Genomic DNA, 288,358 nt, shown 5'->3' with positions numbered 1-288,358 from the left:
CAAACACGCAGCTGTAGTATCCATTGATGAAAATGGATCGCATGGATCACATTTCTTGTCCCCCATAAATCTGCTTCAATTCCATCCCGTGACAGTTCCATATACGCATCGGTGCTCTGCGCTGACGCTCCTTCCTTCTTATCGCAGACTCCTCAAGCCATGTATCCATCCAGCCGCAGACTGTCCAACAGCACCGACCTTCCACTGAACAAAGCGGGGCTGTGAAGATGCTGCCCATTACAGGCGCAAAAAAGCACAATGGCCCCAGAGCTGTCCAGCGATGACAGTCGAATGGCACCGACATTCCTCCCATTCAAAAACAGTACTGGCAAATCCATGCTGCCGTAAAGGCGCAACCGCTCAGCACAGTCTCCTCCTTGATGAATGTCGTGGTCAAAAATGCTGAAAAACAATCCGTATCCGTTCCACACGACGCACAACAACACAAAGTGACAAAAGAAAACACAAAAACAAGACAAAAACAACAAAAAAAGCAAGGCTGGAAAGGTAGCCACTCTTGGACTCCTTAAAAGAAGGGTTTCAGCTAGAATGAGAGGAAAGGTGTCAAAAATGGTGGTGAGACCAGCCATGATGTTTGGACTGGAAACAGTGCAACTAAAGAAAAAACACGAAGCAGTGCTGGAGGTAGCAGAGGTTAAGATGCTTGCTTTGCTTTGCTTTGGGAGTGAGCCTGTTGGATAGCATAGGAAAAAGTCAGAGAGGCCAGACTGAGATCGTTTGGACATCTCCAGAGGAGAGTGAGTGAACATATTTGGAGAAGGATGCTGAGCTTTGGATGACATCCTTTGACTTACCCACAAAAGCAAATAAGGCATCTCAAATTCCATGATGCTCGCCAAAGTCTGAACAAACAATTATCATGATGAAATTGTCTTCTCGTGGTGCGCTTATTATGTCAAGAGGTACCAACGTGACATTTGAATCTCCAAAACTGATTGCAAGCGGTACTTCGTCCTCACGATGTGCTCTTGAGTCCGTGGTGTGGTCATTCCGGAGCCATTTGTGTGGATATTTCCCTTCACCATAATCATCGTCACCATCATCAGGATGAGTTCCTGTTTCGGCAAATGTTTCAAACTACGTACATCTGAAAATGATCCTAGCGCACCTTTGCAGCGCTTGCCAAACTCTTGTTCTTGACATATTTACTAAATAGTTGTCAGGCCTTGTTTGCTTGCTTTTCATGTGGCAATAACACGCCACATATATCTCTCAGTTGTTTGAGGACTCTTGTATAAATAATAGAGTCCTCCTGGCAGGCGAGGGGGGCACTCAGATGGGTTTGATGCATTGTTTGTACAAAGTCGTGTCTGCCGGCTGTTTTCTCTGTTGGCCCCCTTATCCAAACATTTCATAAAGGTTGCAATATTGCTCCCACACGTGACGTGCGGTGAGGTTCATGGCTGGTGAGGCACTGACGTCATCAATGATGTCACCGCTCGTCTCTACTTAGAATTTGAACGGTAAATGTGAAAATTCAGCGATTTTGAAAAAAAATCCTAAAACGGTGAAGTTAAATGGACAAGAACTTTAAAGTACAAATCACTAAATACATCTAACTGTTTAATTTATTTTTTCATTTGATATTTCCATGACAGCTTTCCATGATGACAGGTGAGGCACTGCCTCACCTGCCTCCACTGACTGCACGTCAGTGCTCCCGCAGCAGTTTTCCGCCGAGTGTGATGATCAATGTGTGTCATTCTTTCGTGTTGAATCACGCGCAACCTTTTTGGGGGTTGTCTGAATTGCAAGAATGTATTCCCGCCAGCAGGGGGAGCTCCTAATTGTCTCCAGTGCCCGTTTTTTCAAATACAGTGATACGTCGGCTTACGAACGCTTTATCTTATGAACTTTTTGCCTTGCAAACATTAAATTAGCGAGAATATATTCTCGCCACACAAACTAGTTTTCGGCAAACGAACCAAACCACACAGCGCCACGGTGGCTGGCGGACTAGTTTTCGGCGGAAGAACACAAAACTACATGGTCGAACAGCACCACGATGGCTGGCGGACTAGTTTTCCACACCCCCTTTAAGTGCAGATGTGGTTTTGTTATCGAGTGGAGTACTTTTGCTATTATGGGACCGAAAAAGACCCCACCAGTGTTGAGCCTAAAAAGACATAAATGAAAATTAGGATCAAGCAGGAGAAGGAGATCGCAGTGGTTGGTGGACTAGTCTTTTACCTTGTGGTTTGTTATCGAGCGGAGTTGCTCTTACGAAGAAGACCCCACCACAGGCTAGTGTTAAGCCGAAGAGAACACGAAATAAAATTACAATCGAGCAGAAGAAGGAGATCATCGAAAAACATGAACGAGGTATGTGTTTGTGTGACTTAGCGTCCCAGTACCAGTACGCTAAGTCGACCATTGCTACGTGTGGATAAGGGTGTCTGTGTTGTCTAAGCAACGGTTCTCAGGCAATAGAATAGGTTGAAAAATTTGATTGATTTTGATTAACGAAAAGCAGCTAGCAGGGGAATGTGAGAATGAGGATATTATCACCAAGAAAGCACGGCAACGTCACTCAGATATCATCAAGAGGCAACTACATCAACAATATCCTGTGAGTGTAAATTTGTTTTGAGTTTTGGTTGGCACTTATAAATGAAATGTATTATTATTATTATTATTATTATTATTATTATTATTATTATTATTATTATAAAGCGACTTTATTTATAGTCCAATTTATTTCTTTAATTACAATACAATAGCACATTTATTATACATACAATAAGGTATATTTTGTGTAGTTTTAAGGCTTATTCAGTAGAAAATTATGTTTTATGGAGACCTGGGAACGGATTATTCTTTTTTAATGGCTTCTCATGGGAAATAAATGTTTGGCAGACAGATTTTTCGCCTTGCACACACTTTCTGTGAACCAATGAAGTTTGTAAGGTGAGGTATCACTGTATTTTTTAAGTTTGTTTTTAGCAGTCCAGTTGGGTCCGATTCAATGCTCTGAGATGAATGACAAAATCTACAAGCAAATTCCAGAACTAAAAAAAACAAACAAACAATATACTGATATCCTCAATTGTTGACTCTGATCCTTGTAAGTGAAAAAGCAAAACTTGTAAGTGACAAAGCAAAACTTGAACTATTTGTGCGCCGTGAATAATGCAGAGGTCAAAGGTATGGCAGGAGGGAGCGCAATATTTAAAGTCAAAATATGCCCTTTCAATTTTTCAAAGTGGAGCGAAAGCAACTGGGATGTTGAGCTTCGAGTGAGTCTCAACAGCAACAGTATTTGCCTCCTTCCTTTGGGCGATTTTTCTTCCTGCCCCCTCACTGTACTCGGCTTATAAATGTGCTCTGAGTGTGTTCTCGGAAAACGGGATTTAGGGTAACCCTCGCCAAGATATCTTGAATTGACTTTTTTTTCATTATTATTCATACGAGCAGTTCTACAGACACCCTTGAGGTTTGGAGGCGCTATCACAAGGGCAAGGCGTAGAAGTCATCACTCAGGCAAGGGATAATCGCTCTTTCATTTCAGATGTTCGATTCACCGACTCCTAATCGCTCTTTCATTTCAGATGTTCGATTCACCGACCCCATGCCCCCCCCCCCCACCGAAAAAAAAAACACTGCCTTCTCGCTTACATCGCACCTCTGGGCAGTCACTCGCAGCGTGAGGTGATCTGCAATAGAAGAACATACATTGCATGTTGGAATTTCTTTAATACGTTTTTATTGATTTCACAGTGAAAAAGAAGCAGTTTAATGGGAAAAAAATCTGGACAGCGTTGATCTCTGACCCCACTTGAAGAACAGGAAAATCTCATGCACATATTTTTTTCAACATTTTGTTTAAAAAAAACACCCAGACATCTATGTTCTTTGGACCCAAAGGAACACGGTCGAATAGTGGAAAGGCAAAGAACAGCAGCCTTGGTCGGGGGCTCAGGCAAAGGGGTAAAACCAAGCTTCGGTATATTTGGGAAAAATGTTCCTTGCAGGAAATGTTCATTTATAAGCAGTTGTACTACATTTGCAAGCTGTGTTGGCTTCCATTGGCTTTCCTTGATTGAAACAAATGAGTCACATTAGTACATTTTGGCTCTATCGGCCTATCTGTAAAGACGACTGCAATCAGCAAGCGAGGCGGAGCGCAATAATGATAATAATAATCATCATCATCATCATAATAATAATCCAAAATCACAATTCCCGTGGAAATTGATGGTCAGATAGGCAATTTAATCATCCAGCCATCCATTCTTCATACCGTTTATCCTCATTAGGGGTCATGGGTGACTTGGAACCTTTCCCAGTTGACTTTGGGCGAGAGTTGTGGCACACCCTGAACAGCTAATTTTTGGCACACACTTGACCAACAACTGTGGACAGACACATACACAATTTTAAAGTCTTAAATGCAAGCCGGATGTTGTTCCTGACCATTCGAATCATTTGTGCTGGAGACGAGAAACATAAAAAATATGGATAGTGGCCCTCGTGGTTTTGTGTGTGTGTGTATGTATGTATGTATGTATGTATGTATGTATGTATGTATGTATGTATGTGTGTGTGTGTGTGTGTGCGTGTGTGTGTGTGTGTGTGTGTGTGTGTGTGTGTGTGTGTGTGTGCGCATGTGTGTTCTCGTTTGTGCGCCACGGGGGGGACATCAACCTGACTGCACGCAGCCCGGTGGGGACTAGTGTACTCGTGGGGACCTAAAATGAGGTCCCCATGGGCAAATTGCTCTGAGAGACTGCACAATGAGGTGCCACCGGGCAAATTGCTCTGAGAGACTTCAAACCATGATTTAAAGACGTTTCATGACATTTCCCCATGGGGGCATTCCATACCTAAATACTGTGTGAGTGTATGCGACCCTAATGTGGCAGACTGGTGTATGCCAGGGATGCACCAGTCCTGTTCAACATCTTCCTCCTGTGTGTGACACTGTTGCTCCATGAGAGGATCGAGAAGAACAGTGGGGTTACCATAAATTTCCGGCTTGATGGAAATCTATTCAACATCAGAAGGCTCCAGGCAGTCACGAAAGCAAGATCAGAGCAAGTCATCGAACTCCAATATGCAGATGACTGTGCAGTTGTGGCCCATACACCAGAAGCATTACAAGCTAGTCTCTCAGCTGCTGCAGATGCCTATGGTAGACTGGGCCTTTCTGTCAATGTGGAAAAGACAGAGGTAATCTGTCAATGGGCATCCATTCCTCCAGTTCATCCCCCAACATTCACCATCTCCAATAATCCACTAGCCATAGGGGACTCTTTCAAATACCTGGGTAGCTTTCTCTCTGACGACTGCAAAATCGACAGAGAGATACAAAACCGGATCAAACAGGCATCAGGCATCAGGCATCATCTTTTGGCAGACTTAGGAGGAGAGTCTTTCAAAACAAAGATCTCAAACTCCACACCAAGACTACAGTTTATCGGGCTGTTGTTGTGTCAACCCTCCTCTACAGCTGCAAAACATGGACCCTGTACAGTCGCCACCTCAGGATGCTTGAGGCCTTCCACATCAAGTACCTACAATGCATCCTTGGGCTATCCTGGAGAGACAGAGTCCCCCACACTGAAATACTCTGCAAAACCAACTGCACCAGTGTGGAAGCTACAGTCACCCAGCACCAACTTCGCTGGCTAGGCCATGTGATCAGGATGCCAGAAGAGCGCTTGCCACGTAAGGTACTTTATGGCCAGCTCCATCTCGGCCGTCGCCTGGCAGGAGGCCCCAAAAAAACGCTATAAAGACCAGGTGAAGACTGCCATGAAAAAAGCTGGAGGACATTGCAGCTCAACACTCCATCTGGCGGTAGCTCCTACAACAAAGCATACAGAAACTTGAGGAAGACCGAGGTGACCGACGGACCAGGAAACATCAAAGGAGACATCATGCCAGTGCCATACCCACAACCCCAGTCAACGCCTTCACCTGCTCTGCCTGTGGCAAACAGTGTGGATCACAGATTGGGCTATACAGTCACATGAAATGGTCCCACAAGAAGAAGTAGAGCTGGACTGTCATCATCGGACACGATGGACAACCTTAAGCAAGTAAGACATTGTAGCAGTAGAGGAATGAGCATGCCCGCCACAACATATTTATATGTGAAAATACATATAAGTAACATGAGGCCTACAATTGGTGCGTTGCATGTAGCATTCGATGTCACGGCCTTATGCCAACAACGTGGCACACTAGCATCGAGAGCATCCAGCATATTTCGTTCAGATAATGATGAAACTACGATGACATAGATCGGTCTCATGAATCGTATTTTCGAGACTGTTGTCACCATCTTCACCATGGTTCATGGGCCAGTGCAGCCAGCATTACTCGATGATTTTTATAAAATTGAATTAAATTGATACATACAGCTAATACTGCAGCCCCGATTCTATTGTAAACGCAAAAACATCTCTGTGCCGTAGCATATCAAAATAGCAGAGCATTTATTGTGTAGTATCTTAAGAAAATAGAAATAGTTTGTTTATTTTATGGATAAATTATTTTTATTAATTATTATTTTACTTGAATTAAAATTGATTGTATATTAGAAATATAGATTTTAGACAAATGATGTTTTTTTTATTTGCAATTTAGAAATATGCTCCAATGAATGTATTTTGGTTTATTCCAATCAGTTTTGTATACTTGGGCAATCTAGTTAAATCTGGCCCCATACATTTTAGACTTTCGCCCCCTTTTCAGACACAACCCTTTTTTAATTTCCCAGATGCATCCTTTCACGTGTTCAAAATATACAGATTGATCCAAACAGCCAGAGACAGGAATAAAAGTGGCAGCAATTGTAATCTCAGAATTTGAAAATGTTTTAAGGCTATTTATTGGAATTCTTGTCAGAAATAAGGACAGTGATCATTTAGTTCTTTGCATTGAATAGAGCAGATCAAGCCATTAACCAATATTGGCGGTTATGGCAAAAAAACAAAAAAAACAAAAACATGCAACAGTATTTCCAAAAGTGCCACAAATGACAATCAATAAATAAAAAGAAACAACATGATTAACATCTCAAAATGTAATTTTTGTTTTTGCAGGATCAAAGTCGATGGATGAGATATGAGATGGAGAGCTCTGAGAAGACTCAACCACAAATGTCAACCAAGGTATAAGGACCGAATTTGAGTGAATGCAACGTTCGCTGAACTATAGTCTGCCACAAATGAAATGAAGTTAAACTTAACTTCATTGACACTGTTTTAAAAAAAAAACTTCAGTTACAGTGTCAAATCCTTAGACTTCAGCCACCTGCATTTTGTGACACATAATATCTGAAGAGAGTAACCCATTTATGCTGTAACCAAACATTCTTTCATTGGCAGTTGATAAGATGTTTTTTGGTTTGTTTTTCAGATAAATCACAACGAGAGCTCCAATGATGACAACAGCCATGACCACACTTCTACTGATGTTTGTCATAGTGCAAGTGTCCCTGAGCAAAATTTGCACCAGAGAGATCTTTTGAAATTGTTTATTTCAATGTTTCAACGGTTCTATGGCAATTCGCAAAAGTGTGTAGCAAACAAACTGGTATTTATATATGTATATGTGTGACGGGTGTCACAACAGTGACTGTCTTCATCTCCTCGATGCTGCCGTCTTAATAAGACCAGACGCGTCGATGTGTCTTTTTATTTCTTTTATTTCTGCAACACAGTATGGCAGAAGGGATGGGTGAAGTCGCATGGGTTTCGTCTTGTGATTAATATAAGTCTCGTCCAGATTGTTCTGAATATGCAAAACATTGTATATAACAAAACAGAATGAACAACGTGTGATCATATAGTGGTTATTTACAGAAAAAAAGAATACAACATAAGTTCATGTTATTTACATGATGTCCCTGAATGCATCACAGCCAAGACTGTCGGAGAGAACACGCGGTTGGAGGGAACACGCGGTCCGTAATGGCGGCAGTTCGACATGCCACGAACACTCACGGCCAAATGAAACGTGACACAAGAAACTAAGTATTGTACAATAACAACGAAATGAAACAATTATTACCTGCAACACAGTATGGAAGAAGGGATGGGTAAAGTCGCATGGGTTTCGTCTTGTGATTCACTGCGCAACAGAAAAGCACTATGAAGCAAATTTGCTTCAAAGTTCCACTCGGCAAAACGTGAATTAAATAATGACACAAAAAGTAATCTGGACTCAAAAGGAATCAGGGAACTAATTAGATAACACTAGACAGTACAAAAGGGGAAACAAAATAAGATATTGTCATTAAAATGTGCGTTAATCCAGACCATCAGAGGAATGCGACTCACCATAAATCTAGTCCAGATTGTTCTGGAAACTATGGGCGGGACATGGTGCCACACTGTGCGCCGTTGCGTCACTTCAGTCATAATTTAATAATCTAGTGCACAACTCCGTTACATACATAGTATATGCAGTGGCGGTCCGTGCATTTCACACCTAGTGAAGTCCTGCTTAGTCCGACTTGAACAAATATCCCTCGTAATACCATAATTTATGACAGAACGGCTGGAGATATCATTTACAAAAGCACACGCACGCAGTACTGGGCGTGGCATCACCTTAATCGTCTACAACACAGGCTATTTTCCGGAGCAATTACACATAAATAAAGTGAGTATCCAATCACAGGACGCGTACATCATGTTCAACGCGAGGCCCTCTAGCTGGCCTTACTGTGCCAACTCGTGATCTGATTGGCTAACGCAACTGTATATCAAATACATGTGCCCGTTCATGTACAGCGCACAGACGCCCTCACTGTTGATTCTGAAGGCGTCGGTCAGATTTCATACAGCCTGGCGACACAAACTAGCTGAATTCTGATTGGATTAAAAACTCTGACCTAAAACTACAACACTGAAAGGAGCATAACCAAATTGATATAATATAACATCAAGAAAACAGTATGTAGAATAATTATGAATGAATGAAATTGACTTTTATTATAATTATGATAATGATGTCTGATTATGTTAGGCCAGCAGAGAAGGCCTTGCTGGCCCTGACGGCCCACCACTGTGTATATGTATATACAGTAGAGTCTCGTTATATCGATATTCAAGGGAGTCCGAAAAAATATCGATATAACCGGGACTATCGATATATCCGACCCTGTTTGCATGTAATTTTCTCCGTGCGTGCATAGAAATAGTATCGATATAACCGGGACTATCGATATATCCGATATCGATATAACGAGACTTTACTGTATATGTATATACAGTGGAACATCGGTTTTCGAACGACTACAGTTCGAACAACAATCGGAGTTCGAACGCGGGTACGACGCGTGAGTGCGTACGCGAGGGTTGGATGCTGAGCGGCGTGTGGGTGTATCGCTCTCTTCGTGACCAACTGTTGTCTCTTGCGGACGTGCTGCGTTTTGCTCTCGTGTTTAATATAGGTGTACTGTTGGATTATTTTGATTGTTCGCTCTTGGTTCATTGCTTCGATGGGTGTTGATGGAAGAGGATGGTTAAATGATCAGGGAGCCAGGTGTAGAACAGAAAGTGGATTTAATCTTGGAGAGCGCGGAGGCATCGCGGTGTCTTAAGGCTTAAGGAGAGAGCAAGACGAAGAGAAAGAGAGACGAACTAGAAAGGAGAGCATTTTATACGGCACGCAGTGTGTGACGCGAAAGGATGTGACGTAATGTAAATGCGACATCATGTAAAGGAAGGCAGGATATGACGTATCAGGAAGTCCAAAATGTAAACAAAGATTAGCGAGCGATGTTTAGAGATGTTTGTATGGCGAATTACCCCAACATCTCCCCCCTGACGAACATATTTAACATCGGTGGACGTGAACAGAAAGAAGAAAGAAAAAAAAATCACAATGGAAACAATCTCAAATTAAAGTCATTTCATCGCTACAACAGTCAAATCTTCATGGCATCCTGGATGGTGATCACCAGGACGACGACGAGGAACGAAATTGTTTGTAGCATTTGTCGCAAGCAGGCCCCAGGGTGTGGTACGGATGAGCAGGTGTCTGGGAGAGTGTGTGAACTGTTGACGCGGCTCCAGTGACATGCATGAGGAATCTTCTTGACGACCGGTGTCCTCGCGAATCCAGGTGAAGCTTGTGGCTGCTAGCAGCTCCTCAACCGGTCCATCCCACGTTGGCGTGGCCCACGTCATCTTTTTCATACCGCAGCTCCGTCCTGTGGAGAACAAAAGAAGACTTGTGCCAGGTCACATGTCAAAAGGATGGTTTCATTCTGCACATCACACTTTCTTGCCGTTTCTTTCCCCTTCAAAATATGTCTCATCGTTTAGGCTCTGCAATGCATTCTCTCACAGAAATGGCAGACATTGTTATTGTTAGATGTTAGTTGGTTAGTATATGTTAGTGGTTAGTGAGTCCGTATTTCTGGAGGGCACCACTTTCTTGGGGAATGGCGTTGCAGCCCACATCACTCATCACCAAAAGTGAAAAATTTGGCAATGATGATCGAAGCTATTGTCACTCCCCCCTGTTGAGACATGAAAAGTCTCAATTTGCCAACTGGGAACGTGTTTGCGTGGAACATGATCCGTCTTTGACATTGCACAGATTATCAATTTGCATAAAATCATTTGTCAATCATTGGTCCAAAATATTGGAGGCCAAATTTTGGCATGTCGCCACATTGCTTGGTTGGAGGACAGCCTTCCACAATTCTTTACCACAAGTTGACATGGTCGGCAACATTATGGCAATCTGCGTAGATGGTCATCATACTCGCCTTTTGTCATTCAGTTGGAGGGCACGAGTTGACAGTCAGTTTCGCTTGTGCATAGGACACCCATCGCACAACCCAGCTTCATCTGCGGTCACCCTAGCATGGATTCCGCAGGAGTCCACCCCTTCTGAAGGATCATCTTCTCCCAATTCTGAAAGAAGCTGGTTAGCGTGGAAAACCCTATACAATATCTCTGATTCCGCCTGAATCTCTGACTGATATCGATGCCCACTCAACTCATTTGCCAATTTCATTCTTACTGGCGAGAAATTCCTTTAATGTGCACTGCAGTCAATTACTTTAATGTGCACTGCATCCAATTCATAAAAATATTGCTAATTCGTAATCAAATTAATCTTGACAGGTTATCCTGCACTTTTAGTTGTAACTATGAACTACTTTAGAACTGACAAATGTCATCACTGTACGCAACGGCAGCCAGAAGATAAATTAGCATTTGCAGCTGTCTTAATAAACGTTGGATTTCCTCCATCGCATCTCCAACGTTTAATATTTTTCATTCGATCAAGCCTAATTGTAACAATTCGTTGCTCGCTAGATGGTTGGATGAGAAATGTGTGTAATAAAATTGTCATGCAATTCAATAAATGCCACACATTATTGGATTGGATTGGATTGTATTTGCCTTTATTAGTCTCGCAGTGGAGACATTTACATTTCACAGCAGCAAAGTTATGCTTTTGGAAATCAAAACTATTCTCAATAGTGGCTTTGTCATCGATCCCAAATCATCAGTTGGGTGTGCCAACTCTAGTTGTGTGGGTGCATCCCACCAGCCGTTGCGGCGTCTCCTTTGTTGGATCTCCTATGACAATTGAAGCAGAGATTAAATTTTGTTTCCAAAGACACCAAGAATAAAAATTCTGTTCGGATGATACTGTGTTTCAGCAGCATCTTCCTAGAAAATCACGGGATGGGTGGATGCATCCCACAGTTCATCAATTCGTCCTGCAAATGGAACCATTTCTCAACCACCATCCCAGCTGTTTGCGAATTGTTGCGTTCCACATCATCTGCACAAAAAGCATAATGAAAAAAGTTTAGTCATGAGATTTTGCAACTCAATCTTGTCCTCTTCAAATTAATTTCTCAGCTCAGAAACTAACAAAGGTGAGTCCGATCAAATTAGATTTGTTCTCGTTTTTATGAATCAAATCATCTGTTCTTTGAATTCAGGGGATGACAATTGTCAGGTCAAAACCAGTGTAATGATCACGGCACAATCATTATCTTAATAAATCAATAAACCTCTCCTTGTGAGAAGTCCAATTATACCAACTGGTGAATCTCTTTTAAGTAATTAATCACCAGCGAATTTAATTACATTTACCTTTCCATCCAATTCAAGATAAATGTTCCTGTCATTAAGCCTAATTCACTGACTATTTTATTTACTTTTTCCAATTGAACTGTCATTTACGAGAGGTCAACACCGTGGAATGTGGTGGGGGCGTTTGGGTGTTCAACCCCTCTTTGAAGCCCTCTGCTGACAAAACCCCTTGAGAAGAGGCATCGTAAATAACTCTGGCTTCTTGTAAATGGCCTAATCAAGCCGTATACCGAACAAGGTTTAGCTTTGTCTAACAAAACTAATCCTATTATTTTATAAATTCACTCTTTGATTCTGTCATTTTATACAATTTCCATTTCATTCTGCATTCACCCAAATCAGGATTTCAAAATTACTTGTCCCGATCGCAGACAAAAACATTGGAATTCTGACTTCAATGTGTTCTTTTCTCTTAGTGAAAACACTATCGGATCTAACAAAAATATTTTACTTTTGCCTTCAAATTCACTCAAGTTCAGCCTCTGTTTATTCATTTGTTTGTAGGCTTATTTATTCGTTCACTCAGTCTAATTTGCTTGACTATTTAATTCAAATTTTGTTTCAAGTAGACGGTATTGGTCAAAAACCTATGGGAAAAAAGAAACAGTGTTATGTCATTCATGAGGACGTCGAGCGGAGACGAATGTCTCCTCGCGGCATGGTTGGACAGGTCTCCAGATCAGACAGGATAGCCGACTCCATGGCACCGGTCGAGTCCTCTTGTAATGACAAGGCAGCCTCTCGTCCTGTGGAGAAGCGAGGCCTCGCGGCAGAATCACATTCGGCAGGAAGAATATATTTTTTACACAACAAGTTAGTGAATGTTAACGCAACCCTTTATTAATTTTATTTTTATTAACTTATTCACGAATGAATCAATTTGCCGATCTCTGATTGCGGCTGTGAATTTACCCCCAACCCCCTCTTATGGGTAGAGAAAGAAGGAGGAGGAGGGCTGTCCGCATTCTCTGCTGGCAGACCACCCCCCCTTTTTGTCTTAGCGAAGCTTACACAACGCACGTACATACACAACAAAGCACACAATGCACGCACAAAAAGACGAAAGACAAAGAACACGAAAAGGGGAGACAAGAACACACACAAAGACGGCTCCCCCAAACGCCCCCCCTCTCTCAGCCGACCACCCTCTGCCCCTGGACAATGGAACTCCCTGGGAAACCCCGTAGCAATGGCCAGCATTGTTGACCACGCGCTCATATTAGTGAATGCATTGATATTACGGTAATCCAAGATCGATTGCAGCTGCATTTAAACAAACCAAAAAAAGAATCCCCTGGGTCAAAATTTAAAATGTTTTCAATTTCTTAATTTTTTCACCAGTCCTCACACGAGAATTCCAGGAGTTCAACCCCTCTGAAGAACACCACCCGGAATTGCCTCTGTCTAACCTTACTTCAGCCGAGCGCGCGAAAACCAGACGTATCTCGACCCGTACTGGCATCGATCAGTCACGCGTAAAGTACGTCATACACATGGGCCCGAATTTAAGTTGATCCGCCGTGATCAGATGATCTAACCCAAAAATTCTCGTTACCAGCCCTGGATACGTGGATTAAACGTCAGTAGAATACCTTCTGGCCATAAAGGATCCCACAATACATTCAAACAAAATGGCTGCGTGCTGGCGCGTCACCCACCTCGAAAAAAAACCTCGAACTTAGCCGTGTAGTCAGACCAGGATGAAGAGGAGCTCCACCACGCCGAATGGCAACCAGTCGGCTCTCGATTTCAGTCAACAAGCAGGCATCACCAAGGGAACGACCCCCTCGTCTCTTGTGGGCAACCCACAAACAGACGCCACCAAAAGCGAGGAGCTTTTGTCTCTCGTCGACAGAAACACGCAGGCAGGCACCCCCTAACCGCTGCGGAGCCGACTGTTGGCGTGGGTTTCCGGCACCAAAATGTTGGATTATTTTGATCGTTCGCCCTTGGTTCATTGCTTTGATGGGTGTTGATGGAAGAGGATGGTTAAATCATCAGGGAGCCAGGTGTAGAACACAAAGTTGATTTAATCTTGGAGAGCGCGGAGGTTTCGCGGTGTCGGCTTAAGGAGAGAGCATGGCGAAGGGAGAGAGACAAACTAGAAGAGAGAGCAATTTATATGGCGCGCAGTGTGTGACGCGAAAGGATGTGACATAATGTAAATGCGACATCATGTAAAGGAAGGCAGGATATGACGTATCAGGAAGTCCAAAATGTAAACAAAGATTAGCGAGCGATGTTTAGAGATGTTTGTATGGCGAATTACCCCAACATGTACGAAGAGTTTCACCCCCTAATCATGCCTCCAAAGGAACTAAGAGCTGCTACAAGTGAAAAAAAGAAAAGTAGTGCGTACAACTATTAATATTAAAATAAGAAGGAGGTGTGCGAGTGTCTGATATGGCTAGAGCAGGGGTGCTCACACTTTTTTCAGCAAGGGAGCTACTTTTGAAATGATCTACTCATTATATTTATTGAGAAATATAGTGAAGATTATTGCAAATTATGTTGATGTATATCTGCATATGTTGCACAAAACAATATAATTATGTAAATTGTTTGCCATTACCTGAGTTCACTGGCAGATGAGACAACCGTACTTGAAAATGTCATCGTGAAAAAAAGGCATCCTCTCATTCCGTAATAAAGTGATATGTTTTTTTTCTTACTTGGTCCAGCTCTTCCACTTTTTTATACTCTATCTTACGTTTAAGGGGAAACCTGAGTGCAAAATTAGGATGTAATTAACAACATCCTTGTTCACTTTGCAACGAAGGGCCGTTGTTTGAGCTCGCAGTGAGTCTCTTAATGAGATGTCATTTGATTGGTTCTCCGGTGTATCAATCAAATAAAGGGATGGCTGATTGGCTGACGTCGAGTTTTCTTCAAAAGAACTCCACTTGATTTGTTAAGCGTCAGTTCCTGACAATGTCACATCACCTTGTCTTGCGATCTACCAATAGTACCATGGATATCGATTGGTCGATCACGATCGACGTATTGACCCCTGGTAGGGAATACAGCATGGCGAAATCTACGATCAGTATGATATTAAAGAATAAGGAGGCTGTGAAATCTCGTGATGTGGCTATGGCAGTGAGAGCAAGTGTCATTGGATAGATATTTTAAGAGAAAAGAACATCCTGTAGCTGAGTCATCCGTAGCAAAGAGATTTGAGCGTGTGAGCACCCCTCAGACAGAAGAGCTCCCCGAAATGTTTATGGAAGGGGACTCTGCTTCCAAACAATAAATTTCCTTCCTCCGTCCACCTGCGCCTTCTGCTGACCACCACAAAGGTAAAAAATCCTATTCATAATTCTTTTCTTTACGAACGTACAATTAGCCTGGGTTACATTTATGTTTATGTTATTTGTGTCTTTGCCATTTTGCTTAACATTTTCTGAGATAAATACATTGATTTTTATGTGTTGGTTAGCATTTTAATGTGCAATTTCATGCATAAAATAATGTATAAAATACTGTACTAAAAAGGTAAACATTCAGGGTGTTGGAACGGATTAAAACGATTTACATTATTTGTAATGGGAAAAATTGTTTCGGTGTTCGAACAAATCGCTTTTCGAACAGGGTTCTGGAACAGATTATGGTCGAGAACTGAGGTATCGCTGTATATATATATATATATATATATATATATATATATATATACACACACACACACATACAGCGATACCTCAGTTCTCGACCTATATGTGTGTGTGTGTATATATATATATATATATATATATATATATATATATATATATATATATATATATATATATATACATATACAGCGATACCTCAGTTCTCGACCAATATGTGTGTGTGTGTGTATATATATATATATATATATATATATATATATATATATATATATATATATATATATATATATATATATATATATATATATATATATATACACACACACACACACACATACATATACAGCGATACCTCAGTTCTCGGCCATAATCTGTTCCAGAACCCTGTTCGAAAAGCGATTTGTTGTTTGATATATATATATATATATAAGAAGAATCTCTGTTTTCCAGTGAAAGATTCTTCACAAGGTGGTGATTTCCTGGAATTCAGTTCTGTGTGAGGGCCGCTGATTCTGATGCGGACGTTATATGTTATTTTAAAGCGCAGCTGCTACTGGTACTGGATTATCTGTGAAATTAATACATTTAAATTGGTTCTTCTATGCTAGAATAGTGAAACAGAAAAGTTTCTTTGTCTCACAAAGAGAATAAGGTGGGGGCGAAGTGTCAGTGCGCGCGCACGTGTGTGTGCGTGTGCGCGTAAGTGCATTCATTGTGTGCGTATGTGCATTCAGTGTATGTGAACACGTCTCGTGGTTGGACACTAGACACAGCGGGTGTCTTCTTTGTGTTTGAGTTAACACTGTGTGGCTTACTGGAAAATAGTTAACAAGAGCATATTGTTGTTGAATTGCGAGATTTGGAAAAATGCGTACAATTGTTTCAAAGAAAGCTCCAATTCATCGGGATATTGAATTCATGTCTAAAAAGTTCCCAGGATGTGAACTTTACTGTAAGAAGTGGATGCAAAGTGGTGAATTTTCTGGTGCTTTGCAAGTTCAGCCATTGAAATAGAATATGTTTCGTTTGAAGCTCCAGGAGGCGTCTGCGGTTGGCAGATCTCTCCAAAAGATCCGTGATGAGATTTTAGCTTGTGATACATGGCTTTCACAAGTGTGAATCAGAGAGCATGAACTGGAAGTGAAACGAATTAAAAAGGAGGAGAAAGCAATGGTCGCGATAACTTCCAAAGTGAGCTCTGACGATTAAACTATTGCTTCGTCTGTTGCACGTCCCAATGAAAAGATGGCAGATCGAAAGCAACCATTGTTTCACACTGCAGAGCAACCCCATGGGAGACCAAGGGAAGGGGCTGTGGGCTGCCCCGAGCGAGCGCCTCAGACACCCTACCCCTCCTTCTCCCCCTTCCACTCCTCCTTCGCTGCTCTCAAGAAGAGAGAGGAAGTCAATTGCTCCACCCCGAGGGAGCGAGTGCCCCCCCCCCCCCCCCCCCCGGCGGTGACTCCAACTGTGACTTGGGCAGACCAGCAGCATGGAGCGTGCATGACCACCTCTGGTGGGTAATGGCCATTGCAACCTGACTTTGCAGATCAGATTGTTGGTGATGGTGATTGTGTTTCTTCGCATACAAGGAGCAAAGCAAATTTGCGGAAAAGTTGGACTGACAATTTTGAGGAATTGTGTGCTTCTTATCAGTTGAATGGACAAGAAACGCTGAAGGTTCTCAGGAGATGCCTGGGACACCATTGGAATAGAGTGAAAGGAGGCTCTACTGGTAAAACTTCAACGGGATCAAACATGACGTATGAGGAGGTGACAGCCCAACGGAGATTGGTTTGTGAGAACATCCGGACATTATGGAAAAGATCACCAAACTTTGGCATGATTCAAAATTGTAGACAGTTACGTGGAGAAGATGTTAATACTTTCAGAGGACGCTTTGAAGGTGTTTTTCGGAACCACTGCTGTATTCCCGAATCTGCTGATGAGAATTCCGTATAAGTCAAACAATTCAAGCAAACATTTCTCCAGAATTTGACGCCGGAAATTGGGGATTTCATTCGCAAACATTATGTCCAACACAGGACTAGACGGTTGGTTGATCTCATGGAGTGGGCTATACATGCCCAAGAAGTGGTGAGAAAAAAGTGGGGAAATGGTGTAAAGTCACCGATGGAACATGTGATGGCATCTACCATGGGTGACATAATGGAGAACGTGTTGTACCAAGATCGGGTGAAGAGACGGATGCCGCCCAGTGATCGATGCTACAGTTGTGGCAGTGTAGGGCATATTGCTCGCCACTGCAAAAGCAAAAATACACCGCAAAGGAAACATGGGAAACCTTACAGATCTCCACCATATAATACATGATCTGGTGGAGGACAAAAAACAAAACATTCAGATTGACGCGCGGAACCCCATTTCGACACTGATGACAACAGTCACAACAGTGGGAAATGGGGATCAATGAAACTAGTTGAAATCTTGGATTTGACAAATGTCTTTGCCTTGACTTTCCCGGAAAATGAAAAACCTCATTATTGGCTAAAAATTGGGAAAAAAGGATGTCAAATTTATTTGCGATAGTGGTGCATGCAGATCAGTGTTAAGAGAGACTATTCCAGGTGTCACTCCGAGTCGACAACAAATTTCTGTGGTATATGCAGATGGGAAAGTGACATTGTTACCTATTTCTAAACCAATAAAAATTTTAGATGAGGGACTAACCCCACACAAGGTCACTATGGTCTTGAGTGGAGATTGTCCTATAAATTTGTTGGGGAGAGATCTGTTACAACAATTACAAATAGCTTTAATACCAACAGAAGAAGGGTACAAACCCAGAAAAGTGAACTTTCTGGAGTCCTTCGTAGTTGACGCTATGTGAGACCCAGTAAAGGTTGATTCATTAGAATAATGACTAATGGCTACTCTAGTGGCTGAGGACTTTCCGGATGTCCCTGCCACTCTTTGGTCATTGGGAAAAATAGATGTAGGCTTACTTAAAACAGCAAAACCAGTTGAAGTATTGCCTAAAACGACTTATCGACGAAGACTTAAACAATATCCATTAAAACAGGATGTTATTATTGGCATCACTCCGGTAATAAGGGATATGGTGAAAGCTGGTATTTTGATTGAAGACCCAACTTGTGAATGTAATACACCGATATTTCCTGTTAAAAAATGTTGAATCTGGAATTTGGAGAATGGTGCATGATTTGCGACAGATAAATAAATCCATACAATCACGTGCTCCGTGTGTGCCAGACCCACACACATTATTGAACAGTTTAAAACCTGACAAAAAATGGTTTACAGTAATTGATTTGAGCAATGCCTTTTTCTCCATTCCGTTACACAAAAATTCACGTCATTGGTTCGGATTTACATTTAATGGGAAAAAATATACATATACAAGATTGCCACAAGGGTTCACAGATAGCCCTACAATTTTTTTCACAGGAAATGTCTTCATGTATTGCTGATTTTAAACATCCTGACTCTTCTCATATACTTTTGTACGTTGACGACATCTTAATTGCTTCACCGACTGAAGACGAGAACAAGACTGTATCAATAGCTTTGTTCCAATATTTAGCGAACACAGGTAACTAAGTTTCTTTGGATAAGTTACAGTTCTGCCAAAAAGAAGTTGTTTTTCTCGGACATCTCTTGTCAATAAAGGGAAGAGAATTGACAACTAAAAGAAAACAAGCAATTTTGCAGGTTCCCCGACCTAAGACGAAAAAACAGATGATGATGTTTTTGGGACTGTGTAATTATTGCAGAACTTGGATTCCGCATTATGCACAAGTCACTCAACCATAATTGACACTTATATACCAAGACGAAATGGCACTGAAAGACTCTATTCAGTGGACTGAAGAGGGCAGTAAAGCATTCACAGAATTAAAAAAATTGATAGCAAACACTAGTGTTTTTGCTTTACCTGACTATGACAAACCTTTTGTTCAAACAGTTGACTGCAAAGACAAATACTTGACTTCGGTCTTGTTACAAAAGCATGGACAAAAGCTGAGACCAGTTGCATTTTATTCTAAAAGACTGGATCCAGTGGCTGCAGCTCTTCCAGAATGTGTTAGAGCAGTGTGTGCCGCAGTGTTGGCAGTTCAGTCGTCAGCTGAATTAGTACTTTTCCATCCCACAACGCTGATGGTACCTCACTCGGTTGACTTATTGATTACAGGCACGAAAATGACTTTCTTGTCTATCATGACAACATTGCTGGAACAACCACACATAACCGTTGAGAGGTGCAATAGCATTAACCCAGCGACACTTGTACCTCTACCTGTTGACGGAGAACCACATTCATGCGTTGACAGAATAAATGAGAACTGCAAACCATGACCAGACTTGAAAGACACATCTTTACCTGACAGCATCTACCTGTAAACAGGGTAGGCTATGCTGTTGTGACCGATGTTGAAATCATTGCTGGTGGCTCATTACCAAACACGTATTCAGCACAAGCAGCAGAAATTGTTGCATTGACTGAAGCGTGTAAATGGGCAGAACGAAAAAAAGTGACGACTTTTACAGACAGCCAGTATGCGTTTTCCACACTTCACTACTTTGCAGCTCAGTGGAACCGCAGAGGAATGACTACATCGAACGGAAAATCTGTTGAACATGCAGATTTATTGAGAGGCTTATTGAAAGCCATCCTCCTTCCAAAAAGTGTGGCTGTATGCAAATGTGCAGCACACACAAGGGCTAAAGACAGACTTAGCTCAGGTAATGTTAGAGCAGATGCAGCCGCCAAGAAGGCTGCTCAGACTACTTTCAATCTAGTAAATCAAGAGACACGTGAATTAGTGCCCACACAAGTTTTGAAGGATATGCAAGCGTTATCTACAAAATCCGAAAAATATTTGTGGCTTGCCGATGGTGCTAAACTAGTTGATGAGCTGTATAAAATAGACAACAAACCATGTTTACCGAGAAACATGTTCCCTATGGTGGCTCGAATGAGCCATGGTAGGTCACATGTATCAACAGGGGAGATGGTGTCTATAGCACAAAAAGTGTTCCATTTAAGCAGAGGTTTCAACTCATGTGCAAAAAAATTTTGGCGGAGTTGTTTGATGTGCTGTAAACATAATCCACAGGTTAAAATGCGACCACAAGGAGGAACATTTCCACAGGGGTCACACCCCTTTGAAGTGGTCCACATGGATTTCATTGAACTAAGCACACGTAATTCTTATACATACTTTTGGTGTTAATTGATTCATTCACCAAATGGGTGGAAATTGTGCCTTCAAAGAAATCCGATGCATTATCCGTTGCAAAAGCATTAAGCAAATATATTATTCCAGAACATGGCATACCAAGAATAATTTGGAGTGATAATGGGCCACATTTTGTTAATGACGTAATAACCAAAATTTGGATTGGATTGGATTGGATATGCCTTTATTAGTCTCACAGTGGAGAAATTTACATTTCACAGCAGCAAAGTGATGAAAGGAATGAAAGTAGAAAAACGAAATACATGAGCTGCTGGAAAGGCAGAACATTTAGGTATTACAATAAAGAACCACTGTGCATATCATCCACAGAGTGCAGGATTAGTTGAAAGAACAAATGGTACGATAAAAAATCGACTCAGAAAAACGATGGAGGCAACAGGCAAACCATGGCCTGAATGTCTGTTTTTGGTTAAATTATATGAGAATAACACCCACTAATAATGGCTTAATGCCTTTTGAGATCTTGCATGGCAGACCTTTCATCCTCCCATTATGAGAAGGTGTGCCATGGCAAGAAAATGAATCAGATCCAGGCGCTTTGTTGGCAAAATGGTTGTGTGAAATGTTAACAACAAAAGAGGTCCAGTCAGCATGTGTACTGCCGCAGTCCTCTTTCTTCCCTCCACAGGAACAGAGGCTGCTGCGCCCCGGAGAAGAGGTGCTGATCAAGGCGATCAAGAGGAAGTCCTGGTCTGCATCAAAGTTGGAGGGGCCATTCACCGTGCTGATCACAACGCCAACTGCCATCAAGATCGCCGAATGAGCCACCTGGGTGCATCAAAGCCATTGCAAAATCGTTCACCAACCAGATCCTGAGCAGGTGGAAGAGAGACGGAGCCAAACTACTCAATAGCCATGGGTTTGGTCCACATCATCTTGCTGTATGAATTAGGGGAGGCAATCCAGATGACGCACGTAAAGCCTCCCATTCCATCAGCCTGCCAAACTCCACCCTTACAACCAACGACGGCAGAAAAGTGCCCTAGCATGGCACATCTTGTAGCCTGCTTTCCACTAGAAGCTGCAGGAATTGTGTCATTTCCCTTTAGCATCCTCGTGAACGAAGCATGACAAGATGGAAGCAATTATCCTCAAGAGTCTTGGTACGCTCGTATCAAGTCAGGGAAGGCTTGGACCACTGGTTGGGATTCCGTTGTGGTCCGTTCTAAGCCTAACACAGAATGGGTTCGAAATAGCTGTGCCCAAGAAGCAAAACGAATCGTCGTCAAGATAACTTGAGGGAACTGGCTAGGAACTGGAACTGGAACTGGCACAATGACTGATATCCAACTTGCTATCAGAACTCATGATGTTGCAGGATGCATGGACTTGAGACTCTGTCCTGATTTTCGCTAACATCACACTGGTTTTCCCGTAACTATATGCATCATCTTTGACATCACAAGTCGTGACATCGCCTTTCCAACATAAACCACACATCAGACTGACAGCCTATGTTGAAATAACTGCCAAAAAAGCCCAAAATTCAGGTGTCATGGACGCATTATATCAACCGTTTGCAGGAGAAAAACATGACTGGAATCCGTTGTCATCAAACACGTGGCATCGTTATGCTACATTAATTGCTAAACAAAATAGGAAAAGTAATTGCTTCGTATGTTCGTACAGCGAGACCTTAAGTTACAAACTTAATTGGTTCCCAGACAGAGTGTGTAAGGCAAAAAGTGTGTATCTCAAAAAAGAAATTCCCATAGGAAACCATTAAAATGGGAATAATCCGTTCCAGGGTTTCCATAAATTATACTTTTCAACTAAATAAGCCTTAAAACTATACACAACATACCTTATTCTATGTATAATAAATGTGCTATTGTATTGTAATGAAAGAAATACACTGCATTGTATAATAAAGTCACTTTATTTGCATTTGTGATGGTCATTGATGGCTTGATGGAATGGCGTTGGAGGTCGAAGGTCAAACGGAATTGCTGTTTGGAAAGAGAGGCACATTACATGAGGACTGTAATTAAATAAATAAACTGTGCTGTAAAATAAAGTTTTATTTACCTTTTTGATGGTCGGTGATGGCTTATGGAAGGAGAGTCACCTTCCATAAGGACTGTTGGTAACTTAACCTCTGGTGCTGTTCGGTCGTGTGCTTCCGCCGAAGATCACTCCGCCAGCCGTGGTGGGTGTGTATTATGAAAATAGTGCTTATTATAAGGTTTAATTTTCAGAAATTTGAAGTTTGTAAGACGAAAAGTTTGTAAGGTAAGGTGTTTGTAAATTGAGGTCTCACTGTATATGCCTCATTCCGTGACGCAACAGCGCATGCATTCAAAGGTATTTGGAGATAAAATGGCTCGAGCTGCGTATATGTTAATATCTTCGCATAAACCTGATCAACATTTTCCAGTTCTTCGCAATGCTTCGAGAGGAGAGATTGTTCCAAGTTTAGATACCATTTTGGAAACTGAAAATCAGGTGATGACCGAGAGCGGGTTGCGATTACCAGTATGCGTTGCAATGTACGGTACAGGTCAAAACGTAGGTTTTATAGATGAGGATAGATGTTTATATGTGCTACCGTTAAACACCAATGTCACAATTTTACCCGTATCTTCACATCTTTAGTGGTTATGCGGTTGGAAAGTATATTCTTTTATTCCTCCGAGAGCCTACGGTATGTCCGCACCTGTTACTGTAACTGACAATACTTTCATCGTTACCAGTCGTCCAGCGCACCATCATGTGAAAAGAAGAGTGTCGTTTAAGCCCCATGATTCGATCTGGGGAACTGATGTTCCAGAACAATTCAAACACCATAGCACGGGTAGTAAGGTAATGTTAGCTCTTTTTCCACAAATTGGAGTGGCTAAAAACATGCTACAAATTGAAACAATTGACTACAGGTTTCAAGTGTTTGTAAATGCCAGTTTGGAAGTAGATGAAATGCAAAACACTGAAATTGCAGCAATTAGACAAATGGTGCTGCAAAATAGAATGGTTTTGGACCTTTTGCCAGCCCCACAAGGGGTCGTCTGTGCTATGGTGAGTGACACTTGTTGTACGTACATACCCGAAGAAGCGAATTCCATAAACATGACTGATGCTTTGTCTGTTATCAGGGATCTCAGAGATGCCATGGCCAAAGATCGACGGCCTGATACGAGATAACAAGGGCCCCCAAAAGAGCCCGTCAAAACGGGCTCTTTGGGGGCTCTTGGTAGATGACTTTGCTCAGAATGTTTATCCCTTTCGCAATTGTGATTGTACTTATTTTCTTAGTCATTGGTTGTATTACTCCATGCTTAAGAGCAACACTAATGAATATGATAACTGTTTCGCAGGTGAATTACGCAAAGGTTTTGTATCAACAAATGCGTGAAGGGGACCCTGTGTTGTAGCTAGGAATAGTACACCATGGCCAGAGTGTGGTTGCTCCAACAAACAAAAGCAAAAAAAGAAACGGAGAGCTGAGAAGGAATTTTCCTCATTAAAATTCAAAACTCTCACAAATGGTGAGGTTGCATATCACAGCAGAAAAGTTGTGATAGAGGTTTTTCGCCTTCTCCATGGTGTTAGATTCGGTTAGATAATATTAGATAATGTTAGATAGATTAGATTAGATGAGTAAAGTAAAAATATAAAGAGTGGTTCCCTGTGCAGTTAGTATGACGTGCATGCATGAAAACTGTTTTGGAAATGTATGAACTGATGTTTAAATGTGCAAGAGGAGGAAATGATAGAGTGCTTATGCACATTAGTAAATATATTACGTTATTTCATGCTTAGATTAGTAAACATATTATGTTATTCCATGTTTATCTTAGTACATATTATGATTATTGCATGTTTAATTTAGTTTACATGGCATTATCAAGCTTATTAGTTCAATAGTTGTTGCAAGAGGCAACAACTCCAAATTTCAGTCTAAGGTCCTCCCAACATACTTGTCCGTAGCCGATTGGACGGAAGATCGACTGGTCCGCAACTAATTGGTCAACAGATTGTCGTGGTATTCTTTAAACTAAGCCTGAGGAGGCAGGCGGTTTCTCTCTTTCTTTGTGCTCTTTGCTTTGTGTGCTCCTTCGCTTCCTGCCTCGACGAGTGATGTTCTCTCCTTTTTTGTCTCACTAGAATAAAGTAGTTTTTTGTTCACCATCTATCGTCCTCATTGATATTTTTATCACAGAACTTCGTTGAACACCGAAACAGAAGAGAAACAAGAATTTGAAACCAACATTAAATATAGTATGTAAATGTATGTATTTGTAAAGTAAAGGTGGCAAAGGCCAAACAAGAGGCCTATGATGACTTGTATGCTCGGCTGTACAGCAAGGAAGGCGAGACTGATCTTTACAGGCTGGCGAGACAGAGAGACAAAGATGGTAAGGACCTGCAGCAGGTTCGGGTGATTAAGTATAGAGATGGCAATGTATTAACAGGTGCCAGTAGTGTGATGGCAAGATGGAAAGAGTACTTTGAAGAATAGATGAATGAGGAAAATGAGAAGGAACAAAGAGGAGAAGACTGAACTGTTGTGGACCAAGACGTAGCAAGCATTAGCAAGGATGAAGTGAGGAGGGAGCTGAAGAGGATGAAGGGGGGAAAGGCACTCGGTCCTGATGATTTACCAATCGAGGTATGGAAGTGTCTTGGAGAGGTGGCGGTGGTGTTCCTGACTGGGTTATTCAACAAGCTCTTAGATGGTGAACAGATGCCTGAAGAATGGAGACAAAGTGTACTCGTGCCCATTTTTAAGAACAAAGGAGATGTGCAGAGTTGTACTAATTACAGAGGAATAAAGTTGATGAGCCATACAATGAAACTCTGGGAAAGAGTAGTTGAAGCTAGACTAAGAGCAGAAGTGAACATTTGTGAGCATCAGTATGGCTTCATGCCAAAAAAGAGTACAACAAATGCAGTGTTTTCTTTAAGAATGCTGATAGAGAAGTACAGAGAAGGTCGGAAGGAATTGCATTGTGTCTTTGTAAATCTGGAGTAAGCGTATGACAGGGTGCCCAGAGAAGTGCTGTGGCATTGCATGAGGAAGTCTGGAGTGACCGAAAAATATGTCAGAGCGGTGCAAGACATGTATCATGACTGTAAGACAGTTGTGAGGTGTGCTGTCGGTGTGACTGAGGAATTAAAGGTGGAGTTGGGACTCAACCAGGGGTCAGCTCTGAGCCCCTTCTTGTTTGCTATGGTGATGGACAGGCTAACAGACGATGTTAGACAAGAATCTCCTTGGACCATGATGTTTTCAGATGACATTGTAATCTGTAGCGAGATCAGGGAACAGGTGGCGGAGAAACTAGAGATGTGGAGATATGCCCTGGAAAGGAGAGGAATGAAGACCAGTCGCAGCAAGACGGAATGTATGTGTGTGAATGAGAGGGATCCAAGTGCAAGAGTGATGCTGCAGGGAAAAGAGATTAAGAAGGTGGAGGATTTTAAGTACTTGTGGTCAACTGTCCAGAGCAATGGAGAGTGTGGAAAAGAGGTGAAGAAGCGTGTCCAGGCAGGCTGGAGCGGCTGGAGAAAAATATCAGGTGTGATGTGTGATAGAAGGGTTTCAGCTAGGTTGAAATGAAGTGTATAAAACAGTGGTGAGACCAGCCTTCATGTTTGGACTGGAGACAGTGCCACTGAAGAAAAGACAGGAAGCAGAGCTGGAGGTAGCAGAGCTGAAGATGTTGAGGTTTTCTTTGGGAGTGATCAGGTTGGATAGGATCAGGAATGAGTACATTAGAGGGACAACTCATATTAGAGGCTTTGGAGAGAAAGTCAGAGAGGCCAGACTGAGATGGTTTGGACATGGCCAGAGGAGAGAGAGTGACTATATCGGGAGAAGGATGCTGAGCCTTGAACTTCTAGGCAGGAGACAGAGAGGAAGACCGAAGAGGAGGTTTATGGATGTGGTCAAAGAGGACATGAAGGTGGCTGGTGTGAGAGAAGAGGATGCACAAAAGCGGGATAGATGGAGGACATTGATTGGCTGTGGCGACCCCTGAGGGGAAAAGCCGAAAGGAAAAGAAGAAGATATGTATCTGTATATTGTGATATCATGAGAGGCTGGCTCTCAATGGGACAGGACAAGAAGTGCAATGGACGACAGGTTTGGATACAAACAAAGGTTTTAATCAAAGGTTTCAGGGGGGATTCACAAGCAACAAAGGTTTGAATAATGTCTCTTCCAATACTTAAATCAAAATAAAGTCTCTTCTGAGGTAAAACTGAAGACGGAGTTCTTTTCCAAGAGTCTCTAGGCCTCGCCCCTCTTGACGTCCTCCTCATGTAGCCTAGCCACCTTAGCAAGGTCCAAATCCAGTGTCCTGTCGTGTGGTCCCAACTGGCAATGAGTTCCACGCAGCAATCAACTTCTTCACAGAGCACAGCAATCGAGCTTGTCTTTCCACAAGCTGCATACTCAGAGGCTCTCTGCCTTAAGAGCCTTGCCTGACAATCACGCCCTGATCAGCTGCAGGTGTGTGGTTTTAATTGCTGCCTTCCACCAGATGGGGCCAAGACTCTCTCTGGGTGGAGCCATCTTAGGGGAATGTATTTGCCCTCCAGGACACAGCCTCTCGTGACATCACACATCCCCCCCTTGAGACCGACGTCCTCGGCGGGGTGAAGGATGTGAAACAGGCCAGGAAGGCCTCCCTTCGGGAGAAGGCATCCGCATTGCCTTGGCGCTTGCCAGCCCTGTGGACAACAGAGAAGTTAAAGGCCTGCAGACTCAAGAACCACCTGGTTACTCTGCTGTTGGTCTCCTTGTTCCGGGACATCCATTGGAGAGGAGCATGATCAGAGACCACTGTGAAACGTCTTCCCAGGAGATAGAAGCGCAATGACTCCAGCGCCCATGTGATGGCAAGGCACTCCTTCTCTACTGTGGAATAGTTCTTTTCCCTGGGCAACAGCTTCCTGCTAAGGTACAGGATGGGATGTTCCTCTCCTCCATGTACTTGCGAGAGTACAGCCCCCAGACCAACTTCTGACGCATCCGCTTGCACCATGAAGTCATTGCTGAAGTCTGGTGCCACCAGGATCGGACTGGAACACAGTGCCTGTTTTAGATTGGCGAAGGCCATTTCGGCCTCTGAGCTCCATTTCACCAATCGGGAGTGTTTTTTGTTCGTCAATTCTGTCATGGGGGCTGCTATAGTAGCGAAGTCAGCGATAAAGCGTCTATAGTAGCCAGCCATGCCTAAGAACGACCTCACCTGATTCTTGGTAAGGGGTTGGGGCCAATCTTGTATAGCCCGTAGTTTTGCTTCTTGAGGCTTCACCAGCCCCCGTCCTATAGTGTAGCCCGGGTAGTTGGTTTCGCCAAATGCCAACCTGCACTTTTTTCGGATTTGCTGTGAGACCTGCTTTTCTGAGGGAGTCAATCACAGCTTGCACTCGGGGTAAGTGACTCTCCCAGTCAGGACTCTGACAACATCATCCAAGTATGCTGCTGCATACCTCTTGTGTGGGGTGAGAATCCGATCCATTAGGCGCTGAAACGTGGCGGGTGCTCTATGGAGACCAAACGGGAGTGTATTGGTAGAGTCCGTCAGGTGTGGCGAAGGCTGTCTTCTCTTTTGATGTTGGGGTCAGGGGCACCTGCCAATATCCCTTTGTGAGGTCGAGAGTGGTGATGAAGCGGGCCTGTCCCAGGGAGTCAATGAGATCGTCAACACGAGGCATTGGATAAGCATCAAATTCAGACACCTCATTCAACTTCCGATAGTCATTACAGAATCGTATTGACCCGTCTGGCTTGGGGACCAACACGATCGGACTCGCCCACGCACTTTGGGACTCCTCGATTACTCCAAGTTCCAGCATCTTCCTGATCTCCCTCTGTATAGCTGTCTTACGGGTCTCTGGCACACGGTATGGACGCTGGTGTACTGTTTTTCCAGGCATGGTGCGTATCTCGTGTTGCACCACGTCTGTGTGTCCAGGTATGGAGGAGAAGACGTCTTGGTTACGCTCAACCAATTCGAGGGTCATCTGGCGTTGGTGTGGGGACAAATTTGGACCCATCTGGACGTCTTCTCTGGCCGGTTCCTTCGCCTCGCTGGGGGTAGGCAACTAAACAGCGCCTCTCTGGCATACCACTTCTTTAGGAGGTTAACGTGATAAATCTGCTCAGGTTTCGTCTTACCAGGTTGCCTCACCTTGTAGTTTACCTCCCCCACGCGTTCGATGACCTCAAAGGGCCCCTGCCAGGATGCCAGGAACTTGCACTCCACGGTTGGGACCAAGACCAGCACTCTGTCCCCTGGCTTGAACTCTCGAGGCGGGGCAGGTCTATTGTAGGAGGCTTGCTGCTGTCGTTGGGCCGCTTCCATGTGTTCTCGCACTATCGGGTAAATGGCCCTCATCCTTTCCCGCATGTCCCCCACATGCTCGATGAGGGTACGTTGTCGGCACGGCTGCTCCTCCCAAGCCTCTTTGGCGATATCCAGCAGTCCCCGGGGTCTGTAAGAGTACAACTCAAAGGGTGAGAAACCGGTAGGAGACTGTGGTACCTCCCTCACGGCAAACAGCAAGTACGGGAGCAGTTGATCCCAGTTTCGGCCATCTTCTTTGATAACTTTCCTCATCATGGCCTTGAGTGTCTTGTTGAATCGTTCTACCAATCCATCTGTCTGTGGGTGGTAGATGGAGGTTCTCAGTTTCTTGACCTTGAGCAGGGCACACAGGTCCTTCATGACCTTGGACATAAAAGGGCTTCCCTGGTCGGTCAGTATCTCCTTTGGGATCCCTACCCGGCTGGCGAGAGCAAACAGTTCCTTTGCGATCTGCTTTGTGGTAGCCTTTCTGAGGGGAACAGCTTCTGGGAACCGAGCGGCATAATCCATCATAACCAAAATATACTGGTGTCCCCTAGCACTTTTTGGTAGTGGTCCGACTATGTCCAGCCCGAGCCTCTGAAAAGGGGTCTCAATGATGGGTAAGGGAATGAGCGGGTTTCTGTATGTGGGCTTGGGGCGCCACCTGTTGGCACTCGGGGCAAGAACGACAATAGTTCTCCACATCCTTGTGCACCCCTGGCCAGAAGAACCGTTGAAAGATTCTCTCTTTTGTCTTTTCGACCCCTAGGTGTCCCCCTCGCAGGTGTGTGTGTGCCAAGTCCAGTACTGTAGCTCGGTGTGGTTGTGGTACAAGAAGTTGTTCACGTACTTCATCATTTTGCTTCGTCACCTGGTATAATAGCCCCTGATCAACCGCAAAATGGGGGTATGTGGGGCATGTCCTTTCCCCCAGTACTACACCCTCTAAAACCTGCACATTCTTCATGGCGTTGGCAAGGGTAGGATCCTGTAACTGGGCTGTACCATACCGGCCTGTTAGAGGAGGCAGCTTCTGAGTCCCTGGGTTCTCATCACTACTGGAAGCCGGGAGATTTTCTGGGGCTGGAGCTTCCTCGGCGGTCTCTGGGCCAGACTCCGTCTCCGGTGGTGCATCTGCTGTCCCTAGGAGAGCACAGGCTGGGGAGAGTGAATCAGAGGGGTAGGCTTGGGTATTCACTACACGCGTCTTACCTCTCCCCTTCCGAGGTAGTCGGGCCAGTCTTTCCTGTGTTTCTCTCCACAGTGGGTGAAAGGCCGGGCAGTCGGGTCCAATCAGGAGGGGGGCAGGGAGAGAGTCAACCACACCGGCTACCATGCGGATGATTCCCTTGGTTGTGGTCATGGTGAGTTCAGTAGTGTGGTACTCTCTGGTGTCTCCGTGGACGCAGGAGACTGGAAGGGTTTTCTCTGGAGACAACCTGGTTGGATCGACTAGCGTTTGGCGCACCAAGGTGACCAGGCTTCCGGAGTCCAGCAGGGCTTCAACATCCTGTTGATTCACTATCACCGGACAGGTGGGGTGCCTTGTTACTGAGCTGTCACTCCCCCCCAGGAGGGAGGCATAATGAGCAGGGTGGGCACTGGAAGAGTCAACGGACGGCATGGACTCTTCCGTTGGTTTTCCACACTGCCATGAGATGTGTACCGTCTCTCCGCATCTGTAGCATCGTCTGGTTTCGGTGCCACTGGGCGTCCGCCACTGCCTGGGTGGACCTCTGACACCACCTGGAGCAATCTTGGCTGTGTTGGTGGTCTTGGGCAACTTTGGGCGGGCCATTTCAGTCCGGGGTGGGGATGTGTTGCCGGTTTCCCTCTTGGTCGTTCGCAGCATCTCCGCTGTGGCCTGGTACTGCTCCACCACTGCCACTGTTTGACACGCAGTAGTCAGCGACTGCTGACTGATTATCCTTTTCACCTCATAGGGCAGGGCTCGTAAGTAGCGATCCACGACAATGGTCTCGACCACCTCAGCTGCCGTGCTCCTTTCTGGTTCCAGCCACTTCCGTGCGTTGCGGGCCAATTCGTGCATCTGTGCCCGTGGAGGTTGGTCTGGCTGGAAAGTCAAGGTGTGGAAGCGCTGTGCCATCCCGAACTTGGTGAGCCCATGTCTGCTGAGAATTTCAGCTTTTAAATAGTTGTAGTCTTCTGCTCTGTCTGCTGTCAAGTCCAGGACAGCATTCAGCGATTCCCCTGTCAGGAAAGGTGCAAGCAATCCTACCCACTTTTCTGCTTGGGCCACTTTTCTCGAGTGACTGTTGCTTCAAATGTATGCAGGTACGCCTCAATATCATCCGTCACCCCCATCTTGGCTAAAAAATCCCCCGCCTTCACCCGGGGCATGTTCTTGGCGGCCATTTGTTTTTGCAAGAGCAATTCCTCTGCCTTCAGTTAATTGGCTCTCCTTTGCTCCTCCAGGAGAGCCAAATTGGCCTGATATTGGGCTTCCTGACTTGCAAGCAGGGTTTTCAAAATGTCCTCCATTTTTTTTTGTTTTTTTTTTTGTAATTGAGGATATTTTCAATTTAGAAAAACCATAACACAAACCATCAATGTCCTTGCACTTACTAACGCTTGTCCAGTGCCCGCATCCTCCACCATATGTGATATCATGAGAGGCTGGCTCTCAGCGGGACAGGACCAGAAGTGCAATGGACGACAGGTTTGGATACAAACAAAGGTTTTAATCAAAGGTTTCAGGTGGGATTCACAAGCAACCAAGGTTTGAATAGTGTCTCTTCCAATACTTAAGTCGAAATAAAGTCTCTTCTGAGGTAAAACTGAAGACGGAGTTCTTTTCCAAGAGTCTCTAGGCCTCACCCCTCTTGACGTCCTCCTCATGTAGCCTAGCCACCTTAGCAAGGTCCAAATCCAGTGTCCTGTCGTGTGGTCCCAACTGGCGATGAGTTCCACGCAGCAATCAACTTCTTCACAGAGCACAGCAATCGATCCCTCTCACACATTCACGTGACGGCGCATGGCTCAACGTGGACGTAGAACTGCCAGGCGCAGAATGGCACCCCGTACGGCCATATGGGACCAGGTCTCGGCCGGACGCCGACGTGGGCGTGAACTGCTCAGCACCGGGGGAACGAGACCAGTCCAGAGCCGCTCCGGGATCCAGCGGTGAGTGGGGTCTCGGACTGACGTTGACGCAGACGTTGCACGGCTCGTCGTGGATGAGACTCAATTCGTCATGCACGACGACAGCGTGGCTGGACGTGGGCGTGCTCTGCCAGTCACCCAGTGTCATCCTGGGCGGCCACCTGGAAGGAGGTCTCAGCCGGACGATTACGTGGACGTTACGGCTCGTCGAGTGACGCAATTCAAACTTGCCAGGCACAGGGTGGAAATGAGACGGGTCCGATGTACCTGCGGGATCCGATGGTTGGTCGGTTCATTCTGTCACGGTTTGCAAGGTGGTGATGGCGGGTGCGGATCCCAAAAAGCAGGCAGGAGTGAGTAGGAGGTTGTTTGACAAATTGTATTAAAATAAAGGTCAGCAGGAACAAAATGTAAAGCATCAAAATCATCTGAACGGAAAAAATACAAAGTAGCAAAAGAAGACCAAAAGTAAAAGTCCGCCAAGGTTAAACAAACACATGCACAGCATACCCAATGCATGCAGCAACCAAGCAGCAAACAATGAACCGACAACGGATGGTCGTGCCGGGTGTCTTTTTAAGTGTCAGTGATTATAACGACCAGCACTTGCGAGGCTGCCGGCAGGGCTAACGTCGCTACCCGTTGGTCGCCAATCTGATCGGGACGACCAGCACCTGTGCAGGTGCAGGCGGGGCCGTAACCGCCCCCCGTTGGTCGCCAACCAGATCATGACATGTTCCACCACAGCAAACAAAAGGTAAACTGTTTTCTCTTGGTTCGTGACTGAGTTATCATCTGACAAGCAACAGTGGTATTGGTCTATATCAGTGACGTGCGGTGAGGTTCATGGCTGGTGAGGCACTGACGCATCAATGACGTCACCGCTCGTCTCTACTTAGTATTTGAACGGTAACTGTGAAAATTCAGCGATTTTGAAAAAAATCCTAAAACGGTGAAGTTAAATGGACAAGAAATTTAAAGTACAAATCACTAAATACATCTCATCTCATCTCATTTTCCGTACCGCTTATTCCTCTTTAGGGTCGCGGGGGTAGCTGGAGCCTATCTCAGCTGTCTTCGGGCACGAGGCGGGGGACACCCTGAATTGGTTGCCAGCCAATCGCAGGGCACACAAAGACGTACAACAGTCACTCTCACACTCACACCTAGGGACAATTTGGAGTGGTCAATCTGCCTGCCATGCATGTTTTTGGAGTGTGGGAGGAAACCGGAGGACCCGGAGAAAACCCACACGGGTCCGGGGAGAACATGCAAACTCCACACAGGGAGGCCGGACCGGGACGCGAACCGGCGACCTCTGCACTGTGAAGCCGGTGTGCTAACCACTCGGCTACCTGGCCGCCCACTAAATACATCTAACTGTTTAATTTATTTTTTCTTTTGATATTTCCATGACAGCTTTCCATCACGACAGGTGAGGCACTGCCTCACCTGCCTCCACTGACTGCACGTCACTGGTCTATATACTGTATGGGTAGGGGAAATATACTACATTATTTTTGTTTTTGATTACCACAATGTATTGTTATCCTACCAAAAATTGCGCTATATCTCTTCCTCCTCATAACATTCTATGGGATATTTAGTATTGAACAATTTCAAGTTAATGTCTAGGTCTAGGGTGTATAGAAATCGGAATGGAATCTTTAAAATCATGTTTTCTCAGTCATAAATAGATAAGCATTTCTTCATGTAATGTGAACCCTTACAAAATAAATTGATCCCACCAAAAAAAAAAAAAATCTGAATTGCATTCAGACCTGCACCGTGAACATAGCACTGAAGTACATATTCCTGATTTTGTTGAACTCAATATATTTATTCTGTGTTTACTACTAATAGGTAAATTGGATGGTCGGGCGGAGCTGGTGAAGATCTCTGAAGGTAAACTGTTATCTAGTGCTTTGTGAATGTGTTATAATTTCTTGTATAAAAACTACAAAACTGTTACAAAACAGACCAATGATGACTTTAGACAGCAGTGGCCTGTGTCTTAACTTTTGGAGGAATATTAATTTACGGTCCCATTTTATATAGGGAAGGAAGAAGTAAAAATGAAGGTAAAAAAGTGGACAGAAGAAGAAATCCACGCTGTGGAGAAAACCTTGATGGACTCCATCAGGTCTCTCAAGGTTCCAGGCAAAGACGAATGCATGAACTGCATTAAGGCTTCACCAGAAGAATTGAAAGGGAGAACTTGGAAGGGAGTTAAATATTTCGTGAAAAACCGCATTGATAAATTAATGAGAATGTTCGCAAAATGCAGTTAAGGTTAGCTTCGAAACTAAGGAAAGGTTAGGTTTGGCAGCTGGAACAATGCATTATTTTTATGTATGTGTCATGTGCACTTGTTTCTAGCACATTTCAATACAACACAGAGACAATAACTTTTATTTCAACATATTGTGTTTTTTTTCTTGAATATTTGTCGACTAAACTTCTGGACACACCAATTTTGTCCAGCACTTTTATTTCAATCTTGAATGTTTTACACACAGTTGTTAATATGAAAGCAATTTGTATTTATTTTCTTTCCACAATGTCTTGAATGTTTGAAATTTCAGGTTGATGTATTTCAATTATTAAAAAGATCGGAGGCTGCCACTGAAATTGGTACGTGAGCAGTGTTAATTTACTTGATTCTCTTCAATCTATTTTATAATTGTCATGTTATTTGTTATTTAGTTTTTTTTGTTCTTTTGACTTCAAGACGGCGCCGCAAGGGTACTGCTGCTGGAAAGGCAGCCACCTTTCCAGCAGCTTCTGAATTTTGCTTTTCTACATTCATTTCTTTAATAACTTTGTTGCTGTGAAATGTAAATTTCTCTACTGCGAAACTAATAAAGTCAAATCCAATCCAATAAATATGCAAGAAAAAGTATGTTTGTTCTAGCAACTTTGAAAATCAATCTGCACAGGTTGTTAGTCAATATATAATTAAAAGACAAGAGATATTTTCCATAGATTAAACATATAAATCTAAAAACTACACAAAGAGCACACCAAGTGTTGGAACTCAGCACATTTATGAAACAAAAATTTGCTGGCAGCACCAATGGGATGTAATTCACAGATAAATAATAAAGAATAGCACATTGAAAAGTCCAATACTGGATGCAGTCAAACGTTTGGTTGTGACAGAACCTGGCAGACCTACATCTGGTGCTTGATTATTCTGTCGGATATCATGTCAGAAAATGGGAGGGGGCTTGGACCCAGTTGGGCATGTGAACAAAATATTTCACAATTTGTCAAAAAATTGTCAAAAAAATATACGATCATGGCTCCTGCAAAACACAATTGCTGACATTATAGGCTCTAAATATTGTCTCTTGAAAAAAATAAGCGCCACCTGCAGGTAGTTTTGTTTTGACATGATTCGTTAAGTCCCCATGGAGTTGCGAAAAACCTGGAAAAATTAAATCAAGAATTATGCCATTTTAAAGTGAGTTCTGAGTGAGCACAGGCTAAAAAAATGTGGGTCCTAAAATCAATTTTTATGAGTTTCATAAATATGTTTTTTTTTCATGTTTGAAATTGGGTTCCCACGGGTCAAAACCTTCGCACACCATGTCCCCACCATGTAGCAAAACGTGTATGCGTGTGTGTGTGTGTGTGTGTGCATGTGTATGCGTGTGTGTGTGTGTGTGTGTGTGTGTGTGTGTGTAAAGCAACTTTTTTGAGTTTGACATGTTTCAATGAAACATTTTTAATTAGTTAAATAATTGATGTAAGACAGTTGTGAGGTGTGCTGTCGGTGACGGCTATCAAAAAGACAACAGGTAGAATTCCAGGCTCTGAGACTCTGGTGCCATGTTTAATGGGAAAACACTGCCTCTTTTAGCAAATAATATAGTATTGCAGTTTAGGGAGAACGTGACAGGCACTGCACGACGTGACCAACAGTGAAGAAAGACGGGAACTGGTTCCAAGATTCGCGCTCTTTCAAAATAATAGCAAATCCTCTCGTCAGACAACTCCCAAACACCGTCAACACCCGGAAACGAATTTCATTGGATAAGTTAAATATTATTTAAAAATATGAATTTGATTAAAACCATTTAAACATGGACTAACGTACATTTAAAATATTTTTTTATTATTATGAAGTGACGTCAAAGCCGCTGCTTGAATGGATGCAGGGATTTTCGGGATGAGTTGGACGGAAAGAGGCAGCTCATGTAAACAGCAGCGATGGATGTGACGTTCCTCGATTTTGATTAAGTAACGGATGTGGCCCATTACCCCTGCGCGCGGGGAGTATTTTATTGCGTTCCTCCCCTCTGTTTGACTTTTTTTTTGCACGAGCAAGCTGAAAGGCAGATTTTAGCTAAGCTACCATATAGCCAGAATCCACATCAGCTGCTTTTAGCCATCGGCGTAGCATCAACGTAAGCCAACTCTGGTCTTTGGTGTATCACTTGCGCTGTAAAATTGCGCGTTTTTCTCTGTGTCCTCGGGTATTTCGGCATGGCAGAGGGAATCATGAGCAAAGCAGCCACGATGAGGATTCCCATTAACCGCAATGGAGACACTGGCACACAGCCAGAGGATGACAGCCTGGAGCAGGTCGGTTTATATCTTGTTTGATGGAATGTTGTTTGTTCAGCATCTCTGTGTCACAAAAGTATTCATCACAGTCGTACCTTTACTTCCAAACTCGAGTTATTCCATGACTAATCACATGTCAAATATGTTTTAATCACTGAAACGAATTCAGTTTTTAATTATTGTACTTCTTTGTCAATTTCTTACACATCTTATTTTTCTTTTTAAAACTCTCCCGCCAACTATAGCTTTATGGATGTCATTTCTACCATAGTACATTATATACTCATACATTAGCTTCCTTACTACTGCTAATTAGAACAAAAAATATTGTGGAAACTGGAGTCCACAGTGAATTATCATAAATTCTGTTGTTTGTTTTCTCAGGATTTGCAGCAGGTGATGGTGTCTGGGCCCAACTTGAATGAAACTAGCATCGTTTCAGGTGGTTATGGTGGTCCTGCCGGTGGCATCATTCCAACCAGCACCATCAAAGGTAGTGCCCGCAATAGCATGGATCATTTATTGCCCATCAACAAACCCAGAATATTGTTTTAAATAGCTTTCCGTGACAGCAAGTGATGGCCATAAAACAATTGAGGTTTTATGATGACTCTGATTGAGCGTCACTTTACATGCAGGCTACTGCTTTATGCTACCGTATCTCATAGGGCCTGCCATTCGTTTCAACCCCGAATATTTGGACAGAAGACGTGCTCCCGCGCCTGCATCAGGTGCTTGTGGATTCTGTCGATGTTTCTTAACTTTGACCCATTGAGTTTTCTTTTTTTGGGGGTGGGTGGGGTTGTGAAAACGTTCCTATTTGGACAAAAGGACTTCAATGCAACCTTGCTAGCATGCTTATTTTGGCAGTTGAGTGGAAATATTGAACTATTGAGGGTGAACTAACCAATAATGAGCATTTGTAAGACTGGATTGTTTCGTATGGTCGTCGTAAGACTGGCTGTTCTTGTTTCTGTTTGCATTTCATCTCATTAACTCCCTTCTTCCATCTTTCTTGAGTGCATGTCAAAACAAACAAAAAATGCATGCTGGCGATATCTTCTATTGCTTATACCAACATGACACATTTCACTTTTCGTTATCCCAAGCTTTTCTCACCCATCTTCTACCATCCTCGCCGCCTGGCCCCCCTTCGCCACCCCCACCCATGCCCATGACAGACATCCGCATGAAATCCCGGGCCGCTAGCTTGCCCACCAGCCAGCCGACAACCAGTCGACAAGTGCAGCACGGCCGTGCGCAGCTTTCAGGTATCATCATCGAAGCCTGTCACTCACCATTTACTCATTCACTTGTTGCCGTAATTCACGTGTCCATTGTGAATAACGTGAGTCAACGCTTTATATCTGTGCCCCCCTTTTTTATTTTTCCGGAAAGGCTCCTCAAACCAAAACACCTGCAACGCGGTCGAGGAAATATCCCGTGGCGTGGCAGTGGAGAAGCTGGACAGTGTGAAGAAATGGGGCATCAACACATATAAGGTAAGAGCTGGATATTTTTCGTCACGTTTATTGGATACATTGTGTTTATGCCCAGAGTATATTTTGTTTAATTCTGAATATTTAGAGCAATTTGACACAGTCTTATCTGGATTTCTGTCATGCACTTTTGGAGTCAACCAATCCTCCATGTGGCATCTCAAGTTGCTCCAAAATGCTGCTGCTTGCCTGACCTTTCTGAGCTCAAATCACTTGATTTCAACTCTGAGAGCTCCTTTTCTCGTTTTTCAACCACCTGTCACCTACTCCCCCTGTTAGTGCACCAAGCAGATGTTCTCCGAGCGCTTCGGCCGAGGCTCCCGAACGGTCGACCTGGAACTGGAGGCTCAGATTGACTTGTTGAGAGACACCAAGAGCAAATACGAGAACATCCTCCGGTTGGCCACGGCGCTAACCAGCCACTTCCAGAGCATGGTACAAACGCAGCAGGCTCTCGGTGACACCTTCACTGACCTCAGCCAGAAGTCACCCGAGCTGCAGGTAGCCCACAGGCACAACTCCAGTGTCAAGCTTTTTGTGACCATTCTGAAATCAGCGAAAACATGAAAATGATTTGATTTGGACTCATTTCTTGAAAAGAAGTCCAGCAGAATAAGTTTACACATGACAACAAAACACAATGATACCGACACTCAAAAAAAAAGTAATACCGTATTTTCCAGTGTAAAAGCCTTCATTTTCTTCAAAACATGACCCTCAGCCTTTTCGTCACACGTGGAGAAATGTACATTTATAATAATAATAATAATAGATTTCATTTATAAGCGTCTTACAAAATCTCAAGGTCACTTTACAGTCACAGAATAATCGATGAAAAGGTTTCTTCAGCCGTCATCTGTACTTCTTTGAAGGTGTTGGACGTTTCGCTTCTTATCCAAGAAACTTCCTCAGCTAACTAAAGTCTTACTGGTAGTTTAGGCCCTATATATATATATCCCTACTGTCCAGACATGGCGGTGCCGGACTCTGCTATGATAGGTCCCTGCTCTCACCCAACCCCCAACCCTGGACCACTCCTGTACGACTGAGAGTTTACACAGAAGTCACAGAATAAGTTTTTTTCTGTGGGTGAGCAGAGGCAGCCACATGCGCCAGCGTTCACTCAACCCAGAATAAGTCAAATAGATAGAAAGCTAGCTAGCTATCGATTAGCTATGTGGCCAGCCAGCTGGCTAGCTATTAACTATCTATTAGCTAGCCAATAATAGATAGCTAATCACAGCAGCAAAGTTATGACAGGAAGAGGAAAGGAAAGAAAGACATAGAAAAACAAAATACAGGAGCTGCTGGAAAGGCAGCCACTCTCGCGGCGCCATCTTGAAGTCACAAGCATAATGTGGTGTGCCTAATATCTGGGAAATGTTATATATTTATACAGTGTCTTAAACTCATAACAAAAAGTTACCGGACACTAGGGCAGACAACTCTGAAAAGTTGCCTGCCCAGCCATCCTGCCCCATTCTTCACAACTTGAAACACAATAAGATGACTAATCGCAAAAAAGCCATTGTTGCAAAGTATTAAGGATTGATAATCAGAATATATAATAGAACACTTTAAAATTAAGTAATTGATGTACCTACCACAAATGCTTCTATGCTTAATTGATGGTAAATATCCCTTGCTGGTGATTTTGCTCCAGTTGTCGTTTGCCCATACACTGTTTGGCATGTTGCACAATGCAATGTTTGCGTTGCGTCGTCTGCTAAAAGCCCCGTGAACTCTTTCCATGATGCTTTTAATGTACGTTAACGTATTGTAGCATCATAAATTTTCTTAGCATCTTTTGAATCTTCTGAGGCTGAGGTTTTGGCTTGATTCCTAACCACTTATTTTTCTTTTGTTCTCTGTACGTCTACTTTGGAAAATGATATGCAAATGCAGCCGGAAGCACAAAGTTATTCGATGCAGGCTTCTGATTGGCTTACGAGTATGCAAATTGCCAAACATTTTTTTTTTAAAAAGATGTCGGCCACCAGGGTGGAGACGTTCTGTAAGTTGTACGCCCGACGTAAAAGTTCCATGCCACGGGCGTCTGGGCAGATGTTATTTCAGACACTGATTTATATCGTACGTGTGATATTTGGGAAATTGTTTTCATTCATAGAAGGTGTGCCTTATACTCTGGTGCGCCTTATGTATGCAAAACGTTTGAAAATACACCATTCATGTGGTGTGCGTCTTGTACTCCGGTACGCCTTGTACGTGGGAAAATACGGTCAATAAAACCAAAACAAGAATGGCCATAATGCACAAAACAAAAAACAATCAACGTAATAACAATCGCATTTTGCTCCATCAAGATCTAATCCCTGAATGTCCATGTTATATTTAACTCCGATATAAAAATGTATTCATCTCTTTTGTGAATCGATGTGCACTTTTGTCTCCAACCCTCCTGTCAGGATGAATTTGGGTATAATGCGGAAACTCAAAAGCTATTGTGCAAGAACGGTGAATCCCTGCTGGGCGCCATCAACTTCTTTGTGTCCAGCATCGACACTTTGGTCAATAAAACCATGGAGGACACCCTGATGACCATCAAGCACTATGAAAATGCAAGGTAACCCAAATTGTGGTTTGGGGTTCCTCTTGTGTGGGTTTTCTGTTTTCTGTCCATTATCTGTTGTTTTCGTCCCTGTGCGCCCGATCAGGTTGCAGTTTGACGCCTACCGGTCCGATTTGGAGGAGCTGAGTTTGGGGCCGAGGGATAGCGCCGCCATGGTCCGCATCGACATGGCCCAGCATGACTACCAAGTGCACCGGGACAAATACGAACGACTGCGCAGCGACGTCACCATCAAGCTCAAGTTCTTGGAGGAGAACAAGGTTTGCTGCTTTTGTAGTTGTATGGCATCGATGTGCCACCAGGGGGTGCCATACCATTGAATGGGATTTTTCATTGATTTATTTTCTTAGTCACAATTTGTCTTAAAGTATTTGCCGGATTTTATTACACTGACAGAATGTCAATCTATATTTTTACCAGAATGTTAAAAAAATTGACAGAATGTCAATCTATATTTTTACCCTTGTGTAAGCAAAATAAATAAAATAATAATTGTGCCAGCGCCGTCGAGTATGTTGACCGTTGGACGTCATGTTTTTGACTGCGTCTGCTGTGTCGCAGGTGAAAGTGATGCACAAGCAGCTGCTGCTGTTCCACAACGCCATATCAGCCTACTTTGCCGGTAACCAGCAGCAGTTAGAACAAACTCTGGTGCAGTTTAACGTCAAATTGAAGCCTCCCGGTGCTGACAAGCCGTCCTGGCTGGAGGAACAGTGACAGGTGTTCTCTGGTGGGATCAACATTGAATATTAAAATAAGAAAATATTAATCATGTTTTTTTTTAATTCTGACTTGTTTACGGTACGTACAGTGATACCTCGGCTAACGAATGCTTTAGCTAATGAACATTTGGCCTTACGAACGTTAAATTCGCGAGAATATAATCTTGGCATACACACTATTTTTCGGGAAACACACGCAGAACCACGATGAGTGATGTGTCATTTGCAAACAAGCCGGTTCTTGAAGCTGGATTTCTGAAGTGAACGAAGAGAGCTGGGTCCTAACAAGGAGCAAGAAATGGCAGCCAACTTTTTTGTCCTCTATTCCCAGCCCCCAGTCTTCAAGTCAAGATCCGTGGTAGAAGAGGGAGGGAGAATTACAGAAACAGAAGTACACTCTGAGTCTCACATGAAAGAGGAAAGGGAGACGACAGTGCTTGATGGCACTCCAAAGAAAAAACAAAAGTGAAAAGGTGAGAAAATGGATAGAAGACACAGTGAAATTTGGACTCGTTTCTACTTTACTGATAGTTCAAAGGCAGAGTGTAGACTGCAAGGTTAAAATATCCCATCAATCAGGCTCCACAAATAACCTGCACAAGCCATCGGTATAATTTGAAGAGAACTTACAAGCAAAGGAACCAGGTATTAATGAAGTTTCTAGTGTGTTTGCCTGCATCTGTTGCTGTTGCAATATCACAACTTCTAAGATGTACAACCCAGAGCTCCTTGATACACTTTATGCAAAAAGCTATCCATTCCATCAAGCCATCAACGGCCTTCACAAAGATAAATAAAATGACTTTATTCTATAGTACGATTTATTTATTTAATTACAATAGCATAGCACATTTATTATACATAAAATAAGGTATATTTTGTGTAGTTTTAAGGCTTATTTAGAAGAAAATAATGTTTTTTTTTAAATTGATTCTTTTTTACAGACAGTGTTTTTTAGGTGTTCAATTACCTGACATGTTTCGACGTATACTTCCGCTTTCCTTAGAGTGTCCTCTGTGACACTCCGACGAAATACTGTCTGTAAGACAAGAATCTGTTTTAAATTAGATATCAAGTAGACAGGATGAACTTATTATAACTATTAAGAAAATTATGTTTTATGGGTACATGGGAACGGATTATTCTCATTTTAATGATTTCCTATGGGAAATTAACAATTGAAATACACACTTTTCACCTTACACACACTTTCTGGTAACCAATTAAGTTCGTAAGCCAAGGGATCACTGTATTACATTTTTGTTCATATGTGAAAGTAAAACTAGGCATCTTCTTCCACTAAGTTAGTTCATGACTTTTTGTAGAGCGTCCTCTCATTCAAAGTCACCCTGAGCCTCTCCGATTTCAGTTTGGACTGTCCCAATGTGGTCTTGGTCGGGCGTGTCAACGGTCATTCAAGATCTCCGTGGATGAATAACTTTGAGGACCAAAGAATCACTGTATATTATTTATATACATATTGTTTAGCCACACACTAATCTTTGATGGCCCTATTATTTCTATGTATATAAGAACATGTAAAGTATAGTCTTTTTTTAGCAGACATAGCTGTTGGCCATTCATTATTTTCTTGTTGTCTTTTGAGATTTTTTAGAACATCAGATGAGAGTTTGGAAGTGAACTGTGTTATGTTGTGTATATCATTCTGGTCCGAGCAATACAGTGCAATGTTCCTCTCAAAATTGCAACCATTCTTCATTTTTTAATTTAATCTCAAAAGAAGACCTCCTAGAAGAGGTACAGAATGTCCCCCTTTTTGGGAGGGGTTCATTTCCAATGGTTCTTTCTGGACAAACATCAGAATCAGAATCAGAATCATCTTTATTGCCAAGTATGTAGGACACACAAGGAATTTGTTTCCGGTAGAACATGCTGCACTAGTATCGTTGTCAAAAAAACTGCTAAGTGGCACTATACAGTTCCATTTTGGCTACTGTTGAAAGAGTTCAAAGAGTTAATGGCTTGGGGTAAGAAGCTGTTTAAATGTCTGCTGGATTTGGTGCGCATGGATCGGTAGCGCCTGCCTGAGGGGAGTAGCTGGAAAAGGTGGTGGGCAGGGTGCGGAGGGTCCAGTAGGATTTTCCGCGCCCTAGTTTGGATTCTTGCAGTGTGCAAGTCCTCGAGAGTGGGTAGGGCGGTGCCAATGATTTTTTCCGCCGTCCTAACTGTCCGTTGAAGTCGGATTTTGTCCATTTTTGTGGCGGCCCCGAACCAAACGGTGATGGAACATTTGTCTAATTGCTCCAAAATTTGGCGTACTTTTGTGCGAAGGATGACACAAAGTGGGTGAGATCTTTCATGAATTGTGTCTAGGCAGGAAAACGTTATTGACTGCGATTGTGATTCAAAGACACCATTTTGTGTTCAATTTCCTTCCCCCAAAATTTCTAAAGTGTTCTATTGCCACGCAACGGTATAGTCGAAAGTCGGATGAGACCAAATTTTGCATTGCATATATCTTCCTCATTGTATTTGGACAGAGCATGTTTGACGAATCACCATCGCGGGACTCTTACTTTACCAGCTCAGCTTTGCAATTAAGGTCTCGGCATCGCGTCCCTAAGCATTTTCACAGGCCAGAAGCATCGACACACAATAACCGCTTCAATTTCCATTCGCTTTATGATAGAACTGGCTCAATTGTCGTCTTATAAGATGAGGCGCAACATTTATATATTTATGTATTTATTGACTCGATCTCTCTTGGCTAGTGTACAGTCTTTCAGCTTGTGCTTTGGGTACCCGCCAAGCTCATTCAGAACGTGATAACCAGTCCTGTATACAGATTTTTATCAAGGAGTTTCAGGTTACAATTCAGTTAAATCAGAGGTGTCCAAACCTTTTGCAAAGGGGGCCAGTGTTAGTTTTTAGTGTTTAGTGTGTTAAAAATGTAGGCATGACAACTTTGGCGGACGTTCTTTACATATAACAGCAATTAAATTAAATACATTTCAGCGAGCCTTTCTGTGTTTCACATTTCCTTATTTATTTTATTTTAATTTCAGCTTTCTTAACTAATTCGCTGCCATTCCCGAATTTATTTGGGAATTGAAAAGTGTGACGTGGAGCGCCATTCCCTCATTTGTTCGTGTTTCATTTTTTCATGCAGAGGGTGCCGATAAAGCGCTGGTCAGACATCTAGCAATGTTTTTTTTCCTTCCACGAGGGGGCAGCATTTGCTTTTTGTCCATGTTAGCGCTTTGGTCCAGCTTCAGCTGTTGTTAAACCACTATATAAATCAATATGTATGTATTGTATTATGTTTTGTACAGCTGCCCCCATTTTAAGCTCATCTAACTACAGACCCACATAACTTCGGAATTAAATAGTTTCATCTGATGAAGGAAGAGAGTCTAAGGTTTCTTACGCTGAATTGAATAATGTCATCCTAAAACTCAATATTCTGTGGGTCCTGCAATTTGAGTGAAAATGACAAAAACCCTGACACTGTAGTGGACATATTTTTGCACATCGTCTGGAAGTGAATGAATTAATACAATATGAGTACTCGCTGGCAAGCAAGTGTTTTGGTTCATTTGAAACATGTATATCAAAAGTTTAATTGGCACTGAAAATTGAAATAGAATATTCACTGAACTTCACTTTTTTTAAACACTTTCATTAACTTTTTTGGAACAGTAGAATGGAGTACATGAATTGTTCTTTGGTTGATTGTAGCCATTTTAGAAAATTGGGGGGCTCATTCAGTCAATTAATCATTTTCTAATTTGCTGTTCTTAATATAGCCTCTTGATGGCAGCACTTGGCACATGCAGATAACAGCACTACTGCCAAATACGTCTGTGTAAGCTCTCAGTCGTACAGGAGTGGTCCATCGATGAGACCACTCCTGTACGACTGAGAGCTTACACAGACGCATCGATGAGAAGGTTTCTTCAGCCGTCATCTGTACAAAAGTGAAGGTTTCGGACGTTTCGCCTCCTATCCAAGAGGCTTCGTCAGCGAACTAAAGTCGTATTGGCCCCATTTATATATATAAAAATGACTTTGACACCCCTGGTTTACACTATTTATATTTCTTTGAACGGTAGTAGTTACGACTATTTTTCATCTAGTTTATCAGAACTGAATTGTTGAAATCTCTATGATGATGACAGATGGCATTTCTGCAGACGTTTAAAGGACAACATACACCATTTTTTTGTTTCCTAACTGACATCAGAAAAACGTTTTCTAGCATCTAAAATACCCAAAACACGCAGGCTGATATTTTTATTCAAATGAAAAACACCAAGAAAAATGACTTAAAGTGTCCAAAAAAGACTTCAAAATGAAACCGGAAATGGCCAGTTTCAGATGGTCCCGCCCCCTTGTTCGTGATGTCACGCCAAGACATATTGCCTTGCTCGAGAATCAAAACAATGGCTTCAGATTCGGAGAAGATGTTTTCTTGTTACTCATCCAGTTAAGAATATGATTCAAATAGTTATGAGGAGGAAAGCATAAATGTTTGCAATCGGTTAAAGGAGTCCTCCCATATCAATTCGAGCCGTCAATGACAGCAATGCAGCACTCAGAAATTGCAGAAGATGGCGCCCAAGCTCCGTTGGAAATGGGCTGATTTGTCTGCTGGGAATTTGTGTCGTGTTATTTGTGTTTTCCTTCTAATTTCGCCATCAACACAAAGTTTTCAGACCAAACAAAATACCGCAAAATGCATTGTGTGTCGCTTTCTCGGTCAGTGTCGTTCCAAACGTGACGTCACGTGGGGATCGTCATCAACTCGAAAACAAGACTTCCTGAATATTCAGCGCGAGTCTTAAAACGTAAAAATATAGCTATACGCGGTGGAATCTTTGTAAAATACGCTCAGTAGAAGTCATTTGAAGTAATTTTCCAAATTATGGACACAACTTGTCCGGAGGCGTTCGGTTGCCCTTTAAATCAGGCCAAATCTTGACTTTGCCCCCCCCCCCCCAAAAAAAAAAAAAAAAAAAAAAAAACAAGCGATTCTAAACGAGCAGCTCATTTGCATTGAGGTGGATGATGACCCCAAAGATCCCATCTTCACTGTCTCCTTGCTTGAATACTCACCCGCAGATGAAAGACTTAGTTTTCAATCACTGTGTGCTTACATGTTTGTGTGTGTGTGTGTGTGTGTGTGTGTGTGTGTGTGTGTGTGTGTGTGTGTGTGTGTGTGTGTGTGTGTGTGTGTGTGTGTGTGTGTGTGTGTGTGTGTGTGTGTGTGTGTGCGTGCGTGTGTGTGTGTGTGCGTGTGCGTGTGTGTGTGTGTGTGTGTGTGTGTGTGTGTGTGTGTGTGTGTGTGTGTGCGCACGCTCGCCTTGAAAACAAATCAATATTCATCTCTATCTCCCAAGCACACCTCATCACGTTGCTTGAGTCCATAAATCCAGCAGCGCTCACAGTCCAACCACTTGCTCAACAAGTAAGCGAGGTCCAGCAGGCATCCCAGAGGCGCTCCTTCCGGGTAGGTGAGCTCACGCTCCCTCTGCCGCCTCCTCTCTATGGGTGTGTCTTCGTCTTTCGAGGGAAGTGGAATTGCGACACTCTTTCAAGTTCCGGCACGAGAGGAGCCAAGCTGGAATGGAAAAGTAGGATGCGGGACATCTTTTTAAGGAGAAAAAGCAAAGGTGAGTTTATGCTTTATGACACGGATTATTGAAATTGCTTGTTGAGTCACTTCCCTCGGTCTGCTATTGGATTTCGTCACATGGTTACTTACCCCTTGTTTCTTTATTGATCATACCTCTGAGGTCACGTCCTAAAGACAGAAGGCGTAACGGCTGCATACGGTTGCCAAAACTGAGGTAGCAAACTCTTTCACACCCTGAACTCTGAAGTAGAAGTACAGAAATGTGCGTCAAATACATGAATAGAAGAAACCCGAGTAGAAAAAGTGACCGAAGTTTAGATTGATGAGCAGACAGTTTGTCTGAGAAGAAGATCACATTAAGTCCGTCTCACCCATTTTTAAGTCTGAGGTAGCATTGGCTTGACTTTTGTGCTCTCAAAAAAACGGCAGAAACCAGTAAATAGGAAATACTGTATGTGCACTCATTTAAAGGACAACCGACACCCCGGACAAGTTCAGAATCAGAATCATCCTTATTGCCAAGCATGTAGAACACACAAGGAATTTGTTTCCGGTAGAACACGCTACACTAGTATCCTCATCAAAAAATTGCAAAGAGGCACTATACAGTTCTATTTGGGTTACTGTTTAAAGAGTTAATGGCTTGGGGGAAGAAGCGGTTTAAATGTCTGCTGGATTTGGTGCGCATGGATCGGTCGCGCCTGCCTGAGGGGAGTGGCTGGAAAAGGTGGTGGGCAGGGTGCGGAGGGTCCATTAGGATTTTCCGCGCCCAAGTTGCGTCCAGAATTTGTAAAATCACTTCAAATGACTTCTACTGAGTGCATTTTACAAAGATTCCACCCCATATAGCTATACTTTACGTTTTAAGACTCGCGCTGAATATTCATGGAGTCTTGTTTTCGAGTTGATGACGATGCCTGACATCACGTCACGTCTGGAACGCCCCTGACCATGAAAGCGACACACAATGCATTTTTGAGTACTTTTTTTCATCTGAAAACACTGTGTTGCTTGCGAAATTAGAAGGAAAACGACATAAATAACGCAATGATGAATCATTGTGTGTCGCAGCCAATTGCGGTAACACGCATAAAGGTGTAAGTTTACACACATTCCCAGCAGACAAATCAGCCCATTTCCAACGGAGCTTGTGCGCCATCTTGTGCATTTTCTGGGCGCTACATTGGAGTCTAGACCACTCGAATTGAGACGGAAGGACTTCTTTAATCGATTGCAAACATTTATGCTTTCCTCTTCAGAACTATTTGAATCACGTTCATAACTGGATGAGTCAAGAAAGCATCTTCTCCGAATCTCAACTCTCTGAAGCTATTGTTTTGATTCTGGAGCAAGGCAGTTTGTGAAGGAGTATCCTGGCGTGACGTCACGAACAAGAGGGCGGGACTTTCTGAATCTGCCCAGTTCCAAGCTCATTTTGTGGCAGTTTTGGGACACTTTAAGTCATTTTTATTGCTGTTTTGCATTTGACTAAAAATATCAGCCTGCGTGTTTTGGGTATTTTAGATGCTATAAAATGTTTTTCTGATGTCAGTTAGGAAACAAAAAATGGTGTCGGTTGTCCTTTAAGTATTTGATGAAAGAAAGGTACTGTTTAATACGAACACTTTATATTTGCGCTCCATGTACGGTGAAGAAGTACATCGACGGCCCCCTGGGCCACTACGTGGTCAACGTGACATCGGCCGCCAGGCTTTGCAGCAAAGCCCTGTGCAAGAAGAACGGGCGCTGCGTGCGCAAGAGCCTAGACTCGGGCGCCTACCTGCACCTCAACAGCCGACGCTTCAGCGTGGTCTCCGGCTCACAGTTTTTTTTATGAAACATTTTTGCACAGTTAAAGTATACACCCCAGTCTTGGATTGGATTGGATTTGCCTTTATTAGACTTGCAGTGGAGAAATTTACATTTCACAGCAGCAAAGTTATGAAAGAAATGAAAGTAGAAAAACAAAACACAGGAGCTGCTGGAAAGGCAGCTACTCTCGCGGCGCAGTCTTGAAGTCAAAAGAACCAAAAAAAACTACATAACAAATAACATGACAACACAAAGACACAGAGAGACATTCATTCTTAAGCACTTTCTGTACCCTCTTTGTTACATAAAGCAGTTCCAGATGAAAGAGGAGAGGATCAAAGCGTCTCTTCACCAGTGGATCAGGGACATCATGGTGGAATGTGCACGTCGACTACAAGCTAAATGTTGAAAGCAAACACGCAGCTGTAGCATCCATTGACGAAAAGAGATTGTCTCACATCTCCTGTGCCCCATAAATCAGCTTCAATTCCATCCCGCGACAGTTCCATATACGCATCGGCTCGCTGCGCTGACGCTCCTTCCTTCTTATCGCGGGCTCCTCAAGCCATTTATCCATCCAGCCGCAGACAGTCCAACAGCACCGACCTTCCACTGAACAAAGCGGGGCTGTGAAGATGCTGCCCATTACAGGCGCAAAAAAGCACAATGGCCCCAGAGCTGACATCTTCTGACATTTTTTTATTATTCTTAGAATATCTTGTTTTTTTATCTTTTCGCCCCCCCAACCTTGTTTCAAATTGCCTCTGTGGACTGCAAATATCCCCATTGTGGGACGATTAAAGGCTTTCTGATTCTGACGATATGTTTACATTACCGTCTTGATATTTTTTTTGTACTTAATATACTTACAGCTGGTAGGAGGTAAATGCGGCGGTGGTTCATGCCAAATAGCCAATATGTTGCTATGAATCTCTTATGAAAAATAATGACGACAATACTGGAAAAAATTGCATTCGATTCACTTTTTTTTCTGCAACATTTTATGGCTCTCTTACACATACGTTGTTTGTCTGTGTCATGTTTCTCGCTAAAATATTAATTGAACTGAGAAGAGTGCTCCCATTAGTTATTTTTAAGTTAAATATGGAAATGAGTTGGAAGAAAAGTATACTTTTAGTTCTAAATGTCGGCAGGTGGGGGCAGTATATTAATATAAAATTAAATTAAATGCAATTAATTTTTTAGGGGGGGGGGGGGGGTGTTTGCAAGTGTATTTGCATCTGTGTTTGTTGTTGTTGTTGTTTTCGTTCCATATTTTTTTTTTTTTGCATCACCTTTCATGAAAATTTGATTGATGGGATTTTGGGCTTGTACAGCTGTTGCACGAAACCCATTGGATGGCAATTTAACAACAACTTGGGATCACTCCCTCATGAATCACAAAAATGGAGTTAGCCCACTGAAGCTCTTTGTGGTCCTTCTGTCTTCGATTTCCACAACCCATCTCAAAATGAATTGGATAATAATTGAAGGACTTGTTGTTCTTGACTGCTGATTTCAAATCTTGTCATTGATGGCATGACATGATGCTAAACCAATCATTCACAATCATGAACTGCAACTACAATATTGTCTGTGAAGACACAATTTTCATTCAATATTACAAATACTGTAGTGTAAAGTACCATCCTATTTGTAAAATCCACATATTTTCCAGTGTATAAGATGCACCAAAAGCCTTAATTTTCTTCAAAAGATGAACCTGTGCCTTATACGCAGGCGCACCTTATGTGTGAAGTAATATTGAGCCACAACAGTTCTCGCAACTACTGTCAGCAGCCACCCGACTCCATTTCCCCCAGTAGAAGTAGTGCATAACCCCAGCCTCTACTGTAGCGCCTTATGTGGAGTGCCTTATACTTGGAAAACTTATTTATATACAGTAATAACTCAGTTTACAAACTTAATTGGTTCCCAGAAAGTGTAAGGCGAAAAGTTCGTCTTCCAAACATTTATTTTCCATGAGAAACCATTAAAATGAGAATAATCCATTCCCAGGTCCCCATAAACCAGACATGGGCAAACTACAACCCGCGGGCCAGATACGGCCAATTAGGCTTTTTAATCCGGCCCGCCAAATTTGCTCAAATTATAGTAAAGACAGTGTCTGAAACTCATGACAAAAAGTTAGCGGACAACAGGGCAGATAACTGTAAAGTTGCCTGCCCCATTTTTCACAACTTCAAGCACAATGAGACAACTAATCACATTAAAAAAATTGCCACAAAGTATAAAGTTTTTTTATAATCAAGAATGTACCTACTACAAATGCTACCTTGCTTAATTTACAGTAAATGTGCATGGCTGTAGATATTGCTGCAGTAGTCGATTGTCATTGTGGTGCACAATGCAACATTTGCATTGCTTTATGAGCAACTAAGCCCCTTTCATAAGTCTCACGTACACTTTACAGTCACGGTTTAATGTAAATTTACGTTTTGTAGCGTCACATATGTTGTTAGCTTCTTTTGAATCTTTCTTCTGGGCTCAGGTTCTGTGCATCTATTTTGGAAAATGACATGCAATTGCACGACTTTATAACGCTTGCGAAAGTCCGGAAGAAAAAAGCAGGCTTCTGATTGGCTGCCGTGCCGAGTATGCAAATTTCAACTGCAGGTAGCCTATGTCTGTGTGCTCGGCGACGGTACACGTGTATTGTTTGCGCGTGAAGGCGAGGGCGTCAGTGGAGAGTTTGTTGAGCGCGCGGTCAGGACAAACCATCTATGATTTTGCGGAATTTAACAATTTAAAAGTTGGTATTATTGAGCTTGAATATTTCGTTGGTATCATTGAGCTTGAATATTTCGTTGTGTAATAATATGTTTTGAATGTTGAAAGTGATTCCATTTTTCAATAAATGTTGATTTCTTTAACTTTGCCCCTTCAATGAAAACTTATTAAAAACAGACGCAATCTTGATAAATCACAGTGCATGTTATTTTAATCTATTTCAATTTCCTCCTCCAAGTATCTGCGAAATAGTATGTAAACGCTTTGGTACAAAAACTAGTTTGTCAGCCAAGACTATTTGCTCACGAATTTAATGTTTGTTAGGCGAAATGTTTGTGAGCTAAAGCGTTCGTAACCTGAGGTATCACAGTATTATAATGTGATTTTTTTTTTTCATTCATTGAAGGTGCGCCTTATAGTCCGGTCGGCCTTATATATGGCAAAAATTTGAAAATCCACAATTCATTTGGGGTGCACCTTGTACTCCGGTGCGCCTCATACACTGGAAAATAGGGTACCATTACGCTTAGTATAAAGTACTACTAGAATGAAATATTAACCCGATTATTCAGCTAGCCAACTATATGATATCATTGTGTGTGACTTTGAAGTCATAAATCTATGGTAACACCCCCACCGCTACCCACGCCCTTTTATTCCCTTAGAAAGAATGCATCACTCTTCCTGTCACTGAGGGCACACCTGTTGCACCCAAGTCAGATGAAAACCATCAGCCCGGTGCTGCTGCTGACGGGCTTCTTGTCAGGTGGCATGTGCAGCTGAGAACACCAGAACGTCGCAGCTGAATTCCAATCAAGATGGAAGCTGGTGATCCCCCGCCGCCACCTCCTCCCCCGCCGCCTTTAATGCCTCCGCCTCCACCCCCGCCCCCACCACCGCCCCCACCACCGCCGGGCCCCGGCCAGGGCGGCTTGAATCTGGAGCGTCGGCGCTCCAGGATGCGCAACTTCAACTGGGAGACCATCCCCAAGCACTCCGTGATGGGCAAACGCAACATCTGGACGGAGGATCCGACAGACGGCGACTACGAGCTGGACACGGAACATATGGAGGAGCTGTTCAGTCATAAACGGGCCCAGCGACAGAATCAGCAGCAGCAACGGCTGGCCACTCTGGGTCACCACGGCCCCAAGGCCTTGCTGGGTGCTGCCTCTGTTGCGGAAGTGGTGAGTGCACAAAGAACAGCATGGGTTTTCCCCCCGTTACTGTTTTTAGGACACTTATCTACTTGTAACTGTGTTTTATCATTGCATTTCTTGATGTTTTTTTTGTGAATGGACTTTCACAGTCTATATATACAGTATTGCTACCTTGACTGTTATCCTGCGATTGGAAAGTGTCCTTGAGAATTTTGAAAGGCACTTAAAAAGCAACATTATTATTATTATTATTATTTTATTATTATTATTATTATGTTTATTATTTTATTAATAATAATTATTTATACTTATTAGCAATTATTAATTATAATGTATTATTAATTATCAGTATTTATTAATTATTAATTACTAGTTATTAATTGTGGTGTATGGGGTGTATAGGAGAGGTAGTACCTTTGAGGGAGATACGGTCGCAGCTGTATTGCTGATGCTTTATAGCTGGTTGATCCCTAACTGGTCCTCACCATCACCCAGCTCTTGTCTATGGCTCCAAGTAGCAGAGGTTCTGCGGCCACACCACGGCAAACTGCTTCGACCGGCAGGCTAAACTAGACAAGGGTAACCAGGGCGGCTCCGGAACTCCTGGTGAAGAGCTTGGAGAGGAGATAGGCACCACCAAGTTTAATTGCCTACTGAAATGTCATGATGTACAAACAGTCAGGATCACTCATGCCGGATCGGCCGAGGCCCGGAAAAACAACGACCGTGCTACCCACGAAGACCGAGAGCGCTGGAGATCTCTGACTGCCCAGACGTCCATCATGGCACTCCTACGGCCTTCTAGGCCATGGGATGAAGTGAAGTGAAATTATTAATTATAAGTATTAATTATTAATTAATAATTAATTTTTAATTATTAATTGTTGTTATCAATTATCATTAATTGGTCTTTATAATTATTATTTATTATCATTATTATTATTATTATTATTATTATTATTATTATTATTATTATTATTATTGTTATTGTTGTTATTATTAGTAATTATTATTAATTATTAATTCTAATTTGTTGTTATTAATTATCATTGATTATTAGAAAAGACCCCACCAGAGGCTCGTGTTCAGCCGAAGAAGACACAAAAAATTACAGTCGAGGAGAAGGAGATCATTGAGAAACACGAACGAGGTGTGCGTTTGTGGCGTCACAGGTGCGCACCGCCTGCTTTCATGTGAATCTCAGCCTGACACATTTCCCACGCTGTGCATCACTTCCCTGAGAGTAACTTTCTACTACCATTCTACAAATAAAGAGCCCAGTACCGATATGCTAAGCACACATAGGCGTTATTTACTCAATGCTTTCACGTGACTAATGACACCGACCTTGTCACGTGCTAGTTGATAGCTAGGGTGGGACCGCCACTCCCGACCTCCGCCAGCTGATATCAATCCCCTAATCACCCATACTGGGAAATTTCAACGAGTCACTGTCACCTCACCAGTGAGATTATTACGACGCCTCGCGCCACACCAGTGTCTTGGACTTGCCAGCACAAGAGTTTGCTTCGCCTGAGGTGATTGTTAGCCGTGATCGTGTAAGTTTGTTGCTTTCCGGGATCGCGGGTTTCTTTGACCCCTGCGTGCCATTTTATTTTGCCTAGCTTGATAGGCTGGACGGATCGTCCCCGCCCACCTTCTTTTGTCGGGTCCATGGAATCATCGGACTCGCGCCTTTTGTTGTAATAAAATCTCTGCCAGTACCTACGTCTCTGCCGCCTGCTTAGGGATCCAACCCCTTTTATTAACGTTCCGACGCCCTGTCACGCTCGGAACGTGATATAATTGTGTTCAGCGGATAGAAAAGGCTTGGCATGATGTTACCCTTCGATCCTTGAAAGCAGCATGGAAGAATTTGTGATGTGCAGGCTTTTATTGGACAGTTCCATCCAGAAAAGACTGTGGCTATGAGAATCATCAATGTGATGAATGATAATGTGATGCCTCAGTTTCGTAAGACCTTACAAGTCAGAAAGCAACAGGTGTCAATTAAGAGCCATCAACGACCATCACAAATGTAAATAAAGTGACTTTATTATACAGTGCAGTGTATTTCTTTTATTACAATACAATAGCACATTTATCATACATAGAATAAGGTATGTTGTGTGTAGTTTTAAGGCTTATTTAGTTGAAAATTATATTTTATGGAGACCTGGGAATGGATTATTCTCATTTTAAAGGTTTCCTATGGGAAATTACTTTTTTGTATAGACACTTTTCGCCTTACACTCTGTCTGGGAACCAATTAAGTTTGTAAGCCAACGCCCCACTGTATTATTATTATTATTATTATTATTATTATTATTATTATTATTATCAATATGCAGGCTAAAAAAATGGAATGCAAAACAGTATCATATGTGCGGCCCGGTCCACACAGGGAGACCGGTGCGGGACACGAACCGGTCTCCCTGTGTGGAGATTGCATGTTCTCCCCGGGCCCGCGTGGATTTTCTCTGGGTCCTCCGGTTTCCTCCCACATTACAAAAACATCAAATTGTTCAGGTGTTAGTTTGAGACTGACTGTTGTTTGTCTTTGTGTGCCCTGCGATTGGCTGTCAACCAATTCAGGGTGTCCCCCGCCTAGTGCATGAAGATGGCTGGGATAGGCTCCAGCACCACCCGCAACCAATGTTCCATCTAAGCTGCGAGCGTGCGCAATCGGGCACTGCTCGCACATACTCAGCGCACAAGAATATCTATGCAGCGCACATTTTGCAATGTAACTCAATGAGTGACAGGTGTCCATCCAATAATGCCGTACAGTTCATGTACGCTAGGCAGCCAATCGGAGCAGAACGGCGCAAATGTGCCCTGCCCATACGTGCCGTGATACTGGCGTGAAACTGGTGTGTGGCCACAGCGGACACATTAGTGATGGGAATTCCGGCTCTTTTCAGAGAGACGGTTCTTTTGGCTCGGCTCACTAAAAAGATCCGGCTCCTCAGTTTGTTTCTTTTTTTTTTCCTTTAATTAATTAACTACCAAAAATCACATAAAATTACGCGAAAAACAAATTACTCGGTTGAAAAATACACTATATCAAATAATTTTATTCATATGGGTTGATTTATATGTGCACAGAGAGCATCCACGAACTTTCACTTTCACTGTGGTTACTCAGGTTTGATGATCAGCTGTCACTAATTTGCTTCTCATATTAATAATGCTATCATACCAACTAGTAAAAAATGTAATAATTGAATAATAAAAACAACATAATGTGATAACATTTGTCCATCTGTCTACCCTTACCCCCTCCCCCTCCTCCTTCTCCTCACTGCTGCGTGTGTCTGTAATTCTCCCCTCCCTCCTCTACCATGGATATCGACCAATCACATGCGGCTTTAACCGAAGACTGGGGGCGGGGAGTAGAGGACAAAAAATTGTCGGCTCCTTGTTAGGAACCGGCTCTCTTCGTTCACTTCACAGATCCGGCTCTAAGAACCGGCTCGTTTGCGAACGACACATCACTAGTACACATCTGATGTTTCTCACAGCGGTACTCAATGTGCTCAGGTAGCTTGTGTGTCTGCTCAGACACATGAAAAATTAGAGGGAACGCGATATAGGCGGTCGCCTAGGGCGCCATCTGCTGTAGGGGCGCCGCCACGCCGCCAGTCCCTCTTGGCCTCGAGGGAAAATAATAATTTTCTATGCCCATTGGTGCCCTCACTTAGTGTGTTCTGTCTAGAAAAAATATATATATTAACATTACAAATAAATAAACAGTGACATGTTCCTAAATTATGTATGAGCACGTGACGTGTTGTTATTGGGTGCGGAAGTGCGGATCAGAGGTCAGGTCGGGGCAGGTCACGTGAGAGACGGGATTTGTAATTTGCAATGGAGAAAGGATCAAGAGGAGTTGGATGGTATATTCCATTAAAACCAACAGTTTATACTGCTTCTGTTGTAAGCTCTTCTCACAGAAAACATACAAACTAATCAGTGATGGACTAAATGACTGGAAAAATTGCAGCGACATACTAAAATCTCATGAGAACAGTCCAGATCATTTGAAGCACATGGCCTCATGGAAAGAACTTGAAACTCGTCTTGACAAGGGCCAAACAATAGACAGAGCTGAGATGGCACTAATAGAAGCTGAAAGGAGGAGGTGGCGTGATGTCCTGACCAGGTTGGTGGCCATCATACAGTCATTGGCAGAGCGAAATATTGCTCTCAGGGGAACCACAGACAAACTTCATGAACCAAATAACGGCAACTTCCTGAAAGAAGTAGAACTCATGGCAAAGTTTGATCCTGTATTGAAGCAGCATGTTGCTGATGTGGAAACATGCTTTAGCCATGCATCCTATTTGGGAAAAAATATTCTAAATGAACTCATTGATTGCATTGGTGAAAAGATTGTGGAGGCAATGGTCAAAGAAATTCGACAAAACAAGTACTTCTCAATCATTTTGGATTGCACCCCTGATTTGAGCCATAAAGAGTAACTTTCTGTCATCATTCGACATGTTGCAGTTGAGGACACCCCACAAATAAAATGGTATTTTATGGGGTTCCTTGAGGCAGAGGAGTCCACTGGAGAAAGCCTTTCAACCCTCATTCGCAAGAGACTTGAAGTGCTCAGCATCCCATTTGAAGACTGTAGAGGGCAGTCTTATGATAATGGAGCAAATATGAAAGGGATGAGGAAAGGAGTCCAAGCCAGGCTTCTGGAAAAAAAACCCAAGGGCTTTATTTGTGCCATGCGGAGCACACACGGTGAATCTGGTGGTAGCTGATGCAGCAAAAAGCTCTCCAGATGCCACTTGCTACTTTGGCTACCTGCGGAAGATGTTCACACTGTTTTCGGTCTCTACTCAGCGATGGTCCATTTAAAAAAAACATGTGACCATAACCCTGAAATCCTGGTCAGATACAAGATGGGAGAGTCGAATCAACAGCGTAGAAGCTGTGAGATACCAGGCTGCAGAAGTCAGAAATGCACTTATAGAGGTGAGGGACAACGCCACAGACCCAACAATAAAAATCGAGGCCCAAACTCTAGCTGAAGAGGTTGCATCTTACAGATTCTCAATCTGCACTGTGGTCTGGCATGACATCCTGACTAAGATTCAACATGTCAGCAAATTATTGCAGTCAGTCACAATGCAAATGGATGTTGCAGTTGACCTTCTGAGAAGAACTGAAGCCTCCCTTGTAGCCTACAGAGACAGTGGATTTTCTTCTGCTCAAGTGTGTGCTAAGGAGATGTGTGAGAAGATGAATATAGAGACTGTCCTTAAGCAGAAGAGATTGCGAAAAACAAAGAGACAGTTCTCCTATGAGGTTCCTGACCAGGAAATGAGAGACGCCCTCAAGAAAATGGAAAATTCCTTCTTCAATGTGGTGGTGGATGTCTCCATTGTGTCACTGCGGGAAAGATTTGAGACATTGGGTGAAGTTGAGAAGAAGTATGGCGTACTTGTCAACTTCCCTGACCTGCCCAATGAAGAGCTAAGTCAACAATGTCGAACACTCAGCAACACCCTAAGCTGTGGTGGGCAGTCAGATCTGGACTGGAAGGAACTGGTACAGGAATTGCAGAGTTTTCCAGCCCCGGAAAAAAGCCAAAATGACAACCTTTGAACTTCTCAGCTTCCTACAGGAGAAGAAATTGAAGGAAGTTTACCCCAATATGTGGGTCGCCCTGAGGATTCCTGTCTCCATTCCTGTAACAGTTGCTGCTGCAGAGAGGAGCTTCTCCAAATTGAAGTCATCAAAATGTACCTGAGATCCACCTTGTCTCAGGAGCGTTTAAATGGACTTGCCCTGATGAGTATAAACCGTAAGATGTCTCGGCAGGTGTCATTTGATGACACCATAGATGCCTTTGCTGCCAGGAAGTCCAGACGTGTCAAATTTTAGTCTTTAGTTGAAAGATACACTGAACAAAGTAACTGATGTTACTGTTGAGTTTGTTGTTACTCAAATTAAACTGTTGTGATTGCTCAGTTGGCTGTTGTCATTGAATTGTATTGGGGGCGCCGGGATGTAATCTCGCCGAGGGCACCAAATTGGGTAGAGCCGGCCCTGCCCGCAACCCTAATGAGTAATAAGTGGTACAGATAATGGATGGAAAACAGTATCATTTATACCCCCGTCTGCCCCAATCTTGCAATCATTGCTTTCATTTTTTTCCCCCATGTTTATGTTTACAAGCAGTGAAGTGTTTGAACATGACACATTTTTCAAGGAGCGCGAACGGATTAACAGCGTTTCCATTCATTTCACTGGGCAAAGTTGATTTCAGACACTGATGCCTAAACGATGAAATCAATGTTTTGAGTGCATGGTCCATTTAACCTCGTAGGTCAACCATTTTATACCTGTCTAAATTGTTTTGTCTTCTTTTCCTTAGGTGTCCATTCTCAGTGCCAAACGGAGTATGAACATTGGTATTTTCCTCAAGCAGTTCAGACGGTGAGTCATGACCTTTACGCAACAACAGCACGTGCTGCAACACAACAACGCGACTGCGTCACACTCACATGTTCTGACAGACCCCGTCGAGTTGAGGTGCAAAGCGTGTTGCTCAAAGCTACTGAGCATGCGCTGCACATTCCACACGTTAAGTCGGCCATCAAACACTATCCAGTATTGTGTTGCCTTGATTTCTGAATACCGCTTTTTTTATTTTGAGGAGCAAAAATTTGACTTCAGAGTGAATTTCAAACACTCCACAACAGCAAATTTAACAATATCGGACTACTATCAGTTCACGTGGCAACCTCACAGTGAAAGTGTCTGAGCATTTTTTTGCATATTTTGACCTTAAGAATATGAGTCAGTGGTTTCTATTGATCGAAATTGTTGACAAATTTGAACGAGGAGTACTTGTAGTCAGCTTGGTGAAGACTACGTGCAAATTTGAAGTCTTTGAAGCCAAGGCACCGCTGCACTTTATGTGCTGCTTTCAAACCAGGTTCTTGTTTTCCAAAAGTGTGCTTGGATTGGGCTTTATTAGTCTCACAGTGGAGAAATTTACATTTCACATCAGCAAAGTTATGAAAGTTAGAGGAAAGGAAAGAAAGAAGTTGAAAACCAAAATACATGAGCTGCTGGAAAGGCAGCCACTCTCACGGCGCCATCTTGAAGTCAAAAGAACAAAAAAACTAAATACCAAATACTATGATGACACAAAGACAGGCATTCAATCTTAAGCACTTTCTGCAGCGCTTTGGTGCATGAAGCAGTTCTAGATGAAAGAGTAGAGGATCAAAGCGTCTTTCGCCAGTGGATCAAGGACGTCATGGTGCAATGTGCATGTCTGCTACAAGCTAAATGTTGAAAGCAAACACAAAGCTGTAGCATCCATGGACAAAAAGAAATTGTCTCACATCTCCCGTGCCACGTAAATCCACTTCACTTCCAAGCTGCAACCGTTCCATATACACATCGGCGCTGCGCTAACGCTCCTTTCTTCTCATCGTGGGCTCCTCAAGCCATGCATCCTTCCAGTCGGAAACTGTCCAACAGCACCTTTCCCCCGAACAAAGCGCGGGGTGTGAACATGGTGCCCATTACAGGCGCAAAATTGCCCCAGACATGTCCACCGATGACAGTCACATGGCACTTGCGATGACAGTCAAATGGCACTTACATTCCTCCTAATCAAAAACAGTGCTGGCATATTCGTTCTGACGAAAAGGCGCAACCGCTCAGCACAGTCTCCTCCTTGATGAATGTCGTGGCCAAAAACAATCCGTATCTGTTACACATGACGCACAACAACACAAAGTGTCAAAAGAAAACACAAAAACAAAAAAAAAAAACAAAAAAAAGCAAGGCTCGGGCGCCATCTTGGACTTTTTGCCAAGGCCCACTGGTGCAACGGCAACTTTGAGGTGTCCAACAATAATAAAAATGGATGTTGTACATGACCACTGGACGCTTCAATCCACAGGCCTGTCATGGACATGATTGGAGAAATCCAGGCGGGACACGGCCTTGGTTTTGGTCCTGGGAAACTGAGGGAGCTGCGTAAACTACTGCCAGATAATGACGAGGTACCTGTACCGGCTTCTCTCACGTTAACACATACACCGTTGCCAAAGCACTAAAAAATACTTTGTTAACCATTAATAACAGGACACAGACAAATTCCTCTGATCAAAGTACATTGCAAAAATATTTGCCTTCATGAAGACTTTGGAAATGGCTCATTGCTGTCTCCATTAACAAATAAAATGAAGAGAGAAAATTCTTGAAATAAACAAAAAACCTTAAATGTTACAAAAAATGGTTTTTATCTACGCGCCGTGTGATTTTTGTAGAAAGAGTTGGTGTAAATTTATCGACAGTTCTTAAGACTCATGACACTGTTGGATGCAGCGAATACCTCAAGACTTTTGGGCATTGTTCTGATATTGTTGGCACTAAATTTGGAGCTAAGAAACTAAACTAACACCATGCTACCCTTATTAATGGTTTGTAAATGTTTTATTAATGTGACCCAAGTACAAGAGTGATGCTACTGGGAGAAGAGATCAAGAAGGTGGAGGATTTTAACTGTCCAGAGCAATGGAGAATGTGGAAAAGAGGTGAAGAAGCATGTCCATGTAGGCTAGAACGGCTGGAGAAAAATATCATGTGAGACCAGCCATGATGTTTGGACTGGAAACAGTGCCACTGAAGAAAAGACAGGAAGCAGCTGGAGGTAGCAGAGATGAAGATGTTGAGGTTTTCTTTGGGACTGACCAGGTTGGATAGGATCAGGAACGAGTATATCAGAGGGACAACTCATATTAGAGACTTTGGGGAGAAAGTCAGAGAAGCCAGACTTAGATTGGATTGGATTGGATTTGTCTATATTAGTCTCGCAGTGGAGAAATTTACATTTCACAGCAGCAAAGTAATGAAAGAAATGAAAGTAGAAAAGCAAAACACAGGAGCTGCTGGAAAGGCAGCCACTCTCGCGGCGCCGTCCAGATCCGCCACACTAACTGAATGTTTTTTTTTCGCAGGTCAAAGAGCTGCTTAAATTTAACGGCGACCAAACAGCCCTCCCAGATGCCGACCTCTTCATGCTGATGCTGATCCACATTCCTGAGTGAGAACCCCTGCTGCATTCATGTCCTCCATGTTGTTACCGATTAACAGGATTAAGGTTTACTACTGAAGCATTTTGTGTTTGTGTTTATCAGGTATGAGGAGCGTTTGAGTTGCTTGGTCCTGAAGGAGGAGTTTTTCCCCTCCATGGCCGAAATGAGAAACTTCATTGGCATATTGAAAGCAGCTGGAAATGGTGCTCGACTTTTGCTTTTTTTTTTTTCTCCCGATAATTCTTTATGCAAACAGAGCAAAAATTTCTCTTGTTTGTTTTCTCAGAGCTTTTGGATTCCGACAGTCTGCACTCAGTCATTCGTCTGGTTTTGAAGACGGGGAATTACATGAATGCTGTGAGTGAGTTAGCCCATGGGTGTGGCCACGTGATTGGTGGTGTAAGGGCGTGTGTCGGCTTGTTTGGACAACAGGGCGGATACGCCGGTAGCGCAGTCGGCTTCCGGATGGCATCGCTGCTGAAGTTGGCGGACACCAAAGCAAACAAGCCCGGGATGAATCTGATGCACTATGTTGTGATGGCAAGTGGACCGCGTCGCTTTCATCAAGTCTCCAAACGCTTTTTGTATGTCTCTCAAAATTCTTTCCTAATGTCATTCCAACGGTCTCCTCCAGCAAGCTCAGAACATTGACGTGGAGCTACTTGGGTTTCCCAACCAACTAGAGCACATTAAAGCCGCTGCAAGGTAAACACCCATTTGACTTCCTGGAAAGCGACCACATTGCGCAACACGACAGGTCCACGTGGGTGTTAGCAGAAAGGCCGTGTCAGCTCTGTACCAGTGGGAAAGCCGGAGCTCTATTTCATCCATCCATTTTTTGGATCTGCTTCTCCTCACAGGGGTCGCGGGGGCACCGGAACCTATTCCAACTATCATTGGGTAGTATGGGGGGGACACCCAGAACTGGTCCCCAGCCAATCATAAGGCACACATAGACGAATAACCATTTGTGCCAACTATCATGCCTACATACTGTCAGAATTTGCAAGGTGGTGATGTTGGTGGACCCCCAAAAGGCAGGCAAGAGGGAGGAGTAGGATGTATTTGACAAATTGTATTAAATAAAGACGACAGGAACAAAATCTCAAACAACAAAGTACTTATCACAAAAAGGTCCAAAGTAGAAAACAAAACCATAGGTAAAACATGACTAGACGAAATAAACTGACAAGGTGAAACAAACAATGACTCGACACTGACACTGAATGGTCGTGCCGGGAGTCCTTTTAACTGCCACCGATTAAAACGAGCAACACATGTGCAGCTGCAGGCGGGGCCCTAAAGTCCACCCATTGGGCGCAAACTGAAACGTGACACAAACAGTTTACAGAGTTCCATTACCTTGTTTTTGAAGCCTGGGAACGGAGCTGAGGACCCATAGAAAAGTCACACATAAACAAAGAAAACATGCAAAACGAACCCTGCACCTCCACAGAGACACATTTTTTAATTTCTTTATTTGTAGTGCTTATTCAGTTTGTTTCCTCGCGAAACAAAAGTTGCCCCTTCCTTCACGGAAAGTTTGGACATTCAATTGGCAATTTCTGTGTATCGTCGTGACGCACACTGATAAGTTGCAAAGTCCATTTTTTTGTGGTGTTGCTCTTGTCACTGTAAATTTGGACTCTCTTCTTCCCAGTTACAAATGTATCCCTCCACCTTTTTCTCTTCAGAATCCGCCAAAGTGACCTCGAGGCCGAGTTTGATCGACAACTCCAAAAGGTGAACGATGCCAAAGTGAACAGTTTGAAGCAGGAAGACCTTAAGGTTCAAATGGAGGATTTCCTCAAGGTCCGAAGGGGCTCCGTTGGAAACATTGCTTAACCTTTACTTGGGCGGGACTAAGTGCTGTTTCCTGGATCAGGATGCGGAGATCTGCCTGGATGAAGTAGAACAGGACCTTCGGGAGCTCCAGTCAACCAATGATTCAGTGGCGGCGTACTTCTGCGAAGACCCCAGCAAGTTCCGACTGGAGGAGTGTTGCTCAATCTTCGACTCATTTTGCGACAAGTTTCTACGAGCAATGCAGGTTAAGCCCGTGTTCTGATCCCTTCCAAAAAGTCTCAAGTCAACACTTGATTCCTGAACACGCCTGCGTACATTCTCGAGTCATTCTGACGCGCAAAAGCTGAATTGAGGCAAGTGTACTGTTTTGGGTTCTTGAAGGACTTTGTGCCAGTAGAGTTTTTCTGTGCTACAAAAAAACACAGCGTAACATAGTATCATGTACTCCAAATAGCTGAAGCCTCTTTGACAACAGGTCTTCACCACCAAGCAGAGTCTAGTTGCCTCGATGCAATTTCCCGATTGATCCGTCACTCTCTGCCGTTTTCCTGCAGGAGAACACGGCCCGGGAAGTGGCAGAGGTGAAACGGCGACACAGGAATCGTCTTCAAAGCGCCGCCAAGCGCAGATCCACAGCGACCTGCTCGGTCAGAGACAAAGAAATGGAGGGGATCGCTTTGGAGTCCATCCTGCAAAACTTCCTGAGCAACCGACTCCAGAGGAGAAGATCAGGACGACCCTCGTCGGTACACGGCAGCCCGATGAGTGCTAGTCCCCAAACGGGAAGCCTTTCGGAGATCAGCTCTCAACCGACCCTCCCCGAGCTGAAACGCGCCGGCTCTTTAAAGGCGAGTGCAAAAGCGGAGAAAGAGTGGAGTTCAGCTGTAGAACTTAGTGGAACTTCCCGCCAGCAAGAGAAAACCTCGAACGAGGACACAAATTGTGGGTCTGAAAAGGCAAAGGGAGAGGACACGCTTTGTACAGTTCAGGACTCGAGCAGTCAGACTCCAATTGTTTCCTCATCAGCTCGAACGTTGTCCACCACCCCGGACGTCGACCAAGACGATATCCAGGACAATAACGAGGAAGAGGCTCAAAAACTACGCGAAGCCTCGAAGAAGGTTTTGCTCTACCACAGCAACCAAGGCAGTGTCTCCTCCACCGAATTTTCTTTTGAAAACCCCAAAACGCCCAAGACGACAGGCACCCTGACCCGCCAGCGGACCTTTGACATGGAGACCGACCGGTATCCGGGAGACCCGACAAATGAGGATCTGGTCAGATTCCTGCTCAGCTCTCCGCCTTCCTCAAAATGTAACATCCCCCATCGACACACACTATCTGTGAAAGTCAAGAAGGACAAGGTTGAGAAGGAAGAGGACGGCGACTTGTGTGCTACCATCCCAGAGGCCAGAGACATGCGCCAGAAGACTGCATGCAAGTCCAAAAAAGTGTTTCACTTTCCTGATTTACCTCAAAAACCAGACTCTAGATCCATCGAAACAGGGCTTAGCCTGGCACCGCTCCTCGGTCAGGATGAAAATGGTCAAAATGTTCCACTGGAGAGTTCGAGGAGCAAGTCTGAATCTCCCGGTCTGTTTTATGGCATTTTCAAGCATCTCAACGCTATTGGGAGACCGGAGACGAACAAGGAAACATCCCCGCAATGTCTTGGTACGGGTGTGTAACATGTCTTTCTCAACCTTTCTAGAGCCAAGGGAGACACCGCCATATCAAAAAGTCACTCAAAGGATATCATCCGAAGTAATGATGATCTTGTCTCAGTTTATATAATAATAACAATAATACATTTGATTTCTAAGCGCCTTTCAAAACTCTCAATGTCACTTTACAAACACAGGATCAGTTTTTTCTGTGGGTAAGCAGCAGCAGCCACACGCCCCAGCGTTCACTCAACCCGGAATAACTCAAATAGATAGAAAGCTAGCCACCCAGCTAATAGATAGCCAGCCAGATAGCTAGCTCGGTAGATAGCTAATAGATAGACAGCCAGATAGCTAGATACATAGCTAATTGACAAAAAATAGATAGCTATCTCGGTAGCCAGCTAGATAGCGAGCTAGATAGCCAGCTAGATAGCTAGAAAGCTAGCATACACATGATGTAATGAGAACCATTCAACTACAGGTAACATCCGATTTACGACCGGCTCGACTTATGATCACCCGTACTTACGTCTAGCTAAATGGCTAGTTGGCTATTAGCTGTCTATTAGCTACCTAACATCAACCGTGTGATGGCATCAGAGGGGGGGAGTCTATCTATTTGAATTACTTAGGGTTGAGTGATTGCTGGCGTGTGTGGCTGCTGCTGCGCACCCATACAAAAACTGTGACTGTAAAATGACCTTGAGAGATTTGAAAGGCGCTTAACGGACAACTGACATCACTTTTTTTTTTTTAACTGACATCAGAAAAACTTTTATAGCATCTAAGATACCCAAAACATGCAGTAGGATATTTTTATTCAAATGTTAAACACCAATAAAAATGACTTAAAGTGTCCAAAATCTGCAAGAAATTGAGCTGCGAATTGGACATTTTCCGAAAGTCTCGCTCCCAGTTCGTGACGTCACGCCAAGACGTCTTGCATTGCTGAAGAATCAAAACAATGGCTGCAGATTCGGAGAATATCCTTTCTTGTTACACATCCAGTTATGAATATGATTCAAATAGTTCTGAAGAGGAAAGCATACATGTTTGCAATCGATTAAAGAAGTTGTTCCCTGTCATTTTGAGGCAACATTGAGGGGAAATTTCTCACCGAAAAAGAGGCACAAAATGGCGACCTCCTGTGGCCACCTCCGTTTCCACAGGCTGATAAATTCCTCATATGGAGCTTGGAAGCCCTCTTCTGGCGGCTTTTGCGTGCAGACCAAACAAGTACAGCAAAATACATTGACGTGATGGAAGGACCGCTACAATGCGTCTTCAAATTCTTGTTTCTCTTCTTGGTTCGGTGTTCAACGAAGTTCTGTGATAAAAATATCAGTGACGACGATAGATGGTGTTAAACATGGAATCACAAAGAGAAGTGAAGAGATCCCGCTCCGACTAAACGTACACAGAAGCGATGTTTACTAATCGATAAGCATGAACCTTAGACTGAAATCTGTAGTAATACGCTTGATAATGCCATAAACTAATGTGCTAAGTAAACATGCATAATATGTTTACTCTAAGCATCAGTCTTTTTTTCAGTCTTTTTTTGGTAATGGGCGTTCCTTTAGTGACGTCACGTACGGACTCGTCACCAACTCAAAAACAATACTTCCTGAATATTCAGCGCGAGTCTTAAAATGTAAAATATAGCTACATGCGGTGGAATCTTATTGAAACTGTATTGAAGTACGCTCAGTAGAAGTCATTTGAAGCCATTTTACAAATTATGGACACAACTTGTCCAGAGACGTCGGTTGTCCTTTAAAAATCAAATGTATTATTATTATACTATTACAACCATGACCTCTTCTTCTTTTCCTTTCGGCTCTTCCCCTCAGGGGTCGCCACAGCGAATCAATGTCCTCCATCTATCCCGGTTTTGTGCATCCTCTTCTGTCACACCAGGTACCTTCATGTCCTCTTTGACCACATCCATAAAGCTCCTCTTTGGTCTTCCTCTCGGTCTCCTGCCTGGCAGTTCAAGACTCAGCATCCTTCTCCCGATATAGTCACTCTCTCTCCTCTGGACATGTCCAAACCATCTCAGTCTGGCCTCTCTGACTTTCTCTCCAAAGCCTCTAATATGAGTTGTCCCTCTCATGTACTCATTCCTGATCCTATCCAACCTGGTCACTCCCAAAGAAAACCTCAACATCTTCAGCTCTGCTACCTCCAGCTCTGCTTCCTGTCCTTTCTTCAGTGGCACTGTCTCCAGTCCAAACATCATGGCTGGTCTCACCGCGGTTTTATACACTTTTCCTTTCATGCTAGCTGAAACCCTTCTATCACACATCACACCTGACATTTTTCTCCAGCCGCTCCAGCCTGCCTGGACACGCTTCTTCACCTCTTTTCCACACTCTCCATTGCTCTGGACAGTTACCCCAATTACTTAAAATCCTCCACCTTCTTTATCTCTTCTCCCTGTAGCATCACTCTTGCACTTGGATCCCTCTCATTCACACACATATATTCCGTCTTGCTGCGACTGATCTTCATTCCTCTCCTTTCCAGGGCATATCTCCACATCTCTAGTTTCTCCACCACCTGTTCCCTGTTCTCGCTACAGATCACAATGTCATCTGCAAACATCATGGTCCAAGGAGATTCTTGTCTAACATCGTCTGTCAGCCTGTCCATCACCATAGCAAACAAGAAGGGGCTCAGAGCTGACCCCTGGTGGTGTCCCACCTCCACCTTGAATTCCTCAGTCATACCGACAGCACACCTCACAGCACAGTCATGGTACATGTCTTGCACCGCTCTGACATACTTTTCCGTCACTCCAGACTTCCTCATGCAATACCACAGCTCTTCTCTGGGCACCCTGTCATACGCTTTCTCCAGATCTACAAAGACACAATACAATTCCTTCTGACCTTCTCTGTACTTCTCTATCAGCATTCTTAAAGCAAACACTGCATCTGTCGTACTCTTTTTTGGCATGAAGCCATACTGCTGCTCACAAATGTTCACTTCTGCTCTTAGTCTAGCTTCAACTACTCTTTCATTGTATGGCTCATCAACTTTATTCCTCTGTAATTAGTACAACTCTGCATATCTCCTTTGTTCTTAAAAATGGGCACGAGTACACTTCGTTTCCATTCTTCAGGCATCTGTTCACCATCTAAGATCTTGTTAAATAACCCAGTCTGGAACACCACCACCACCTCTCCAAGACACTTCCATACCTCGATTGTTAAATCATCAGGCCCAAGTGCCTTTCCCCCCTTCATCCTCTTCAGCGCCCTCCTCACTTCATCCTTGCTAATGCTTGCTACGTCTTGGTCCCCAACAGTCACGACCACGACCTTCAGACCCTATTTTTAAAATTTGAATTCTACGCCTGGCACCGCAACGCGCTAGCAAGCCGGCAACACATACAACAATTTTGGCCAGCCCGCCAGCATCCCATTCTCACACAGCAATCAATCGTGTGATGGCACCAGAGGGGGGGGGGGGGGGGTTGCCCACAGTTGTTACACTGTTCTCATAAAAGTATGTTAATACCTTAATGGTTTTGTTGTGTTGATGTTTGATATGGACTTAAAAATATCAGCATATTTTATATGTACTGTACGTTGTACTGACCTGGCCCACAAACAAATTAATGTGGTCCCTGAGCCAAAAGGTTTGCCCACCCATGCTTTGTTACTGCATCAGAGATCCGCTCCGAGACCCTTCCTGTTTGCAACAGGAAGCAGATTATGTGACCTTTGAACATGACATTGTGATCTGCACTGGGTGCGTGGAATAGTTGGACAAAAATTGAGAAAGGCGGAGTCACGGACAAAAGTGGACTTAGGGGGGTTAGTGAAGCTGGGGATGAAGAGATGTAGATCAGAAGAGGTCTAGGAAAGTGTCAGATGGGTCATGTGATAGAATATCCTCAGTTCGGGTGACAGGGACTAGAGCTACTTTTTAGCAGTGAATCGGTTGGATTGCATTACAAATACGAATAAGATCATCGGAGGGACAGCCACGGTTGGACGTTTTAGAGCAGGTGTGTCAAAGTCATTTTTTGCCGCGGGCCACAGTGAAGCTATGATTTCCTTTCAAGGGTCGTTATACATTTGGGGAAGCCATTAGAATATTTTATCCCCTACACATATTACATATAGAGCGCACAACAAATTAATTAATAACTTGTTGTCAAATCTGAAGTTAAGAACAATGACTGTTATTATGGGTTACATCCAAAAATATGAAATGTTGGTTAGGATTTTAGCAAGCATCATGGAATTTGTTTGATTTGCTTTCGCGGGCAGAAAAAATGATGTGGCGGGCCGGATTTGGCCCCTGAGCCTTGACCTTGACACCTGTGTTTTCGAGACAAAGTCAAATAGACCAGATTTGGAATTGTTCAGAGAGAGAGAGAACGTTTATTAGCAGAAGGATGATGAGGACGGAACTGCGAGAAAGAAAGAGAGAGAGAACGATACAGAGTGAGCGAAGGCCATGCAGTGACGACCCCGAACGGGACGAGCCCAAAGAAAACTGGAATACACAAGGGGTGAGTCTACCTTGAGTCCGTGCTGGTTTATTTGTGTCTTTTGTAAATATAAACACAGGGTTGCAGGGTTTGTATTATTTGAAATGTCAAATAAAAAGTAAAATACACATTGGGCTCGTCAGAACCTTCCCTGACGTGCCCGGTGAGCTTTTTTTGTACCACTAGATGGCGGCATGCTGCAGTCAGACGAGAAGTCATGTTCAACCAAAACCTTGTAATTTCATGCATGTGGGTCTGTTTTGGTGTCAAGACATGAGTAGCTTTACAAAATTTAGTAACTTGGACCCTCATTCCCACATTCCATATTAGGTATTTTTTTCACTTGCAGTCTTCATATTGTCCTCCAGTGATGTCAACGGGTGAGTTTTTGATTTCACACAATCTCGCCTTTGTTTTTTTTTTCGTGTAGGGTTTGTGGGGGGCGTCGTTTCGGGGTGGGGGCCGGGGCTTAAATGGGTCATTGTTACAAAAGCGGGCTTCCACTTTGTGGCATGTGAGCGCGCTGCGCGAGCGCTGCAACATTGTTGGACTCACCAAATAAACAAACACCTGGCAGTTAGCGAACATGGCAGCTTTTTGCTGCCCCACAACTCTTGCCAGTCAGTTGTCTCATGGCATAGGCGGGACAGATTTGGTGATTCGATCAATTACGGAAATTAACGGCAAATCAGTTTTTTCCCCAGAAGAAATAATCTCAGTGTCCTTGTAATAATAATAATAATAATAATAATAATATTTTTTTTGTTGTTCTTGTTAATACTACTACTACTAATAATAATAATAATAATACATTTTATTTCAAGCGCCTTTCAAAGCTCTCAAGGACACTTTACCTTCACCGACAAGCATAGATACAATAATAAATAAAATACTATTATAAATAGAATACAATAAATAAAATACAATTATAAATAGAAACAAGAGATAGAGCTACACAGAAAATGCAATTTTAAATAGGTGGGTTTTGAGATGGGATTTGAAGGTGGGAAGAGAATTGATGTTACGAATGTTGGGAGGAAGTGAGTTCCAGAGTTTGGGGGCAGAGCAGCTGAAAGCTCTGTCCCCCATCGGGCTGAGATGGGCAGGGGTGGGGGGGGGGGGGGTGGCACACAGAGGTGAAGGGAGGAAGAGGATCTGAGGGAACGAGGGAATAGAAATTTGAAGAAGGTCAGATAGTTTTGGGGAGCAAGGTTATGGATAGTTTTAAATGTATAAAGAATAATTTTAAAGTTGATCTATATTTGACGGGGAGCCAGTGGAGCTCTTTTCACTCCCGTTGATGTGGTGAAAGGATGAGGTTCTGGGGGTGATCCGGGCTGAAGAATTCTGGACTACTTGAAGTTTGTGGAGAAGTTTCTGACGGACACCAAGGAGAAGTGAACTTGTAAACATTCTCTTAAACATTTGGTGGTCTGGGGCGGCCCGGTAGTCGAGTGGTTAGCACACCGGCTTCACAGTGCAGAGGTCGCCGGTTCGCGTCCCGGTCCGGCCTCCCTGTGTGGAGTTTGCATGTTCTTCCTGGACCCACGTGGGTTTTCTCCGGGTCCTACGGTTTCCTCCCACACTCCAAAAACATGCATGGCAGGCAGATTGACCACTCCAAATTGTCCCTGGGTGTGAGTGTGAGAGTTACTGTTGTACGTCTTTGTGTGCCCTGCGATTGGCTGGCAACCAATTCAGGGTGTCCCCTGCCTCGTGCCCGAAGACAGCTGAGATAGGCTCCAGCAACCCCCGTGACCCTAATGAGGAATAAGCGGTACGGAAAATGCGATGAGAGATGAGATTTGGTGCTCTTTCACGAGGGACTCTATACTTAATTCCTTGACGATCACATCACAATTACAGAACCCATCGCCATGATACACAAAAAGACTGGAACAAACACAAACTATCACGTACATCATCTCAGTGACAGTAACACTAACTATTGGATTGGATTGGATTGGCCTTTATTAGTCTCGCAGTGGAGAAATTTACATTTCACAGCAGCAAAGTGATCAAAGGAAATATTATATTTATATAGCAGCAATATATATATAAATATATATATATATATATATATATATATATATATATATATATAAATACATTTGCCAGAGATGATGCTGAAACGAATGTTTTCATGCTTGTTCATTGTTCTAGATAAACGTTGCCAGTTAAACTAATCAAAAGATGCAAAAGTGATGGTGTTTGATTTGAGGCAAATTTTAAATCGGATTGGTTGATAACACGCCAGTTTTGCTCATGTAGTGGAAGTAAGGTGGACCGGTTCCAAACTTCCTGCAGAGATTAGCTTGACGTGGGAGCAAAGAAACGTTGAAATGCCAGTGGACAAAAAGGAACAAGACGGAGAAGTCTGTCTGGACCGATTCGCTCTGTCCCTCCAGGTCCCTTGTAAGCAGTTTCGACTGTCGTTTATTTATTGAGCTACCTGAATGATTCCGCACATTTTTACACCAAAAGCCACCATATTGAAGTTATCGGGACAGGATTGATTGATTTTGTCAAGGAATAATTGAGTGTATATCATTAGTGTATCAGGCGTTGTCTCTGATGTCAGGATTGTGCCCAATTTGAAAAGAAAAAAACATTGGCAAATGTCACCTTCACTAAATGTACTTGAAGCGCCACGGGGGGCGGCCATGTTGTAGGTGCTCTTGTGTGGAGGCAGTCTCCATGGCAACGCGGCCTTGCAGTATGAGAAGCAGGAGATGACTCTGTGGACGCTCCACCCTCTTCCAACAAAAAAACAGCTGCCTTTACAGCGCAGCGTTACGCAGCACATCCTGATCAAAGTTCTGAGCGTGATCAGTTATGTTTCCTTTTTCCTTTTCTTTTTTTTATTGTTGAACATAATTGAACTGAAAGGAATCGTGCCATTTTGAAATGTTTTTAATGAATTATTTAGTCAGGCATCGAGTGGCAGGGACCCCCACCCCCGACCTATGGACAATTCTCGTTTTTTTTTATTTAATCTCCACTCCCTCTGGTAATCCTCGGCCTAAATTGTAATAAACGCCATCCTTTGTCCTTTTAAGGTGGACTGGCTGGGTGGAATCTTAAGCAAGCCAACCCCCCAGCCTCCCCCCTCTTTTTTGCATCACATGCACTCCTCTTGCGGTGTGTCTCCCTGATTGGGATCCTCGATCCACCACCCCGTGCCATTGACTCACTTGGCTCCGCCCACAAGATGCCGGACCAATACGGCCTACACGCCACTCCCATCACCTCCTCCTCTTTCCTTCATCTCCTTTCCCCTTAACCCCCGCCCCCCCCTCCTCCCGCGTCCACAACCGTCGTCATCCTCCTGCCAGACAGACCCTGCCCTTTCCTTTGCTTTCTGTGGCTCCTCTGTGCGCGTTTGGGACTGTCGGACCGGACTGCCGAATCGCACAATGGCCCGCTGGCTGCCATCGGGCCTGCGATGCTGACACCCCAGCTGCATTCGTCCGTTGCTGCTCCTTCTGCTGCTGGGATTTCATGTAAGTACCCCCACCCGACCGCCCCCAAGCTTCCCAGTTGAGACATAGCTGCTTTTGAGGCTTGCTTGTCATGGACTGCACTTCCAACCCGCTAGCTGCGAATGAATAATTGATATTTTGTGAACTGAAGTGAGGTCATCTGCTTTTCGTTTGTGTTAAACCCAAAAATGACCCCTCTCCCCCCAAAAAAAACAAAATTTTATGGCTTGTAAACATGGTGACAGGCTTCTTGAAGCAGGTGTGCCCCCTCTGTGCCGTCCGTTCAGTATGTGGTGTACATGTGAGTCAGCTTGTTTGCTATGTCACTGCTGTGCGTGTGTGTGTATGTGGAAGGGGGGGGGCGGTTGTTTTGCCATGCAGCAGCAGCAGACAGTGATGTTCCCTTTGAACGAAGGGATCATATTGTATCGATGAGCAGATCTTTGTGTCTGAAAGAGCCCCCGAATGTCATTTGCGATCTGAGGGAAGTTCCATTGTAGACCCCCAAGGGGAGATGATGCTCATCCGCCGCATCAGCAAAGCCCTTTTCTCTCAGAATCCGTCATTTGGTGATCGTGCAGAGGCGAGTGTTTCTCTGCAGCAGGATGAAATGTCGTCACGTAGGTGTGTGTGTGTGTGTGTGTGTGTGTGCGTGCGTGTGTGTGTGTGTGTGTGTGTGCGTGTGTGTGTGTGTGTGTGTGTGTGTGTGCGTGCGTGTGCGTGTGTGTGCGTGCGTCTGTATGTGCATGTGATGAGGTTGATCAGCATTTATTTTTGGAAGTGCCATCACCCGTTTCAAAACAGTGATAATCAAGATGGCGAACGCCTCGTCTTAGTTGGTCAGGGAGCATGGTGCCCAAGTGGTTTGCTCACCTACCCCTTTGAAATACGTACTATATATTGTAATAATATATTTCATTTATAATCACTTTTCAGAAGTCTTAAGGACACTTTACAGTCACAGGATAAGTTTTTCTGCGGGGGAGCAGTGGCAGTCCCCCTAAAAATAAAAATAAAATAAAAAAAACAGCCGGGTCAAACTGACCCAAACAGTGGATTGGTGTTATTATGACCCACATGTTTCCCCCAAATTGTTTTTAGAGTGGTATGCACGGTGGTCAGCTATAGTTACCACATCACAGTGCAGACTTCAATTCCTGCAGCGGCCTTCTGGTGTGGACTTTTCTGCGTGAATTTTCACCGGTGACTCTATTTTCCTCCCACATTCCCACAACATCCAATGTAGGTTGATTGAATGCTCTCAACTATTGCGAAGTGTGAATGTGAATTTCGGTTTCTCCATGTGTGCCATCTAATTGGCTGGCAATCCATTGCAAGTGTGCTGCGCCCGCTGCCCCATGACAGCCGAGATAAGCTCCGGTATGCCCGCCACCCTTGTGATGGGAATCGGATCAGATCATTGACAGTTGGATGGATAGATGGATGGATGCTTTTACAGTTATTTGTCCTCTTGAGTCTGAAAGTCTCTAAATCATAGGTGTCAAAGTTAAGGCCCGGGGACTAAATCAGGCCCGCCACATCATTTTATTCAGCCCACAAAAGCAAATCAAGCATGTCAAGTGCTAAAGTCCGAACCAAAATTTCAAATTTTAATTTGAAAACTGGTGATTCATTAATTTGTTGTGCCTTCTGTATGTAATATGTGGAGGAAATGAAACATTTTAATAGTTTTCCCAAATTCATAAGGGCCATAGAGAGGAAACTATAATGTTGCCCGCGTCAAAAAATTTGTTTGACACTGTTGCTCTAAATTGTCCATTGGATTGGATCGGATGTACCTTTATTCATCTCGCAGTGGAGACATTTACATTCCACAGCAGCAAAGTTATGAAAGGTAGTGGAAAGGAAAGAAAGTAGTAGAAAAACAAAATACAGGAGCTGCTGGAAAGGCAGCCACTTTCGCGGTGCCGTCTTGAAACAAAAAATAAACTAAATAACAAATAATATGACAACACAAAGACACAGATAGGCATTCATTCTTCAGCAATTGCTGTACCCTCTTTGTGACATGAAGCAGTCCATAACTGTTTTGAACGATTGTTTTTCGGATGTGGCACCCTAAAGTTAGCCTTTGTGATTCTTTTTGGAGGGAAAATGCAATCGAAACATGTCCAAAGTTTTGATGACGCCTGGTGGGATATGTTGTGATTAAGGGATTGACAGTTTGCAACCTCTTTTTTTATGAAATAATTTTGATTATGACGCTGTGTCTTCTTTAACCGCATAAGCTTATCAAAGTATTAGAAACATGCCTCCCACATCTTATGTTACGACGACAGTTGCAAAACAAAACGTAAGCCGTGTGATGCCGAGCCCTTCTCCACCTCGTGAATTATTTTAATGTGCTTCCTCATGTTGGTGCAGTTGGGCTAATTTATGAAAGCGTGAGATGAGGTGACGGGATGATTTGACTCTGTCTGCCTTCTCTTTTTGTTTTCTGGTGAAAGTGCTGACGAATCGCGTTTGTCAGGATTAGTCAAATGTGAACAAAGGTGACACGCGCACTTTTGGTCAGCAACTCTGCGATGTGAGTTACGTAACGTACTTTGGCCGCTGTTCGGATTGTTAAAGTCGAATTGAATTAAATAGAATAAAAGTGTGTGACTCCTTTTGTGTTTCCTGTCCCACTTATTGTATTTTAGCTTCTATTACCGCAACCCAAACCTCAGCGCTATCCCAACGCCAATCCTAAATTCAAATATGTCTGTGTAAGATCTCAGTCGTACAGGAGTGGTCCATCGATGAAAAGATTTCTTCAGCCGTCATCTGTACTTCTTTGCACCTAAAACCTAGCAACCACTCATTTGACGACAATGAGGTTAAAATCTTAGCGAAAGAATATAGATGGTTTGAAAGGGGAGTAAAAGAAGCGATTTTCATAAAACAGCTAAATCCTTTTTTAAACCGATATGGTTGTGTGAGGTTCAATTTGGATCGTTCGTACAACAGCCTACTTAGGCAAAATGGGATTAGGAATACTAATGAGGTGATACCGGTGGAAGTGGGGCAATCAAAGCCCATTTGTCATCCAGAGTAGGATCTCGTCTGAAGTGTTTTGCGGGATGAATGAAGTCCACGCGCCGATGGGTGTTTGCAGCCCTTCAATAAATGCCTTAACACTTAGCAACCGTTCACTTCAGAACCTCTGTGACAAGATTAGCTCATCAAAGCTGTCCTGATAGAAGTGGATGACTGACTGGGGAGGCCCTAGCAGGAAGAGAAGCATCACCGATGCTCATCTGTCACTCGTAAGCCATTGATGCGCCAAGTTGAAGCACACCGCATGTCGACGTCGTCTCGTTTTAATCTAGATGGCAGACATGCCCACCCCCTCCTTAAGAAGCATAAGTGCACTATCAGGTGAGAGTGGCGAGAGGATGAGCTCAATGAGTACTGATTTAATGGTGCAAAACAGTTTGAGATCAAGACAGTCCTCCTCGCCAGTAGTTGGCGATATAACTGTTGCAGTGTTGTCAGAATGAAAGATCATTGGTCACTTTTTTTGTGGAACTGAATTTTTACGGATCAAAAATAGGTCTTTGTACTCGGTATCAGTGAGTACTTTAGAATAATTTGTATTGGTGTGACTAGGTAGGTATTCAATATGCTCATCTCTCCATCGCTGATGTTTGAATGTGTGAACTGTTGGTTGAAAAGATTTTACCCTGGAAAAGCAGATGGAATTTGAAACTCTCACACTGGAAATCTGCGGATTCTGTAAATGTGTAGCTTTGCAGATCATATATCGATTTTAGATACAGTGGTACCTCGGTTCTCGAACGCCTCACTGTTCGAACAAATCGGTGTTCGAACAAAATATTCGAGATATTCTTGCTTCGGCGTTCGAACATCAATCGGTGTTCGAACGCCAATACGATGCGTGAGTATGTATGCGAGGGTGGGGAGCTGAGCGGCGCACGGGTGTATCGCTCTCTCCGTGACCAACTGTTGTCGCTAGCGGACGGGATGCGTTTTGCTCTAGCGTTTAATATACGTGTACGAAGAGTTTTAGCCCCTAATCATGCCTCAAAGAAAGTAAGTGCTGCTTAAAGTGACAAAAGAAAAGTAGTGCGTACAACTATTGCATTTAAGAAAGAAATAATCGCAAAATATGAAGGAGGTGTGCGAGTGTCTGATCTGGCGAGGGAATACAGCATGGCGAAATCTACGATCAGTACGATATTGAAGAATAAGGAGGCTGTGAAATCTAGTGATGTGACTGTGGGAGTGAGAGCAAGTGTCTTTGGATAGATATTTTAAGAGAAAAGAACATCCTGTAGCCGAGTCATCCGTAGCTTTCACGTTCCGAGCGAGATGACGGCAGCTGACTCGTCGGAACGTAGTGGAATGTTTGGGATCCCAAAGCAGACACGTACTAGCCAAGCAGGATGTTTATTCACAAATAAAAGAAAACACAGCGAGTAAGAAGGCAAGGGGTGATCCGACCCGCTTACTACGCCAAAAAGCAAATGGCACACGAGGGTGCAAAATTACGCAATCCCGGAAGATGACATAAATTTACGGGACGCAGGGAAAATACCTCGGACCGAGAGTCCTGGTACGGTGGCAAGTTGAGGCAATCATCCGGCATTGGCGAGGTGATCGCGAACCGTATAAATGCCCCGTGTCCGTGATTAGAGAATGACAGCGGGTGGAGAACGGCCGGGAGAGGCAGCCCGCCCCTCTCCTCCCCCCGCTGTCAACTCGCAAGTGACAGGAGCAAAGAGGTGGTTTCGGTGTTCGAAAAAATCGCTTTTCGAACAGGGTCCCGGAACGAATTATGGTCGAGAACCGAGGTACCACTGTATTTTGTTTTTTTTCTGTAGATTCTGTAGATGTTGAAGGTGTTGCAGACCAGTAGAATCGGTAGATTTTGTTAGATTCTGGGACAACTTCATCGACTGTGAAAGCACAAACCGTTTGGGCGTTTCAGTGTCTCCACAACATGCCTGCGTTCCAGTTGCTATTTTTAATATTTCAACTCACGTGGCCTCTTAGAGTTGAGAACATCTTATGCAGAACAAACGGCGTCCGTATCCGGACGAGTGGAAAACCGAGACGGAGTTTTTGTTCAAGAAAGATTCTCTCGCGTGGAAGGAACTGTGAAGCGTCCGGCTGTTGGGATAGAGGAAGGAAAGCGTGGGTGAGCGGGGGAGGGTGTAGTTAAGGGGAGGGGGTTGTGACGTAACTGCAAGTTAATGTGAAAGTGAATATGTGTGTGTGTGTGTGGGGGGGGGGGCTGTTAAGCATAAATGCATGCATGCGTCGAGTCTGAAAAATGGGCAATAGGTTCGACATAGCTGAATGCATCTACAAAAGAAAGAAAAGATGACGAGCTGTTGAGCTGAACTGGATTGTCGATGTGAGCTCTCGTTTTTGTTTCTGCAGAGAGAGACAGCTGCCTATGCCGACTCAATTTCTCTGCACCCACACACACCCCACTTTCTCCCTGGACCACGACTCGCAAGCTGGCAGACAGGTGGCACTATACGAAACTAAACTTCCAGCTCTGTATCCTGAAGAGGGAAGTCCAAGAATCTGCTATCAAGCATTTGCATGCAGATATGTGTGTGTGTATATGTATATATATATATATATATATATATATATATATATATTTTTTTATATATATATATATATATATATATATATATATATATATATATTTTTTAGGAAGGGCGGGGGGTTGAAAGCAATGGGTCGCATTGTGGAGTTCTGGTTTTGAGGCGGGCCTCTGCGAACAGCACGTGACACATGTTTTCTTCCTTTTATTGCTCATGGGTGTTTTTATGTTGGTCTTCAATGTAAGCCTTTCTTTCGTGCCGTGTTGCTGACGGCACAGATGTGTGCGCATGTCGGCGGTGCGTAATCCTCCCCGACCCTACTTGACCCGCTCACACGCAACACAGTGGACGCCCTCACAAACACGCTACGTATTTATGGTCGCCATGAAATCAGGGTAGGGAAAAGAGGGGTTGGCTTTGGCTTTGCGAGAATCATTTTTTAAAACACAACATAATAAGGTAAAAGTCAACAATGGCTGCCTTCATTTTGTTTTTGATTCAAATCATTGCATTGTACCGTACCTGCAAAATAACCCTGTGTGGGTTTTCTGTGTTTACTCTGATTTTCAAAACCGAGTGTCATTTTTAAGAAGGGTTGCAGCCTCAACGGAATGTCGCAAATAATTATTCATTTAAATATATTATTATTATAATGTACCATATTTTCCGCACCGTAGGGCGCACCTTAAGGCCTTCAATTATTTGCAAACTGGCCATGCACCATCCAATGCATAATACGGTGTGCCTTGTACATGGAAAAAGTTTGAAAATATGTCATTTTTTGAAGGTGCGCCTTATAGTCCGGAAAATATGGTAATTTATTCATCTAATGTGGTTCTAGAACAGTGGTTCTGAAACTGGGTTCGATCGAACCTTTGGGGTTCGGTGAGTCGGTCTGTGGGGTTCTGTGGATCCTCTGGCGCCGAGGTCCGCCCTTCAGTCTAGTCTGCAGTTAGTGGGCACAGTCATTGAAAGTATTTTGAGTTTGTGCACTGTATTGGTTTTGTTATTTAAACAAAGTGATACTAAGGCACAATTCATTTTGTGCACCATTAAAAAAACATTTTATTTTTTATTAAAGAAGGGTTCGGTGAATGAGCATATGAAACTGTGAAACTGATGAGATTCGGTGCCTCCAACAACATTAAGAACGACTGTTCTAGAATATTCATTAAAGGAACTAAAATCTATCACGCTTGTCGTCCGTTCCTTTTGCGGGTAGCGAACAAGACGGCCATCTAAGAACAGGCTGATACCGGAGCAAGGCTATCAAAGGGAGATGACTCATTTCACAAATCCTCCCCACCCCTCCCGGTGACCTCAATGACCTCGTCTCTCTGGGTCATCCGCACAGGTCCCCCTTTGGCCTAAAGCTGCGTGTCCATGGCCAAGCGTGAGAGCGGCGGAGGCGCCAGTCCGGTGGTGAGGCAGATTGACAAGCAGTTCCTGGTATGCAGCATCTGCCTGGACCGCTACCACAACCCCAAAGTACTGCCCTGCCTGCATACCTTCTGTGAGAGGTGCGCGCCATGCGCAACATTTGTTCGTTGAGTCTGTTTTAAATGAAGGTTTCTGGGGTTTGAATTTTCAAAACTTTGTGCCGATCTGTCGTGGTGAAGAAGGAGCTGAGAAGAAGAAGGAGCTGAGCCTTAGCTCCCGGATATAAGCGGCCCTGAGCTTTCTCTATTGGGTGTCCTGGCTCTCCCTTAGTGATAAGGTGAGAAGCTCAGTCATCCTGGAGAGGCTCAGAGTCGAGCCGCTTCTCCTCCGAACTGAGAGGAGCCAGATGAGGTGGCTCGGGCATCTGATTAGAATGCCTCCTGGACGCCTCCCTAGTGAGGCATTCCGCCCATGCCCCACTGGCAGAAAACCCCGGGGACGACCCAGGACCTACTGGAGAGACTATGTCACCCAGCTGGCCTGGTAACGCCTCGGGATCTGCCAGGAAACGCTGGAAGGAGAGGCTGGGGGTAGGGAAGTCTGGACTTCCCGGGTAAAGCTGCTACCGCCGCGACCCGACCCAAGCATTAGAGAATGGATGGATAGATTACAAGACGAGGCTGAGTGTCAAACAAGGCAAATGGCTTCAAGGTAGGTTAGGGCTTCCAATTGGGGTTTCAAGCCGGAGTCAGGCTTTCACATCAGGGCTAATATTCCACACAGTGTTTGGAGGCAAGGTTTGGTGTTTCAAATTGTGCTTTCAAACAAGAGATAGCGTTTGAAATGATGAGTCAAAATGAGGTTGAGGGTTTCATAGTAAATTTGGATGTCAGAGTTCCAACACCGAGTAAGGCTTTCATTTACCGTTTCAATACCGCGCTTGGACAATACAACTGACTTGGCGTCTCCCCCGCGGCTTGTAGATGCCTGCAGAACTACATCCCACCGCAGTCCCTGACGCTGTCGTGTCCAGTATGCCGGCAGACGTCCATCCTGCCCGAAAAGGGTGTAGCCGCCCTCCAGAACAACTTCTTCATTACCAACCTGATGGAGGTGTTGCAGCGGGACCCCGAGTGCAGCCGACCCGAGTCCTGCAACGTCGTGGAGTCGGCCAGCGCTGCTACTGCCTGCCAGCCGCTGTCCTGCCCCAACCACGAGGGCAAGGTGAGTTTTGAACTACCCACCTGCCGCCGCATATCAGATTCATGACTGGAATACAATCACATCGACCAAACGTATCAGTGGAGCGTGGAATCTGTCCTTTTGGCGACTTGCGTGAGGCCACAACTTAGACCGTTTCTTACCGAGTCTAAAGTCTCCTTTAAACCCTCCAATTTTTCATCCAATTAATGATACGTTTTCCTCCAATGGTACTTCCTCTTCAAACAAGCACAACTTGAATCTTTCCCGTGCCTTTGCGCCACCTGCAGGTAATGGAGTTCTACTGCGAGTCGTGTGAGACGGCCATGTGTCTGGAGTGCACAGAAGGCGAGCACAGGGAGCATGTGACAGTGCCGCTGAGAGACGTTCTGGAACAACACAAGTCGGCGCTCAAGAACCAGCTGGACACCGTCCGCAACAGGTCGCCAATCAATTTGTTGTGATTGGGAGATTTGACTTCATTTTCAGTTTTCATGGAATTCGGGTCTCATTTTAAAAATGTAAAGATTTCTTCATCTTTGTTTGCATGGCAGACTTCCCCAGCTGACAGCGGCCATTGAGCTCGTCAACGAGATCTCCAAGCAACTGATGGAACGCAAGCACGGCGCTGTGACGGAAATCAACACCACCTTTGATGAGTTGGAGAAAGCCCTGCGCCAGCGCAAGAGTGCCCTGGTCGCCGAGGTGGACAATATCTGCAGCGCCAAGCAGAAGGTCAGGCCATGTTTGCTCGCCGCTCGTGTTTCTCCCACCCAACCCCGATCTCGTACTAACATGGTATGGACGTGGTGGTGGTTGTCATTGTCTCGTTCAGGTGCTGCAAGCCCAGCTGACGTCGTTACTGCAGGGAAAAGAGAACATCCAGAGCAGCTGCGACTTCACCGAGCAGGCCCTGAGCCACGGCAGCGCCACTGAGGTCCTCTTGGTCCAGAAGCAGATGGGCGAGCGAGTCAGCGCCCTGGCACGCCACACCTTCCCCGAGTGCCCCCATGAAAACGGCCACCTGGGGTGTCAGGTGGAGACGGAGGGCCTGCGGCGCTCCATCCAGAACCTGGGTGTCCTGATCACCACGGGGGCGGTGGGCCACACCAGCGTGGCCACTGGCGAGGGCCTACGGCACGCGCTGGTGGGCCAGCACACCACCGTCACAGTCACCACCAAGGACAAGGATGGCGAGCTGGTCAAGACGGGCAATGCTACCTTGCGTGCCCACATTGTGTCGGTGGAGGGGGTCACGACTGAGGCCGAGGTGACCGACAACAAAAACGGCACCTACGAGGTAGGCTACACGGCCCGCGCTGAGGGCGAGTTCGCCTTCTCGCTGCTGCTGTACGAGCGCCCCATCCGGGGCAGCCCATACCGCCTGCGTGCCGTCAAGCCCTCCGACGTGCTGCAGTCGCCCGATGACGTCAAAAGGCGGGTCAAGTCGCCCAGTGGCGGTGGCGGCGGAGGCCACGTGCGTCAGAAGGCCGTCAGGAGACCCTCCAGTATGTACAGCGCCACCAAGAAGAAGGAGAACCCCATTGAGGACGAGCTCATCTACAGAGTTGGTAAGGCCGAGTGATGAGGGGGGTGTCAGTGGGGTCGCAAATTTCCTTACCCATCACAATAAATGCTTATCAGGTTTTTTTTTCAGGAACGAGAGGACGTGACAAAGGGGAATTCACAAACCTTCAAGGCATCTCAACCTCTGGCAATGGTCGCATAGTGGTGGCAGACAGCAACAACCAGTCCATACAGGTCTCGCACGCACATATGCGGCACTTCTTCTTCTTCTTCTTCTTTTCTGATTCAGAATTAGAATCATCTTTATTGGCCAAGTGTGTAAAACACACAAGGAATTTGTCTCTGGTAGAACACGCTGCTCTAGTATCATCATTAAAAAAAAACATGACAAAAAAGGATGGAAGGAAGTCCCTAAATGAAAGTGGTAGCACTGAAGAACACCTGTGAGACAATGTGCAACGTATCAAGCAGTACTAAAGTGATCAGTGGTAGAAATAAAGACAATTACAATTGTACAGTTGGTGCATAAAATCAGCAAACCGTTTTGAAGTGATCAGTTGCTGTATTTGTAGTACAAAAAGTGTGCAATTATGTAGATGAGCGCCTTAAAGTTTCTGGTGATAGATATTATATAGGTCAGTAACAGTGGTTCAAGTGAGTACATAGCTAGAGCTACAATGATTATGATTGGATGCTCTTCCACAAGTTTGTGCAAAATTGCAAAGAGGCGCTATACACTTATATTTGGGTTACACTTATGTTGGTTTACAGAGTTAATGGCTAGGGGAAACAAGAAGTTTAAATGTCTGCTGGATTTGGTGCGCATGGATCGGTCACGGCTGACTAAAGGGAATAGCTGGAAAAGGTCGTGGGCAGGGTCCGGAGGGTCTAGTACAGACATGGGCAAACTACGGCCCGCGGGCCACATACGGCCCCTTAGGCTTTTTAATCCGGCCCGCCGAACTTGCCCAAATTATAGTAAAAACAGTTTCTGAAACTCATGACAAAAAATTAGTGGACAACAGGGAAGTTAACTGAAAAGTTGCCTGCCCCATTTTTTCACAACTTGAAGCACAATGAGACAACCAATCACATTAAAAAACATTGCCACCAACCATGAAGTTTTTTTTTTTTAATGAAGAATGCACCTACTACAAATGCTACCTTGCTTAATTTACGGTAAATGTGCATGGCCGTAGATTTTGCTGCAGTAGTCGATTGTCATTGAGGTGCACAATGCAACGTTTGCATTGCTTCCTAAGAGCCACGAAGCCCCTTTCATAAGTCTCACGTACACTTCACAGTCACGGTTTAATGTAAATTTACGTTTTGTAGCGTCACATATGTTGTTAGCTTCTTTTGAATCTTTCTTCTGGGCTGAGGTTCGGTGCATCTATTTTGGAAAATGACATGCAATTGCACGACTTTATAACACTTGATAAAGTCCGGACGAAAGAAGCAGGCTTCTGATTGGCTGCCGTGCCGAGTATGCAAATTTCAACTGCAGGTAGCCTATGTCTGTGTGCTCGGCGACGGTACACGTGTATTGTTTGCGCGTGAAGGCGAGGGTGTCAGTGGAGAGTTTGTTGAGCGCGCGGTCAGGACAAACCATCTATGATTTGGCGGAATTTAACACAAGTAGGTATTATTGAGCTTGAATATTTCGTTGTGTAATAATATGTTTTGAATGTTGAAAGTGATTCAATTTTTCAATAAATGTTGATTTCTTTGCCCCTTCAATGAAAACTTATTAAAAACAGACGCAATCTTGATAAATTACAGTGCATGTTATTTTAATCTACAGTAAAGTCTCGTTATATCGATATCGGATATATCGATAGTCCCGGTTATATCGATACTATTTCTATGCACGCACGGAGAAAATTACATGCAAACAGGGTCGGATATATCGATAGTCCTGGTTACATCGATATTTTTTCGGACTCCCTTGAATATCGATATAACGAGACTTTACTGTATTTCCATTTCCTTCTCCAAGTATCTGCGAAATAGTATGTAAACGCCATATTCCTTGAGACAAATTTATTAACTGATCAGGGATATTTTTCACATTTGAAAGACAGTTACTAAATTGTGTTGTAGTATTCTTACTGTGCTATGCGGTTTGTACACACTACATTTAAAGGACAACCATTTTTTTTGTTTCCCACTGACATCAGAAAAACGTTTTATAGCATCTAAAATACCCAAATCAGGCAGGCTGATATTTTTAGTTAAATGAAAAACACCAATAAAAATGATTTCAAAATGAATCCGGAAATGGCCAATTTCAGAAGGTCCCACCCCCTTGTTCGTGACGTCATGCCAAGACGTCTTGCCTTGCTCGAGAATCAAAACAATGGCTTCAGATTCGGAGAAGATGTTTTCTTGTTATTCATCCAGTTATGAATATAATTCAAATAGTTCTGAAGAGGAAAGCATAAATGTTTGCAATTGATTCAAGGAGTCCTCCCATATCAATTCGAGACGTCAATGACAGCAATGTAGCACCGGTTGGAAATGGGCTGATTTGTCATCTGGGAATTTGTGTCAGCGAATATCAAATAGTTGTCTTGGTGCAACACACAACGATTCACCATGGCGTTATTTATGTGTAAGTCTTAAAACGTAAACTATAGCTCTATGCTGTGGAATCTTTGTAAAATACGCTCAGTCGAAGTCATTTGAAGTGATTTTATAAATTATGGACATAACTTGTCAGGAGGCGTCGGTTGTCCTTTAATGCTTTAGGTTTAGTATTTCCGGCCCAAACACTCCCTCCAAATGCTCCTGGCCCGGCCCCTCTGTCAAATTTTAGAACCCAATGCGGCCCGCGAGCAATGTGCAAGTCCCCAAGAGTTGGTAGGGCGGTGCCAATGGGTTTTTACACTGTCCTAACTGTCCATTGAAGTCATATTTTGTCCATTTTTGTTGTAGTTCCGAACCATACCGCGATGGAAGAACACAGGATTGATTTGATGATAGCCGTGTAGAAATCTCGCAGCACCTCTTGTGGCAGGCAATTCTTCTTCAACAGCCTCGGGAAGTACATTTTCTGTTGGGCCTTTCTCAGGATGGAGTTGGTGTTGACCTCCTACTTCATGCCCTGGTAGACACTGGCTCCCAGCAACTTGTAGGTCCCACGGTTGACTTAGGGCTGTTGGAGAGTGTGAGGGGCAACTGTGGTGCTGGATGTTTCCTGAAGTCCACGAACATTTCTACCTTCTTGAGCGTCGTCTTCAGCTCTAGGTTGTGTCGGCGGCATCAGAGCTGCAGCTGCTCCACTTGTTGTACTCAGACTCGTCACCGTCTTAAATGAAACCGATGACCCTGGTATGACTGATACAGTAAAGTCTCATTATATCGATATTCTCGGGAGTTAGAAAAAATGTCGATCTAACCGTACTGTCGATATATCCGTCCTGCGCCGAACTGCATTAAAAAAGGGGGGGGGGGGGCAACATGTAAATGGGGGATTTTTGATATGGCATGTCATTTTATCATTGGGTTCATGGATTGCGTATCTAACATGCTTTTTCTACAGTAGTGAAGTGAAAAATAAATTTGTGCATATTTGTGCGTATTCCCTTTCAAAAATGCAACCAATGCAAAATCCTCACGTTCTATTCACACGAAACCACGAAAAAAAATGATTGTTGCAAGCGATAAAGATATCTGAATGCTACACAATTAAATACATGGATGAAAAACCAAAACTGCAATGTTTACATTACTTAGGTTGATGAAGTATGTTTGGTCCGAGAACCGTGTTGCGCCCAAAAGCCGCCATAAGAGGGGATCTAAGCGCCATATAAGAAACGGAGGTGGCCATAGGAGCTTGCCATTTTGTGCCTCTTTTTTTGGGTGAGAGATGTTCCCCCAATGTTGCCTCAAAATGGCACATATAATTCTTTAATCGATTGTAAACATGTATGCCATTGTTGTCGCCATTGTTGAAGACGGTAGAAAATGTCGTCTGCTACACACGAGCTGGCGTCTGAAAATGAAAATGGCGTACAAACTGTCACGTAACAAACTCACGTGACCAAGTCACGTAACCAAGTCAACCAATGGCGCGACCGATACAGATTTTGATAATGGTGGTACTGTATAGAAACCCCTAAGCAAATATCGATTCACCGTAAGTATCTTTTGTATCGATATAAACATAGCAAAATGGCCGGCGGAAGATGGAAAAAGAGCACCGTAGTAACAGGATTATCGTAAAAACCACAAATCGTACTAAGCGGAACTAATTATACATAAAAAGACTAGAAATGTGCACGGGAAATGAAAATAGTGTCGTAATAAGCAGTATTATCAAAATAAACGATATCAATATAACGAGACTTTTCTGTAATTTGTTATTGCTTTCAGGCCATTCCACACTGTTGCAGAGTCGTTAGCAGCGATCTGTTTTTTAAGTCTCTCAGCATACATTCTTTGCAATGTAAATTTCTTCTGTCAGTTGGTTTCCGGCGTGTTTGTGTAAAGTGCTTGATGTCCGCTTCGAAATGCGCCCTCGTTCTCTTTCCTAAACTGCCCAAGTTTAGGAGTGAACCATGGCTTGTTATTGTTGTAGGAGTGGACGAACTTTCGGCTTTTCCCTTCAAGGGGTGCCACAGCGAATCAGTGTCCTAAAACTAACCCTGTTTTGTGCATCCTTTTCTCTCAAACCAGCTACCTTCATGTCCTCTTTGACAACATTCATAAAACTCCACTTTGGCCTTCTTTTTGGATCTCCTGCCTGGCAGTTCAAGGCTCAGCATCCATCTTCCATTATATTCACTCTCCTTTGGACATTTCCAAACCATCTCATTCTGGCCTCTGACTTTTTATCCAAAACCTGTAATATGAGTTGTCCCTCTGATATACTCTTTCCCAATCCTATCCAACCTGGTCACTCCCAAAGAAAACCTCAACAGCTTCCTCTCTGCTACCTCCAGCTCAGCTTCTTGTCTTTTCTTTGATGGCATTGTCTCTCGTCCAAATATCACGACTCGTCTCACCACCGTTTTATACACTTTTCCTTTCATCTTAGCAGAAACTCTTCTATCACACATCACACCTGACATTTTTCTCCAGCCGTTCCAGCCTGCCTGGACACGCTTCTTCACCTCTTTTCCGCACTCTCCATTAGTCTGGACAGTTGACCCCACATAAACACCACATACACTCAAACTACCTTTAGTTATTGCAAAATACTATTTTATGTTCGGATTTGTCAATTAATATGTGACATTAGCTTTCAGAGTTAAACTTGAGCGCTTCCGGCGCTGCCAGCACTGCTCACTCTGCTCGCGCTCATCGTGCTGTGCATGGGGCGTACAAGGACAATGTCGATGAAATTCATTAATTTTTTTGCATTGTTAGTGAATTAGCGATTGATCGTAATTACAGGACAAAGTCATGTTGAAAGCAACATTTTTGGTGCCACTAAACGAGTCAAGTTAGCTTTTTATCCGCAACAGTCTGCCAGGAACAACTTCACAATAAAAGCATTTGAGGTATTCATGCGAATAGGTTATTTGTGTTTGATGTGAGATGAGAGTGTTCAAACAAGGGTTAGGGTTTGAAAGTAGGTCTAAACTAGGTCTAAGGTCTTTTTCAATTAAGGTTTCCAACTAATGTTGGGATTTCAAAGTAGAGTTTCAAAATTTGCTTCGAGTTTCACACTTTGGTTACGGTTTTGAAGTAGGGCTTAGGGTTTCAACATATGGTTAGGGTATCAAATAGAGTTTGGGTTTACAACTCGGGTTTCAAAGTAGAATTTCAAATTAGCTTTCATGTTTTAATGTCAGGTTTCAAAATAGGACGAGGCATTCCAAAATCTGACACACAATGCTCTAGAACTAAAACTATTACTCAAACCAATCAAAACTTAAGTAAAACAAAGCACTTTAAAAATAAAATATAATAAAAACGAATCAACTTGCCGAAAAGTCGACCTGAAACTAAATCAAAAGTCAAAATGGAATAAAATTGCATACTTTTTCACCCTGACAAACACACAGAAAAACAACAACACGGATGCCACACGCCAACCAAACAATGCAAGTTGTGACACGACAGTCTCTTTTTCAGGTGTTCTCCAACGACGGCCAGTTCAAGATGCGCTTTGGGGTCCGAGGTCGCTCCCCGGGGCAGCTGCAGCGACCCACTGGGGTTACAGTGGACATGAACGGTGACATCATCGTGGCTGACTACGACAACAGATGGATCAGCATCTTCTCCTCGGACGGCAAGTTCAAGGTCAGTCAACAAAACAAGAAAACGGCACCAGGACGTCAAGTATGTCATTACCTACAGACGCCACGAGATGGGAGCAAAACATTTTTTGTTAGACATGGCTGAACGATGCCCCTCCCCCACTCAATGAATAATTTTCATCATAACTTGATGACCAAAACTACCATATTGCCATATATCAGAACAAAATCGGAGCCGGTCGGTTGATGGGACCGAAAGGTGTGGCCGTGGACAAGAACGGACACATCATCACCGTGGACAACAAAGCCTGCTGCGTCTTCATCTTCCAGGCCAATGGAAAGCTGGTCACAAAGTTTGGAGCCAAGGGAACGTCCGACAGACATTTTGCAGGTAGCCGTCATCGCCTTCTTGGCATGAGTGGGTTTATTTCAGAGTCAAAAGTCGATCTGTTCTAAGAGATATATTCCAGATAATGTTTGGATGTTTTTCTCAACAAAACTTGCTTGTTTACTGGAGCAGGCTAGCGGGGTCTCTAAATGCCTAGATAGCTAGCAAACTAGATATCTGTCAACAGTTTTTGCTAATACGTGCTATGTTTTCTCTCTTTGCAAGACAAAGGCGGTGCCAATGTTGCACTTGAACAAAAGCTGAGTAAATCAGGCCCAATGTTCAGTGAGTACATAAAAAATAATCATTCTTTGCTAGCGAGACCTACATTGTTGCTAGACCATTGTCTGTTTCCTTGTTTCTTCCTGTAGGCCCTCATTTTGTGGCAGTCAACAACAAGAATGAGATTGTTGTGACTGACTTTCACAACCATTCCGTGAAGGTACAGATTAATGAAATTATTTATACTGGTGCTTTTTGTTCACCGTGTTGTAATGCCACACGTTCTACTTCAGGTATACAACGCAGACGGGGAGTTCCTTTTCAAATTCGGCTCACACGGTGAAGGAAATGGTCAATTCAATGCACCCACGGGCGTGGCCGTCGACTCCAATGGGAACATCATTGTGGCCGACTGGGGCAATAGTCGCATCCAGGTTGAAAAAAAACGTATTCATAATATGACAACAATTGCAGAATGTCAGAGATATTCGATCGGACACTGTGGACAAAGGCTCGAACACAGGAAGATTGTCTTTTACTGCTCGCAGGGGGTGTAGCCATTCAAGATAGACGCCCAAATTCTGCAGCCCTCTGCCAAGCTATTTGTACAGAGTAAATGCAAATTTAAGTGATACATTACTAAAACATAGTTTTCTTGATTTGAATACCATACCCCTAGACCACCCAAGCACCAAGAGCTATAAACAATAGAGCATAGACATTTTCATTGGTTGTCTTTCCCTGAACTCAGGTAATGAGCTCTTCCTGTGAGGGAGTTTCAAATCCTAAATTTTTCCTTTAAATGAGTTTCTCAGTCCTAAATTCTGTTCAAGGCCAGATCTCCCAGATGAAGATGACAGGTTAACAGGCTGTGTCTGTTTACTTCAGATTGACCCCCAGATGTTCTGTGCTTCCATTGTGTATTGTAGTCACCCATGTTCAACCAACTACGCATATAATAGCATGAAACTTTAAAATATGATAACTTCTATTCTGTCTCATCTCTATCTTCTTCTTTTCCTTTTGGCTTTTCCCCTCAGGGGTCGCCACAGCGAATCAATGTCCTCCATCTATCCCAGTTTTGTGCATCCTCTTCTCTCACACCAGCTACCTTCATGTCCTCTTTGACCACATCCATAAACCTCCTCTTCGGTCTTCCTCTCGGTCTCCTGCCTGGCAGTTCAAGGCTCAGCATCCTTCTCCCTATATAGTCACTCTCTCTCCTCTGGACATTGTTAGGTTAGAAATATTACAAGCTAATCTTAGAGTTAACAGTTACATTTAATCTTTTAATAATTTTGAACGGAATAAAATATTTACCTTATTGCGCAACGTTTTAACCTAACAATTGGCACATTCGTTGTGAGAGGGATGACCAAAAAACCGTCAAGTTCCTCACAGATAATTTAATTCCTAACAATTCCAAATCAGGAAGAGAGACAAAAGACGAAGACTGACACTGAGGAGCCCAGATTTAAAGGTGTACCACATGCATATTCAAATGTGGCCCACACAAAGAAATCAAGTTCCCATTGGGTCCTTCTGGGATCTGGTTCACGTGTCTGCTCGCAAGGTAGTTCCCCGACTTCCAGGCGGGGTGCAAGGTAGATCAAAAGTTGTGTCCTGCCGAGTTAGTGTTTGGTCAGTTGCTTTCATCTGTGTTGTCCAGCATTGGGTTCTGTTGTCATTTCACACTTCCTTTGTGTCTGCCAGCCGGCTCCCCTTAGATCTTCTGGCACCTGAAACATATGTCTCCAACCAAACTCCACCTCTTTGTTCTGTTATCTACCGATTACAAGCAAAGCTATATTTATACTGATCAAACTTGCTATTTTAATGTTTTATCCTGAGCAATGTTTAAATTAGCTAAATAAATGTATCTATTTCCTTCAACATGTAAAACCATCTCAGTCTGGCCTCTCTGACTTTCTCTCCAAAGCCTCTAATATGAGAGGTGCCTCTAATGTACTCATTCCTGATCCTATCCAACCTGGTCACTCCCAAAGAAAACCTCAACATCTTCAGCTCTGGTACCTCCAGCTCTGCTTCCTGTCTTTTCTTCAGTGGCACTGTCTCCAGTCCAAACATCATGGCTGGTCTGACCACTGTTTTATACACTTTTCCTTTCATCCTAGCTGAAACCCTTCTATCACACATCACACCTAACATTTTTCTCCAGCCACTCCAGCCTGCCTGGACACGCTTCTTCACCTCTTTTTCACACTCTCCATTGCTCTGGACAGTTCTCTGTTCTCATCTCTATCACAGAACAATAAAAAAACTGTTGAAAAAGTATTCCTAATATGGCAACAATTGCAGAACAATAAAAAAACTGTCTCAGATGACAGTATTTTATATTTGAAGTAGTCATAGAAGAAGTATAGTTCTACCTTGTTTGTCTCTACTGTATTAAACGTACTCCCGGAGGCCAAGGTGGGCGCTGCAGAAGGAGGAGCACAACGAATTGAATAGCAGCATAAAATCAAGTCTAATTAAATTAAATGTAAATTCCATCAATTATGTTGGTACTCTGTGTTTTCCAATCTGTATTGAATTATACTCGAAAAAATAATAATTGAATCAAAAAAAAATAATTTAGAGAGGTGTGTATTTTTTTTAAATAAATAGATCTGACACTACATGCTCTGTTCCAAACCAGGTGTTCGACAGCTCGGGCTCCTTCTTGTCCTACATCAACACGACGGCGGACCCCCTGTATGGCCCACAAGGCTTGGCCCTCACGTCGGATGGCCACGTGGCCGTAGCCGACTCGGGCAACCACTGCTTCAAGGTCTATCGCTACCTACAGTAAAATGCCAACGCCACAAGGAGTCTGCAGGGTGCAATAAAACCTTAAGTCTCACACGTCAGCCATGAGGCTCACGCTGTGTGCGCAAGGAATTGGAAAAAAAAACTAAAAGAAAACCTCTAAGTTTGGTGATTTAGCTGCCGGCAAGGAGCAAATGGCGGCTTTGCAGATAGCTTGCTAGATTCAAGTATTAAATGAGCCATAATTATGTCCAAAAGCATGCCATTTGATTTCATCTCCATAATGACACGTAATGTGGTTCATTTATCCACCCAGTACTGGGGCCACACTCAAAGGAAAATAAATAGTCAACTACAACAAAAACAACAGAACAATTAAAAAGAAGCAAAAACTAAGAAAACAAAATGCAAATATACGAATAGATAAGGAAAAAAAACAACATGCACGATTTTGAGAAATTGGATTTAAGTAGCAAGAATGCAAACAAAAATCAATGTGTAATTCTGGTTATTTTTATTTATTTCATCATGGGAGTGGGATTGGGGGTGCAAAAAGTGATTAGAAAAGAATTGGTTCTTTTTTGTTCTTGTAATTATACTCTAAACCAGACATGTCCAGCTCCAGGCCTGTAGGGCTATTGTCCTACCTGTTTTCCATCTGACCGGGCTGCAACACACCTGATTCAGATGATCAGCTCATCAACCAGCTCTGAAGCAGCATAAAAACGGTCCTGATGATTTGAATCAGGTACGTTGCTCCAGGGAGAGCTGGCAAATAGATAGGACAGCGGCCCTTGAGGACCGACTTTGGACATCCCTGCTCTGAAGGTTAGAAAAATAAAAGTTATGTTTTCAAGGGGGAAAAAAATAAAACAATACAGAATATTAAGTGGAAAAAACATGAATGAAATGACCAGGAGTTGAAAAAGTGAAACAAAAAGCCACATTAGCATCAATCTGGAAAATAATATTACAAAATAATACATTTTCTTCGAGAAAACTGCCAAATCATATCTTGTGAAATTACATATCACAGGAAATGACCCTGACGATTGTACGTTAATGCTAATATTTTATCTTTAAAGATTAGATTTCTTTTGTTGTAACATCTCAAAACAATTCGTATAAGATGGCACTTTTTTCTTGTAACTTGACAAAAGATAACGATACATGCAAATTACAAATCTATTGTTTAGATACATTTTCTTTTTTGAAATTATCCATATGCTATTTCCATCTCACCCCAAAAAAGTACAATGTTTACATTTTCCCTTGTAGTTGTAAAACAATGTTTCTCTCGAGCTTGCAACATTCTACGTAATTCGTAAATTGTCTAACGTCTCTTCAGGGTCAAAAAGTCTTATCCGTTGTAATTCCTTGACTTGATTTGTTTTCCTTTTAAGTGTGCCTCTCTTACTCACCTGTAGTTTTTTTTTTCCTTTTCACTGCTTAGCGTGAAACAAGGCAAGCGCCAAAACACGATCCATGCATCCATTTGCTGTATGTACTGAGTGTATATAGCTAACGAAATGTGAATTATTGTGTATACTCGACCGCGATGATGACGACAAAAGCGTGTGTGTGGCGGCGGTGACGACACTGAAGGGCAGCTGTTTTCACGCAGATGCATGCTTTTCAAAATGTGCTTGACCAACATGCACTTAAAGAATATTTATTGCCATTCAAGCAGCACAGGAATTGTTTTTGCTCATCACTTTGGTTTTGTAAGACTTTAAACGACCAGGGGGAGCAACAGGGAAGGGAAGATAATTTATTTGATGTTATACGCTAGCTGTATTTTTACACCTTATTATTATTTTTTGAGTGAATGTTCTTTTTTTTCTGTGGTATTTTGCTCTTTTCCCTCTGGCCATTTTACCCGAGAAAAGAAAAACAAAAATATTGTGATCATGTGAAATACATTTGGCAAGGACTGACATAGTGATCTAGTTCATAAGTAGATACAAAAAATATCAGTACATAAATTCTTGCAAGTAGATGTTAATTTCTATTTAAATTATGTCTCTCTCTCTCTCTCTCTCTCTCTCTCTCTCTCTCTCTCTCTCTCTCTCTCTCTCTCTCTCTCTCTCTCTCTCTCTCTCTCTCTCTCTCATACTGTATATATATATATATATATATATATATATATATATATATATATATATATATATATATATATATATATATATATATAATATCTCATTTTCAGTACCGCTTATTCCTCATTAGGGTCGCGTGGGTTGCTGGAGCCTATCTCAGCTGTCTTCGGGCACGAGGCGGGGGACACCCTGAATTGGTTGCCAGCCAATCGCAGGGCACACAAAGACGTACAACTGTCACTCTCACACTCACACCTAGCGACAATTTGGAGTGGTCAATCTGCCTGCCATGCATGTTTTTGGAGTGTGGAGGACCCGGAGAAAACCCACGCGGGTTCGGGGAGAACACGCAAACTCCACACAGGGATGCCGGGACGCGAACCGGCGACTATCTCTCTCTCTCTCTCTCTCTCTCTCTCTCTCTCTCTCTCTCTCTCTCTCTCTCTCTCTCTCTCTCTCTCTCTCTCTCTCTCTCTCTCTCTCTCTCTCTCTCTCTCTCTCTCTCTCTCTCTCTCTCTCTCTCTCTCTCTCTCTATATATATATGTTTTTATTACCAATTATCAAACGATGATGATTATAATACTGAACGATGATTTTCTGCTTTTCGGCTCCATGCCATCTTTGTCGTGCCTCCTCTTCCTCCTCCTCGCTATAGCTCCCCCTGTCGGTGATTGTGTGCCAACACTCGTTGAGTTCATCGCCAACACTCGTTGAGTTCATCAAATGAATATATTTTTAAAATGCTCATTATTTGCAGCTGTGACCTAACTATGAAGCATTTCATTATTGTGATATATTTATATATGTTAATCTTACACACTAACGCACACACAAACAAGCACTCGCGTACGCAAACATACACACACACGCCACTAGACAATACCTGGTTTGGTTTCTAGAAATATGCACTGGTAATAAAAGCACATGGTTACATGAACACCTGTGTGTGTGTGTGTGTGTGTGTGTGTGTGTGTGTGTGTGTGTGTGTGTGTGTGTGTGTGTGTGTGTGTGTGTGTGTGTGTGTGTGTGCTTGCGCGTGCATGTTCTTGTCTTTTTTTATTTATTTATATTTTTACAGTTCGTTTTTCTGCTAAAAAGGTTTACTGTACATGGCAGGTTTTTAGGGGGTATTTAGTGAGGGGCTAAAAACGCCCAATTACATGTATATAAATTTTTTCAGCCAAATTGCCATGCAATACATTGTTGTTTTTTCGGATTAAAAACGTCTTACATTGTTTTTTTCGGGTCAAAAACGGCTTACTCTACTGTACAGTCTTTTTTTGGGAGGAATGTCAAAAATGCCAAATATGGCCCGCCGCATCATTTTATTCGCCCACGAAAGCTAATCAAGCATGTCAAGTGCTATAATGTTTGCTAAAGTCTGTTGCATGTAAACAATAACAGTCATTAATCTTGACTTCAGATGTGAAAACTAGTTATTTATTGTTAATACTATGTGGAGATGAAAAATTCTCTCGTTTCCCCAAATTCATCACGGCCCTCGAGAGGAAACCGTCACTACAATGTGGCCCGCATCAAAAAATGACTTTGACACGCCTGCTATACTGTACATGGTCGTATTTTACAGGCCAAAAACGCCTTACTATACACCATGTTTTTTTTTTCAGGCTAAAAACGTCTTACTTCGTTTTAGATTTTAACATTTTGGCAAGTGGCACTTTCAAAATTGGACAACTGATTGAAAATGATGGTACAGGGATTACATTATATCAGGGGCTCGAGGGCGCTGATGCCCTGTCAGGAATTTGATTTGTGTGATTTATAGATGATCACGTCTAACTGCATAAATGAAAAGACACAGCATGTACCTCCAAAAATGTTGAAAAAGTATTCATTTGCAGACCAGTGCTGTGTGGTCTATGTTACAAATACAAGTACATACTGAATGCGTCTCCCCCGAGCCCCATTTGTTTTATTCTGAACAACCATTCCCCAAAACATCAACATGGTATACAGTATCCCCAAGTACTATGTCAACGTATATACATACGTACATGTGCATAAAATAGTTCACTCCGAGCATTAGAGGACATAAACAAAGCACAATACAACACGGACTGTGAGGATTAGTAGCAGGTTGTCCAGTAGAAAAAAATAAAAGAACCTACATCAAAATGTAAAATATGAAAATTGCATAGATGTCCTTTTCCCTCAGCATAAAATCCCAGAAGCATTTGATACGATAAAAAAATAAGTGACATGCACACAGCAGAAAGAGGTCATCCACTAAGAGACGAATTCAATCAAGTTTGAAGGCATTTTGGACCATTCGTAGCGTGAAGTAATAAATACACGATGCAACGGAAACAAAAGTAGCAAATGCACATCCAAAAACAGGACTGAAAGTGAATGTGCTTCAAGTAGATGGTGGAACACAAACAAAAAGCTCTTGATGCGTAGTTTTCGTCTTTGTTTTTTTTTTTTAATTCTTCAAATATGAGGCACTTGCAAAATAACGCAGGAGTGCGAAAGACACCCGGGAAAAAAATCTGCAATTCTCTTTCTTTGTCACTTACACACATACACACACACACACACACACTATTTTTTTATTTCATTTTCCATGCCCGATTTCTAGATCTTGGACCACAAGGCGCTCGTTCAGACTTCGGAACTGTCACCGAGCGCTTGCATGACCATCGGCTGTCTGCTTGCCGACGGGGGGGGCGCATGCTTGGCGTCACGCTTGTACTGCACCAGCGCCACCAGCAGCACTGCCACCAGGACGGCCAGCAGCATCCCAACCGCCACGCCCACTATCAACACCCGCCCGTCTTCATCGACGCCATCCTCGGCATCGTCCAGCTCGTGTGGGACCACCCCGTTAGGGGCGAGAACCTCTCTGGCGAGGTCGGCGGCCTCGCGCGCTCTGCGGTTCAACGCGATGTGAAGGATGTTGGTGCCACGGTTGTTTTCAGCGCCGATCTCCTCGACATCGGCGGACCTGCGATGCCGATTGAGCACGTGGTAATCCAGGCTGCGCTTGCCGATGCCACGGATGGCATTGTCACGGGAGCGCACTGTGTAGATGGTGTGGATGAACCACTCCCGACCGGCGGACACCTGTGACCGCAAAGTATACATCAGATTGACTTAAAGGACAACTGACGTCTCCGGACAAGTTGTGTCCATAATTTGTAAAATGGCTTCAAATGACTTCTACTGAGCATATTTTAATAAGATTCGACCGCATATAGCTATATTTTACGTTTTAAGACTCGCTCTGAATATTCAGGAAGTCTTGTTTTTGAGTTGGTGACGAGTCCGTACGTGACGTCATGAAAGGACCGCCCCCTGACCGTAAAAAAGACGCATTGTAGCGTCCTTCCATCACGTCAATGTATTTTGCTGTACATGTTTGGTCTGAGAACCGTGTTGCACCCAAAAGCCGCCAGAAGAGGGAGTCCAAGCTCCATATAAGGAATTTATCAGCCTGTGGAAGCGGAGGTGGCCACTGGAGGTCGCCATTTTGTGCCTCTTTTCTGATGATGCATTGTTGCCCCAATGTTGCCTCAAAATGGCATGGAATAAATTCTTTAATCGATTGCAAACATGTATGCTTTCCTCTTCAAAACTATTTGAATCATATTCATAACTGGATGTGTAACAAGAAAGCATATTCTCCGAATCTGAAGCCATTGTTTGGTTTCTCTAGCAATGCAAGACGTCTTGGCGTGACGTCACGAACTGGGGGCGGGACTTTCTGAAAATGCCCAATTAGCAGCTCAATTTTTTGCAGATTTTGGACACGTTAAGTCATTTTTATTGGTGTTTTGCATTTGACTAAAAATATCATAGTGCGTGTTTTGGGTATTTTAGATGCTATCAAAAGTTTTTCTGATGTCAGTTAAAAAACAAAAATGTGACGTCGGTTGTCCTTTAACTGCAATTAGAACACTACTTTGAAACTCTAACCTTAGTTCGTCTGTGTAAGCTCTCAGTCGTACAGGAGTGGTCCATCGATGAGAAGGTTTCTTCAGCCGTCATCTGTACAAAAGTCTGCTTCAGACTTTAGTTCGCTGACGAAGCCTCTTGGATAGGAGGCGAAACGTCCGAAACCTTCACTTTTGTACAGATGACGGCTGAAGAAACCTTCTCATCTAACCTTAGTTAGAAACCTATAGTGATAACCTTAAAGGACAACCGACATCTCCGGACAAGTTGTGTCCATAATTTGGAAAATGGCTTCAAATGACTTCTACTTAGCGTATTTTACAAAGATTCCACGGCATATAGCTATATTTTACCTTTTAAGACTCGTGCTGAATATAAGTCTTGTTTTTGAGTTGGTGACGAGTTCATACGTGACGTCGCGTCAGGAACGCCCCTGACCGAAAAAAAGGACACATTGTAGCAGTCCTTCCATCACGTCAATGCTTGTTTGGTCTAAAAACCTCGTGTTGCACCAGAAAGATAAGGAATTTATCAGCCTGTGGAAACGGGCTGATTAATTCCTCACAGGAGCATTTTGTGCCTCTTTGGGTGAAAAAATATCATACTGGGTGTTTTGGGTATTTTAGATGCTATAAAACGTCTTTCTGATGTCAGTTAGGAAACAAAAAAGTGACGTCGGTTGTCCTTTAACTATAGTGTAAAACCCTACTATGAAACCCTAACCCTGGTTTGAAACCCAAATTGGAAACATTTCACGAGTTGTAAATCCAAATTGGAAACCTTACCCTCGTGTAAAACACTACTATGACACCCGAACCTTGGTTAGAAACCCCACTTGGAAACCCAATCCCACTTGGAAACCCTATTTTAAAATCCTAACCTGAGATAGAAACCCTAATTGGACACCTTGACCCTGGTTTAAAGCCTTGACCCTGGTTGAAACCCCAACCCTATTTTGAAACCCTACTAGAACGCCTAACCCTAGTTGGAAACCCAAATTGGAAACAGTAGCCAAGTGTAATACCCTACTACTAAACCCTAACCCTGGTTTGAAACCCCACTTGAAAGTCCAACCCCACTTGCAAACTACTTCGAAATCCTAACCCTAGCTAGAAACCCAAATTGGAACCCTTACCCTAGTGTAAACCCTTACTATGAAACCCTAACTCTACTTTGAAATCCTAACCCTAGTTAGAAACCCAAATTGGAAGCCATACCCTAGTTGGGAACCCAAATTGGAAACCTTCCCCTTGTGTAAAACCCTACTATTAAACCCTAACCCTGGTTTGAAACCGCACTTGGAAAAACCCTACTTGCAAACTCTACTTTGAAATCCTAACCCTAGTTACAAATTCTAATTGGAAACCTTAACCATAGTTTAAAGCTCCACTCTGAAACTCCAACCCCTTATTTGAAACCCTACTTGGAAAGTCTAACCCTAATCAGAAACCCAAATTGGAAACCCTACCGTAGTTGGAAATCCTGCTTTGAAATCTTAACTCTAGTTAGAAATCATAATTGAAAACCCTCGCCCTGTTTTGAAATCTTAATTTGAAACCCTAACCCTAGCTTAACGGTTGCTTTTGTGTCCACGATTTTTCATGAAATCCTCCAACAATGATCTCTCAACTGATCCTATTTTTTTTTGTGAAAGAATTCTAGCGTGAGTGACCTGGAAGAGGGCGGTGGAATCCATGCTGAATCCATCTGATCCCGGCTGCCTGACCAGAGGTAGAGCGGCCGGGTCGTCCACGGCCAGGCGGGCGCCAAAGGCCACGTTTCCAAAAGACCTGGCCTGGGTCTCGGGCTGGGCTTTGTCCTTGTGGCAAGAAAGGATGACTGTTAAGTTGATTTAGGGGTTCACCCAGTCCTCCATCACGTGTTTTCAGTTGATCCAAAATACTGCTGCCCACTAAACATAGCTTGTAGGAGAGACTGCATAACTCTATTTATGGCTCTTCCTTTTCCTGTGGTCTCATATTGTGAAACAATCGGGGTGGCGTCTCTCTTATCTTATCTTATCTTATCTTACCTTTGAAATGGACTTACTATAATTTTGAATCTGTAGAGTAGCGATGGCGCATCAGCAAGGCAGCCAAACTCAAAACCTTTTGGGTTGTACTTCGGCACATAACCGTAGGCGCCCGTGCACAGGAACACTTTCTCAATGTTGCAGATGAAGGAGTTTCCCAGGTTATGAACAGGGTCCACCATGACACGTCCGTAAATGGTGTCACCTGCACAGACAAACGATCAACGTGAAGCCCTGAACACAGCAAGAGTTACTTTGCGTGTTGGCACCTTGCGCGAATGCTGTGTCGCTGGTCTGGCCGAAGCCCATTGAGCCATCGGAGAGCCAAAGGGTCTTTTTGGAGAGCAACATCATTTCTGTGTTCAGACTGAACTCCGCAGCCACGGGATCGCTCACCTAACAAGAATATTATTTTTGTTGATATTCTTTTTGATGTCTTGCACAAATACATTTAATTTGGGTAAAATTAACAAAAAACGGCAATTCATGGAATTTCTCAAGTTTGATTTGCTTTCGCGGGCCTAAAAAAATGATGTGGCGGGACGGATTTGGCCCCCGGGCTTTGACATTGACACCAGTGCCCCACAATGGTAGTTTTTGTTTTTTTTTGTTTTTGGTGCAACTCACAACATTTCCCTTGCATCGTACCTGCTGAAATCGGATGTCCAGGTCAAAGCTGACGGGCTCTCTGGGGTTGCACGCGGGCGGGATAGTGAACTCCAGGCCGGGTGGCGACGTGCACGGGAGCAGCTTCACCGTGTATGTGCCCGAGTAGTCGCGGACCTGAATGTGACACGGGCATACCTCAAGACGCCGCCAATGACGCACAAACGGAAAATTGCAGATATTTGCTCACGGCAAAGTTAGAGACGAAAGTCCACTGCTGGATGGGCTGGTTGTAAGTGGGCTCGCTTCGCACCAGGCTGAGGTTGAAGGTCAGGCCTGGGTTGTCGGCGCACATGACCATGGAGGTGAGACTGGAGGCTGACCAAAATGCACAAGATTAATTTGCCAAGCATTTCTCAGAAGGTTCTAGCAATGGGTCAAATCGGTCAAAAAAAAAATCATTTAAAAACAAACGTTGAAAAAATAAATGTAATTACTATCATGAGAAAATGCATAATATGATGTTCTATTGAAATGGGTCCTTCCCGGTCTGTTTACATCATGTTGCTCACTTGAGCTATCTTTCTATCTAGATGGCTATATGGCTATCTAGCTGGCTATCTCGCTGGCTATCTAGCTATATGGCTATCTAGCTAGCAATCTAGCTGGCTACCTAGCTATCTATCTATTTATTTGCTATCTATTAGCTAGCTAGCTATTGGTTTTCTATTAGCTGGCTAGCTAACTTTTTACCTATTTGAGTTATTCCGGGTTGAGTGAACGCTGGCGCATGTTGCTGCCGCTGTTCACCCACAGAAAAACATATCCTGTGACTGTAAAGTGACCTTGAGATTTTTGAAAGGCGCTTATAAATGAAATGTATTATTATTGATTAGATAAAAAGCGAAGGCAACATTTCTGAAGTGTTTTCACAACGTTGCCAAAAAATATTCGGTGCAGTGAAAACTATTCTGCGGTTAAAAAAAATAAGTACTGCCAGAGGGTGCTGACGTCCTGTGAACTGGCACGAGTACGTGCACTGAAAAGCCATGCCTGCAAACATTGCAGTTTTGAAAGAATCCAATTAATTTATCATACCAGGATGCCGAGAGACAAACAGGCCTCGAAATCGAGCTTCGGTTTGGAAGTTGACCACCAGTCGTCCCTGCTCGTTAATACGCATGCTAGTCGGGTAGAGCGCGCCTGCAAGAGACGGAAAACCGTCAGACGTGCAAGTGTCCCATTTTTCTCCTGACTGAACGGCGAGCGCTTTTTTTCCAGCCGATTTACCATGAAGCTCGGCCTCTGGCGGACTGCCAACACCGTCCCTCCACAAAATGGCGGTGTCGTACACAAAAGTCAGCCTCAGCTCGGACTGAAGGTCAAAGTGCTGCCAGCCGCCAGCCCCCGCTGGTGAGTGGAACACGTAAGACACGTGGAGCGGCACCCGCAGCGTCACGTAGGACTGGACTAGGTTCAGTACCTGCCATGAAAAAGAGGTCTTGACTTTGAGGTAAAAACAGAAACCAATAAACATTATGTTGTGGACCCAGAAGGTGTTCTGCCGCCTTGCCACTTTGAGGCAATACTTTAAAGATTGAGACAGAAATGAATGGTTTTGCAACTGACTGGGTAATCTGACGATTTTTTTGCATAGGCTCAAGAAATTACAGCCGCTTCCTGTTGTGCTAGACATGCTGGCAGCAGTCACAACGTTTTAAATACTAACCAAGATAGTAGTTTTTCGTAGCGATTGCTAATACTCACGAGAGAATAATGATGCTCAGCCTTGTCAATCATTGGTCTGGGAACTCAATAAGCATTTATTCTGCGCATGCTCATAAAAAGGCTTGACAACATCCGGATATCACATGATTAGCTCGTTTCGCAGGTGACACCAATCAATAGAATTACCCAAACATGGCTTTGCCACACACTCATATACACACACACTCAACACTCCCCAATTTACAAACATTTGAGTTATGTTTAACGGTACATCCCAACATTTTTGCAGGTACAGTATGTCGACAAATGTTCGCACAGAGACGCTGTAAATTACATTTTGTATTGCGCGCCTTTTTCAAGCCAAGCTCGCTTGCGATTGGCTGCGTACTGTGCTTCACGCACAGGCACGCACACAGACACATTAGAGGGGGGTGTCAAACTCTGGTCGTCGAGGGCCGTCATCCGACATGTTTTCCAAGTCTCCCTGTTCCCTTGAATCAGGTGTGTATCAACAGGGAAAATTGGAAAACATGTAGGATGGTGGCCCTCGAGGACCAGATTTTGACACCTCCGCATTAGAGGTTTCAAGGGCTGGATGTTTACGCGACAGACACCAAGGCTGACCAATCAGCTACGCTGAAGTGTTGCCAACGAGTTTCGGCCCGATCCCTCGAGCTCGCTTACGATTGGCTGTGTAGAATATGTGGGCGGGGAGGAAATCCCTCTTCCCATTTGACACTCTGAGGAGGAGGCGCCGAGCTCGCGTACGATTGGCTGTGTAGAGTACGTGGGCGGGGAGGAAATTCCTCTTGCCATTTCATGCTCCAGGAGGACGTGACACATAACAAAAAGGCATGGCTGCTGGCACTTAATTCAGTAATTAAGGTGCCAGCAGCTTCAGTAATGACTTACTGAAGACCCAAAGATATATGTCGTCATACTACAGTGTGAATTTATTTTACAACTGTTAGAGCATCTGTGTTTTATACTTCACCATTCATGTTTGACTTAAACGTACATTCTATACAAAATATAGCACTGAAGCAAGTCACGAACAAATTCACCTTTCGAATGACCGCTTGGAACGTATCTCGTTCGTAAGGTGGGCAGCATCTGTATATTTTGAGTAGGATTACATTTCTGTCCAGATGTGCTACTACACTATTTGTGTTCACACATTTTCATTGCTCAAAGGCACATGCCATTGCCAGTTTGTTTGACCCCATAAATACTTTTTTAGCATTAAATGAAACATAGTTACGTGGTTGCGCTAAATACAACCCAATCTTGAAGTCCAAGATGGCGCCCGAGTAGGCAGCCTCAGCAAGTGCTCTCATGAGCCTTGCTTTTTTTTTGGTTGTTTTTGTCTTGTTTTGTGTTTTCTTTTGTCACTTTGTGTTGTTGTGCATCGTGTGGAACGGATACAGATTGTTTTTCAGCATTTTTGACCACGACAATCATAAAATTATTAACGTTGTTTTTTTGAATGACATTGGCACTGGACGGAAAAAAAAACATTTTATAGTGGGTTCGTGTGTGGGGTATTTTTGTCATGGGCCACATTGTGATTATGGTTTTGTTTGGTTTTCATGAAATGGGATACACCACAGGTGTCAAAGTCAAGGTCTGGGGGCCAAATCGGGCCCACTGCATAATTTCATTCGACCCGTGAAAGCAAATCAAGCATATCAAGTTCTATGAAGCCAGTGAAAGTTCGACCCAATATTTAAAATTGTCATATTTAAACCACAATAACAGTCATTATTCTTGACTAAACATTAGAAAACTATTCATTCGTCAATTTGTTGTGCTTTCTGTATGTAATATGTGAAAGGGATGAAACATTCTAATGGTTCCCCAAATTCATAACGGTCCTTGCGAGTAAACTGTAACTATAAAGTGGCCCGCGACAAAAAAATAAGTTTGACACCTGTAACTGGCGGGTATCTTGTCATTGGTTGCCATGACAACAAAATATAATTTATTTGGACTTGTTGTTCTGTAAAAGTGTTTAATGTTTCTCTGCGAACCTTTATATGTGTGTTTTTCTTAAAATCGTCTTCGATACTTTATAATGTTTTGTCATTATCACTTCCGCTTCCATGTCATGTGTTTCGATAAAAGCGAGTAAGGCGAGACAGACGGAATGAGACTAATGCGAGAGAGAGACAGAAGCAGAGCAACTGCTAGATAGAGAACGACAGTCTCAAGTCTACTTTTGGTTAATGAGGTGCACACGGTACGTTATTAATTTCCTTATTGACTGAATGTTTTGTCGAATTTATTGTAATGTTGTCGTTTCAATGTCCTTTGTAGTTTTCACGGTGTTCCAAGTGTTTCACAATAAACGTTGATGTGACAAAGGCAAGAATTACTGCTTCGAGGTCCTCATGAGAAAGGAGAGGTTTGATTTTAGCCAGTTGCCTAAAATGAAAGAAGCTGGATTTAACAACAGCACCAATTAGTCGGTCAATTTTAAAGTCACTGTCCAGTTTAAGACCCAAGTTTGAGACTGTTTACTTCAGATAAGGAGCCAAGGGGCCCAAATCAACAGGATGAGATGTTCATGGGCCACTGGGACCAAACAGTATCACTTCTGTCTTCTTGTCATTGAAGTTCAAGACGTTTGTGCCATCCAGGGTTTGTTTTCCTCCAGGCAGGATTAAAGTGGCCTTAACGAGAAAGTGTCTTTATATATGACAAACACAGTCCAGCAAATGGATAATTATCTCATCTTGAAAATAAAGTCCCATAAAATTGATTCTATTTATTTAAAATGGAGATTTTTTAAATGAGCAAGAAACATGGAGTTATTGCACAATTTAATTTTACGGGCCATGCAAATGACACATAAGCCCACATTTGGCCCCCAAGCCTTGAGTTTGACACTGATTTCCAATACCAACCCTATTGGGACTCACCCAAAATTAACAGCAGCACCAACTTTACACGTGGACCTACAGTCGATGACCAGCAAGTCATTTGTGAGGCGTGCATGATTTTCTCTTTGAGGTGGTTGCTCGCAATCGGCATCAAGATCTCACTGAATGCTGATTGCTACTGAACGGATAATCCTGTTGTATTATCACCATCAATTGTGTTATGACTCATAAACTTCATGTCGATACGGGCCGTTAGTGCTGCCTCCCAAGATAAGCCGGACTTGATATGGCTGAAAGCAGATCACCTGCTATTAAAGGCACACCAAAATTAATTGCACAACTTGAAAATCCCCCTTTTAAATCTTCTGGTCTTTGTCGGGAGCGAGTAGGAAAGGCATCCAGGTGGCAGGGGAGGGGCGCCACAGCACGTTGCAGCTGCCGCAGGAGGTGCGTCAGGCTCATGAAAAAGGTGTTTGTTTTTTTTTTATACAAAATGAATATTTCTATAATGTGAGAAGTCACACGATTAGCAGTTATGAAGAAGACAAAAGAGTACTCCCGGTGGGGAATCATGGATGACCAGTCTGGGCTTGGTCATCAGTGCGGATGAGAAACTGGATTATTGACGCGACTGTCAACCTGCCTTCACAATCAGTTCTGCGGGCACTGTCGCAACAAATGTGTCGATCAAACTGTTGCTTTAACAATCACATTTCGAGTTGGCACCTCAAAAGGGGCACCAATGCCTACTTGAAGGCACTGGTCAACGTCAGAGTTTTCGCCAACTATGATTGGCTAGTGATTCGCGAAAGCTGCTCTGATCACAGGCCACTAGCGACAATAGCATATTGGCCCGAGCGAGCAGATTGTATCAGTAGTGAGCCGCATTTAAGAGCAGTTTTGTCATCCTACAATGGCTGAAGGAGGAGAAGAAATGGACTTGGTTGGATATTTACCGTTGAAGCCATTTTCAAGACAGAATTTTCAAGAAAAAATGGACATCAGTAAGAAAGGTCGGTCAGTTATTTCCTGGCTAATGGTACCCTCTAGGGTACTTTTAGTAAATCACACCACACTTTTTTCAGTCTGGATTGATTCAAACGTAGCACTACTGAAGGCCTAGCGATGAAATCCACGGCCTGCCACTGCATCCACCTGAGCATGACCACGTACGCCCATCTCTATATTTCTATTGTGCAACGTGGATGTAATCAGGAACTAATGGGGAGCGGCAGATGCATGCGTTCCAAAAAAAAGAAACTAATTTGGGAAAGAAAAAGTTTTGATTGATCTTGGGTCACTAGAGGTAATCCAACTTACGACCGGTGCAACTTACGACCACCCGTAGTTACGACCACGACCGCCAGACCCTATTTTTTAATTTTAATTCTACGCACAAGCAGCCCGGCAACGCGTACGACAATTTTGGCCAGCCAGCGTCTCACTATCACACAGCAATCAACCGTGTTATGGCACCATAGGGGGGAGTGACCACCAACGCCGGCCGCAGCACGGCCAGGACGTGAGCTGAGGCTGGGTGTTGGTGGTCACTCCCCCCTATGGTGCGTGCGGGACTGCCACGACGAGAACAGGGAAGGGTCCAATGATCCCGGCCGCGGCTCAGCCAGGACTAGAGCCGAGGCGGGTCGGGTGGTGCCGCTTGTGCAGGCGGGATCAAGTCGGGCCCACGGCTGATGCCACCGCCACCGCCTCTTTGAGACTGTTACTTCTGCTTCGATGCAAGGTGGCGGGTCGGGCGCGTTGGCGCCGCAGACGGCCGCGTCTCAGCGCGGAGAGCGGGGTACAGCCAAGGAGAGGACAACTGGTAAAACACCGGCGATCCAGACCCACGCCCACCCGCCCCCTTGGCGTCCAAATCAGGTCGTTTGCAAGTCATTTAACACAGAGTCTCGATTCAACATTTTCAATGGATTTTGACTTACGACTATTTTGACTTACGACCGTTTGGTTGTAATGGAACCCTATGGCCATCACAGGCCACTAGCGACAATAGCATATTGGCCCGAGCGAGCAGATTGTATCAGTAGTGAGCCGCATTTAAGAGCAGTTTTGTCATCCTACAATGGCTGAAGGAGGAGAAGAAATGGACCTGGTTGGATATTTACCGTTGAAGCCATTTTCAAGACAGAATTTTCAAGAAAAAATGGACATCAGTAAGAAAGGTCGGTCAGTTATTTCCTGGCTAATGGTACCCTGTAGGGTACTTTTAGTAAATCACACCACACTTTTTTCAGTCTGGATTGATTCAAACGTAGCACTACTGAAGGCCTAGCGATGAAATCCACGGCCTGCCACTGCATCCACCTGAGCATGACCACGTACGCCCATCTCTATATTTCTATTGTGCAACGTGGATGTAATCAGGAACTAATGGGGAGCGGCAGATGCATGCATTCCAAAAAAAAGAAACTAATTTGGGAAAGAAAAAGTTTTGATTGATCTTGGGTCACGAGAGGTAATCCAATTTACGACCGGTGCAACTTACGACCACCCGTAGTTACGACCACGACCGCCAGACCCTATTTTTTAATTTTAATTCTACGCACAAGCAGCCCGGCAACGCGTACGACAATTTTGGCCAGCCAGCGTCTCACTATCACACAGCAATCAACCGTGTTATGGCACCATAGGGGGGAGTGACCACCAACGCCGGCCGCAGCACGGCCAGGACGAGAGCTGAGGCTGGGTGTCTCTTTGAGACTGTTACTTCTGCTTCGATGCAAGGTGGCGGGTCGGGCGCGTTGGCGCCGCAGACGGCCGTGTCTCAGCGCGGAGAGAGGGGTACGGCCAGGGAGAGGACAACTGGTAAAACACCGGCGATCCAGACCCACGCCCACCCGCCCCCTTGGCGTCCAAATCAGGTCGTTTGCAAGTCATTTAACACAGAGTCTCGATTCAACATTTTCAATGGATTTTGACTTCCGATTATTTTGACTTACGACCGTTTGGTTGTAATGGAACCCTATGGCCTATATGGTCCTTCTAGTCCCTCTAGTGAGAGTGGAAGGAACTGCACTTTGATGGTATTGCACTTTAAAGTGACCGTTTACCTGTCCATCGGTGCTGATGGTTCCGCCGCAGTCGCTGAGCAGCTCGGACATGTCGTAGTAGGACGTGAACTCCCACAAACATGCTTCCAGGTTGAGGTTGCGGTAGAAGCGCAGCGTGCCGGCGCCTCTCAGGGCGGTGCTGTACTGGTAGGGCACCGTCTCGCCGATCACCTCAGAGTTCTTGGTGGTGTCAGTGAGGAAGCCGTGGCGTGTCTGAACTTCCGAGTAGTCCAACAGGTTGGAGCAACGGTGGTTGCCCACGCGGGTGCCGTCCGGGCTGAGGGTGAGCTCGAAGTTGGATAAGGCGCGGGTGGACACGACAGGTAGCATACCTGAAAGATTTTTAAGTCACTTGCAAACGGAACCGGAGCCATAATCTGCATAAGCAAACATAATCGTGTCATTTTCGTGGCCTTACCATCAATGTGAGGCATGTTGACAGTCAATTTGATGAGATTGGGATGGTCGGGGTTCTCGGCTCCAGTGTAACGCAGCTTGGCGGAGAAGGGCTCGGCTCCCACCATGCCCACAACGCGAGGCTGGCACATGCCTACCGCCCGGTCGTCGTCAAACATCAAACATTGCGTCAGCACACAAAACAAAATAAATCAAGAAAAAGTGAAAGGATTTTCAACTGCCACAGCAGTGATGGCAGCTGCCCACAGCATGGTGGAATTAGCATAACAAACAAGAGCAAGCGGCGAATCACCCGTGACCGATACACCCGAAAAGGAGGTACAACTAAGCCGCCCAGAGCCACAATGTTTTTTTGGGGGGGGATATGAAATGTGATTAAATCCTTCATAAGCACAAAAGATTAAACGAAGAGTTTTGGCGTTTTTAACGTGCTCAGTGGGATTTTAATGTGAAACTGCTGCCTCAGGCTGGGGAGGAGATCCAGGGTAGACTTCAAAATTCAGATGGGGATCAAATACTGTGCTGTATACATGTAAGAAACAAAAGAAATATCTGACAAAACCCCCCACCATCCCACTCCCCAATATTAAATCATTAATGGTTGACTGCCAGAGCCACAGATTCATTTTGCTTTAATATCGGTTCTTTAAATTTTTCTTGTTATTTTTGATGTTTTTTTTTTTCCAGTTATGCAAAGGACCCACCAAACCAAACAGAATCGGTTGGTAAAAAGGGACAATAATGACAAACAATAACAAATATTTTTGAGAGGGAGTGGTGGTGGTGGTGGGGGGCGGGGGTTCATGATGCCATGAACACTTTATTACAACACTGTAACACTGTAACATCAAGACTTAAAATATGGCCCAGGGGGCCATTGCGGCCCACCATCAAATTTTCAGTGGGCCGTAGTCCATACTAAAAATGATACTCGGCACAGCCCATACGAACGGTTGAAGAAAAAAAGAGAAAGAGGTCAGAGGTGAGAAGGAGGGTTTTGGGAAAAAATGGTGACACAACATATACAGTGATACCTTGGCTTTTGAACTTACTTGGTTCCCAGAAAGTGTGTGTAAGGCAAAAAGTGTGTATTCCAAACATTAATTTCCCATAAGAAACCATTAATATGAGAATAATATGTTCCCAGGTCCCCGTAAAGCATGATTTTCAACTAAATAAGCCTTAAAACTACACACAATATACCTTATTTTATGTATAATTAATGTGCTATGATATTGTAATTAAAGAAATAAACTCTACAGTACAATAAAGTCATTTTATTCACCTTTGTGATGGTCATTGATGGCTTGATAGACTGGATAGCTTTTTGCATAAAGTGTCTCAAGGAGCTCTGGGTTGTACATCTTAGAAGTTGAGATATTGAAACAGCAACATATGCAGGCAGACACACTAGAAACTTCATTAATAGCTGGTTCCTTTGCTTGTATGTTCTCTTCAAATTATACAGATGGCTTGTGCGGGTTATTTGTGGAGCTTGATTGATGGGATTTTAAACTTGCAGTCTCCACTCTGCCTTTGAACTATCAATAAAGTTGAAACGACTCCAAATTTTACTGTTTTCTATCCATGTTTTCACCTTTTCACTTTTGATTTTTTTTTTCACTTTTGTTTTTTTTTTTGTTTCATGCTCTGTCATCTCCCTTTCGTGAGTGTGTGTTTCTATTTCTGTAACTCCCCTTGCTCAATGCTGCATGTGTCCTGCTGCGTGTGTCTTCTCCCTCCTTTTCAACGGATCTTTACCAATCACGTGCGGCTTTAACCAAAGACTGGGGGTGGGGAACAGAGGGAAAAAAGCCGGCTGCCATTTTCAGCTCCTTGTTAAGAGCTCCAAGAACCGGCCAAGCCAAGATTATATTCTCGCAAATTAAACGTTCATAAGGCAAAACGTTTGTTAACTAAAGCGTTCGGAAGCTGAGGTATCACTGTAATTGATTCACATTCAAAGTTTATTTAACACACCATCCATCCATCCATCCATCCATCCATCCATCCATTCCAGACCGCTTTATCCTCATTAGGGTCACTGGGGGTGCTGGAGTCTATCCGAGCTGACTTTGGGCACTAGGTGGGGGACACCTTGAATTGGTTGGTGTCATGATCTGGTTGGCGACCAACAGGTGGCGCTGTCGGCCCCGCCTGCACCTGCACAGGTGCTGGTCGTCCCGATCAGTGGCGGACTGCCAGGTTCGGATTAGAGACCAACGGGGGGTGCTGTCAGCCCTGCCTGCTGCCTCGCAGGTGCTGGTCGTTCCCAATCAGTGACACTCAAAAGGACTCCCGGCACGACCATTCGTTGTTGGGTCATTGTTGAATGCTGTCGTATGCATTGTATGCAATTGTATGCATTGTATGCTGTGCATGTGTTTGTTTAACCTTGGCGGACTTTTACTCTTGGTTTTCTTTTGATACTTTGTATTTTTCTGTTCAAATGATTTTAACGTTTTAAATTTTGTTCCTGTTGACTTTATTTTAATACAATTTGTCAAACACAACCTCCTTCCAGGTGGCCATCCATGTAATGATATGAGCAAATTGTATTTGCGTGTTCTACTAGTGATGCCTGGCTTTAGATCAAAGGAGCATGCGCGCTGCTGCAAGTCAGTCTGATGAGAGCCTACGAGAGCCACACATGTCAATTGCCTTCTCCCTCCAACCAACACAGCCGTCCTAATAAAGAACCTCAACTCTATACAGAAGTTGTATCATTTACCGAACCCGCTTACACAAAGCAACACAGTCCAGGGTGACACTGAATGTCTGGCAGTGCACGCCCACATCTAGCCACGCTGTCGTCGTGCATGTTGAATTGAGTCACATCCACGACGAGCCGTGAAACGTCCGCGTCCACATCAGTCCGAGACCCCACTCACCGCTGGATCCCGGAGCTGCGATGGACTGGTCTCGTTTCCTCGGTGCCGGGCAGTTCTCGTCCACGTTAGCCCACGCCGCGTCGAGTTTGAATTGAGTCACTCGACGAGCCGTAACGTCCACGCCAACTTCCGGTCGAAACCCGTTCCCCTACGGTCGTCCGGGGTGCCACTCTGCGCCTGGCAGTGCAACGTCCACGTCGCGCCATGCGTCGTCACGTGAACGTGCGAGATGGATCGCAATCACGCCCACGACGATCCGTGCCACGTCCACGTCCACTTCAGGCCGAGTCCCGTTCCCATCAAGCCGCCGCCCATCATATGCTGGAGAGGCTACGGTTGCCGTCTCCACCATTGTTCCCTGGCAAGTTGGACCTTTTGGGAGACTGTTGGGACTTCTGGAAGCAGACACTTGAAGGGGGGTTACTGTCATAATCTGGTTGGCGACCAATGGGTGGTGCTGTCGGCCCCGCCTGCACCTGCACAGGTGCTGGTCGTCCCGATCAGTGGCGGACTGCCACGTTCGGATTGGCGACCAATGGGTAGCACTGTCAGCCCTTCTTGATGCCTCGCACGTGCTGGTCGATCCCAATCAGTGACACTCAAAAGGACTCCCGGCACGACCATTCGCTGTCAGGTCATTGTTGAATGCAATTGTATGATTTGTATGCATTGTATGCTGTGCATGTGTTTGGTTCATCTTGGCAGACTTTTACTCTTGGTTTTTCTTTTGATACTTTGTATTTTTCTGTTCAAATTATTTTAACGTTTTAGATTTTGTTCCTGATACCTTTATTTTAATACAACTTCTCAAATACAACCTGCTGCTCCCTCCTGCCTGCTTTTTGTGATCCGCAACCACCATCACCACCATGCAAACCGTGACAGTTGGCAGCCAATCGCAGGGCATACAGAGACAAATAAACATTCACTCTCACACTCACACCTAGGGACAATTTGGAATGTTCAATTGGCGTGCAATGCATGTTTTTGGAATGTGTGGGGAAACCGGAGGACCCAGAGAAAACCCACGTGGGCCCGGGGAGAACATGCAAACGCCACACAGGGATGCCGGAGCGGGACCGGCGGCCCGACTGGGTCTTGAATTCACGACCTTTGCACTGTGAAGCTGGCGTGCTAACAATTCAACTCACGGGTCGCCTCCAACACACCATTTTATTGTAATTTTTTTTTTAATTATGTAGTCATGCAGATTAGGTGATACCATCACAAATGGGGCAATCAGGCCAGTCATAGACCATAATCAGGTCAGGACTATAGAAGCAATCAGTGTAGCCTCAGGAAATTGTCATCTGCTCCCCCCAACCTTAAAGCGGGGACCTCTCATAGCATATACAGTAAAGTCTCGTTATATCGATAGTACCGCTTATTACGATATTATTTCTATGAACACAAGGAGAAAATTACATGCGCGCAGGGTCGGATATATCGATAGTCCCGGTTATATCGATATTTTTTCGGACTCCCGAGAATATCGATATAACGAGGCTTTACTGTGTATATATATATATATATATATATACATACATAAGTGGACATATGGATCAATACATGAGCAAAGCACAGAAAGGCATTAGTAGAGATACTAGAGGTGCCAAACATCAGCTGCTGGTTGACAGAACAGTCGCTCAAGACTGCAGGTCCCGACATACCAACCTGTGCACAGCCTGGATTGATTACAAGAAAGCATATGACTCGATGCCACACACATGGACCAATGAATGCTTGGAGTTGTATAAGGTCAACAGGACCCTGAGAGCCTTCGTTGCAAACTCGATGAGGATGTGGAAAACCACACTTGAAGCCAATGGCAAGCCACTAACGCAAGTGTCCATCAAATGTGGCATATACCAAGGTGATGCACTCTCCCCACTGCTGTTCTGCATAGGACTGAACCCCCTCAGCCAGATAATCGCCAAGACAGGCTATGGATACCGCCTCAGAAATGGAGCTACGATCAGTCACCTCCTCTACATGGATGACATCAAGCTGTATGCTAAGAGCGAAAGGGACATAGACTCCCTGATCCACACAACCAGGATCTACAGCAGTGATATCGGAATGTCATTCGGGCTGGAGAAATGTAGTCGGATGGTGACTAAGAGGGGCAAGGTAGTTCACACTGAAGGGGTCTCACTCCCTGAAGGAACAATAGCAGACATTGAAAACAGCTACAAGTACCTCGGTATACCACAGGCCAATGGCAACCTCGAATTAGCAACAAGGAAAGCGGCTACGACCAAATACCTCCAGCGGGTGAGGCAAGTCCTCAGAAGCCAGCTCAATGGCAAGAACAAGACCCGGGCAATAAACAGCTATGCCCTGCCAGTGATCAGATACCCTGCAGGAATAATAAGGTGGCCAAAGGAAGAGATTCAGACCACGGATGTTAAGACCCGAAAACTCCTCACCATGCACGGAGGGTTCCATCCCAAGTCCAGCACCCTGAGACTGTACACAAGCCGTAATGAAGGAGGCCGGGGACTAGTGAGTGTGAGAGCCACTGTCCAGGATGAAACATCCAAGCTCCATGAATACATCAAAGAGAAGGCTCCAACGGATGATGTACTCAGAGAATGTCTCAGTCAATGGGGAACAGAGGATGAGGTGCTGGAAGAGGGACAATCATGGGAGGAAAAGCCCCTACACGGGATGTACCACCGAACCATAGCAGAAGTGGCTGATCTCAATAAGTCCTATCAGTGGCTAGAGAGGGCTGGCCTAAAGGACAGCACAGAGGCACTCATCCTGGCTGCCCAAGAGCAGGCCCTGAACACCAGAGCCATAGAGGCAGGGATATACCACACCAGACAAGACCCAAGGTGTAGGTTGTGCAAAGTGGCACCTGAGACAATCCAACACATAACTGCAGGGTGTAAGATGCTGGCAGGGAAAGCCTACATGGAGCGCCATAACCAGGTGTATAGTCTACCGAAACATCTGTGCAGAGTATGGACTGGAAACCCCAAGGTCAAAATGGGAAACACCTCCCAAGGTAGTAGAGAATGACCGAGCAAAGGTCCTGTGGGACTTCCAGATACAGACTGACAAGATGGTAATGGCCAACCAACCAGATACTGTGGTCATAGATAAAGAAAGCCGTTGTCGTGGATGTAGCGGTCCCGAGTGATGGAAACATCACAAAGAAGGAACATGAGAAAATCGAGAAATACCAAGGGCTCAGAGAGGAGCTGGAGAGAGCCTGGAAGGTAAAGGTGACAGTCGTGCCTGTGGTGGTCGGAGCACTCGGGGCAGTGACCCCCAAACTCGACGAGTGGTTGCAACAGATCCCGGGAACAACATCGAATATCTCGGTCCAGAAAAGCACAGTGCTGGGAACAGCACGGATGCTGCGCAGAACCCTCAAGCTTCCTGGCCTCTGGTAGAGGACCCGAGCTAAAATGGGGGACAGACACCACCCATGAGGGGTGAGACGAGGATTTATATATATATATATAGGGCCATAGGACCAGCAAATTTTAGTTAGCTGACGAAACCTTTTGGATAACAGGCGAAACGTCCGACACATTCAAAGAAGTACAGATAACGGCTGAAGAAACCTTTGCATCAATGGACCACTCTTGTACGACCGAGAGCTTACACAGACGTTTTTTTCTAATTAGTTTTCATGACATTAACAATGTATTGACGCTGACCAAAATGGCCGACATCATTCATTAGATTCAATGAGATTAACCTAATCTAATGTAGTCGACCTATTATTGAAAGAAACAAAAACAACTCAAATAAATAAATGTTTATTTATTTGTTTTCAATAATCATACCACAACCCCACCGCCCCCCTCCTCCTCTGGCAGAGGTATCAAAAAAGATCATTCAGACTCACCCTCGTCCGTACTGATGGTCACCACGGGGCTGCTGAGCTCCAGCCCTTCGTCGCCATCCGTGTTGACGGCCCTGGCAGCGCATTGGACCCTGGAGCCCGCCTGGAAGTAGATGGCGTCCAGCGTGATGAGCTTGGAGGAGGTGAAGAAGGTGTTGAAGTCCACCTCGCGCATCGGGCCGGTGACGCCGTCCGGGCCTTGGGGGGCGCTGACGAGCCAGCGGTAGCGTGTCAGAGTGTTGTTGATGTTCTCGCTCACGCAGATGGAGCCCGTTTTGTCGTAGTCTGGGTATTTGAGGTTACACGCCTGTGGCAAGGAGGGGAAATAAAATTTCAAACAACCATAGCTCGCGGGCTTGTCTAGACTTTTTCACGACAAAGTCTTCCGCGCGTAGACAATCCCCAACATGATTTGTACAAACAACTTTTTATGGACACATTTCTGGGCGGGTCGCATCCTGAACGGCAGCCACAATTTCCAGCACTTCCTCCTGTGTGTGTTGTAATTGTAGATTTGGACGCAATCGTGTTGGAGCCAGCCAGCGATTGCATATCATCCACACTGTGAGCGGATGCCCGCACTTCAAGCAGGATCGTACTCCAGCATTTTTTTCAGCACAAAGTGGATATATGACGTTGGGTGACTATTATTATTATTATTTATGTTCATAGATATCGAAGACGCAGTGGCGGACCTTTGCATATCACCCCTGGGCCTTCAATAGTGCTGCATCTGTCAATAAAGTGTGGTGTGATTTACTAGAGGGTCCCTTTAGCCAGGAAATAACTTGTGAAGAAAGAAATATTGTCTTTAAACTGTTCAAGTTGTCACCAGGGGCTGGTGAGACAATGATTGACTGGTGACTATCCAATCATAGTTTGAGAAAACTCCGTTAGCCAGGCCTGCAAGCAGTCTCTGTGCATCACCAACTCAAAATCTGATTGGTTAAAGCAACAGAGATGAGTTAAAAGCAACAGAGTCATTTGCACCTCATTTAATGCGAGAGCGTCATTTCTGACCCTGGTCACATCTGATGGCTGAAATGTGATTGGTTAAATGCTTAAATACAAAAACGCACATCTGGAAGCAGCGCGATAGAGGAAAAGTAATGAAAGGAAGCTGGAAGACAATTTGAAATTATTTAATAAGAATTTATGGACAAAATAGAATTAATCATTCTGTGATTCTGATATTTTAGGCTAGCAGCCCACCACTGCGAAAACGGCTTTGTCTGTGTATTTGTAACTGCCATTGCCAATGTTTTAGAGGTGAGCATCCGTGTGTGTGTGTGCGAGTGTGTGAGTGTGTATGTGTGCGTGGGTCTGTGTGTGCATGCGCGGGAGAATGTTATTGAATATGTCAGAAAATGTTGATTGCTGTAAGGCCTGCTCCACTATTCCTCAGTTACTCTTCTTTTTTAATTTATTTATTTTTTAATATGTGTAAAAAAATGGCTCTCATTTTAGTAATGCACTTCAGCTTGGAGTCAGCCAATCCTCCATTAAGTGTCTCCAATCTAAAACGCCGCTCCCCACACTAGCTCAAAAAGGACAATATTTCGCCACCATTTCAGTGCGATGGTTTCCCTGCCAGGCAGAAGTATTGGTTGGTGACGATTATTTGAACCCAAAGGTGAGACGGGAATGGCTTGGATTAGAATGGACGAAAGACATACGGTGACACAGACGACGGGGTAGCCGGCCACGGGGCGAGCATCTCTGCGCCTGTCGAAGTCGTCGTAGTGAAGCAAAGACAGCACCCTGGGCACCGAGGGGAAGGTAACATCTGCCATGCTGTTGCTCTCCTCGATGTAAATGATGGCTTTGGTCAGCTGGGGAGGGAAAAGCAAAGGGGAAGCGGAAAGTTAATTTTAAGCACTGCGCCACTGATTCGAATCTTTCCAGATGTACACTTCTGCATACAAAGTATCTCTTCATGTACAGTTTGCCAGTCAACCGTGCACATGTATCGAATGTATTATTCATGTGAACAAACCAAATGCGCCGCTTCTCTCATTCGACGGCTCACTCTCGCTGCCCAATGCCCGCTGCTTGCGCTGTTTAATAAAAAAAATTTCCCCAGAAAAAATATTACTTTGAAAGTTCGGTTTTCTTAAATTTCAACCCTTCTACATTGTGGGTTAAATTTGACTTATTTTAAATTCATTGTGCCTATTGTTACTTTTCTTAAAAAAAGAGAAATGCAGTTATTGTTGTAATTACATGAGTGAACAAATAATACATTTATACATTATAAATAGCACAGCCACCTTATGTAGAGTAAATGCAGTTATGTACATGTATATCATATATCATATGTAAATTTTTCCACTGCGAGACTAATAAAAATCCAATCAAATTTGCTTTACACTGTACTGTTTACACTTTTATACTTTGCACTATGATTTTTTTTACATATTTATATACAGTGATACCTCAGTTTACAAACTTAATTGTTTCCCAAAATGTGTGTAAGGCAAAAAGTTCATCTGCCAAACATTTATTTCCCATAAGAAACCATTAAAAATGAGAATAATCAGTTTCCAGGTCCCCATAAAACATAATTTTCGACTAAATAAGCCTTAAAACTACACAAAATATACTTTATTTTATGTATGATAAATGTGCTACTGTATCACAAGCCCGGATAAATACAGAGGGTTTTGTTAGGAAGGGCATCCAACGTAAAAACTTGGCCAAAACCTCTGAAGATGGAGGACACCGATTCGCTGTGGCGACCCCTTGAAGGGAAAAGCCAAAAGGAAAAGAAGACTGTTTTAGCCGCACCGGAGTATAAGTTGCACCCCCAATGAATGGTCTATTTTCAAACTTTTCCATTTATAAGGCGCACCTTCAATGAATGAAAACAATTTCCAAATATAATATATAAATATATAAAGTACTGTTGGGCGGCCCGGTAGTCGAGTGGTTAGCACACCGGCTTCACAGTGCAGAGAGCGTCCCGGTCCGGCCTCCCTGTGTGGAGTTTACATGTTCTTCCCGGTCCCGCGTGGGTTTTCTCCGGGTCCTCCGACTTCTAAGGGATGATGGTGGTGGCTTTGAGGCACGTGGGCACAACGGCATGGCTCAGAGAGGTGTTGAAGATATCCGTGAAGACATCTGTGAGCTCCTCAGCGCAGTCTCTCAGACACACGGCCAGCAATACCGTCGGGACCTGGGGCTTTGCGTGCGTTGGTCGCTCTGAGGGATCGCCTCGTGCTATCCTGGGACAGTATCAGCACCTGTTCGTCGGGAGGTGGTGGGTTCTTCTGTGCTGGAGTGCTATTATCTGCCTCAAAGCGGGCGAAGAAGTCATTCAGCTGGTTTAGCAGAGTGGAGACTTGGTGGTGGGATGGGGAGGTGCAGGAGTGTATACAGAGAAAAAGGTTAGAAGAAGTGGGACACTGAGAGGACTGATGAGAGGAGACAGCAGTACAAGGAGATGCAGCGCACGGTTAAAGTAAAGGTGGCAAAAGCCAAACAAGAGGCCTATAATGATTTGGATGCTCGGCTGGACAGCAAGGAAGGCGAGACTGATCTTTACAGGCTGGCGAGACAGAGAGACAAAGACGGTAAGGACCTGCAGCAGGTTTGGGTGATTAAGGATAGAGATGGCAATGTATTAACAGGTGCCAGTAGTGTGATGGCAAGATAGAAAGAGTACTTTGAAGAATTGATGAATGAGGAAAATGAGCAGGAGCAAAGAGTAGAAGATATGACTGTTGTGGACCAAGACGTAGCAAACATTTGCAAGTGAGGAGGGCGCTTAAGAGGATGAAGGGGGGAAAGGCCTGATGATTTACCAACCAAGGTATGGAAGTGTTTTGGAGAGGTGGCGGCGGTGTTCCTGACTGGGTTATTCAACAAGATCTTAGATGGTGAACAGATGCCTGAAGAATGGAGAAGAAGTGTACTCGCACCCATTTTTAAGAAGAAAGGAAATGTGTACAGTTGTACTAACTACAGAGGAATAAAGTTGATGAGCCATCCAATGAAACTCTGGGAAAGAGTAGTTGAAGCTAGACTAAAAGCAGAAGTGAACATTTGTTAGCAGCAGTATGGCTTCATGCCCAAAAATAGTACGACAGATGCAGTGTTTGCTTTAAGAATGCTGATAGAGAAGTACAGAGAAGGTCAGAAGGATTTGCATTGTGTCTTTGTAGATCTGGAGAAAGCGTACGACAGGGTGCCCAGAGAAGAGCTGTGGTATTGCATGAGGAAGTCTGGAGTGACAGTAAAGTATGTCAGAGCGATGCAAGACATGTACCATGACTGTGCTGTGAGGTGTGCTGTCGGTATGACTGAGGAATTCAAGGTGGAGGTGGGATTCCACCAGGGGTCAGCTCTGAGCCCCTTCTTGTTTGCTATGGTGATGGACAGGCTGACAGACGATGTAAGACAAGAATCTCCTTGGACCATGATGTTTGCAGATGACATTGTGATCTGTAGCGAGAACAGCGTACAAGTGGCGGAGTAACTAGAGACATGTATCATGACTGTAAGACAGTTGTGAGGTGTGCTGTCTGTGTGACTGAGGAATTCAAAGTGGAGGTGGGACTCCACCAGGGGTCAGCTCTGAGCCCCTTTTTATTTGCTATGGTGATGGACAGCCTGACAGACGAAGTTAGACAAGAATCTCATTGGACCATGATGTTTGCAGATGACATTGTGATCTGTAGCGAGAACAGCGTACAGGTGGCGGAGTAACTAGAGATGTGGAGATATGCCCTGGAAAGGAGAAGAATGAAGATCAGTCGCAGCACGACGGAATATGTGTGAATGAGAGGGATTCAAGTACAAGAGTGATGCTACAGGGAGATGAGATAAAGAAGGTGGAGGATTTTAAGTACTTGGGGTCAACTGTCCAGACTCTAGAGCAATGGAGAGTGTGGAAAAGAGGTGAAGAAGCGTGTCCAGACAGGCTGGAACAGCTGGAGAAAAATGTTAGGTGTGATGTGTAATAGAAGGATTTCAGCTAGGATGAAGTATATAAAACGGTAGTGAGACCAGCCATGATGTTTTGACTGGAGACAGTGCCACTGACGAAAAGACAGGAAGCAGAGCTGGAGGTAGCAGAGCTGAAGATGTTGAGGTTTTCTTTGGGAGTGACCAGGTTGGATAGGATCAGGAATGAGTACATTAGAGGGACAACTCATTTTAGAGGCTTTGGAGAGAAAGTGAGATAGGCCAGACTGAGATGGTTTGGACATGTCCAGAGGAGAGAGTGACTATATCGGGAGAAGGATGCTGAGCCTTGAACTGCCAGGCAGGAGACCGAGAGGAAGACCGAAGAGGAGGTTTATGGATGTGGTCAAAGAGGACATGAAGGTAGCTGGTGTGAAAAAGATGCACAAAACCGGGATAGATGGAGGACATTGATTCGCTATGGCGACCCCTGAAGGGAAAAGACGAAAGGAAAAGAAGATATATAAATATATAAAGGTTTTCCAAATGTAGGGTACACCACATAATAATGCGCCACAATAGAGGTTACGCACTACTTCTTCTACAGGGGGAAATTGAGTCAGTGGATGCTGACAGTAGTTTGCGAGACCTGTTGTGGATCAATATTACTTCACATGCGTAAAAGGCGCAGGGTCATCTTTTGAAGAAAATCAAGGCTTTAGGGTGCGCCTTATACAGTGGAAAATACAGTACTTTTCAGGATAGCATTTGGCTGAAATATATCCAGCTGTTTTTATTTATTCAGGACAATCTCCGTTATTTGTTGATTTATTTAAAAACGACTAAGCAAATTGAAATCTATTAAACCTCCTCTTGTTTTGTTACACTTCAAGTAAACCTTTTCGCATCGAACAGATTCTGCTCCATTTTATTCCTGATTATCCCTCCACATATCCACCGAGAATGTTTGGATTTTTGTTTCATGGAATTTGCAACGTCGCCAGTGACAGAACGGGGTGGAATAATAATTACATTGTGTCATTATTCATATGGAATTCTCTTTCATATGACAAATAGCTCAAAAGTTGGCATGGGTTATGACAACAAGGTACCCTAAAACATTTGCGTACCTGTGTCTCCGCCACCATGTTCTCATCCGGTTTCAGGTGGGCGGTGAAGGCTTCCCTCATCTCTCTGACACCGTCATATAAAACCTCCACCTCCACATAGCGCAGCTTGTCGCCTTCTCGAAAGATGAGCTCTATGGAGAGACAAAAGTGCCACCTGAAGTATCACCACGTCGGTTGGGCTCAGTCCTGCCCTCGCTTACCTTCCGATATGGGATTGTAGTCCTCCCCCGAGGTGGCAGATCCGTCTTTGGTGTGGACCCGGACGACGGATGCCTTGGAGGGGTCCCCCACGCGCAGCACGGGGATTCTCACCACGGACACTTGGCCTCGTTCCTTGGGTTCGTTCACACTGAATTTGGTCTCGCCAAATTTGATGATGGGCTCTGAGGAAGCAAATCCCGACGTCACAGCGCAAACACATTTTCACATTGGGTAAAGATAGAATATGATCTTACTTACTGTCTGCATCATCTTTGATTCTGATTAGTGTTTCGTTCTGCCGCCCGATGGATGCGCCAAAGGGAGAATCGCTTTTGGGGCTTCCGAGCACGAGGCGCAGCTCTTCCTCTTCTTCGTGGTCCGTGTCGTCAACCAACTCCAGGATGCAAGGCTGCTCCACCTCCCCTGAGGAAATCCACAACCACCAGCTATGAGTATTTATTCCTGGAAAATACCTTTCTTTAAAAAAAAAGTTCAGACTGGTGGACTAGTGGTTACCGCGTCGACCTCACAGAGCAAAGGTCGTGAGTTCGATCCCCGCTCCGCCCTCCCTTTGTGGAGTTTGCATGTTCTCCCTGGGCCTTGTGCGTTTGCTCCGAGTCCTCCGGTTTCCTCCCACATTCCAAAAAGACGCACAACAGGCTAATTGAACAATTAAAAATTGTCCCCAGGTGCGAGTGTGATCACGGATAGTTGATTGGCTGGCAACCGGTTCTAGTGCCTAATGACGGCTGGGAAAGTTTATAGCATCAGCCGCGACCCTTGTAAAGATGAAGGGGATCGGAAAATTAATGAATAAAATGAACAAACAAATAATAATAATAATAATGCAATTGGTGAACAGATGCCTGAAGAATGGAGAAGAAGTGTACTCGCACCCATTTTTAAGAAGAAAGGAGATGTGTAGAGTTGTACTAACTACAGAGGAATAAAGTTGATGAGCCATCCAATGAAACTCTGGGAAAGAGTAGTTGAAGCTAGACTAAAAGCAGAAGTGAACATTGAACATTGGACATGTTGGGGTAATTCGCTACACGAACTTACCCCAACAACAACAACAACAATAATAATAATAATAATAATAATAATAATAATAATAATAATAATAATAATAATACAGTAAAGTCTCGTTATATCGATATCGGATACTATCGATAGTCCTGGTTATATCGATACTATTTCTATGCACGCACGGAGAAAATTACATGCAAACAGGGTCGGATATATCGATAGTCCCGGTTATATCGATATTTTTTCGGACTCCCTTGAATATCGATATAACGAGACTTTACTGTAATAATAATAATAATAATAATAATAATAATAATAATAATAATAATAATAATAATAATAATAATAGTCTTGTCACTGAGCATAAGTCATTTCATTTGGGTAGCCGTTCCTAATGTTATCGCCATTTTGTCATTGGCCACCTGGTAGGAAGGTAATGATGGAAGCGTCCGTGTTGGGCCTCTCGACAAAGTCCATCATGACCTGGGCCGTCCCTTGCCTGCTGTAGCATCGCACCGTGGACTTGTGGTTGATGGCACCGCTACGGTACACCTTTGCCGAAATCCGCCCAGACTTCTCGTAGCCCACGTAGACAGTGTCGCGGAACTGCACTTTTGGCACTGAATCCAAAACAAGGTCAAACCGCATCAATAAATGACAATAGATAATTGATCCATACTTAAAGATCTTCTCTTACGGTCGGACACCGAGTCATTGATGAGGACGACAGCCTTTGCGGGCTCCCCGAGCAGGCCATTCATGGGCATCTGCAGCACCAGCTCAAACCGCTCGGGGCCCTCCAGCACGGGCTGGCCCAGGTCGTCTAGGATGGTCACCCGCAATGTCTGCATGGTGACGCCCGGCACAAAGTCCAGATTCCGGCTGATCCCTACGTAATCCGCTCCAGCTGTCCGGCGACAAAAATTCACGAGTGAGGCGTGATTGACAAGACAGAGTGCTCAAGGGATGTACAGTAAAATAACCCCCCCATCTCCCTCCCTGCTTCATCTTCACAAATTATATTCAAGACATAGCTCACATTTAATTTGTTGGAGAATGTACTCTGAAGAATTTTAATTCAAATGTCATCACATTTGTTCGCATTTTGCATTCTCGTAACGTGACCATATCTAGCACGCTTCAAAACATTGCCGCGGTCGTCAATTGGGGCATCTTCTAAGATGGATCGAATAATTGAATAAAAACATTTTTTTTAAAGTTTCTTTGTGGGAAAAACTGACATTGTGAAATGTGTGTTTAGAATCAAAAGAGTTTCGTTCAAATCAAGGGTCTAAAAATGGCCCGGAGTGATTGTGCCACCTGGTGTTTGACCGTCATGTAAATATCCTCATTTCCACGCTCACTTTGAAGAGACAGCTTAGATTAGGCCGTCAAAAGTCAAAAAAGTCAAAGTCAGCTTTATTGTCAAATATGCTAATATGCATGACATACAGCACATATGAAATGACTGTCCTCTCGGACCCAGCATGCAAGGCACTTATAATGACTTTAACAAACATAATAACATGAAAACGTCAATTTGCCGGGAGAGGGGAGCCGCTGCGTGTTCACGTGCCGCCATCTTGGGAAAAAAAAAACAAAAAAAAAACAAATAACAAATAATATGACAACACAAACACACAGAGTCATTCATTCTTCAGGACTTGCTGTATCCTCTTTGTGATGACATGAAGCAGTTCTAGATGAAAGAGGAGAGGATCAAAGCATCCATTTCAGCAGTGGATCAGAGACGTCATGGTGGAATTTGCACATCTACAACAAGCTAAATGTTGAAAGCAAACACGAAGCTGTAGCATCCATTGACAAAAAGACATTGTCTCACATCTCCTGTCCCACATAAATCCGCTTCAATTCCAAGCCGCGACAGTTCCACATACGCATCGGCGCTCTGCGCTGACGCTCCTTTCTTCTTATCGCAGGCTCCTCAAGCCATGCATCCATCCAACCGCAGACTGACCAACACCACCGACCTTTCCGGTGAACAAAGCGGGGCTGTGAAGATGCTGCCCATTACAGGTGCAAAAAAGGCACAATGGCCCCTTTGGTGTCCAGCGATGACAGTCGAATGGCACCGGACATTCCTCCATTCACAAAGAGTACTGGCATATTCATGCTGCCGAAAAGGCGCAACCGCTCAGCACAGTCTTCTCCTTGATGATTGTCGTAGCCAAAAATGCTGAAAAACAATCCATATCCGTTCCACAGGACGCACAACAACATAAAGTGACAAAAGAAAACACAATAACAAGACAAAAACAACAAAACAACAAAAAGCCCACAGGCTTTCCTCATGTTCTTACGACCGACCCAAATGTGAGTGAGTGAGCGTTTGCATACGATTAGATGGTTAGTTACTCGCGAGGTTAAGATGCAGTTGAGGGAGTCTGAGCGAAAGACAGCGGCGGCGGGGGAGGCACAGGAGCCTGAAGGGATGAGATAATAGTGGATGTGAGAAACGCTGGAGAAGACGGCAAATCGACAATCGGAAGAAATCTCGAAAGCTTCACTCTCTATCGCATTGGCGTTTGTGTCACAAACGGCTACATTTCCTCAACAGAAAAGGGGCCGAACACAGAGCCTTGGGCTTTGTTGACATTCTACAGGTCAGTCACCCCGCATTTCCAGCCTTGAGACCACAAAGGGTGACAATGATTGTTTATGTTTGACTTCGCACCTAAAGCTAAAACTTTGTCCAGACACGTACCCTCCGCTGAGATCGGATCCGTCTTTCGAGAGCGCACCGTGATGGTCCCAGCTTTGGACAGATCGCTTCCCGTCCTCCACACATGAACCTCCACGAAGCCGTAACTCTCATCGACGTGGTAGTTGGTGTCACCGAAGTAGAAGACGGGGGCTGCAAAAAAGGGACGGACGCGTACATCAGGACGCAATACTACACTGTAATCTTCTCTTGGCTGCCTCACAACAGTGGAGGACACACTGTAATTGGAGCACTTTAAGTAGGACTCTCTTGCTTCCTGGGAACATGATTGAAGGGGGGCTACGTTTGCAAGCACCAAAAATTACATTACATGACAATACATGGAACATACGGTACAGTGAAATAAAGTATTTGCCCATATCCCGATTTCTGTGTTTTTTTGCACATTTAGCTCACACAAAGGTCAAAGCAATTTTGATGCCAGACGAGCTGGGAAAATACAAAATACATTTTTTAAATGCTAATTTCATGTATGATGAATTTTGAAAAGACAAAAGGCAACATTAAAAAAATGAATACATCAATAAACATAAATAAATAAACCAACACAAACAAACAAAAACAAATATAAATAAATAAAAACAAATGCACATACAAATGCACCTAAAAGCTAGCAACCACACATTTGACGACAGTGATGTTAAAATATTTACGAAAGAAAATAGATGGTTTGAAAGGGGAGTAAAAGAAGCTATTTTCTTCAAACAGCAAAACCCTTCACTAAATTGAGATTTAATTTGGATCGTTCTTACAAAAGACTTCTGAGACCACATAGCCTTAGTTATGCTGATAAGGTGATACCAGAGCAAATGGGGCAATCAGGCCAGTCGTAGACCACATAATCAGGCAGGACAATAGAAGTAATCAGTGTAGCCTCAGGGAATAGTCCTCTGCTCCCCCCAACCTGAGGGCAGGGACCTATCATAGCAGAGTCTGGCACCGCCACGTCTGGACAGTAGGGATATATATGCCCATAGTTTCCAGAACAATCTGTACGAGACTTATGGTGAGTCGCATTTCTTTGATGGTCTGGATCAGTGTTTTTCAACCAGTGTGCCGCGGCACACCACTGTGCCACGAGATATTGTCAGGTGTGCCGCGTGTGCCTGTGCAGTCTAGCGCCTGGCAGAGTAATCATGTAGTACTCTTCCATACCAGCATGTGGCAACAGCGGGTAGTTGTGCGTCACTAATTCGCTTTGAGACAAGCGAATTAGTGACGCAGGGATAGCGCGGCAAGTGCAGATTGTGGCTAGAGGGACGACGGTGAAAGCGATGGAGAGGTTTTTGAAGAGGAAAAATGCTAACTCAGAAGTGGACCCCGGACAAAACCCGGACCCAAATGAAGGCCCTAGTATGGATGGAGGTAACACGAAAAGCAAAGACAGTGACGTCGAGCAAAGTTTCTGGCAACACAACGAAAGCTATGTCTCATTTGGATTTACTTTTACCGGAGATGCAGCGGCACCGACTCCATTGTGCTTGGTCTGTGGTGGAAAGCTCTCCAACAGTTGTTTTTCTACTTTCATTCCTTTCATCACTTTGCTGCTGTGAAATGTAAATTTCTCCACTGTGAGACTAATAAAGGCATATCCAATCCAATCCAATCCAATCCAAACAGCGCTATGGTCCCAAGTAAGCGTAAAAGCCATCTCCAAACGAAACACCCCTCAGTTCAAAATAAAAATGTGGAATACTTTGTTCACCTGCGTCAACAAACGGGGAAACAGGCAAGGTGCTGGCCTGTGTGTGTGTAGACAAGATCGTGGCCTCAAGCTAACCATTGCTGATCTACCTTTGGACAGTTTTTGGTTGGCAGCTGCCAAGGAGTTCTACATGCTGGCTAACAAAGCTATTTTGACATTGCTCCCATTTTCCACAACATATGTGTGAGGTGAGCTTTAAGCTTTAAGGTGAGCTGACTGCAGTAAAAACAAAAGACAGAGAAAGATATATATATATATATAGTTAGTCCAGAACTAACAGCAAATATTAGTTCGCTGACACAAATATTAGTTCGCTGACGATGTGAAACGTACGACACCATCAAAGTACAGTACAGATGACGGCTGAAGAAACCTTCTCATCGATGGACTACTCTTGAACGACTGAGAGTTTACACAGGCGAAATAAATACACACATAAATAAAACAACAATAAAAACTCTAAGATGCCAGCTTGCTTGTGCAAAAAGGGAACCTAATTCATTCGTGCGTTTTGTATAGTCCGGTTCAACTTGGTCAAAGAGTGACATTAGATCTCGTGTTCGATCTGAAACCGTTCTACTGGGCCCAAATGCTCGCTCTCCAATGCGGTGCCACAAGGAACAAAGCTTGCGTGTTCGTTCCTCGTTGGAGGCCGCCGTGAAAGACGACGGAATAAACACAATGAAGAGAATGGTGACCGCCATGGGCAGGGTTGTTGTTTCCATGACAATGGCACCGAGCACATGGAGAGGCTACTTCAGCGGTGGCGATGTGTGTGCGGCGAGTGGGGTTGAGTGAAGGGGAGGCAAGGGGGTGTCAATAAGGGCTGCCGTGGTAGCGGGAGAGATCGTAGGATAAAATACGACAGTGGCTGTGCGAAGATTGGGTTATCTGAGGGAAGCCGAGCACTAGAGCAAAGAAAGATAACATCATTTAACCTGCAGTGGACAAATGATTATTTTTATGTTCAATGCAAAGAAAAGGCTGTTTGTCTCATCTGTCAAGAGGCAGTGGCGGTATTCAAAGAATACAATCTTCGCCGACACTATGAATCCTGTCACAAAGACAAGTACGATAGCTTGCAAGGCCAAATACGAGCAGACAAACTCTCAAAGCGAAAAGTGGACTACTATCTCAGCAGAATACATTTGTACGCCAAGCTCAGCTAAAGAAGGCATCCGTTCAGGCCAGCTTTCGGGTTGCTAAGCTGATAGCAAGCAGCGGTAAGCATTTCACGGCCGGAGAGTTTGTTAAGAAATGTATGGATGCTGTCGCGGAGGAGTTGTGTCCCGAGAAGAAATATGCATATAATGCCGTAAATCTGTTGGCGAGTACAATCACCAGACGCGGTGAAGAAATTGGGAGTAATGTATATACCCAGCTGCAGCAGAACACGAAAGGATTTGACTTTTTTTTCATTAGCACTGGACGAGAGCATGGACGTGCAAGACAGCGCAACTGCTCATTTTTATTCGTGCAGTTAGCGCAAACTTTGAGATATGCGAGGGGCTGGCAGCCCTCCAAAGTCTCAAAGGCACTACAACGGGAGAGAATATTTTTGACCAAGTGTACCAAACCATGAAGATGTTGAACCTGAGTTACAGAACTGTGATGTTCTGAAAGACGCATTCAAGCCCAACAGTCTCATTAACCTCCCAAACGACACATATCCAAACATCAAAAATCGCGCAATGAAAATGTCCACAGTTTTTGGCAGCACGTATATCTGCGAGAAAAGCTTTTCTCGCATGAAACTGTTGAAATCTCCGATGAGATCAAGATTGACAGATGAACATTTGCATCAGTGCTTGAGACTGGCTGTAACTAGAATGGAACCTGATATTCAACTTCTCACCAGCCAGATGCAGACCCACAGTTCACACTGATGAACATACATAGGTAAGCTCACTTTTCTGACTTGAATGAGTCATTCTGAGCATAAACAAATATAATCATAATAAAATCTACTGAGATAAAATCCATATTTACAGCCATACTGGTAGTGAAATGTATTGTGCTGTGTAGGTGCTGTATCACTTAGTTCACTTTCTCAATCTGCTTCCTTTGTGGTTTTCACAGGGAAGTTGATCTAGTCTACAAGTCTACAAGCCTACTGGAACCTACAAAAGGATTATAAGGAAGGAACAAGAACTTTAAGAGACTGCTCACATGTGCCAGAGAGATTCTGCTCTGACAACTGAGCTGAACATTTATCTGTTAAGATTATGCATGGCACAACAGAAAGTTAATGTTCCATGGCTTTTTTTCTATGAAGAACACAGAGAGATTTATTTAGTTATTATTTATTTCATAAATAGTGTTATTCATTTCCTGATTTTTTTTTCTCTGAAGAACTCAGAGAGGGTTATTTAGTTATTATTTATTTCATTATTAGTGTTATTATTTGTGTGTGTGTGTGTGTGTCTTTGTTTTGTCATATTGTCTCTATGCTGTCATATTATTTATTATTTAGTTTTTTTTTGTTCTTTTTTTGTCTCAAGACGGCGCCGCGAGAGTGGCTGCCTTTCCAGCAGCTCATGTATTTCGTTTTTCTACTTTCATTCCTTTCATCACTTTGCTGCTGTGAAATGTAAATTTCTCCACTGTGAGCCTAATAAAGGCATATCCAATCCAATCCAATTATTTCTTTCCTGACTTTTTTTCTGTAAAGAACCTGGAAAGGGTTATTTGGTTATGTGTGGCTGTCTGGAAAACATTTTTTTAAGCTCCCCTACGATCGTCACACTTTTTCTGTTACAAACTGACATCGCCCCCGCCATCACAGAAGGGAAAAGTTATGTGGCCCGCACAGGAAAAATTTGGGGGACCCCTGGTCCAAACACACCACCACGCTTCTTTCCATTTTCCAAACTGTGCGCAGTGAAAGTGTTTGCACACCGGCATAAGAAAACGATAAGAATAAGAAGTTTTTCCATCTCATTCCCTCGTATTTATGGGTTAGAATATGTTTTCTCCAAACAGCTAGAGTATGCCTCACTACATCACAGGAACAGACATCCAAATAAAATGAAATGCGCAATACAGAAACCCCACTTTTAAACACCACCAGGGCATGTTTTTATAGCATTTCGGGACATGATTTTTTTTCCTTTTTTTTCTTTTCGTTTTTTAGACACATTTTGGGCAAAAAAATACAATTAAAGCACACAATGTATTAAGAGAGCACAAAAGTTTGTATGTCACCAGTATTTTACTGTTTTACAGTAAATTAGCAAATACATAAGCAACTAACTAACTAACTAACTAACTAACTAACTAACTAACTAACTAACTACATACATACATACATACATACATACATACATACATACATACATACATACATACATACATACATACATACATACATACATACATACATACATATTTTCCAAGCTAACAAACTACATACAATGATATTCACAGCCAAAGATGGGGGAAAAAATAGACGTCATTTTCTTGAGGTGTAAAAATCAGGATTAAAGAAGAAAAAAAAGCTTTCAGTGTCAAACTAAATCTGGTGATCTGGATTACATTCAGAATATCCTGTGACTGTAAAGTGACCTTGAGAGTTTTGAAAGCCGCTTAGAAATGAAATGTATTATTATTGAGTGCCGATGCATATGTGGAACTGTCGCAGCTTGGAATTGAAGTGGATTTACATGGGACAGGAGATGTGAGACAGACTCTTCGTCAATGGATGCTACAGCTGTGTGTTTGCTTTCAACATTTAGCTTGTAGTAGACAGGCACATTCCACCATGACGTCCCTGATCCACTGCTGAAAATGATGCTTTGATCCTCTCCTCTTTCATCTACAACTGCTTCATGTCACAAAGAGGGTACAGCAAGTGCTGAAGAATGAATGACTCTCGTGTCTTTGTGTTGTCATGTTTTGTTATTTTTGTTTTTTTTGTTAGTTTTTTTTTTACTTCAAGATAGCACCGCGAGAGTGGCTGCCTTTCCAGCAGTTCCTGTACTTTGTTTTTCTACTTCTTTCTTTCCTTTCCTCTTCCTTTCATAACTTTGCTTCTGTGAAATGTAAATTTCTCCAATGTGAGACAAATAAAGGTACATCCAATCCAATTATTATTATTATAATAAAAAAGGTAAAATTGTGACTGCTCGCATAAAGCGGGGAGATATCTCTGCGTTCCACACTCAGCGAACTAATTCAAAAGTCGTTGTACAGCTCCTACTTCCAAAGTAGCACAAGATGGAAAGGTAACAAAGACATTCAAGGTAAACCCTTGACATTTTTGTATTTTAGTCCAACCATCTACTCGGCGGATGTGCCCGCGACAGGACGAAAAAGAGTTGTGCTTGCGTCTGTCGTTGCAAGCTTGGCAGGACAATGAACCCCGCATCAAAAGTTGTGACAGGTGCCAGATTGCACCTCACCCACCCATCCCACACTGAGAAAGCAAACAAATATGGTTTGGGGCGCCTGCATCCGCCCGCCAATGCCAGGAGTAATCAGATCATGTCGTAGCGAGGCTGGCAAGGGGGCTCTGCGCGGCTTATAGCCGGCAACGGCAGTTGTGGTGGGTGGGGGATCTTCAAAGAGTGGTCGACTCATTAAGTGTAAGGTAAACCCGCCGAGCATCTCCAGTTACTTGAGTATGAATGTGGATTATCTGCATTTAGACCACCCCAGGCGAGGCTGCCAATTATGCGAGGAATGTTCATTCATTCTAAAAACAACATCAGAAAAAAAAAACTTCCTGTTCCGTTTTTATTGTTCCTTGGGAGTCAGTGAGCCATACGCTGCTTCACCAAAAGTCAAAAGGGTAAATGGAAAAAAAACAAAAGGGAGGATTGTTTTCAATGAATTTGATGTTTATGGTTCGATTCATGCAAAATTGCTTCGACGTCGGTGCCCGATTGGCATCGTCGCAGGAAATAATTCTCCCGCTGCATACATGTGGACATGAAACAAAGTGGCGAGTGGGCATGCCATCATCCCCCCCACTCCCTGGAGGAGTTGTGGACCGGCTGTGAGAATCCACTTGAACTTTATGTGACACCCCCACGGTGCAAAGTGGCTTTTGGAATGGCAAAATTCAATTGAACCGAGGCAGGAGCTCCCCTGCCCCTTCTGCGCTCCAGACAAAAACGGCTAAGGAAAAGTCAACTTTTCATGACGACGAGGCACGCCAATTTGTATAAGCGACATATGAACAAAAGCGACATATAAACTAAAAAATTTCATGCTCATTTGTACCCGTTTTTGGATTTGAATCATCGTTTGGACCGTTACTGTTGCTGATACTTCTCTGCTTTATGACAAGGCGTAGCAAACTGCAACTTCATTTTAGTTCAGATTATATTATTATTTGCTATCTATTAGCTATGTAGCTGGTTCGCTAGCTATCTAGCTATCCATCTATTAGATATCCTTATCCTGTGACTGTAAAGTGACCTTGAGAGTTTTGAAAGGTGCTTCTAAATGACATGTAATATTATTATTATTATTATTATTATTATTATTATTATTATTATTATTATTATTAGCTGACAAATATGCGAATCAAACCTCTGAATCCCGTACCAGATCGGTCAATGGCCGCCATTGGTACTGTTGACCTTCAGGGTGCCAGTGAAAAATTGACTACTGTTGGTCGAAGAAGGAGAGGGAGGATGTGTGCCTGGAGGAAAAGAGAGAAATTGAACGCCAAGAGTATAGAACTGAGAGTAGGAACTTTGAATGTAGATATAATGACAGGTAAAGGTCGAGAGCTGGTTGACATGATGCAGAGAAGGAAGGTGGACATACTGTGTGTCCAGGAGACCAGGTGGAAAGGGAGTAAGGCGAGAAGCTTAGGATCAGGGTTTAAGTTGTTCTATCATGGTGAAGACAGAAGAGAAATGGAGTTGGGGTTATCTTAAAAGAGGAGTTTGTTAGGAATGCCTCAGACGTAAAAAGAGTCTCAGATAGAATGATGAGTCTGAAGCTAGAAATTGAAGGCGTGATGTTCAATGTCGTTTGTGGGTATGCCCCACAAGTAGGATGTGAGCTGGCGGAGAAGGAGAAATTTTGGTTGGACTTTGATGAAGTCATACAGATCATCCCGAGAAGTGAGAGGGTTGTAATTGGTGGAGACTTCAATGGACATGTTGGCACAGGAAACAAAGATGATGAGGAGGTGATAGGCAGGTTTGGACTCCAGATGAGGAACGCTGAAGGACAGATGGTGGTTGACTTTGCTAAGAGAATGGAAATGGCTATTGTGAATACTTTCTTTCAGAAGAGACAGGAACATAGTGTGATATATAAGAGTGGAGGCAGAAGTACACAGGTAGACTACATTTTGCGTCAACGGCGCCATCTAAAGGAAATCAGTGACTGCAAAGTAGTGGTTGGTGAGAGTGTAGCCAGACAGAATAGGTTGGTGGTGCGTAGGATGACGCTGGCAGTGAGGAAGATGAAGAAACCAAAGGCTGAAGTGAGGACAAAATGGTGAAAGTTGAAATAGGAAGAGTGTTGCTTGACATTTAGGAACGAGGTAAGACAAGCACTGGGTGGGCAAGAGGTCCTTCCAGATGACAGGCAAACTACAGCGAACATAATCAGAGACACAGGTCGGAAAGTACTTGGTGTATCGAGTGGAAGAAAGGTAGATAAGGAGACTTGGTGGTGGAATGGGGAGGTGCAGGAGTGTATACAGAGAAAGAGGTTAGCAAAGAAGCAATGGGACACTGAGAAGACGGACAAGAGGACACAGCAGTACAAGGAGATGCAGCGCACAGTTAAAGTAAAGGTGGCAATGGCCAAACAAGAGGCCTATGATGACTTGTATGCTCGGCTGGACAGCAAGGAAAGTGAGACTGATCTTTACAGGCTGGCGAGACAGAGAGACAAAAATGGTAAGGACCTGCAGCAGGTTCGGGTGATTAAGGATAGAGATGGCAATGTATTAACAGGTGCCAGTAGTGTGATGGCAAGATGAAAAGAGTACTTTGAAGAACTGATGAATGAGGAAAATGAGAAGGAACAAAGAGTAGAAGATGTGACTGTTGTGGACCAATACATAGCAAACATTAGCAAGGATGAAGTGAGGAGGGCGCTGAAGAGGATGAAGGGGGGAAAGGCACTCGGGCCTGATGATTTACCAATCGAGGTATGGAAGTGTCTTGGAGAGGTGGTGGTGGTGTTCCTGACTGGGTTATTCAACAAGATCTTAGATAGTGAACAGATGCCTGAAGAATGGAGACGAAGTGTACTCGTGCCCATTTTTAAGAACAAAGGAGATGTGCAGAGTTGTACTAATTACAGAGGAATAAAGTTGATGAGCCATACAATGAAACTCTGGGAAAGAGTAATTGAAGCAAGACTAAGAGCAGAAGTGAACATTTGTGAGCAGCAGTATGGCTTCATGCCAAAAAAGAGTATGACAGATGCAGTGTTTGCTTTAAGGATGCTGATAGAGAAGTACAGAGAAGGTCAGAAGGAATTGCATTGTGTCTTTGTAGATCTGGAGAAAGCGCACAACAGGGTGCCCAGAGAAGAGCTGTGGTATTGCATGACAAAGTCTGGAGTGACGGAAAAGTATGTCAGAGCAGTGCAAGACATGTATGTTGACTGTAAGACGGTTGTGAGGTGTGCTGTCGGTGTGACTGAGGAATTCAAGGTGGAGGTGGGACTCCACCAGGGGTCAGCTCTGAGCCCCTTCTTATTTTCTATGGTGATGGACAGGCTGACAGACGATGTTAGACAAGAATATCCTTGGACCATGATGTTTGCAGATGACATTGTGATCTGTAGTGAGAACAGGGAACAGGTGACAGATAAAATAGAGATGTGGAGATATGCCCTGGAAATGAGAGGAATGAAGATCAGTCGCAGCAAGACGGAATATATGTGTGTGAATGAGAGGGATCCAAGTGCAAGAGTCATGCTACAGGGAGAAGAAATAAAGAAGGTGGATGATTTTAACTACTTGGGATCAACTGTCCAGAGCAATGGAGAGTGTGGAAAAGAGGTGAAGAAGCGTTTCCAGGCAGGCTGGAGCGGCTGGAGAAAAATGTCAGGTGTGATGTGTGATAGAAGGGTTTCAGCTAGGATCAAAGGAAAAGTGTATAAAACAGTGGTGAGACCAGCCATGATGTTTGGACTGGAGACAGTGCCACTGAAGAAAAGACAGGAAGCAGAGCTGGAGGTAGCAGAGCTGAAGATGTTGAGGTTTTCTTTGGGAGTGACCAGGTTGGATAGGATCAGGAATGAGTAGTGAGAGAGAGAGTGACTATATCGGGAGAAGGATGCTGAGCCTTGAACTGCCAGGCAGGAGACCGAGAGGAAGACCGAAGAGGAGGTTTATGGATGTGGTCAAAGAGGACACGAAGGTAGCTGGTGTGAGAGAAGAGGATGCACAAAACCGGGATAGATGGAGGACATTGATTCGCTGTGGCGACCCCTGAAGGGAAAAGCCGAAAGGAAGAGAAGATTGTTGTTATTGTTATTGTTACTGTTACTCTTATTATTATTGTTATTATTATATTATATTATTATTATATTATATTATATTATATTATATTATATTATATTATATTATATTATATTATATTATATTATATTATATTATATTATCTCTCATCTCATCTCATTTTCCGTACCGTTTATTCCTAATTAGGGTCGCAGGGGTTGCTGGAGCCTATCTCAGCTGTCTTCGGGCACGAGGCGGGGGACACCCTGAATTGGTTGCCAGCCAATCGCAGGGCACACAAAGTCATACAACAGTCACTCTCACACTCACACCTAGGGACAATTTGGATATATTATATTATATTATATTATATTATATTATATTATATTATATTATATTATATTATATTATATTATATAACTTTTATTGATCTCACAGTGTAGAAATTCACTATTAGAGAGTAATAACACAATATTGGAGCTGCTGTAAAGGCAGCCACTTTGTGGCGCCACTCCGAAGTCAAAGTAAATATTACACAACACAAAAGACACAGTTAACCAATCTTAAGCACTTTTCTTCACTTCAGCTTTATCGATTATTGAAAGATGCCAACTCAAACTTTCTTGGCTAATATAGTCGCTCTGCACCAAATATTGCGTTCAATGTCCAATTGCTTCCTCGACTCAAAGAACAATTAGTGATCGTACTCTCATATACTTGTGAATCTTTGTTTGATAATTTTACAACAATGAAGGCAAAGCAAGCGCAGTCAAAAATGAGTGACTAATCGCTAATCGTTTTTTTTATGTCATTGAATGTATGCCTCCGTTTATTATATTCTACGGCTTATTTAAACAAAGTACACTTGCAATTATGTAAACAAAGTCAATAGCATTTTCGACTTTACTGAGTCTTTCAGGCCATTCACTCTGTTGAAAATACTGTAGGTCAGTCCGTTTAAGTGCATTGGACAGCTGTTTACAAATTGGAGGGGAGGAATAATAACAGTCTGCAATTCTTTCCTGTGCGGAACCTCCCGCACACACACAGAAACACGCCGTCTGCATTGCAAGTCCTAATCATACCTTCAGAACCTGGAGAATTAACGATAAACGCCGCAAGTACCATCTTGTTCTCCGAGCGTTCTGACAGCGGCTTGACGCGCATCCGGATGCGAGGGGGGTGGGGGGCGATAGCCATGAATAATTACCTCAGCAAGAAAGGGCAAGTCTGCGGAGAAACTGCTCGCAGCACAGATGGGCCCAGTCTGCGGCTGGGAGCCCGAGCCTGATTCCTAGGACGGCTGTCCATCCGAGCAAACCGCTTGTAAACATGGCTGCCAAGAACGCCGCTCGGGATTTCAAGGCAGTCGATAGGCGGCTCTGACCTGAGCGTGAGTTTCTAAGATGCAATAGAAGGTGAATCGAGGCAAAGGCGGTGAGAGTAGAGCTGTATGAGGAAAAAATAGGACCGTAGCGACGATCAGTGACCGTATCAATGTGCAGTTGGGTTCATTCAAACGAGGTTAGGGTGATCGAATTTTGTCTTTGAGTTCTCTGGCCAGCCTTTACCTGTCGATTTATTAAGACAAAGTAACGGCGATTGGCTTTCATCTTCTCGCCGATTACGGTCGCCGCAGATAAATTTGCTCGTGGATTTGATGACAACAAAGTAAGAGGTGTGTCTTGAATGTGAGTTGTGGCGCACTGCTTTGTTCAAATAATAATAATAATAATAATCTCATCTCTCATCTCATCTCATTTTCCGTACCGCTTATTCCTCATTAGGGTCGCGGGGGTTGCTGGAGCCTATAATAATAATAATAATAATAATAATACATTTCATTTATAAGTGCCGTTCTTCCTCTTGTCCACCCTGACAGCACTGGGTAGCTCCTTCGGCCAGAGACTATGAAACCCGCGCCGCAAGAAGGAGAGGTACCGCCGCTCGTTCCTACCGACTGCTGTCAGGCTTCTCAATTCTCAATCATCACTGGGAAAAAAAACTAGACTCTTGTACTGTAAATATGTGTTGATGCAATACAGCTACATATAATAAAAATATATATTTCTTGATACTTGCACTATGTACAGTTTTTTTATGAAACTGTTTTGCACATTTACAGTATACATCTCAGTATGCTGACATTTTTAGTATGCTTAGAATACCTTGTTTTCTCTCCTTTCACCCCCCCCCCACCCCATCCCCTTTCAAATTTCTGCTGTGGAATGCAAATTTCCCCATTGTGGGACGATTAAAGATTTTCTGATTCTGATGATTTGGGAGTGACCAGGTTGGATCGGACCAGGAATGAGTACATTAGAGGGACAACTCATATTCGAGGCCTTGGATGGGTGGACATGTCCAGAGGAGAAAGAGTGACTATATTGGGAGAAGGATGCTGAGCCTTGAACTTCCAGGTAGGAGACCGAGAGGAAGACCAAAGAGGAGGTTTATGGATGTTTCAAAGAGGACATGCAGGTCGCTAGTGTGAGAGATGAGGATGCACAAAACCGGGTAAGATGGAGGACAATGATTTGATGTGGCAACGCCTGAAGAGAAAAGCCGGAAGGAAAAGAAGAGAATTTAACTCTCAAATACAATGGGGGTCTGAATTTATGTCATGGTTGTTTTAGGCTGGTCATTTCAAAGGAATGACGATGATTTCTTTTGACTGCGTTTGTTAAATAAAAGGGTCGTATTTGACAATTTACCAACTGTGTATGGATAAAGGTTCTGAGAAATAATGACACTACGGCTCAGACCTTGGTGCAGAATTTGATTTGGACATTTGATCAAATTCAATGCTGGTTCAATGTAATGCTCGTGACCTTCACAGGCACACACAAAGCAGGCTTCTTGCTAATTACGCCATCATCTTTTGCATTCCCTTAGGTCTTTCGTTCCTTAGCAAACGTCTCCCCCACTTCATGTTTTCCCTTTGACTTGCACACTTTCTTTTGTTGCTTCACAATGTCCTCGTGACTCCTCAGATCGAACGTGTGGATTACCCCGAGAGAGCCGCGATGATCCGCGCGCCTCCTTTAATCCCCATACGCATACAAATCCTTGCGGTCTTTTGCGGGCAAAGAGTAAAGTCGGAGGATTTAAGCTATGTAAATGGAGGTGGGAGCAGTTTGAGGTATTTAAAACAAAGACTCAGACAATCAGAGTGCCGATTTTTTATTTTTTTGTCGTGGAGGCGTTGTTGCAAATCAGCGTCAATGACAATTACCTTCCGACAGACAGACTCGAAGCAGCGCGGGATCCCTGTGTTCATTTGGCACTTTGTTTCCCACAGACAACAAATGTGCCAACTTTCACGCCAGCACAAACTTCCCCAGAAGCCACAAATCTCAGATCTTAGGGCGCCCGTTCTTCATATTCTGGGCTACCGCTGCACAACTCGTTTCCGTTTACCTTCGTGGTTCGGAACCCTTGATCGTCATGGTAACAAAAGTACTCTGTGGCACTGCAGTAGAGGGCTGTGAAGTGAGTAGTGACATGAGGCAAAACGGCGCACTCGGTTGTCATATTTCCTTTGAAATATTTAAATTCACGTTCAAACACTAAAGCCGGCGAGCGCCCAGTGTTATATCCGGTGGAATGAGAGATGTCTTGCTTAATCCATGGTCTTTATTCCACTGCCTAAGAAGTCTGTCATCTTTGATCAACTGACTGGCACGTCGTCATCACTGCTTTGTGACACTGCTGTGAAGTTATGTAGCAGTGTGGCATATGCTACATTTACCCCCATCCCTGAAGAAACCAGGAAAACTCTTCAAACAAGGGAAAACCGAGTTGACTGCCAGTTTCCCCGCTTAGCCTTGTGGGTTATTCTGCCATGCAATGACTGTCTTTGTATTGTCATATTATTTTGTTTTTTATCTTTTGACTTGAAGACGGTGCTGCAAGAGTCACTGCCTTTCCAGCAGCTCCTTTTGCTTGTCTGCTTCCTTTATTTTTATCACTTTGCTACTGTGAAATGTACATTTCTCCAATGTGAAACTAATAAAGGCTAATCAATCCAATCCAATAGGCTAAGCACTGTCTAGGATCTGAACATTAGACGTCAGTGATGTAATCATTCAAATACCGACAAAGGCAAATGTGAGCTGGCTGAGGCTCTGGACGAGGCTCTGGACCCGTGGGCACTCTTCACGGCATCCCCCCCGGTGTTCTCGGACATGACACGGGAAAGTCAGAGTTTCAGTTTGAGATGTCCAGATCTGGGACAGCCCTTTCATTCAAAGGGGTCAGTGATGCCACTCTCCTTAGGCAGCTGGAGTGGCAACACAACCCGTCAGCAAGAAGGAAGGTGGCCGTTCCGAGTTGGGCGGTAATCTGGACTGGTGCTGTCCAGAATAAATCCAATTTGTGTGATCAGCGCCGGCGAATGTGGACCCAGTGTGGGGAGGAAGTTGGAGGCTGCCATGCGGCTGCCATGCTCAGAAAGGAGGACAACTTATCAGTTCACGAGGGTTCTAGCAGGCGCAATACTGCTTTTACAGGTGTGGAGCATGGGGCTCAAACAGCGTTTGAAGGCGTCTTGGTGAGTGTCCTGTGTCGGACTGGCGGTGGTACGGGAAAGCAAATCCGCCACCACATTGTCCCTACCTGGTGTGAACTGGGTGGAGAAATTGCAAGCCTGCAATCTCTCAGTCTACCTATAAAAACACAGCGGCTTACACCCCAGCCCGGTTGTGTCACATCCTGATTGGCGTCAGGTACGCGCCCCTCCCCTACCTGCTCCTCCGGGCTCACGCACCGGATCCCAATCCACGTATTGTGCCTTCTGGCTATAAAAGTCACCCGGTTATGTTTGTTCCCTGCGTGTCTCATTTCCCTGCATGTCTCAGTAAAGCCTCTTTTGTACCTATTCCTGTCTCCATCGAGTATTTTGGATTCAGATCTCCTTTTTGTCCGACGAGACCTGTCGCCACACCTCGTTCGGACGTGACAGAATACACCGGCCACTATGAATCCCGCCAATGGAGACACGTTCATGTTCGCATTGTTCCATCAAACGGACAGCTTGAACCAACTGGAACAAGAGATCGCGGAGCTCCGCGGTACGATGTCCATGCTGGCTCAACGCCTTAAAGAAGTTGAGACACGCTCCCCCGCCCCCTCAGTAAGCCGTCACGGTTTTCCCCTACCACACCCAGCACGTTAGGGAGGTGAGCCCGGGTGCTGTGCCCATTTCCTCATGCAGTGCTCGTTGGTGTTCGACCAACGAGGCCAAGGTTGCGTTCATCACTAGCCTGCTCATTGACCAGGCGGCGTCCTGGTGTTGGCGGCCCGGGAGTCCCAACTCGAACTCTGCGCGTCATACCCAGACTTCGTGGCTGAGCTCCGCCAGGTGTTACACCACCCGGTAACCGAATGCGAAGCAGAGGGGCTACTCCTGGAATGCACGCAAGGTATGAGTTCAGCCGGCGAATATGACATCGCCTTCCACATCCTGGCCGTCCAGAGTGGCTACAACGATCGGGCGCTGAGAGGAGTGTTCTCGTCCTCTCAAGGACGAGTTGGCGACCCGCGACACGGGCACAATTCTCAGCGAACTGATCAGCGTCGTCCTCTGCCTCGACACTCGTCTCCGGGAGAGGAAGCGTGAGCAAGGCGGACAGCAGGCGGGCGAACCCGGGATCCGGCGGCGTATGTCCCCACCTAGCAGCTGCGAAGGCCCCGATAGGCTGCGGCATTGAGAAGCTAACGGTCCCCAAAGAGATTCTCGACCTGGACGGCCGACTTTTAGCCAGGGTTACCCGCATCACCGCACCTCTCAAATTTCGGCTGTTGGGCAACCACGTCGAGCATCACCGTTTCCTTCTCATTCCCTCCCGCAACGTACCGCTCGTGCTGGGCCTCCCCTGGCTCAGCACCCATGACCCTTCCATCTCTTGGGAGGGTCGCACCATACAGGGCTGGAGCCCCAACTGTTACGCTAACTGTCTGCGGTCGGCCACGGCAGAGCACGACATCTCTCGTGGCGGCTCGTCCAAGGAGATTTGTCTCGAGGGCGTGCCACCATGCTACCACAATCTGCGGGAGGCGTTCAGCAAAGCCCGCGTGCAATCCCTGCCACCTGACCGACCGTATGACTGTGCCATAGACCTACAGCTCGGGGCTCTCTACCGGACTCCAGACTCTATCACATCTCTCACGCGGAACAAGAGGCCCTGCGCACATACATTGACACCTCCCTTGAGAGATAGGATCAGGAATGAGTACATTAGAGGGACAACTCATATTATAGGCTTTGGAGAGAAAGTCAGAGAGGCCAGACTGAGATTTATGTATGTATGTATGTATGTATGTATGTATGTATGTATGTATGTATGTATGTATGTATGTATGTATGTATTTATGTATGTATACATTGTACATACATTGTATGTATGTAGACATACATTGTACATGCGTTGTATGTGCAATGTATGTATGTATGTATGTATGTATGTATGTATGTATGTATGTATGTATGTATGTATGTATGTATGTACGTATACATTGTACATACATTGTACATACATTGTACATACATTGTATGTATGTAGACATACATTGTACATACGTTGTATGTGCAATGGATGTATGTATGTATGTATGTATGTATGTTCACTGTATGTATGTATTTATGTATATATTTATGTATATATACATATATACATAATACGTATATATATATACATACATATATGTATATATCACTTTCATTGTATCAAAAAAAATTGGCAAAAAGGGACGGCATTTATTCATCCAAATATAAGCATCTTACCGTCGTCCATGTCAGGCAAGATGGTGACAGTAGCACTGGTGAAGCGGGGGCCCAGGCGGCCGCCCATGGGCATGCTGAGTGTGACGTTGAAGCTCTCCTCTGCCTCGTAGAGCGAATCGTCGATGATCACCACGCGGCACAGCTTCTCCACCTCGCCCTTGTCGAAGCGCAGCACGCTGTGGTGGTCCTCCGGACGCGAGATATAGTCAGAGTAGGACAGCACGGTGGTTGGAACTGTGCCCGTGGCTGACACTGAGGGCAGTGGAAGCACAGCAATTAGCGCTAATGATAGACGTGGTTCGCACTCAGACCTTGCACGAGTCAATGGAATCTTTTTTTTGCCCAATCACATCATGATCAAGTTTGCTTGACAAATTTCCAATTAAGTGGCAAGCAAGGAACTTAATAGAGGGAATATCCTTTTTTTTATCGGGCATTTTGAGATAATCAAACATCTTGGGTCAAATTGTCCCTAGAACATTCGCTTTTGTATTTCACCCCATTATTACTGAAATATTTGGTTGACAGTTCATTTCTTAGAAGTTTGCAATGCTTTTATTCACCGTGAAAACATCCTGTTTTCTTTTGAGTCACACTGGCAAACCTCATCTCACTGGACGATGAAACCACATGTAGTTTGGTTCATATTTTACAATGGAATGATTTTTTTTATTGCATTTCTGCAACTTGTTTCTTTTAAATGAACATAACCGGAGCTTTAAACAAGCTTGTTGTTCTTTTTCTTATTTTCTTTTACGTTCTGGGGTGATGTCTGCCTCTCTGGCTTTGTTTTTATTTTATGCTCCTCATGTGTCCCATAACATTGGTCACCAGCCAGACTTTGGTGGTTTTATGTCCTAAAACTTTTGGAAGATGTTATTACTTTTGGAAGTTAGAGTACCCGTGCCAATTTCTAGATATCATGCCGTTTTCACAATAATCGATGAAAAGGTTTCTTCAGCCGTCATCTGTACTTCTTATCAAAGAGGCTTCGTCAGCGAACTAAAATTTGCTGGTAGCTCTGGCCCTATATATATACAGTGAGACCTCATCTTACGAACTTAATTGGTTCCCGGACAGAGTGTGTAAGCCAAAAAGTGTGTATCACAAAAATGTTCCATAAGAAACCATTAAAATGGGAATAATCCGTTCCCAGGTTTCCATAAAATATACTTTTCAACTAAATAAGCCTCCTTAAAACTACACACAACATACCTTATTCTATGTATAATAAATGTGCTATTGTATTGTAATGAAAGAAATACACTGCACTATATAATAAAGTCACTTTATTTACATGTGTGATGGTCGTTGACACCTGTTGCTTTCTGACTTGTAAGGTCTTACAAAACTGAGGCATCACATTATCATTCATCATGTTGATGATTCTCATAGCCTTTTCTGGATAGAACTGTTCAATAAAAGCCTGCACAAATCAAATCTTCTGTGTTGAGGACCTCATGATGGTCAGCAACAAGCTCCTCGATGTCATCTGCATCCACTTCAAGTCCCGTAGGCGCTGGCAGAGATTTTATTACAACAAAAGGCGCGAGTCGGATGATTCCACGGGTGCGGAATAAAACGCGTCATTAGTCACGTGAAAGCATCGACTAAATAATGGCTTTGTGTAAACTTTATAGAAAGGCGTTATTTAGTCGATGTGAGAAACGCGAACGAGGTGTGCGTTTGTGGCGACACGTGCACACCGCGGCTGTCATGTGAATCTCAGCCTGACACATCTCTCACGCTGTGTGTCACTTCCCTGAGAATAACATTCTTCATTTCCACCATTGCCACCATCCTTCGACTAAAAGCTTTACAGTGTTGTGTAAACTTTACACAAAGGTGTTATTTAGTCGATGCTTTCACGTGATAATGACGCCGAAATTGTCACCTGCGAGTTGACAGCTGGGGCGGCGTTACTCTCAGGGAAGTGACACACGGCGTGAGAGATGTGTTAGGCTGAGATTCACATGACAGCCGCGGTGTGCACAATTGACGCCACAAACGCACACCTCGTTCGTGTTTCTCAATGATCTCCTTCTCCTCGACGGTGATTTTATATATATATATATATATATATATATATATATATATATATATATATATATATATATATATATATATATATATATATATATATAGGGCGGCCCGGTAGTCGAGTGGTTAGCACAGTGCAGAGGTCGCCGGTTCGCGTCCCGGTCCGGCCTCCCTGTGTGGAGTTTGCATGTTCTCCCCGGACCCGCGTGGGTTTTCTCCGGGTCCTCCGGTTTCCTCCCACACTCCAAAAACATGCATGGCAGGCAGATTGACCACTCCAAATTGTCCCTAGGTTTGAGTGTGAGAGTGACTGTTGTACGTCTTTGTGTGCCCTGCGATTGGCTGGCAACCAATTCAGGGTGTCCCCCGCCTCGTGCCCGAAGACAGCTGAGATAGGCTCCAGCAACCCCCGCGACCCTAATGCGGAATAAGCGGTACGGAAAATGAGATGAGATGAGATGAGATGAGATGAGATGAAATATATATATATATATATATATATATATATATTGGATAAGAAGCGAAACGTCCGACACCTTCAAAGAAGTATAGATGACGGCTTTTCATCGATCGACTCCTGTACGACTGAGAGCTTACACATATACACATACGTTTTCACAACAATCAAGTAAAATTATGTGTTCTGCTGAAGGCTGCCCACAATGGATATTTGGGGGCATATTTCGATATCCCTTCTGGGGCTGGCCTCAAATGATAATCAGAATCAGAATCAGAAAACCTTTATTCGTCCCACAATGGGAAAATTTGCAGTCCACACCAGCAATTGAAAAGGGATGGGGTTGGGGTGGGGGTGAAAGGATAGATAACAAGATATTCTAAGCATAACAAAATAAGAATGTCAACTGTATACTGTGCAAATGTAAATATGCAAAACCGTTCCATAAAAAACTGTACATAGTGCAAGAATAAGAAATGCATTTTGATATATTGCATCAACCCATATTTACAAGTTTTTTTTTTTTGTTCTTTTCACATGTGATCATTGAGAGTTGCAAAGCCTGACAGCAGTCGGTAGGAACGAGCGGCGGTACCTTTCCTTCTTGCAGCGCGGGTGTAATAGTCTCTGGCTGAAGGAGCTACCCAGTGCTGTCAGGGTGGGCAGGAGGGGGTGGGAGGGTCTGTCCATCATAGCCTTTAGTTTAGCTAGCGTCCGTCTGTTGCCCACCTCCTCCAGAGAGTCCAGCGAGCAGCCCAGGAAAGAACTTGCCCTCTTGACAAGGCGCTCCAGTCTTTTCCTGTCCCGGGTGGTGATGCTCCCTGACCAGCAGACAATTCCATAGTGGATGGCTGAACCCACCACAGAGTCATAGAAAGTCTTAAGGAGTGACCCCTGAACTCCAAAAGACCTCAGTTTCCTGAGTAGGAAGAGGCGACTCTGTCCCTTTTTGATTATCTGTCTATCCTGTGGCGCTCCGGTGCTGCAGAGAAGCCTGTCCGACTCACAGTTCTTTACCCTCACGTACTGTGGCCTGTTTGTGAGGTAATCTGTAATCCAGGAGGTGAGGTGCTGGTCGACTTCGGCATGCTGCAGCTTGTCCCCCAGTAGATTTGGCTACTGTACACTCACCGTGCTCCCAGCATTCTCCAGGTGCAGCAACGCAGTATGGAGGAGGTAGATGATGGCATCCTCCACACAGATGCTGGGCTGTTAGGCAAACTGTAGCGGATCCAGCGATGAGCTTGCCAGCGGTCGCACTTGGGCGAGGACGAGTCGCTCCAGCGTCTTCATCAGGTGAGACGTCAGCGCCACCAGTCTGTAGCTGTTGAGCTCCTTTGGGTTGGCAATCTTGGGCACCGGGACCAGGCATGACGTTTTCCACAGCTGTGGAACTCTGCCCAGCTTCAGGCTCAGGTTGAACAAGTGCTGGACAATGACACACAGCTGGTCGGAACAGGTCTTAAGGAGTCGGGAACTGATGTCATCCGGACCTGCTGCCTTCCTCACTTCCATCCTCCTCAGTTGGTTCCTCACCTGCGCAGTTGTGACAGACAGGTAGGAACCGGGAGGCAGAGTGGCGGCTGAGGGTGTGGCAACGGTTGGGAGGGCAGTTGTTGGTTGCGGGAAGCTGGTCGTGAGAAGGGGCAGGGAGGGTAAGGCCACAGTGAGAGTTGGCGCAGGAGCAGCTACACGTGAAGTTGACGGTGGGCCGGGGGCGACAGGCGTCTTGTCAAACCGATTGAAAAAGCGGTTGAGTTCATCTGCCCAGTCCTTGTCTTTTTCGTTCAATGTCACTGGGCTTTTGTGGCCTGAGATGTTTTTCAGGCCCTTCCAGACACCAGCGACATTGCTGGCTTGCAGCTGCTCCTCCATTTTCATCCTGTAGGCCTTCTTTCCCTCTTTGATCTTCCTCCTCAGTTGGATCTGCACGGCCTTCAGTTCCTCTCTGTTGCCCGACACAAAAGCCCTTTTCTTTTCCTTCAGGAGGGCTTTTATGTCAGGCTTAATCCATGGTTTGTTGTTGTAAAAACACCGCACAGTCCTGGTGGGTACGGTGTTTTGTTCACAAAAGTTTATGTAGTCTGTGATGGTGTCGGTGAGTGAATCAATGTCCTCCCCATGAATCTCAGTGAGGAGCTCCCACCTGGTTGACTCAAAACAGTCCCGCAGAGCTTCTTCAGCTTCTGTGGAACATCTTCTGACCGTGCGGGTCACAGCTGGTTGCCTCTGGACAAGGGGATTGTACACAGGCTGAAGATAAACCATATTGTGGTCTGCTCTTCCGAGAGGGGGGAGGAGGGAGGGTTTGTATGCATCCTTGGCATTTGAATAAAATAGGTCCAATATGTTATTGTCTCTGATGGCACAAGTTACATACTGTGTGAATGTTGGGAGGTTGGATTCCAGGGAAACGTGATTGAAATCCCCTGCGATGATGAACAAGGCGTTGGGGGACTGGGTTTGCAGCTTGTTTACAACAGTCATGAGGGCATCGGAGGCAGCGCCGCCATTTGCCGTAGGGGGAATGTACGCCGTCACGGCTATGTCGTGTGAGAATTCCCGCGGCAGGTAATGCGGCCGGAGGCTAATGGCTAGCAGCTCGATGTCGCAGAGTTTTTCCTTGACCGTGATGTGCCCAGGGTTGCACCATTTGTCGTTCACAAATACAGCAATCCCCCCTCCTTTCTGCTTTCCGCTGCCTTCATTTCTGTCCGCTCGTACGAGTTGGAAACCCTCCAACTCTGCATGGGCGTCCGGAGTGATTGCCGATTGCCATGTCTCTGTGACGAGTAGCAAGCTGGCTTCCCGGTACTCCCTCTTGTGCTGCGTTTGCGCCGCCAGCTCGTCCATTTTATTCGGGAGCGATCTCACATCTCACATCATGGGGAATGTTCTTCTTTGAAGAACATTCCCCATGATGACGGACGGGAGAACGTGTCGATATTTCCTCGTTCTTTTGCGGCGATCTTTCCCGGCCCGACATCCTCGTTTCCTCCTCTTCAGTTCGTCGGGGATGTCCGGTGCGGCGGCCGCGAGTCCGCTATTAGCCCGCCATGCTAGTAGCTGGTCTCGACTGTTAACAATGGGATTCCGAGGGCGAGTGGTTTCCCCGTTAACAGGAGCGGTGATAAAGTAAAAAATGACGGCGATGAGCAAAAGAGAAGATGCCCATCTCCTCTCCGTAGGTTTAGGGAACGAAATTAGACAAAGCAAAAACGGAAAAGTAAATAAATGAAAAAGTAGACAAGAAAAGGAAAGAGCTGCTGTGGAGGCAGCCACACAGGGGGGCGCCATCTTGATATGATAATAATCATAATAATCATAATAATAATAATAATAATCATTATCATCATCTGACGTCACTCGCATACAAATCCATTCTCCCACCATTTCCTTTACCTTGCTGGGTGAAGCAGACCACCATGAGCTCCTGACCCACGTCGCCGCTGCGCCTCACTGGAACCATCAGCTCGCCGACGTCCTCCTTGATGTTGTACGCGCATGCCGGAATGAACACAGATGACTCTGGGGGTGGGAGGGGGTTAGAAAATAAAGTATAAGGAAAAGCATGTTGTGCTCACATACCGTTTGAGCCTGATGAAGCGAAGGAGAAAGTGCAATGAACTATTAGGGGAGCCCCCAAAAAAATCATTAAAATGCAAAACGTGGAGTTCACACGACGACGGATGTTCCGGCGATGGAACATTTACTCCCAGCATGAAAGGAAAAAGATGACTTCATGCTTCAATTTCATTCCAGTCATGAACACGCAGTTTTAATACAGAGCAAGTAGCAACAGCAGGAGCAGCAGCACACTGCTTATGTGGTCATACGTCTCGTGAGGAGTACAATACAAAATTTTGTTAGCTTGTTTTGAGTCTTTCTTCTGGGTTAGCTTGTTTTGTGTCTGGGGCTGAGGTTTTGGCATGATTCATAACCACTTATCTATTTTCCTTGTGTTCTCTGTGCGTCTACTTTTGAGAATGATATGCAAAGGCGCGACCTGTTAACGCTCGGGAAAGTCCGGGCGCGAGGTTATTCGATGGTGGCTTCTGATTGGCTGTCCAGCATGACAATTTCCAGATGAACCAAAATAAAAAATTGCCAAATGAACCGAATTTCCGAAATTTCAAACCAAACGAATATTTCGAAATCGGACTAAAGCAAACGTTTGATTTAATTTTATTTTATTTTTTCAGGAAAACGTTGACGGCCACCCGGGCAGAGAGGTTCTGGAAGTTGTATGACTGCGTAAAAGTTCGGGCATCCGGCCAGGCGTTATTTCAAACACTGGTTTGACACAAAGCTTGTTGCAAACATTTTAACTCATTCACTGACATTCCCGAATTTATTCGGGAATTGAAAATGCGCCATTCCCGAATCTGTTCTGTTTTTTTTCTTGATGGGATTGCCAATAAAGCGCTGCCATGGCCTCTGGCATTTTTTTTTCTTTCCACAAGGAGCAGCATTTCCCTTTTTTTCCATGCTAGCGCTTTGTTCCAGCTTCAGTGCCATATAAACATATATCTACTATGTATTGCATTGTATTTTGGACAGCCAAATATAATATAATATAATCCAAACAAGGGCTACTGGACCCTCCGCACCCTACCCACCACCCTTTCCAGCTACTCCCCTAAGGCAGACGCTATCGATCCATGCGCACCAAATCCAGCAGACATTTAAACAGCTTCTTCCCCCAAGCCATTAAGTATTTAAACTGTAACCCAAATAGAACTGTATAGTGCCTCTTTGCAATTTTTTGATGATGATACTAGTGCAGCGTGTTCTATCGGAAACAAATTCCTTGTGTGTTCTACATACTTGAGAGTTAGGATGATTCTGATTCCGATATAACTGGGTTGGATCGAATCCTAGGGGTTCGGTGAGTCGGTCTCAGGGGTTCGGTGGATCCTCCACCACAGATGTCCACCCCTCAGCCTAGACTGCAGTTAGTAGGCACAGTCATTGGAAGAAGGCTTCGGTGAATGAGCATATGAAACTGGTGGGGTTTGGTGCCTCCAACAAGATTAAGAAACACTGCTCCAGATCCATATAATTTAGGAATGAACTATTTTTTTCTGATGAAAAAAGAGGTTTCTTACGCTGCATTGAATGTTTATGTAGTCCTAAAACTCAATATTCTGTGGTCCCCGGAATTTGAGTGAAAATGACAAAAACCCTGGCAGTGGACACATTTATGCACATCGTTTGGCAGCAAATGAGTTAATTGCAAACTGTCTTCATTAGGCATGCCTATCACAATGTGCGACTTTTCTCTCACGCGGCTTTGTTTCGCTTGAGTTGTGGGTGTTAGTCATCGTCGTGCACGCGAACGGGGGACCTCGACAACACGCGACACCTCCAGGCGCCATAAAATAAAGAGCAGTGTTTCTTTTTCCTCTTCCTTGAGCTACTGAGGAAACGCATTGAAAAAAAATAATGAGGTGATAACGAATCCGTGTCGACATATTGCATGGTGATTGTCCACCTGATGTTGCGGTGGACAAACAAGCAACTAAACACCTTGATTAGCATAAATTGTTGACAGCCAATCCTGCCATTTCCACCCGGCAACATCCCGGGAGACTTCCAAATGCATATTTATACGGCGCGCACTTCTCCTATCGGAGCATTCGTGTTGACTGAAGCACCTCTCCCATATATATTCCACGACCGCTCTACACGCTAAAGCAGCGCCGGTTGGTTATCTGAACTTCCTCGCGGCTGTGTCTTTCTTTTTCCAAGTCGTGCCCTGCATTCCCCCTTCCATGAAAGCCTGTCCCTAATGTGATCTGATTACAATTCACATCCTTGAGATTGGAAGGTACTTCCCAGCGGCTCGCAAGGTTTTGAACAGGTCTCAGACATGGCAATTTCCAACTTCAAACGGGGATAACTGTCCTGAAAATCGGAGCCTTTGCGATTGTAGCAACGTGCTTGAGTTTGGGGACGCGCGCACCGGGTCTCGTGCACCACTTGGTTCGGATTTGGTGTCAAACACAAGACCCGGGGGCCAGATTCGATCCATCACATCAATTTATGCAGCACACAAACGCAAATAATGTTAGTTAACTTGCACAATGCATTCTAAAATCCATCCCGAAATCTCAACGTTGAGATTTTGAAATTATTTTTGGATCCCCTTGAACCATAAATGAATAAACTATCATCAATGAAGATTTCACGTGGCCTTTGCAAGATGGATGGAAGCGGTTTCTAAGTGAATCCTTTTTGGGAGGTTGAAGGGGTGGTCTTAAGTTAAAGTCCTTGAACCAAGTCAGGAAGCTCCTTGAGTTATGTCATGATCTGGTTGGCGACAAACGGATGGCGCTGTTGGCCCCGCCTGCACCTGCACAGGTGCTGGTCGTCCCGATCAGTGGCGGACTGCCACGTTCGGATTGGCGACCAACGGGTAGCGACGTCAGCCCTGCCTGCAGCCTCGCAGGTGCTGATCGTTTTAATCAGTGACACTTAAAAGGACCGCTCGCACGACCATCCGGTGTCGGTTCATTGTTTGTTGCATGCTTTGTCTGCAATTGCATGCATTGTATGCTGTGCATGTGTTTGTTTAAGCTTGGCGGACTTTTACACTTGGTTTTCTTTTGACACTTTTTTTCTGTTCAGATCATTTTGATGTTTTACATTTTGTTCCTGCTGACCTTTATTTTAACACAATTTGTCAAACAACCTCCTGCTCCCTCCTGCCTGCTTCATGGGATCCACACCCGCCATCACCACCTCGCAAAACGTGACAAGTTTTAATTTCACTTTAACTTTTTTTCAGTCTAACTGACTTTTCTACTTCATCCCCCACTTTGTCCACTTTGCATAAAATTCGACTGTTATTTCTTCGTCTTGGGGGATTTTTCTGCATAAAGCCGCCTGTGCACTCTTCAAGGCTGTCATTGCCGCCCAAGCCGCTTCTCTGCGACGGCGTTGCCTTCAACCGACGCTATACATGCGATGATTGCAAGTGGTGAGGTGGCCCGACCTGCACTCAATGCATTTGACCTGAAAAACATGAGCGCTAAGTGCTTGAAAATGGCTCTGCCATCAAACTCCACTTCAGGATGCGTATCCCGGATTGCACTGTGAAAGGTTGCTGACGCTAATGCAGTAAGACTGACCCACATCGAGGAAATATTTGTGCGATGGAAAAAAAGTAGGTTACCAACAACGGCTTTTAATACGGTACGCCTTCTGGTTGTAAAACTATGGTACATCGAGGCTAAAATCCAGTGACTGACCATCTGAGGGGTCCACAATCTCCACGCTGGCAGCTTCTGGGAATTCAAGGACGGCCATCACAGGTTCGGAGAGTATGATCTGGAAGGTCTCGGACACCTCGTACTCGCTATCCGGCATGATGCGGACCTTCCAGTTGGCGGCGGTCTGACCCGGGTTGAATTGCACCTGCTTCTGAGCTTTGCCACGAAAATCTTTATCCTTGTTGGCTGTTCCGTCCCTGGTGCCGATGCCTTTGGAAAGGACATAAACAAAACTCTGTGAGCATTCTTTTTCTTTTTTTTCCACAAAAAAAATTACAATAATTGACGATGATGTAATGTTTTGTTTGAGATTTTTGTTTTTTTAATTTAATTAGATTTTACTTTTTATTCACAAAGAAAAGTACAAGTACAAGAGTGATGCTACAGGGAGAAGAGATAAAGAAGGTGGAAGATTTTAAGTACTTGGAGTCAACTGTCCAGAGGAGTGGAGGGTGTGGAAAAGAGGTGAAGAAGCGTGTCCAGACAGGCTGGAACAGCTGGAGAAAAATGTTAGGTGTGATGTGTAATAGAAGGATTTCTGCTAGGATTAAGTATATAAAACGGTAGTGAGACCAGCCATGATGTTTGGACTGGAGACAGTGCCACTGACTGAAAAGACAGGAAGCAGAGCTGGAGGTAGCAGAGCTGAAGATGTTGAAGTTTTCTTTGGGAGTGACCAGGTTGGCTAGGATCAAGAATTAATATATCAGAGGGACAACTCATATTAGAGGCTTTGGAGAGGAAGTCAGAGAGGCCAGACTGAGATGGTTTGGACATGTCCAGAGGAAAGAGAGTGACTACATGGGAGAAGGATGCTGAGCCTTGAACTGCCTGGCAGGAGACCGAGAGCAAGACCTAAGAGGAAGTTTATGGATGCTGTCAAAGAGGACATGGAGGTAGCTGATGTGAGAGAAGAGGATGCATAAAACCGGGTTAGATGGATGACACTGATTTGCTGTAGCGAACCTGAAGGGAAAAGCCGAAAGGAAAAGAAGAAGATTCACAAAGAATAGTCCATTATTTGGATGATTTGTTGCTAGCAATTCAAATACATGTAACTAACTCACTAAGCTGCCATTGGAACTGAAAGTAGACTGGTTGGTTGCCATCTAAAATCGCGGCTGGCTTCTCATTAAAGGAGTCCAAGATGGCACCCGAGTAGGCAGCCGTCAGCAAGTGCTCTCATGAGCCTTGCTTTTTTTGTTGTTTTTGTCTTGTTTTAGTGTTTTCTTTTGTCACTTTGTGTTGTTGTGCGTCGTGTGGAATCGGATACGGATTGTTTTTCAGCATTTTTGGCCACGACAATCATCAAGGAGGAGACTGTGCTCAGCGGTTGCGCCTTTTCGGCAACATGAATGTGCCAGTACTGTTTTTCATCACTGGACACCACTGGGGCCATTGTGGTTTTTTTGCGCCTGTAATGGGCAGCATCTTCACAGCCCCGCTTTGTTCAGTGGAAAGGTCGGTGCTGTTGGACAGTTTGCGGCTGGATGGATACATGGCTTGAGGAGCCCGTGATAAGAAGGAAGGAGCATCAGTGCAGAGCGCTGGATGCGTATATGGAACTGTCACGGGTTGAAATTGAAGCAGATTTATGTGGGACAGGACAATGGATGCTACAGCTGCGTGTTTGCTTTCAACATTTAGCTTGTAGTCGACGTGCACATTCCACCATGATGTCCCTGATCCACTGGTGAAGAGACGCTTTGATCCTCTCCCCGTTCATCTAGAACTGCTTCATGTCACAAAGAGGGTACAGCAAGTGCTGAAGAATGAATGACTCTCTGTGTCGTTGTGTTGTCATGTTATTTGTTATTTAGTTTTTTTTGTTCTTTTGACTTCAAGACGGCGCCGCGAGAGCACCTGTGTTTTGCTTTTCTACTTTCATTTCTTTCATAACTTTGCTGCTGTGAAATGTAAAGTTCTCCACTGCGAGACTAATTAAGGCAAATCCGATCCAATCCAATCCCCTGCGCTCGTCATAAAGAAACTCATCAATAAAAGCGGGCCAAGTCCCAGCGCCTCCATTGATCCGAAGTTGGGCCGGCATCTGCCCATCTTCATTCCCCAGCTGCGTGTCTCAGATGGTTATGGCCAGGCCGAAGCCAATTATCCACCTCCTCAGTCTGGAGCTCGTGTTTGACCTTCAGTGTGTCTTGACTTGACGGCGTGTGAGTCGTTTGACTGTCGCCGCGACACTGGTGGCGGGAGCGGCGAGGCCAGTAAAATGTCACACACACCGACTTCATTGTCTCTTCTAACTGATCCAACATGTCGCAGGGCTTTGGCAATAAACATGGCAGCCCACTGTGGAGCAATGATCGTAGCAGCCACAAATGCACCAAAAAAAATAAAAGTAAAGCTTGAAGTGTACCGCTGCTAGTTTTTGGGGTCTTTAGGCATGTTTGGACATATTTATTTGTTTATTTGATTGAAAATGTTCAAACACTAGGCAAAAAGTTAACTGGTATTCATAGCACGCTTGAAAACAACTACTGCTGTATACAAAGTGTTCAAATTGAAATGAAAATAAATCATACAACAACAAATTAACTCATTCACATACAATTTGCAAAAATGTGGAAACTCCAGTGCCGGGGGTATTGTTATTTTCACTCAAATTGCAGGAACTGTGGCAGCCACTACGACCATGGCTCTCACCCAGCGGGCATACAGCAGGGGGTGTGGTTAAGTCAAAGATCAAAATCAGAATCATAATCAGAATCAGAATCATAATCATCTTTATTGCCAAGTATGTAGAACACACAAGGAATGTGTTTCCGGTAGAAAACACTGCACTCATCATCATCATCAAAAAATTGCTAAGTGGCACTATAAAGTTCCATTTGGGCTATTGTTGAAAGAGTTCAAAGAGTTCAAAGAGTTAATGGCTTGGGGGAAGAAGCTGTTTAAATGTCTTTTGGATTTGGTGCGCATGGATCGGTAGTGCCTGCCTGAGGGGAGTAGCTGGAAAAGGTGGTGGGCAGGGTGCGGAGGGTCCAGTATGATTTTCCGCACCCTAGTTTGGATTCTTGCAGTGTGCAAGTCCTCGAGAGTGGGTAGGGCGGTGCCAATTTTTTTTTCCGCCGTCCTAACTGTCCGTTCAAGTCGGATTTGGTCCATTTTTGTGGCGGCCCCAAACCAAACAGTGATGGAAGAACACAGGATGGATTCGATGACAGCCGTGTAGAAATGTTGCAGCACCTCCTGTGGCAGGCCATGCTTCTTTAGCAGCTTCAGGAAGTACATTCTTTGTTGGGCCTTTCTCAAGACAGAGTTGGTGTTGACCTCCACCTTCATGTCCTGGGAGACTGTGATTCCCAGGAACTTGAAGGTCTCAACGGTTGACACGAGGCAGCTGGATTGTGTGAGGGGTAGCTGTGGTGATGGATGTTTCCTGAAGTCCACGATCATCTCTACTGTCATGAGCGTGTTCAGCTCTAGGTCGTTACGGCTGCACCAGAGCTCCAGCTGCTCCACTAGTTGTTGGTATGCAGACTCGTCGCCGTCTTTGATGAGACCGATGACCGTGGTGTCGTCTGCGAACTTTATGAATTTGACAGCTGGGTGCGTTGAGGTGCAGTCGTTCGTGTAGACAGAGAAGACGCATCCCTGCGGGGCTCCAGTGCTCGTGGTTCGTGTTGAGGATGATATATAGTCTGACCTGTTGTGTCCGTCCTGTCAGGAAGCTCAGGGTCCACTGGCAGATCGTAGCAGAGACACCAAGCTGGAGAAGTTTGGGGATGAGGAGTTCTGGGATGATGGTATTGAACGCAGAGCTGTAGTCCACAAACAGGATCCTTGCGTAGGTTCCAGTGTTGTCAAGGTGGTCGAGGATGTGGTGCAGTCCGATGTTGACTGCATCCTCCACAGACCTGTTTGCCCGGTAGGCAAACTGAAGAGGATCTAGCAGGTGATGTTCTTGAGGTGGTTCAGCACGAGGTGTTCAAAGGACTTTATGACCACAGATGTCAGAGCAACAGGTCTATAGTCGTTCAATCCCGAGGTTTCTTTGGAACTGGGACAATAATAGACTGTTTGAAGCAGGATGGGACTTCACACTGCTCCAGGGATCTGTTGAAGATTCGTGTTGAAGATGTTTTGGTGCACTTCCCGATGCTTGTTGAGATCCACTTGTTAGCATTGCGAAATAAAGATGTGTCTACAGTCAGTCGTGTGTGCTCCTTTCCTACAGCTAGAGACCCTCGGGTTATTGAGTTTCAGGACTACATCATTATTCAATTCAGAGTAAGAAACCTTAGACTGTCTTCTTTCATCAGAAAAAAAACAGTTTCATTTTATGGGTCTGGAGGTCTGGAGTTATCTGAGCCTAAAATGGGGGCGGCAGTACAAAATACAGTACATATTGATTTATATAGCGCTTTAACGACAACAGAAGCTGTAACAATGCGCTAACATGGACAAAAGGCAAATGCAGCCCCCTCGTGGAAGGAAAAAACATTGTCAGAGGTCTGACAAGTGCTTGATCGGCACCCCCCGCCAGAAAAAGCAAAACCCGAACTAATTCGGGAATGGCGCTCCACGTCACACTTCAATTCATGACTAAATTCAGGAATGCCCATCTGCATACCAACCAAAGAGGGTACAGCAAGTGCTGAAGAATGAATGAGTCTCTGTGTCGTTGTGTTGTCATGTTATTTGTTATTTAGTTTTTTTTTGTTCTTTTGACTTCAAGATGGCGCCGCGAGAGAGGCTGCCTTTCCAGCAGCACCTGTGTTTTGCTTTTCTACTTTCATTTCTTTCATAACTTTGCTGCTGTGAAATGTAAATTTCTCCACTGCGAGACTAATAAAGGCAAATCCAATCCAATCCAATCCAATCCCCTGCACTCGTCATAAAGAAACGCATCAATAAAAGCGGGCCAAGTCCCAGCGCCTCCATTGATGCGAAGTTGGGCCGGCATCTGCCCATCTTCATTCCCCAGCTGCGTGTCTCAGATGGTTATGGCCGAGCCGAAGCCAATTATCCACCTCCTCAGTCTGGAGCTCGTGTTTGACCTTCAGTGTGTCTTGACTTGACGGCGTGTGAGTCGTTTGACTGTCGCCGCGACACTGGTGGCGGGAGCGGCGAGGCCAGTAAAATGTCACACACACCGACTTCATTGTCTCTTTTAACTGATCCAACATGTCGCAGGGCTTTGGCAGTAAACATGGCAGCCCACTGTGGAGCAATGATCGTAGCAGCCACAAATGCACCAAAAAAATAACAGTAAAGCTTGAAGTGTACCGCTGCTAGTTTTTGGGGTCTTTAGGCATGTTTGGACATATTTATTTGTTTATTTGATTGAAAATGTTCAAACTGTAGGCAAAAAGTTAACTGTGGCTAACATCTCCATCTAGCCTTCAAAAGCAAAAACCTGACTCAACTCTATTCATAGCACGCTTGAAAACAACTACTGCTGTATACAAAGTGTTCGAAATGAAATGAAAATAAATCATACAACAAAAAATTAACTCATTCACTGCCAGACAATTTGCAAAAATGTGGAAACTCCAGTGCCGGGGGTATTGTTATTTTCACTCAAATTGCAGGACCTGTGGCAGCCACTACGACCATGGCTCTCACCGAGCATGCATACAGCAGGGGGTGTGTTTAAGTCAAAGATCAGAATCAGAATCATAATCACAATCAGAATCATAACCATCTTTATTGCCAAGTATGTAGAACACACAAGGAATGTGTTTCCGGTAGAACACACTGCACTCATCATCATCATCAAAAAATTGCTAAGTGGCACTGTAAAGTTCCATTTGGGCTACTGTTGAAAGAGTTCAAATAGTTCAAAGAGTTAATGGCTTGGGGGAAGAAGCTGTTTAAATGTCTGCTGGATTTGGTGCGCATGGATCGGTAGCGCCTGCCTGAGGGGAGTAGCTGGAAAAGGTGGTGGGCAGGGTGTGGAGGGTCCAGTATGATTTTCCGCACCCTAGTTTGGATTCTTGCAGTGTGCAAGTCCTCGAGAGTGGGTAGGGCGGTGCCAATGATTTTTTCCACCGTCCTAACTGTCCGTTGAAGTCGGATTTTGTCCATTTTTGTGGCGGCCCCGAACCAAACGGCGATGGAAGAACACAGGATGGATTCGATGACAGCCGTGTAGAAATGTTGCAGCACCTCCTGTGGCAGGCCATGCTTATTTAGCAACCTCAGGAAGTACATTCTTTGTTGGGCCTTTCTCAAGACAGAGTTGGTGTTGACCTCCACCTTCATGTCCTGGGAGACTGTGATTCCCAGGAACTTGAAGGTCTCAACGGTTGACACGAGGCAGCTGGATTGTGTGAGGGCTAGCTGTGGTGATGGATGTTTCCTGAAGTCCACGATCATCTCTACTGTCATGAGCGTGTTCAGCTCTAGGTTGTTACGGCTGCACCAGAGCTCCAGCTGCTCCACTTGTTGTTGGTACGCAGACTCGTCGCCGTCTTTGATGAGACCGATGACCGTGGTGTCGTCTGCGAACTTTATGAATTTGACAGCTCGGTGCGTTGAGGTGCAGTCGTTCGTGTAGACAGAGAAGACGCATCCCTGCGGGGCTCCAGTGCTCGTGGTTCGTGTTGAGGATGATATATTTCCTAGTCTTACCTGTTGTGTCCGTCCTGTCAGGAAGCTGAGGGTCCACTGGCAGATCGTAGCGGAGACACCAAGCTGGAGAAGTTTGGGGATGAGGAGTTCTGGGATGATGGTATTGAACGCAGCGCTGTAGTCCACAAACAGGATCCTTGCATAGGTTCCTGTGTTGTCAAGGTGGTCGAGGATGTGGTGCAGTCCGATGTTGACTGCATCCTCCACAGACCTGTTTGCCCATTAGGCAAACTGAAGAGGATCTAGCAGAGGTCCGGTGATGTTCTTTAGGTGGTTCAGCACGAGGTGTTCAAAGGACTTTATGACCACAGATGTCAGAGCAACAGGTCTATAGTCGTTCCATCCCGAGGTTTCTTTGGAACTGGGACAATAATAGACTGTTTGAAGCAGGATGGGACTTCACAATGCTCCAGGGATCTGTTGAAGATTCGTGTTGAAGATGTTTTGGTGCACTTCCCGATGCTTGTTGAGATCCACTTGTTAGCATTGCGAAATAAAGATGTGTCTACAGTCAGTCGTGTGTGCTCCTTTCCTACAGCTAGAGACCCTCGGGTTATTGAGTTTTAGGACTACATCATTATTCAATTCAGAGTAAGAAACCTAAGACTGTTTTCTTTCATCAGAAAAAAACAGTTTCATTTTATGGGTCTGGCAGTCTGGAGTTATCTGAGCCTAAAATGGGGGCGGCAGTACAAAATACAGTACATATTGATTCATATAGCGCTTTAACAACAACTGAAGCTGTAACAATACGCTAACATGGACAAAAGGCAAATGCAGCCCCCTCGTGGAAGGAAAAAACATTGTCAGAGGTCTGACAAGTGCTTGATCGGCACCCCCCGCCAGAAAAAGCAAAACACGAACTAATTCGGGAATGGCGCTCCACGTCACACTTCAATTCATGACTAAATTCAGGAATGCCCATCTGCATACCAACTAACATATTCATCATCATCATTTTTTTTTGTTATTTTGACTTCAAGATGGCGCCGCGAGAGTGGCTGCCTTTCCAGCAGCTCATGTATTTTGTTTTTCTACTTTCATTCCTTTCATCACTTTGCTGCTGTGAAATGTAAATTTCTCCACTGTGAGACTAATAAAGGCATATCCAATCCAATCCAATCCTTAAAATTTAGCATCCTGCCACCACAGCAGCGGCGACTCCGTGTCACGTCCGCTCGAGGAGTGGCGACAGGACTCGAGGGACGACGGCATGTGGTTCAGGTCCGATCCAAAATACACGGTGGAGTCAGTGATTCCAAAAAGAGTCTTTACTGAGACACATGTGGCAAGAAACAGAAAATAAGGCAAGGTAGAGAGCAACGACAAAACAGACCTGCGTGCGGAGGGGTCACGGGGAACTTCCTGGAATACACCGACAACAACAGAACAGTAAGGGTGGGTTTATAGCTAGACGGCACAATTCAGGAAATGGTGAACAGGTGCGTGAGTCCGGAGAGCCAGGAAGGGAGAGGCCCGCTCCAGGAGCAGAGGAGGAAGAGACAGGAGGGGAGCTCCTGGTGTCGACGAGGATGTGACACTCCGACCTTTGCTGATTCTCGAATGACAGCCTGGATTGTGGCCGGTATTTTCAGAAATGGCGGCGAGACGTGGCACGTCGTTATAGCGAGAGAGGTTAATTGCGATCGCTATTCGCGTGAAATGATTAGGGTCATTATCAGCCGAGGCGGCGTGTTTGTACATGCGGTGAAACCGAGTTTGAACTCAAAATGTTTGATCCTTCGGTTAGGTCCCCAGATGTTTGACCTTTTGTTTTGGGGAAAAAAATGTTATTTTCTTGACGGCGAATCACACTCTCGGGTAATGCAAGGCCGCTCTCAATCTAGTGAGCAATGTACAACATAAAAGTTTGTATGGTCATTGAGGGGCTTATAAGGACAAAATTGTTCGGACTTATCCGATTTCAACGTTTGTGATCTTTCCATCACCGGACGGCAGGTTTATTGTTCTCACTTGTTCTCGTTTACTCTTCATTGATCTGACGAGAGCTGCGAAACACAAAGGGCTCGTATGCAATATGGACAACACAAGTAAGTATTAAGGGGTGGTCCATCAATGGGAGGTAGAAATGGAAGAAAAAAAATGTTAGTTGCTGTAACACTTTTCATGCTTCAGGGACAACTTTTGACGGATGCTTTGGAGCGTGTCGAGCGGAGGCTTGTGTGTTCAGTGCGGTTTGTTGCAAAACCATATCCAATTTCGCCTTGCTCCAAGGATAAGGCCAGATCACGTTTTCTATTTTTTTCTTTTTTGGGAAAAAAACTAGTGAACATTTCTTAGAGTCACTCCCAAACACCAAATTGTGCTTGATTGATTTGCTAGTTTGGATGGCTGATGAACAAAGTCTTGAATATAAGGACAATCGAATTGGGACAAATGTTCATTTTTGAAGGATGTGCAAAATCACAATTATGACATGAACGAGGACAGACCTGACCTACCCGCGGCTCCCGAGCATCATGTGTCTCTTTGGCTGATTTCATGCGGCTCTGAAAGGACAACCGACATCACTTTTTTGTTTCCTAACTGACATCAGAAAAACGTTTTATAGCATCTAAAATACCCAAAACACGCAGTATGATATTTTTAGTCAAACGCAAAACACCAATAAAAATTACTTAAAGTGTGCTGAAACTGCAAAAAAATTAATCCGGAAGTGGCCAGTTTCAGAAGGTCCCGCCCCTTTCTTCGTGGTGTCATGCCAAGACGTCTTGCCTTGCTCTCGAATCAAATCAATGGCTTCAGATTTGGAGAACATGCTTTCTTATTACTCATCCAGTTATGAATATGATTCAAGTAGTTCTGAAGAGGAAAGCATACATATTTACAATTGATTTAAACATTTATTCCGTGTCATTTTGAGGTATCTGGGTCAGGGGGGAAATGTAGCACCAAAAGGAGGCAGAAGATGGCGACAAAGCTCCGTGGAAACCGGCTGATTTGTTTCCTTAGAATTTTTGTCAGCGAATATCAAATAGATGCCCGGTGTAAACACAATGATTCACCATCGTGTTATTTATGTGTTTTCCTTCTAATTTCGCCATAAACACGGATTAACACGCAGTTTTTGGACCAAACAAAGTACCACGAAATGCAGAGACGTGATGAAATGACTGCTGCAATGTGTCCTTTCTCGGTCAGGGACATTCCTTCAGTGACGTGACGTGAGGACTCGTCACCAACTCAAAGACAAGACTTCCGGAATATTCAGCGCGAGTCTTAAAAAAAATATAGGGACATATGCGGTGGAATCTTTGTAAAATCCGCTCAGATTTTACAAATTAAGGACACAACTTGTCCGGAGGCGTCGGTTGTCCTCTAAGGGGCTTTCACATGACAAGCATAAAAAATGTTGGGCTCGGACGCTGCCATTCATTCCATATGTACCGTATTTTCACGAACATAGGGCCCGCTGCAGATTGAGGAGAAAATTTAAAGGACAACCGACATCACTTTTTTGTTTCCTAACTGACATCAGAAAAACATTTTATAGCATCTAAAATACCCAAAACACGCAGTATGATATTTTTTGTCAAATGCAAAGCACCAATAAAAGTGACTTAAAGTGTCCAAAATCTGCAAAAAATTGAGCTGCGAATTGGGCATTTTCAGAAAGTCCCGCCCCATTTCGTGACATCACACCAAGATGTCTTGTCTTGCCCAAGAATCAAAACAATGGCTTCAGATTCGGAGAATTTGCTTTCTTGTTACGCATCCAATTATGAATATGATTCAAATAGTTCTTTCTAGTAGAAATGTTTGCAATCAATTAAAGAAGGTCTTCCGGGTCATTTTGAGGGATCAAGACTGATGTGTCGCCTCACAGAAAATGCAGAAGATGGCGCCAGAGCTCCGTTGGAAATTGGTTGATTTTTCAGCTTGGAATTTTTGTCAGCGAATATCAAATAGTTGTCTTGGTGTAACATACAACGATTCACCATTGCGTTCTTTATGCGTTTTCCTTCTAATTTCGCCATCAACACGGATCAACACTAAGTTTTCAGACCAAACAAAGTACCGCAAAATGCATTGAGGTGATGCAAGCGTATAGGACTATTTGACAACTTGATCCAACACAAGGTATGTCCTTTCTCTAATTTAAAACAGATTCTTATCTTACAGACAGGATGAACTTAATACAACTATGTCCTTTCTCGATCAGGGGCGTTCGTTCAGTGACGTGACATGATGACTCGTCTCCAACTCAAAAACAAGACTTCCTGAATATTCAGTGCAAGTCTGAAACGTAAAATATAATTATATGCGGTGGAATCTTTGTAAAATCCGCTCAGTAGAAGTCATTTGAAGTAATTTTACAAATTATGGACACAACTTGTCCGGAGGCATTGGTTGTCCTTTCAGTTGTGTAATCTCAACTATGACTGATTATTGAACGATTAGGAGAAACATGGGAATATTTTTGTGAATTTGCTGCATTAGGATGCATGCGTCGGCCTCGTTGTGTTTTGAATTTAGACTGTGGTGCAAGTTCAAAGTGAAATTTCTTTCATTTATAACGTACGCATGAATAAAAGAGCAAGCTGCGCTGCGGATAATCAAAACAATTTGAGTTTCCGCTCACATTCTTTAAATACACGTCCTTGTTTAGCTTCAATTTGTGAGGCTAGCACACAAGTATCATCGCAGTGTTTTCACGTGGAACATTCTTTTTTTTCCTTTTCCCTACCCCCTGTCAAGTAATTACAAGTCAGCTTTTCCAATTTCACACCCCGCATTCACACCATACTGTCAGCTGCAAACTCGTGACACATTTTTTGGGTTTATTTAATGATCCACGCAGAGACCATTGCTTTTTATTTCAAACGGCGACGGAATTGCTGGGTGAGATGGGTGCCAAGCTGAACAAAGGTCGGAAATTTGCATCTTGCCAGAACCGTTGCATCGTGAGAGGGCCTGAGGGATGTTGTTCATGATGCCACAGTATTTGACCGTTATCATCATATTTAATCATTCTTTACATTTATTGACGTAAAAAAAAGTGGTGAGAGACTCCAATTGACTCCGACAACGTTGTTGTTTGTTTCCCTTTCCGCTAAATTCCTGAATGTTAGCAATTGCAGGGGACCTCCGATGGGGATGTCCGCCGAGCATCATTGTGCATCATGGGAGTAAATGGGCGGCCCGTGGTGAGAGTTTAAGGGGTTGCACATGTGTTGGACTTGGATAATATTTGTGGGCTCATAAAAAGCACACACGAATTACCGCTCGTGGGGACTAATATATGCATTGTGGCAAAAGTCAATTGATATTTTTTTTAATGCAGGATTCTCGAAAGAACCCAAAAATGAGCAATTGAAGGGATGCCAGAGTAGAAGTCAGTCTAAGGTTTCTTGCGCTGCAATGAATGATTATGTAGTCCTAAAACTCAATATTCCGTGGGTCCTGGAATTTGAGTGAAAAAGAAAGGAGAGACGATAACGAGTAAAACTTGTAAGATTAATAAATACATCGGGGCAAGCCGCTTTTGTTCGTAACTTATAGTTGTCATGATATGATGTCGCGGATCACGGAAAATGTATGCCAGACTACAAATGTCCCACGGGCCGCAGATTAGACACCACCGGTGTATCCGTCTCACCGACATTATGCATCCACTGTTTTTTCATATTTGTGCCTTTGCTCAAGAATGACTTTTGACTTACTCACGAAAGAGGTCTCCCCTAGGTAGCCTCGACGTTTGAGCACCACCTCCAGGAACCTGAGCTCCTCGTCCACCACATAGTGAGTCCTCTCCAGTGAGATCCAGGCCCAGTTGAGATGAAATTGCTGATTCCTCAGTTTGTTGCCGCCTGCACAACAAAAGAAGTCTTTGAAAACAATCGTCAATTCATCTTTGATGCCCACTCAGGTCGCGGGTGAATCGCGAGCCAATCACAAGGCACATTTTGAGGAATCATTCGCGGTCACAATTTAGCCTGACGGAGAGAATTTGGAGTCACCATTGAACCTAACACGCAAAGTTTTTAGGTGGTTGGAGGAAGCCTCCGGTGATGAAGCGCTTTTGAAAAACTACCGTTAGCCTTTGAGTATGCGTGGGAGATATGAAGGGTGGCCAAGCCTTACGCTGAATCCGTGGGATCAAACTGCTTCGCTTCTAATTACGATAAAAAGGTGTGGGGTTTCCCGTCTGAGCTTTTTCCATTCAACCAGGCGTTTTGAAGCAACTTTCAAAGAGACACTTATAACTTATAAAAAACACCAGGGCCACTGCTGTGCTTAGTTGGTGCTTATTTATTCATTTATTTATTTTTTAGAAGAAGGTGTTTGGTTTTCCACAGGCAAAGATCCATTAGAGTCGCAAAACATCCCCATTTACATCACAGGTGTCAAAATCACGGCCCGGGGGCCAAATCTGGCCCACCAGGTCATTTTATTCAGCCCGCAAAAGCAAATCGAGCATGTCAAGTGCCATGATGCTTGCTAAAGTCCGAACCAAAATTTCAAATTGTTGTTTGTAAACAACAATAACAGTCATTATTGATTTCAGATTTGAAAACCAGTTATTTGTTAATTTGTTGTGCATTCTGTATATAATATGTGGAGGAGATGAAACATTCTAATGGTTTCCCCAAATTCAGAACGGCCTTCGAGAGGAAACTGTAATGACAAGGTGGCCTGCAGCCAAAAAATGACTTTGACGCCACTGGTTTACATCATTTTTACCCAAGAGCAGCTACGCTATTAGCCATAAAAATAATGATCGTGCACCATTAGCATATGTTCAATTTAGCATGGCTTAGTTTAGCATTATACTTGTACGTACTACATAACAGCCAGGGGCAATAAATGCTTCTGTCTTCCGTAATCATTGTTGACGATCACAAGGCCGGTTGCCGGCCGGAGTTCGCGTGCTTCACAACTACCATCTCCTTTTCTGGTGATGAGTTCACCGTTCAACATCTTCATTCTTCAGAATCTGCGATTGCCACAATAATGCCGCCGATTGTCATCGTCACTGACAGAGCCTCTCCCAACAAATAATTGTGGCTACATTAAGCACCAGAGTTGGAGGTCGAGGCAATTTCAGTGGTGGAAACAAATAAATAACTGGTGTTAAACTGGGCCCGGAACTAGCACGAGAACAAGCCTGATGGAAAAGGGCTACCAGACTTCGTACAGTTCTCAGACCAGGTGTTCAAATCAGCGGTGTACACGTTGATAGAAAATAGCGAGGAAGGGAGAAAAAGGAGGGAGGGAAGCCCCTCTTTATGTTTTTATTGTGTCAAGCTCTTGAAGGCAGCTGAAATAATTGCTTCCTAAAAGTCAACACCCACAGTCAGCAAAAAGATGGAAAGAATTGCTGCCTGCTGGGTGAGGCAATGGCGATGATCGAGCTATGAGTGTAAAGGGTAAAAAAAAGCAATACATGTAGGAGAGGTTCAGTGGATTCACACCTTTTGTGCTCAGCATGGCTGGACTCCTCTAGCCTTCTCCCAACCCCAACCCGGATGTTCCGTCAGTTAGTTGGCCACCTCGCAACTATTTCCATTTCCCCTGCCGCCGTTCATGAGTGCCATATTAGAGTGCCATATTAGCTATGACGCAAATTTAGAGGAGGGTGCGTCTACTCTCCCGTTTCTTTCCTTTTGACCCAATGAGCCTACTCAGGCAGTCCAAAAGAAATGATATTAGAGAGAAAGGCCGACGTCTTTTGAAATCATTTCTAGACTTCCCTTGAAGCAACTGCACTCGCCAAGTCACCACATTTAAATACAATTAACGCAGCAACTAATTTTAGGAGCAATTAAAAGGTCAAAAGTTTTTGGCAATATTAGACGGCTCTTGCGATTTCGCCTTCTGATAGAGTTTGGGCAGAATAGAAGTTATCATATTTAAAAGTTTCAAGATTAGTTATCTGCCGAACACAAAGTGAGACCACAGAGAAACCTGGGGTCAATCTGAGGTGAACAGACACAGCCTGTTAACATGTCATCTTCATGTCGGAGATCTGGCCTTGGACTGATTTAGGACTTGGTCATCTCCTTCACAGGACATAAGTTAGGACTGGGTAAACTCCTTGACAACAAGAGGTCATTAGCCAGGTCACAGATCTATCGGTTCAGGGAAAGTCAACCAATTAAAATGTCTAAGTTCTATTTTTTATAGTTGTTGGTGCTTGGGACGTTGATAGAGATTAGACAGAATAGAAGTTATCCTATTTAAAAGTATAATGTTGTTATATGCTTAGTGAACATGTGTGACTAGAATACACAATTCAAGCACAGAGAAACCTAGGGTCAATCTGAGGTAAACAGACATAGCCTGTTAACATGTCATCTTCATCTAGGAGATCTGGCCTTGAACAGAATTTAGTACTTGAGAAATTCCTTCAAATGAGTAAATTAGGACTTGTTACTCCTTCACATCTCAAGGTCATTGGCCGGGTTACAAATCTATCGGTTCAGGGAAAGACAACCAATGTTTATGTTCTATTGTTCATAGCTATTGGTGCTTGGGACGTCCAGGGGTGTGGTATTCAAATCAATAAAACAATGTTTTACTAATCACTTAAATTTGCATTTACTCTCTATAAATAGCTTGGCAGAGGGTCGCAGAATTTGGGCGTCTGTCGTGAATGGCTGCGCCCCCTGCTGGCAGTAAAAGACAATTATTCCTGTGTCCGAGCCTTTGTCCACAGTGTCCGATCGAACATCTCTGACAGACGTCCAGGGGTGTTGTATTCAAATCAAGAAGACTATGTGTGTCGGTCATGAATGGCTGTGTCCCCTGTAAAAGACAACCTTTCTGTGTTCGAGCCTTTGTTCACGGTGTCCGACCGAATATCTCTGACACCTTCCAATTGGAGCTAAGTTTCGACGATGAAGAAAGTGCACCCGTTGCAATGCCCACACGCTCTGTCTCATTGGTTGAATTGCCATCGCATGATATTACGAATGGTAGGTGCGAGCTGGCGTTTCTATTACCGCTCTGTTGTAGAATCAGCATGAGGTAGCTTTGGGTTGTTCTTGTCCTTTTTCTGGAGGGGGGGCTTTGGAGGGGGAATTTGGTGCAAAATATTTTGTTGTCTGGCTGTAGGCTATCCAACTCAACCCCGACAAGGCGCGGGGGTGCATCATTTTTGAAGATGCCTGTGGAAGGGAATTATTTAAACAGTAATTAAACAAGGCTGCTTTTCTGACGGCCCTGATACCCCCACCCTGCTGACCAAAAAATGTGTTTAATACGACATCAACTATTTATCTGTTCCTTTAAATAAATAAAGAAAGCAGAAGGCGCCGATCAGGCCAAAATGCTACAGAAGGCGACAAGTATGTTTCCTTCCAACACCGACTACGCTCTCTTCTTTGAGCCAAAGATGATGAATTATCGATGAACACCTGACAAGGTTCGCTTTTCTAGGAGTCACACTATGCAGGGAGTGAGGGTTGGGGGGAAGGGAGGGGGGGGGGGTTAATGGAGTTCCTGACATGGTTGTTGCGATTAGCAAATCATCATGTCAAATATGGTAAATAGGACTCAAAGTTGAGACATGGAGGGATCGAAGAATAATCATATTGCAGAGCGCTGCTTTTTTTGTGGGTCTGTCTCTTAATAGCAATTTTTCATTCCAGTCAGCCATCAAATGACAGCGATTATGAATAGTCCAGTTCATCGGGTGCAAATTCATCGTCCTCCAATTGCTCGCACCGATTCCCTTCCTCAGTTGTCACGCGAAGGGTCTATTTGTCTTTCTGACTATCCACCTTGGAGGAAAAAAATGCAATCCAAATTCAACCCGATGGTTGTTTTTTTGTTGTTATTGTTTTAAACGCTCTATTGGCCTTGTTCTGCACGGACAAACGATGCCTTGGGTTTGACGCCTTGCTAGTATTCATCCAGTCGGGTTGTCTGAGGAAGACTGATTTATCTTTAACAAAGCTTTCCGAGGTTTGAACCAGGGGGTGTATTCTTGTGCTAGCTGTGTTGCGGCAGTCAACCAGCGAAAAACAGGTGACCCGATTATGACACCACAGATTAGATTGGCGAGCTGTGAAAAGAAGTGAACAGTGGTACTGGATAAATCCAAATTCACACAGTTTACAGGACTGCACACACAAGGACAAACATTAGCTTTAGATGTTTTGCGACCCCTTTTAAGACTACAGTGATACCTCGGTTTACGAACCCCTTGGTTTACGAAGTTTTCGGTTTACGAACGTTAAATTTATGAACATTTAACCTTGGCATGAAAACTATTTCACTAACTAACTAAACAGAGAGAGAGTGAGGCCATTCTCCAAACAAGAAAATGTCAGCCGACTTGTTTATTGTCCTTTTTTCCCCGCCCTCAGTATTCGGTTAAAGCCACATGATTGTTCAAGAACACAGCAGTGAGGAGGGCGGTTGAAACACTAAATAGATAGGCAGACGGTAGAGAGAGAGAGAAAATTGATAGAAAACCGTGAAATTTGGACTGGTTTCAACTTTGATAGTTCAAAGGCAGAGTGTAGACTGCAAGGTTAAAATATCCCATCAATCAGGTTCCACAACATCAAGGAATCATTCCTCAAGATGGTGAAAGAAGGCTATGTTCCTCATCAAGTGTTTAATACTGATGAAACCGGCCACTCTATTCCATCAAGCCATCAATGACCATCACAACGGTAAATAAACCGTCTTTATTATACAGTTTATTTCTTTAATTACAGGCCTTATGGGATGTGACACTTCTTCCAAACAGCAATTCATTCCCTTCGACCGCCTCCCACACATTCACAAATGTAAATCAAATGACTTTATTATATAGTACAGTTTATTTCCTTCATTACAATACAATAGCGTATGTATTATACATAAAATAAGGTATATTTTGTTTAGTTTTACGGCTTATTTATTAGAAAACCATGTTTTCTGAGGACCTGGGAACGGACTATTCTCATTTTAATGGTTTCCCATGGGAAATTAATTTTTGGGATACACACTTTTCGCCTTATACACTCTGTCTGGGAACCAATTAAGTTCGTAAGCCAAGGTATCACTGTATTTGGATTAAATAGAAGACACTGCGTGAGCAAAAGGTGTGCGCTTAGCAAATGGCTCACTGAGCCAATAAAGTACACACATTACAACGATGCGTCCCGAAATAATCTACTCATTCCAACTGCAGATTTCTCACAGACCGGAACTTTTATTCATAACTGTGGTCACGATCGCTAAAATCAACATTCACCATTGAAAATATTGGAAAACATATTGCTTAGCTATTTTTGGTCAGAAAAAGAGGACACTCGATGGGCAAACGTGCAATCATAAAAAAAATAAAAGCATTAATATAATGAATGCATTAAGATTTTCATATTGCACTTTCTTTAAAAACATACATGAATCATTATTTTTAGCATGTGACAACAACATTTCCCCATTGTGGGACTATTAAAGGCTTTCTGATTCTGATTCTGAAAGCCACTATACTACATAATGCAAAATGTGTCTCCACCAACTATTTTTTGTTCATTTTCTCGCAAATAATTAAGATGAAAAGTTTACTCAGTATGCGAGCACATATTAACTTTGAGTTTAGGTTGCGGCGTCCTTCGGAGAGTGAGCTGTATGACTGGGGAGGACACGTGTCGGGTTACCAAACTCCTCCGAATCTCTCTCTAATTAAGAGAAGCTGTCCAGTTCACTTGAAACGACCACACCGTCTCGCTGAGGATTAATCTTTAACCAGCGCTTTGTGAGCCATATATGCATTTCCTGCGTTGATAGAGGCAAAAACCTCGCCTGCCGTTTATCCAAGTGGTTCCGTTGATTTGTATTCGCCGTGATTTGATCATATCCACATGGGGTCAGGGGGGCAAATGGTGAAATTAACCAGTTTCATTGAACAAGGAAATGAAAGTTATTTACCATTATTATTATTAATAGTATTTTAGTTTATTGTATTAATTATTTTTAAAAACAAGCTTGGCCAAATCAAGATTAGTTATCTGCCGAACACAAAGTGAGACCACAGAGAAACCTGGGGTCAATCTGAGGTGAACAGACACAGCCTGTTAACATGTCATCTTCATGTCGGAGATCTGGCCTTGGACTGATTTAGTACTTGGTCATCTCCTTCACAGGACATAAGTTAGGACTGGGTAAACTCCTTGACAGCAAGAGGTCATTAGCCAGGTCACAGATCTATCGTTTCAGGGAAAGTCAACCAATTAAAATGTCTAAGTTCTGTTTTTTATAGTTGTTGGTGCTTGGGACGTTGATAGAGATTAGACAGAATAGAAGTTATCCTATTTAAAAGTATAATGTTGTTATATGCTTAGTGAACATGTGTGACTAGAATACACAATTCAAGCACAGAGAAACCTAGGGTCAATCTGAGGTAAACAGACATAGCCTGTTAACATGTCATCTTCATCTAGGAGATCTGGCCTTGAACAGAATTTAGTACTTGAGAAATTCCTTCAAATGAGTAAATTAGGACTTGTTACTCCTTCACATCTCAAGGTCATTGGCCGGGTTACAAATCTATCGGTTCAGGGAAAGACAACCAATGTTTATGTTCTATTGTTCATAGCTATTGGTGCTTGGGACGTCCAGGGGTGTGGTATTCAAATCAATAAAACAATGTTTTACTAATCACTTAAATTTGCATTTACTCTCTATAAATAGCTTGGCAGAGGGTCGCAGAATTTGGGCGTCTGTCGTGAATGGCTGCGTCCCCTGCTGGCAGTAAAAGACAATTATTCCTGTGTCCGAGCCTTTGTCCACAGTGTCCGATCGAACATCTCTGACAGACGTCCAGGGGCGTTGTATTCAAATCAAGAAGACTATGTGCGTCGGTCATGAATGGCTGTGTCCCCTGTAAAAGACAACCTTTCTGTGTTCGAGCCTTTGTTCACGGTGTCCGACCGAATATCTCTGACACCTTCCAATTGGAGCTAAGTTTCGACGATGAAGAAAGTGCACCCGTTGCAATGCCCACACGCTCTGTCTCATTGGTTGAATTGCCATCGCATGATATTACGAATGGTAGGTGCGAGCTGGCGTTTCTATTACCGCTCTGTTGTAGAATCAGCATGAGGTAGCTTTGGGTTGTTTTTGTCCTTTTTCTGGAGGGGGGGCTTTGGAGGGGGAATTTGGTGCAAAATATTTTGTTGTCTGGCTGTAGGCTATCCAACTCAACCCCGACAAGGCGCGGGGGTGCATCATTTTTGAAGATGCCTGTGGAAGGGAATTATTTAAACAATAATTAAACAAAGCTGCTTTTCTGACGGCCTTGATACCCCCACCCTGCTGACCAAAAAATGCGTTTAATACGACATCAACTATTTATCTGTTCCTTTAAATAAATAAAGAAAGCAGAAGGCGCCGATCAGGCCAAAATGCTACAGAAGGCGACAAGTATGTTTCCTTCCAACACCGACTACGCTCTCTTCTTTGAGCCAAAGATGATGAATTATCAATGAACACCTGACAAGGTTCGCTTTTCTAGGAGTCACACTATGCAGGGAGTGAGGGTTGGGGGGAAGGGAGGGGGGGGGGGGGTTAATGGAGTTCCTGACATGGTTGTTGCGATTAGCAAATCATCATGTCAAATATGGTAAATAGGACTCAAAGTTGAGACATGGAGGGATCGAAGAATAATCATATTGCAGAGCGCTGCTTTTTTTGTGGGTCTGTCTCTTAATAGCAATTTTTCATTCCAGTCAGCCATCAAATGACAGCGATTATGAATAGTCCAGTTCATCGGGTGCAAATTCATCGTCCTCCAATTGCTCGCACCGATTCCCTTCCTCAGTTGTCACGCGAAGGGTCTATTTGTCTTTCTGACTATCCACCTTGGAGGAAAAAAATGCAATCCAAATTCAACCCGATGGTTGTTTTTTTGTTGTTATTGTTTTAAACGCTCTATTGGCCTTGTTCTGCACGGACAAACGATGCCTTGGGTTTGACGCCTTGCTAGTATTCATCCAGTCGGGTTGTCTGAGGAAGACTGATTTATCTTTAACAAAGCTTTCCGAGGTTTGAACCAGGGGGTGTATTCTTGTGCTAGCTGTGTTGCGGCAGTCAACCAGCGAAAAACAGGTGACCCGAGTATGACACCACAGATTAGATTGGCGAGCTGTGAAAAGAAGTGAACAGTGGTACTGGATAAATCCAAATTCACACAGTTTACAGGACTGCACACACAAGGACAAACATTAGCTTTAGATGTTTTGCGACCCCTTTTAAGACTACAGTGATACCTCGGTTTACGAACCCCTTGGTTTACGAAGTTTTCGGTTTACGAACGTTAAATTTATGAACATTTAACCTTGGCATGCAAACTATTTTTCAGAATACACATGGAGCACCACAATGATTGATGTGTCGTTCGCGAATGACCCCGTTCTCCAAACAAGAAAATGGCAGCCGACTAGTTTTTGTCCTCTATTCCCCGCCCCAGTCTTTGGTTAAAGCTACGTGATTGGTCAAGAATGCAGCAGTGGAGGGGGTGGTGGTTTACAGAAATACAGAGCTGCAAACATTAAATAGATAGACAGAGAGAGAGTGAGGCCATTCTCCAAACAAGAAAATGTCAGCCGACTTGTTTATTGTCCTTTTTTCCCCGCCCTCAGTATTCGGTTAAAGCCACATGATTGTTCAAGAACACAGCAGTGAGGAGGGCGGTTGAAACACTAAATAGATAGGCAGACGGTAGAGAGAGAGAGAAAATTGATAGAAAACCGTGAAATTTGGACTGGTTTCAACTTTGATAGTTCAAAGGCAGAGTGTAGACTGCAAGGTTAAAATCTCCCATCAATCAGGTTCCACAACATCAAGGAATCATTCCTCAAGATGGTGAAAGAAGGCTATGTTCCTCATCAAGTGTTTAATACTGATGAAACCGGCCACTCCATTCCATCAAGCCATCAATGACCATCACAACGGTAAATAAACTGTCTTTATTATACAGTACAGTTTATTTCTTTAATTACAGGCCTTATGGGATATGACTCTCCTTCCAAACAGCAATTCACTCCCTTCGACCTCCTCCCACCCATTACATCAAGCCATCAACGACCATCACAAATGTAAATCAAATGACTTTATTATATAGTACAGTTTATTTCCTTTATTACAATACAATAGCATATGTATTATACATAAAATAAGGTATATTTTGTTTAGTTTTACGGCTTATTTATTCGAAAACCATGTGTCCTGGGGACCTGGGAACGGACTATTCTCATTTTAATGGTTTCCCATGGCAAATTAATTTTTGGGATACACACTTTTCGCCTTATGCACTCTGTCTGGGAACCAATTAAGTTCGTAAACCAAGGTATCACTGTATTTGGATTAAATAGAAGACACTGCGTGAGCAAAAGGTGTGCGCTTAGCAAATAGCTCACTGAGCCAATAAAGTACACACATTACGACGATGCGTCCCGAAATAATCTACTCATTCCAACTGCAGATTTCTCACAGACCGGAACTTTTATTCATAACTGTGGTCACGATCGCTAAAATCAACATTCACCATTGAAAATATTTGAAAACATATTGCTTAGCTATTTTTGGTCAGAAAAAGAGGACACTCGATGTGCAAATGTGCAATCATAAAAAAAAATAAAAGCAATAATATAATGAATGCATTAAGATTTTCATATTGCACTTTCTTTAAAAACATACATGAATCATTATTTTTAGCATGTGACAACAACATTTCCCCATTGTGGGACTATTAAAGGCTTTCTGATTCTGATTCTGAAAGCCACTATACTACATAATGCAAAATGTGTCTCCACCAACTATTTTTTGTTCATTTTCTCGCAAATAATTGAGATGAAAAGTTTACTCAGTATGCGAGCACATATTAACTTTGAGTTTAGGTTGCGCCGTCCTTCGGAGAGTGAGCTGTATGACTGGGGAGGACACGTGTCGGGTTACCAAACTCCTCCGAATCTCTCTCTAATTAAGAGAAGCTGTCCAGTTCACTTGAAACGACCACACCGTCTCGCTGAGGATTAATCTTTAACCAGAGCTTTGTGAGCCATATATGCATTTCCTGCGTTGATAGAGGCAAAAACCTCGCCTGCCGTTTATCCAAGGTGTTCCGTTGATTTGTATTCGCCGTGATTTGATCATATCCACATGGGGTCAGGGGGGCAAATGGTGAAATTAACCAGTTTCATTGAACAAGGAAATGAAAGTTATTTACCATTATTATTATTAATAGTATTTTAGTTTATTGTATTTGAGTGTATTAATTATTTTTAAAAACAAGCTTGGCCAAAACAAACATGCCAATCAAACCTCTGAAGATGGAGGACACTGATTCGCTAAGGCTTTTCCCTTGAAGGGAAAAGCCGAAAGGAAAAGAAGAAGAAGATTTTTAAAAACAAGACAATAGGGATGTCGAGAGGAAGTACTTTTACGGATACCGGTACAGTGATAACTCGGCTTACGAACGCTTTAGCGAACAAATTTTTCGCCTTACGAACATTAAATTCGCAAGAATAATCTTGGCATAACCAAACTACTTTTCGGGAAAACACGGAGCACCACAATGGATGGTGGACTAGTTTTCCGCTGAAGAACGCCAAACCACATGGCCGAACAGCGCCACCGTGGCTGCCGGACTACTTTTCCACGCACCCTTTCTCTGATCGCATACGTGACATACGTGGTTTGTTATCAGGGATACATTTGCTATTATGGGACCGAAAAAGACCCCACACAGGCTAGTATTAAGCCAAAGACGACACATGTCAGAAAATTACGATTGAGCAGAAGAAGATCATCGAAAAATCACGAACGAGCTTTGCGTCCCAGTACCAGTATGCTAAGTCGACTATTGCTACGTGTGGCTAAGGGGTTTCTGTGTTGTCAAGCAACAGTCTCAGGCAGAGAAGAGGTTGTAACTGATGATAACTGTTGATTTGGATTTCTGTTGATTTTTGAAAGCAGCTAGCAGGGCGACAGTGTGAATGAGGGTATTATTGCCGAGAAAGCACGCCAACTTCACTCGGATATCATCAAGAGGCAACTACATCAATGACCATCACAAAGGTAAATATAACGACTTTATTATATAGTACAGTTTATTTATTTAATTACAATACAATAGCACATTTATTATATAAAAATAAGGTATATTTTGTGTAGTTTTAAGGCTTAGTTAGTCCAAAATTATGTTTTATGGGGACCGGAAACAGATTATTCTCATTTTTAATGGTTTCCTATGGGAAAATATTGTTTGGAAGACACACTTTTCACCTTACACACACTTTCTGAGAACCAATTAAGTTCGTAAGCTGGGGTATTACTGTATTTGTATGATGCTGGTACCAGTTTTATTTTGATGTTATCAATATTCATGGAGACTGCCGATACCAACAACTGATACTTACGCCAAGCCCCTCCACATCCCTACAAAATCATAATATTTTTTGTTTCGGCATTGCAACCTGAATTGCAACAAGGAAAGTACAAGGAAATGAAAGTTATTTACCATTATTATTATTAATAGTATTTTAGTTTATTGTATTTGAGTGTATTAATTATTTTTAAAAACAAGCTTGGCCAAAACAAACATGCCAATCAAACCTCTGAAGATGGAGGACACTGATTCGCTAAGGCTTTTCCCTTGAAGGGAAAAGCCGAAAGGAAAAGAAGAAGAAGATTTTTAAAAACAAGACAATAGGGATGTAGAGAGGAAGTACTTTTACGGATACCGGTACAGTGATAACTCGGCTTACGAACGCTTTAGCGAACAAATTTTTCGCCTTACGAACATTAAATTCGCAAGAATAATCTTGGCATCCAAACTACTTTTCGGGAAACACACGGAGCACCACAATGGATGGTGGACTAGTTTTCCGCTGAAGAACGCCAAACCACATGGCCGAACAGCGCCACCGTGGCTGCCGGACTATTTTTCCACGCACCCTTTCTCTGAGCGCATACGTGACATACGTGGTTTGTTATCAGGGATACATTTGCTATTATGGGACCGAAAAAGACCCCACTACAGGCTAGTATTAAGCCAAAGACGACACATGTCAGAAAATTACGATTGAGCAGAAGAAGATCATCGAAAAACACGAACGAGCTTTGCGTCCCAGTACCAGTATGCTAAGTCGACTATTGCTACGTGTGGCTAAGGGTGTTTCTGTGTTGTCGAAGCAACAGTCTCAGGCGAGAGAAGAGGTTATGTAACTTGATTGATAACTGTTGATTTGGATTTCTGTTGATTTTTGAAAGCAGCTAGCAGGGGACAGTGTGAATGAGGGTATTATTGCCGAGAAAGCACGCCAACTTCACTCGGATATCATCAAGAGGCAACTACATCAATGACCATCACAAAGGTAAATATAACGACTTTATTATATAGTACAGTTTATTTATTTAATTACAATACAATAGCACATTTATTATATAAAAAATAAGGTATATTTTGTGTAGTTTTAAGGCTTAGTTAGTCCAAAATTATGTTTTATGGGGACCCGGAAACAGATTATTCTCATTTTTAATGGTTTCCTATGGGAAAATATTGTTTGGAAGACACACTTTTCACCTTACACACACTTTCTGAGAACCAATTAAGTTCGTAAGCTGGGGTATTACTGTATTTGTATGATGCTGGTACCAGTTTTATTTTGATGTTATCAATATTCATGGAGACTGCCGATACCAACAACTGATACTTACGCACGCCCCTCCATCCCTACAAAATCATAATATTTTTTCTTTCGTTTGTGTTTTTTCACTGTCATTGCCTTAAAGGACAATTTAAATATCAAAAGCACCAGAGGTATTGATGTGTACGCAAAGAGTGAATACTGGGACTGGTATAGGTTTGAGTAAAAGAGATATCAAACATCGCAAATGTTGAGTGTGGTGAACATGGTTGCCTCAGAGTTTGTTGTCTCCGGATGAAGACTTCAGATTTTTTAAGAGTGAGTTCAGATCCGCTGATTGAGTTTCTACAGTCTACTGTCACCCCTCAATTTATCAAGTTTGCCCCGCTGCATATTTTAATTAATACTGCATTTCTTTAAACTTTTTTTTTTTGCGATGCACTTTTGCCAAAAGGAAAGAAAGGAAAATAGACCACAGCGAGCTGTTATACAGGTGTACAAATGCAGTCCTGAAGGGGTCATAAGCCATAAAATTGACCTTTTCATTAGGCAGTTTACGAGACAGGTTGCCGGCCTTTCTCCCTCGTCCCATAAAACATGCATGCTAGCTTCATTGAAGACTTTTAATTGTCTGTAGCTGAGGATGGAAGTGTAAATGTGTGCTTGTTTTATCTTGTGCTTGGCTGGCAACCCGCCTTTCACACAAAATCAGTCGGGATAAATTGCAGCTATGGAATACATCTGTGTAAGCTCTCAGTCATACAGGAGTGGTCCATCGACGAAAAGGTTTCCTCAGCCATCAACTGTACTTTTAAGGTGTCGGACGTTTCGCTTCTTATCCAAGAGGCTTCGTCAGCTAACTATATCAACATCGCAGGGATAATACTAGTGGACCTCAATCTGCAGAGGTAATCAGTGTATATATATATATATATATATATATATATATATATATATATATATATACAACGGCTATGTGAAGTACCACCTAAAGTCTCATGGAAACTGTGAATGCAGCACTAGAACGATCCCGATATATATCCTAGACATATATATTACCCACCATGGAAAAGACGGTTGGAGGCCAAGATCAAGGCGGCTCGGATATATATATATATATATATATATAAACTGCCATATTGGACAGTCGCCTAAAGAGGTACACGAAAGAGAATGAGGCCAGAAGAATAAACAGGCTGTTCGCAACACAACCTGCGAAAGTGTACGCTCAGTGGCAGGGTTCTAACAGCAGAGCAGTCCCTCCAAGGCTGGAAACTGAAAGATACTGGAAAGGCATATGGGAGAAGGAGGTCGCACATAACAGCAGTGCACAATGGCTGGTGACTCTGAAAGAGGAGCACAGCAACCTCCCTGAACAGAACCCAGTTACCATCACAGCGGCAGATATACAAGGAAGAGTCTCAGGTATGAAAAACTGGACGGCACCAGGCCCGGATATGGTCCACACCTACTGGCTAAAGAAACTCACAGCTCTCCACGAGCGCCTAGCAGCACAAATGAACCAGCTGCTAATGGATGGGACTCACCCAGGATGGCTAACCGAACAATCCTGATCATGAAGGATTCCTCAAAGGGTGCAGTTCCTTCCAACTATCGGCCAATAACCTGTCTCTCCACAACATGGAAGCTCATGTCAGGCATCATTGCGGCTAAGATAAGTGGACACATGGATCAATACATGAGCAAAGCACATAAAGGCATTAGTAGAGATACTAGAGGTGCCAAACATCAGCTGCTGGTTGACAGAACAGTTGCTCAAGACTGCAGGTCCCGACATACCAACCTGTGCACAGCCTGGATTGATTACAAGAAAGCATATGACTCGATGCCACACACATGGATCAATGAATGCTTGGAGTTGTATAAGGTCAACAGGACCCTGAGAGCCTTCGTTGCAAACTCGATGAGGATGTGGAAAACCACACTTGAAGCCAATGGCAAGCCACTAACGCAAGTGTCCATCAAATGTGGCATATACCAAGGTGATGCACTCTCCCCACTGCTGTTCTGCATAGGACTGAACCCCCTCAGCCAGATAATGGCCAAGACAGGCTATGGATACCGCCTCAGAAATGGAGCTACGATCAGTCACCTCCTCTACATGGATGACATCAAGCTGTATGCTAAGAGTGAAAGGGACATAGACTCCCTGATCCACACAACCAGGATCTACAGCAGTGATATCGGAATGTCATTCGGGCTGGAGAAATGTAGTCGGATGGTGACTAAGAGGGGCAAGGTAGTTCACACTGAAGGGGTCTCACTCCCTGAAGGAACAATAGCAGACATTGAAAACAGCTACAAGTACCTCGGTATACCACAGGCCAATGGCAACCTCGAATTAGCAACAAGGAAAGCGGCTACGACCAAATACCTCCAGCGGGTGAGGCAAGTCCTCAGAAGCCAGCTCAATGGCAAGAACAAGACCCGGGCAATAAACAGCTATGCGCTGCCAGTGATCAGATACCCTGCAGGAATAATAAGGTGGCCAAAGGAAGAGATTCAGACCACGGATGTTAAGACCCGAAAACTCCTCACCATGCACAGAGGGTTCCATCCCAAGTCCAGCACCCTGAGACTGTACACAAGCCGTAAGGAAGGAGGCCGGGGACTAGTGAGTGTGAGAGCCACTGTCCAGGATGAAACATCCAAGCTCCATGAATACATCAAAGAGAAGGCTCCAACGGATGATGTACTCAGAGAATGTCTCAGTCAATGGGGAACAGAGGATGAGGTGCTGGAAGAGGGACAATCATGGGAGGAAAAGCCCCTACACAGGATGTACCACCGAACCATAGCAGAAGTGGCTGATCTCAAGAAGTCCTATCAGTGGCTAGAGAGGGCTGACCTAAAGGACAGCACAGAGGCACTCATCCTGGCTGCCCAAGAGCAGGCCCTGAACACCAGAGCCATAGAGGCAGGGATATACCACACCAGACAAGACCCAAGGTGTAGGTTGTGCAAAGAGGCACCTGAGACAATCCAACACGTAACTGCAGGGTGTAAGATGCTGGCAGGGAAAGCCTACATGGAGCGCCATAACCAGGTGGCTGGCATAGTCTACCGAAACATATGTGCGGAGTATGGACTGGAAACCCCAAGGTCAAAATGGGAAACACCTCCCAAGGTGGTGGAGAATGACCGAGCAAAAATCCTGTGGGACTTCCAGATACAGACTGACAAGATGGTAATGGCCAACCAACCAGATATCGTGGTCATAGATAAAGGGGAAAGGAAAGCCGTTGTCGTGGATGTAGCGGTCCCGAGTGATGGGAACATCAGAAAGAAGGAACATGAGAAAATCGAGAAATACCAAGGGCTGGGAAGGTAAAGGTGACAGTCGTGCCTGTGGTGGTCGGAGCACTTGGGGCAGTGACTCGACGAGTGGTTGCATCCCGGGAACAACATCGGATATCTCGGTCCAGAAAAGCGCAGTGCTGGGAACAGCACGGATACTGCACAGAACCCTCAAGCTTCCTGGCCTCTGGTAGAGGACCCGAGCTGAAATGGGAACAGACACCACCCATGGTGGGTGAGACGAGGATTTTATTTTATTTTTTTATATACATGCTACACCAGTGGTCTATGGGGAATTCCCCACAGGTTAAGACCCTCTGGGCTACACTGATTACCTCTATTGTCCTGACTGATTATGGTCTAACGACAGACCTGATTGCCCCATTTGCTCTGGTATCACTTCATCACCATAACTAAGCCTCTGTGGTAACGATCTCAGAAATGTGTTGGAAGAACGATCCAAATTAAACCTCACACCACCATGGCGATTTAGTTAAGGGTTTTGCTGTTTTGTGAAAATAGCTTCTTTTACTCCCCTGTCAAACCATCTATTTTCTTTCGCTAAGATTTTAACTTCATTGTCGTCAAATGAGTGGTTGCTAGCTTTTAGGTGCATATGTACTGCAGATTGAGGTCCACTAGTATTATCCTTGCGATGTTGATATAGTTAGCTGACGAAGCCTCTTGGATAAGAAGTGAAACGTCCGACACCTTTAAAAGTACAGATGATGGCTGAGGAAACCTTTTCGTCGATGGACCACTCCTGTATGACTGAGAGCTTACACAGATGTATTCCATAGCTGCAATTTATCCCGACTGATTTTGTGTGAAAGGCGGGTTGCCAGCCAAGCACAAGATAAAACAAGCACACTTTTACACTTCCATCAGTGCTGCACATCAACATTCACACTCCGCGCCAGACTCTTTATTGCCTGTCGCCGAAACATTAAGCATACAAACCCCATTTGAACATTCACTCTTTTTAGACGTATTGTGTCTTGTTCATCCACGGCCCAATTTAACCGGCCTAATCATCCCACCGAACTGTCTGCCCGGCTCAATCGACAGACGACAGGTCCGCCGGGGATCCTCGACGATGACCAAATAAGACCCGCCACCTCTGGACAGTAGGGAATAAGATATATATATATATATATATATATATATATATATATATATATATATATATATATATATATATATATATATATATATATATACATATATATATACAGTAAAGTCGTTATATCGATATTCAAGGGAGTCCGAAAAAATATCGATATAACCGGACTATCGATATATCCGACCCTGTTTGCATATAATTTTCCCCGTGCGTGCATAGAAATAGTATCGATATAACCGGGATATATATATCCGATATTGATATATAGACTTTACTGTATATATATATATATATATATATATATATATATATATATATATATATATATATATATATATATATCAATATTCATGGAGACTGCCGATACCAACAACTGATACTTACGCACCCCCCTCCATCCCTACAAAATCATAATATTTTTTGTTTCGTTTGTGTTTTTTCACTGTCATTGCCTTAAATGACAGACAGTTTAAATATCAAAAGCAATAGAGGTATTGATGGGTACGCAAAGAGTGAATACTGGGACTGGTATAGGTTTGAGTAAAAGAGGTATCAAACATCGCAAATGTTGAGTGTGGTGAACATGGTTGCCTCAGAGTTTGTTGTCTCCGGATGAAGACTTCAGATTTTTTAAGAGTGAGTTCAGATCCGCTGATTGAGTTCTTACAGTCTACTGTCACCCCTCAATTTATCGAGTTTGCCCCGCTGCATATTTTAATTAACACTGCATTTCTTTAAAAGTTTTTTTTTTTTGCGATGCACTTTTGTCAAAAGAAAAGAAAGGGAAATAGACCACAGCGAGCTGTTATACAGGTGTACAAATACAGTCCTGAAGGGGTCATAAACCATAAAATTGACCTTTTCATTAGGCAGTTTACGAGACAGGTCTGGACATTAGGCATATATATATATATATATATATATATATATATATATATATATATATATATATATATATATATATATATATATATATATATATATATATATATATATATATATATATATATATACCTACTGTCCAGAGGTGGCGGTGCCAGGCCTCTGCTATAATATATATAGGGCCACAGATGCCAGCAAAATTTTAGTTCGCTGACAAAGCCTCTTGGGTAAGAAGCGAAACGTCCGACATCTTCAAAGAAGTACAGACGGCTGAAGAAACCCTTTCATCCAGCTATGGAATATTAAATGAGAATTGGTTTAATGCCCAAAAACTACTTTTAACTCTTGGTGTGATGACGGTCAGTTTGACCCACAGTAGCAGAGAAGTGTCAAAATAACAAAGTGCGCTGCGTGTTCGTCATGCACCTTTGCCTTAATCTGCCTTGTGGTTACTCCTCCGTCCCCCCCGCCGCCTCCCTGCACAAAAGTGCAAAGCTTGAACTCTGTGAACTAACACAGTGGGTGGATGACGAGTGACACAATCCTTTAGAGAGTTTGCCAAAGAATGTGAGGGTCCCGGGTCGTGCCAGCTCAGTGGCTCTCCGAGCTCAATTCCCGCCCCCTCCGGCTTAGTAGATGGGTCTTATTTGGTCATCGTCGAGGATCCCCGGCGGACCTGTCGCCTGTCGATTGAGACAGACGACAGGTCGGTGGGATGATTAGGCCGGATAAATTGGGCCGTGGATGAACAAGACACAATACGTCTAAAAAGAGTGAATGTTCAAATGGGGTTTGTATGCTTAATGTTTCGGCGACAGGCAATAAAGAGTCTGGCGCGTAGTGTGAATGTTGATGTGCAGCACTGATGGATGAGTATAAACATAGTGGCGACGAAGGGGAGGTGAGGAGGGGGGTTAGTTGACGTGGAGGTTCGTGGCTGAGCAAATGGTTTGTAATTGCCGGCTGACAAAGGATGCTCATGTTTGTGACCCTTCCGTGCCAAACTAGACACAGCGCCATTGCCATGCAACGGGATTGAGTCATATTCGCTTGTCAGCCTGTTCCAAAATAGACCTGTCGTTGCATCTAAAAAAAATCTTTCAAAACATATGTCAAATATGCTAAACATTTTTGGAATGAATCCTGATTTGGTTCTTTTTGTGTTATGTGTTTTTTATCTGCATATTTTGATGGACTGACACTCATTTTACAATTTTGTTTTCAAACCAGACCAGATCTCCCTGAATCATAGTGAAAATCAACTTCCTTGAATGAATCCCCATCATTATCATCTTAATAGGATTTTAATAGCACCCTGTCACTCTTGTGACACAGGTTTTATGCAAATGAACGATTATGCATGAAATCCCTGGGAAACGTAGATGGCAAGACCCCAAAAGTTCAACAAAAAAAAGACTCATCACACCTGTTTTAGGAATGAAATGGACAGCCAAGGCTTCCTTCAACATTTATCGCTTTGTTCCATGACTTAATAATTGTAATAAAAATACCAAAGCAGGAAGAGTTGCACAGTGCAGTCCATTTTGATTTCCATTTGCCACAAAATCATTCTACATGGCTGTCAGGAGACTTTCTTCTTCACCTTTCTCATGCGATAAAGTCGTAACGGTGAGTCTAAATTTCAATTTAAATAAAATCCATAATAACTGCGGCTAATCCCAGCCTCGACTATATTTTGACGGAATGTTTTGATTCAATAAAGCACAAGACCGCGCTCGCATGGCTTTCAGCGGTCCAATTAAGGTGGAGGGGGTGAAGATAATCCTGTAGAAAGGGGCGAGGGGGGAGGGGGGATGTGAGATATATGGTCTAATCACCCTGAGCCTGGTATCAGCGCTAATGAGAGGGGAGTGGAAAAGATTTCAAATCAAACTGCAATCATTTCACACACCCTAAACCTTTTTCTCGCATCCAGGGTTGGGTACTATAAATTGCAGCCCCTTCGCAAAGAGTGCAACAATACCCTCCAACTACCTATTTCGAGACAGCCCTGGCGGAGCCTGAGAGGACAGCCAAAGGCACCTCGGAACAAAAAAAAAAACGATGGGGTCAGGGAAACGTGAAGTTTAGAGTGGAGTGAGGCTTTGCTCTCAGCAGGGAGAGTGCTGTGAGATTAACATGTGAGGCGCCTCAATGGAGCCGCTTTGGCCCCTTCAAACATAAGAAGGATGAAGTTTTCGTTTTGATACATTTACGAATGCAAGTATAGGGTGGCCCATTTTTTTAAAAAGCCTGTTGTGCCATTGTGGGTGGGGGCACCAATCAAAGCAGCTACGCTCAATCCCTTAAGTAGTTAACATGGCGGAACAATATTGTAAAGAGATTTGCTCGTGTACTACGACAGGTCAAGGCCCCCAGAGGCCATTTATAGGGAACTGCAATGAGGGACCCCAGTGTGCTGGCAATGTAAATTTTGCATGAGAGGCGACACGTTTGTGGAGCAGATTGCCTTCCAGCATGATTGTCCGTACATTAATACCGTCCATCCATCTATTTTCCAGAACACATTATCCTCATTAGGGTCACGGGGGTGTTGGACCGTATCCCAGCCGTTTTCAGGCACTCGGCGGGGGACACTCTGAATTGGTTGCCAGCCAATCGCAGGGCACGCAGAGACAAACAACCATTCACTCTCACACTCACACCTAAGGACAATTTGTTTTTGGAATGTGATAGAAACTGGAGGACCCAGAGAAAACCCATGCGGGATCGGGGAGAACATGCAAAATCCCACAGGGAGGCGGTTTGTCACGGTTTGCAAGGTGGTGATGGCGGTTGTGGATCCCAAAAAAACAAGCAGGCAGGAGGGAGCAGCAGGTTGTGTTTGAAAAATTGTATTAAAATAAAGTCAGCAGGACACAAATCTAAAACGTCAAAATAATGTGAACAGAAAAATACAAAGTATCAAAGAAAACCAAGAGTAAAAATCTGCCAAGATGAAACAAACCTGACAGGGTGCAGCAACCACATACACACTACATACAATGCAATGAATGCACTGCACAATGCAATGACCTGACACCGGATGGTCATGCCGGGAGTCCTTTTGACTGCCACTGATTGGAACGACCAACACCTGTGCGGCTGCAGGCAGGGCCAACAGCGCTATAGGTTGGGTGCCAACCAGAACGTGGCAGTCTGCCACTGATCGGGACGACCAGCACCTGTGCAGGTGCAGGCGGGGCCGACAGCGCCACCCGTTGGTCGCCAACCAGATCGTGACAGTCCGGACTGGGTCATGAACTCACGACCTCTACTACTAGGATGAATAATAATAATAATAATAATAATTTATTTTGTTGACAGGCCGCCTATGTTAATACCGATGCTTCAGCAATCACAGTAAAAATATGAAATAGAATTGGGATAACAACCACAACACCACACTGCTTTTCTCAAACCACCTGGTTTGGCTGCACGGTGGATGACTAGTTAGCATGTCTGCACATAAGTGTAAATGTCTGGGGTTCGATTCCGGGTCCGGCATTCTTATATGGGGTTTCTGCGGGTACGCTTGCATTTCAAAAACATGCAAGACATGTTGATTGATTGCCCTGACGTGCGAATGTGAGTGCAAATGGTCGTTTGCCTGCGTTCAAGTTGAACCCCCATAACCCCCCACCTTGTTTTGTTGTTCTCCCTCCCCAGGATAACAAAGTTGAAGCCCTTGACTGAGTACAGAAGTCCGGAGGAAATTTCCAAGGCTCTTATTTCAAACCCCCCCCTTTATGTGTGTCCCAGGAGACTTAAAAGCAAAGGTAATACTGTATGAAGGTGATTGTGAGTAGAGGTCAACCCGTCCTGGCACTCGGTGGGCTGCGTCAGAATAGCCTAATTTGTCTTTTCAAAGAATTGCCGCAAAATAAAACTCTGCAAAGTTCTTGGGCTGCATGTTGGGTCATTGAGGAAACGGGAGATATTGTCTGAGCGAAATGTAGCGACACTCATGACAAGAGCGCAAAGATGTATTCGCCGCTTGTGACTAGGCGACGGGATTTTTCGCTTGATCCCATGCGCTCTTGCCTGCGAGTGATTGTTGTGAGGAATAATTCAAGGCACCTCAGGGAGAAGCGCGATGCCCGCGAGTCAACCAGTGCGGTGACGCCTTGTGTTGTGGGTTTGCCGATTTGCAGCCAGGATCACAGGATGTCCTTCTCGAGGGGTGAGCCGAGCAGTCAAGCCTTCTGATGAGTACGCCAATAGACTCCATTAGGTTCAGATATGATCAGACTTATTCCAATGTAACACGCCACTTTTAGGTTCGCGTACGGACGAGGAAGCAGAGAATCCCCGTTTCGGGAAAGCGCAAAGATCAAATTGTAAGCGCTGCTCTGAATCAAGCTTTCCGCATCTTGACTGCCGAAACTAGAGTTAGGCAGAATAATCAGCGAGACATTAAAATGCATCCTAATCTCCTGCGCTGTTGTGAATGCATTGATCACTTATCAGAGTTTCTGCTTGGCGTTTTTTTTGAGTGGGGGCAAAAGTTCAATGTTGAGACTCCGGCGGAGCGCAGTAAAACAATAGACATGAAATCCAACATTACCATATTGGGAAAAAATAAATACAGTGATACCTCCGCTGACGAACGCTTAAACTCACGAACTTTTTGCCACAAGAATATTAAATTCCAGAGCATATAGTCTCTGCTGACGAACCAGTTTTCGGCGGATGAACCAAAACCACACGGTCGAACGGCGCCACGGTGGCAACCACGAAAAGCTGACGCATGCTCACGGAATCCGAGTTGGTCACCCCCTTTCCTTGAGTGCGGACGTGGTTTACGTTTGATCGACATTTTGGACCATATCGAGTGTACTTTTGCCATTATGCGACCAAAAAAGACCCCACCACAGGCTAGTGGTAAGCCTATGAAGACATTAAAGAAAATTACAATCGAGAAGAAGAAGGAGATCATTGATCACACACACGAACGAGGTGTGTGTTTGTGTGACTTAGTACCTCAGTACCAGTACTCTGAGTCTACCATTGCTACTGTCCTGAAGAACAAAGAAGAAAGGGTGCGTGTATGGCTAAGGGTGTTTCTGTGTTGTCTAAGCAACGGTCTCAGACAATAGAAGAGGTTGAAAAACTTCTGTTGATTTGGATTCATGAAAATCAGCTAGCAGGGGACAGTCCTTGTGGAAGGTGACTCTCCTTGCAAACAGTAACTCCCTCCCTCCTTCCTCCCACTCCATTCCATCAAGCCATCAACTACCATCACAACGGTAAATAAAATTACTTTATTATACAGTACGGTTTATTTCTTTACTTAAAATACAATAGCACATTTATTATACATAAAATAAGGGATATTTGTGTGTAGTTTTAAGGCTTATTAGTAGAAAATTATGTTTTATGGGGACCTGGGAACGGATTATTCTTACTTTAATGGTTTCTTATGGAAAATAAATCTTTGAAAGACAAACTTTTCGCCTTACACACACTTTGTGGGAACCAATTATGTTCGTGAGCTGAGGTATCACTGTATAACAGGGGTCAGGAATCTTTTTGACTAAGAGAGCCATAAAAGTAAAATACAGTAAAGTCTCACGTTCGTGTAGAGAGAGAAGAGCAATGGAGAGAGGACGCATCCCTGTGGGGCTCCAGTGCTCGTGGTTCGTGTTGTGGATGATATATTTCCCAGTCTGACCTGTTGTGTCCGACTGCACCTCAACGCACCCAGCTGTCAAATTCATAAAGTTTGCAGACGACACCACGGTCATCGGTCTCATCAAAGACGGCGACGAGTCTGCGTACCGACAACAAGTGGAGCAGCTGGAGCTCTGGTGCAGCCGTCACAACCTGGAGCTGAACACGCTCAAGACAGTTGAGATTATCGTGGACTTCAGGAAACATCCATCACCACAGCTACCCCTCACACTATCCAACTGCCTGGTGTCAACCGTTGACACCTTCAAGTTCCTGGGAATCACAGTCTCCCAGGACATGAAGTGGGAGGTCAACACCAACCCTATCCTGAAAAAGGCCCAACAGAGAATGTACTTCCTGAGGCTGCTAAAGAAGCATGGCCTGCCACAGGAGGTGCTGCAACATTTCTACACGGCTGTCATCGAATCCATCCTGTGTTCTTCCATCACCGTTTGGTTCGGGGCCGCCACAAAAATTGACAAAATCCGACTTCAACGGACAGTTAGGACGGCGGAAAAAATCATTGGCACCGCCCTACCCACTCTCGAGGACTTGCACACTGCAAGAATCCAAACTAGGGCGTGGAAAATCCTACTGGACCCTCCACACCCTTCCCACCACCTTTTCCAGCTACTCCCCTCAGGCAGGCGCTACCGATCCATGCGCACCAAATCCAGCAGACATTTAAACAGCTTCTTCCTCCAAGCCATTAACTCTTAGAACTCTTTCAACAGTCGCCAAAATGGAACTGTATAGTGCCACTTAGCAGTTTTTTTTTTACGATGATACTAGTGCAGCGTGTTCTACCGGAAACAAATTCCTTGTGTGTTCTACATACTTGGCAATAAAGATGATTCTGATTCTGATTCTGATATCGATATTCTCGGGAGTCCGAAAAATATCGATATAACCGGGACTATCGATATATCCGACCCTGCGCGCATGTAATTTTCTCCTTGCGTGCATAGAAATAGTATCGTAATAAGCGGAACTATCGACATAACCGATATTGATATAACGAGACTTTACTGTATATAGAAATGTTTTTCAGTGAGCGCAAGTGCGCCCACATACAAACGCGCGCGCGCGCGCACACACGCAAACACGCACGCACGTGTGGCCACTTTTCAACAAAATATGAGAATGTATTATTTCAAATAACTTTGTGATAGTACTCACCGTTCCCATGAATGGTTTTCCGTTCCTCGTGATTGGTAAAAATCCAGGCAAACGATCAGAATGAAATTGAACTTGCCGGTCCAGAGGCGAAGTTACTGCTAGCTAGCCTGCACACGGCTCATAAACTTCAACATCTGAAATCTACTTCTCGCAGAAGTATGTTGATGCTAACGTTAAAATGGGTCTTGTTAAAATGTCACTGACATTCGACTGTTTCATCGATTGCATTGTTTCATTGCAAATTAAAATCAGAACCTTTTCTTTGCACAAAGGCAAATGAATCCTCCGGTGCATTCAAGCTGAAGTGCACTCGTTGGGCTCATTTAAAGGGGCGTTTACCTGTTTCAACATGACGGCCAGTATCATCCAAACCAAATGGCGCTTTCGGCCAACCTAGGTCAGTGACATCCAATCAAAATTGCGCTTTTCGTCAACTGCAGCCCCAACGGGAAATGAACAGCGAAAGAAATGAGAATATGTATTTAGTTTTATCGGCGAGCCATATGCAATCATCAAAAGAGCCATATATGGCTCGCGAGCCATCGGTTCCCGACCCCTGCTGTATATGCTATTCATCATAGCAGCCCTGTAGGTGGCAGTAGAACAGCAGATCTCGGTCCATCAACCCACAACAACGCACTACGGGTGAAAATGTTTGAGGCGTATGAAAATCTAACAGATTTGCAATGCTTGTGAAACACCCTAAAATGCTCCAAGATTGCGCCAACCAATTTAAAAGGAAAGGAGAAAGGATTTGAGAATAGATTTGGAGGTGATAATTTAAACTGAGAGTGAAGGATTGGGTGCTGCGGACTTGCCAAGTGTAGCCTTGGTTGTTAAGGAGAGTCTTTGGCATATATACCGGGGGTTATCGATGAGAAGGTTTCTTCAGCCGTCATCTGTACAAAAGTGAAGGTTTCGGACGTTTCGCCTCCTATCCAAGAGGCTTCGTCAGCGAACTAAAGTCTGACTGGTCGTATCGGCCCCATTTATATATCCCTAATGTCCAGACATGGTGGCGCCGGACACAGCTATGATAGGTCCCTACTCTCAGGTGGGGGGGGGCGCAGGGGACCCATCCCTGTGGCCCCACTGATATGTACAATCAAAAAATGTTTATTTGTAGCCACAAACATATAAACTACTGAAAGAGGCAATCGGAAACTATTTGGTGGGGAAGTTCTATTATTTGTGTTGTTTCACTATTTGTGGGAGGTCTAAGTCAATATCGCCTTGACCGGTAGCACTCATTTTGTTCTCTTTTTAAAAACACAAAGGAAGTCACTTCCTAACTCATACATAATGGGCTCGGAGACCAATTACCAAAAAAATATAGATATACAAAATGCTGATTTCATTGTAACTTCCATGCGGTAGCACAGGTGAGTGAATAGAAACGTAATGACAAGGAGAGGTAAAAAAAACAACAACAAAGCATCATAAAGAGGGAGCTTGGTGAGACTTTAACAAAATGGCGGAGGTGGTGGGGATGTTTTTCCTTATCACTGTCCTCCATCTAACCCGGTTTTGTGCATCCTCTTCTCTCACACCAGCTATCTTCATGTCCTCTTTCAACATCCATAAACCTCCTCTCGGTCTCCTGCCTGGCACTTCGAGGCTCAGCATCCTTCTCCCGATATTTACACTCTCTCTCCTCTTGACATGTCCAAAGCATCTCATTTCATAATTATTATTATAATTATTACGATTCCAGCAACCCATTTTGTGTTTCAATTTTTTTTAATTGCTATCTTGAGCATGTGTTTTGGTTTTGGTTCGTTTAAGCATGCATAACAAAATGTAATTAATATTGAACACTTAACTTCCCTTTTTTAACAGTACACTTTTTGTAACAGTTGAACAGAAGTAATTGTTCTTTGTTGTATTGAGTTCATCCTGTCTACTTGATTGACTTGCCTGTCAGATCTGATAGGTAGGTCACGCCCTCATAGTAACACCAGCTGAAAAACGCGCGTCACAAAAACATCCGTGACACTCTGACGAAGGCGAAAGTATATGCCGAAACATGTCAGGTAATTCAACACCTAAAAAACACTGTTTGTAAGAAAATAATATGTTTTAAATTAATTGTTCTTTGGTTGATTGTCGCCAGTTTAGAACATTTGGCGGCTCATTCAGTCAATGACTCATTTTCTGTCACGTTTTGCAAGGTGGTGATGGCGGGTGCGGATCCCAAAAAGCAGGCAGGAGTGAGTAGGAGGTTGTTTGACAAATTGTATTAAAATAAAGGTCAGCAGGAACAAAATGTAAAACATCAAAATCATCTGAACGAAAAAAATACAAAGTAGCAAAAGAAGACCAAAAATAAAAGTCCGCCAAGGTTAAACAAACACATGCACAGCATGCAGCAAACAAGCAGCAAACAATGAACCGACAACGGATGGTCATGCCGGGTGTCCTTTTAAGTGACAGTGATTATAACGACCAGCACCTGCGAGGCTGCCGGCAGAGCTGACGTCGCTACCTGTTGGTCGCCAATCTGATCGGGACGACCAGCACCTGTGCAGGTGCAGGCGGGGCCGACAGCGCCCCCCCGTTGGTCGCCAACCAGATCATGACATTTTCTAATTTGCTGTTCCTAATTGAGCCTCTGGATGGTAGCACTGAGCTCATGCAGGTAAAAGCGATACTGCCCAATGTGTTCATTCTACATGCGGGCCAGACGTTATTGGTTTCGGGCCAGATGAAAATTAACTATGGGCTGCATTTGGCCCCTGGTCCGGACATTGGACATGCTGAGCTAACCACATTTCACTCACCGTGCCCCCCCCCACGCGGTCTGAAAGTCACAGGCAGGATGGAATCGTGCATGTTGTGGCATGCAAAGTGAGCTACAACCTGTTTCAGCTTACAACCGGACAGTCTCTCTTCCAAGTGCAAATTACCTCCGGGCTGGGCTTCGGTCGTCAATTTTAACTTGTCTGTCCAGATTATTGTAACTGTATAACTTCAATGTCCGTTCCCCCAAAGCTAAACGTAGCAGCAGGACGGCCAACGTGTAGACTTTGTTTGCTAACGTCGAGAGCAAAACCATCCCTAAAGTCATCCAAAAAATCCGTCTCAAATAACCTGACGTCTTTACACAAGAGTTTGCAAAAGCCGCTTTGCGAGACGACTTTGACATCATGCTGCACGCTGTGCTGACACGATACACCCGCCTCTCAAAAAAAAGTCTCACACAGGGACAACGGAAGCCTTGAGCAGGAGTCGGGAACCTTTTTGACCAAGAGAGCCATAAAAGTAAAATATTTAGAAATGTTTTTCAGCAAGAGCCACACGCACGCGCGCACACATACAAACGCTCGCACTTTTCAACAAAATATCAGAATGCATTATTTAAAATAACTTTGTGATAGTACTCACTATTAACATGAATGGTTTTCCGTTCCTCGTGTTTGGTAAAAATCCGGAAAAACGATCGGAATGAAATTCAATTTGCCGGTCCAGAGGCGAAGTTACTGCGAGCTCGCCTGCACACGGCTCATAAGCTTCCACACTTGCTATCTGCAATCAACTTCTCGCAGACGTATGTCGATGCTAACGTTAACATGGGGCTTGTTAAAATGTCACTGACATTCGACTGTTTCATCGATGGTATTGTTGCATTGCAAATTAGAATCAGAACATTTTCTCTCCTCTAATGCTCCGGGGAATTCACGCTGAAGTGCACTAGTTGGGCTCAAAGGGGCGTTTACCTGTTTCAACATGACGGCCACTATCATCCAATCAATATGGCGCTTTCGGCCATTGTAGGTCAGTGTCATCCAATCAAAATTGCGCTTTCCGCCAACTGCAGCCCCAACGGGAAATGAACTGCGAAAAAAACGACGAAACGAAATACTAAATACATATTTTAGTTTTATCGGCGAGCCATATGCAATCATCAAAAGAGCCATATATGGCTCGCGAGCCATAGGTTCCCGACCCCTGGCCTTGAGGAATGAAGTATGAGATCAGTTTCGCAGCCAAAGAAAAATACTGCCGGGTGGGATTTTTCGTGAGAACAAAAGCTCAGGGTGAAGGCACGGCTGGACATGAGAGGCGTGCAAATTGTACCTCATGCCCCCCTACCCTTTCTGAAGGTATAAGTGCAAATTAAATGTGCGCCACGGCACCCTGAGGGGTGAGTGACGCCACTCTGCCTTCTCACCCACGGCTCATTGGCCACCGATAACCTAGTTAGTATGCCGTAACAATTATGCTGTCATTAAAATGGCTTGAGGTGACGACTCAAGTGGTTTGTTCACACCGACCTGCAGCAACCATTTTGTTTTTGTTTTTTTTTTTTTTTTTTGCTTTGACAACCTCAAATCCTGAAATTGAACTCATTCAATGCCAGCTATTTCGCAGACTCACACAATAGCGAGTTCCGTGCCAATTTAACAAAAACACCACTTTCAGGCTAAAGAGTAGAGAAAATGAGATTTGGAGAGCCGAACGGTGACTTGAGTTTACTAATTCTACAGGTGTCGCTAGTATATACCTAGCCGCTTTCAAACTGTTTTTAAGAGGTTTGCTGTAGTTGTAAAAAAATATATTATTATTATTAGTAGTAATAACAATAACAATAACAACAACAACAACCACAATACTAATACTAATACTAATACCAATACTAATACTAATACTAATACTAATACTAATACTAATACTGTCATGATCTGGTTGGCGACCAACGGGGGGCGCTGTCGGCCCCGCCTGCACCTGCACAGGTGCTGGTCGTCCCGATCAGATTGGCGACCAACGGGTAGCGACGTCAGCCCTGCCGGCAGCCTCGCAGGTGCTGGTCGTTATAATCACTGTCACTTAAAAGGACACCCGGCACGACCATCCGTTGTCGGTTCATTGTTTGCTGCTTGTTTGCTGCATGCATTGTGTATGTGTTTGTTTAACCTTGGTGGACTTTTACTTTTGGTCTTCTTTTGCTACTTTGTATTTTTTCCATTCAGATGATTTTGATGTTTTACATTTTGTTCCTGCTGACTTTAATTTAATACAATTTGTCAAACAACCTCCTGCTCCCTCCTGCCTGCTTTTTGGGATCCGCACCCGCCATCACCACCTTGCAAACCGTGACAAATACCAAAAATTGTGTACTCTCAGCTACACTCTCACCTCTCCCAGAATGATCTCTGCAAGCCATTCCAATCTGGTTTCCGCCCTTACCACAGTACAGAATCAGCTCTCATAAAAGTCACGAATGATCTTCTTTTGGCACGCCTGTTTACTCTCTATCTTCGTCCTTCTTGACCTCTATGCAGCTTTTGACACCATTTCTCATCCCATCCTCCTTGACAGACTTTCCTCCATAGGGATCACCGACACGACTATACGCTGGTTCCACTCTTATCTCTCTGACCGCTCGCAGTTCATCCAAATTAACTCCTTCATTTCACAGTCCTTGCCTGTATCTTCTGGTGTGCCCCAAGGCTCTGTCCTGGGACCGCTCCTCTTTATCACCTACCTTCTTCCCCTTGGCAATATTCTCCACAAATTTGGTACACAATTTCATTGCTTTGCGGATGACACTCAGCTCTATCTCTCCAGCAAACCCGACGCCTCTCTTCCACATTCTTCTCTTTCACTCTGCCTCACTGAAATTAATTCCTGGTTTAGCCATAACTTCCTCAAACTTAACAGCGAAAAAATGGAAATTCTCCTCGTTGGTACCAAATCCACCTTGAGCAAAACTAACAGTTTCTCTCTCACTATTGACGATTCAACAGTTCCTCCCTCCCATCAGGTGAAAAGCTATTGATAGTGTGCTGTCAAGAATGACATCACACTATCACACTCCCATATAAATAACTTAACCCGGTCAGCGTACTTCCACCTACGAAATATCAATCGTCTTCGCCTATCTCTCACTCCTCACACCACTACTATCCTTGTTCATAGTCTTGTCAATTCCCGGATTGACTATTGCAATTCAATTCTCTTTGGTGTCCCTCAGAAACTTCAACTCGTCCAACCTCATCCTTTCACCACATCACCCCCGTCCTCCAAGAGCTCCACTGGCACCCGGTGAAATATAGGATCAACTTTAAAATTCGTTTTTATGCATTTAAAGCTATCCATAACCTTGCCGCCCCCCCATACATATCTGACCTTCTTCAAATTTCTATTCCCTCTCGTTCCCTCAGATCCTCTTCCTCCCTCCGCCTCTGTGTGCCCCTCCCCCCCGTGCCTGTCTCAGCACGATGGGTGAAAGAGCCTTCAGCTGCTCTGCCCCCAAATTTTGGAGCTCACTTCCTCCCAACATTTGTAATATCGATTCTCTTCCCACCTTCAAGTCCCATCTCAAAACCCACCTATTTAAAATGGCATTTTCTGTATAGCTCTCTCTCTTGTTTATATTTATAATTCTATTTTATTTATTGTATTCTATTTGTGATTGTATTTTATTATAGTACATATGCTTGTCTGTGACTGTAAAGTGTCATTGAGAGCTTTTAAAGGCACTTAAAATGTAATGTATTATTATTATTATTATTATTATTATTATTATTATTATTATTATTATTATTATTATTATCTCATCTCATCTCATCTCATTTTCCGTACCGCTTATTCCTCATTAGGGTCGCAGGGGTTGCTGGAGCCTATCTCAGCTGTCTTCGGGCACGAGGCGGGGGACACCCTGAATTGGTTGCCAGCCAATCGCAGGGCACACAAAGACGTACAACACTCTCACACTCACACCTAGGCACAATTTGGAGTGGTCAATCTGCCTGCCATGCATGTTTTTGGAGTGTGGGAGGAAACCGGAGGACCCGGAGAAAACCCACGCGGGTCCGGGGAGAACATGCAGACTCCACACAGGGAGGCCGGACCGGGACGCGAACCGGCGACCTCTGCACTGTGAAGCCGGTGTGCTAACCACTCGACTACCGGGCCGCCCCTATTATTATTATTATTATTATTATTATTATTATTATTATTATTATTATTATTATTATTATTATCCGGTTACCTCCCATATTCTAAAAAAATGCATGGCAGGCTGATTGAACACAGGAAATTCTCCTTAGGTGACAGTGACTAGTTATTTGAACCTCGTTTTTTATCGGCAGATCATTGCAATCAAATAAAGCAATATATTCCTCATTTTTCACTTTTTTTTTCGAAGCAAGACAAAGCAAAGCGGTTGAATGACTCACAAGGCAGCACAAAATGCTTAAGACGAGAAAAGCACGACGCTGAAAAGCTGTAGAAGCACAAAAGGCAAGACAGTTGACTATCAATTATTGAAAGGGCAGACACGGATGACTACATGGATTTAAAAACAAAAGGTCGAAAAGGTACTTATACGCAAAGTAAAGGAATGATTATAAAAAGTCGCTTTTGAAAAAACATTGAAATTGACGTCAGATGCTTCAAAGTCTCAAATCCCCCCCCCCCCCCCAAAAAAAAAGAAAAGCCAGTTTTGGCCATGATAATGCCTAAGGTGGGCTAATTTTTAACTCCTCACTGAGAAGTTGGATAAGCCTGGACATGGTTGAGTTGATTTCACGCTCAAAGACATTCTTGGGAGGAGGTTCGGGGTTAAGGTGATGAGTTGGACTATGGACCCTTTGTTTTCATTCCCCTGGCAAGGGAGCCAGGTTTTCGCCACAGTTTAGAGTGAGGTACAACGTCCGTCTGACTGTTGGACAAACAGGAGATAATTTAACATTGGAGGATTGGCTGACTCAAAAATAATATAAATAAATAAAGGAACGATAATATTGATCTTTTTTTCCTCTATTATTGTTCAACAATTCTGCACTCAGCTCAGTGGGCGGCTTGTTAATCTCTTTGAAAGCTCTTCGGTCTGTCCAGGCGTGGGTTTTCTCCGGGTCCTCACGTGAGGTAATTGGAAAAACAAGCATGGTGTGCAGGTTAAAAGCAGATTTTTATTGAGACCTCTGCTGCCATCTTTTCTTTAAAAAGCAAGATATTATTTCAAGGCCACCATCTGCAGTCCAACACAAAACATGACTCGCTACTCAGCAGAGTTTGACTGCAAGACGGCTTTTTAAAATTTATCTTTGCCCCACGTTAACGATTCAAGGCTCGAATATCTGAACAGTTCTTAGGTTGTCGCATATTTTTAGACGTGCAGAGAAGTAGGACGCGCGAACAAGTCGACAGCCACCTTTTATTTTTTAAAGTCATGCACAGGTAATAAAAGCGGTGCCGGCGAGCCATCAAACACCTCCCGATGATGATGAGGATCCCCGCGGGCCCCCGCTACCCGTCTGATCCTTCATCAGTACGTTGGAGCCGTCCCGGCAGGTGACAGGAAGAGGCGCCACGCCTGGATAAAGCCAGAAGTAACGGAGCACGTCTATCTTTCATCTCCTTCGACTGCCTTCACCTCCCACGTCTGCGCGGGGGGGGGGGATGATTTCCCGTCCATCGCTTTATGATGGCGGAGGGGGGAGATGCGCATGCAGGCTCCCTCAAAGGGTTCCACCAACACCTTTCATGAGATAAGAGCGGCCCGATTGCAAAGACGCGGCGAATCCGACCACCTTCCAACACTTTGCTTCCTGCTGTGCAACATTTCCTGCCTTTTGCTGAACTACATTTTGTTCAACTTACTGAACTTCGCACGCCGTTCGATGGTGCCCGCTTTTCTGCCCTGCTAATCATAAGGAGAGCGCAGCTTGAAAAAGGAGTTTTTAATTCAAGTTCAGAGAGACTGGAAAAGTTTGCAGATGATATTGTGATCAGCAGGGAGAACAGGGAACAGGTGGCGGAGAAACTAGAGATGTGATGGTATGCCCTGGAAAGGAGAGGAATGAAGATCAGGTACTTGAAATAAAATGTATTCTTCTTCTTCTTCTTCTTCTTATTATTATTATTATTATTATTATTATTATTATTATTATTATTAGTCGCGGCAAGACGGAATATATGTGTTTGAATGAGAGGGATCCAAGTGCAAAAGTGATGCTACAGGGAGAAGAGATAAAACAGGTGGAGGATTTTAAGTACTTGGGGTCAACTGTCCAGAGCAATAGAGAGTGCGGAAAAGAGGTGAAGATGGGTGTCCAGGCAGGCTGGAACGGCTGGAGAAAAATGTCAGGTGTGATGTGTGATAGAAGGGTTTCAGCTCGGATGAAAGGAAAAGTGTATAAACAGTGGTCAGACCAGCCATGATGTTTGGACTGGAGACAGTGCCACTGAAGAAAAGACAGAGGGGAGAGCTGGAGGTAGCAGAGCTGAAGATGTTAATGTTTTCTTTGGGAGTGACCAGGTTGGATAGGATCAGCAATGAGTACATTAGAGGGACAACTCATATTAGAGGCTTTGCAGAGAAAGTCAGAGAGGCCAGACTGAGATGGTTTGGACAAGTCCAGAGGAGAGAGAGTGACTATATCGGGAGAAGGATGCTGAGCATTGAACTGCCAGGCAGGAGATCGAGAAGAAGACCGAAGAGGAGGTTTATGGATGTGGTCAAAGAGGACATGAAGGTAGCTGGTGTGAGAGAAGAGGATGCACAAAAGCGGGATAGATGGAGGACATTGATTCGCTGTGGCGACCCCTGAGGGGAAAAGCCGAACGGAAAAGAAGAAGTGAGCCCCAAGATTAAAAACCAAAATGCAGGAGGAATCTGGAGGAAAAGTCATGCACGAACAGGGGCAACATGCAAACCGAACGCAGGAAGGCCAAAGCCAATGTTTTGAACCTTCCATCTCAGACATGGCCACTCGATTCACAAGTCAACCACCGTGCAGAAGGCCTGTTGGAGGTAAAACTAAAACGAGAGGATCTGCAACAGGTACTCAGCCTACAATTTATACGAAAAAGCCAGTGACGTGCAGTCAGTGGAGGCAGGGGAGGCAGTGCCTCACCTGCCATCATGGAAAGCCGTCAAGGAAATATCAAATGAAAAAATAAATTAAACAGTTATATGTATTTAGTGATTTGTACTTTAAAGTTCTTGTCCATTTAACTTCACCGTTTTAGGATTTTTTTCTAAATCGCTGAATTTTCACATTTACCGTTCAAATACTAAGTAGAGGCGAGCAGTGAGGCACCAGCCGGCTGATCCTCACTATGGATTGCGCAATCACTATGCTTACTGTGCTGGCTTGCTCTGCAGTGAGACCGCATTGCTGTCCTTCTGCATATCGCTATTAAAGCGTTCAAACACGTTTAGTATATGAACTAAATTTCTACAGTTTAGCTGGTGTATATAATGTAGAGTCATTGTACATTATAAACACTGTACTCCAGTGTTTATTTTGTTTTATTTTTATCAAAACGCTGTGCGTAGGTGAGGCACACAGTTCTCCCGCCTCATGACAGGCAGGGGGCGCTTGTGATTCCAGAAATACTTCTTACTCCACGTCTGCAAAATAATAGAATTAGAGACAGAAAGCTACAGTAAACAGTTAGCAAGTAAAGTGCAACCCTGCAGTCATTTTTTCGTGTTGCTTGGCCTCACTTTCAGAATGGAGGATTACATATCTAAATTGAAAGAATTTTCTAAACTGGACTTTCAATCGAAGCAGGAGGTAATAATTAAAGGAAGACCAACACCGGAGCTAAAAGGTTTGCTTCAGACAACGGGACACAATAATCGCTCTTTTCAGGCGGACTGGTACACACGAAAAGGCTGGCTGTGTGGATGTCCAGCAAGAAACCGCCTTTTCTGCTTTTCCTGCCTTCTGTTCTCAATTTGTGACAATGTCTGGACTCAAATGGGATATTGTGACCTGAAAATTTTACAACGGAGCCTCATCAAAAATGAGCGAAGACTCAACATCAGCATCCACAATGCTAAGGTAAAGGAGAACCGGGAGATTTTAAAAGATCTCATCAATGCCACATGCTTCCTTGCCAAACAACAGCTGGCATTTCGTGGAAATGATGAAAGTAAGGGCTCTGCTCATCGTGGCAACTATGTTGAACTATTACATGCTTTCGCTCAGAAAGATGACAGACGAGTCATTTTGGGACATCCACTATATTTTCTAGCCTGTGAAACAGAATACAGAATGATTTAATTGAAGCAGTTGGTGATGTCATTAGAAATGACATTAAAAAGGAGATCGGTGCAGCCCCATTTGTTGCTGGAGAAGTAGACGAGATTGTCATTCTCAGCACTGAAAACATACAGTCGGAACAGGACTGATCAAGGACGACTTTCTTCACTGGCAGTGATCTACGTTGAGACAGAGAGACTTTTAAAACTGAAGAAAGATAAGGAAGGCTTCTACAAAGAAGTTATCGATGCCTTTCTTCAGAAGGAGCGGCGCATGGACTAAAGGTAACACGATAAAAACGTTTTTTTTAAATTATTTTTTTCTATACTACAGTTTGTATATATAAAAAATGCTGACATGAAATTTTAAACAAAATACGTTAACTGTTGCCAATCAAATGGTGAATAAACTACTCTGTAGAGTTCATATGTTTGTAAATCTGACTATGATGACGTCAGTGCCTCACCAGCCATGAACCTCACCAGCCATGAACCTCACCGCGCGTCACTGGAAAAAGCGTACATTGTAGGTTGAACCCTCTCACCGACACCATCATAGGGGGCGGGGGGGAGGGGAATGAAACACTTCTCTCAAGACATTGTATGTTGTCGAGACTTTCACAAAGCAAGCGAGAGATGGGTCTGACGTTTTATCCTCAAAGGAGGTTTGCCGACAAATTGGAATAAAAAGCTGCGGCAAGAGATGACGACGAGAGAGGCGTCTCGGCACAGACAGCGGCATCAAGTCACAGTTTGATTACCTGCTGTTGCCCCCCCCCCCCCGCTTCTTTGTTTCCTCAGAAATATCACATTTCTCAAGTCACTAATTAATGTGCTCGCCAGGGGTGTGAATTATTCGTCAAAGAGCCGCAATGATTTGTACAGATAAAGGCGACTCTGCCATACGGATTTTGGGGGTTGGGACACTGCCTCCGATGTCAGAGGAGCCCTTTCCGCCCGCAGGATTGAAAAGCGGGGCACTAAAGTCCGGTCCTTCGTGAACGTCTATCTAGTCTGTTTTCAATGTCTCGGTTTTTTCAGACGAAACAAAGTACCCAAAATGCACTGTGTCGCTTTCTCGGTCAGGGGCATTCCCTCAGCGACGTCACTTCTGGCATCGGCTTCAACTCGAAAACAAGACTTCATGAATAGCACGAGTTTTAAAACGTAAAATATATAATAATAATATATGCGGTGGAATCGTTGTAAAATGCGGTCAGTAGAAGTCATTTGAAGTGATTTTACAAATGATGGACGCAGCATGTCTGGAGGTGTTGGTTGTCCTTTCAGGGTAGATCTTCCCTTCCGTCAATTAGGAACAGTCAAAGTACATGTTCTTTCAATGGAATTAAAACAACAAACCTGGAGTTGGCCTAAGCAGATTCATTCTGCTTTAGCCTTCCCATAATGCTCCATTGTTTTGAACGCTTCAGTTTGCCCAAACACGTTTGAAGGGTTTTGACGGCATCCTGTTTCCATGGTAGTACGACAGACAGAAAGAAAGAAGACTCCTGGCTGGCCTTGAAGCAAATAGCAACCCCCACCTGCACCTCCACCGCCCCTACCCCTTTCCGTCTCGGTTTTTCTTCCAAAGAAGAGGAATTTTCTCCAAAGCGGATGCTTGAGGAACCTCGGTTCTGCTCGAGCGATATTCTAAGGCGGCGATGACGACATGTATCATCATCATCCGAGGGGCAAGCCCGGGCCTGGAAACCTGAAACCACAGCACGCTGACTTTGGCAAGTTCAAGACAAAGGGCGGAGGGGTTCCCCCCCTGGTGAAACCGGGGGCATTTTAGTTCAAAAGGGTCTGAGAATCTTTCCGGAGGCAGCGCACTGCCTAGCAGGAATTTACAATGCTACGCGCCCGCCCTTGAGATTAATACAAGACACACACACACACACACACACACACACACACACACACACACACACACACACACACACACACACACACACACACACACACACACACACACACACACACATACACAAACCCACGAACAAAAATATTGATGCTTTTTATTCAGTGTTTTTTTCCTGTTTTAGATTTAGTGTAATGGCACAATTGGACAGTCTGACAAAGGCGGAAGTATACGTCGAAACATGTCAGGTAATTGAAAAAAATGTCTCTGCTGTAAATAATGTGTTATTGCACATCCAATACATTAGATGGCAGTGTTACTTTCATTATTCCCCAATTCAATTTCAGACGAATTAATGTAGAAAACATTTGAATTAATTTCAAACCTTTTCTTTTTGCAACAGAGTAAAATAAAACATTTTGTTGTAAGTGGATCTGTATTTCTTTTATGTTGTTGTTTGCTTGAATGTTCATGATGGAACAATACAAAGCAGAGGTAGACTTATAAATATTTGCATCTCCAAAAAAGGGGGAAATGTGCTGCTCATCACTTTTAAATTCAAAGTCAACGGGAGATGAAAAAGGCGTTGATAAGGTCATGTGCTTCTTGAATGTCAGAGTTGCGAAATGAAAATAAGTCATAAAAACCTGCTCCAAAAATGTTACGAAAACAAATCTCTCATGACATAATGCATGGTGGCATTTAGAACTTTTGGGGCATAATTATCCCAAGAAAGCGTTGGATGAATACCAAATTCACTCATTTACACTTTGCTAACCGCACTATGTGACAAAATTGCTTTTTTCCCCCTCTTCTTTTGAAGAACATAAGTCACTTTTTATGATTGTGGTGCTCCGTTTACAGTGTTGGAGAACCTCAGTTGTGAAAAACACCCGATCCAACCTAGTATTACACAGAGCAATGATACAGTAAATTCGTTCTAAGAAAGTGTGTGTAAGGTGTGCATTCCAAACATTAATTTCCCCTAGGAAACCATTAAAATGAGAATAATCCATTCCCAGGTCCCCATAAAACATAATTTTCAACTGAATAAGCCTTAAAACTACACACAATATACCTTATTTTACGTATAATAAATGTGCTATGGTATTGTAATTAAAGAAACAAACTGTACTATATAATAAAGTCGTTTTATTTACCTTTGTAATGGTCGTTGATGGTTTGATGGAATGGATAGCTTTTTGCATAAAATGTCTAAAGGAGCTCTGCTTTGTACATCTTAGAAGTTGTGATATTGCAACAGCAACAGATGCAGGCAGACACTCTAGAAACTTCATTAATAGCTGGTTCCCTTGCTTGTATGTTCGCTTCAAATTGTACAGATGGCTTGTGCGTGTTATTTGTGGAGCCTGTTTAATGGGATATTTTTACCTTGCAGTCTCCACTCTGCCTTTGAACTATCAATAAAGTTGAAACAAGTCCAAATTTCACTGTGTTTCCTATCCATTTTCTCACCATTTCACTTTTGTTTTTTTCACTTTTTCAAGCTCTGTCATCTCCCTTTCACGTGTGTGTGTGTGTTTCTATTTCTGTAACATCTTCCCCCGCTCACTGCTGCGTGTGTCAGGCTGCGTGTGTCCCCTCCCTCCTCTACCACGAATCTTGACCAATCACGTGCAGCTTTAACCGAAGACTGCGAGCGGGGAATAGAGGGAAAAACAAGCCGGCTGCCATTTCAGGAATCCAAGAACCGGTTCGTTCGCGAACAACACATCACTCATTGTGGCGCTCCGTGTGTTTCCCAAAAAATAGTTTGTATACTAATTTTATATTCTCGCGAATTTAACGTTCGTTAGGCGAAAAGTTCGTTAGCTAAAGCGTTTGTAAGTCGAAGTATCACTTTACTTGAAAAAAATAAATGACGACCTCACCGAATGACTTTCCTCATTCAATTGCGCAGTGTACTGTATATTGTGACTTAGCAGCGCTTCATAAACATTTTCAGGCCTGTAAAATAAATGAAAAGTAATCTGCGTCCACAACAGCGAAGAAGAATCCGAAAGCTAACAGACACCGGCTATAATGTGAAATTGAAATCCATAATGGAGCCGCGCTGATAGTACTTAATTCATAATCGAGCAATAAACCTCTCACCGAAATGTGCTTATTTTCTGCGCGTGAATGTTTGCGAGTGTTGGGCCGATGTGGGGGGATGGGTTGTAAACATAGGTGTTTTATCACAAGCTGAGGGAAATGACGTTTTTTTGCAGTCTGTTAGGCGTTGATCCATTTTTCAGGCTCGCGCCGTTGAGCAGCCTGCAAATCACACGCCCATCAAAGGTGCAATAAAAAGGAACGAGCTAACAAGGCGGGCCCTCGCGCTCAACAATAAAAGCTGCTGAGACAACAAATGAGTTTTGCAACTCTGGGATGCACCTCGGCGGCCATGATTATCCAATGAGCCGTGTGGATCGATTTGATGTTCCCACGCAGTGGTGTGCCAGCAACTAGCCTAGTCTGTGTTGTGGAATTCAACACTAGTTATTGTGCGCAATCTTGAAATTGAGGTACTTTTGTCTTGAAAAGAAATGATGATCCACAAATGGTTCAACTGAATGAAAAGCTGACCGGTGATCAGTTATCAGAAATCTAGACAAAACAAAACAAAATATTTCGAGACCAATTTCAAAGCCATCAGTTTAAACACGGTTCTGTGCTCCCTCTTCAGAGTACTGGTCGAGAGGCAAGTACCAGCATTTTGGACCAACTGGAGAGGCTTGATGGAGGACTGAGTGAAAGTATGTGACACAAATCCAGACGAGGTGTGACAACAGACTTTTTCAAAGTTCTTTTGCTGTCAATGTTTGTTCAAAAGGCACCGGGAAACAATAAATGGAAAAGCATCACAAAACTCTTGACTGTATATATTTCAGAAACTCCCAACCTATGTTGAGAAAACAAAGCCGCGATCGATAAATGCCCAAGCCACTGCCGAAAAGTGAACAAAGACGAAAACTCCAATTTAGCTACCCGGCTCCTGGAATGTGTGTCATACAAAACTAACGAGCTTGTCAGCCTTTTTTTTCATTCTTCAAAGTAAAGCAGCTGTCACACCAGGAGTGACTCTGTTATCATCTCCCTGATGTTTCAGAAGCAAATGCAGAGAAAAGGTGCAATGGCTGTGTCATTTTCATTCACTTTGCACCATTTTTTATTGTTTTGTTTTTGTCTATAATCTCTATCATTGTTGCCAAGGACGAACAAACATCTCACACCGCTAGATAAGAGGGAAGGCGGACAATTTAATTCATAATCGCGTCAAAAGGCACGAGGAAAATGGAAAATGGAATCATCGTCGACGGGTGGTACCACACAAATGTGAAGTCTATATGGCCACTTACATGTAAAATCCTGCCCACCCATCATGCTCCTGTGCTTCAGCATGCTAAAGCGAGGCAGATAATCCCCTCTAACCTTGGGGCAGTGTGGGGGGGGGTCGACAAGAGTGGGAGGTGGGCGGATTTAAGTGTGCCACAAGGTGTCACAGGAATTTACACCATGATCACATTCACACGTTAGCAAAATAATCATAATAAAAATAATAATACATTTAATTTCAAGAGCCTTTCAGAACACCCAAGGACACTTTACAATAAAAACAAAGCACACAAGAATAAAACCATAAGTAAAATGATAAATAATAAAATAGCTGATTGAACTAGATCATGAATGCAATTTTAAAGAGACGGGTTTTGAGGTGGGATTTGAAAATAGGGAGGAAGTCAATTTTACGGATGTTGGGTGAAAGTGAATTCCAGAGTTTGGGAGCAGAGCGGCTGAAAGCTCTGCATCCCATCGTGGTGAGATGGGCAGAGGGCACAAAGGTGAAGGTGGAGGATGAGGATCTGAGGGACTGAGAGGGAACGGAGATTTGAAGCAGGTCGGACAGATAGGGAGGGGCAAGGTTGTGGATGGCTTTGAATGTAAACAGAAGTATTTTGAATTTGATCCGATGTTTAACAGGGAGCCAGTGGAGCTGCTGGAGGACAGGGGCGATATGGTGAAAGGAGGGGCTTTTTGTGATGATCCGGGCTGAATAATTTCTGACTAGTTGGAGTTTATGGAGAAATTTCTGATTGACACCGAAGAGAAGTGAGTTACAATAATCGATGCGGAAAGTGACGAGACTGTGGATAAGGATAGCAGCGGAGTGAGGGGTGAGAGAGGGACGGAGACGATTGATATTACAGAGGTGGAAATATGCAGACCGAGTTATGTTATTTATATGGGAGTGAAAAGATAGTGAGCTATCGAGGATGACACCCAGGCTCTTGACCTGAAGGGAGTGGGACACGGTTGAACTGCCAATGGGGAGAGAGAAACTGTTTGCTTTGTGTAAGGTGGATTTGGTGCCGACAAAGAGAAGTTCTGGTTTTTTTTTTCGCTGTTAAGCTTGAGAAAGTTATGGGAAAGCCAGGATTTAATTTCTGAGAGGCAAAGTGAAAGGTATGAAGGTGGAAGAGAAGCATCAGGAGAGGTAGAGTTGGATGTCATCCGTGAAGCAGTGAAAGTGAATACCAAAATTGCGGAAACCGCAAAAAGCTGATAAGACGCTTGATTAGGTAGACCCACGCAAGCTAATCATGAAGAAAAATCAATTCGTTTTGTAAAAATATGTATCGTAATTAAATAAATCCACATAATTGAAAAGAACATCGATGAAAATGTTTCTTCAGCCGTCATCTGTACTTCTTTGAGGGTGTCAGACGTTTCGCTTCTTATCAAAGATGCTTCTTCAGCATACTAAAGTCTGACTGGTAATTTTGGCCCTATATATACCCATACTGTCCAGACATGGCGGTGCCGGACTCTGCTATGATAGGTCCCTCCTCTCAGGTTGGGGGGAGCAGAGGACTACTCCCTGCGCCTCCACTGATTGCTCCTATTGTCCTGACTAATGACTGGCCTGATTGCCCTATTCACTCTGGTATCACCTCATCAGCATTGCTTATCCTATGTTGCCTAAACAGGCTGTTGTACGAACGATCCAAAATGAACCTCACACCACCATATCGGTTTAGTGAGGGATTTAGTTGTTTTATGAAAATCGCTTCTTTTACTCCCCTTTCATTCATCTATGTTCTTTCGCTAAGATTTTAACCTCATTGTCGTCAAATGAGTTGCTAGCTTTTAGGTGCATATGTACTGCGAATTGAGGCCCACTGGTATTATCCCTGCGATGTTGATAAAGTCTGTTTTTGAGAATTAGTAGTTTAGTCTCCCCAATGTATTGCTCTTTACAATTTTCATTCTTTCAATGTATTGAATAAACTACATTACTTTGTTTTTCATTTGGCAGCCTATCTTTTGGATGCACTAATTTTTGCCTTAAAGTGTTTATCGGTTTGAAATTAGTAGGAATTTTGTGTTGCCAAAGGACTCTGTAGTTTTTCAGAAACTCCTGCAATGTAAGGTACTGCTACTCCTTCCTAGTTTGTATTGTAGAGGGTGGTTAAATCATTTTTATTTATTTTATATAAGATATTGGTCCTTCAAATAAATAAAATAATACAAACAATGAATAAAAGGTATTAGATGTAGGTTAACTATATGTTGAAAAATGTGTAATGTATCCAATGCGGTTGTTCACATTTTCGCACACATCGAAATGGCCAAATACCGTACATATCTTAGACAGGCAGACAACGAGCTCTTGAGAGTGAGCTAGATAGCTAATTAACAAACTAGCTTACTCGCTAGTTGTATTTATTTATTACAAAAAAATACATGTTGTATCTGATATAGCCGCCCAATTTAGCTTTTCACGTTCAAAATTGAAAGCTATAATTAAAAAGAGCATGTATGTAATGTACCCCTAACCTCCCACCCCCGCTCTCACCTGGAAGTTAACCCTGCTGAATCTGGCCCAGAAAAGCACACTGGAAACTGGAGCAGATGTTGGACTGTTCCCCGGTCATTTGCGATGTGCATCCAGAAATGAGAGTTTATTTTCATGAATCACAGAAAGGAGTTGAGTTTTGGCCTGTGGGGCAGACATGCTAACCACCAGTCTCCTAATGCTGATACAAGTTCCTTGTGTTAACTGATCCAACCTCAGCGTCACAAGCGAAATAAAAAGCACATCTGTCAGATATCACATCTTGGATTCTGACTGAGAGGATCAGAACAGATGAGTGGGTCACTCAGGCCTTACGTGTGTGTTCAAATAAAACCACCTGAATGCCCCACAGTTGTGCACTGCGGTTAAGCAACCTGTTGATGCATTACATAGAAGCAGCAAGAAACCGCAAATCCGTTTTCCAAAGAAAGATGCTTTTACAGCCATTAAGCAGCCTTTCATCACTTCAAAACAGGACACCCCTCACCACCACCGCCCCTCACTACGCCAACACACTTGGCAAGAGTTGCCGAGCAGAAGAATTCGCAAAAAGGTCAGCACAAGTCACAGGTGGAACAATAATAAACCTCTCAGACGGGAACCATTAACATGCGTGTAATTCCTGTCTGCTGTTCATGTATTTGATGGGAGCGGCAAATAGCCACGACCCTCAACAGTGGCTGTGCGCCAAAGGGACATGGGGCCAAAGGAAAAAAAATATATATAAGTAAAAATTAAAAATAAAGCCAAGCAAGTGGCCTTTCCTTGGGGTTGAATTAAAAAAGGCATTGTTTTTGAACATTATTCTCACTTGCAATGTGAAGCAAACAACAAAATCATTTTTTTCCCAGTGCAAATGGGTCTCTTGCATAAAAATGACCATTCAATGACAGCACAAAACAGATTATTGAGGTACTGATTTTCCTGTAAAACAAAGTCATTTTTGCCGCATTGTAGTTACAATTTCCTCTCAGGGGCCGTTATCAATTTGGGGAAGCCATCTGGATGTTTCATCCCCTCCACATGTTACTGTTTTCAAATTGTAAGTAAAATACAATGACTGTTATTTTGGTTTACATGAGATATTTTGAAATTGTGGTTCGGACTTTAGCAAGCATCATGGAATTTCACAAGTTTGATTTGCTTTCGGGGGCCGAATAAAATGATGTGGTGGGCCAGATTTGGCCCGCGGACCTTGACTTTGACACCATGCGGTAAAAATCTAAATCGGCCAAGAAATATTAGGACCACCCATGTTGCAAAATAGTATCAGACAAGACCCTCCTTTAAAAGACAACCAACACCATTTATTTGTTTCCTAACTGACATCGGAAAAACGTTTTATAGCATCTAAAATACCCAAAACACGCAGGCTGATATTTTTAGTCAAATGCAAAACACCAATAAAAATGACTTAAAGTGTCCCAAAACTGCCACAAATGAGCTCGAAACTGGGGAGATTCATAAAGTCCCGCCCCATTGTTCGTGACGTCACGTCAGGATACTCCTTCACAAACTGCCTTGCTCCAGAATCAAAACAATGGCAGTTCAGATTCGGAGAAGATGCTTTCTTGTTACTCATCTAGTTATGAATATGATTCAAATAGTTCTGACGAGGAAATCATAAATGTTTGCAATCGATTAAAGAAGTCCTTCCGTATCAATTCGAGCCATCTGCAAGCGATGAAACCGGTGAAGATCTGGACTCTGATGTAGCGCACAGAAAATGCAGAAGATGGTGCACATGCTGTGTTGGAAATGGGCTGATTTGTCCGCTGGGAATTTGTATAAACTTACATCTTCTTTATGTGTGTTACCGCAATTGGCTGCGACACACAACGATTCACCATCACGTTATGTATGTACTTTTGCTTCTAATTTCGCAATCAACACAATGTTTTCAGATGAAAAAAAAGTACCCAAAATGCATTGTGTGTCGCTTTCTCGGTCAGGGGTGTTCCGAATATAACGTCACTTCGGGCATCGTCATCAACTCGAAAACAAGACTTCTTGAATATTCAGTGCGAGTCTTAAAACGTAAAATATAGCTCTATGTGGTGGAATCTTTGTAAAAGGCTCTCAGTAGAAGTCAATTGAAGTGATTTTACAAATTATATGGACGCAACTTGTCCGTATGTGGCGGTTGTCCTTTAAGCACAACTCGGACATGACATCTCGTAGTGATTTGATATTTCAACTACAACCACTGTTGATGCATATTTGTGCTTTAGCGCTGGCAATGTGCATATTGTGGATATACAGTAAAGTCTCGTTATATCGATACCGGTTATATCGATACTATTTCTATGCACGCACGGAGAAAATTACATGCAAACAGGGTCGGATATATCGATAGTCCCGGTTATATCGATATTTTTTCGGACTCCCTTGAATGTTGATATAACGAGACTTTACTGTATATATATTTTTTTGGTTTACTTTTTCCAAAAACATTTTTCACCGGATTTTATGCCCATGCAATGAAAGTGTAATGAAAGGTTATTTTATTTCATGTATTTATTTTTTGCCATTCTCTTTCCAACTCCGTTACAGATGGGATGTCATTCGAAATGCAAGGTGACTGTTGTTCCTGTCAAACAAATACATTTACAAATTAAGCTCCAATGGTGCATTCGTACCAATATTGGACGACAGCAGGCATCCTTGTCACACTTAATTACAGCTGTCATGCCTGATGGTGGTGACAGATAAAAATCCTTTCACGCTGATGCATTGCCGAGTACCTTTGCAAAGACGCTCGGGCAGAAGGAAGATGGGTGGGGTGAGGCATGAGGTGACGGGGGAGAAACAGTGTTTTCCTCAGCTGAAAATGATCGCGGACTCAATCTATCCTCCCACCCCCGCCCCATCTCGGTACCAGAGGCTCTGTCGAGGGATGCAGGGCAGCCACCCGGCAAAAGTAAATCTTATTAGGAAAAAAAATGTTCCTTCATGGCCTCATAAGCTGCAGTGGAGTCAGCGTTTAAAGTCTGAGTGGACAGGTCACACCACAAAACTTATCCGCAGACATTAATGGGCCACCATCAAGCCGGTTGTGACAGTTTGACTGCAGTTACTTTGTGGGAGACACTTTTTCTGGGCACAAAAAAAAAAATTTTTTTATTTTTTTTTACCGAACTGTGGAAATCATTCAAGTCAAATTAGGAATTTGACCTCGGTGTCCAGAAAAAAATAGTCCGAAAATAAGCCGGTTGTGACAGTTTGACTGCAGCGATGAGAAGGTTTCTTCAGCCGTCATCTGTACAAATTTGAAGGTTTCGGACGTTTTGCCTCCTATCCAAGAGGCTTCGTCAGCGAACTAAAGTCTGACTGGTCGTATCGGCCCTATTTATATATCCCTAATGTGCAGACATGGCGGCGCCGGACACAGCTATGATAGGTCCCTACTCTCAGGTTGGTTGGAGCAGAGGACCACTCCCTGTGGCCCCACTGATTGTTCCTACATTCCTGACTAACGACTGGCCTATTTGCCCCACTCGCACCGGTATCACCTCATCAGCATTACGAATGTTGCCTAACCTGTTTTGCCTAAGCAGGCTATTGTATGAAAGATCCAAATTGAACCTCACCCCACCAGACCGGTTTAATGAAGGATTTTGTTGTTTTATAAGAATCGCTTCTTTTACCCCCCTTTCAAACCATCTATGTTCTTTCGCTAAGATTTTAACCTCATTGTCGTCAAATGAGTGGTTGCTAGCTTTAAAGTGCAAATGTACTGCCGATTGAGGCCCACTGAGGGTTCCCCGTCAGACCCATTGTTTGTAGCATTGACTCCTCTACATACAATGTAGCCAAATATTTAAAAACTATCTTAGCTCCGTTGGTTGGTAACACAGAATATCACGTAGAGAACACCACAGGGTTTGTAGAGAGGATCAAAGACCTCATATTGGAACCTGAGGAAACTTTGGCATCATACGATGTGACTTCTCTCATTACATCTGTCCCAACCCCAGCAGCAGTCTCAGTGGTGAGGACGAGACTGCTGGCGGACGTTTCTCTGCATGAAAGAACCAAACTTAAAGCGGATCACATCTGCCAATTATTGGAAATCTGCCTTAATACTTACTACGTATTTACAATTTCGGGAGAAATTTTATAAACAAATTCGTGGTTGTGCTATGGGCTCACCAGTTTCACCCATAGTGGCTAATCTGGACATGGAAGAGATGGAGAAACAGGCCCTCACATCCTTCCCGGGGACAAAACCGAGACACTGGTTTAGATATGTGGACGATAATTTTGTCATAATTAAAAAAGAAGAAATTCAATCCTTCACAGATCACCTCAACTCTGTAGACATCAACATTAAATTTACTCGTGAGGACATTCAAGACAACCAACGAGCCTTCTTGGATTGTAAAGTAATTATAAAAGAGGACAGAGCACTAAAAACAGAAGACTTTAGGAAGGCTATGCACACTGACCAATACTTACTTTTTGACTCTAACCACCCTTTACAACACAAACTAGGAGTTATCAGAACCCTCCAGCATAGGGCTAAACTAATTCCAACAAGCATTGAAGGTAGAGAAAAGGAGTCAAAACATATCAGCACTAACCCTAAGCACTCACTAACTGTGGGTACACTCAGTTGTCATTCAACAAATGTCAGAAAGAAAGAATAGAGAATTAAACCAAAAATTCTCAAGATACAAGAAGGAGAGGAGTAGCAGTACCTTACATTGCAGGAGTTTCTGAAAAACTACAAAGAGTCCTTTGGCAACACAAAATTCCTACTTATTTCAAACGATAAACACGTTAAGGCAAAAATTAGCGCATCCAAAAGATAGGCTACCAAATGAAAAACAAAGTAATGTAGTTTATTCAATACATTGTAAGAATGAAAATTATAAAGAGCAGTACATTGGGGAGATTCAACAAATTCTCAAAAAAAGACTTTAGCAACATCGCAGGGATAATACAAGTGGGCCTCAATCTGCAGTACATTTGCACCTAAAAGCTAGCAACCACTCATTTGACGACAATGAGGTTAAAATCTTAGCGAAAGAACATAGACGGTTTGAAAGGGGGGTAAAAGAAGCAACAAAATCCTTCATTAAACCGGTCTGGTGGGGTGAGGTTCAATTTGGATCGTTCATACAATAGCCTGCTTAGGCAAAACAGGTTAGGCAACATTTGTAATGCTGATGAGGTGATACCGGTAGGAGTGGGGAAAATAGGCCAGTCGTTAGTCAGGAATGTAGGGACAATCAGTGGGGCACAGGGAGTGGTCCTCTGCTCCCCCCAACCTGAGAGTAGGGACCTACCTGTGTCCAGTGCCGCCATGTCTGGACATTAGGGATATACAAATAGGGCCGATACGACCAGTAAGACTTTAGTTCGCTGACGAAGCCTCTTGGATAGGAGGCGAAACGTCCGAAACCTTCAAATTTGTACAGATGACGGCTGAAGAAACCTTCTCATCGATGGACCACTCCTGTACGACTGAGAGCTAACACAGACAGTTTGACTGCAGTTACTTTGTGGGAGACACTTTGTCTGGGCACCAAAAAAACTGAGTTTTTTTTTTTTACTGAAATGTGGAAACCATTCAAGTCAAATTAGGAATTTGACCTTGGCGTCCAGAAAAAAATGGGCTGAAAATAACTTCAGCAATGTCACCACAAACTTAAAGAACATCTATTGTTCACCACATTCACTAACTTGTTTTGGTGGGGATGGTTAACTTTTTCTACAAGCTTTTTTTATTTACGCCACAAGGAACTGTCACCGGAGATGATAAAAGGTTGCAATGGGGATTGCCAGGGTGCATGCTAATTGGCCACACCGACATGCTCGCCTTGTCGTCCTCCTTCGTTTGTTAATTGTTCCGTTCATCACACGGTCGCAGCGCCAGCCTGTACGATCGACAGCAAAGCCAGATTATTAAAAATGCATGTTCCCGGATTCACGACGTACTTATTTCCCCACACAGCCGTACTGAGCTGAAGGAACTCAATGTAAATCTTCCATCTGTGCTGCCAGTGTTTACACTTAATTAAAAAATAGGCGGCTGAGCGTGGCTTGACACCTGCACGGTCGAAATGAACATTGGCTTGATTTTGCGTTTTCATCTCAACACAGAGGGTGGGACAGTCCTCAGTTTATCACAACGGCAAATATTTTAAGGTTGCAAGGTTTGCGATGTGGTCACGTAGCACAAGCAGGTAGTTTTACTTAGCGCTCTGCATCATTTTTTTATTTTTATGGCCAAGAAAGGATTTTCCATTGAAATATTGAGTGGTTATAATTTAAGGTCACAACAAAAAGTATACAAATCATCTGTTGACAAGAAGACACAACTTCAAAAAGAAAAATCAGGGAAGTAGCTACCCTTGATCTAGACCAGGGGTGGGCAAACTTTTTGACTCGCGGGCCGCAATGGGTTCTAAAATTTGACAGAGCATTTGGAGGGAGTGTATGGGCCGGAAATACCAAACCTAAAGCATTAAAGGACAACCGACGCCTTCGGACAAGTTATGTCCATAATTTGTAAAATCACTTCAAATGACTTCGACTGAGCGTATTTTAATAAGATTCCACCGCATTTAGCTATAGTTTACGTTTTAAGACTCGCGCTGAATATTCATGAAGTCTTGTTTTCGAGTTGATGACAATCCCCATGTGACGTCACGTTTGGACCGCCTCTGACCGAGAAAGTGACACACAATGCATTTTGCGGTACTTCGTGTTGATCCGTGTTGATGGCAAAATTAGAAGGAAAACACATAAATAACGCGATGGTGAATCGTTGTGTGTTGCACCAAGACTACTATTTGATACTAGTTGACACAAATCAGCCCATTTCCAACGGAGCTTGGGCGCCATCTTCTGCATTTTCTGGGTGCTACATTGCTGTCATTGACGGCTCGAATTGAAATGGGAGGACTCCTTGAATCAATTGCAAACATTTATGATTTCGTCTTCAGAACGATTTGAATCATATTCATAACTGGATGAGTAACAAGAAAGCATCTTCTCCGAATCTGAAGCCATTGTTTTGATTCTCGAGCAAGGCAAGACATCTTGGCGTGACGTCACGAACAAAGGGGTGGGACCTTCTGAAACTGGCCATTTCCGGATTCATTTTGAAGTCATTTTTATTGGTGTTTTTCATTTGACTAAAAATATCAGCCTGCGTGTTTTGGGTATTTTAGATGCTGTAAAACAAAAAAAATTGTGCCGGTTGTCCTTTAAACGTAGTGTGTACAAACCTCATGGCACAGTAAGAACACTACACTATTAACTGTCTTTCAAATGTGAAAAATATCCCTGATCAATTAATAAATTTGTCTCAAAGAATATGCAAGATATGGCATTTACAGACTATTTCGCAGATACTGGGAGGAGGAAATGGAAATAGATTAAAATAACATATGCACTGTGATTTATCAAGATTGCGTCTGTTTTTAATACGTTTCAATCGAAGGGGCAAAGTTAAGAAATCAACATTTATTGAAAAATGAAATCACTTTCAACATTCAAAACATACTATTACACAACAAAATATTCAAGCTCAATAATACCTACTTGTGTTAAATTCCGCAAAATCATGGATGGATTGTCCTGACCGCGCCTCTACAAACTCTCCACGGACGCCCTCGCCTTCACGCGCAAACAGTACACGTGTACCGTCGCCAAGCACACAGACATAGGCTACCTGCAGTTGAAATTTGCATACTCGGCACGGCAGACAATCAGAAGTCTGCTTCTTTCTTCCGGACTTTCGCAAGCGTTCTAAGGTTGTGCATTTGCATCTCATTTTCCAAAATAGATGCACAGAACCTCAGCCCAGAAGAAAGATTCAAAAGAAGCTAACAACATGTGTGACGCTAAAAAATGTAAATTTATATCAAACCGTGACTGTAAAGTGTACGTGAGAGTTATGAAAGGGGCTTAGTGGCTTGAAGCAAGCAATGCAAACATTGCATTGTGCACCATGTTAACAAATGACTACTGCAGTGAAATCTGCAGCCTTGGACATTTACTGTAAATTAAGCAAGGTAACATTATTGGTAGGTACAGCCTTAATTAATATAAAAAACTTAATACTTTGGGATGTTTGTTTTTTTTTTTGTGATTGCTGGCTTATGGTGTTTCAAGTTGTGAAAAGCGGGGCAGTCAACTTTTCTGAGTTGTCTGCCCTTTTGTCCGCTACCTTTTTGTCACGAGTTTCAGACACTGTTTTTACTATAATTTGGACAAGTTCGGCCGGATTAAAAAGCCTAACGGGCCGCATGTGGCCTGTGGGCCGTAGTTTGCCCATGGCTGATCTAGACTCTAAATTCTAGAGGTAACTTGGAAGTTTGTCATCCATTGACAACTACCATGACAAAGGTCCAGTTTATTTCTTTAATTGCAATATAATAGCACATTTATTATACAGAAAATAAGGTATATTTTCTTTCGTTTCAAGGCTTCTTTAGTAAAAAATTACGTTTTATGGGGACCTGGGAATGGATTATTCTCATGTTTAATGGTTTCTCATGGGAAATAAATGTTCGGCAGAGGGACGTTTCGCCTTACACACACTTTCTGGGAACCAATTAAGTTCGTAAGCTGAGGTATCACTGTACTTGAATTAAATTGCTTGTTTAAATTGTGAAATCGGCAAAGTGCATGGCAAAATGCTGTGCAACGTATCGCGACTTTGGTACCAAACGTGGGTGATGTTTCCATAGCGGGAAATGGAGCTTTAGCCAACGGGTGACTCACCGCTGTCTTCTATGGAGAACTGGAAGACGTCGTCCGTAGCATCGGCACCCTTCCTCAGGACGTAGCAGATGGTCATATCATTGATGTCCGCTAGATAAAGGGAGATGAGAATATCAGTTTTGTGGCTTTTGATGTTCAAAGGTGACTTAGGTTTGGGGGGGGGTTGTTCTTTTTTTGTACTGGTAACCACAAACAAATAGGAGGACATAAATCATTTGAAACCCACCACTGATGTGGATTCAATGAAGGGATGTGGATTCAATGAAGGGAAGTAAAAAATAATAATCATAATAAATTCAAACTAAAGGACTTAAATATTGTGTTTGTAAAAGTTTACAACTGCCATAAGACATGTTAAATAGTAGTCAGCACACACTTGCATCTTTCACGTGTCTCTGACCCCAAATAAATCGCAGCAGTTCTAGATGGCTCTTGATTTTTTTTTACACGAAATGACAGGTGCATCAAGTCTAGTGTATGAAGTACTGACTCCGCAAGTCAATCTTATTTGATTATCTCTTTCAACTTGGCTGCTGTAGTTTGCAAATTTCCCCATTGTGGGACTATTAAAAAGTTTGTTATCTTATCTCTACTGGTAGTCTTTTTTCCCCCCGCATTCGCAAGTCGGAACCGCTCACCTCGTCACAACGCCCTAGTTTTGCCCCCAGGGTCATTTAGCCATTGAATTGTGCGTCAGCACTCGAATCGCAAAGAGTAGCAGGAAATGCAATTGACTTTGTCACAGCCCTTGAATCATATAGAGTAAAAGAAAAAAAATACAGCGAGGGATTATTCTGTATTTCTGAGGTTCGATTCTTGCTCGACAATCTCTTTTCACAGCTCTGGCTCGGTAGCAGCCGAAGGTTTATACCCATTGCCATCTTCAATAGTAGATGGCCAAACATTTTTCCCTTCAAAGAGCATATCTGCGTATAAAAAAAGACGGACGGCGACTTTATCAACTGTCTGTTTACTGGTGAAATATTCAACAGGCCTCTCGGGGAACGCACCAGCCGGGCAAATAACAGCCAGGCAGCGGATGCACATGTGGTCTGTAACTTGCAGTGTGCAAAATTTAGGGATGCGACTTGACCTACGCTCTCTCTTAGTTTGACATATTTGCCAGTTATTTGTCGCGACGCCAGTGATCTTCCTGTCTGCTCGTACGAAAAGTGTCTCTGGTATGGTACAAATCACCTGCGCTACCTTCCCGTCAGTGTATTCCATTAGGTTCTCTTTGTAATTGTCCAGCGAGATCCACGGCTGCCTGAGGCGATAACATACTTCAGCACACACAATAGCAGAGACCCTTGAGTGAATAAATAAATTAACACATGACCATTTGTCAGCATTTTTGGTGGGGGGCACCATCGTGAGAAATGTAGCAAAATAATGAAAAATTAAATATCAAATGATGCAATGTAGGTTCTGGAGTTCGAGCCCAACCAGCCAATATAGCATTAACAATAGAAGTTCATGTTTTGTTTCTAAAATTGAAAAAAAATCTACATTTTGGCAAGTTGGCATGTCGCATTCCAGCTAATTCAACAATTTAGGAAAGTCATTGTAAATAAAGGACATTGCCCATAACCACACCCAACTTTGCACCATCGTACAACATGTAAATGTTGCCAACAATTTAAAAATTAATTTAAAAAAACACAAGTTGTGAGTGAATTTTGTGTATCTGAAGAAACTTATCTCCAAAGCACTGGTAGCTTTCCCGTCATTTATCGCTCGTTGTCAGTGTCAAAATTCAAAAGACATTTTTTAGGGAAAAGGGGTGGGGGGAGAGACCAGCGATGACCTCTTATCACCTTGTCTGAAAGTGTTGACCGTGGCGTTCCCTTTGCTCGCATCGATCAGGTAGCCGTGCTGTGGTGGAGTGGTGATACGAAAAAGCACGGAACTCTGCGTGCTGTCTCGGTCTTCGGCTTTCAGGGATTTGCCAGTGATCACAAAACCCAGGCGCCCGCCGTCCAAAACCCGCAATGTGGGGGCGCCCTTGTTCACCACAATCTGCGGAACGCCGTTGTCCAATGGGAGGATGGTGATCTTCATGACCTGGGGCTTTCGGGTCTCGAAGATGGTGTCAGGGAAGATGTAAAAGTCCGTGTGGGTGCCATCCGTGACTGTGAAGGAGAAGCTGTCCTCCGCACTCTCTGTTCCGTCATGCCAGTAGCTGATCATATTCTCATTTAAGTCCTGCTTGGTGAAGGAGGTGACGGGCCGGGTGGCGTTGAAGAGCAGGCGCCCGTGAATGGGGATCTGGGTGAGGGTGAACTTCAGGAGTCGGTCCGAGGTGTCTCTGTCTTCCACCGTCAACTCAAAGGGTGTGATGAGCTTGTTCTCGCCCTCCGTCACCACCACGCCGTGCACCGTCACCACCGGCTTTTTGTTGTCCACGTCGGCGATGGATATGCGGAAGGTGCGGAACACAGGGTTGTAGCCGTCAGTCACTTCAAACTCGAAGCTGTCCATTTTCACCTCATCGTCGGCTGTGTGGATGTAGTAGATTTTGTTGCCGGCCAACTGAAGTTGTGTGAAGGACGAGATGGGCATTCCAGGCGTGTCTGTGCACTCCAGGTGGCCTCGCACCGGAGCGCGGGTGACTGTAAAGATTAAATGCTCATCCGGGCTGTTGTGGTCGCTGGTGCTGAGCAGGTCTGTTGTCAGGGTGACCCGGCCGCCTTCTTTCAGTGAAACGCCTTTACTGACCACATAAGGGAAGAGCATGTCAATCCCACCCACTGTCACATAAAAGTATCGGTCAATCAGAGGGTTGAAGCCATCAGTCACGTCGAATTTGATGAGGTCGCGAACACCCTCTTGGCCGTTATGCACGTAAATGATGAAACCCCGGTTCAAATCAGCCTGGGTGAAATTCATCCCGGCGGTTATATTTTGCCGAACTCCATTTGCCGTTGTTTTCTGAAGATAACCCTGCCCGGGCGCATAGCGCACGACGTAAGTCAGCGTGTCGTCGTCTGAGTCCAGATCGGTGGCCCTTAAAATGTTGCCGTTGATGACTTTTGTGTCGCCCACTTCAACATCAAGACCGTCGTTGATTGCCATTCTGGGTGTCTCGTCGTCGACGGGGATGATCATGACGATCACAGTCTTCTGTACGCTGAACTTGCCGTCGGTCAGGAGCAAGTCAAAGCTGTCCTGCGTGGTCTCCGTGTCATCGTGCTCATAAACAATGCTGGAGGCCTCCCTGATCTGCTCCAAGGTGAAGTTGGACACAGGAACTGTGCCGGTAGTCAGTTGATTGAGAAGAAATCCGTGCGTGGGGAGTTTGGTGATGATGAACGTGAGTTGGTCAGATGGAACATCGCCATCGGCAGCGTTCAGAATGGGGGTATCGATCACTATGTTCATGCCCTCCATAACGACAAATTCCCTCATGTAAATCTCAGGCTTTTCGTCATTGGCAGGGACAATGGAAATGGGGAAAAAGTGCTTCTCTGAGAAATTGATTCCGTCGGAGCATCTGAATGTGAACCTGTCCTCGACAGGCTCCGTTCCTCTGTGGATGCTTTGAACATAATAAATGTGATGGCGCTGAATGTCCTTGATGCTGAAAGCGCTGACAGCAACACCGGACCTGGATTTTTCGGAGCCGGGGGCCGGGGAGATATTTTCGACATAGCCCGAAGTCGGCTGAACGATGATGGTGCACAGGAGGTCCTCGATGAGCGTGTCCATATCGTCTGCGCTGATGTGATGACTCAGGATAGCATTCTTCTCACCCTCGAGGACGGAGAAGAGCTTGCCCACAAAGACCTCCGGGGCTTGGCTGTCCAGGGGGAGAACGGTCACATGCACTCTGACTCCAGTAATCTTATTGCCTCCTACAGTCCATTCGTCAGACATGTCCGTCAGAGTTAAAGTGAAATTGTCTACTCTCGTAGTGAAACCCAATTCACCGCTGGTATGGGCGTAGATCACGTGGCCGTTGATGATATCGGCCTGGGTGAACATGCCAGAAGGGATGCCCCGGACCAAAATTTCGCCAAGCGATGGTGGATCCTCCAAGATAAAGGTTAAGCGCAGGTCGTCTGTGTCCTCGTCTCTCCCCTGAATGACACGACTAGTAATTTCAGTCCCCCCGTTCTCCAGGACATCAATAGAAGAGCCGATGGTGCCCTCGGGAAGGCTGATAGATGGCGTCTCATCATCAATTGGCTTGACGTTGATCTTGACGTTGATCGGGACCACGTGGACCCCATCGCTGACGTCTAATTGTACCGAGTCCGACGTCGATTCGTCCCCGTTGTGAATGTAAGAAACTCGACCATTGTCGATGTCCTCCAGGTTAAAATCATCTCCTCTCATCATATCTGTGAACAGGAACCTGATGTGCCCATGCAGAGGAGGCTGAGAAACAGTAAAAGAGATCCGGTTGCTGTCAGTGTCTGAATCTGATGTATAGAGTTCAGCGCTCGTAATGGTATGCGTACCCCGTTCCAGCACTGTAAATCCAGAGTTGGTGATCTGCGGTGGCTTGTTGTCCACCGGTTGGAGGACTATGGTGAAAACACCGTTGGCGCTGTTGCCCGAAACATCCTCGACCGTGTATCGGAACTGCAAAACGTGCGTGGTGATTCCCAGCTCCAGATCTGGTGGTCTGTAAGCTATTTTGTGATGGTTGATTTGAGCCTGCGTGAAAGTCGTGACTTCAACTTCTGGGTTTTCGGTCAAAACCAGAGCTCCCAGTATCACTGGGCTATTCTCATCCGTGTCCGTCGGCGGTCGGAGGATAGCGTATTTGAGGTCGCGATCCTCAGAGTCCAGATCGGTGTAACGGAGAAACTTCTGGCGCAAATGCGTGAGCTGATACTCGTGCACAGTCATTTGCAGCGTGGCCCCTGGGTGCTGCTCAGGTGGGAGGTCGTCCACGGGTAGGATTTTGATTACAAAGGAGCTCTCTTCTGACTGGTTGGGGGGCTCATTGTCGTCTTGAACACGGAACTTGAACTGATCCATGACAGTGCGGCTGCTGTGGGGCCCTACATGCTTGTAAAAGACTTTGCCGTCCGCCACATCCTGCTGCAGCCATTCGGTCACCGCCTTCTCATACATTTCCTCCTCCTCGCTGAACTTCCACGTCGAGGGGTCCTCTGGGGCTTCGGCCTGGCGCAACAGGACCTGCCCGATGGCGGAAAAGGGAGGCTGGATTGCGAATTTGATGGTGGAGTCCTCCGAGTCAATGTCAGCCGCACTGAGCATGAGAGAGGAAACGGCCACCATTTGGTTTTTGTAGACGACCAAACCCGTGTTGGCGTTGATTATGGGCGGCTCATCGTCGGTGGGCACGACAGTGATGGGAAACAGAAACTCCACCTCGTGCGAGCCATCCGTCATTCGGAAAACGATGTTATCGCTGTAAGTGTCGCTGCCGTCGTGCTGATAAACGAGTTGGCCGGCGTTGAGGTGAGCCGGTGTGAAAAATTTCCCACCAGATCCCAAAGTGGTCAAGTGGCCATGTTTCAGGCCATCGATCACAGAGATTCTGACCTTGTCCAGGTTGTCTTCGTCACTGATTTCCAGATTTTGTGAGCTGGAAATTGGCCTGGATTGTCCCTCATATAGCAACTGACCGGTGTTCTTGGTCACCACTGGGGCCAAGGTGTTCATGGGCTTCACAACGATCATGAAAGCAAAAGGATCCGACACAGCCCCCTCCGTGTCCACCACCTCAAATTCCAGCTGGAAAATGCGCTCGCTGTCGGAATCCACCGCAGGGGGCTTGTAGGCGATTTTGAAGTCTTTGAGGTCACCCTGATAAAAGGATGTTATTGGTAAATTCCTGTCGTCCGTGCTCACGATGTAGCCCTCCTCGTAGGACAGTGGTGACGTGATGTTGAAAATTAATTCATCGGGGTGCGACTCAGCATCCTCGGCGGCCAGCATGTCGCTGGTGAGCGCCGTCAAAACGAACTGGTCCACTTCAATCATCATCATGGCCAGGAAACTCGGTTTGGGTGGTGTGTTCTCCTCGCCTTCTTTAATCCTCACTAAGATTTGGAAGAACTCCTGCTTGAGAAGGTTGCCCTCTTTGTCATGAAGTTCAACCACCATAGGGATGTAATCTCTGCTGGGCGACTTCAAAGGAAATGTGTGCCGATAGTAGAGGTTCATCCTGACGAATTCCTCGCAGTCAGTCATTCCAGTGGCCAAGTTTCTTTCATCGACCAAGATGCCGTATCTGGGCAACGCACCTTCCCTGGTCAGGGGGGTTATCCTGCACCGGTGTGCCAGCCTGTCAAATGTAAATTCCAAAACATTCCTGTCGATGGAGTTGCTGGTGCCCAGCACCTTCTCCACCATGAGCGGCATGTTTTTGGTGAGCACCTCCAGCTGCGTGAAGATGACCTCCACCTCCATCATGAAAGGGATCACAATGGTGTGGGTCTCCATGTCATACCTGAGCTGCAGTCTCACCCGGTCCCTGGCGGGACTCCGGGAGCCAAAGTGGGAATACTTGACATCGTTGGGTCCAAATTCACATGCGAACTTTTTGGGGGTTAAGGTCCCTGGCCTCTGGGAGAGAGGGTCGTTGTCCAGGACGGTGATGACGCACCTGTCACGGGGCTGAACTTGAATCACCAGGTCGTTGATGGGGTCCACAAAGGCTGACCTCCCAAAAGGCACTCGAATGCCGTTGTTGGCCACCAGCACCGTGTCCTCTGACAACTCGGACTTCAGCGCGTAGGACAGCCCTAGCTGTTTCCCAAACTGCGCGCCGTCGCTCGTCGCGGTGAGAACAAGCGCCAGCGTGAGAAAAGCGGCGCTGGACGCATGCACGCGCGGAGTAGACGCTGCACCCATTTGGAGCCGCACACGGGAGACTGGTTTAACTTTGCGCGGCACGCGCACACACACGCTCACTCACTCACACACACGGGGACGCACGTACACACGAGCACTCACGCAACTAAAGTTGAAGAGTCACACGGCATCATGCAACCCCCGCTGCCGAGGTGCATGATTCTCCTGCAGCGTCTGTGCACTGGCGAGCCAAACTTCATTCTCGCTGCTCTTGGAAGGAGTAAAGGAGCCGCGCCCCCTTCCATTCTATTGGCCGCCATCACCGGGGGGAATTTGATCGTACGGAGAGGAGATGAAGACTCGTCGCGTCAATTAAAGCGTCAATTCTGTCACATCCGGCATATTTCCACTTGGGTTGGTGTGAAGAATTCTCCTCACCGACAAGTATTTGCATAGAAAGATCAGCGCAGAAGAAACTGCCGTCAAGTGGAAAGCTTTGTCGCCCTCTTTAGGCGAAAGCCGCTCATGGCTACTTTTTATTCTTGCCTGGCCCTACATGTAATCTTCTTTTCCTTTCGGCTTTTCCCTTCAAGGGGTCCTCTATCTTTAGAGGTTTGATCCGCATGTTTGTTTTGGCCAAGCTTTTACGTCGGATGCCCTTCCTGACACAACCCTCTCTATTTATTATGTCCCTTTGTGGCTACAGAACAAGCAACTCGCTCAGTAAAAGGCTCCCAAACACAAAATGGTCATCGGCACAGCAACATTCAAAAAAGCAAAAACTATACTCACCATTTGATGACAATGCACAGATCTTACCATGAAATGGGCATCTCTTTCCCTACATTACATCACATTTGAAATACTTTTTTCATTCATTGACGGTGTGCCTTATAGTCCGGTGCGCCTCATGTATGGAAAAAGTTTCAACATTTCATTGGGGGTGCGCCTTAGACACCGGAAAATACGGTACTTGCGTCTGGCAGCTTGCCAATGTCATGCCGCTTCTTCTGTCGCGGCTTGGAATTGAAGCGGATTTATGTGGGACATGAGATGTGAGACAATCTATTTTCATCAATGGATGCTACAGCTTCGTGTTTGCTTTCAACATTTAGCTTGTATGCCTTTCAATAATCATTTATAATACATATATTGTCAACTTCCCATAAAAGAAACACTTCAAGATAGTTATGATGGCAGACTGGCATATAAATGGAGAGTAGTACCTCAGCAATTGTCATGGCAACACAAGATCTCCTACTTTAGTGCTTAACAATAGTGTTGTTCTTTTAGAAAATCCTCTTATGTGCTACTCATCCTCTGTTACTGTTCATAATTGTATGTAATGTATGAACCTTGTTTGTTTTAAATGTTAATGTTGTGTTGTAGGTTTTTAACAAACAAACAAACAAATGAACACACTGAAGGGGAGGTATTCGTGTAACAAGATCTTTCTGTGCAATTTCACCTGCATGAGTTGCTGTTTTTTTACGCTAAATATACAGGTATATTTATTTATTTACAGCGCATATTCCACTTAAAGGACAACCGACACCATTTTGTGTTTCCTAACTGACATCAGAAAAACGTTTTTAGAGCATTTAAAATAACATGCAAGCTGATATTTTAGTCAAATTCAAAACACCAATAAAATGACTTAGTGTCCCAAAACTGCCACAAATGAGCTCAAAACTGGGGAGATTAAGATAGTCCCACCCCCTTGCTCGTGACATCACGTTAGCTTTGGCCCACCCACAAACTGCCTTGTTCCAGAATCAAAACAACGGCGTGTACAGATTCGGAGAAGATGCTTTCTTGTTACTCATCCAGTTATGAATATGATTCAAACAGTTCTGAAGAGGAAAGCATAAATGTTTGCGCTTGATTAAAGAAGTCCTTCCGTATCGATTCGAGACGTCTGCAAGCGATGAAACCAGTGGAGACCTGGACTCCGATGTAGCAGCCCAGAAAATGCACAAGATGGCGCACAAGTGGCATTTTGTCTAGTATATGGAGCCGCTTATAAGAGCCGACCTTCGGTTAAAGCCGCCCGTGATTGGTTAAAATCCGTGGAAGACGGACGGGTGGGTTTTACGCACACACACACACACACACACACAAAAGGAGGGTTAGGGACAGCGGCACACTTTGAACAGCACACAAACATCAGAGATGTTGAGACGAGAGAGAGCTCAACAGCGCTATAGAGTAACAAATCACACGGTGGAAATGGCTGGTTTGTCTGCTGGGAATTGGTGTATACTTACATCTTCTTTATGCGTGTTACCGCAATTTGCTGCCACATGATTCACCATCATGTAGTTTTCCTTCTAATTTCGCAATCAATGCGGTGTTTTCAGTCGAAAAAAAGTGCCCAAAATGCATTGTTTGTCGTTTTCTCGGTCAGGGGCGTGCCGAATATAACGTCACTTCCGGCATCGACATCAACTCCAAAACAAGACTTTATGAATATTCAGCGTGACTTTTAAAAAGTAAAATATAGCTATATGCGGTGGAATCTTTGTAAAATGTGCTCAGTAGAAGTCATTTGAAGTGATTTTACAAATTATGGACGCAACATGTCGGGAAGTGTTAGTTGTCCTTTAAGGTCGCAGGTGCTTTCACAAGATTTCTTAAAATATATAAAACGAGCTCCCCATTGGTTATCATTTAAAGTGAAGTTATTGATACTGTAACTCCCTAAATCATCTCGACACCTGAAGTAAGTGGGAAAGGTGCTGGTAAAAAATGAAGTGTTTGAGTTTCGGCAGTGAGATTTTTCCTCTTGTCATGCCAGGCCCTGTGTTGTCAACCACTTCCTTCATCAACCCCCGCACCCACCCCTCAGTGGAACATTCTCTATACGACAACAAGCCCGATCATGATCTGCCTTCAGTCCACAGCGGCGAATGATGATAAAAAGTGAGCGGACACTCGTGCAGTGCAGCCAACCAGCAGGGCAGGTCAAAGAAAGCCGTACGAAAATCAAAAGGCAGTTTGAAGCATCATCCACACTATGGATGTTGGTGAGGGGTTGGCAGGGGCGCCTTAAAAAATAGAAAAGTGGCTCTTTTGGCTTAGTTGGGCCGTCGCAGAGGGCACAAGGCAAAGAGTGACGGTGGCAGCTGTCCCTTCGTGTTTGCTTCGCTGCTTAACTGTTGGCTGTCCTTTGCATTGTGTTTCGACCCCTCCGGTACCTCGTCAAATTTGACCTCGGCCATCACGAGTCACCCCTTGACCCTATTTGGATGCTTTTTCATATCATCCTGAGGCAAAAACAGTGCAGGGCCGTGTTGATAAATGCGGCCCTGATGAACCAGGCAATCAATTTGCCATCTTCAAAAAAAAAACACAGATAACCCCAAAAATTTACTGATGGCATTCGAACCTGCTCCATTTTTTATGTTATTTTAGTTTTTATGGTCTGTGCTGTACTTGAATTGAGTACTATTTTCCCAGACGTACTGGTGCCAAAGTAAATGTCTGTGGGGGTTTGGGAGTAGGGGGGAAACTACTGACAGAAATCCCACACAGGCACAGGGAGAATATGCAAATACCACACAATAAGGCCAGAGTCAGAATCAAACCCTGTAACCTCTGCGCTGTGAGCCGGATTTGCGAAACACTTGGCCCATTCATATGAAAATTATCACGGTTTGCGAGGTGGTGGATCCCAAAAAAAGCAGGCAGTAGGGCGAAGCAAGGTGTAATCGACAAATTGTATTAAATAAAGTCAGCAGGAACAAAATCTCAAACATCAAAGTCATCAGAACAGAAAGGTACAAAACCATGAGTTAACTACAACAAGATGAAACAAACCTGACACCTGTCCTTTTAACTGCCACTTATTGACAGGGCCTCTACCCAAGTTATTGAAACGACCTCTGCAGCTGCAGGCGGGGCTGACCAGCGCCACCCGTTAGTTGCCAACCAGAATGGATAGAAGTGGATGTCATGATGCCAAAAGAAATGTTGAAAGATTTCGTTTTTTTCTGGATTTTGGATGGGAGAAAGGTGCACCTTTCTCCCATCCAAAACAGTAGAGTCGGGAGACCGCTAATTGTCTCTGAGAAGGTGATTGCAGCCACCTGGGAATGGCCAATTGCCGCTGGGACCTGATAGGCCAGAAGCTCAGGTGAACCACCTTTAAAACCAGAATGAGGAAGTCGCTTCAGGGCGGACGAAGAGGGAGAAAGTACAGCCTAGAGCAGGAGTCGGGAACCTATGGCTCATGAGCCAGTTATGGCTCTTTTGATGATTGCATATGGCTCGCCGATAAAACTAAATACATATTGTCATTTTATTCCGCCGTTCATTTCCCGTTGGGGCTGCAGTTGGCCGAAAGCGCCATTTTGATTGGATGATAGTGGCCGTCATGTTGAAACAGGTAAACGCCCCTTTTACCAATCACGAGGAACGGAAAACCATTCATGTTAACGGTAAGTACTATCACAAAGTTATTTTAAATAATACATTCTGATATTTTGTTGAAAAGTGGCCGCGCGGGTGTGTGTGTGTGCGCGCACGCGAGCGTTTGTATGTGCGCGCGTGTGTGTGGCTCTCACTGAAAAACATTTCTAAATAATTTACTTTTATGGCTCTCTTAGTCAAAAAGGTTCCCGACCCCTGGCCTAGAGAAAAGTATTACCTGTGGTTTGCCGAAAACCGACATCCACCACAACTTCAAATAAAAAAGAAAACTCACAATATCCTTCCTGGTTTTGACTAAGTGAACTTTTATCATCTTTCCACCTGCTTGCTGTCTCGCCGCATAACAGTGACAAAAATGTTGCTTCTTAAATTCTCATTAAATTACACGTGTTTTATCAAGAGAGACAAAAAAATCACAATGGCGAAATGCATTTTAATTTTTCTTGAAAAGTAATAATTATAAAACACACACACACACACATACACACACGCACACACACGCGCACACACGTACACACACGCGTGCACAGGCACACACAGACACACACAGACACACACGACACGCGAACACACACCAATACACGCGCACACACGCGCGCACACACACACTCGCACACTCGCACACACGCACACACGCGCGCGCACACACACACACACACACACATACCTGTATCTGAAAGATAATTGCAAGCACGTAACTGAACAATAATTGATAGCGATGAAGAAATTATGCTGGAATTTGCCCTGAGAAACAGCATGTTAAGGTTTGGAATGTATAGAAACGGGCATTGGTCATTGTTGACAGAGCCCAATTATCAGCGTAGCCAAGCAAACTGTGAGGAAAAAGCCCCTCAGGCTTTGACAGCTTCCAGATAGAAGAGAAAAGGGGAGGATGGGAGGCAGGGGGATCAGGGTCGGCTGAATAAAACCATCTGACAGCAACCCCGACTGAGAAGGAATTGGATCATATCCCAAACCTTGGGACTTTGATTCGAAAGCATCAGGAGTTGCGCCGGGGATGACCAACGATACACATTCAAGAGAACATTCAATGAAATTCATAATACTGTGCTTTTGTGCTTACATAATACTGTGCTTTTGTGCTTAAGGTGCAATTGACTTACTTTGCTCCCGCTCCCCGTTTCGGCAGGACGTTGCCCTTATTTGTTGATGTTATTCTTTTAAATGTTTGTCGATATGCAGTTGCCAGCAGAAAGCACCATTCACTTAATTCCAAGTACAGTGATAGCTCAGCTTACAAACGCTTTAGCTCCCGAACTTTTCGACTCACGAACATTAAATTCGCGAGCAGATAGTCTTGGCTGACGAACTAGTTTTCGGCAGACAAACCAAACCCCATGAAGTGTCACGGTGGCTGGCGGACTAGTTGTCGGCAGAAGAACACCAAACCACACGGTCGTACAGTGCCACGGTGGCTGGCGGACTAGTTTTCGTCACCCCCTTTCTTTGAGTGCGGACGTGATTTGTACTTTTGCTATTATGGGACCGAATAAGACTCCACCACAGGCTAGTGTTCAGCCAAAGAGGACGCAAACGAAAACTTCTGTTTATTTGGATGAATGAAAGGAAGCTAGCAGGGGCCAGTGTAAGTGAGGGTATTATCACCGAGAAAGCACGGCAACATCACTTGGATATCATCAAGAGGCAACCAGGAGGTTTGTCATCTATTCACAACTACAATCACAAAGGTAAATAACACAGCTTTATTATACAGGAAAGTTTATTTCTTTAATTACAAAATTTTGTGTGGTTTTAAAGCTTTTTAGTAGAAAATTATGTTTTATGGGGACCTGGGAACGGATTATTCTCATTTTAATGGTTTCTTATGGGAAATAAATGTTTTGAAGGTGAACTTTTCACCTTACACACACTTTCTGGGAACCATTTAAGTTCGTAAACTGAGGTATCACTGTAAAGTGTCGCCCAAATGGACAGTGATACTTTCGTCGGTTGAAGATTACAAAAGTAAGGAATTCCTTTTAACTTTGAAAAGCCCACAACAATGTGTTGCTTTAGGTAGGGCTGAAAACAACCAGAAGGTGAAATTCGTTCCCAATCAAGTGATTTTCTCCCTCTGTAACAAAACAAATGAGCAGATGCGGGTTATTCCTTTCTCATGTTTCGCTAGCAGTGCGAGATGGGCCCTCGGCGGTCGTTCCCCAGACGGGGTTGCCTGACGTCATCGCAGAAGCAATTTCGGTTCATCAACTTTCTGTCAGGTATGATTCTTTTCCGCCGCTTCGAGCACAAAACGGCAGCATCGCCGACGCGGAGCTTGGGTCCACTGAGGCAGATTGCGCAACCCGCACAAGTACAAGGCCAAGCCGGCTGCTCGTCCGCTGAATCCATCTTCCCCAATTTTCATTACTCTCAAGATGCCGCCCGACTCAACAGGCGGCGCAACCCAGTCAGATTTAATCATATTCTTTACCTTGGCGGGGCCCTCGAAACAGACACATATACTCTCTCTCTCACACACACACACACACACACACACACACACACACACACACACACTCGGGTATGCACTGTGGCTGGACTATTACGGATGGCGGGAGCCATCGTACGGCTTTGGCAAACAAATCAAATGAGGTTTATTAACGCTGTTTGATGAATAAATGGCCTCACTGAAAACAGTATGATACACAGGGAGGGAATGAGATGAAATGCTGTCTCAAACAAACTCTTGTGACCTTTCAACATTGTTTCGGGATATTATATCATGGCTGAATAATCTTTATTTTTTTCCAACTCATAATACCTACCTATGTACTGACCTACCTACCTACCGACTGACCTACCTACCTGCTAACCTACTTATCGACCTTTCTGCCTCCCTACCTCCCTATCTACATACCTACCAACCTACCTACCTACTTACCTACCTACCAACCTACCTACAGATCTACCTACCTATGTACCTACTTACCAAACTACCGACCTACCTATCGACCTACCTGCTTACCTACCAACCTACCAACCTACCGACAGACCTACCTACCTACCTTTCGACCTACCTACCTACCTATGTACCTACCGACTTACCTCCCTTCCTACCTACTTACCTACCAACCTACCTACAGATCTACCTACCCACCTACCTATTTTTTTTGTCAACTTCAACAACAGTGAGTTGAGGGCCCGTTGTGGCCTAAAACATTGTTGGGGGAAGAGGGGGAATATTTCAAATATTTCCACATTACTCCAGCCATGCTGTAATGAACTTAATCTGCCCTCCGAGCCATCTGTCATCTATTAACTGGTGTCATTGATGCTTCCTGATAGATGTAGACTTCACCTGGACCTTGAGTTTGATTTATAACCCCCTTGAGCCTTGACCCTGGTAGCCCCACCCTGTAAAGAGCCGTGTGAAAAGGGCTTATCTCGACTGACTTGTAGCAAGTAGCAGAGTACCGTGCCCAGAGGTGGAGCTACTAGTAACCATCACCCTAACATATCGAGTACGTGATTGCACAGCTCTGTTTGGGTTGCATCAGTGTGCCAGTCAAGCACCGAGGAGGCCTGGCAGCGCTAATTAGTTCATGTTCACCTAATGATGTTTGAATTTCTGAATATTGCATCACCAGTGTTCTTTTTGAGCAGACAGGCCAGACCCTGGCAGACACGTGAGGCATGGCTTGGTGGTCCAGCGCATCAGAAAAGGAGTCGAGATGCATTTGCTTGAAATCGAGAGTGGATTTCGCTGCGCTTATTTCATTGCCGAATTGGGGCAGGAAAAGCATTTCCTCAGTAAACGATGCGGTTAATATTAAATGATGTTGCTGCAAACATCTTCAGTTGCTGCTTCTGGTGCCTTCAAGCCCATAAACCTTATTTATCACGTACATAAACGTCCTGAGTCAGAAAAGTTTAAATCAGTAAAACAACATACCAGGAAGTGGACCACAGGACGTGCTAACATTTATACCATTACCATTTGGTTGGCCCAGTTTTTTCTACATCCAAAAAAGAAAGGACAATCCCCTGAGATGTGTATTTCTGGGACATCCCCATAAGGCAGGTGTCGGGAATCTATGGCTCGCAAGCCATATATGGCTCTTTTGATGATTGCATCTGGCTCGCCGATAAAACTAAATCTATATTCTCGCTTTTTCGCTGTTCATTTCCTGTTTGGGCGGCAGTTGGCGGAAAGCGCAATTTTGATTGGATGATACTGACCTATAGCCATTGATGTTGAAACAGGTAAACGCCCCCCTTTAAATAAGCCCCACAAGTAAAAAAAAATCAGAGTATCGAACACTTCAGGTTGAATGGATGGAAGGATTCGCCTCTGTGGAGAGAAAAAGTTCTGCTGTGATTCTAATTTGCAATGAAACAATACCATGAATGAAACAGTTGAATATCAGTGGCACTTTGACAAGTCACATGCTAAGGTTAGCATCAATACACTTATGTGAGAGACAGCAGAAAGCAAGCGTGCAAGCGAATGAGCAGTGTGCATGCTAGCTAGCAGTATCTTTGCCTATGTACCTGGCAAGTTGATTTTCATTCGTTTGGCTGGATTTTTTTTAACAATCATGAGAAATGGAAAACTATTTATATTAATGGTGATTGTTGTCACAAAGTTATTTTAAATAATATATTCTGACAGTTTGTTGAAATCATGTGTGTGCGTGTGTGTGTGCGTGTGTCTGTGTGCGTGTGTGTGTGTGTGTGTGTGTGTGTGTGTGTGTGTGTGTGTGTGTGTGTGTGTGTGTGTGTGTGTGTGTGTGTGTGTGTGGCTCACACTGAAAAACATTTCTAAATATTTTACTTTTATGGCTCTCTTAGTCAAAAAGGTTCGCAACCCGTGCCATAAGGGAATAAACATTTTTAAAAAGCACAAGTCATGTCGAGTGAGTTGTTGTCTGTCGTCTAGTACAGTGGTCCCCAACCTTTTTTGCGCCACGGACCGGTTTAATGTCAGACAATATTTTCACGGACCGGCTGATAAATACAACAAAATAAGGCGTTTGTTTTTTTTACTCATTTTGGATCAGGAATGAGTACATTAGAGGGACAACTCATATTAGAGGCTTTGGAGAGAAAGTCAGAGAGGCCAGACTGAGATGGTTTGGACATGTCTAGAGGAGAGAGAGTGACTATATCGGGAGAAGGATGCTGAGCCTTGAACTGCCAGGCAGGAGACCGAGAGGAAGACCGAAGAGGAGGTTTATGGATGTTGTCAAAGAGAACATGAAGGTAGCTGGTGTGAAAGAAGAGGATGTACAAAACCGGGTTAGATGGAGGACATTGATTCACTGTGGCGACCCCTGAAGGGAAAAGCCGAAAGGGAAAGAAGTTTTTTTTACTCATTTTGCTAGCTTACGGTGGGCTAATTTTAGCGGTATGTATCACGTGACCTTGACAAGCGTTTAGACATCCGTCAAGAGTAAGTCATAGACGGATGTAATCTGGTCACTTTTCATTTTCATTTTATGTAAATTATTCTTTTGGCGCGGCCCGGTACCAAATGACCCACGGACTGGTACCGGTCCGCGGCCAGGGAGTTTGGGACCTCTGGTCTAGTAGACAGGCACTACGCCATCAATGCAGATGTGTCTGCTCCTGCTGTACATGACGGTCACTCCGACTTTTACTACCATTAAGAGCAGGTGAGAGTGCATGAGCATCGAGCAGGGGGGGGGGGGGTAAATGCCTGCAAGGACAATAAGTACATTTTCACTTGTGAAGGCAGAACTTCCTATATTACACTTGATACACTGGGTTAAATTGTAAGCACATCAATGCATATCTGATCCACACAGCATTGAAAATTTTACCAAGCCAGTGAATCGGTGACACTTTTTAGAAGCTAACGAATGGAGACCCAACAAAATCCAATGCAGTTCAGCCTACCATGTGGATTTTCTGACATGTGAAGGTGTTTCCAAACATTCTGGAAACTCAAAACAACTCAACTGTATTTATAGACCACTTTAAAACACTTCATAAAGGTCAGTTCCATTATTTTGTTGAGTCTAATCAAACTATGTGAAGATAACGATCCTTTTCTCCTTCAATACCAAAAACACAAAAGTATCCCATGAATGTGTTTTTCGTGAGTGACAGTAGAAAGTGCAAATGATGTGAGTGCCCATCAGAGAGAGTCTGCAAACAATCACTTGGCCAAGACCACACGAACGTTGACTGAAGAGTGCAAATCCGTGTGGGGATGTGGGGTTTGGGGGGGGGGGGGGGGCTATATATGAAACCATTAAGATGAAGAGGGAGGTGGCGACTTGACAGGATGTGTCCACAGAGGAGGGAGAAAGGGAGATGGGAGTCTGACTGCCTGACATGTCATTGAGTTGGGGAGAAGAGCGATTTCTTCCTTACTCATGAACAGACACGATACAAACGTGTCATTTGTTTACTCCATTTGCTTTGACATTTTTCGGCTGTCCATTGATGGGCTACTTTGCACTGTGGAAAAAGGTAAGGCCTGTTTCTATTCAATAGAGAGAAAGGGGAGGGGGGCATGCACACAAAAACTCAGTGCTATGATGTAATTCCATATTTTTTTACATCAGAGTTGACAGAATCCTCCAAAGAGAGCAAAGACACCAAAGGTAGCTCATTAAAATGACAACAAAAGAACAAAAACAGAGGGATGGATACAAAAAAAATTAAAAAATTGGATTTGTAAATTGTGAACTGTACAAAATCCCACCGATATTCACACAGAGGATGACATGCAATCAGTTTCAACAAAGACTAGGCTCAGATACTTTCTGATTTGGTTCTTTGCTCAAATTAACCATTTCAAACTAAATGGTGTCCCGTTGCCTACTACTCGGCGATGATGTGACACACGCTGGAAATCTGTGGTTGATGCAAAAAAATATTAACTGTACAAAATATATTTTGAAAAATCCAGATCCAATGTTGGGATGTTTTTTTGTAGACTCGCTGCAGCATAATCAAGTTGCTGCTGGAAGAGCCTTCTTGTACAAAAAAACAGTTGAAAACAACTTCTACAGAGTGAAACCAAAGCAAATACCGTCAGGGGCGAGCCGTGTAAACAATGTCCCAGCAATACTACAAGAAGACGGACAGCTCTTCGTTCAGTGACCGCATCCCCCTGCACATTGTGCGCGCCGAGTCAGAGCTCTCGGCCCTTGAGCGGGCCTACCTGGGGGCAGTGGAGAAAGGCGACTACGCCACGGTGAAGGAGGCCCTGGACGAGGCTGAGATCTACTTCCGCATCAATATCGACTGCGTGGACTCGCTGGGGCGGACGGCGCTTCTCATCGCCATCGAGAACGAGAACCTGGAGATAGTGGAGCTGCTGCTCGGCTATAACGTGCATGTGGGTGACGCCCTGCTGCACGCCATCCGCAAGGAGGTGGTTGGCGCCGTGGAGCTCCTGCTCAACCAAAAAAAGCCCAGTGGGGAGAACCAGGTATGATCATCCAGAAGAACCTATCTTTAACACGACTGTTCCTCCCGCCTTCTGTCTTAACTACTATTGCGGTGCCATCTTGACCCAATTTCCGACTTTTGCAACTGACAAACTGACACCGAGTATTTTCACCCACGGACAGACAGATAGATTGACTACCGACCAACCAAGACCATACCATAGGCAACAGACCTACAACAGACCAACCAAGGGACCAACCAACAGACTGACAAACCGATGGATCAATATGAGAGAGCTAGTGAGACAGAATTCGAATAATTTGTAATCAAAGTTACGCAAGAAGGCAAAACACCCGCTCTTTCCACACTGTCGTTCTCCACAAGCGACATTCTTTCTGGTAATTGAATTACTTGTCTCTTCTGTAAAGCTCCCGCCCATTATGCTGGACAAACAGTGTTCGGACTTCACTCCGGACATTACTCCGATAATCCTGGCAGCCCACACCAACAACTATGAGATCATCAAACTTCTGGTGCAGCGAGGCGTCTCCATACCTCAGCCTCATGCTGTGCTGTGCGACTGCCTGGAGTGCATGTCCAGTTTGAACATTGACGGCCTGCGCCACTCGCACTCCCGCCTCAACATCTACAAGGCGCTGGCCAGTCCGTCGCTCATCGCCCTGTCCAGCGAGGACCCGTTCCTCACCGCCTTCCAGCTCAGCTGGGAGCTGAAAGAGCTCAGCCAGGTGGAGAACGAGTTCAAGTCAGAATATGAGGAACTCTCGCATACGTGCAAAAGGTTTGCCAAAGACCTCTTGGATCAAACCCGGAGCTCCAAAGAGCTGGAAATCATCCTCAACTATCGCGACGACGTCAACCCATTGTTGGATGACAACGGCAACGATCTGGCCCGGGTGAAGTTGGCGATTAAATACTGCCAGAAAGAGGTACACCGCCTTTTCAATTTATGGTGGTCCTGAGAGGTGGTCGCTTTTTTCAGTAAGCGCACTTCATGAATGCCAATCAACTGCACAGTCTCCAGCGGGTCTGTCATGCTTCCACCACATAGAACATGCAGCTCTACTGTACTTAATTTAAGGGGAATGATGATCAAGTGTGTTGTGATCACCTCCACAATGACCCAAACGTTGATTTGTAACTATGCTTGTTTACAGAAATTCAATAAATAAATAAATAAATAAATCAACATTCCACACAAATATAATGCATTGCCTTTGGACTGCTAGGCAAAAAAGAACACCCTTGAAATAAAAAATACATGTAGCCCGGAGTTTCCTGCGATTAGTTTGCTGTCTGAACAAAATGTTCCCAACCATATTTAATGACAACACTTTTTTTATGAATTCATTGACATACATTTTTGGGGGGGTATTTCTGAAGACAGATTATGAACGAAAATAATTCGCTGTGTGTTATTTATTGCTTCTCCAAAATAATAATAAAAAAACAGAGACATGTCATTAAAAATACAATATCGAAATGGTAAACATAGTCGTCCTGACAAGAATCGCGTCAAGATGAGACACAAATGGCTCTAAATGGTTGGAGGCGTCCCCACGGACCTTTGGGCAGGCCGTAATTGCAAGGCGGCTTCTTAATGTAATGCATTACCGTTGGTATCCTCAGTCACATGCCGATTGGATTAGACGGTGATCATGATAACATGATGCCCATTTCCTTGAAATATTTCAATCATGAGCACCATATTTTGCTCATCAAAGATTGTGTGAGTGATTATGGTGTCATAAAAAGTTGTGCACAAATTTGTACCACTTCCGCAGGCTATATATGTTAATTGTAAGCTAGATTGTACTCAAGAATACAAAAAGAAAATAAAATATCTGCCGCAATTGAGCAAAATGTAGCTATCTTGGACATATTTCCCTCTTGACATAACGGCGACCATCAGGAGCATGCCAGGCAAAAAATGTTCTGAGTATGTTCTGCACCTTCCTCACATCATCACCCATGTTATTGCGCCGACACTGCCGCGAACAACGCAAGCTTTTTACAGGTTGCTGTTGTGGCTTTTTGGATTGGATGCTTCCAAGGTGGTTACAGAAAAGCGGCGGAACAATACAAGCACTTAGCCGCTGTCCACAAAATCTCTTCCGGCTACCATTTTGTCTCAGCAAATGTCATCTAAGGTAGACAAACGACTACTTCTCTCGATGCCATACATCGCGGCCTGCCTGCCCGTAGCCATGAAACACAATTTGACTCATCCACGGGAAAGATGGGAAGTTTTGCCGGGATTCTGCATGGAAAGATGACCTCATCAACCTGCCCCTTATGGAAGGAAGACATTTGGCTGTAACAAGGTTAAGATGAAATGAACTTCCATCATCCGAAAAAAAACATCTTGCAAATGTTCTGATCACATCTTGGAGAGCAGACGATAAGAACCCCATTTGACAACTTGTCATCATTTGTGGAATGTTTTTGAGTGTGTAGGGATAGTAAATCAGTTTCAGCATTCTCGCCAAGAAAGTAATTTGCCACTTTCAACTAATCCGGCAGCAGTTTTCTGACAGGTTGCTTATTATCTCTTTCTCTGTTCACACAGTTTGTCGCTCAGCCCAACTGTCAGCAACTGCTGGCCTCCCGGTGGTATGATGAGATCCCAGGCTGGAGAAGGCGTCACTGGGCGGTGAAACTCATCACGTGTATCTTCATTGGGCTGCTCTTCCCCGTCTTGTCCATCCTTTACTTGGTGTCTCCGAAAAGCCATTATGGCTTATTCATCCGCAAGCCCTTCATCAAGTTTATCTGTCACGCCGCTTCTTACCTGACATTCCTGTTCCTGCTCTTCTTGGCATCGCAGCACATTGAAGCCCCACAGCGTGACTTTCAGGGCCCGGCCCCGACCATTGTGGAATGGATGATCCTCCCCTGGGTAATCGGTAGGGAATATCAGTTTCCCTTTAATTGGCCCTCCAGCTGTTGCTACCCTCATGATCCCGCCATTTGCTTGTGTCTTCAAGGTTTCATCTGGACAGAGATCAAGCAGATGTGGGATAGCGGGTTCCAAGATTACATGGATGACTGGTGGAACATCATGGACTTTATCATGAATGCATTGTATCTAGCAACAATTTCCCTCAAGATTGTTGCCTACGCAAAGGTACTGTACAGACAAGTACATACGTTACTGCATGGTCTTGTGTCAATGATTGGACAGCAGTTTCTTGAACTGCCACAGCACAATACTTGGAAGTAGAAAAACTTTATAAAAGTTGAAATGTTGTCAACAGTGTTGTGGTGAAAATCAAGAAGGGGGGTCTCAAATCTGTTGACCTGGTCTTCGGTCGGGCCCCGGGAAAGAGCTCTGAGGCACATCTAAAATTAGTGGGCAGGGGAGGGATGAGAAGGACTTGAGTTGAACGAAACGAGGAAGGGAACAATACAGGGGAGATAGGCTGCATATTGACAATCCATTGCATATTTATTTTGCAGTACAGCGGAAAGAAACCCCGATGCAACTGGGAAATGTGGCACCCAACACTGATCGCCGAGGCGTTGTTTGCCATCGCCAACATCTTCAGTTCCCTGCGCCTCATCTGCCTTTTCACCGCCAATTCCCACCTGGGCCCCCTTCAGATCTCGCTGGGCCGCATGCTGCTCGACATCCTTAAGTTCCTCTTTATCTACTGCCTGGTGCTGCTGGCCTTTGCCAACGGTCTCAACCAGCTCTACTATTACTATGGAACCGACGTGGGTAGCAAATGCAAGGGCATCCGCTGCATGCAGCAAAACAACGCCTTCTCGACGTACGTTCCGCGCAAACTATTGCCGACGACAAATGGCTTTGTTTAGCGGCGCAAAGAACCTCATATATGGTGCCCTTGTTTTTTAGGTTATTTGAAACGCTACAGTCGTTATTCTGGTCTGTGTTTGGCCTCATTTCCCTCTACGTGACACGAGTGAAGCCAGACCACGAATTTACAGAGTTTGTAGGAACCACCATGTTTGGCACCTACAATATCATCTCCCTGGTTGTGCTGTTGAATATGCTCATTGCCATGATGAACAACTCGTACCAACATATTGCTGTGAGTGGCCTCATCTCGTTTAACCGCTCTCGTTTGTCTCGTGTTCTTTTACAAACGCCCAGTGTTTTCTTTTAAGGATCACGCCGACATTGAGTGGAAATTTGCCAGAACTAAATTATGGATGAGCTACTTTGAAGAGGGAGGAACTCTGCCATCTCCGTTCAACATCATACCGACTCCCAAGTCATTTTATTACTTGACAGGATGGATACAAGCCCGTGTGTTACGGAGGCCAAGCTTAAAACGACTTGAAACATTTGAAAGTTTGGGGGTAAGTCATTTCATGAGATCATTTTTGGATCAGTTTGGACTGAGGGGATGGCAGTAACGGACACCGATGGACAAGAAAAATAAACAGTACCGTCAAATACTTTCAGCATAATTATTTTGAATATCAGTTGACCATTGTGAAACCATGTGCAACATCCTGGAACACATTTCTGAAATTGTGGTGTTGTATAAGCCTCATTCTTATGTAAAGTGGAATCAGGCCATCGCGAACCAACACAAGCACAACAGTAAATATTTCTGCTTGTTATGAGCAAAAATGTCAGATACTCGTGACCTTCAGATGTGCCCCCATTCAAGTAAAGTCACAAATAAAAGGTCTCATGAGCAATTAACCGCTCACTGATTGGGACAAACAGTCATACACACAGATGAAAACATCCACAATGATCACAGAGGAGAGCACCACCTAAAACCCGCCAACCAAGGCTCCAGCATCCTGGAGGGTCTTTTGATTTAATTGCACTTCTCTTCTATGGTGTTTTACATTATACAATACAGAGCTATTTATTTCATGTATTTTTCCAAAATATGGGGGCAGATGTGATCCATATATTCCACAAATATAAATTGAGAAGTACCACCGTATCTACTGTCAATATGCAAAAGCATGTGATTGACAGAACATTTACGTCTGTCATAACAGAGGCGTGCGGCAGACAATGTCAGACTCAACCACGAATATCAGGTAAGGCGCATATGCAGGATCAAAAATGATTGACAAGTAGCTATCTTACCGTGTCATCGGCAACATTTGTGTGCATTTTTCAGGAGGTTTTGAGAAACCTTGTCAAGCGCTACGTCGCTGCAATGATCAGAGATGCCAAGACGGAGGAAGGCTTGACTGAGGAAAACTTCAAGGTAGCAAAAACCGAAGACCTGTCCGCCGGGGCCATTTGCTCCCGTTCCATGTTTTATTGACGTCATCGACAGGAACTCAAGCAGGACATCTCCAGCTTCCGCTACGAGGTGCTGGGAATGATGAAGGGCAGATCCCAAGGACGTGGCAGCAGCAAAGTAGTGAGCTCCCCGTTCGCCTACCCGGGAAACTCCTTCAAGTATTCCCCGAAATTTTTCACAGAGGAGAGGCTGGACGTGTTTGAGCTGAATACCCAAAACACCAGCAATATTCCGAGCGATGGCAAAAGCCACCTTGGTGACGCCCCCAAGCAGGGCCCGCCCGGGCAGCTCACTCAGCACCGCATGGGAATCAATTCAAGTGTTCGGAAAGCGGCGGAGGACGAAACCGTCAGCCCAAAAGTCAGAGGGTGATTGTGCAAGTCGTACAAGAGGAGGAGGAGAAGGACGCTCATGCAAAGTGCAAATCGCTGGATATGAATGACCACAGCGCCGTACACGTTCATACAAAATAATATATTTGCTTAGTAATTTTTCTTCCCCGGTGCTTTCTGATAATTTATTAAAAGAAGGCACTTTCCGGACCATGTGTTTGTGTCTTCCACGAGAATGTGTCATAATCAGATTATATTGCCGATAGCCCCATGAAAAGAACTGTAAAGTGCTTTTTTTCTAAACATTTGTCTATGTATGTATGTATGTATGTATGTATGTATGTATGTATGTATGTATGTATGTATGTATGTATGTATGTATGTATGTATGTATGTATGTGCGTGTGTGCGTGGGTGTCTGTCTGTGTGTGTGTGTGTGTGTGTGTGTGTGTGTGTGTGTGTGTGTGTGTGTGTGTGTGTGTGTGTGTGTGTGTGTGTGTATGAATATACAGTATGTATTTATTTATTTATCTTTGCTTGTTTTTGATTAGATTCAGAAACCATAAAAATACATTGGTATATAATTAAAGGCTCGTGTTATGGGTACAGTAAATGACTCATATTTTTCAGAAAAGAAGTGGTTTCAGGAAACCTCAACACATTAAATTTGTACGAATGGAATCAGAATCAGAATCATCTTTATTGCCAAGTATGTAGAACACACAAGGAATTTGTTTCCGGTCGAACACACTGGAACTGGTGCGCATGGATCGGTCGCGCCTGCCTGAGGGGAGTAGCTGGAAAAGGTGGTGGGCAGGGTGCGGAGGGTCCAGTAGGATTTTCCGCGCCCTAGTTTGGATTCTTGCAGTGTGCAAGTCCTCGAGAGTGGGTAGGGCGGTGCCAATGATTTTTTCCGCCGTCCTAACTGTCCGTTGAAGTCGGATTTTGTCGATTTTTGTGGCGGCCCCGAACCAAACGGTGATGGAAGAACACAGGATGGATTCGATGACAGCCGTGTAGAAATGTTGCAGCACCTCCTGTGGCAGGCCATGCTTCTTTAGCAGCTTCAGGAAGTACATTCTCTGTTGGGCCTTTTTTAGGATAGAGTTGGTGTTGACCTCCCACTTCATGTCCTGGGAGACTGTGATTCCCAGGAACTTGAAGGTCTCAACGGTTGACACCAGGCAGTTGGATAGTGTGAGTGGTAGCTGTGGTGATGGATGTTTCCTGAAGTCCACGATCATCTGTACTGTCTTGAGCGTGTTCAGCTGCAGGTTGTGACGGCTGCACCAGAGCTCCAGCTGCTCCACTTGTTGTCGGTACGCAGACTCGTCGCCGTCTTTGATGAGACCAATGACCGTGGTGTCGTCTGCGAACTTTATGAATTTGACAGCTGGGTGCGTTGAGGTGCAGTCGTTCATGTAGAGAGAGAAGAGCAATGGAGAGAGGACACATCCCTGCGGGGCTCCAGTGCTCGTGGTTCGTGTTGAGGATGATATTTTCCCCAGTCTGACCTGTTGTGTCTGTCCTGTCAGGAAGCTGAGGACCCACTGGCAGATCGTAGGGGACACTCCAAGCTGGAGAAGTTTGGGGATGAGGAGTTCTGGAATGATGGTATTGAACACAGAGCTGTAGTCCACAAACAGGATCCTTGCGTAGGTTCCTGTGTTGTCGAGGTGCTCGAGGATGTGGTGCAGTCCGATGTTGACTGCCGCCTCCACAGACCTGTTTGCCCGGTAGGCAAACTGAAGAGGATCTAGCAGAGGTCCGGTGATGTTCTTTAGGTGGTTCAGCACGAGGCGTTCAAAGGACTTCATGACCACAGACGTCAGAGCAACAGGTCTGTAGTTGTTCAATCCCGAGGGTGCTGGTTTCTTTGGAACTGGGACGATAGTAGACTGTTTGAACCAGGATGGGACTTCACACTGCTCCAGGGATCTGTTGAAGATTCGTGTGAAGACTGGAGCCAGCTGGTCAGCGCAGACTTTCAGGCAGGAGGGGGACACTCTGTCAGGTCCCGCAGCTTTCTTGATCTTCTGCTGCTTGAAGAGCCGTCTCACGTCAAGTTCGTGGATCTGTAGGGCAGAGGGCGGAGATATGGTAGTAATGGTGGGCATATGAGGGAAATGGGGGGTTCCCTTTTCAAATCTGCAAAAGAATGTATTAAGGTCATCCGCCAGACCATTGTTGTACACTGCTTGGGGTGATGGTAAACGATAATTTGTTATTGCTTTCAGGCCATTCCACACCGATGCAGAGTCGTTAGCGGAGAACTGTTTGTTAAGCCTCTGTTTGTTAAGCCTCTCCGCATAACTTTTCTTTGCGATGTTAATTTCCTTCGTCAGCCTGTTTCGGGCGAGTTTGAAACTGCTCGATCACCGCTTTTAAATGCGGACTCTTTCTCTTTCCTAAGCTGCCTGAGTTTGGGAGTGAACCATGGCTTGTTGTTGTTGAATGAGCGGAAGGACTTTGTTGGTACACACATGTCCTCAAAGAAACTGATGTATAATGTTACAGTGCCTGTGTATTCATCCAATGTGCCCGTTGAAGACGCTCCAATCAGTGCAGTCTAAGCATTCTTGTAGCGCTAACTTTGCTTCATCAGACCGGTATGCGCCTTTGAGTGCTGTGTAACAGTGATCTATAATGTTTCCTTCTCTGGTGAGACAGTCAATATGCTGCTTATATTTGGGAAGTTCACGGTTTAGACGCGTTTGATTAAAATCGCCCAAAATGATCAGGGGTGACTCTGGATATTTTAGTTCGAGTTGGTTTACATGGTCCGCTAGCGTTTGTATACAGGCGTTAGCATTACCTTGTGGCGCAATGTACACGGCGACGAGAATAAAGGAAGCGAACTCACGTGGCGAGTAGAATGGCTTGCAGTTGAGAGACAGCGATTCCAAGCCAGGGCTGCAGTGTGCGTCGAGCATCGTGACATCGGTGCACCATTCTTCGTTGATGTAGAAGCATATTCCACCACCTTTGGATTTCCCCGATTGCTCCGAGTCGCGTTCGGCTCTGAGGAGACGGAAGCCGGGTAGGTGTATATATGGTGCGGTACGCCATGCAGCTATATCATTGTGACACATTTTTGTAACATCTTACCACCCCTTTTTCTAATGTCTGCACAATTAAATAAAATTGTAAATCCTGGAGAGTTTGCAGATCCCGCTGCCCAAATAATGCTGAATTTGCTAATTTCCTTATGTGGGTGTTCACCAACCTAACGCCATCGTTAAAATCGATTCGATCAGCAAATTGCAACACAAAACACAGAATTGATCTTTGGATACAGGAAAAAACTTTGACATGCAGTCAAAATTCCAATAAGTTTTTTTCTTCCATTATTGGGCCAGTTGATCTGCTTTTCTTTCCCAGCACAACGTTGGCGCTCATCCAGTTTACAAGGACACAAAATCGTACGTGTAAACAGTTTATTTCTTATATAAAGTCTCCTTGAAAGTTCTGAAAGGTGCTTCGAAATAAAGTGGAGCATTATTATGATTATGAATATGATTATGATTATTAGAGGACCTCCTTAACTCATTTGCTGCCATTCCCAAATGTATTCGGTAATTGAAAAGTGTGACGTGGGGTGCCATTCCTAAATTTGTTCGGGTTTTGGTTTTTCTTGCAGGGGGTGCCGATAAAGTGCTGGTCAGACCTCTAGCAATGTTTTTCCCTTCCATGAGGGGGCAGAATTTGCCATTTGTCCATGTTCACGCTTTGTTAAAGCTTCAGCTGCTGTTAAAGTGCTGTATAAATCAATGCTTTGTGTTGTGTTTTGTACAACTGCCCCCGTTTCAAGCTCGGATGACTCCAGAACCATATAACTTGGGAATTAACTCTTTGTTTCTGATGAAAGAAGATAGTCTGAGTTTTTAACGCTACATTGAATGTTTATATAGTCCTAAAACCCAATGTTCTGTGCACCCTGCAATTAGAGTAACACATTTTTTCACATGGTCTGGCAGTGAATGAGTTAATAATATGGTATGTCTATCAAACATAACCGAGAGCTTAAAACCTCGATGTCACATGACACCACCCATAAAAATGATCCATGTGCTCGATTAATCAAGAGCTTATCTCAATTTACTCTCAAGTGTACTCAGAGATGCATCTGGGTCACACCCTTGCGCCATTTACGCATATTGACAGCCACTGGAGCACTTTGTCACTCCACTGCGGCAGCACCGACGCAAGTCTGTGACAATTAGCGGATATTGCTACTTGATCTGCACCACATATAAAATATGTCTGTTAAAATAGCTAAAGAAACAGATTTAGTTAAACAGCAATTGAAAACGGTTCGTTTTCCTTCAGATGTTTTAACTTTCATCGTCTGGCATCTTGCCTTACTGATATCTAGCCATAATCATCCTGTATTTGTTTCGGTGCATTTTAAAGTCCTGGTAGAGGATATCTCAGGCTTTTCCGTGATCGCCAGAAACTGCAGAAAGAGATACTGTAATCAAATATTCATTACATCAAACATGGCGGATTTTTTTCAATATAGAGCGTCAGAACAGGAGTAAAACAAACAAAAAAAGGCAGCAAACAAACATATTCTCATTTTTTAAGAAACAATCGAATAAGTCTGGCGACAAATAGTTGCAGCAAACTGCGGTTCATGATTTGATTTTAATGGGAATGATGTCAGAGCTGTTGCAGCACATTGGAAATCTTCAAAGCTAATAAATTTGTTTAAGTAGACACTAGTGAGAAATATTATGCTGTCTGTTCTCTTTGTCTCCTCTGTAATACCGTAAAATATCAAAATAGTACAGGATTGACTGTGTAGTAACTAAATGTCACATCTCGTCGCCGTCCTGGGCGCCCCCCCGCCCCTCCCGTCACCTCCCTCCTTCTCTCACCTAGGGTTCCACATCTGATTGTCATTTACTCATTGTGCCTTCTGACTATATCTGCCGATCGCTTCTCTCAGTCATTGTCGGTGTTGAGAAAGTTACATTGTATCCTCATTTTATGTAATGCTGTAATACTGAACTGATCTGGCAACCTAGCCACGACGCGACATCACATGACTTGAGAGCGATAAAAGCCAGTTTGTGTGTTTGACTTCTCGTACGACGGTGAACGCAGCGGTTGCTGTCTGTGCTTCGGCAAATAAATATCCTACTTGTATGATCTAAACAAGAGGACCTTCTCGACTCTTTATTCTCCCAAATGCATCGCGAAAGCGCTGAAGATCTCAACAGGTTATGGGCCCAGGAGACGTTTGGGAGATAAAGTGAAGCCAGAAGTGTATCCAGACTTGAAAGAGCGGTGAGCAAACGAGGCTATCGCTAACCGGCTAAACAGCGGTCAAGATGGATCAAGGAAGGGCAAGCAGGCACCTTCGACTGGCATTCGACGGAGATGAAGATAAGTACGAGATATGGGAAACAAAAATGCTCGGACATTTTCATTTATTGGGACTAAAGAAGACCGTGCTAAGCGAGCCGGCGACGAGTTCCGATATGGCTACGGATGCAGAGAAAAATGCCGATGCGTATGCCGAATTGATAAATATGCTTGATGACAAGAGCCTCTCACTAATAATGAGAGATGCACCTGATGATGGAAGAAAATCTTTGAAGATATTGAGAGAATATTATGCCGGGAAAGGAAAACCGCGGATAATAAATCTGTACACCACGCTCACGTCGCTTCAAAAGAGGAACGATGAAAGTGTTACAGACTATATCATCAAAGCCGAAACCGCCATCACAGCACTCCGAAATGCAGGTGAAACTTTGGGAGATGGACTACTTGTTGCCATGGTATTAAAAGGACTACCAGCAAGTTTCAAGCCATTTACAATCCATGTAGCGCATTCAAGTGATGAAATCAAGTTTGCAGATTTCAAGACGAAGCTACGGAGTTTTGAAGCCACTGAGAAATTGAACACTGAGTCAGGGGACAGTGTGATGAAGACACAGGGTCGGAGTGGACGACAAACCACCAAAACCAACACCCGTGACCAGCACAGTGGTGACACAAGCATAGTGTGTTTCAAGTGTGGGATCGAAGGCCACAAAGCAAGAGAATGTCGACAGAAAAGCAAGACACATAAAGACGCAACGTGCAGGCATAAGGACAAGGACAGACGAGATGACGCCAGTAAAGCGTCAGAAGACGGCGACACCGACATCGTGCTCAAGATGAAGGACGGCGAGGCCAGATCCAGGGAGCAGTTGGGTCACGACATCAGAGAGCGAGGATTGATGGTGGACACAGGAGCCACTTCGCATATCATCACTGATGTGAACATGTTCAAGAATTTCGACAGCACGTTCAAACCGGAAAGACACCGCGTGGAGCTGGCGTACGGCACACAATGCAGCGGAGTCGCACATAAAAGGGGAGATGCTGAGGTCTCTTTGATTGACATCAAAGGACAAAGACATAAAGCAACGCTGAGAGACGCTTTATACATTCCTTCATACCCCCAAGACATTTTGTCTGTAAAGAAGGCAACCACCAACGGGGCAACAGTGATATTTAAAGAAGGTAAAAATTCACTGATTACGAAAGGTGGGACAAAATATGATATACATGTGTATGGAAAGTTGTACTATTTGCATATTGAGAAAGAGACACAGATAAATGAAACAGATGAAAACACATATTATGGCATGAGATTACAGCCTAAGACTAGTGAGGTCTTTCAGGAGCCTAATAAAAGAGCCCAAGAGTCATGTGTACAAGACAGGGATGCACGCGAAAGTGCAGTCACAGAGCCAAATGAACATAACCTCACACGACAAAGTGACACAAATGATGAACCTGAAAATAGAAGGTATCCTACTAGGGAAAGAAAGAAACCTAGTCACTTTGATGATTTTGTGATTGAGTACAGCGATAACGATGGGGCACACACCACAGTAGACTACTGTTACCGAGCCGTGTGTGGTGTTCCGCAAACATATGCAGAGGCAATGAGATCAAATAATTCTCAAGAATGGGCAAAAGCCATGGATGAGGAAATTCAGTCATTAAATGACAACACATTTACTGCAACAACCCTACCAGCGGGCAAGAAAACAGTGGGGGGTAAATGGGTATATGCTATCAAACGTGACGTAGATGTCAAAGACAAATATAAAGCACGATTTGCAGCAAAGGGCAAGAGCCAGGTGGAAAACATAGACTATGGAGAGACATTTTCACCAACAGTCAATCAAACAGGTATTATAAGAGTGGTGCTTCAAAAAGCAGCTCTGGAAAATGGAGAAAAGAATGATGGTCTAGTTTACAAACTAGAAAAATCAGTTTACGGTTTCAAGCAATCTGGCCGAAACGGGAACAAGGTCTTACATGATTATTTAACCGATAATGAGTATAAGCAAAACCCAGGTGATTATTGTATGTATGCCAAAGAGTCAAGAAGTGACAAGGTAATCAAAATCATATGGGACGGTGATTTCATTATTGATGACTACCAATACGCAAAAACAATTGTATTTAAATGTGAAATGTGTAAGACAGAGTTCACATGTGTAAGACAGAGTTCACATTGTTCTGTTTATCTTGGTTTACATTACAGCAAACTGAGAATAAGTGGGGGTGTTGAGAAAGTTACATTGTATCCTCATTTTATGTAATGCTGTAATACTTTGCTGCTGTGAAATGTAAATTTCTCCACTGTGAGACTAATAAAGGCATATCCAATCCAATCCAATACTGAACTGATCTGGCAACCTAGCCACGACGCGACATCACATGACTTGAGAGCGATAAAAGCCAGTTTGTGTGTTTGACTTCTCGTACGACGGTGAACGCAGCGGTTGCTGTCTGTGCTTCGGCAAATAAATATCCTACTTGTATGATCTAAACAAGAGGACCTTCTCGACTCTTTATTCTCCCAAATGCATCGCGAAAGCGCTGAAGATCTCAACAGTCGGAGTATTTTCGGAAGTCACCCCCACTACTACCTTGCTGTCAGGTTCTCTATTTGTTCCATTGCCTTGACGCACATTCCCCAATTTATGATTTTGTTGTTTTGCATGCGTGTCTCAGTAAAATACTTTACCCTGATCTCTGTCTCGCCGTTGCATTTCGGATCCAAGCTTTCCCTCCTTCCCTCGCCACTCGAGCCCGGCGTCCTTGCCTCGAGTATCGTAACACTAAAGAACATTTAACATGTTTGTTTATTTAATGTCTGAATAAATTATTTGACTTGAATTAAAATTGTTTGTTTTGATATATTAGAAATAATTATTTTACTCAAATAGTGGTTTTTCATTTGCAATTTAGAAATCTCATGCTCCAATGAATGTATTTTAGTTTATTTCAATCCGTTTTGGATACTTCTTCAATCGAGTTGAACCGGGCCCCATCAATTTTAGAATTTGTCCCGTTTTTTCAGACACAAGGGGGGTCCCCTTTTTAATTCCCAGATGCATCCCTGGTACTTATTAATAGCGAATGTGGGCCGACAAAGCTGTTGTATGAAAGGCAACGGGTAAAGTAGCAGCTTCTGCCATCTAGTGGATAAAAATTACATTGCTATGACTGTCACTTAAGGACAACCGACGTCTCCAGACAAATTGTGTCCTTAATTTGTAAAATGGCTTCAAATCACTTCTATTGGGCGTATTTTAATAAGATTCCACCGCATATAGCTATATTTTACGTTTTAAGACTCGCGCTGAACATTCAGGAAGTCTTGTTTTTGAGTTGGTAACGAGTCCGTACGTGACGTCAGAAAAGGACCACCTCCTCTGTTGTGTCCGGAGGAATGAGAGAGGAGAGTTGCTTTGTCAACGTGTTTATTGTGCCACCATCTTAGTCTACCTGCGGTCGTGACGTCACCGCTGCTTTTCGACCTGTCGCAACATTCTGTAGCAGTGTGACATATGCTACATTTACCCCCCCTCCCCGAGGGAACCTAAAACACTCTGTAACAAGGGAAACCGGGTAGACTGCCGGTTTCCCTGCTAAGCCGTGTGGGTTATTCTGCCACGCGATAGGCTAAGCACTAGCTAGGGTCTGAACATTCAAAATATGTGATAATTGTCCAAATTACCAAAGGGCAAAGGCGAACGCGAGCTGGCCGAGGCTCTGGCCCCACGGGCACGGCTGGTTCACCACGCTCTTCGAGGCGTCACATCGGTGTTCTCTGATGTGTGACAGGACGTCAGTAGTCTTTGCCTGAGAAGTCGTTCGAGGGGGTCGGTGCCGCCACTCTCCTTAGGCGGCTGGCATGCCAACGCGACCCGTCAGCCAGACAGAAGGTGGTCGGTCCGAGTTGGGCGGTAATCTGGACTGGTGCTGTCCAGAATGAGTCCAAATTGTAAGAGCAGCTCGGCCGGCGAATGCGGACCCAGTCCGACACAGTCAGTGTGGGTTGCTTCGTCCGGCGCTTCTCGTTGGGCCCTCTGCTGGCTGAGGAAGAGTAGGGCAGGCCGTCTGCTTGGTTGGAGCTTTCTCCACCCCCGTTGGCCTGGGGGTGAATTGTGGCACCCGCATTGTCAGAGATAGAAAAGCCGAGTGCACAAAACAAGTCCAAGCCCAAGAGGTTGGCGTCATGACGGGATATTTGGAAGGTGAAGGGGGGGAAAGTCCTCGAGCCATAGCGCACTGTGAAGGTGGCAGTGCCCACCATACCAATCTTAGTTTGGCCATAGCCAAACAAGTCCTCATCGTTGGCCTCGATCTGGAGATGAGGAAATAGCCGTCGAACTGTGGACACGTTCAACAGTGACCTGGAGGCTGCAGTGTCGAGCAGGAGTGGTAAGCTCACTCCATCCAGTTCCACTGTGCACCACTTGAATGGCTTGGCGTGCGAGCCCACGCAGTGGATGGTGGTTCGCCTCGGCTGGTTTGGTGAGCGGCGTGGCGGGTATGTTGACGTGGGAGCAGAGCGGCACATCCTGGCGAAGTGGTTCCTCCTTCCGCAGTGCTGGCATCTCTGTCCAATGGCTTTGCAAGTTGGCGCGCGTGTGGGGTGCCAGGCAGACCCACAGTTGGCACAAGGTCTGCGTGTGTTGGCCCGTTGATGTCTGACGACATTTATCTCGGTACGGTCGTAGGTGAAGGTGGGAGCAGAGCGGCACATCCTTGCGAAATGATTCATCTTCCCGCAGCGTTGTCATCGTTGTCCGGTGGCTCTGCAAGTGGGCGCTCGTGTGGGATGCGAGGCTGACCCACAGTTGGCACAAGGCGTGCGTGCATCGGCCCCTTGACGTCTGGCCACATTTATCTCGGCACCGTCGTATGTAGCGGAGGAGTCGTAGGTGAAGGTGGCGTCTGGGAGTGGAGGGGTTGGAGCAACAATCTGTGCCAACGCGGGAGAGTGTGAAGGTGTGGGTGGGTTCACGAACCGAGCCGTTAATTGTGCTGCATTCTCCAATTGAAACTCCATTTCCACAGCCTTCGATAGTGGGAGGTCGTCAGGGGACAATAACAGTTTCTCCCGTAGTTTGGGATTAATCGTGTGCTCGGCGAGTTGATCCCTAATCATTTCCTCCTCCAAGCGGCCGTATTTACAGAGGCCCGCTAAACACCGCAAGTCGGCAACGTAGTGGTGTACCGACTCGCCTGTTCGTTGCCGTCGTTGATGGAAGGCAATCCGCCAGACAATCACGCCCTGAGGTGGGGCGAAATGTCGGGCCAATAAAGTGACACAATCCCCGTATGTCTGCGCGGGTCCAAGAGAGCGAAAAATGCGCTGCCCCTCACTACCTAAACTGTGTATTAGCATAGCCGTTCGGCGTGCTTCGCTTGCCTCGTTTAGTCCGGTCGCCGTCAGATATGTCGTGAACGAGTCATACCAGCGGGACCACAGGACTGGTGGCTCACCGGGAAGCGCGAGAAACGAGGGGAGGGGAGCTGTGGAGAAGTCCATCTTCGTCGTCAATTTTGTGTCCGGAGGAATGAGAGAGGAGAGTTGCTTTGTCAACGTGTTTATTGTGCCACCATCTTAGTCTACCTGCGGTCGTGACGTCACCGCTGCTTTTCGACCTGTCGCAACATTCTGTAGCAGTGTGACATATGCTACATCCTCACCGTAAAAAAGACGCATTGTAGCGTCTTTCCATCACGTCAATGTATTTTGCTGTACTGTTTTTTTTAAACCATGTCTTACACCCAAAAGCCGCCAGCAGAGGAAGGCAATGGAAAGAGCTGGTCGCCATTTTTCTGCCTCTTCTTGGGTGAGACATTCCCACCCGCCCGTTTGCCTCAAAATGGCCCAAATAAATTCTTTAATCGATTGCAAACATGTATGCTTTGCTCATCAGGACTATTTGAATCATATTCATAACTGGATGTGTAACAAGAAAGCATATTCTCCGAATCTGAAGCCATTGTTTTGATTCACAAGCAGTGCAAGACGTCTTGGGGTGACATCACGTAAGGGGGGCGGGACTTTCTGAAAATGCCCAATTCGCAGCTCAATTTTTTGCAGATTTTGGACACTTTAAGTCATTTTTATTGGTGTTTTGAATTTGACTAAAAATATCATACTGCATGTTTTGGGTATTTTAGATGCTACAAAACGTTTTTCTGGTGTCAGTTAAAAAACAAAAAAGTGACGTCGGTTGTCCTTTAACCTCACTAGCGTAAAAATCGGTGCATGGGTAAAACTGATTAATTTCCTGCTGCACATCTGCTGATCTTTTATATTTTGTGAATGTGTCAAGACTCAGCGCTGGCCTAATGACCTGGCAGACTGAATGCAGGATTATTTCATTCATTTGATCAAGATGATTTTTTCTGTAAATGGGGGATGGTGATGTGGGGGAACATAATCACTCAGTACTCAACAATTCGTGGAAAATTGTGCATCTTCTGACAGCCACGCAAAAGCCACACACACCGAGTGCATTTTCAAAGACTGATGCAAGAAATACAAACGAACCAAACTCCAAAGGCATGATCAAAATGTTTTTTTTTTTTACTTTTCTGACACTGTGCTTTCACGTGAGCTCACAGGCAAAGATGTATCGGAACCAAGTCGTGATGTGACAGAGGCAGACAATGCGCAACTTAAAAAAATATTATCGATGCGGAAGCGTTACCGGTACGTTGCATCCAATTATCGCCGTTGTTGTTGCTGCACGCTTGAGTGCAGCAACGCTTGAGTCCTTTTATGTGGGAGCTTCAAACGTGGTCAGACGTGATCAAGTTCATGTCATCCAGTTGTTTCGATTAAGATGAAATGTCAGAAGCAGGTAAGGAGTGAGATAAAGACCGTGTCACTTTAATGCAGTGGTGGGCAAACTTTTTGACTCGCGGGCCGCATTGGGTTCTAAAATTTGACAGAGGGGCCGGGCCAGGAGCATTTGGAGGGAGTGTTTGGGCCGGAAATACTAAACCTAAAGCATTAAAGGACAACCGACGCCTCCGGACAAGTTATGTCCATAATTTATAAAATCACTTCAAATGACTTTGACTGAGCGTATTTTACAAAGATTCCACAGCATATAGCTATAGTTTACTTTTTAAGACTTGCGCTGAATATTCATGAAGTCTTGTTTTTGTGTTGATGACGACCCCCATGTGACGTCACGTTTGGACCGCCCCTGACCGAGAAAGCGACACACAATGCATTTTGGGTACTTTGTTTGGTCTGAAAACTTCGTGTTGATCCACGTTGATGGCGAAATTAGAAGGAAAACACATACATAACGCCATGGTGAATCGTTGTGTGTTGCACCAAGACAACTATTTGATATTCGCTGACACAAATTCCCAGCTGACAAATCAGCCCATTTCTCACGGAGCTTGGGCGCAATCTTCTGCATTTTCTGGGTGCTACATTGCTGTCATTGACGGCTCGAATTGATATGGGAGGACTCCTTTAATCAATTGCAAACATTTATGCTTTCGTCTTCAGAACTATTTGAATCATATTCATAACTGGATGAGTAACAAGAAAACATCTTCTCCGAATCTGAAGCCATTGTTTTGATTCTCGAGCAAGGCACGACGTCTTGGTGTGACGTCACGAACAAGGGGGTGGGACCTTATGAAACTGGCCTTTTCCGGATTCATTTTGAAGTCATTTTTATTGGTGTTTTTCCATTTAACTAAAAATATCAGCCTGCCTGATTTGGGTACTTTAGATGCTACAAAACGTTTTTCTGATGTCAGTGGGAAACAAAAAAAATGGTCTCAAGGAATATGGCGTTTACATACTATTTCGCAGATACTTGGAGGAGGAAATTAAAATAGATTAAAATAACATATGCACTGTGATTTATCAAGATTGCGTATGTTTTTAATAAGTTTTCATTGAAGGGGCAAAGTTAAAGAAATCAACATTTATTGAAAAATGGAATCACTTTCAACATTCAAAACATATTATTACACAACGAAATATTCAAGCTCAATAATACCTACTTGTGTTAAATTCCGCCAAATCATAGATGGTTTGTCCTGACCGCGCTCAACAAACTCTCCACTGACGCCCTCGCCTTCGCGCGCAAACAGTACACGTGTACCGTCGCCGAGCACACAGACATAGGCTACCTGCAGTTGAAATTTGCATACCCGGCACGGCAGCCAATCAGAAGCCTGCTTCTTTCTTCCGGACTTTCGCAAGCATTATAAAGTCGTGCAGTCTCATGTCATTTTCCAAAATAGATGCACAGAACCTCAGCCCAGAAGAAAGATTCAAAAGAAGCTAACAACATATGTGACGCTACAAAACGTAAATTTACATTAAACCGTGACTGTAAAGTGTACGTGAGACTTATGAAAGGGGCTTCCTGTCTCATAGGAAGCAATGCAAACCTTTCATTGTGAACCGCAATGACAATCGACTATTGCAACAAAATCTACAGCCATGCACTTTTACCGTAAATTAAGCAAGGTAGCATTTGTAGTAGGTACATTCTTGATTTAAAAAAAAACTTTATACATTGTGGCAATTTTATTTTAATGTGATTGGTTGTCTCATTGTGCTTCAAGTTGTGAAAGAATGGGGCAGGCAACTTTTCAGTTAACTTCCCTGTTGTCCACTAATTTTTTGTCATGAGTTTCAGACACTGTTTTTACTATAATTTGGGCGAGTTCGGCGGGTCGTAGTTTGCCCATTTTGCTTTAATGTATCGGTGAATGCAAACATTGAAGGGCTTGGGATGGAGCCCAGAAGCAAATAGCTAATGACCAAGTTGCTCTGCCTCACCTGTCATCATGGAAATATCAAATGTCAAAATAAATTAAACAATTATATTTATTTAGTGATATTTACTTTAACGTTCTTTTCCATTTAACTTCACCGTTTTTTTTTTTTTTTCAAAATCGCTGAATTTGCACATTTACCGTTCAAATACTAAGTGGAGACGAGCGGTTAGGCAGCAGCCGGTTGAGCCTCACCATGGACTGCGCAATCACTGTGTTAACTGTGCTGGCTTGCTCTGCAGTGAGACTGCATTGCTATCCCTCTGCATATTGCTATTAAAGTGTTCAAAAGCTTTTAGTATATGAACTAAATTTCTACACTTTTGCTGGTGTATATAATGTACAGTCACTGTACATTATAAACACTGTACTACAGTGTTTATTGTATTTTATTTTAATCAAAACTGTGTGCATATGTGAGGCACAGTTCTCCTGCCTCATGACAGGGGGCTCTGGTGATTAGTGATTCTTCTTGCGACTCCTTGGCTGCAGAATAATAGAATTAGTGACAGCAAGCTACAGTAAACAGTTAGCAAGTTAAGTGCAACCATTCAGCCATTTTTTCATGTTGCTTGGACTTATTTTCAGAATGGTGGATTACATATCTAAATTGAAAGAATTTTCTAAACTGGACTTTCAATCGAAGCAGGGGATCATAATAAAAGGAAGACCAACACCGGACTGTGTAGCTCACAAACGGTGAGGGACGAATGTAAATCTCCTCGACAGCTTCTCAGCTTTTTGGCCAAGAAGGATCTCATTTAAAACTCTTCCTGAAGCGACAAAATTGCTCCAGCTCGTGCTCACTGTTCCACTACTACAGCATCAGTGGAGCGGTCATTCTCAGCACAAAAGACTGAAAACGTACAGTCAGAACAGGACTGATCAAGGACGACTTTCTTCACTGGCAGTGATCTCCATTGAGACAGAGACTTGGACTTCATTTATAAGTAAAGGTGACACGATAATAATGGTTCTTTAATTATTTTTTCGATGCTATAATTTGTATACGGTATATAAAGAATGCTGACATGACATTTTAAACAAAACACGTTAACTTGCCAATCAAATGGTGAATAAGCTACTCTGTGGAGTTCATATGTTTGTAAATCTGACTATGATGACGTCAGTACCTCACCAGCCATGAACCTCACCGCACGTCCCTGGTTCCGTGTGTTTCCTGCATGTAAGCCTGTGCAGGGTCAAGAATAATTTGTGTGAACAACATGATCGCAATTGAACATAACCCAGTCCAGTAGATCCAATTTTGTCCCCTTTACATCAGCGAAACATAGTGAACGACAGAATAGAAAATATATGTCTTTTCACAACAGTTCAAGCAAACAATTTAAATTTTGTGGACAATTGATTGAGGCAATATCATGACATCGATGAGAAGGTTTCAAATTGAACCTCACCCCACCAGACCGGCTTAATGAAGGATTTTGTTGTTTTATAAGAATCGCTTCTTGTACCCCCCCTTTCAAACCATCTATGTTCTTTCGCTAAGATTTTAACCTCATTGTCGTTAAATGAGTGGTTGCTAGCTTTTAGGTGCAAATGTACTGCCAATTGAGGCCCACTTGTATTATCCCTGCGATGTTGATAAAGTCTTTTTTTGAGAATTTGTTGAGTCCCAACAGAGTCTGCTCCCCCCAACCTGAGAGTAGGGACCTATCATAGCTGTGTACGGCGCCGCCATGGCTGGACATTAGGGATATATAAATAGGGCCGATACGACCAGTCAGACTTTAGTTCGCTGACGAAGCCTCTTGGATAGGAGGCGAAACGTCCGAAACCTTCAAATTTGTACAGATGACGGCTGAAGAAACCTTCTCATCGATGGACCACTCCTGTACGACTGAGAGCTTACACAGACGTAATATCACGACATGTCGCGGTTGCTTCACTTTTGTGATATTTTTCTTCTGTGAGGAATGAGCCATGGCTCCATCCACGATGGAAAACGCTGACAGAGCATGACATGACTGCGGTTGATAAACAAGCAGTCCATCTGACCGCTAGGTGGCACACACAACATCCTTCAAGTCCCGCAACTGCCTACAGGTGTGTGTCGACATTAATATAAAAACAACAACAACAACTCAGATTTCTCCGTGACCATTTACAACGAAATGTCATCATTCTCAGATCTTTTTTCCAAACATTTTGGTTGCTTCGTTGAGATCCATGGAAGAGATTTTGCATGTGTGCCAAAAAAGCGTCTTATAACTTGATTTTGTCCTTCAAAAAGAAAAAAAGGCAAAGGGGGAAAAATATGCATTTAAAAACAACGTTCACCCACGTATATATTTAAAAGAATATTAGAACCTTTTTGAGATTGTGTTCACGGTCAAATAGCTGGCGCGAATGCCTGCCGCTGCTCAGCCGCACAAAAAAAGTTCTTAACCCGTGACTGTATAGTGTCCTTGAGAGTTTTGATAGGTACTTAGAAATTAAATGTATTATTATTATTATTATTATTATTATTATTGCATTCGGAAGAACATGAACAGGAAAATATTGTAAGGGGAGGCCCTTGGAGTATTCTCTGAGTTTCTTGGAAGTACTTGGTGTGTGTGGAAGGGAGGGCGGGGTATATAAACTCCACTCATAGGGTAGCCCCTCATCACTTTGGTTGTGGAAGGCGAGGCAGAAGGCAAGAAGAAAAAAAGGATGAAGCTCCTCTTCGTTGTCACCTTAGCACTTTTTGTGCTCTCAACCTTGTTGGAGGGGGCGCACGCGTCGGCCTACGACAAGATTGTGGCGCACAGTCGCATCCGGGCCAGGAACCAGGGGTAAGAAACAAGAAAATTGTCACAACATTTGTGTTGTGTTGGATGTCTCGTGTTATTTAATTGCGTAAGTGCACATCGTAAATTTGAATATTGTAAATAAAGTGGCTTTCTTTTGTAAATCAAATTCATTTCATATATCTAAGCCATAGGTGTCAAAGTCAAGGTCCCGGGGCCAAATCCGGCCCGCCACATCATTTTTTTTTTCGGCCGCAAAACCAAATCAAACTTGTGAAATTCCATGATGCTTGCTAAAATCCGAACCAAAAATTCATCTTTTTGGATGTAAACCACGATAAGTCATTATTCTTGACTTCAGATTTGATAACTAGTGATTTATTAATTTGTTGTGCGCTCTATATGTAATATGTGGAGAGGATTAAACATCACCACAATGTGGCCCGCGGCAAACAATGACTTTGACAACCTTGAAATTCCAAGCCATTCAACAATGTTTTTTTTTACAATATGGGGGTTCCATTTACTGCAAAATGAATCAAATGAAATCATGTGATATTTCACTCCTCACTTCGTTCGTAAGAGTGATTGGTGTTTCCTCCACTCCCGCCGCAGGCCCAATGTGTGCGCCTTGCAGCAAGTCATGGGCACCAGGAAGAAGTACTTCAGCACTTGTCGCAATTGGTACCAAGGCGCTATCTGTGGGAAGAAAGCGTAAGTAGGCTTAATTGGGATGGTTGTCGTCGATAAATCCGATGGGATGAGCACAGTGTAAAAGTTATGGCATCATTGCAGTGAAACAAAGTGAGAATTAAAAAAAATGACATTTTTGTATTTTGAAGGTACACCAAGCCCCGTCACAAAAGACAAAAAAAACTGAGAAATCATTGGCAACCATTAAAGAAAGGTTTAGAATTGAAAGCTTAAATATTCAATTTAGTGTCTTAATGATTTAATAAAAAAAAAACACCTCAAGAGTTAAGTGTGGCCAAGCCTCTCTGTAACTGCCACTAACGACCCATGCTAAACTAAACTCCCACCATACATGCAACTCCACAAAGGAAGAAAACATGTGTTTCGAATTACAAAACAAGCCTGCAGAATGTGAACAGCTTATACCCATCATCCATTATATATATATTCACGCATTAGAATAATTTGCCGCGACATATGAGGCGTATGTTAATTCCCAGTGCGTATGCGTTTGTCTTCAGTGTCACTTGAAGAGCATAGTTTATTTTTCTTCGAGTAATACATTTTCCACGCTGAAAGACATCTGGTAGGCCGCTTAAGGATGCATCCGTGTCATCACATCCAAATGTGAAGGGGTCGCCCTTTGAAGTCTTTGCGATCATGGGCAGTCTTGTTCATTAGCTTCTGGAGAGGGGCCAGCGGCCACTGATTGAGTGTCAGTGTGGTGAGCCACAGACTCGGAATCGTGGCTCAGAATTGCTGACATGATTCACGAAAAGCCCGCCGTTGACTCCAAACTGCCACTGCTTGCTTGTTTTTCTCTCTTGCTCTCATGCTATTTCTGACTTCTCAGCACTTTTATGTTGAAACGCTGTTCCAACTGACATGATAGCTTCATCATGAATCTTTTAGGTTTGCTTTGGAGTTACACTGGATGACACGCTCACGTGACACGTCAAGAGGTACACCAGTGCCCGGTGTACCGCAGAACATGTCATCATTAAATGTGGTGTGGGAATGACTTAACTTCTCTTATTATCTATCTATCTATCTATCTATCTATCTATCTATCTATCTATCTATCTATCTATCTATCTATCTATCTATCTATCTATCTATCTATCTATCTATCTATCTATCTATCTATCTATCTATCTATCTATCTATCTATCTATCTATCTATCTATCTATCTATCCGTCCGTCCGTCTATCCGTCCATCCATCTATATAGATCGATAGATCTCGATAGATAGAAAGATATAACTATCTATCTAGTGTAGCTAGCGAGCGAGCTAACTAGATACATAGCTAAATATTTTTCTTCAACAAGGCTTGGCGACATTTTGTGTTTTTGACAGCATCTTTTCTTCATCTAATTATTTCAGCATGCAACATTTTTTGGTGTGTTCAAATGCCCGAATGAGCGCAAACTCATGATTGTTGACAATGAAAGTGCAGGTGACTCACATATGGAGGATGTGTTTCAGCTTTCACACTGAAACATTTTTTGTCAATGTGGATATTTTGTCACAGATTGTTTACTCTTGGATCATTTTATCGCGTTGTTCAAGTTTTACTTACATGTTTAAGCAACAGAGCAGAAATGGAGCTAACCATGTACAGTGAGACCTCAACTTACGAACTTAATTGGTTCCCGGACAGAGTGTGTAAGGTGAAAAGTGTGTATCTCAAAAAAGAAATTCCCATAGGAAATCATTAAAATGGGAATAATCTGTTCCCGGGTTTCCATAAAATATACTTTTCAACTAAATAAGCCTTAAAACTACACACAACATACCTTATTCTATGTATAATAAATATGATATTGTATTGTAATGAAAGAAACACTGCATTGTATCATAAAGTCACTTTATTTGCATTTGTGATGGTCATTGACGGCTTGATGGAATGGCGTTGGAGGTCGAAGGTCAAACGGAATTGCTGTTTGGAAAGAGAGGCACATTACATGAGGACTGTAATTAAAGAAATAAACTGTGCTGTCAAATAAAGTTTTATTTACCTTTTTGATGGTCGTTGATGGCTTATGGAAGGAGAGTCACCTTCCATAAGGACTGTTGATAACTTAACCTCTGGTGCTGTTCGGTCGTGTGCTTCCGCCAAAGATCACTTCGCCAGCCGTGGTGGGTGTGTATTATGAAAATACTGCTTATTATAACGTTTAATTTTCAGAAATTTGAAGTTTGTAAGACGAAAAGTTTGTAAGATAAGGTGTTTGTAAGTTGAGGTCTCACTGTATATGTTCCAATACGTATACAGTATATCTAAATGTATATAACTGTGGCTCTTTTTTATGTCCTATATGTTGCCCCTCCCCGAAAAATGTATAATAGTGGATACCAGGTACAAACACGTTCATACCTTCGACCGCGTAAAGTATAAGCATGGTCCAGTGTTTGCTGCAGTGACGTGCGGTGAGGTTGATGGCTGGTGAGGCACTGACGTCATCACAGTCAGATTTACAAACATATGAACTCCACAGAGTAGCTTATTCACCGTTTGTTTGGCAACAGTTAACATGTTTTGTTTAAAATGTCATGTCAGCATTCTTTATATACTGTATACAAACTGTAGCAGAGAAAAAAAAATAAAAAAAACGTTATTATCGTGTTACCTTTACTTCGAAATAAAGTCCAAGTCTCTCTGTCTCAATGGAGATCACTACCAGTCAAGAAAGTCGTCCTTGATCAGTCCTGTTCTGACTATATGTTTTCAGTCTTTTGTGCTGAGAATGACCGATCCACTGATGCTATAGTAGCTGGAACAGTGTGCACGAGCTGGAGCGACTTTGTCGCTTCAGGAATAGTTTCAATGAGATCCTTCTTGGCCAAAATGCTGAGAAGCTGTCCAGGAGATTTACATTCATCCCTCACCGTTTGTGAGCTATACAGTCCGGTGTTGGTCTTCCTTTAATTATTATCTCCTGCTTCGATTGAAAGTCCAGTTTAGAAAATTATTTCTAATTTAGATATGTAATCCACCATTCTGAAAATAAGGCAAAGCAACACGAAAAAAAGGCTGGATGGTTGCACTTAACTTGCTAACTGTTTACTGTAGCTTGCTGTCACTAATTGTATTATTCTGCAGCCGAGGAGTCGCAAGAAGAATCTCTGATCACCAGCGCCCCCTGTCATGAGGCAGGAGAACTGTGTGCCTCACCTATGCACATAGTTTTGATCAAAATAAAATAAAATAAACACTGTAGTACAGTGTTTATAGTGTACAGTGACAGTACATTATATACACCAGCTAAACTGTAGAAATTTAGTTCATATACTAAAAGCTTTTGAACACTTTAATAGCGATATGCAGAGGGACAGTAATGCGGTCTCACTGCAGAGCAAGCCATCACAGTTAGCATAGTGATTGCGCAATCCATGGTGAGGCTCAGCCGGCTAGTGCCTCACCGCTCGTCTCTACTTAGTATTTGAACGGTAAATGTGAAAATTCAGCGATTTTGGAAAAAAAATCCAAATATGGCGAAGTTAAATGGAAAAGAACGTTAAAGTACAAATCACGTGCATGTGTTTGTTTTATCCTTGGCTGTTTTAGATTTTGTTCCTGTTGACTTTATTTTATACAATTTGTCAAACGCAACCTCCTGTTCCCTCCTGCCTGCTTTTTGGGATCAACAGCCGCCATCACCACCTTGCAGACCGTGACACACAATTTGTAAAAATCTGTATGATAGAGCGATCATATAAAAACAATTGTTTATAAATAATTTAACTCAACTTCATGATTTACGGTAATTGTCATTAAAGGGCTGCAAAGTGACAATGGCTCAACATTCGCCTTTGTAGGGGGGAATACAGAAAGTTGACTGTAAAAACAATTGCAATTAAATGTCCCACTTTTACAAGGTCCAACATAAAAAAGAAAATGTTTCAGTCAAATATAACCAAAAACATAGGTGACGGCAACAATAAGACTGGAGATTAGGCCTGTGTCTTTGTTTTAGGGCGCACAGTTACCACCATACTTTTAACTCCTTTTCACTCATTTCATGTATTATATTCATGTAGCAGAACTGCGTTTTTCTTCTGTCGCCATCTTGCCCGGTTCCTTTGCCAGGTCTACTTATTTTTTACTGTCACTATTCAATACTTTGAGTTCAACAGTTTCCATGTATAAAAGTGTCTTTGTGCTCACCAAAATGTTCTGGAATCCAACATTGAGTATGTGTCATATTTCCATGTGCCAAAATGAGGTTAACCAAACGTGAAGCAAATAGCAAACTGATTGTGAGCACTCTCTATTCTATAAATCTGATATTTTAATGTTATCTTAATCCAAGGGCCAATATTTCCCATGTGCTTTATGTGCCAGATATTTGACGTGGCATCTTTTGGTAGCGACAGAGACAAAATGGTCACATCTGGAAACACTTTGACCACGGCGTCGGTAGCCAGATAAATCATATAATCCCAGTGTGTGTCATCAACCTTTTAAAGGATTTGCTACCTATCCGAGGTGGGTAATGGCCTTCTTTCACTCGCAGGACTGTCCTTTACGAGTGCTGCCCAGGATACATGAAGCTGGAGGGAATGCACGGTTGCCCTGCAGGTGCGTGGCGTTTACCCACATACGTCTCAGTCAATTTATAAAAAACTTTATTTGGGCATATCTCCCAAACTGCGAGCCGCAGCTTGTTATTACTCATGGTAAGTGACACTCTCACAGGTTGCTGACACATGTTCTTTTGGCTGCCGGTGTTTGACGGAAGAGGCTGTTGTGAAGCACATCAAGTCATGCAAGTCATGACAACAAAACATACAGTATTTGTTAATTAGCATTCCGGTTGACAATGCAGGTTTAACAAAGCGATTTTTTTTTCAAACCATAAAACATTTTCTCAACTGTAATGACACAATAGGAGTGCATAATAGAAGCATGTTTTAATCAACTCGCACCAGTGTCTAAAGACATTACATTGCAGGAGCTAACTAGTCGGCGGCTAATTAGCTTGCAGCTAGGCGATTAGTGGTCCATCAATTGTTGTGATTTTGACATCACAAGTCATGGGGGCAACAAAATGAAAGTCAATAATTTGTTTTTAAAAACAGCCTCTTTCTGAGTAAAGTTTTATATGTAAAGTAAAAGACAAATTTAGAGACAACTTGCTTTACTTTCGCGGGCCACATAAAAGGATGTGTTTAAAACAATAATTCTGATTTCCTTCCCACCTCGCAGTGGCCCCAATCGACCACGTGTACGGCACACTGGGCATGGTGAGGGCCCATTCCACCCAAAGATACGCCGACATTTCGAAGCTGAGGGCCGAGATTGAGGGATCCGGCTCGTACACTTTCTTTGCGCCCAGCAATGATGCCTGGGAGCTTTTGGATGAGGTGAGGTTCGACAAACGGATTCAAAAAATTTACTCTGATTCCCAGAGCTGCCAAAACTACTCCTACTCTGTACTTCAGGAGGAGTAAAGATATTCAAGGTCTCACCGGTCCAGAATGGTTCTTTTTATTCTTCCCACTTGTGACAGAGCATGAGATCCGCGCTTGTCAGCAACGTCAACATTGAGCTATACAACGCCCTCCATTACCACATGGTTAACAAACGCCTCCTGACCAAAGACTTGCGCAACGGTATGACCATCACGTCCATGTACAACGACCTGGGTCTTCTCATCAACCACTACCCCAATGGGGTGAGCACCGCCATTTTTTGGCACAGACCGCGTCCTGGCGGCGTCCCTCATTATTGATGCTGTGGTGCACGGCAGGTGGTGACTGTCAATTGTGCCAGGATCATCCATGGCAACCAGGTGGCCACCAATGGCGTCGTCCATGTGATCGACCGCGTCATCAGCGCCGTCGGGACCTCGATGAAGGACATGATCGAGGTTGATGATGACCTGCAAACGCTGAATGTGAGTTGCTTCCACACTGAAACATATATAACTTGATTGAGCCACAAGTGGGACTTTGTTACTTTCCCATGTATTGTAGAATGCCAGATTATCCAGTTGATGATCAGATGATCAACAAACACGATTTCCGTTCCATTTTTCGTGGGTGGGGGTGTTTATTTGCGCTACTACGTCTGAGTATGCCAAACCTCCTTCCTGTTTACATTCTTGGGGCAAAACAGAGACAAGGCCATTGTTACGTGACGCATTTTGAACATTCATCTGGGTGTGCCTCAACTTCTATCGGGTCAAAAGCATTCTGATTTTAATAAAAAATATATTTGTTGCAATAATCTATGAATGTTTGTTGTTTACCTGCAAAGCAATATCGTGATCATATCCATAGCCATCATCGTTTACTCTCTAGTCCTTATCAACTTGCCTTTCCGACGCTTAAACACAACTGTCCATCCAGGATATTGCTCAGAACTCCGGATTGTTGGACAAGCTGGGTCAACCTGGACATTTCACTCTCTTCGCCCCCACCAATGAAGCCTTTGCCAAACTTGGCGGCGACGTGCTCGAGAGGCTTCAGAGCGACAAGCAGGTCCTCCAAGGTACAGTGCATATTTAATCCCAGGGAAGGTACCAGCAGAATTCAAAGTACTCAGGCTCTGTTTGCTTGACTCCACCGGTTCCATTGGATCCAATTGAAAACAGCTGAAACCACAATATTTTGTGCAATGTGTCTGGAACATGGACACGCTTTGGCACGCCGCACGTAACAAAGTTTAGTGGGGTATAATAAAAAAAAAAGTTGCCACTTTCAAATGGCAAATGTCATTGTGAACGCAAAGTCAGCAGATGAAAGAGAATATTTGACAAGATAATAGGATCATTTGCACTCACAAAGTTCTCTTGCGAGATAGCAAATCCGATTTTGTTGAGCCGTTTTGTTCAATGTTCCCAAAATGTCATCATAGTGGTGCTGCTTTTTTGTCTGCCATAACATGAAACAGCTTTCCTTGGAAGCAGTAGTTATACAAAGTAAGATGGTCAACCTCACATATTGGATCGGTTTATGATGTCAGACCACCCAAACCCACACAAAGTTATACAGAACCGTGGCTGAGTCCCAAGTGGTTCTCCTCAAGACCCAAAGGATCCAAGGGTCTTCTGGTTCTGAGAGCTTCTTTTTGTCTTATGACAACAGATCGAGCAACAAGCCATGCAAGCAGCTCATGACATACATGACAAATACACCTTTATTTTCCAGCTCTTCTGAATTTCCACCTTCTGGACTCGGTGCAATGCTCGGAGGCCATCATGGCTGGCACCTCTTATGAGACCATGGAGGGCAACCACATCGTAATCGGTTGTGATGGCGAGAGCTTGACCGTCAATGGCATCAAAATGGTGCGCAAGAAGGACATAGTCACAACCAATGGCGTCATCCACCTCATCGACCAAGTGCTCATGCCAGACTCAGGTTAGACCCGCCTTCTCGCTTCCTCTCATCTTCACAGATGAATGGCTTACCAACAGACAATGCTGCCTCGTTACTATACCATAACAGAAACTCAAACAAAAGGATCCAAATTGCAGTGTTACAGGTCATTACTTGCAATCTCAAACCAAACCACATTGTCCTGCGGTTCTCTAAATGCTACACATGGAGACTTATCTTTTACATGTATTAACGAAACCAAAACCTTATCAGAGTCCTACTGGTTTGTAAATCCTGGCCCTGTTTTTACAGTGTAAGGATTATCCCTGCTTTTTAAGCCAAACAGGTGATGGAACTGGTGGGGAGTTCCCAGTCTACATTTGGTGACATGGTGTCCGAGCTGGGACTCTCTGCTGCTATGAGGCCCGAGGCCGAATACACACTCTTGGCCCCACTCAACGCCGCCTTCAATGGTAAGCACCATACTGTCCGATCCAGTTGGGAAGAATTTCAAATCCCACCTCCGGCATAGAACACTGGGTCGTATAGTGGACCTTTGATGAGGCGGGTAAACAAAGCTGTGGCCGTCAGGTGGTTGCTCGACACCCTTAGCAGAGTCCACAGGAGTTCACCCAACCAATCAATATGGATGGGGAGAAGGCGTTTGACCATGTTTGTTGGGGTATCCATTGACATCGATGAACCATACTGAGTGCCATTTCCATGTTTTTACGGCAGATGAGGTGATGACTTTGGATCAAAGAATGCTAAAGTTTATTCTGGAGAATCACATCCTGAAGAGAAAGATCACCCTCGGGCAGCTCTACAATGGGCAGACGCTGGAGACCATTGGCGGAAAGCTTCTGAGGGTCTTCATCTACCGCACTGTGCGTCGTCCCTCTTTGAAAAAAAAAAAAAAACATTAAGTGTTGGCGCGATTGAGCCATGACATTTGAGTGCTTTGTCTTGATTCTTTTGCAGGCCGTGTGTATCGAAAACTCCTGTCTCATCAGAGGCAGCAAGGAAGGAAGCAACGGAGCGCTCCACCTCATGAGGAGCTTCCTCAAACCAGCTCAAAAATCCATTTATGAGATTCTGACAAACAATGGCGGGTTCAAGTAAGTACAGCGGTGGGGGTTGATGAAAGATGCAGTGGCATTAAGATGCCGCATCACCCGTTGGGGCTGCAGTGTGTTCAATCTTTCCCAAGAGTAGCTATATGGATATTCGGGAAATATGTGGTTGTGGAATACTCATTCCGACTTTCTGCCGCCCTAGGATCTTTTTGTCTCTGATGGAAGATGCCGGATTGACTGACTTGCTGAGACAAGAGGGAGACTTCACACTATTCGCCCCTACCGACAAGGCTTTTGCCGGTTTAAGGGAGAGAGACTTCACACTGCTGAAGAGTACGTCCACAGCGGCCCTTTTATGGAGACATGTCAATCGCCGTGAATACCGCTCACCAGTCTTTAAACCCAGGCGACATCAACGCTCTCAGAACGATCCTCCTGTACCACATCAACAACGGTGTCTTCATCGGTGGTGGTTTGGAGACGGGTGTCACAAACCTTCTCAAGTCCCTGCAAGGCAGCAACCTCAAAGTCATATTTGTGAGTGGAGTTGTACGCATTGGCATATTTTATTTTGCGCAGGCGAAGCAGTTTTTTTTGGGGTGAAATTCTCAAGTGAGGCTGAACTTACTGCAAGCTGGCAGCTATTACTGCTTGAGGTTTATGGATGTTTCACAGGCAAACGACACCATGCGAGTCAACTCGGTACAAATCCCCGATTCTGACATCATGGCCACAAATGGCGTCATTCACTTTGTAAACCAACTGTTGTATCCCGCCGGTAAGACTTTTGAAGTTTCAAGTCAAGTCTGACAACGCTGTTTTTATTTTTTAATCGTGTGTGCATTATCATGCAGATATGCCTGTCGGAAGCCATGATCTCCTCTCGTTACTGAATAAGATGATTACTTATCTCCAAATTAAGGTGAATCAAAAGCTCAGAGAATTGAATATTGTTGTGCCTAGGATAACTTGGTTTTGAATTTCCAGTACATTCCAGGCTTCAGATACCAAGAAATACCCCTCACATTTCTGAGTGAGTAATAAATGAATAAAATTGTGTCCATGTTTCAAATCTCTCCTGTCATTAACGGCTTTCTCTCTCCGATTGTCATTAGAGAGGTACGTCACCAGGGTTGTTGAAGGTACCATGATCACAATAAAGCATCATCATCGTGTGATTCCCCAGTCAGGAAATTCCCTAGCAGTGCACCAGCTTTTATTTTGGTTAGAGGACTGCACGTGCCAATGATGTCATGGTTTCTTCCTTTCACGCATGTTGCCAAACTGCGGAGTACAAAGAAAAAAACCTGCATTGTTGGGAGAGGTGGGGGACTGGAGTCACGTGACTCAAATGTAAGACATAAGTTGTCCCTCATCAGTGGTGTAGTCGTTTAAAAAAGAAATGACAAAATACAAATTCCAATCAGTGGCCCTCACATGGACTTCTTCATTGCTAATCCTCAAAATGGACACACAATTGATTGCATAGGCAAACAAATAAATAATTAATGTTGGATAAATGAAAAACTTAAGGAATCCTCTGAGGGTGAATCACTTTGTTTTTGTTTGTCTGTTCTGACCCAGTCAAAGGCCGATCGGTTGTTCCGCATCCATGATAATAACCTTGTTTTTACTTACTTAGCTCCGGACGTGACCAAAGTGACCCGGGTCATCCATCAAGAACCGTCCATTACCAAGGTGACCAGAGTCATCGAAAGTGACCCCACCATCACCAAAGTCACCAGAGTTGTCTCAGGCAAGTGTTGAGACGGGACCCAAAACAGGGACCTCATCCATCTTATCACGTTCCGCCGGCGACAGTGGCAGCTGACGAGTTGGAACGTAGTAATTGGGGGTGGATCGCTATGCAGGTGACAGAGGCGTTGGTGCTGGCAGATGATTTATTAACAAAAGGCGCGGGTCCGATACAACGTGGACCCGGAAAAAACTTGTTGAATAAAAAGTGACAAACAGCAAAGCTAGTGGGTGAGCGGGGGCAATCCGCCAAACCTCATTAGCGAGAAGAAAAATAAAAAGGAACACGAGGGTGCAAAACAGCATATGATACAGGGCGTACAAACCAACACGATCGTAGCTTATAAATTCCTCGGGCGAAGCAACTCACGTACTGAATACGCATTCAAAGTACAGGCAAGGCGCGAGGCGTAGTATCTTCCGACGCTGGGTAAGTGCCAGCGTCGGGTTTCAATGTCCAACAGTCAGTGATGAGGGAATTGACAGCAGCTGGCAGCTGTCAACTCGCTCATGACACATCTGCTCAGAGTGACACTTGAGAGAAACCGGTGAAAAGCCACAAGGCCTCCTGACAAACATGTCAGCTGCTCTACAAACTGAATCTATGTCGTTTCCAGGACCTCAGTATTCAGTCAGGGCTGGCACCACCCGACTTGGCGTAGATGGTTAGTACAATGATTTTACCCAATTCCATTGGACCTTTTACTTTGGCTCAAATTTGGATCTTTCGTTCTTCTCATAGGATCTAACCTTGCAGGGTTCTCCACCATCAAAACAGATCAAAATTTTGACAGTGACCAACTCGTGAAAATGATCAAAGGTGAGCGAGGAACGACCGCTCAGTTCATGTATGATAGCAATATGATTTTTTGTTTACCTCCACACAAAGGGAATTTCAAGGAGAAACACTAGTTAATGAATTTTGGGTAAAGCAATGAAAATAACAAAAAACAAACGTCCCATCTGATCTGGACTCTGGTTTTGTGGGATCGGCCGCCGTGCCAACCGAGCCTCCTCTGACAACATTTTATGTAGCGGATACAACATTGTGACGAATTGCACATATTGGACCACAATTAGAATTTAGTGCTTTCAAGCCTTTAGTATTGAACGGACAAACACAAGACTACAGCCAGACAGCCCGCCTTCAGCAGAACATCTGGAAACGAATAAACAGTTAGCTGCTCGGGAATAAAAACGCATTGCGTCAAAAACACTTTTCACTTAATTCCTGGCATCAGAACCAGTAACATAGAAGAAAATTAGCGAGGTTCGTAATTTTTTTTCCGAATCTGTTGAGGGTTTACGGTTGAGCGGTGACCTGAGAGGCACGGGGACCTGCAGCAATGTTACAGATAAAATGCACACGATTTAGTCATGTGGCTATGCTTTGATGCTATGAAAGCTCACCGGAAATTTCATCCGCCATTGCAAGTTTGTCGGAGTTCATCTAGTGAAACAGTTGGTGCACAATTTAAGGGCTGTTTCAAGAACCAGTTTCAAGCACCAGAGCTCGAGAAAATTTGGGTGGTGGAAAAAGAAAGAATCGGCGCTTACGTGGACGAGCTCCAGCACGAGCGTGGTGGAAAAGTGCCATCGTAGAAGAGATGGTTCCATTCTCCTGCTTTGCCAAGTGTGGTTTTCCCATACCGGCAATGTTGACGCAGAGCCTCTTCAACACCTTCTCTAATTGGGGAAAAATATATTTAAAATGTCCTTCTCTTTTCTTGTCTTCCAAGCTGGCGACAGGCGAAGAGGAAGGCAGTGAGCTCGGACTGAGGGGAGGGGACCGGCCTTCGGGCAGCGATGCATCATGGCACGGCGGCTTTTGATCGCGGCGACGTACTTCAAATGAAATTTCAAGTGTACTCGCGGTTCAAAGCGGTTCTGCTAAGCAATCTCAGCGGCACTTTAAGGGTCTCAAATGCAAACAATTTGGCTCGACATTCATATGAGCCATGAGGAGTGCAATAAAAGGAAGTGTAAAAAAAGAAGGTACAATACGACACTTTTTCTCTGTACCTTTTCCGGAGTTGAAGCAATGAAACTCAAGTAGAAGATTTTGTAAATCCTCGCATCATCGATAGTCCATCAATGCTGTTTTTCTGACCCTTAAATCACTTTTGAGTTGTGAGAAAAAGTTTCATGCACATTTTCATCTGTCTCTCGTGACACAATGTATCCATCGTTTTCCCTCCTTGATCTGCTTTTCCCAACCATTTTCCAATAAAGTGCATTCTTTGACTTCATCATGCCGCGTTTTTTTAAAAAAAAGACACCCGACAAGGATGGCCTGGCGTGATTTCCTAAGTTCCTTAAAATGTCTCATGAATCCAACCCTGAATGCAAATGTAAGGCCTCTTTTTGTCCATTTACAAGCCCCCCCCCCATATACGGGTTGAATAATGTGAAAGTCTTCCTCGTTGGCCAAGTAATAATAATTGATGGTGGATGGCGAGCTTTGGTCAACTCTCAAGAAGAGATTTTAAACGGAAAATTGGACTTTCATGTGGATCCAAATCAACTGGCTCGCAAAGCCCGTGTTTGCTTTAGATGGAATGAATTCAGTCCATTCGATTCAACGCCAAACCATTTGAGGGGACTTTTATAGACACAAAAAGACTTAATAAAACCCTTAGCCGACTTAAATGTAACCATAAAACGTATCCAAATATCGCTGTACTAAATTCATCCTGTCTACTTGATATCTAATTTTAAGCAGATTCTTTACTTACAGACGGCGGAAGTAGTCGCCGAATCATGTGAGCTATTTGAACACTTACACTGTCTGTAAGTAAAGATTCTGCTTAAAATTAAGTATCCAAATATCGTTGAGTGAATCGAAGATACAATCGACTGAGAAGTAAGCCCTGTGGAACTCTGCATCCAGTCTGCTATATCGCGACTAATCTTGGCAAAAGATTTGAAAAGACCAATCACACAAATTCACAAGGACTGGGGACCAACTGCTTAGTAATAATAATGATACATTACATTTTAAGTGCCTTTCAAAGCTCTCAAGGACACTTTATAGTCACAGACAAGCATAGGTACTATAAAAAATAAAATATAATCACAAGTACAACGCAATAAATAGAATACAATTACAAATAGAAACAAGAGAGAGAGAGCTACACAGAAAATGCAATTTTAAATAGGTAGGTTTTGAAATGGGACTTGAAGGTGGGAAGAGAATCGATGTTACGAATGTTGGGAGGAAGTGCGTTCCAAAGTTTGGGGGCAGAGCAGCTGAAGGCTCTGTCACCCATCGTGCTGAGACGGGCAGGGTGGGGGGGCACACAGAGGCGGAGGAAGAGAGAACGAGAGGGAATAGAAATATATATATATATATATATATATATATATATATATATATATATATATATATATATATATATATATATATATATATATATATATATATATATATATATATATATATATATATATATATATATATACCCACTCTCGAGGACTTGCACACTGCAAGAATCCAAACTAGGGCGCGGAAAATCCTACTGGACCCTCCGCACCCTGCCCACCACCTTTTCCAGCTACTCCCCTCAGGCAGGCGCTACCGATCCATGCACACCAAATCCAGCAGACATTTAAACAGCTTCTTCCCCCAAGCCATTAACACTTTGAACTCTTTGAACTCTTTCAACAGTAGCCAAAATGGAACTGTATAGTGCCACTTATCAGTTTTTTTGACGACGATACTAGTGCAGCGTGTTCTACCGGAAACAAATTCCTTGTGTGTTCTACATACTTGGCAATAAAGATGATTCTGATTCTGATATAGATAGATAGATAGATAGATAGATAGATAGATAGATAGATAGATAGATAGATAGATAGATAGATAGATAGATAGATAGATAGATAGATAGATAGATAGATAGATAGATAGATAGATAGATAGTCCGGTTATATCAATATTTTTTCAGACTCCCGAGAATATCGATATAACGAGACTTTACTGTATATATATATATATATACAGTAAAGTCTCGTTATATCGATATAACGATATATATATATATATATATATATATATATATATATATATATATATATATATATATATATATATATATATATATATATATATACAGTAAATATACAGTAAAGTCTCGTTATATCGATATCGGATATATCGATAGTCCCGGTTATATCGATACTATTTCTATGCACGCACGGAGAAAATTACATGCAAACAGGGTCGGATATATCGATAGTCCTGGTTATATCGATATTTTTTTCGGACTCCCTTGAATATCGATATAACGAGACTTTACTGTATATATATATATATATATGTATGTATGTATGTATGTATGTATGTATGTATGTATGTATGTATGTATGTATGTATGTATGTATGTATGTATGTATGTGTGTGTGTGTGTGTGTGTGCGTGTGCGTGTGTGTGTGACAGCCTTGGATACTTAAACAGATGACTTTTTTTTGGGACAAGGAATTGACCTGGATATCAGTAAACAGTCTGAGTCACTGCTGGTTTCAAAAAAGGCATGCTGGTTCCCAGCATATGATATAGAAAATAACTAAATCTTCTTCTTTTCCGTTCGGCGTTTCCCTTTAGGAGTCGCCACAGCAAATCAGTGTCCTCCATCTGACCCTGTTTTAGCATCCCCCTCTCTCACACCAGCGACCTTCATGTGTTCTTTCACAACCTCCATAAACCTCCTCTTTGGCCTTCCTCTTGGTCTGCGGCCTGGCAGTTCAGGGGTCAGCATCCTTCTCCGTCCCAATATATTTACTCTCTCTCGTCTGAACATGTTCAAAACATCTCTGTCTGGCCTCTCTGACTCATTCTTGATCCGATCCAACCTGGTCACTCCTAAAGAAAACATCTTCATCTCTGCTACCTCCAGCTCTGCTTCTTGTCTTTACTTCAGTGGCATTGTCTCAAGTCGAAACATCATGGCTGGTCTCACCACAGTTTTATAGAACTTTCCTTTCATCGTAGCTGAAACCCTTCTATCACACATCACACTTGACATTTTTTCTCCAGACGTTCCAGCCACTTCTTTTCCACATTCTCCATTGCTCTGGACAGTTGACCCCAAGTACTTCAAATCCATCACCTTCTTTATCTCTTCTCCCAGTAAACTCACTCTTGTACTTGTGTGCCTCTCATTCACACACATGTATTCCGTCTTGCTGCGATTGACCTTCATTCCTCTCCTTTCCCGGGAAAATCTCCACATTTGTAGTTTCTCCTCCACCTGTTCACTGCTCTCGCTACAGATTGCAATGTCGTCTGCAAATATCATCATCCAAGAAGATTTGTGTCTGACATCGTCTGTCAGCCTGTCCACCATCGGCGTGAATAAGAAGGACCAGAGCTGAACCCTTGTGAAGTCACACCTCGACCTTGAAATACCCAAATAAATACACCTATTTTCTGGGATGGGTCATGCCATTGTAACATGGCCTGCGTGGAACAAAATGTTTTTTTTGCATAATTGAATAATTTTGCAGCCGTACATTCAAACCATAGTAATTTTTTTTTTGGGGGGGGAGGGTCAAAACAATACAAATGAGACTCGATATATAATTTATGCCATTGGATATTATTTGGCCTTCGTCACCTTTAAGTATGTATGATGTCATGGCAAAAATGTCCATCCGAGCGCATGAGAGAAGCACCTAATGAAGTGTGCGACGTGTTGTGTAGCTTTTTGGTCCGCAAAGTCCAAACAAAATGGCGACTCTGATGGAACACGGGGGGGCACACAGAGGCGGAGGAAGAGAGAACGAGAGGGAATAGAAATAGGTCTATATATATATATATATATATATATATATATATATATATATATATATATATATATATATATATATATATATATATATATATATATATATATATATATATATATATATATATATATACCCACTCTCGAGGACTTGCACACTGCAAGAATCCAAACTAGGGCGCGGAAAATCCTACTGGACCCTCCGCACCCTGCCCACCACCTTTTCCAGCTACTCCCCTCAGGCAGGCGCTACCGATCCATGCACACCAAATCCAGCAGACATTTAAACAGCTTCTTCCCCCAAGCCATTAACACTTTGAACTCTTTGAACTCTTTCAACAGTAGCCGAAATGGAACTGTATAGTGCCACTTATCAGTTTTTTTGACGACGATACTAGTGCAGTGTGTTCTACCGGAAACAAATTCCTTGTGTGTTCTACATACTTGGCAATAAAGATGATTCTGATTCTGATATAGATAGATAGATAGATAGATAGATAGATAGATAGATAGATAGATAGATAGATAGATAGATAGATAGATAGATAGATAGATAGATAGATAGATAGATAGATAGATAGATAGATAGATAGATAGATAGATAGATAGGTTATATCAATATTTTTTCCGACTCCCAAGAATATCGATATAACGAGACTTTACTGTATATATATATATATACTGTATATATATATATATATATATATATATATATATATATATATATATACAGTAAAGTCTCGTTATATCGATATCGGATATATCGATAGTCCCGGTTATATCGATACTATTTCTATGCACGCACGGAGAAAATTACATGCAAACAGGGTCGGATATATCGATAGTCCCGGTTATATCGATATTTTTTTCGGACTCCCTTGAATATCGATATAACGAGACTTTACTGTATATATATATATATATATATATATATATATATATATATATATATATATATATATATATATATGTATGTATGTATGTATGTATGTATGTGTGTGTGTGTGTGTGTGTGTGTGTGTGTGCGTGTGCGTGTGTGTGTGACAGCCTTGGATACTTAAACAGATGACTTTTTTTTTGGGACAAGGAATTGACCTGGATATCAGTAAACAGTCTGACTCACTGCTGGTTTCAAAAAAGGCATGCTGGTTCCCAGCATATGATATAGAAAATAACTAAATCTTCTTCTTTTCCGTTCGGCGTTTCCCTTTAGGAGTCGCCACAGCAAATCAGTGTCCTCCATCTGACCCTGTTTTAGCATCCCCCTCTCTCACACCAGCGACCTTCATGTGTTCTTTCACAACCTCCATAAACCTCCTCTTTGGCCTTCCTCTTGGTCTGCGGCCTGGCAGTTCAGGGGTCAGCATCCTTCTCCGTCCCAATATATTTACTCTCTCTCGTCTGAACATGTTCAAAACATCTCTGTCTGGCCTCTCTGACTCATTCCTGATCCGATCCAACCTGGTCACTCCTAAAGAAAACATCTTCATCTCTGCTACCTCCAGCTCTGCTTCTTGTCTTTACTTCAGTGGCATTGTCTCAAGTCGAAACATCATGGCTGGTCTCACCACAGTTTTATAGAACTTTCCTTTCATCGTAGCTGAAACCCTTCTATCACACATCACACTTGACATTTTTTCTCCAGACGTTTCAGCCACTTCTTTTCCACATTCTCCATTGCTCTGGACAGTTCACCCCAAGTACTTCAAATCCATCACCTTCTTTATCTCTTCTCCCAGTAAACTCACTCTTGTACTTGTGTGCCTCTCATTCACACACATGTATTCCGTCTTGCTGCGATTGACCTTCATTCCTCTCCTTTCCAGGGAAAATCTCCACATTTGTAGTTTCTCCTCCACCTGTTCCCTGCTCTCGCTACAGATTGCAATGTCGTCTGCAAATATCATCATCCAAGAAGATTTGTGTCTGACATCGTCTGTCAGCCTGTCCACCATCGGCGTGAATAAGAAGGACCAGAGCTGAACCCTTGTGAAGTCACACCTCGACCTTGAAATACCCAAATAAATACACCTATATTCTGGGATGGGTCATGCCATTGTAACATGGCCTGCGTGGAACAAAATGTTTTTTTTGCATAATTGAATAATTTTGCAGCCGTACATTCAAACCATAGTAATTTTTTTTTTTTTTTTTTGGGGGGGGGGGCAAAACAATACAAATGAGACTCGATATATAATTTATGCCATTGGATATTATTTGGCCTTCGTCAGCTTCAAGTATGTATGATGTCATGGCAAAAATGCCCATCCGAGCGCATGAGAGAAGCACCTAATGAAGTGTGCGACGTGTTGTGTAGCTTTTTGGTCCGCAAAGTCCAAACAAAATGGCGACTCTGATGGAACACAGCTTCTTGGCAAGCGTGAGATGTTCCATGGCGGGAGCGCGCTTCCTCGTGAGTCAGCGCTTGAAGAAAAGCATACTGCCAAGTGGCGGGCACCCGGCGCGGCGCTAAAAGTGTTTACACAGTGTTATAAAATCATGTGAGGCAGTGAACGAACGTCTGCGGTGGGCTTTCATTTGCTTTGCACGTCCACCGACGACAAGGCAAACAGCAGTGAAGCTGCCAAAAAAAAGTTGTTAGAAGTCAAGAAGTTCTACTTGCAATGTTTTGGGGAGATGCAAAGACATGCATATGTAAGTGATTGGGTGGACCAGTTTTATGCATCACAATTATTATCGGCGACTGGTATCACCACCCTTTGCAAAGACTCGGTATCATGATAGACAGTAGGCCAGGGGTCGGGAATCTATGGCTCGCGAGCCATATATGGCTCTTTTGATGATTGCATATGGCTCGCCGATAAAACTAAATACATATTGTCGGGTTTTTTTTCGCCGTTCATTTCCCGTTGGGGCTGCAGTTGGCGGAAAGCGCAATTTTGATTGGATGACACTGACCTAGGTAGGCCGAAAGCGCCATTTTGATTGGATGATACTGGCCTTCATGTTGAAACAGGTAAACGCCCCAAAGCTTGAATGCACCGGAGCTTTAGCCTTTGAGGAGAGAAAATGTTCTGATTCTAATTTGTAATGAAACAATACCATCGATGAAACAGTCGAATGTCAGTGACATTTTAACAAGCCCCATGTTAACGTTAGCATCAACATACTTCTGCGAGAAGTAGATTGCAGATAGCAAGTGTGGAAGCTTATGAGCCGTGTGCAGGTTAGCTAGCAGTAACTGCGCCTCTGGACCGGCAAGTTGAATTTCATTCCGATCGTTTGGCTGGATTTTTACCAATCACAAGGAGCGGAAAACCATTCATGTTAACGGTGAGTACTTTCACAAAGTTATTTTAAGTAATACATTCTGATATTTTGTTGAAAAGTGGCCGCGCATGCTTGCGTGTTTGCATATGTATGTGCGCGCGAGCACGCCCGGGTGTGTGTGTGTGTGTGTGTGTGTGTGTGTGTGTGTGTGTGTGTGTGTGTGTGTGTGTGTGTGTGTGTGTGTGTGTGTGTGCGCGCGCGTGCGTGTGGCTCTCACTGAAAAACATTTCTAAATATTTTACTTTTATGGCTCTCTTAGTCGAAAAGGTTCCCGACCCCTGCAGTAGGCTGATATCGACCAAATATAATGCCAGGTATTGGTATTTGGTCATTTTAAATACATAAATAATCACTAAATAAGACTTTAAATTTTGGCTAGTGAAGTATGAGTAATGGGCTTTTGCTTTTCCCCTTATGTCATGAGAATAATAATAATGATGTATGTCTTCCGCCATATTTATATATATATATATATATATATATATATATATATATATATATATATATATATATATATATATATATATATATATATATATATATATATATAAATATATGTATAACATTGTAACATATAGCATTGTAACATGTAACCCATATAACATGTATAAATATATATATAACATTCTCATACGTGGAGTGAACCAAGTGCATTCTTGGAGCCATCTGTTAACCTTGGTGCAATGCTTACTGGAGACTGTGGAGACAGACTTCTTTTTTTTCTTTTGGCTTTTCCCTTCAGGGGTCGCCACAGTGAATCAATGTCCTCCATCTAACCCGGTTTTGTACATCCTCTTCTTTCACACCAGCTACCTTCATGTTCTCTTTGACAACATCCATAAACCTCCTCTTCGGTCTTCCTCTCGGTCTCCTGCCTGGCAGTTCAAGGCTCAGCATCCTTCTCCCAATATAGTCACTCTCTCTCCTGTGCACATGTCCAAACCATCCCAGTCTGGCCTCTTTGACTTTGTCTCCAAAGCCTCTAATATGAGTTGTCCCTCTAATGTACTCACTCCTGATCCTATCCAACCTGGTCACTCCCAACGAAAACCTCAACATCTTCATCTCTGCTACCTCCAGCTCTGCTTCCCATCTTTTCTTCAGTTGCACTGTCTCCAGTCCAAACATCATGGCTGATCTCACCACCGTTTTATACACCTTTCCTTTCATCCTAGCTGAAACAGTTCCATCACACATCACACAGACAGACTGGAGACAGACTGACAAAAACTTTTTAGGAGAGAATGCCGCCTCAATGTCGCACCATAGGCTCAATACCACCATTCTGATTAAATACTGTAAATGTGTTGTGGGTCTGTGGTGTGAACACGCTTGTGATCAAGCAGCCATTGTCTGTAAATCATGTGTTTGCAGAATATTCTGCAAATAAACCCTTAAAAGGTACTGTTCATCGACTCCAGACGGTTTTTGGATAACCAAAATCCTCATCATCCGATATTAACTAACATGCGGAGGAAAGGCCTCGAACAGGTGCAATATTTATTCATCTATGTAAGTATTTATTTATTTTCTTTGCGGAGGATCAATAATATGTTTGATAGTACTGATACAGTCTACATGCATAGCTGCAACTTTTGCGTTCAAATATCCTTTGTCAGCTTTTCCAAGATTAATCCATGCCTTGTTCTTTTGACTTCAAGACGGCGCCGCGAGAGTGCCTGCCTTTCCCGCTGTCATGATCTGGTTGGCGACCAACGGGTGGCGCTGTCGGCCCCGCCTGCACCTGCACAGGTGCTGGTCGTCCCGAGCCTTTTCGGACTGCCACGTTCGGATTGGAGACCACCAGGTAGCGCTGTCAGCCTGCCTGGTGCCTCGCAGGTGCTGGTCGTTACAATCAGTGACACTTAAGAGGACTCCCGGCACGACCATCCGGTGTCGGGTCATTGTTGTATGCTTTGTATGCAATTGTATGCATTGCATGCTGTGCATGTGTTTGTTTAATCTTGGCGGACCTTTACACTTGGTTTTCTTTTGATACTTTGTATTTTTCTGTTTAAATGATTTTAACGTTTTAGATTTTGTTCCTGTTGACTTTATTTTAATACAATTTTTTACACAAACTCCTGCTCCCTCCTGCCTGCTTTTTGGGATCCGCAACCGCCATCACCACCTTGCAAACCGTGACAGAATGACCCGACCTACCATCGGATCCTGCAGGTACAACGGACCGGTCTCATTTCCACTCTCTGCCAGGCAGTGCAACGTCCACGTTAGCCCACGCCTCGTCGAGTTTGAGTTGCGTCACTCGACGAGCCGTAAAGTCCACGTCAACGTCCGGCCGAGACCTCCTTCCAGGTCGCCGTCCAGGGTGACACTGGGTGTCTGGCAGTGCACGCCCACGTCCAGCCACGCTGTCGTCGTGCATGTGGAATTGAGTCGCATCCACGACGAGCCGTGCAACGTCCGTGTCAACGTCAGTCCGAGACCCCACTCACCGCTGGATCCCGGAGCGGCTCAGGACTGGTCTCGTTTCCCCGGTGCCGGGCAGTTCACGCTCACGTCGGCGTCCGGCCGAGACCTGGTCCCATACGGCCGTCCGGGGTGCCACTCTGCGCCTGGTGGTTCGACGTCCGTGTTGAGCCATGCGTTGTCGCGTGAACGTGCCAGAGGGATCGCACTCACGCCCACAAGAATCCGTGCCGTGCCCACGTCCACGTAAGGTCGAGTCCCGTTCCCATCGGGCCACCGCCCTTCGTATGCTGGAGAGGCAGCGGTTGCCGTCTCCACCATTGTGGCGAGTGGACCTTTTGGGAGACTGTTGGGGCTTCTGGAAGCAGTCCCTTGAAGGGGGGGTACTGTCATGATCTGGTTGGCGACCAACGGGTGGCGCTGTCTGCCCCGCCTGCACCTGCACAGGTGCTGGTCGTCCCGAGCCTTGGCGGACTGCCACGTTTGGATTGGCGACCACCGGGTAGCGCTGTCAGCCTGCCTGCTGCCTCGCAGGTGCTGGTCGTTACAATCAGTGACACTTATCCCTAATGTCCAGCCATGGCGGCGCCGGACACAGCTATGATAGGTCCCTACTCTCAGGTTGGGGGAAGAAGAGGACCACTCCCGGTGGCCCGACTGATTGCTCCTACATTCCTGACTAACGACTGGCCTATTTGCCCCACTCCCACCGGTATCACCTCATCAGCATTACGAATGTTGCCTAACCTATTTTGCTTAAGCAGACTATTGTATGAACGATCCAAATTGAACCTCACCCCACCAGACCGGTTTAATGAAGGATTTAGTTGTTTTATGAGAATCGCTTCTTTTCCTCCCTTTCAAACCATTGATGTTCTTTTGCTAAGATTTTAACGTCATTGTCGTCTAATGAGTGGTTGCTTGCTTTTAGGTGCAAATGTACTGCCAATTGAGGCCCACTAGTATTATGCCTGTGATGTTGATAAAGTCTTTTTTTGAGAATTTGTTGAGTCTCCCAAATGTACTGATCTTTACAGTTTTCATTCTTACAATGTATTGAATAAACTACATTACTTTGTTTTTCATTTGGGAGCCTATCTTTTGGATGCACTAATTTTTGCCTTATCGTGTTTATCGGTTTGAAATAAGTAGGAATTTTGTGTTCCCACAGGACTCTTTGTAATTTTTCAGAAACTCCTGCAATGTAAGGTACTGCTACTCCTCTCCTTTTTGTATCTTGAGAATTATTGGCTTCATTCCCTATTCTTTCTATCTGACATTTGTTGAATGACCACTGAGGGTACCCACAGTTAGTGAGTGCTCTCCTGATATGTTTTGATTTATTTTCTCTACCTTCAATGCTAGTTGGTATTAGTTTAGCCCTATGCTGGAGGGTTCTGATAACTCATAGTTTGTGTTGTAAAGGGTGGTTAGAGTCAAAACGTAAGTATTGGTCAGTGTGCGTAGCCTTCCTAAAGACTTCTGTTTTTAGCGCTCTGTCCTCGTCTTATATTTACTTTACAATCCAAGAAGGCTAGTTGGTTCTCTTTAATGTCATCACGAGTAAATTTAAGACATTATTTTAGACATCAACAATCGGCAGTACAAAGCCAGCAACCACTCATTTGACGACAATGAGGTTAAAATCTTAGCCAAAGAACATAGATGGTTTGAAAGGGGGGTAAAAGAAGCGATTGGATTGGATTGGATTGGATCGGATTGGATTGGATTTACCTTTATTAGTCTCGCAGTGGAGAAATTTACATTTCACAGCAGACAAGTTATGAAAGAAATGAAAGTAGAAAAGCAAAACACAGGAGCTGCTGGAAAGGCAGCCACTTTCGCGGCGCCGTCTTGAAGTCAAAAGAACAAAAAAAACTAAATAACAAATAACATGACAACACAAAGACACAGAGAGACATTCATTCTTAAGCACTTTCTGTACCCTCTTTGTTACATAAAGCAGTTCCAGATGAAAGAGGAGATTCTCATAAAACAACTAAATCCTTCATTAAACCGGTTTGGTGGGGTGAGGTTCAATTTGGATCGTTCATACAATAGCCTGCCTAAGCAAAATAGGTTAGGCAACATTCGTAAGGCTGATGAGGTGATACCGGTGGGAGTGGGGCAAATAGGCCAGTCGTTAGTCAGGAATGTAGGAACAACCAGTGGGGCCACAGGGAGTGGTCCTCTCCTCCCCCCAACCTGAGAGTAGGGAGCTATCGTAGCTGTGTCCGGCGCCGCCATGTCTGGACATTAGGGATATATAAATAGGGCCGATACGACCAGTCAGACTTTAGTTCACTGACGAAGCCTCTTGGATAGGAGGCGAAACGTCCGACACCTTCAAAAAGTACAGATGACGGCTGACGAAACCTTCTCATCGATGATTCATCTGGCAGACTTTTACTCTTGGTCTTTATTTGATACTTTGTATTTTTCTGTTTAAATGACTTTGATGATTTAGATTTTGTTCCTGTTGACTTTATTTTTAATACAATTCCTCAAACACAACCTGCTGCTCCCTCCTGCCTGATTTTTGGAATCCACATCTGCCATCACCACCTTGCAAAACGTGACACCAGCAGCTCGTGTATTTTGTTTTTCTACTTTCATTCCTTTCATCACTGTGAAATGTAAATTTCTCCACTGCGAGACTAATAAAGGCAAACCAATCCAATCCAATCCAAAAAAAGCTCCCGAGGCGCAACATTGATTTTTTTTTTTGTCAAGTCTAAACGGCATTGCAACCGTTGTGGATTTATGTCAACGTCAGAGTGTAAAATGTGATCCAAAACGTATACGAGGAGGACCGCATCTCCTGGCACAACCATCGAGGAAAACACAGAAAGCTCATTCGTCATCGTGTCGGTCAAAATGGCAAAGCTCCATTTTATGATGTGAAGCGGCAGGGATGTAACTGGCAAAGGACGGACGCTGTATTTCATTTTCCATCTCTCAGCGTCCATAAAAGCAGCCGACTTGGAAGCGGAATTTGGCTGGTTGCGGAGGAACCGGAGGCTCACGCAGCCTTGGAAGTGGGATTTAGGAGTCACTTAACTTACTCGTCACTGATGACTCCCAAGAACATTTATCATGTCAAACAGTAAGGGAAGTGAGATGAGGTCCAAAACAAAATAAACAAATAAATAAATAGATGAATTGATAGATCAGGTGGCTGGAATCAAATCCTGCACTGTGAGGCATACGTGCTAACCAGTCAACCACTGAGAGTTTTTATGATTATGAAATTTTAATTTGAATCCCTACTTTGAAGCCCGAACACTAATGGTGAGCAAGAGCGAGCAAGGCTGGCTCACAACTCAAAAGAAACTTTAAAAAATTCTGCTGAGTCACAAATTTGGGGAAGATGTTAAAATTAAATCAGGAAATAAGCTTTTTGTGATTATATATATTTATAAACAACAGTGACTTTCAAATAAAATTTATTAATATTATTATTTTTTAAAATTTTACATTTCGCAAAGTACAAAACTACTTGCATGGTATACAGTAATAGTAGTATTATGTAGCATCTGCATGCATGCATGCCGTGCTCATGAATATTTATGCTAAATGACATCAGAAATCATTGTAAATTTCTCCACTGTGAGACAAATACAGTGATACCTTGGCTTACAACCTTAATTGGTTCCCAGAAAGTGTGTGTAAGGCGCAAAATATGTCTTCCAAACATTAATTTTCCATATGAAACCATTAAAATGAGAATAATCAGGTCCCAGGTCCCCATAAAACATAGTTTTCTACTAAATAAGCCTTAAAATTTCAAAGAATATACCTTACTTTATGTATAATGATTGTGCTATTATATTGTAATTAAAGAAATCAACAGTACTATACCCGCGTGGGTTTTCTCCGGGTCCTCCGGTTTCCTCCCACACTCCAAAAACATGCATGGCAGGCAGATTGACCACTCCAAATTGTCCCTAGGAGTGAGTGTGAGAGTGACTGTTGTATGTCTTTGTGTGCCCTGCGATTGGCTGGCAACCAATTCAGGGTCTCGTGCCCGAAGACAGCTGAGATAGGCTCCAGCAACCCCCGCGACCCTAATGAGGAATAAGCGGTACGGAAAATGAGATGAGATGAGAACAGTACTATAGAATAAAGTCGGTTTATTTACCTTTGTCCATTATGATACGCATAAATGTACTGTACTGCCCCGCGGTGGCCATCATCTGTAATAGAAATAGGCTGAATTTCACACAATGACCAAGTCAATTATTTTGTGATGAAATACAGGGAAAGAGATGCCCATTTCACTGTAAGATTGTCATCAACTGGTGAGTATAGTTTTGCTTTTTGAATGCTGCTGTGCCAATGACCATTTTTTGTTTGGGAGCCTTTTACTGAGCATCTTCATCTTCAGAGTTGCTCGTTCTGTAGCCATAAGGGCACTCAAGCCAGTGTCATCTTGTGCCGGTCCCTAGCCCGGATAAATACAGAGGGTTGTGTCAGGAAGGGCATCCGACGTAAAAGCTTGGCTAAAACAAACATGCGAATCAAACCTCTGAAGATGGAGGACACTGATTCATTCGCTGTGTCGACCCCTTCAAGGGAAAAGCTGAAAGGAAAAGAAGAAGAACCCAGTTTCAAAATCAGAATAATAAAGCCCTACGCAGTCCTAAAACCCTCATTTGAAATGCATCACGTTTAAATCCATGAACCCAAATTTGTTCAAGTAAATAGAAACCTTTGAATTTCTGGTTGACAATGAGCAATGGAGTTAAAAAATAAATAAACGCAAATAATAATAATACATTTAATTTACAAGTGCCTTTTTGAACACCCAAGGACACTTTACAACAAAGACAATACACAAAACAGTAAAATCACGAATAAAACAATAAATAATAAAACAGCAGATTAAACTAGACCATGATGGCAAGTTTAAACAGGTGGGTTTTCAGGTGAGATTTGAAAGTAGGAAGGTAGTCAATGTTACGGATGTTGGGTGGAAGTGAGTTACAGAGTTTGGGAGCGGAGTGGCTGAAAGCTCTGCACCCCATCGTTGTGAGACGGGCAGAGGGCATATAGAGGTGGAGGGAGGAAGAGGATCTGAGGGCCCGAGAGGGAACGGAGATTTGAATTAGGTCAGACAGATAGGGGGGCAAGGTTATGCATGGCTTTAAATGTAAACAGAAGTATCTTGAATTCAATACGGAGTTCAACAGGGAGCCAGTAGTGTTGTTGGAGGACAGGGGTGATGTGGTGAAAGGAAGGGGTTTTAGTGATGATCCGGGCTGAGGAATTTTGGACTAGTTGGAGTTTATGGAGAAATTTTTGATTGACCCCGAAAAGAAGTGAATTACAATAATCGATACGGGAGGTGACGAGACTGTGGATGAGGATAGCAGTGGTGTGAGGCATGAGAGAGGGACGGAGACGATTGATATTGCGGAGCTGAAAATATGCAGACCGAGTTATGTTATTTATATGGGAGTGAAAAGATAGTGTGCTATCGAGGATGACACCCAGGCTCTTGACCTGAAGGGTGGGGGACACGGTAGAACTGTCAATGGTGAGAGAGAAACTGTTTGCTTTGTGAAGGGTGGATTTAGTACCGACAAGGAGAAGTTCAGTTTTTTTTCGCTGTTTAGTTTGAGAAAGTTATGAGAAAACCTGGATTTAATTTCTGAGAGGCAAAGTGTAAGGGATGCAGGTGGAAGAGAGGCGTCGGGAGGTAGAGCTGGGTGTCGTCCGCGAAGCAGTGAAAATTAATGCCAAAATTGCGGAAGATATCACCAAGGGGAATAATTTATGTAATAAAGAGAAGGGGCCCCAGAACAGACCCTTGGGGCACACCAGAAGACACAGGGGAGGACCGTAAAGTGAATGAGTTAATTTGGATAAACTGTGAGAGGCCAGTGAGGTAGGAATGAAACCAACTAAGTGGGGCGTGTGTCACGCCTAGAGTGGAGAGTCGGTTGAACAGGATGGGGTGAGAAATGGTGTCAAAGGCTGCAGATAGATACAAAAGGGTGAGAATTGAGAGGGCGCCGGTATCTGCTGCTATGAGAAGGTCATTAGTGATTTTTATGAGGGCTGATTCAGTGCTGTGGCGGGGACGGAAACCAGACTGGAATTGTTCGTAGAAGTTATTGTGAGTGAGGTGAGAGTGGAGCTGAGAGGCAAAGTTTTTTTGAGAATTTTAGCGATAAATGGAAGATGCGAAATTGGACGTAGGTTATTGAAATCATTGGGATCTGAACCAAGTTTTTTCAGGATTGGCGTTACAGCTGCGGTTTTGAGAGGGACAGGAACAATTCCAGTGGATAATGAGGAGTGAATAATTGCTGAAATAAAAGGGAGGAGAGCAGGTAGACAAGATTTGATTAGGATAGTAGGGAGGGCGTCAAGCTGACAGGTGGAATTCTTGGACTTGGTGATGAGGTCAGAAATTAAGGAGGGATGAGGGAGTTCAAAAGAGGACAGCAGTTGATAGGGAGTAGGAAGGTTGGGGGAGGGGCGGGATACAGAGGAGCCGAGGTGCTGGTGGATCTTGGTGATCTTTTCAGTGAAAAAAAACAGAAGCAGAGCGTTGCAGGTGTCTGAGGAGTGAAAGTGTGGGGGGAGAGAGATAGGGGGTTGAATGATTTTGTTGTATAGGGAAAAGAGAGTCCGTGCATTCCCAGTGTTAGCGTCAATCAGTCCAGAATAGTACTGTGATTTTGCGCGTGTGATAGAGTCCTTGTAATTGGTGAGGTGAGCTATGTACATGTCCTTGTGGGTAGTGAGGCCGGGATTCCTGTAAAGTCTTTCCAGTTGCCGAGTTTTCGCCTTGGTGGAGCGGAGATGGGCGGTGAACCAATGGGTGGATCGGGTGAATTGGACTGACCGGGACTTTACAGGAGCAAGGGCGTTGAGCATGTTTGCAAGGTCCGTATTGTACCGGGAAACAAGTTCATCGGGGGGGGAGTTGTAGTCCGGATTGAGGGTGGCAGCCATTGCTGTGAGGGTGACAGTGTCGATGTGT

General features: G+C 43.9%; 6 protein-coding genes and 1 long non-coding RNA gene across 23 annotated transcripts; 6 read left to right on the top strand and 1 right to left on the bottom strand.

Moving 5' to 3' along the window:
- The first annotated feature begins 4,655 nt into the window (after positions 1-4,655).
- Positions 4,656-8,608, top strand: LOC148888051 (uncharacterized). The gene is made up of 3 exons (XR_016117179.1): positions 4,656-6,062; positions 7,071-7,139; positions 7,387-8,608. It is a non-coding gene; the product is annotated as an uncharacterized LOC148888051 (long non-coding RNA).
- A 27,915-nt stretch (positions 8,609-36,523) lies between these two features.
- Positions 36,524-47,250, top strand: LOC148888050 (arfaptin-2-like). 9 transcript variants are annotated; one of them, XM_089013697.1, is made up of 10 exons: positions 36,524-36,965; positions 37,332-37,440; positions 37,616-37,678; positions 38,057-38,218; positions 38,346-38,449; positions 38,726-38,947; positions 40,873-41,030; positions 41,122-41,296; positions 41,598-41,766; positions 47,119-47,250. In XM_089013697.1, the coding sequence occupies exons 1-9, from the start codon at positions 36,867-36,869 to the stop codon at positions 41,751-41,753; spliced, it is 1,248 nt and encodes a 415-aa protein (XP_088869823.1). In that variant the 5' UTR covers positions 36,524-36,866; the 3' UTR covers positions 41,754-41,766; positions 47,119-47,250. The 9 variants fall into 9 exon arrangements, with proteins under 9 accessions (XP_088869823.1, XP_088869824.1, XP_088869822.1 ...); XM_089013698.1 differs by lacking the exon at positions 47,119-47,250 and adding an exon at positions 43,128-44,761; XM_089013696.1 differs by lacking the exon at positions 47,119-47,250 and adding an exon at positions 42,090-42,203.
- Positions 47,251-52,730: 5,480 nt separating this feature from the next.
- On the top strand, positions 52,731-73,420 carry LOC148888049 (uncharacterized). 6 transcript variants are annotated; one of them, XR_016117156.1, is made up of 13 exons: positions 52,731-53,104; positions 59,472-59,533; positions 61,017-61,119; positions 62,077-62,162; positions 62,257-62,357; positions 62,441-62,511; positions 62,587-62,694; positions 62,789-62,859; positions 63,849-63,966; positions 64,040-64,204; positions 64,515-65,634; positions 67,481-70,155; positions 73,194-73,326. XR_016117156.1 is itself a non-coding variant. In XM_089013692.1 (13 exons), exons 3-13 carry the CDS (start codon positions 59,499-59,501, stop codon positions 67,915-67,917), a joined length of 2,415 nt encoding a protein of 804 aa, XP_088869818.1. In that variant the 5' UTR covers positions 53,453-53,895; positions 54,138-54,249; positions 59,472-59,498; the 3' UTR covers positions 67,918-70,262. The 6 variants fall into 6 exon arrangements, 5 of the variants coding, with proteins under 5 accessions (XP_088869817.1, XP_088869816.1, XP_088869820.1 ...); XM_089013692.1 differs by lacking the exons at positions 52,731-53,104; positions 73,194-73,326 and adding exons at positions 53,453-53,895; positions 54,138-54,249 and having other exon boundaries at positions 67,481-70,262; XM_089013691.1 differs by lacking the exon at positions 67,481-70,155 and having other exon boundaries at positions 73,194-73,420.
- Positions 73,421-73,457: 37 nt separating this feature from the next.
- Positions 73,458-94,833, top strand: LOC148888048 (tripartite motif-containing protein 3-like). Its single transcript, XM_089013695.1, has 13 exons — positions 73,458-73,637; positions 80,556-80,721; positions 81,565-81,805; positions 82,072-82,223; positions 82,336-82,516; positions 82,617-83,352; positions 83,439-83,542; positions 89,393-89,560; positions 89,740-89,908; positions 90,131-90,190; positions 90,277-90,347; positions 90,421-90,561; positions 92,787-94,833. The coding sequence occupies exons 2-13, from the start codon at positions 80,585-80,587 to the stop codon at positions 92,937-92,939; spliced, it is 2,313 nt and encodes a 770-aa protein (XP_088869821.1). The 5' UTR covers positions 73,458-73,637; positions 80,556-80,584; the 3' UTR covers positions 92,940-94,833.
- A 2,762-nt stretch (positions 94,834-97,595) lies between these two features.
- On the bottom strand, positions 97,596-224,996 carry LOC148888047 (FRAS1-related extracellular matrix protein 2-like). Of its 3 annotated transcripts, XR_016117155.1 has the most exons (25): positions 219,750-224,996; positions 217,933-218,022; positions 165,369-165,515; positions 153,070-153,300; positions 149,219-149,344; positions 143,320-143,571; positions 126,391-126,540; positions 124,363-124,572; positions 124,088-124,285; positions 122,895-123,059; positions 122,636-122,818; positions 122,436-122,566; positions 118,077-118,232; positions 116,404-116,707; positions 109,649-109,780; positions 109,231-109,562; positions 102,840-103,032; positions 102,648-102,752; positions 101,800-101,927; positions 101,592-101,726; positions 101,213-101,339; positions 100,961-101,148; positions 100,584-100,730; positions 99,265-99,344; positions 97,964-98,080 (listed from the first exon to the last, which is right to left on the bottom strand). XR_016117155.1 is itself a non-coding variant. In XM_089013687.1 (24 exons), exons 1-24 carry the CDS (start codon positions 224,764-224,766, stop codon positions 97,619-97,621), a joined length of 9,309 nt encoding a protein of 3,102 aa, XP_088869813.1. In that variant the 5' UTR covers positions 224,767-224,996; the 3' UTR covers positions 97,596-97,618. The 3 variants fall into 3 exon arrangements, 2 of the variants coding, with proteins under 2 accessions (XP_088869813.1, XP_088869814.1); XM_089013687.1 differs by lacking the exon at positions 99,265-99,344 and having other exon boundaries at positions 97,596-98,080; XM_089013688.1 differs by lacking the exons at positions 99,265-99,344; positions 126,391-126,540 and having other exon boundaries at positions 97,596-98,080.
- A 10,579-nt stretch (positions 224,997-235,575) lies between these two features.
- LOC148888046 (short transient receptor potential channel 4-like) lies at positions 235,576-242,487 on the top strand. The gene is given in 11 exon segments (XM_089013447.1): positions 235,576-236,563; positions 236,952-237,470; positions 239,111-239,447; positions 239,529-239,668; positions 240,001-240,314; positions 240,401-240,596; positions 240,673-240,867; positions 241,531-241,572; positions 241,656-241,745; positions 241,818-242,096; positions 242,099-242,487. Coding segments are annotated over 11 exon segments (2,649 nt in total). The 5' UTR covers positions 235,576-236,185; the 3' UTR covers positions 242,258-242,487.
- Positions 242,488-258,892: 16,405 nt separating this feature from the next.
- On the top strand, positions 258,893-272,109 carry postnb (periostin, osteoblast specific factor b). Of its 2 annotated transcripts, XM_089014047.1 has the most exons (21): positions 258,893-259,053; positions 259,624-259,722; positions 264,221-264,285; positions 264,913-265,070; positions 265,217-265,381; positions 265,457-265,603; positions 266,058-266,199; positions 266,859-267,071; positions 267,368-267,502; positions 267,768-267,916; positions 268,011-268,147; positions 268,308-268,438; positions 268,512-268,642; positions 268,781-268,883; positions 268,960-269,027; positions 269,093-269,138; positions 269,221-269,247; positions 269,748-269,861; positions 270,478-270,525; positions 270,603-270,680; positions 271,600-272,109. In XM_089014047.1, exons 1-21 carry the CDS (start codon positions 258,932-258,934, stop codon positions 271,626-271,628), a joined length of 2,307 nt encoding a protein of 768 aa, XP_088870173.1. In that variant the 5' UTR covers positions 258,893-258,931; the 3' UTR covers positions 271,629-272,109. The 2 variants fall into 2 exon arrangements, with proteins under 2 accessions (XP_088870173.1, XP_088870174.1); XM_089014048.1 differs by lacking the exons at positions 270,478-270,525; positions 270,603-270,680.
- Positions 272,110-288,358: the final 16,249 nt, after the last annotated feature.

This window comes from Hippocampus bargibanti, linkage group LG14, assembly GCF_051943395.1.
Source record: "Hippocampus bargibanti isolate YZ-2025 linkage group LG14, ASM5194339v1, whole genome shotgun sequence".
In the NCBI taxonomy this organism is placed as follows: domain Eukaryota; kingdom Metazoa; phylum Chordata; class Actinopteri; order Syngnathiformes; family Syngnathidae; genus Hippocampus; species Hippocampus bargibanti.
Note: the sequence above shows the minus strand (reverse complement) of the source record. Positions and strands in the feature narration are given on the sequence as shown.

Excerpts from the sequence above, each read along its gene's own strand:
- LOC148888047 (XM_089013687.1), bottom strand. The coding sequence starts at position 224,766 with ATGGGTGCAGCGTCTACTCCGCGCGTGCATGCGTCCAGCGCCGCTTTT. Across the intron at positions 124,286-124,362 it reads CAATGACTCGGTGTCCGACC|TGCCAAAAGTGCAGTTCCGC; the intron begins GTAAGAGAAGAT and ends TTTTGGATTCAG. Across the intron at positions 100,731-100,960 it reads TCTACAGATTCAAAATTATA|GACAAAGCCCAGCCCGAGAC; the intron begins GTAAGTCCATTT and ends TCTTGCCACAAG.
- LOC148888048 (XM_089013695.1), top strand. The coding sequence starts at position 80,585 with ATGGCCAAGCGTGAGAGCGGCGGAGGCGCCAGTCCGGTGGTGAGGCAG. Across the intron at positions 82,224-82,335 it reads CTGGACACCGTCCGCAACAG|ACTTCCCCAGCTGACAGCGG; the intron begins GTCGCCAATCAA and ends TTTGCATGGCAG. Across the intron at positions 83,353-83,438 it reads CGAGCTCATCTACAGAGTTG|GAACGAGAGGACGTGACAAA; the intron begins GTAAGGCCGAGT and ends TTTTTTTTTCAG.
- postnb (XM_089014047.1), top strand. The coding sequence starts at position 258,932 with ATGAAGCTCCTCTTCGTTGTCACCTTAGCACTTTTTGTGCTCTCAACC. Across the intron at positions 259,054-259,623 it reads ATCCGGGCCAGGAACCAGGG|GCCCAATGTGTGCGCCTTGC; the intron begins GTAAGAAACAAG and ends CTCCCGCCGCAG. Across the intron at positions 265,604-266,057 it reads ATGACCTGCAAACGCTGAAT|GATATTGCTCAGAACTCCGG; the intron begins GTGAGTTGCTTC and ends CTGTCCATCCAG.
- LOC148888050 (XM_089013697.1), top strand. The coding sequence starts at position 36,867 with ATGGCAGAGGGAATCATGAGCAAAGCAGCCACGATGAGGATTCCCATT. Across the intron at positions 38,450-38,725 it reads GGGGCATCAACACATATAAG|TGCACCAAGCAGATGTTCTC; the intron begins GTAAGAGCTGGA and ends TCCCCCTGTTAG. Across the intron at positions 38,948-40,872 it reads AGAAGTCACCCGAGCTGCAG|GATGAATTTGGGTATAATGC; the intron begins GTAGCCCACAGG and ends CCCTCCTGTCAG.
- LOC148888049 (XM_089013690.1), top strand. The coding sequence starts at position 52,736 with ATGGAAGCTGGTGATCCCCCGCCGCCACCTCCTCCCCCGCCGCCTTTA. Across the intron at positions 62,358-62,440 it reads ATTGAAAGCAGCTGGAAATG|AGCTTTTGGATTCCGACAGT; the intron begins GTGCTCGACTTT and ends TTGTTTTCTCAG. Across the intron at positions 62,512-62,586 it reads CGGGGAATTACATGAATGCT|GGCGGATACGCCGGTAGCGC; the intron begins GTGAGTGAGTTA and ends TTTGGACAACAG.